This window comes from Dipteris shenzhenensis, chromosome 14, assembly GCF_047967505.1.
Source record: "Dipteris shenzhenensis isolate YYH24624 ecotype China chromosome 14, Dip_SZ_1.0, whole genome shotgun sequence".
Taxonomy (NCBI): Eukaryota; Viridiplantae; Streptophyta; class Polypodiopsida; order Gleicheniales; family Dipteridaceae; genus Dipteris; species Dipteris shenzhenensis.
In genome coordinates, this window is record NC_141609.1 from 700,781 (window position 1) to 989,138 (window position 288,358).

The 288,358-nt window shown below is 44.1% G+C and overlaps 2 protein-coding genes across 3 annotated transcripts; both read right to left on the reverse strand.

The window, feature by feature from the left end:
• Window positions 1–11,258: 11,258 nt before the first annotated feature.
• Window positions 11,259–62,911, reverse strand: LOC147894041 (oxygen-evolving enhancer protein 3-1, chloroplastic-like). The gene is made up of 5 exons (XM_087384624.1): window positions 62,900–62,911; window positions 62,726–62,815; window positions 62,503–62,632; window positions 62,253–62,317; window positions 11,259–11,633 (listed from the first exon to the last, which is right to left on the reverse strand). The coding sequence occupies exons 1-5, from the start codon at window positions 62,909–62,911 to the stop codon at window positions 11,316–11,318; spliced, it is 615 nt and encodes a 204-aa protein (XP_087240750.1). The 3' UTR covers window positions 11,259–11,315.
• Window positions 62,094–149,421, reverse strand: PSD (ARM repeat superfamily protein). 2 transcript variants are annotated; one of them, XM_087384688.1, is made up of 14 exons: window positions 147,027–149,421; window positions 145,983–146,078; window positions 145,771–145,860; window positions 138,697–138,804; window positions 138,532–138,591; window positions 138,379–138,441; window positions 138,149–138,244; window positions 82,224–82,388; window positions 63,823–63,996; window positions 63,653–63,718; window positions 63,460–63,558; window positions 63,201–63,347; window positions 62,581–63,010; window positions 62,094–62,317 (listed from the first exon to the last, which is right to left on the reverse strand). In XM_087384688.1, the coding sequence occupies exons 1-13, from the start codon at window positions 148,776–148,778 to the stop codon at window positions 62,921–62,923; spliced, it is 3,006 nt and encodes a 1,001-aa protein (XP_087240814.1). In that variant the 5' UTR covers window positions 148,779–149,421; the 3' UTR covers window positions 62,094–62,317; window positions 62,581–62,920. The 2 variants fall into 2 exon arrangements, with proteins under 2 accessions (XP_087240814.1, XP_087240815.1); XM_087384689.1 differs by lacking the exon at window positions 138,697–138,804.
• Window positions 149,422–288,358: the final 138,937 nt, after the last annotated feature.

Below are 288,358 nucleotides of genomic sequence, written 5' to 3' on the forward strand. Positions count from 1 at the left end.
TTGCTTTGCTGCAACTTCCAACTTTTGATGTCATTCTGCTTTTTATAGCATGTATTCTCCTTGTGTCCAGGCTTTCCACAATAATAGCATTCTGTGCTGCTATTTACTTGCTGGTTCCTTTGCCATGAACCACGGCCTCTTTGGCTCCCCCTGCCTCTAGAACTACCACGTCCTCCTCCATAGGACTGGTTTTCCTGTTGTTGCTGTTGGTTCTGATTTCCTGCACGGCCACCAAAACGGCCTCTTCCTCTACCCCTGCCTCTACCTGTATTCGAGTAGAAAGCAGTCTCTTGAGAAGTTGAGGTGGCTGAACCACCATTCCTTTGCTCTTCACTCAGCAAGAGAGCAATAAGTTCCTGAAAATCAGGAAATGTTTCACGGACTCCAATGGATGTCCGAAACTATGCATAATCTTTCCCAAGACCATTCAAGGTCATGGACACTAAGTCCTCATCATCAACAGGTGCTCCAATGGAGGCAAGAGAATCTGCAAGGCCTTTCACCTTCAAGGAATACTCATTTATATTCATATTTTTCCTTTGCACATTGTGCAACTCCTGCTTTAGCTGCATCTTTCGTGCTTTGGTATTTGTGCTATACAGCTTCACCAATGTATCCCATGCCTCCTTAGGCGTCTCTACATCTTGTATATGCACAATCATAGAATCTGAAATGCTAACAGATAGCCAATACAGGCATTTTCTGGCTTTTTCATGCCATTCTTTAAAGGCCTTCAATTCAGCAGGAGTGGGAGCAGTACCCAAAACTGGTTCTGCAGTTTCACCACTGATGTAATCCCAAACTCGCTTTCCCATAAGGAAGTTTGTCATCCTGAACTTCCATGCTTGGAAGTTGTTCTTGTCAAGCTTCTCACTGACGATGGTAGACAGATTCTCAGACATTTTACAAATCACGAATTGCAACAGCAACCTGTAAACACAGCAAATGCCTCACAAGGGCAAATAGCAAAACTTCTGCAAACAGCCTCACAGGGGGCAGATCCGCAACACTGACGAAAGTGGTATTTCACCACACAGTCACTTCCTAGTGATGATTTTGCATCAACAGGCAACAGGCATGAATCTGCAACTCCCAATATCTCTGCACACAGGCATACGATGCAATTTCTGTGGCACCTTTCCACCGACTAGCCGCGCAGTGGTCGCACAGCGAAAAACAGGGCCTTTTTCTGAGTGCCTGCGAAGAACTTCCGCCTTCAAAACGGGCCCCGAAACGGCCTCAAATCAAAAAAATAAAGTCACACCGCGAAGGGCCTCTCAATCTGAAACAGTGCACTCCTGCACTTCTGACTGTGCTACCTGCAGAGATTTGCTCCCAAACTCGAAATAGGAAAGCTACACTGGTCCTCTTACCAGGACACCACAAACTTGGCTTGCTTTCTTGAGCTCCTTACCACGAACAAGGCTCTGATACCATGTAAAGAATAAGGGAGAGAGATAGGAGACTCAAGTTCAGCTTTCTTCACAACACACAAAAGAGAGAGGACACAAGGTTGGAGGGTGAAGCCTTTCTTCACTTTTGCACACAACAACAATACAATAGAAGAGGGAAATACCCTATATGTCAAAACCTAGAATACGTGGTTCATATGTGAACCCGAACCAAAAACATACGTGGTAGTCTAACTACACCACGAGTACAACTAACATAGACGGTGACATAAATGATAGTCATCCAGGAGATATATCGGGGGTAGAGCTTGATATCTCAACACCAATACCACTGAAGACATTCCTCAACAGGCAAAGGTCACCTTGCAAATGAAAAAGCTTAAAGAGGCATACACAACCATCTACCATCAGTACAAAGAAAAGATGAATGAGATGCACTCCCAAAAAATAGCCATCTCCAAGCTTGAACTCCAATTGCTAGTGCACAACAATGAGGCATTGGAAGACAACACCAATGACAGCCCACTACAATGCACAACCGTGGTGTATGAAGAGCTTGTGGCTGCTCTACAAATGGAAGATCACCTCCACGTACGCGTGCTTATCCAATGGAAGCAACTCCAACTCATGATCATATCTACTCATCCAACAATCAACTGGAAACGATCCATCGGGATTAAAACCTTGCGCATAATTTGCCAAGACTTGTCTGAAGATGAGAAGAATATCTTCTGCCTGTCTACACATGCCGGGTTTATAACTCTCAGGACGGATGCTTTCATTGCATATGTCTGCCTCATGGGTAGTCCTCCCCTCAGGGTTATTGCAGGTTTGTTGCCATTGCTGCAAAGGCCATCCCTATTATTTGCACGGCATGACATAACCGACATCCAACCCATGCAGCTGATCATCCCATTGCACCAGCAAAAAGAAGTGTCGGAAGATGACAAGGCCTATCTCACATCCAACTTCCCATATCTAACCACTCTTTCTGCCAACATCATAACCTCACTTCCCCTTGCTGCTACCACCCTCTTAACCTTCCCCGAGCTCCATCCTAACATCTATTCCCTCCATCGTCTCTTTGCTCATGCCTCTCACCATTTTCAACTTACCCAACAGTCACAAACTTATGAGCCCCTCACTCCTAGCTTTTTCCCCTCCCTTGCTAATCCTACCCTTGAGGATTACCAAGCTGCTCAAATCATTTGCCCATTTCTTCCCCCCCTCCCCTCTGCTCCCCCTTCCGCCACTATCACTCAGCCATATTTCTCCCCCATGTCCCCTGATTCTCTCCCGGCCCCGTCATCACCTCCGACACTTCTGGTGCTTCCATCAGCAGAAAATGATGCAGTATTTGATTTTGAATATCAGGATCCGGATAATCCAATTCGTACACCCATGCCAAGTTCCAATGATGGGTATGATTTTGATGAGATACCACTTCCCCGTAACCCCATCAAGGAATTTTGGAGCAAATATCCTGATATGAAAACTCGCGGTGGATGGACCCTGGGTAACTTTCCTACCAATCTTCATCAGCACCAAATAAGTGAAGGTTGGATTAGCAAATTGGATCCACAACCTGATTGGCGCCGCCCCAAGCTCTTTGATGTAATCTTCTTAAAGGAGTACTTACGGGCACCTCCATGTCTCAGAACCCATCCCAAGTTCTATGCAGTTCCCCGGCGTAAAAAATGGGAAGCCAACATACACACTTTGGCTGAAGATCGAGTCATTAATTGGCCAATGATCGAACCCTACTCTGGTGTGGAATGGAATATCCAAGGCACCATGATCCGAGCACTTCAGCAGCATGAACAAACAATGCACGGCAACATTGATCGCTTCCTTCGCCAAAGTGCCATATTCTATAAAACATTAGCATTAATTCTGGAGGTCCCATGTTACCTTGATTCCCATTTGCCTCCACTCAGCTTTAATCCCAATGAACAGATTGATGCTCAGATTACCAGCCGACTCTATCAAAGAGTGATCTTCTTGGAGGCACACCACATATCTCTGTTCGAGCAAATGGTAGATACAGGCTACCTGGAAACTGCGCAAAAATTGTATGGTGCTAAGGCTCTACAGCAGGATCGACTGGCATGACACAAGTTCCATAGCCACTGGACTAAAAACATGGCAACCCAGGTACGTGATCGCAATAAGCCATAACCCGAGGACGGGTAATAAAATGGATACGGGGGTATGTTGACTCTGTGCCAACATGAACTTATGAAGAAAGAGAAGGTGTTACAACTTTGTGATACAATTTTGTGTTACAACTTTGTGTTACAACTTCTAGACACAACTTTGTGTTACGACTTTGTGTAACAACTTTGTGTTACAAGTTTGTGTTACAAGTTTATGTTACGACTTTGTGTAACAACTTTGTGTTACAAGTTTGTGTTACAACTTCTGCATGAAGAGAGAGAATGTGTTACGACTTTGTGTTACATGCAGAGAGAGAAGCTCTCCAACTTGTATAAATACCCCATAATGGAATGAAGCTCGGACTCTTGGGGCATTGTGTTGAGTCTACATTGGTATTCCAAGCATTTGTCTCAAGTGTCCATGCTTCCTTGCACTACATGTCCAAAAGCATGTCCTAACCTTGCAACCCTTCTCCCCTCTCCTCCAACCCTGCAACCCACCCTCTCCCTCTCCTCCTCCCTCCTCCTTCCTCCTTCTCCTCCTCCTCCCTCCTCCTCCTTCTCCCTCCTCCCCCTCCTCCTTTCTCCCCCCCCTCCATCCTCCTCTTCCCTCCTCCTCCTTCCTCCTCTCTCTTCTTTCACCCATGCTCTTACACCTTCTTCCTCTCCCACTCCTATGCTTTCCTAAAACCCTTAAACTCCATGATCTACGAGGGAGACGAGTTCTCCACCATGTATTCTACTCTGAACCTTGAATCCTCCCTCTAACCCTGGACTCCTTCTAAACCTTGGAACCTCCTTCTAAACCCTGGAACTCTTTCTAAACCCTGGAACTCTTTCTGAACCCTGGAACTTCTCCTAAACCCTTGAACTCTTCCTAAACCCTTGAACCTCCTTCTGAACCCTTAAACTCCTCCTAAACCCTACAACCCCCAATGAAGACAAAAGCCTTCATTACCCCAACAACGATGGTTTATGTGCCTTTTTACACATGCTTGCACTTTGTTTGCTTACCACACTTAAGCCTACGTCTCTCACCGGAACATGACTCGAGGTCCTAAGCTACACATATACTACAATGACAATCCCAATATATCTGTAGGTGACAAAAAGCCTCGGAACCCTGCAATATAGAATACCCAGCTCTTCCTACGAAAGCAGTAGGAAAGAGCCAACAGTAGCGCATTAACACGCTACCTCTTTTGCTGCCCCAGGCAGTCCAGGAAGGAAGTTGGACTGCCTTACTCAGCAAGGTGGCTCGCTACCCACCTCTGTCCTCTTTCTCACCGAATACAACCTAATGAGTAACAACGAATCGATCGTGCAGTAATGAAATTTAGAACACAGGCGATCGTCGCACTTCACTACAATGAACACGTGAATCATGCTGACAAAATATGAAGAGGGGAGAGGAGAAGAGTGGAGATGAGGAGAGAGGGCACAGCTAGAGAGCACACCACAAATGACTAACTGTACACTAGATTTAGTTGAAAAAATAGAATATATACAAACCCTTTTAGGGTTAGGGTTAGGGGAGCTAACCCTTTCCTTTATAGCACTCTATAAGGTTAGTGCTATGTACATATGATCACGTGATGGTGCTATGCACACATGATCACATGATGTTGAGCGTGAACTCTCAACACCTTCCCTCAAGATCAACATCATGAAGTAGGCCTTCCCTCAAGATGATGATTCTGGGGAATCGAAGAAGGACTGAGCATTACATTCCATCACACCCCTTTAATGGGAATGTCCTTCCTCTGCATCAAACCAAGAGCTAGTCGGTGTTTCTCGAATAGCTCTTTACCGAGTGGTTTGGTAAAGATGTCTGCAACATTTTCTTTGCTATCACAATGCTGCAGTGTGATGTCACCAAGTAACACTCTTTCTCTGATGAAGTGCTCTCTGACATCAATGTGCTTTGTTCTGGAGTGATATACTGGATTTTTGGCCAATGCTTGAGCCGATTGATTATCACAGTATATTGTTGTTGGCTTTGACTCATCAAAGTAATCTGTTTCTGACAATAGTCTTCTGAGCCATATAGCCTCACATGCACCTGTAGTGAGTGCTCTATATTCTGCTTCAGTCGAAGACAAAGAAACAGTTGGCTGTTTGTTTGACAACCATGATATAGCACCTTGACCAAGGAAAAATGCATATCCCTGTGTCGATCTCCTGGTCTCATGATCTCCAGCATAGTCACTATCACAGTATCCATGCAACCGTGGATGACTTCCTCTGTATTCTATCCCAAATTGTCTTGTACCTCTGATGTATCTCAAGACTCTTTTGGCTGCATTCCAGTGAGACTGTTTTGGATTTGCCATAAATTGTGCTAGTGAGCTTACTGCATAACAAATATCTGGCCGTGTGATTGTCAGATATATAAGAGATCCAATGAGTTGCCTGTAGTATCTGTCATTGACTGTAGGCTTTTCTAAATCTTTAGTAAGTTTCAAACTCTGTTCCATGGGAGTGGCTGCAATCTTGCAATCTGCCATATGAAACTTCTTCAGGAGACTGTCAACATATTTGAGCTGACTCATAAATGTGCTATCGGAATCTCTCCAGAACTCAATTCCAAGACAATAGTGCATAAGTCCAAGATCTTTCATGTCGAACTCTGCAGATAAGTCTTGTTTTAGCTGTCTGATGAAGCTATCCTTGCTTCCTGTCACAATCAGATCATCTACGTACAAAAGTGCAATAGTAATATCTTCCCCTTGAACGTTGTAGTAGAGAGTATGATCTGCATTGGACTTCATGTATCCCAGATCAGCAAAATACTTGTCAATCCTGCTGTACCAACTTCTGGGTGCTTGCTTTAAGCCATAGAGACTTTTCTTGAGATGGCAAACCTTGTTCTCCTGTCCTGGTTCAACATAACCGGCTGGTTGTTGCATGTAGACTTCCTCGTCTAGATAACCATTGAGAAATGCATTCTTGACATCGAGCTGATACACATTCCATTTACTGAGTGTCGCTAGTGATATCAAGAACCGTATGGAATCCATCTTTGCTACTGGAGCATAAGTTTCATCATAATCTTGACCATATTGTTGTGCAAATCCTTTTGCAACTAATCTGGCTTTGTATCTCTGAATACTGCCATCTGGATTGTACTTCACTTTGTATACCCATTTGTTGGCTATGGCCTTCTTTCCTGGTGGAAGGTCGCATAATTCCCAAGTGTTATTTTTATACAAAGCATCCATTTCCTCATTCATTGCAGTTTGCCATTCTGGCTTATCTACTGCGTCTTCGAAGTACACTGGCTCTTCTGTAGCCATGATGGTAGTCATAAGAGCATAGTTGGTGGTTTCCACCTGAATTGCTTTGCCTTTTTGAGCATATGTCAATCTGGCTGGTGGTCTGCTTTCCCTAGTAGACCGTCTGAGCTGCTGTGACGCTGATTGGGGTGTTGCTGGCAATTCTTGCTCTTCTTCATCAACCTGTTCTGTAGATGACTGTGAAGTCGATGCTTCTATCTCCTGTGTAGGTGAGGTTTTCCATTCTGATTCCTCATCGAAGATTACATCTCTGGAGATAATGACTTTGCGGTTGATGGGATCATACAATTTGTATGCTTTACTCTCGTCACTGTAGCCAACCATGATGCATTTGCGTGACTTCGCATCCAATTTCCTGCGATGATCATCATGTATGTGGGCATATGCTATGCAACCAAATATGCGGAGATGCCCAATGCGTGGCTTGTGTCCAGTGAATGCTTCATAAGGAGTCATACCTTGTATCGGTTCGGTAGGAAGCCGATTAAGCAAGTAGTTAGCTGTAGCTATTGCTTCTGCCCAATACTGATTCGGAAGATGCTTTTCACTAAGCATTGCTCTAGCACTGTCTGCTAAAGTCCCATTCTTCCTTTCAGCTATTGCATTTTGCTGAGGAGTATCTGCACATGTGAATTGTCTTCGAATGCCGTGAGTTTTGCAAAAGTTCATGAAGGCTGAAGACATGTATTCACCTCCTCTGTCTGATCTCATGACCTTGATCTTTCTGCCTGTTTGGTTTTCTACCATGGCTTTGAATTCTTGAAATCTGGCAAATACTTCAGATTTCTCTTTCAGAAAGTAGACCCAACAATATCTGCTGTAGTCGTCGATGAAGGTCAAGTAATAAAGTGAACCATTGATGCTGCGGGTCTGGGCATAACCCCATACATCTGTATGAATCAAATCAAGAAGACCTCGTGAACGAGAGGTACTTCTGACAAAGTTGGTTCGCTTTTGTTTGCCGAAGCAGCATGCTTCACAAACCTTTCCAAGAAACTGTAGCTTCGGAATCCCAATTGCCATATTGTGATTCCTTAGATCTAACAAGTACTTGAAGTTGACATGACCATATCTCTTGTGCCATTTTGCAGATAGTGGCATCTGTTGCATTTGAGCTGACATGGCATGCTTATCTGGTACTGTAGCTAGCATCCTGTACAAGCGTCCTTCCTTGACACCTTTTGCTACTAGCTGACCTCTTTTGGATTTGTCTCTGATAGTGCATTCATCACCGTCGAAGATGACTTTGTAGTTGTGTTCCGTCATTTGACCTACTGACAAAAGGTTCTTGCTGAGCTTCGGAACATAGAGCACATCTTTGACTAATCCTTTTGTACCAGTGAAATTGTTCATAGGGATAACACCTGTCCCTTGAACCGGATTCGGTGTATTGTCTGCTGTGTAGATGACATTCTTTTGACCTTCTAATGGCTTCATTTCTGTGAACCATTCCTGATGATTTGTCATATGAGATGATGCACCGCTGTCGATGTACCAAGGATCCTGTTCCACTTGGTCGACTTGATAACTGAAATCTTCTTTGGGATTGAAATCAGTGTCTAGGTGCATTGTATCAGTCTGATGCAATTCCTCACTTGCAAGAAACATATTGCCATGTTCATTTGCAAAATGACTGTGACTAGAATGTCCACCACGATGATTTCCTCTTCCTCGAGAATTCCCTCGATTACTGCTGGATTGACCGCCTTGGTCATACTGCTTCTTGCGGCAATCTCTTTCATAGTGTCCAAACTTGTGACAATAGTTGCATTGAATGTTTGACACATTGGTGGATGCATTCCCTCGTCCTTGGAATCTTCCTCTGTTGGAATGATTTCCTCTTTGCTGATTTTGATGTTGCTGAGGATGCTGCTGATGCTGATGCTGATTCTGACTTTGATTTTGACCACTTTTCTGATATGATCTACCTCTGTTTCTGCCTTTTCCTCTGCTTCTGTCTGAAGCTGTGAATGCCTGATCATTAGAATGACCTTTACGTGCTTGAATGGCCTGAGTCCGGAGTTCTTCACCAAGTAGAACTGACTGAAGTTCTTCCAGTGTTGGAATTTGCCGTTGGATGGCAATACTCTGGACTAGATTCTCATATCCCTCTCCTAGTCCATTCAGGATTACTTGAACCATTTCTGCGGGATTCATAGTCTCTCCTGCTGCTGCAAGTTGATTGTTGTAGTCTTTGATGCGGAGTACATAAGCATGACCAGTTTCATTGCTGTTGCGGAAACTCTGGTTGATCTGGTTTCTCAGGGTGAGAATCCTGGATGTGTTCTTGGACTCGTAGAGAGCTGCGAACATATCCCATGCTTCTTTTGATGTCTTGACTGTGTTGAGCTGTGCTAGCATGACATCTTGCACATTCTGCTTGATCAGGTGATAGGCATACTTGTCTTTCTTATCCCATTCTGCTTGAGCTCGGGCAATGGCAGGATCTGCTACTGGTGCGGAAACTGTTTGTGTAGATGTAGATCCCGATGTAGATCCCGTTGCTGGTGCTGTGACAACAGATGGAGTAGAGCTACTGGTGGCTGGATCGGCCAATGGTCTAGGTATGGATCCATCAACATACTCCCATTTGTCCTGAAGCACAAGAATGGTCTCCATTCGGTATTTCCATGTACCGTAATTGGAGTTGTCTAACTTAGCAGATGCCTCCAGATTGAGGTTGCTAGTTGACATGGTGCAAACAATGTACTCAAAAAAAATGTCCTGAGAAAACTCTGTATGAATCAACTGCAAATACACTGAAGATGCCAAGTGAAATCTCTGTACCGTCGGTGAAGATAGAACTGCAGTAAATAAGATCTGACCTGTGTTACAAGGCTTGTGGCAATGATGCCGGGAATAGCCAAGAGGCTTTACAAGGCTGAAAAATGATGTGCACGATGCCGTGAGATAGCCAAATAGGCTTTACAATGGTAGCATGTGTGTGTGAAATCAAGTGCTATCTGCCCACTGAATCAATCTGCAATGCCTCTGAACTCTGAAGTCTGCTCACTGAACTGATGAACGTAAGATTTCAGGTAATGTAATGATGTGAAATCGGATGTGAGCGTATGGACTGACTCCGAGTAGGTACTAGTCGGGAATTTCGGGCATGGCTTAGATTGGCAACTTGGGGAATTCAAAGCGTCCCCTCTATGGCGATCTAGTCTACTCTGATCTAGATCTAAACCAACCGTCGATCGATGAAAGAACAGCAAATAATTCCTTTTCCTTTGTTCTTTTTAAGTGCTGGGTCAGATGCGTCGATGTAGAGGCAAATGTGCGTGAAGGAAGTGGTTTTGTCGGCGAAGCTCAAATGTGAGTGTAACTTGCACCGAAATGTGCGCGTGATGTAACGAGCGCGTAGAGCACGAAAAATCGAGCGACTTTCCTTTTTGGAGCACCCTCAAATTCTTCCTGGATCAAGAGATATGACTTGATCTAGGTGGAGGGGCAAAAGGAGTGCAAATGGTGCTCAATGATGATGTGTCACTGTGAGTCACATGCAGTGATGATGTGGCACTGTGCTTAGCAAGAGGTGTGCCAGTGAAGCTCTGTGCTGAGGTGGCAGTGCTGAGGTGTCACTGATGACGTGGCACTGATGACGTGGCACTGATGACGTGGCACTGATGACGTGGCACAGATGACGTGGCAGATGACGTGGCACAAATGACGTGGCAGATGACGTGGTAGATGACGTGGCACAAATGACGTGGCAGATGACGTGTCACTGGTGACGTGGCTGATGACGTGTCACTGATGACGTGGCAGTCAATGCTGACGTGGCAGTCGGTGATGACGTGGCAGTGGTGACGTGGCCAGATAAGATTGCCACGTGGCTAAACTTTAACCAAAGACCAAACCCACGGTTAACGATTAACCTAACATGGGTCAAATTCTATCTGCCACGTGTCCACCACTGGTGCACCGGAATCTATCCAAGATTCTGACGGAATCTTGGAGATTCCGTCGTCTTCTCCGTCGATGGAGGCGGCCGTCGAGCCCGTTGGCTGTGTGTTGCGTTGAAAGCTTGGAGCGGCTGGAGCCGCCTTACTGTGTGAGCAAGGAGCGTGGAGGAGCGGTCGTCCGATACAAGGAGTCGTGTTGATGTAGTCGTAGAAGAGGCTTCTGTGTCGCCGCTGCCTTGCAGGAGAGAGTTTCTGAAGGTAAAAACGTTCTTTCAAAGGAAGATCTGTATCACGAGCTTGATCGGCATTTTCAGTCCCCGGAAGGCCACCGGACGGAGGGGGAGGACCTTCGACCTTGATGCTGGAGGCGGCAGCGAGGGCGTCCTGGGCGAGCAAAACGGCAGGGGCGGAAGCAAAGAGAAGGCCGAGCAAGGCACGGCGGGAAGCGGGCTGCTGGTCGGAGAGGGGAGGAAGCTGTTGGGGGAGAGAACGATTTAAGGTACAAGCTTGCAATTCAAGAAACTGCAAGATCAGGTGAAGCCTTCAAGCGATCTTGGCCAGGACGTCGTTCAGTGCAGTGACTGTCTCCGCGTAGTATTTTTCTGCCTGAGGTACGCTCTTGCTCCTTGCTGCATAATCAAGATTATTGATGGTGTCAAAGAGCTTGGAAACCAAAGGCTTGATGGCCTTTTTCTCGTCCTTGTTCTTTGAGTCGATGACTGTGTTGAGATCGAACCGCAAGTATGAGGCCTTGAGGCGCAGGTCGTTCTGCACATAAGGCCACGCCTTCTTGTCGATGAGGGCTTTCACTCCAACGATGTCTTTGGCAGAATCCTTGGCTCTGGCAGCTGCTTCCCGTTGCTATGGTAGCTGAGAGTCGGAGGAGTAGCCCGTGGATATTTCGTTCAAGTTTCTTCAAGAAGCTCTCTATCTCACATATTCGGAATCAGAAACATCCCTCTCTCATTGAATCTCTTCAGAAGCACTCAAAGAACTCTCTCTTTTCTGAACTTCTCTCAAAGAGATCTCTTTCTCTCAACTGCAATCTAAGAACAATACAAGGAATCACTCAAGCTCATATAGACGGAAATCTCTGTCAATGAACGGAAATTTATCTTAGAATGAACGGAAAATTCCTCTCAAAGAATGGATGAAGATCTCTCACCGGAAGTGGACTCTCACGGAGAACACTCAAGAGAACTCTCAATCTCACAATCTCTCTCACACTCTCAAGAATCACAATGTCTCAACGGAAGACAAGGGAGCTCTGATACCATGACAAAATATGAAGAGGGGAGAGGAGAAGAGTGGAGATGAGGAGAGAGGGCACAGCTAGAGAGCACACCACAAATGACTAACTGTACACTAGATTTAGTTGAAAAAATAGAATATATACAAACCCTTTTAGGGTTAGGGTTAGGGGAGCTAACCCTTTCCTTTATAGCACTCTATAAGGTTAGTGCTATGTACATATGATCACGTGATGGTGCTATGCACACATGATCACATGATGTTGAGCGTGAACTCTCAACACATGCTTCCAGCAATTCATCCGTGGGAAACTACCTTGCAATCTTCACAGACATCCTTGCGGAAAGAAGAGAATCTCTGGCCGATGGTGTAAAATGTTAGGAAAGGACTAGTACAAATACGTGCTAACAAATCGTTTTCAAAGTGAACGATGCAATCATACCTGATGGCCAATAGAGCAATCAATGTCCCAGCTACATGTACATGAGTACGACTAGATGGGATAATGCAAAAGAGCAAAAGGGAAAAAAACCTTGAAATTTCTTCTAGTGCAGCGATAAATTCGATACATGCTGATGATAATTAGGAGAGCATGTTCGTATGGATTCTTAGAAGAGAACGATGAGCAATGTGGGGGTTAAAGGTCACTGTGCCTTAACCCCAGTTATGTACAATACTCAAACACATATATAAATGAATGAAAAAGAAGATTAGGGTGGTTCTGCACCCACCAAAACTTGTGTGGCTCTTTGTCTCTCTCTCTCCTTCTTCCGTTCTTGCTTCCGTTGAGAGCACTCTCAACTGGTATCAGAGCCTGGGTGATCTAGCTGAGCGTGCGTGAATGCTTGAAGCTCAGCAGCTCTGTGGGAGGAAGGAGAAGCTTTGTGGGAAGCTTTGTGGGTGACTTTACTTGCATCCGAGTGTGCAGAGACCTTGGAGGAACCTTTGGAAAAGTCACTTTGGCTTTACGAAGTGGTTTTGAGAGCCTGTTAAGAGCTTTCAAAGAAAAATTCGTTTTTTGAGCTTTTCCCTGTTCCGTTCGATGACAGAGACTCCGTATTGACTTGTGGAGGCAACTATTGCTTGCTTTTGGTGTCCACATTACTTCAGGAGCTTGGAAACACCTTCATTCTTGAATCTGAGATCATTTCAGTGGATTTCTGACTCACTGTGTCAATTCCTGCGTTTTTTGCCCGGGTGTTGGAACTCAAGTTTGGAGCAACCATTTGCAGATCTGTCAGTTTCGGTGGACTCAAGAGTCCTAAAACTTCTATGTTGCTCATCATTCGCACTCCGGTGGAGTTTACAGATAGCTCTATTTCCAAAAACGTTTTTTCAGTCCGTGTGTTGGACCTAGTGATTGAGACCACGGTTTCCAAAACCGTCTGTCCCATTGCGTTCCGGACGCCCAAAAACCCCTACCTGTCAGTTCTTGCGCGATTCGGTGGAGGATTTTCAGAGTTATAGATCTCTGTGTATTCGATTTCGTCTCTCTGTTATGCATTTTTCATACTAAGGTTCTGAAACCTTAGATTTATGCCACATGGCAGTGGATAAGTGTTGACTCCCATTTCTCACTCATCGATTGGGATTTTGGAGTTCTGGCAGAAGAGAGATATTTGCAGATTCTCTTGCTGAGTCCGATTATGCAATGGCGCCCATGTTTTGAGGCATCTCAGGTTCTATTTTCAGTAGCGCTCATTACCGTGGGACTATGATTTCTTGAGCATACCTTATGCAGATCACTCTGGTTGCAGTTTGAGCAGTGTGCGCTCATTTGTGGTATGCATTGGGTTGCAGTGGATAATTTATAGGCCATTTGGATGCATTGCGGTCCTTGTTGGATGCGCTGATAGGCCCAAATTGCCTTGTGGGATGCTATTTTTATGGACGCTTTGCACATGGATGCTATTTTATGCTGAGGGACAGCTTTGAAACATTGCAGGTGATGCACTGATAGTGCTATGCTCTCTTGGATGAGACATTATTGATGCATATGCCAGTGGACAGTGTTTATGCTTGAGTCATTTGGCACTTATTGGCATTTTCTTTTGGGCCAAATTTGCTCATATGGATGCATAGTATATGCACATGAGTCAGATGCTTTGAGTTTTAAGTTTTTGGTGATATTTCACTCTATTGTGGCATACACATTTGGGTGCACCTGGTATTTGGTGTGATTCTCTCTTGCAGGCACTAGCATTTGGGATTTTGCTTTATTTGCATCATGGCATCCTCTTCCATGCCTGAAAAGGAGTTTTTCAGCATTAAAAAGTTTGATGGGACAAACTTTTCTTTGTGGAAAGAACAAATAAGGGATGTGCTTATTCAAAAGAAGCAGATTAAACCCTTGGCAGGGATTGAAGCTAAGCCTGCAAATATGTCTGAGGATGATTGGAATGAGTTGGATGCATTAGCAAAGTCTACTATTATACTTCACCTTGCAGAGTCAGTTTATTTCACAGTAGTAAATGAGCAGACTACGGAAGATTTGTGGAAGAAACTGTGTGCCACTTATGAGAAGGAAACTGCCTCTAATAAAGTTTACCTCATGAAGAGGTTGTTTGAGCTGCAGATGAAGGAAGGGGTCTCCATTGCTTCTCACTTGAATGAATTCAATATTATTTTCAGCCAGCTTCAGGCTCAGAAAATGAATTTTGATGCGGAGACTAAGGCAATATTTCTCTTATGTTCATTGCCATCCTCATGGGATACCTTCCGTACAGCTGTCAGTAACTCTGCACCTAGTGGAGTACTGAAATTTGATGATGTTGTGGGTAGCTTGTTGGCCGAGGAGATTAGACGGAAGTCTATGGATGGCAACAAGCAGGATGCAGCCTTAAATGTGCAAAGCGGCAGATCACAGTTCAGGGGGAAGTCCCAAGAAAGAGGGAAGTCTCGTAGCAAATCCAGGGCACGGAACATTGAGTGTTACCATTGTGGCAAGAAGGGCCATATGAAAAAGGATTGCTACAAGCTGAAAAGAGAGCAAAAGGATAAGAAAAAGAATGCAAATTGGGGTGCAATGTCTAGTTTATCTGCAGAGTTGCTTACCACTTCAGATGATGCATATTCCCAGGATTGGATTTTGGATTCTGGTGCTTCATTCCATGTTACTCCCCATAGGGAATGGTTCTCCACTTATGATAGTGGAAAGACAGGTTGTGTGCATCTTGGAAATGACTATGCATGTGACATAGTGGGAGCAAGTGACATAAAGTTTTCTTTTGCAAATGGGTCTGCATTTGTTTTGAAACATGTGAGACGTGTGCCTAAGCTGACCAAGAGTCTTATTTCAGTGGGTCAGCTAGATGATGCTGGTTTTCACACCACTTTTGGCTTTCAGAGTTGGAAAATTCAGAAGGGCTCTATGCTTTTGGCCAGGGGTGCCAAGTGGGACTTTGTATCCCTTACATGTATCAGGGGTATTTGATCATGTTGTTGCAATAACCGAGCAGCCAAGCACTTCTTTGTGGCATTGCAGGTTGGGGCACATGAGCCAGAATGGAATGAAACTCTTATGCCGTTTGGGTTATGTACCGCATTTGAGTTTCTCTGATTTTGAATTTTGTGAGCACTGTCTCTATGGGAAGCAGACTAAATCAGCCCATAAAAGAAGGGGAAAGAAAGAGTTTGAAATGCTTGATTTGGTGCATTCAGACGTATGTGGTCCCATGCCTACACGGTCATTAGGCGGGGCTGAATACTATGTGACATTCATTGATGATGCAACTAGGAAAGTGTGGGCTTATGCTATAGCTCGGAAGAGTGATGTGTTCCAGGTATTTTAGAAATGGCTGGCCTTGGTTGAGAATCAGTCAGCTAGAACGCTTAAATGCCTACGGACTGACAATGGTGGAGAGTATCTCTCTCATGACTTTCAGCATTTCTGTGATACACGTGGGATTAAGAGGGAGCTCACATCCCCTCGTACTCCAGAGCAAAATCCAGTTGCAGAAAAGATGAATCGTACCATTCAAGAAAGGTTGCAATGCATGCTTTCCAATGCAAGTCTTTCTGGTGGTTTTTGGGCTGAGGCAATGAAGACTGCAGTGCATGTGATCAATAGATCACCTAGTAAGAGTTTGGATGGTGGTATTCCTGAAGAGGCATGGAGTGGCAAGAAGCCCTCTTACTCTCATTTGCGTATATTTGGGTGTGAGGCATATGCACATGTGCCAAAAGAGCTTCGAAAGAAGCTAGATCCTAAGTCTAGGAAATGCATCTTTCTAGGTTATGGTGAAAGTGGAGAGATGGGCTATCGTCTCTGGGATCCAGAAGCAAAGAAGATCATACGCAGCCATGATGTGGTCTTCAATGAGAAGAAGATGCATAAGGCACCCATGAGGGATGTGGAAATGAGGAGAATCACTTTCCAGGATGTGAATCCACCTGCATATGTTGATAGGCAGCAAGCTGTCCATGCACCAAATGTGCAAGAAATGGTACCACCAAGTACTCCCACAGGTATACAATCAAGGGTAGATGATGGATCATCTATTGGTGGAAATGATGAGCCAAATGTGGCTGATATGCATGTGGGACAGCAAGCTGAAATGCCCTTGAGAAGATCATCTAGAGTGTCTAGTATGCCTGATAGGTTTGTTCCAGGGGTAGACTATGTGATGCTTACTGATTGCGGGGAGCCTTCTTGCTACAAAGAGGCTATGATGCGTGAGGATCAACGCAAGTGGGAGTATGCTATGCAATCAGAGATGAGTTCACTTATGAAGAATAAGACTTGGGACTTGGTTTCTTTGCCACATGGAAAGAAAGCATTGCCATGTAAATGGGTCTACAAAATGAAGGTCACAGGTGATGATGTGCCTAGGTACAAGGCCCGTTTGGTTGCTAAAGGGTTCAAGCAAGAGAAGGGTGTGGACTTTGATGAGATATTCTCTCTGGTTGTGAAGATGACCACACTTAGATGCATGCTTGGACTAGTGGCAGTAGAGGATATGGAGCTTATGCAGATGGATGTCAAGACAGCTTTCTTGCATGGGGATTTGCATGAGGAAATTTACATGGTGTAGCCGGAAGGCTTTGAAGAAAAGGGCAAAGAGCATTTAGTTTGCAAGCTGAAGAAGAGTCTCTATGGTCTTAAGCAAGCGCCTAGAGAATGGTATCAAAAGTTTGATGCTTTCATTCGGTCCCAGGGTTTTAGAAGGAGTGAAATTGATCACTGCCTCTACACTAAAAGGGCTAAGGATAGTAGCCTGATAATCCTGGCACTATATGTGGATGATATGCTATTGGCTAGCAAGAATACTTATGAGCTAGATGCATTAAAGGCCAAGTTGCATGAGGCCTTTGATATGAAGGATTTGGGATTTGCAGGTCATATTCTTGGTATGCGCATCACGCGTGATCGGAGTAGGAAACTCCTTTGGCTTTCACAAAAAGAGTATGTTACAAAAGTATTGCAACGTTTCAATATGGAGGGGGGGAAGGCAGTGAGTACTCCATTGCCTCCATATGTGAAACTGAGTCATACAGATAGTCCCAAATCAGATGAGGAAAAGGCCATGATGGCCAAGGTTCCTTATGCATCAGCAGTTGGGAGTCTTATGTATGCTATGATAGCTACTAGACCAGACATTGCATTTGCAGTGGGAGTTGTTAGCCGGTATATGGCTAATCCAGGAAAGAGGCATTGGGAGGCGGTTAAGTGCATCATGAGGTACATGAAGGGTACCAAGGAGATGTGCATTTGATTTGGTAAAGGAGACATGCGTGTACTTGGGTACACAGATTCAGACTATGCAGGGCATGTGGATAGTAGGAGATCCACTTCTGGTTATGTGTTCACCTTTGCAGGTGGTGCAATGTCATGGATGTCTCGTGCACAGAAGTGCGTGGCTTTGTCTACCACAGAGGCTGAGTATGTTGCAGCCACAGAGGGTTGCAAGGATGCTATATGGCTTGATCGGCTAGTGGGAGATTTGGGGATTCATACAGATGTACCAACATTGCATAGTGATTCCATGAGTGCTATTCAGCTAGCACGGAATCCGGTCTTTCATGCAAAGACCAAACACATTGAGGTCAGGTACCATTTCATCAGGGAGGTACTTGAGGACAAGCGCATAGAGCTTGTCAAGGTTCATACAGATGATAACCCTGCAGATATGCTGACGAAGAGTCTACCTAGTCAGCGGTTTGAGTATTGTCGTGTATTTGGATAGTATGCTCACTGGTTGTTCTCCCTTAAAGGCACATTGTCCTTTAAGTGGGAGGTTGTGGGGGTTAAAGGTCACTGTGCCTTAACCCCAGTTATGTACAATACTCAAACACATATATAAATGAATGAAAAAGAAGATTAGGGTGGTTCTGCACCCACCAAAACTTGTGTGGCTCTTTGTCTCTCTCTCTCCTTCTTCCGTTCTTGCTTTCGTTGAGAGCACTCTCAAGCAAGATGATCAGTCCGAAGCAAGGTGACTCGCTGTGGTGGCAATTGGCCTACCTGGGGCAGCAAAAGAGGCAGCGCGTTAATGCACTGCCTCTTTTGCTGCCCCAGGCAGTTTAGGAAGGAAGTTGGCCATCAGATATTCCAGTTGGCCCCAGGCAGTCCAGGAAGGAAGTAACCTTCCTCAAAACATCAGCCTCCCCTTCATGTAATCTTCGAATCCAGCTTTTGATCCGTAAGAAGGATGGAAGGTCCATGACTCAAAAAATGGGAGGAAGGGCAGGGATGGAAGTGATGAGACGCTGCTCGAAAAAGTCTACGATAGGACCACGAATGAAACTGCTCAAATTTGGAGGGAAAGATCCATATCAAAGATGTATTCCAAAAGCATCACAATTTCGATCCCAAAATGCAAAAGAAAGTCTATGATAGGGGAACGAATGGCCAGAAAGATATACGTCTATCAAAGATCTATATTTGCCAAAAGCATCACAATTTTGATCGCAAGATGCAAAAAGCGAGCAAATCAGGTACCATAAATGGGGAGGTAGTCTTGGAAGCAAGAAGGGGGATGTTGCAGTAGGCGGAGCAGCTGGAAGTAGCGGCGGTTCAGAGGGAAGCGGAGGGGAGGTTGAATTAAGTAGCGAGAGGATGAGTCCAAGACAAGAGAGCATCAGAGAGGATACAAGAGACATGGGGAAGCAAGGAGATGAGGACTTGGGAGAAACCATGGACGAGAAGCTCAAAAGCGAGCACACGAGTGAGGGCAGATGAAGGGGAGGAGTATTTGAGGATGGGCAACGAGTCAGGGATGAAGACGACATTGAAGGGCAGATGGAGAGGGGGCTTGGGCAGAGTTGCGTTGGACCTTCCATCCTTCTTCCATGCTCCGGACTGCTACCACAGCGAGCCACCTTGCTTAGGAAGGCAGTCCAACTTCCTTCCTGGACTGCTTGGGGTAGCAAAAGAGGTAGCGTGTTAACGCACTGCCTCTTTTACTGCCCCAGGCAGTCCAGGAAGGAAGTTGGCCATCAGATATTCTAGTTGGCCCCAGGCAGTCTAGGAACAAAGTAACCTTCCTCGAAACATCAGCCTCCCCTTCATGTGATCTTCGAATGCACCTTGTAAGCTTGCCCGTGAGCTTGCTTTTCATTGTGCGCCCTAGCCCGTGGAGAGCTATTGACATGATAAGTTTCAAAAGCTAGAGAAGGGCATGTTTGGTGAGATGAGACAGTCGACAAGTTGGCCACTGGGAGAGCAAACTCGCTCGAGATGCTCACATGTTGATCGTCAAAGGGTTGCACTAGTAATTGTAAGTATATGCTATCAAAAGTGACAAGGCGAGGGTTGTCACTTGCAGAACCGAGTAACACAAAGGAGGGGAAGAAGAGCGAGATGAATCTAGAGATAGATTGATATTGAAGAATCTGATGTCTTCATTCCTTGCACGAATCCTTGCTCAAAAGCTCAGCCTTGATCGCTCAGTAGCTGGTTCTCCTCTACCCTTCATCAAGTTTGGCGTCCTCTCCTCTAGCTTGCTGTGTCTTGTTACATAATTATAGAGGTTTGCTTTGGTCATCTTTATGTTGCTCTTTTTGGGAGGCTCTCCAGCGTGTTCATTTTGCACAGTTTATATTTCTTGAAAGCTATTTACTGCTCTCTAGCATTTCTTGCACTATCTTATCTCATGAGCATGTTGGCTATGCTTTGTCAAATCAGAGTGTCAACTTCTCTTGCATATGTGACCTACGTGCTTGTGCCTTCTCAGCTGCTTGCTCTCATCCTTGGTATAAATTCCTCCACGGTGCTATAAGCCTAGACAAGGACTGTGCTAGCCATTGAAGTGGTTGCGGTTGTGCATTCTTTGGCACTCTCCATGCTTAATGCAAATCGGATCTAAGCTAGTGAGGTAGAGACAAGAGAGAAGTTGTGTCTTGTCAGGGAGATCTTAAACCCTGTCATCCAAGTTGATCGTGTGCTTGGAGGAGTGAAGGCGCTCGAGGCTTGGAAGCATGAAATGGAATGGAGAAATGAAATGTCGGATGATTTTTGATGCTTCGCAAAGGCAAATGAGAAGGATTCCTGCCATGCTCTACTAAACAAAGACCTGACATACATGCTTTATTATGTGCTACTGTTGCTTTCCCCTTTTAGGGATGCCCCTTTCTGTTGTTGTTAACGTCATTTGGACTTGGATTATTGTTCATTTTCTCAGTCGTTTGATTTTAGGAATGCCCCTCTTAGCGATGTTTGATTTTCTCAAGTTCCATTCTTTACTCGACATATTCTAGTTTTTGTGCTTCCCTTTGCTAGTTTCTATGTAAACTTTTGCATAGATTTCGGGCTCACCACAACCTTTGCTTGCTCCATTTTATTTTGTTACTTGATGGTAGTTGCTTAGGACTTGGTGGTAGTTACTCTGCAAGCAAGCTTTTCTACAAACTATATATACGAGGCATGTATGCCCGCGGTTGCTAGAGTTACCCAGAGCCATGCAAGGGAGGGGAACTTGGACTGTAGGGGGTAGTAAAAGAGGTAGCTTGTTAACACGCTGCCTATTTTGGTCCCTCGGGCAGTCCAATAGTCCCCTCTTTGCATAGCATTCAAAAGACCATGTGACCTATCCCTCCAAGAGTCCAATAGCATTCCAAAGGCCAATAGACCTGTACACCAAAGCATACTTGTAGACAAAAGATGAAATGGTCGAAGCAACCTTTTGTGAGTATGAAAGAAAGTATTGATACATGGAGGATTGAGTAGAAAAGCCTTCATGAAAAGATAGCTTGAGATGCCAAAAAGGATAGCGTGTTAACGAACTATCCTTTTTTGCATCTCAAGGTGTCTTTTCATGAGGGTAAGGGGTAGGCATAGAAGTGCATATTTACCACTGCAATTCCATATATCCAAGTGTATAGATACCACTGCAAGTTGATATACTATGTGCATTGGAGATGAACCTTTTTCTTTTAGGACACAAGTGGGTGAATGTTCCCTAAACTAGAAATCAATTGCATTGGTAGATACATGTATTTGTTTTTAGTTTTGGTTTTTATTGAAAAGGTTTTGAGAACTATGATTGGAAAAATGCCTTTTTTTTGTCTTTTCAGGATGACAGGAAAAAAAGGTAGAAAAGTCCAAGTGGCACATTCTACAAAGGTGACAAGAGGAACAAAAGTAGATCACAATGTTGAATCATCAGTAGGTGGAACGGAAGAGCAAGAAAGTGTGGTGGGTCTAGAGGTTGAAGTATCATCAACTCAAAGAGATGAAGCTCCAAGTGTGGAGGAGGATGAGTTGGATAATAGTGAAGTTCAGGTGGAAGGAGGAGGTGATGTGATTGGCAAATGTAGGATGCTTGATTTAAATCAGTGTCCTTGCATTCCCTTGTGTAGGTTGATACCTTATGCAAGAGTGAGAGGACTTCATGATGATGTATCTTCACTCAAAAGTACATTTCAAGTGGAGGGCTATCTCCCAGAGAAAGGGTCTTTCATTGTATCTGTCTGCAAGAGTGATGGAGAGGAGATAGTTGTGACAGATGATATGAGGAAGAGTTGGTCTCCCACCTAGAGAGAGGTGGATGGGGAGTTTGAGAAAGATGTGATGTCTAACACTGACTCTTTCATTTTATGTCACAAAAGATGTTATTTATTTGGGAGGGCAATCATAGGACCACTGCATGGATGAGTGTTATCAAGGAAATCTTTCCTACAAACAAGAAAAGACATGTACGAGTGGTATGCACAATAATTGACCCAACGAAAATTAGTGAGATTGCTCTGTTGGCAGGGCTACAACGAATGAATTCGTAAGTACATGGACTCTTTGAATCTTCTCCACATTTGTGTTTTATGCTACTTTGCATTTATTGATTGGGTTGTGTACTTTGCTGTTTGTTTTCTAGCATGAATGAACATGCCATTATCAAACCCAGTCTAAGGGACATACTCATAAATGCACACAACATTTGTGAGTGTTGTTGGTGAAACTGAAAGGAAAGCAAAGAATGGACACAAACTCAGAATACTTGCATTACTTGGTTGTAGAATGAAGAAGAGTGAGGTCCTTAAGTAGGCACCTCATACATGCTCACTGACATCACTGATGACCTCAAAGCTCCACAATCATCTCCTCAATCTTCTCCTAGATTCTCTCAATCATCCTATGTGCCAAGCTTCCGAAGGAGACTCCAAGTCAGAGATATGGTGAATATAATCATCTCCTAAAGCAAGAGCAATGATACCGTATGCTTTTTCTTCTCTAGCTGGATCCCTTGCCGGTCGTGTCGGAGTTGAGGTTTCTCCAGCATTGGAGGCCGTAGAAGTAGCGGTAGGAGTAGGTTTGACAAGTCCCCATAAGTTCTCCCTCATCAATGCAAATTTCACCTTCATCTGCCATGTGTGGAAGCCCTTTCCATTGAACTTCTCGAGATTAAATAAGGTAGCCATGAGAGGGTCTAACCCAGATATTGGGCAGTGTCTATCTCTCTTACAAGGCAAAGAATAACTGAAAGACTTCCAAAATATGAGCACTTGATGTAGCAAAGACTAGTGACAAATATTCAATCAATGATGCTTCTTCTTACATGCTTCACAGAGGTGGCTTAAAATGAGAACTTTCCAATCAAAACCAGGTCTAGTAATTCAAAGAAAAACTGAAGCCACACTTGTACTAATGCTATTGAAAACTTCAAAAACTCAGAAATGCTAGAGTAGCATTTTATGTAGCATCATCTTCAAAAACTTGTCCAAAACTATCAAAACTAAAAGATTGAACTTGGAGGGCTTGTAGCTCACTCTTCAAAGCAAAGGAAAGAGGGGTTTCTGAGGCAAAAGAGAGCTAGTATACCACAAAAGATCCTTTGGGAAGAAGAGGTGCAAAAATGCATCAGGTCGCCCTATCTTGCCTCTTTAAAGTCGACTGGTTTTTCTCTATTTTCTCCTTGAATATGCAGCCATTGCTGCTCAGATTTCAGCACAGGATAGCTCTAGGATGGACCAGCTTCCCCTGAAAGGAATTAGAGAAGTATGGAGTGTTCTCAGAGAAAACGCAGGAAGAAGGGTCGATGATCTGCGTGAAATGGCGACGAGTAGAGCCGACAATTCATTGATTCCTTTCAGCCAAGGGTTCGCCCCTTTGAGGTGGATCTCCAGCAGGAAGGGCGTGGAGAATGGCAAAGAAAGGGAGGAGAACAAGCTTAAGCAAATTTTGGGAAGAAGAGGGAGAGATGGTGAAGAAGAAGATGAAGAAGAAGATGATGATGTGGCAGAAATGGGCTCAAGGGGGATCAAATGGCTCTGATACCATGTTGGTGAAACTGAAAGGAAAGCAAAGAATGGACACAAACTTAGAATACTTGCATTACTTGGTTGTAGAATGAAGAAGAGTGAGGTCCTTAAGTAGGCACCTCATACATGCTCACTGACATCACTGATGACCTCAAAGCTCCACAATCATCTCCTCAATCTGCTCCTAGATTCTCTCAATCATCCTATGTGGCTCTCCACCACCTAACTGTGCTTGTGGGCACCTAACTGTGCCTCTAGCACTCACACATAGAAACATAAGGTGTGCCTGAGGCATACACCTTGAGATATCCCAACAAGTGTGACTCTATGGTGTTTATGAGAACATTGTCTTCGAGTGAGATCAAATCAATAGAGAATTGGAGGGCTCAAGAGAGCAAAGGGAAGAAGCGATGGTTTCCATTGACAAGAGGTTATCTGGCAAGGCTTGTCTTCCAGGTAGAATGTTGCATTTGTATTGATGCTTACATCTTTATCACTTCTTTGCTTTCTCTAATTGGAACATATGTATGTAAGGTTGAGTACAATACAGAGCTTAAAAAAGCAATGGGAAAAATATCTACAAAGCTACCTTTAGATCAAAGGGGAGAAGTAGAAGGAAAGCAGCGTACCATAATTCAAAAGAGAATTGCTGATAGGATGGGAAAGGTGTGAATTAAATTTTCTATACTTTGTTGCATTTATTTTGAAGTTAAGTTACTGACATGTCATCTTTGGATAGGTGTTGAATTGTATAGATCTTGGTCTTGGAGAGGTTTGGTTGGAAAAGTTGTTTGCCTTGCGCTTTGATGATACGGACTCTTGCATGACATTGGAGAAGCTCCAACTCATTGCAAAGTCTAATTTGAGATTAGAAAAAAAAAATATTTTCCTTTCTTTGTTAGAAGCCACTAAACCTATGCGAGACATGTACTTCATGCTTGTGGGTGACCTTGAGTACAGAGGGTGTGTTTCTTCTACCAATACAAATCATCTTTCATGGTGTTTGTTTGTTTCTTGCCAATGGCATGACTCTTATTTTTTTATTATAAAATTGCGTCAACTTTTACTGTTTAGGTGGATTAGTAGAGAGATATTTTTGGTAAAGATGGACAGCCATTGAGAGTGCTTGAAGATTTGAGGGTGATCACAACAATGGGCATGCCTTTGGATACCCCTAAGGATCACACATTGCAGCAATACATGGAGGATATAAAACTGGAGGGGAGAAAACATATGTTTGTGGTGCTAAGATCAAAGGAAACAAAGATGGAGAGCAAGGGTGGAAAAAAAGGAGATGGACTATCTGAGTTGGACATGGCTACCCATAGGGTGGTTTATAGGTATGTTGTCGATTCATTTGAAGGTTCATTTTTCATTTGTCTATGTTTGTGCTATTGATTCATGTAATTACACAATCATTGACGGTTGTTCCACTTGATTTCTTGACCTTTTGATGGTTTGGGACATCCAAATTTTTTTTGTTTCTTGATTGATAGATATCTCTCCCACTTGGTAGTAGAGAAAAGGATCTCTGACATTCCAAATTTGTGCAAGAGTTGGGTGGAGATTGGTCATGCTGCATGCATGTATCCACCTGGCATGCACTGTCTCTCTCAATGGGAATTAGCACATTGTCCCTGTGGATAGATTTCCCTAAAAGACAAGTACTGGTGCAAGAAAGAGACTTGTACAATACTTATGCTTCGCAAAAAGCCAATGAAGCAAGTAAGGATAAAGTGGAGGGAAGCTCAAGGAGAGATAAGAAAGAGAAAGAGAAACAAGAACATCCTACAGAAAAAGGTAAGGAAGATACAATATGATTGTTTGTTGATGTTGTCTTCAATTCGTTTTGACATTGCATTAATAAGTTTATGATTGTTCTCTTTCTAGATGAGGGACCATCTAGTCCTATGCGGCATGAAATGGATCACATAGAGAGTGCAGGTAAGGGTGTTGTTGTGTTCTGCATATGTAGTTGTTCCTTTAACACTAGTTTTACTTGTAATTGATTTGCTTTTGCATATAGGTGTAGAATCAATCTCAGGACTTGTGAAGCAATATGTGTTCCATCGATCACAGTCACCTGACATTTCCTTGGCCTGTGGCATCACACCTTTGTTTGCTTGTACAATTGGAGATTACATTGCAATGGGCAAAGACTTTGCTGACTCTAAAAGAAATGATAAGTATGCTATTTTGCATGAGTTTTTTATTATAGTGCCTAGACTATAAGAGGATGGGTAAGAAGGTGAAGTGGGCTTCAGATTTTATATTGCTTGATTTTCCATCTGGCTATCCACTTGATGAGATAGGATCCACTCCTACTTGGAATGTCTTGCTCGAGGACCATGTGCGGCATGGGCTTGCAGTTGCATCAGCTTCTTTGTTTGATAGTGGTTGGTTGGCATGCATATGTCCTTTGGCAGGTAAGGCACAATACCACAATTGACATTTCACATTTTGTGTTTCCATTCTACTAGTTTTAAATAAAATTAATTGCTTGCAGGACGATGTATTGGTTGGATGGAGGTTTGCATATGTCCAGGGCTTGGAGGTTGTTAGATATGTGATCATTCATGACAAGTTTCCACATGGATTTTGTAGATAGCTTTTGATTGATCCACGTGAAGATGTCTGTACTCATCACATACCTCCCTCTACAAGGACAATCGTGCCGATGTCTTCTCAGCTAGCACGAGGTGGACTAGAGAGGAGTAGTTTTTTTGTAGGTTGCATTATGTCTCTTCTCTGTGTTCCTGGAGGGCTGGTTCTAGAGATGTGTTGTGGTACAGCCCCTCTTATGCGTGCTTGTCAGGCCATTGGCAAGCCTTGTTTTTCATTTGATTCAGACAACGGTATTGTGGCTAGCATTGTTGAGCCACTTGTGGCAGATCATTCTGGAAAACGGATCAAGTCAGAGCATGATGGAGAGGGGGAAGAAGAGAGAGTGGAACCTATCACAAACCCCTTTGATGAGTAGTATGCTACTAGCCCTGAGTTTTTTTGTTATATATTTTGAATGCTAAAATTGAGGACTTTGAAAGTGTTATTTAGCATCTTTAAAATATGGTAGATAGTGAACATTTACGGGTGCCTTTGAATCAAGAAAGTACAAATTTTGATGCTTTGGATAGTGTTTGTAAGGCCTTGATCTAGCAATTGATTTTTTTTGCTTTTTGTTGGTAGCAAATTGTCTTTTGTATAACACATAAGGATGGCAAGTTCTTCTTATTGGAAATTATTTTCATTGTTCCACTTTGACTTACTTTCCTTTGAAATGTATGTTTTGTTGTAGTTTGTTACCATGCTATGCAAAAAAAATGGCAAGATTCATGATAGCCGACAAGAGATATGATGAGTGCCAATTAGATAAACCACATGCACGCAACTACTTTCTTGATGATGAATGTCAAGGGGATTAGAATATGGTTTAAAACACCATTTTGTTCATAGACTGATAATTGTTGTGGTCAACCATGGACACATTTGGAAAGTTTTGGTCTAGTGCATTTTGTAGGTGAAGTGGTATTTCAACAGTCATCTATGTTATGAGTTTGGTAATTAATTTATGTTCTTCAAGTGAAAGATAGGGTGGATTGTAAGTCTGATTATTGGTATGCTTATTATGAAAACATCTTGCTATAGTAAGTTTGGTTTCAAATTTGTTCTCATCAAAGGAATTGTAAAAAAACTTGCTCGCTTCATTGGGCCCGCTCGCTTTTTTTCGCTCGCTCTATTGACTACCTCCAGAGGAGATTTGCTCCCAAACTTGAAAAAAAAGGAAAGAAACACTGATCCTCTTACTAGGATACCGCGAACTTGGTTTGCTTTCTTGAGCTCCTTACCACGAACTAAGCTCTGATACCATGTAAAGAGAGTGGGAGAGAAGGATGGAGTCTCACAACTTTCTCACATACACAATAGGGGAATATACACAAATGTGGAGGCTAAAAATAGTTTTCCTCTTCGTAGTTGTGAAAGCCAAAAGAACTCTAAGTACAAAAGAATAGGTGAAACCTATATGTGGGTCTCAAACCAAACTCAGCTAAGTAAGGTGGCATACTAACTGAGCCACTAACTAGAGTACATAAAGATAGCTATCATCTAGCTATTATTCATGGGTGGTGTACCAACCACATCTGTAGCTAACAAGTCGGTGACATAAGTGCACAACGGTCACCCTGGCATATCACGAGTGGAGCTCGATATCTCATCAGATGGTTCATCTTGGCTAACCCTAACGAAATTAATCCAAAAAGTATCTTTGAAAACTTGTTAACAATTGAATGAAAAGATGGCTATTTGACCATGTCTTTGCAAATCTTACAATCATTTTATTTCATAAATTCACATTAATTGAATAGGTCTTCCTTATGGTAAGAACAGTACTTGAGTAACCTAGCCTAATCTAACCTAATCTAACCCAACTAACTAAACCGACTAACATAACCCAACCCAACCGAACATAACCTTACCTAATCAAACCAACCTAATGGGTGACGTAACCTAACCTGATGTAGCATTGCAAAGGGGAGGGATAGGGGTGTCGAGGTGGAGGAAGAGAGGGGAGGGGAAGGGGAGGGCTAAGAGTGGTAAGGGAAAGGAAAGGGGCAAGGGGAAGAGAGGGGAAGAGAGGGGAGAAGGGCAAGAGAGGGGAGGGGAGAAGGGCATTGGGAGGGAAGGCAAAAGTGGGAGGGGAGGTGAAAGGGGAGCTAAGAGGAGAAGGGTATTGAGAGAGGAGAGTGGGAGGGGAGGCAAGAGTGTGAGGGGAGGGCAGAAGGGAGGAAAAGGCTAGAGCATAGGTAGGAGGGGAGGCAAGGCAGGAGGGGAGAAGGGTGAGGGGAGGTGAGGAAGGCATGAGGGGGAAAGGGAGGTGGGAGAGGGATGGGGAGGGGCAAGAAAGGGTAGTGGGAGAGGGCTGGGCCTAACCCTTGGGTCCAAGTTTCTAAACAATTGTTAGATTTAATCAATGGGTGTGAATTAAGAATTTTAGATTTTGAGGCTTCCAGCCAAATCTAAGGCACAATACACACTATGGGTGTGAATTAAGAACTTTAGATTTTGAGGCTTCCAAACCAAATCTAAGGCACAGTACACACTATAGGCAAAAGGGATATGCCTTGACGTGGTTTCTGTGCATGTAAAGGTGATTTGTACCTCAAAAAGGGGGGTATCATGAGCATGAGTAGCTCAAACCCCAATCTATACCACGCCCGTCCATAATATGCACTGACAACAGGTCTAAACATTACACTCACTAATCAAAACCTGCTTTGGTACACCATGTGGTCCATCCACCACACTTGCTAGCAATCACTGCTTCTTTTTTTCAAGATAACTTACCCCCACTTAGTGTGTATGTTGAGATATCGAGCTCCACTCGTGATATGCCATGGTGACCGTTGTGCATTTATGTCACCGACTTGTTAGCTACAGATGCAGTTGGTACATCGCCCATGAATAATAGCTAGATGACAGCTATCCTTATGTACTCTAGTTCATGGCTCAGTTAGTATGCCACCTTAGTTAGCTGAGTTTGGTTTGAGACCCACATATAGGGTTCTTCTATTTCTTTGTACTAGAGTTCTTTTGGCTTACACAACTAAGAAGAGGAAAACTGTTTTCAGCCTCCACCTTTGTGTGTATTCCCCCATTGTGTATGTGAGAAAGCCACAAGTGAGACTCCTTCCTTCTCTCCCAGTATCTTTACATGGTATCAGAGCTTGGTTCATGGTAAGGAGCTCAAGAAAGCAAACTAAGTTTGTGGTGTCCTAGTAAGAGGACCAGTGTTGCTTTCCTTTTTCGAGTTTGGGAGCAAATCTCTGCAGGTAGCACAGCCGGAAGTGCAAGAGTGCACTGTCTCAGATTGAGATGCCCTTTGCGGTGTGGCGAGAGGGTAGTATATGCTACGGGATAGGCGAAGCCCTGGGTGACTTTACTTTTCTGATTCGAGGCCATTTCGGGGCCCATTTTGAAGGCGGATGTTTTTCACAGGCACTCAAAAAAGGGCCCGGTTTTGCTGTGCGACCACTGCTTTGCAAGTGGGTGAAAAGTTGCCATAGAAATTGCATCGTATGCCTGTGCGCAGAGATATAGGGAGTTAGAGAATCATCCTTATTGCTTGTTGATGCAAAATCGTCACTAGGAAGTGACTGTGTGGTCAAATACCACTTTTGTCAGTTTTGCAGATTTGCCTGTGTGAGGCAGAAGGAGGCAGAAGCTGTGTTTTTTGCAATGACAGAATTTTTTACAGTGTTCTGTAATGGCATCTGATTCTCTTTCACAGATTGTCACTAAAAAGATTGACAAGAACAACTTCCAAGCATGGAAGTTTAGAATGACGAATTTCCTTATGGGAAAAGGCTATTGGGAGTTCATTATAGGAAATGAAGAAGAACCAATTCTTCCTAATGTTCCCAATCAACAGGAAATGCACGCATTTAAAGGATGGCATGAGAGAGCTAGAGAAGTTATGTACTGGCTAGCTATCAGTATTTCAGATTCTATGATTGTGCATATTCAGGATGCAAGTATGCCAAAGGAGGCATGGGATACTTTGGCAAAAATGTACAACACAAATACGCAAGCCAGGAAAATGTAGCTCAAGCAGGAGTTGCACAATGTGCAGAGAGAAAATATGAGCATCAATGACTACCACATGAAGGTGAAGAAAATTGTAGATGCACTTGCTTCCATTGGGTTGCCAGTGGAAGATGATGATCTAGTTTCTGTGACCTTGAATGGAAAGGATTATGCATAGTTCCGGACATCCATTGCCGTCCGTGAAAAATTTCCTAATTTTGAGGAGTTGTTTGCTCTTCTAATTTTTGAAGAGCATAGAAATGGTGGCGCATCTTCTTCAAGAGGAACTTCAAAAGAAACTGTCTTCTACTCAAATGCTGGAAGAGGTAGAGGCAGAGGTAGAGGAGGCCAATCCGGAGGCTGTGGTAGAAATCAGAATATGTAGCAAACTCAAGAAAACTAGTCCTATGGAGGAGGACATGGTAACTCTAGAGGCAGGGGGAGCCAAAGAGGTCGTGGTGGATGGCAAAGAGGCCAAAATGCAAACAGCAATGTTGAATGCTACTATTGTGGTAAAATGGGTCATATGGCTAAAGACTCCCACAAAAAGTAGAATGACATTATGAATGGAAAATTGCAGCAAGGCAATTATGCATCTTCTAGTAGACAAGGTGATAACATAAATGAGCATCTATTTATGGTGCAGCACATGACCAATTCTGTGACAAGTGCAGAAGAAAGCAATGATGTGTGGTATGTTGACTCAGGTGCATCAAACCACATGACAGGTCATGGAGAATGCATGCAGGATGCAAGGAAAATGGAAAGACTAGGATTTGTGGAGATTGATGATGATACTGCACATCCTATTGTGCAGATTGGTAAAATTCCTTTGTCTATGCAGGATGGGAAAAAGAAATAACTGTCTAATGTATTTCATGTCCCAAATATCACTAAGAACCTGGTTTCTATTGGTCAAATGATTGAGCAGGGCTTGCAGGTTAGATTTAATCCTCATGGATGCTTTGATAGCAAAAGGAAAGAAGAAAGGCAGGATGTTTATGTTGGATGCGGACATGCCTGAATTGAGTGCAGCAATGTTTGCACATGGGACCGGTGTAGTTGCAGATATTGATATCTGGCATAAACACATTGGTCATGTTAATGTACAACGACTTAAATCAATGCAGGCCCAAAATATTGTTGCAGGATTGCCTAAATTTAAGGCTGCAGAAATGCATAAGGTATGTGAAGCCTGTGAATTTGGAAAACATGCAAGGAAACCATTTCCTAGGCATGTTCAAGAGAGTAAGAAGCCATTGGAATGAATCCACTCTGATGTGTGGACTACTAAAGCTGCATCTATTGGAGGCTGTCATTATTTTGTCACTTTTATTGATGACTATAGCAGAAAAGTTTGGGTGTATTTTATGAAAAAGAAAAGTGAGATCTTTAGGCATTTCAAAGCTTTTAAAGCTATGGTTGAAAAAGAAACAGGCCTGCAAATAAAATTCCTAAGGTCAGATGGAGGGGGAGAGTACCTCTTAAATGAGTTTGCAAGTTTCCTGTAGGAGCATGGCGTAAAGTAGCAATATTCATGCAATCATACCCCATAGCAAAATGGACTTGCAGAAAGGAAAAACAGGCATATTGGAGAGGTATCTTGTGCCATGCTCAATAAAAAAGACCTGCCAGATTATTATTGGGCTGCAGCAGTTGCTATAGTAGCCTATATAATGAACAAGACTCCCACTGCAGCAATACATGGCATGACACTAGAGGAGAGGTACTGGAAGGAAACCAAATATTTCTCATTTGAAATTTTTTGGTTGCATTGCCTATGTTCATGTGCCAGATGAGTTATGATCCAAGTTAGATCCAAAAGCTCAGAAGTGCATCTTTATTGGTTATTCTCTACAGCAGAAAGGGTATAGATGATATAAGCCTTCTACTCGTAAGTTTACTATGAGTAGAGATGTTGTTTTTGATGAGATGAGCAGCTGGTATAAACCAGTAAATGTGATTGATGATGTCGATGAGCTAGATATCCTATGGATAGGCTGAAATATGATGGATTTACAGCCAGTCACTATGCCTATATGGTCAAAGTGATACAGGAACTAGAACCCACTTCTTTTGAGCAAGCCATGGGAAAAGAAAAATGGGAGAAAGCCATGGATGAAGAAATGGATGCCTTGGAAGCAAATGCTACATGGGAATTGGTGCCTTTCCCTAAAGACAAGAATGCAATTGGCTATAAGTGGGTTTATAAGGTCAAGCACAATGCAGATGGTTCTGTGAACAGATACAAGGCAAGATTATTTGTCAAAGGGTACGCACAAACATATGGCATTGATTATGAAGAAACATTCAGTCCGGTTGCAAGGATGGCAACCGTAAGAGCAGTCATTGCTATGGCTGCATCAAAGGGATGGTCTTTACATCAGATGGATGTAAAGAATGCCTTCTTGCATGGTGATTTGCAAGAAGAGGTGTTTATGGAGTAGCCACTAGGTTATGTTGATGCTGTTCATCCTGAGTTTGTTTGTGGTTGAAGAAAGCCTTGTATGGCTTGAAGCAAGCACCTAGAGCATGGTCTAACAAGATAGGACAGTATCTTGTCACTATTGGCTTTCAAATTTTGAAGATAGTGATGAAGATATTCTTCATGTGAAAATGCTATTGAAGCAGAATTGGAGCAGCAAGAAATAGCCTACAGTTGCCTTGTCAAGACAGACGCTGAGTACAAGGGTGCAACAATGGCTGCATGTGAGGTAGCTTGGTTGCATAAGCTACTCTATGATATGCATTAGGGGCCAGTTGTCATTTATTGTGAGAACATGAGCAATATACACTTGGCAAATAACCCAGTATATCATGCTAGAACAAAGCACATTGAGGTGCATTATCACTATGTGTGTGAAGATAGTGGGAGAGAGGGAAGGAGTCTCACTTGCGGCTTTCTCACATGCACAATGGGGGAATACACACAAAGGTGGAGGCTGAAAACAGTTTTCCTCTTCTTAGTTGTGAAAGCCAAACGAACTCAAGTACAAAGAAATAGAAGAACCCTATATGTGGGTCTCAAACCAAACTCAACTAACTAAGGTGGCATACTAACTGAGCCACAAAATAGAGTAGATAAGGATAGCTATCATCTAGCTATTATTCGTGGGCGGTGTACCAACCGCATCTGCAGCTAACAAGTCGGTGACATAAATGCACAACGGTCACCCTAGCATATCGCGAGTGGAGCTCGATATCTCAACACTCCCCCTCGAGCTCAATCCCAATTCCTGCACACCAAGCAGGTCTCTGAACTTGCGCAGCTTCTCTACGCCCAATGCTTTCATGAATATGTCAGCTACCTGATCCTCTATGCTGACATAAACTAGATCAATAAGACCTAGTCAAACCTTCTCCCGCACATAGTGATAATGCACCTCAATGTGCTTTGTTCTAGCATGAAAGATTGGGTTATTTGCCAAGTGTATACTGCTCATGTTCTCACAATAAATGACAACTGGCCCATATATAGACTGATGCATATCATAAAGTAGCTTATGCAACCAACCTACCTCACATGCAGCCATTGCTGCACCCCTGTACTCAGCCTCTGTGCTCGACAAGGCAACTATAGGCTGTTTCTTGCTGCTCCAAGTGACTGTAGCACTCCCAAAAGAGAACACATATCCACTGGTCGATCATCTATCAAAAATACTACCAGCCCAATCAGCATCAGTGTATCCATGCAACTGTATCTGAACCCTAGCCTCATAAAATAGTCCATACTGCAATGTGGACTTCACATACCTGAGTATGCATCTAGCCACATCCAAATGTGGTTTCCTTGGAGCCTGCATAAACTGACTTACCAATCCAACAACATAGCTTAGATCTGGCCTGGTAATAGTCATATAAATCAAACTTTCTACTATGCATCGGTACATAGTAGGGTCTTCCAAAAGCTCACCTGCGTCTGTGCTCAGCTTCACATTCTGCTCCAAAGGAACTGAAATAAATAGGCTTACAGCCTGTCATCCCATATTTGGACAACATGTCCAATCCATACTGCCTCTGCAAGAGCTGTATCCCACTTGGTGATCTAATCACCTCAATGCCCAAGAAATAATGCAGCTCTCCCAAATCCTTCATCTCAAACTTCTGCTTCAATAGCATTTTCACATGAAGGATATCTTCATCACTATCACTTGTGATGATCAAATCATCAACATAAATGACAAGCAGCATAATACCTTTCTCTATTTTTCTCACATAGAGTGAGAAATCTGCCTTGGAAATCTGAAAGCCAATAGTAACAAGATACTATCCTATCTTGTCAGACCATGCTCTAGGTGCTTGCTTCAAGCCATACAAGGCTTTCTTCAACCTGCAAACAAACTCAAGATGAAGAGCATGAACATAACCTGATGGCTGCTCCATAAAGACCTCTTCTTGCAAATCACCATGCAAGAAGGCATTCTTTACATCCATCTGATGTAAAGACCATCCCTTTAATGCAGCCATAGCAATGGCTGCTCTTACGGTTGCCATCCTTGCAACCGGACTGAAAGTTTCTTCATAATCAATGCCATATGTCTGTGCATACCCCTTGACAACTAATCTTGCCTTGTATCTATTCACAGAACCATCTGCATTGTGCTTGATCTTATAAACCCACTTACAGCCAATTGCATTCTTGTCTTTAGGCAAAGGCACCAATTCCCATGTAGCATTTGCTTCCAAGGCATCCATTTCTTCATCCATGGCTTTCTCCCATTTTTCATTTCCCATGGCTTGCTCAAAAGAAGTGGGTTCTGGTTCCTATATCACTTTGACCATATAAGCATAGTGAATGGCTATAAATCCATCATATTTCAGTCTATCCATAGGATACCTAACCCTGGTAGACCTGCAAAAAATAGGCTCACTTCTAGGTGCTCTCAAAACATCCCTGGTCTTCCTTACTCCAGGTGTAACAACAGAAGGAATACCGAACTCATCATCAATGCTCTGTTCTGAGCCACTGGATTCACCATCCACATAAGAGTGACCTGCATTCACATCAAACATGGGCTGATCTACCTTCTCTTTTCCTTTTCGTGATATCTGCGTACCACTATCTGCATTGCTTTGAGGAGATTCTCCTAATCTCAATCTACCTGTCCATGGCGAAGTATGTGAACCACTGCTAGAGGACACTATAGGTCCACTGATATTTTGTGACTGTTGCATCGAATTTTGTGCAGCATTACCATTTTGTGCATCTACATCAATCATCACATTTATTGGTTTATACCAGCTGCTCATCTCATCAAAAACAACATCTCTACTCACTGTGAACTTATGTGTAGAAGGGTTATAGCATCTATACCCTTTCTGTTGCAGAGAATAACCAATAAAGATGCACTTCTCAGCTTTTGGATCCAACTTGGACCTAAACTCATTTGGCACATGGACATAGGCAATGCAACCAAAAATTTTCAAATGAGAAATGTCTGGTTTCCTACCAGTATACATCTCCTCTGGCGTCATGCCATGTATTGCTACAGTGGGAGTCCTATTCATTATATAAACTGCTATAGCAACTACTTCAGTCCAATAATAATGTGGTAGATCTTTTTCATTTAGCATAGCCTGAGATACCTCTCCAATATGCCTGTTTTTCCTTTCTGCAAGTCCATTTTGCTGTGGGGTATGACTGCATGAATATTGCTGCTTTATGCCATGCTCCTGCAGGAACCTTGCAAACTCATTTGAGAGGTACTCTCCCCCTCCATCTGACCTTAGGCATTTTATTTGTAGGCCTGTTTCTTTTTCAACCATAGCTTTAAAAGCTTTGAAGTGCCCAAACACTTCACTTTTCTTTTTCATAAAATACACCCAAACTTTTCTGCTGAAGTCATCAATAAAAGTGACAAAATAGTGACAACCTCCAATAGATGCATAGTCCACACATCATAGTGGATTAATTCCAATGGCTCTTTACTCTCTTGAACATGCCTAGGAAAAGGTTTCCTTGCCTATTTCCCAAATTGACAGGCTTCACAAACCTTGTGCATTTCTGCAACTTTGAATTTAGGCAATCCTGCAACAATATTTTGGGCTTGCATTGATTTAAGTCACTGTATATTAACATGACCAATGTGTTTGTGCCAGATATCAATATTTGCAACTACACCAATCCCATGTGCAAACATTGCTGCACTCAATTCAGGCATGTCCACATCCAACGTAAACATCCTGCCCTTCTTCTTTCCTTTTGCTATCAAGCGACCATTATTTTTCATATCCTCAACAAAGCATCCATGAGGATTAAATCTGACCTGCAAGCCCTGCTCAACCATTTGACCAACAGAAACCAGGTTCTTGGTGATGTTCAGGACATGAAATACATCAGACAGGTATTTCTTTTTCCCATCCTGCATAGACAAAGGAATTTTACCAATCTGCACAATAGGATGTGCAGTATCATCACCAGTCTTCACAAATCCTAGTTTTTCCATTTTCCTTGCATCTTGCATCCATTCTGCATGACCTGTCATGTGGTTTGATGCACCTGAGTCAACATACCACACATCATTTTGTTCTTCTGCACTTGTCACAGAATTGGTCATATGCTGCACCATAAATAGATGCTCATTTCTGTCATCACCCTATCTACTAGAAGATGCATAATTGCCTTGCTGCAACTTTCCATTCATAATGTGATTCTGCTTTTTGTAGCAGTCCTTAGCCATATGACCCATTTTACCACACTAGTAGCATTCAACATTGCTATTTGCATTTTGGCCTCTCTGCCATCCACCACGGCCTCTTTGGCTCCCCCTGCCTCTAGAGTTACCACATCCTCCTGCATAGGACTGGTTTTCTTGAGTTTGCTGCATATTCTGATTTCTACCACGACCTGTAGATTGGCCTCGTCTACCTCTGCCTCTACCTCTTCTAGCATTTGAGTAGAAGATAGTTTCTTTTGAAGTTCCTCCTGAAGAAGATGCACCCCCATTTCTCTGCTCTTCAGAAATTAGAAGAGCAAACAACTCTTCAAAATCAAGAAATTTTTCACAGACGGAAATGGATGTCCAGAACTATGCATAATCCTTTCCTAGACTATTCAAGGTCACAGAAACTATATCATCATCTTCCACTGGCGACCCAATGGAAGCAAGTGCATATGCAATTTTCTTCACCTTCATGTGATAGTCATTGATGCTCAAATTTTCTCTCTGCACATTATGCAACTCCTGTTTGAGCTGTATTTTCCTAGCTTGCATATTTGTGTTGTACATTTTTGCCAAAGTATCCCATGCCTCCTTTGGCATACTTGCATCCTGAATATGCACAATCATAGAATCCGAAATGCTGATAGATAGCCAGTACATAACTTTTCTGGCTCTCTCATGCCATCCTTTAAATTCCTACATTTCTTGTTGATTCGGAACATTAGGAAGAACTGGTTCTTCTTCATTTCCTGTAATGAACTCCCAATAGCCTTTTCCCATAAGGAAATTCGTCATTCTAAACTTCCATGCTTGGAAGTTTTTCTTGTCAAGCTTCTCAGTGACAATCTATGAAAGAGAATATGCCATTACAGAACACTGCAAAATATTCTGTCACTGCAAAAAACACAGCTTTTGCCTCACACGGGCAAATCTGCAAAACTGACGAGAGTGGTATTTGACCACACAGTCACTTCCTAATGACTATTATGCATCCATCAATAGGCAATAAGAATGATTCTGTCACTCCCAATATCTCTGCGCACATGCATACGATGCAATTTCTGCAGCAACTTTTCACTGACCAACCGAGCAGTGGTCGCACAGCAAAAATAGGGCCTTTTTCTGAGTGACTACAAAGAACTTCCGCCTTCAAAACGAGCCCCGAAATGGCCTCGAATCAAAAAAATGAGGTTACCAAGGGCGTCGCCCTTTCCTCACCATCACCAATCAGATAACTACGATTGGCATCACCATCACCAATCAGCATCAATGTATCCATGCAACTGTATCCGAACCCCAGCCTCATAAAATAGTCCATACTGCAATGTGGACTTCACATACCTGAGTATGCATCTAGCCACATCCAAATGCGGTTTCCTTGGAGCCTGCATAAACTGACTTACCAATCCAATAGCATAGCTTAGATCTGGCTTGGTAATAGTCATATAAATCAAACTTCTTACGATGCATCTGTACATAGTAGGGTCTTCCAAAAGCTCACCTGCATCTGTGCTCAGCTTCACATTCTGCTCCAAAGGAACTGAAATAGGCTTACAGCCTGTCATCCCATATTTGGATAGCATGTCCAATCCATACTGCCTCTGCAAGAGCTGTATCCCACTTGGTGATATGATCACCTCAATGCCCAAGAAATAACGTAGCTCTCCCAAATCCTTCATCGTAAACTTCTGCTTCAATAGCATTTTCACATGAAGGATATCTTCATCACTATCACCTGTGATGATCAAATCATCAACATAAATGACAAGCAGCATAATCCCTTTCTCTGTTTTTCTCACATAGAGTGAGAAATCTGCCTTGGAAATTTGAAAGCCAATAGTGACAAGATACTGTACTATCTTGTCAGACCATGCTCTAGGTGCTTGCTTCAAGCCATACAAGGCTTTCTTCAACCTGCAAACAAACAAACAAACTCAAGGTGAATAGCATGAACATAACCTGCTGGCTGCTCCATAAAGACCTCTTCTTGCAAATCACCATGCAAGAAGGCATTCTTTACATCCATCTGGTGTAAAGACCATCCCTTTGATGCAGCCATAGTAATGACTCCTCTTACAGTTGCCATCCTTGCAACCGGACTGAATGTTTCTTCATAATCAATGCCGTATGTCTGTGCATACCCCTTGACAACTAATCTTGCCTTGTATCTATTCACAAAACCATTTGCATTGTGCTTGATCTTATAAACCCACTTACAGCCAATTGCATTCTTGTTTTTAGGAAAAGGCACCAATTCCCATGTAGCATTGGCTTCCAAGGCATCCATTTCTTCATCCATGGCTTTCTCCCATTTTTCATTTCCCATGGCTTGCTCAAAAGAAGTGGGTTCTGGTTCTTGTATCACCTTGACCATATAGGCATAGTGAATGGCTGTAAATCCATCATATTTTAGCCTATCCATAGGATACCTAGCTCTGGTAGACGTGCGCAAAACAAGCTCACTTCCAGGTGCTCTCAAAACATCCCCGATCTTTCTTACTCCAGGTGTAACAATAGAAGGAATACCCAACTCATCATCAATACTCTGTTCTGAGCCACTGGATTCACCATCCACATAAGAGTGACCTACATTCACATCAAACATGGGCTGATCTACCTTCTCCTTTCCTTTTCGTGATACCTGCGTACCACTATCTACATTGCTTTGAGGAGATTCTCCTGATCTCAATCTGCCTGTCCATGGCGAAGTATGTGAACCACTACTAGAGGACACTGTAGGTCCACTGATATTTTGTGACTGTTGCATTGAATTCTATGCAGCATTACCATTTTGTGCATCTACATCAATCATCACATTTACTCGTTTATACCAGCTGCTCATCTCATCAAAAACAACATCTCTACTCACTGTAAACTTACGAGTAGAAGGGTTATAGCATCTATACCCTTTCTGCTGCAGAGAATAACCAATAAAGATGCACTTCTCAGCTTTTGGATCCAACTTGGACCTCAACTCATCTGGCACATGGACATAGGCAATGCAACCAAAAATTTTCAAATGAGAAATGTCTGGTTTTCTACCAGTATACATCTCCTCTGGCATCATGCCATGTATTGCTGCAGTGGGAGTCCTGTTCAATATGTAAACTACTGTAGCAACTGCTTTAGCCCAATAATAATCTGGTAGATCTTTTTCATTTAGCATGGCCCGAGATACCTCTCCAATATGCCTGTTTGTCCTTTCTACAAGTCCATTTTGCTGTGGGGTATGACTGCATGAATATTGCTGCTTTATGCCATGCTCCTGCAGGAACCTTGCAAATTCATTTGAGAGGTACTCTCCCCCTCCATCTGACCTTAGGCATTTTATTTGCAGGCCTGTTTCTTTTTCAACCATAGCTTTAAAAGCTTTCAAGTGCGCAAACACTTCACTTTTCTTTTTCATAAAATACACCCAAAGTTTTCTGCTGAAGTCATCAATAAATGTGACAAAATAGTGACAGCATCCAATAGATGCAGCTTTAGTAGTCCACACATCAGAGTGGATTAATTCCAATGGCTTTTTACTCTCTTGAACATGCCTAGAAAATGGTTTCCTTGCCTGTTTTCCAAATTGACAGGCTTCACAACCCTTATGCATTTCTACACCCTTGAATTTAGGCAATCCTCCAACAATATTTTGGGCCTACATTGATTTAAGTTGTTGTACATTAACATGACCAATGCGTTTATGCCAGATATCAATATCTGCAACTACACCGGTCCCATGTGCAAACATTGATGCACTCAATTCAGGCATGTCCACATCCAATGTAAACATCTTGCCCTTCTTCTTTCCTTTTGCTATCAAACGACAGTTATTTTTCATATCCTCAACAAAGCATCCATGAGGATTAAATCTAACCTGCAAGCCCTGCTCAACCATTTGACAATAGAAGCCAGATTCTTGGTGATATTCGAGACATGAAATACATCAGATAGGTATTTCCTTTTCCCATCCTGTATAGACAAAGGAATTTTACCAATCTGCACAATAGGATGTGCAGTATCATCACCAGTCTCCACAAATCCTAGTTTTTCCATTTTCCTTGCATCCATTGTGCATGTCCTGTCATGTGGTTTGACGCACCTGAGTCAACATACCACACATCATTTCGTTCTTCTGCACTTGTCATAGAATTGGTCATATGCTGCACCATAAATAGATGCTCATTTTTGTCATCACCCTGTCTACTGGAAGATGCATAATTGGCTTGCTGCAATTTTCCATTCATAATGTCATTCTGCTTTTTGTAGGAGTCATTAGCCATATGACCCATTTTACCACAGTAGTAGCATTCAACATTGCTGTTTGCATTTTGGCCTCTCTACTATCCACCACGGCGTCTTTGTCTCCCCCTGCCTCTAGAGTTACCACGTCCTCCTACATAGGACTGGTTTTCTTGAGTTTACTGCATATTCTGATTTCTACCACGACCTGCAGATCGGCCTCCTCTACCTCTGCCTCTACCTCTTCCAGCATTTGAGTAGAAGACAGTTTCTGTTGAAGTTCCTCCTGAAGAAGATGCACCCCCATTTCTCTGCTCTTCAGAAATTAGAAGAGCAAACAACTCTTCAAAATCAGGAAATTTTTTACGGACAGCAATGGATGTCCGGAACTGTGCATAATCCTTTCCTAGACCATTCAAGGTCATAGAAACTAGATCATCTTCTTCCACTGGCGACCCAATGGAAGCAAGTGCATCTGCAATTTTCTTCACCTTCATGTGGTAGTCATTTATGCTCAAATTTTCTCTCTGCACATTGTGCAACTCCTGTTTGAGCTGCATTTTCCTGGCTTTTATATTTGTGCTATACATTTTTGCCAAAGTATCCCATGCCTCCTTTGGCGTACTTGCATCCTGAATATGCACAATCATAGAGTCCGAAATACTGATAGACAGCCAGTACATAACTTTTCTAGCTCTCTCATGCCATCCTTTAAATGCCTGCATTTCCTGTTGATTGGGAACATTAGGAAGAATAGGTTCTTCTTCATTTCTTGTAATGAACTCCCAATAGCCTTTTCCCATAAGGAAATTCGTCATTCTAAACTTCCATGCCTGGAAGTTGTTCTTGTCAAGCTTTTCAGTGACAATCTGTGAAAGAGAATCAGATGCCATTACAGAACACTGCAAAATATTCTGTCACTGCAAAAAACACAGCTTTTGCCTCACACCGGCAGATCCGCAAAACTGATGAAAGTGGTATCTGACCACACAGTCACTTCCTAGTGATGATTTTGCATCAACAGGCAACAAGCATGATTCTGCAACTCCCAATATCTCTACACACAGGCATACGATGCAATTTCTGTGGTAACTTTTCACCGACTAGCCGAGCAATGGTCGCACAACAAAAACAGGGCCTTTTTTTGATGCCTGCGAAGAACTTCCACCTTCAAAACGGGCCCTGAAATGGCCTGAAATCAGAAAAAGGCCTGTGAAATAGCCTGCGCTCTCGCCACACTACGAAGGGCGTCTTAATCTGAGACAGTGCACTCTTGCACTTCTGGCTGTGCTACTTGCAGAGATTTGCTCCCAAGCTCGAAATAGGAAAGCAACACTGGTCCTCTTACCAGAACACCACGAACTTGGTTTGCTTTCTTGAGCTCCTTACCACGAACAAGGCTCTGATACCATGTGAAGATAGTGGGAGAGAGGGAAGGAGTCTCACTTGTGGCTTTCTCACATGCACAATGGGGGAATACACACAAAGGTGGAGGCTAAAAACAGCTTTCCTCTTCTTAGTTGTGAAAACCAAAAGAACTCAAGTACAAAGAAATAGAAGAACCCTATATGTGGGTCTCACACCAAACTCAACTAACTAAGGTGGCATACTAACTGAGCCACAAACTAGAGTAGATAAGGATAGCTGTCATCCGTGGGCGGTGTACCAACCGCATCTCCAACTAACAAGTCGGTGACATAAATGCACAACGGTCACCCTGGCATATCGCGAGTGGTGGAGCTCGATATCTCAACAGAGGCGAAGGGTTACAGTCTCTATAACCTTATTACCATGAAGGTAATTGTAAGTGGCGATGTGGTCTTCTCAGAACAGCCGCATCAATTGGAGGAGGATGCTTCCTTCCCAGACAACCAGGACCAGGATATCCATCCAGTACCGCCACCAGTAGCAGACCAAACTCCCCCAATGGTGCTTGGGAGGATTCAAGACAAAGAAGATGAAGAAGAGCCTGCAGAACCACAACGGCAACGACCAATCCTGAAGTGGCTAATGCAGCATTTGGATGGCAGCAAACCTCCAACCGTTGAGGAGGAACCATTTGAACACTACCGGTCCAAGAGATTAGAGGAGCAAAGAAGGGCACAGGAACACTTGGTCAACTATGCTTTGATGACAGAAGTGATCCGTGGTGATGAACCCAAATGTCTTGAAGAGGCACAGGGCAATGATAGGTGGATGGAGGCTATGCAGTCGGAGTATGGCTCCATAATGAAGAACAACACTTAGGACCTTGTGGATCGACCACCAAAATGCAAGGTAATTAGAACCAAGTGGGTGTACAAGACCAAGTACAAGTCTGACGACACGTTGGATAAGTACAAGGCTCGGCTCGTGGCAAAAGGATTTGCACAAGTACATGGTTTTGATTATCAAGATACTTTTGCTCCCACAGCTTGACTAACCACAATTCGTAGTGTTTTGGCTTTAACTGCCCAGGGAAGTTGGCCCATGTTTCAGATGGATGTGAAATCCGCCTTTCTGAATGGATATCTTAAGGAGGAGGTATACATGGAACAACCACCAGGTTTTGAGATCCCCGGTTTAGAAGGTAAAGTCTGCAAACTGAAGAAGGCACATTACGGGTTGAAACAGGTCCCACGAGTGTGGTACCAGCGAATTGATGCCTACTTTCTACAAAATGGGTTCAAGAGGAGCCTATTTGATGCAAATTTGTATATCTTTAGAGAAGGAGGCAAGTGTATGATCATGGTCCTTTATGTGGACGACCTTGTCATAACAGGGAACCATGAAGAGAAGATCTCGCAGACGAAGCATTTGCTAGGAAGAGAGTTTGAAATGACGGACCTTGGACTGATGCATTTTTGTTTGGGGATTAAAGTTTGGCAGGAGCCGAAACAAATCTTCATTTCACAGCTAAAGTATGCTAGAGAGATACTGAAGGCATTTGGCATGGCTGAGTGCAAGACAATTGGTACCCCTATGGAGTTTGACGCGAAGCTCTCAAACGAGGATTCATCACCACTGGTGGATGAGGTGAAGTACAGAAGTCTTGTGGGTAGCTTGATTTACCTGTGCAACACATGGCCAGACATCAGTTTTGCAACTGGTGTACAAAGCATGTTTTCCAATAAGCCCCAGGAGAACCATTGGAGGGCAGGGATTTGGGTGCTGAAATACATCAAAGGCACACTTGATTATGGCATCACCTATACCAAGGGCAACATCTTGACGACCGGATTCTGTGACTCGGATTGGGCAGGAGATGTGGACAGCAGGAGATCAGTGATAGGGTACTATTTCTCACTTGGATCTGGAGTTGTGTCATGGGTTAGCAAGAAGCAACCCATAGTTGCTCTTTCTTCTACCAAGGCCGAGTACAAATCTGCATGCTTTGCTTCTTGCGAGGCAGTGTGGTTGAGGAGGATTTTGGGGGACATGGGTGCAGTGCAGAACAAGCCGCAGAATAAGCCTACACAGTTATCATGTGACAATCAGAGTTGCATGGTGATTGCAAAGAACCCGATGTTCCACGCTTGCACAAAACACATTGAGATTCAATATCACTTTGTACGTGAGCTCATCATGGATGGAGAGGATAACTTGGTGTACTGTCTGACTACAGAGAATGCTGCGGACATCTTCACAAAGGCTCTTGGAAGAGACTTGCTAGAGAGGCATCTTCATCGACTTGGCATTGGGCTAAAAAAGTAAGTTCACTTGTAGGTGGACATTGAGGGGGGTTGTTAGATATCAATGCTCCACTCTCGTGTAACTACACAAGAACCAGCTCACTCTACTTGTAAGCCCCCCATATGAGGAGAAGGCATTTGAGTAGCTCGGTTATATGGTAGGTCCTGGTTTGGACACCAGATGGGGGCCATGTGTGGCCTGATGGCCAGATAGAGTTGGCACACCACCAACTAGGCTACATGTAAGTGTGGGAAGGCATCCCTTGACTGATCCCTGTAAGGGTAGATGGAGCATTTCCCGGGGCAGCCCACTCTCGGGTTGCAAGGCCTGTTTGGAGCCTTAGATGATCCCGGATGGCTCTATTTTGCACACCGGTTCTATCGTATGGTCGATGGCCTATTTCGAGACCGACCCCCAGTCGACCGTTTTAGGCAGACTGGGTTGGTCACCCAATTGAGCCTAACTAACTATGACTGGTGGCTATATAAGAGCAAGCCCGTGAAGCCCATTTCATCACTGGCTACAGCAACCCTTATTCCTTAGCATCGAGCCTCCGTCTTCTACTGTTTCGAGCATGCCATCAAAGCTTCTTTCAGAGGAGCGCACGGTTGGGAGGCAGCGCCATCTATTGTATCAGCTCTATAGTAATCAAATTTTTTATTCTCCATACTATCTTGTTTTCTCTCTTACGAGATCCTGTTATCTGTTGAGCTATCTGTTGAGCACAGATGTTGTATTATTTTCTTACAATTACCTCATTATAACTCTTGGCCTATATGCATGATAAGGTGGTACAAAAAGTGGTGTCCTGGACATTTGCTATTAGTGAGTACCATTGGGCCCTTTCAGGATTTGCCAAAACATAATGGACTGAAACAATTGTGCTTTTTAGTCTTTTTATGCCCAAAAGGCCTTACAAATTAACATTTTAAAGTTGTTAATAGTGGTCATTTTCTCAGTGCTATTATAGTGCTAAAGTGCATAAATAGTGTACCACCTTATCATGCTTTCACCCTCTTCTTGTTGTGATTTTCTTTTTGGGAATTTTGGGAGCGTTGATCCATGAGATATATTTGGGATGAGAGATGCATCTTTTGTTGAATATTTGGGAGCGTTGATAAGAACTGAGATATTGGCATCTCTATCTCTATCTTTTATATTATCTTAACACCTAACTCTATCTCCATCTCTTATTTTATCTTAGCACCTAATGCGTCGAGGAAGCTAAAAATTTTGTTAACTCCACATCTAACCACTCAATTCACACGGAATGTTTGCATCGTAACTATAATTTCAAGTTGTAAATGTTTACAATGTTCAATTTCGGATAGTAACAATCAAAACAAAGATTTGCAAAATTTGTTGCAAAAAAAGCCTTCCATTCAATTCATAATCTACTGTTATGTAAGAAACATTTACTGGTCTATACCAGCTGCTCATCTCATCAAAAACAACATCTCTACTCACAGTAAACTTACGAGTAGTCTTATAGCATCTATACCCTTTCTGCTGTAGAGAATAACCAATAAAGATGCACTTCTTAGCTTTTGGATCTAACTTGGATCATAACTCATCTGGCACATGAACATAGGCAATGCAACCAAAAAGTTTCAAATGAGAAATATCTGGTTTCCTTCCAGTATACCTCTCCTCTGGTGTCATGCCATGTATTGCTGCAGTGGGAGTCCTGTTCATTATGTAGGCTACTATAGCAACTGCTGCAGCCCAATAATAATCTGGCAGGTCTTTTTTGTTGAGCATGGCACAAGATACCTCTCCAATATGCCTGTTTCTCCTTTCTACAAGTCCATTTTCCTATGGGGTATGATTGCATGAATATTGCTGCTTTATGCCATGCTCCTATAGGAAACTTGCAAACTCATTTGAGAGGTACTCTCCCCCTCCATCTGACCTTAGGCATTTTATTTGCAGGCCTGTTTCTTTTTCAACCATAGCTTTAAAAGCTTTGAAAAGCCCAAATACTTCACTTTTATAAAATACACCCAAACTCTCCTACTGTAGTCATCAATAAAAGTGACAAAATAATGATAGCCTCCAATAGATGTAGCTTTAGTAGTCCACACATCAGAGTGGATTAATTCCAATGGCCTCTTACTCTCTTGAACATGTCTAGGAAATGGTTTCCTTGCCTATTTTCCAAATTGATAGGCTTCACATACCTTATACATTTCTGCAACCTTGAACTTAGGCAATCCTGCAACAATATTTTGGGCTTGCATTAATTTAAGCCATTGTACATTAACATGACCAATGCATTTATGCCAGTTATCAATATCTACAACTACACTGGTCCCATGTGCAAACATTGCTACACTCAATTTAGGCATGTTCACATCCAATGTAAACATCCTGCCCTTCTTCTTCCCTGTTGCTATCAAGCGACCTTTATTTTTCATATCCTCAATAAAGCATCCATGAGGATTAAATCTGACCTGTAAGCCCTACTCAACCATTACATGACCTGTCATGTGGTTTGATGCACCTGAGTCAACATACCACACATCATTGCTTTCTTCTGCATTTGTCACAGAATTGGTCATGTGCTGCATCATAAATAGATGCTCATTTCTATCATCACCCTGTCTACTAGAGGATGCATAATTGCCTTGCTGCAATTTTCAAGTCATGATGTCATTCTGCTTTTTATAGTAGTCTTTAACCATATGACCCATTTTACCATAGTAGCAGCATTCAACATTGTTGTTTGCATTTTGGCCTCTCTTCCATCCACCACGGCCTCTTTGGCTCCCCCTGCCTCTCAAGTTACCATGTCCTCATCCATAGGGCTGGTTTTCTTGAATTTGTTGCATATTTTGATTTCTGCCATGGCCTCCAAATCGGCCTGCTCTATCTCTGCCTCTACCTCTTCCAGCATTTGAGTAGAAGATAGCTTCTTTTGAAGTTCCTCCTGAAGAAGATGCACCACCATTTCTTTGCTCTTCAGAAATTAGAAGAGCAATCAACTCCTCAAAATTAGGAAAATTCTCACGGACAGCAATGAATGTTTGGAATTGTGCATAATCCTTTCCTAGACCATTCAAGGTTACAAAAACTAAATCATCATCTTCCACTGGTGACCCAATAGAAGCAACTGCATCTGCAATCTTCTTCACCTTCATGTGGTAGTCATTGATGCTCATATTTTCTCTCTACACATTATGCAACTCCTGCTTGAGCTGCATTTTCCTGGCTTGCGTATTTGTGATATACATTTTTGTCAAAGTCTCCCATGCCTCCTTCGGCGTGCTTGCATCTTGAATATGCACAATCATAGAATGTAAAATACTGATAGACAGCTAGTACATAACTTTTTTGGCTCTCTCATGCTAGCCTTTAAATGCCTGCAACTCCTGTTGATTGGGAACATTAGGAATAATTGTTTCTTGTTTAGCTCTAGTAATGAACTCCCAATAGCCTTTTCCCTTCAGGAAATTTGTCATTCTAAACTTCCATGCTTGGAAGTTGTTCTTGTCAAGCTTTTCAGTGACAATCTGTGAAAGAGCATCAGACGCCATTATAGAACACTGCAAAATATTCTATCACTGCAAAAAACATAACTTTTACCTGACAAGGGCAAATCTACAAAACTGATGAGAGTGGTATTTCACCACACAATCACTTCCTAGCGATGATTATGCATCAACAGGGAATAAGAATGATTCTGTCAGTCCTAATATCTCTACACACAGGCATATGATGTAATTTCTATGATAACTTTTCACCGACTTGCAGAATAATGGTTGCATAGCAAAAATAGGGCACTTTCCTGAGTGCCTACAGAAAACTTCCGCCACCAAAATGGGCCCTGAAATGGCATCGAATCAAAAAAATAATTTCACTGCCCTCTCGCCACACCACGAAGGATGTCTCAATCTGAGACAGTACACTCTTGCACTTTCCGGTTGTGCTACTTACAGAGATTTGCTCCCAAACTCGAAAAAAAAAGGAAAGCAACACTGATCCTCTTACTAGGACACTGCAAACTTGGTTTGCTTTCTTGATCTCCTTACCACGAACCAAGCTCTGATACCATGTAAAGAGAGTGGGAGAGAAGGAGGGAATCTCACTTGTAGCTTTCTCACATACACAATGGGGGAATATACACAAAGGTGGAGGCTGAAAATAGTTCTTCTCTTCTTAGTTGTGAAAGCCAAAAGAACTCTAAGTACAAAAGAATAGGTGAACCCTATATGTGGGTCTCAAACCAAAATTAGCTAACTAAGGTGGCATACTAACTGAGCCACTAACTAGAGTTTATAAGGATAGCAGTCATCCAGCTATTATTCATGGGTGGTGTACCAACCGCATCTGCAGCTAACAAGTCGGTGACATAAATGCACAATGGTCACCTTGGCATATCACGAGTGGAGCTCGATATCTCAACAGTGGAGAGGGGCGGTGCCCTCTATCATTTGCATTTTCAAATGGTGATCAGGATAACATCACACACTATACAAAGTGTGAATTGTTTGATCCAAAGATACATCAACTGGGATGCAGATCGCTCGCTCGAAGGAGTAATTATATGTCACACACTAAAGCAAAAGAATCTTCACACTTATCAGGGTATGATCAGCATGATCAGCTACTGTCTTAAAGATTATAGGCAGCCACATTTCAAGAGCATGGCAAAATGCGTGTCCCACGATGACATGCAAGCAAGAATCAAGTTGTATATCAGGTATGGTGTGGATGAGATAAGCATCACGTTTGTATTATGAGTGCAAATATCTTCGATCGTGCATTCATGTTCAAGAAGTTCAAGATGAGGTGCAGATAGCTACGATGCTAAGCAAGTGTCTTTTGAAGATGCTGCAAACTGGCAGCTACTACCCTTTAGCCTCCTGGGTTATGTTGGGACAAATTGATGTAATGGGATCATACCAAAGTTACAAGGTCTATGATTATGAGTGTGATCATATGAGCTCGGGGGGGTCACTCATCTTATGTAACCCTATCATGTGAGTTCAACAGAAGGATATTTTTAATTTCTAAAATTTATAGAATTTAACTTACATAAGGGAAGTATTGAAAATAATTTTAGAAAAAATTTACAGATTTGAATAGAAAAAGGGTATATTTTATTAATGAAAAATCTATGGATAAGGGATTTTACAAATAAGCCTTGAACACATGTGATATAGAGAGTTTATAGATAGTGACCCCCCCAAGCATATGAGTGAGTGTGTGAACACATGTGTGTGTAGGTGTTCCTAAGTTAGTTGTGACTGATAATGTGTTAGTTCGTAGTAGGTGTGATTGAGTGAATCAGGAGTGTGTTGTGTGATTGAGAGATTCATGGAGAAATTTGTGGATCTAGATGCTCTCTTGAGATCATAGGTACATTTTATCTCTTGCCTATATATTGGCCATCTCTCTCATGAATGAATAAGCTTCTTCCATCTTCTCGTGTCTCCATCATGTTTCCATTACTTCTCCGACATGCGGTATCATAGCCACCACGCCCTCCTTGAGCCATTTCTAGCCATGCCATCATCTTCTTCCTCCCCATTTCTCTCCTTTCTTCCCTCTTTTGTTGGAATTTTTCCTTAATTTTGTTCTCCCTCTCTACAACATTATTTCACAAGCCCTTTCAGCTAGAGATTCCCCTTGATAGGGTGCACTTTTAATTTAGAGGAATTAGGGAAATATTACCTACGTAGCCTATGCTGACACGATTATTGCACGATAAACTTTTGCTATATAAGACTTGTAGAAGTAAAAATTTTGACCAGCCCTCCTAGGTATAGTTGGTTGACCTTGTGAGCTAGTTGTTTTTCAAATTTGAGCTCATTTGGAATAGTGGTTGAGGCAAAATCAACCAAAAACTAGTCAGGATTGAAGCAACTTGTACCAGCAACCTGGCACAACATTTCACCCATCCTTGGTTGAGGATACTCTCTGTATGTGTCATTCATTTTTGCATTTAAAACTTTCAATAGCTCTTCCAGCTATGCAAAGTCAGTCCTCCAAGTTGCTACTATTTCCGCGAGCTATTTTTGATTGAATCTAACTAAAAGGTCATTGCATTGACTTTGACCAAGTGTTGAAAGTTTAGGGATTTTGTAAATGTGATAGTATTTCACTTATTTGGGTTGATGGTTGAAGGACAAATGCCCCTTCACTTTTGATCTTGCATCAATATCTTATTGCATCTAGGAGAAGAAATCACTTTGAGAGATTTTATGCTTCATGTACTTGTGATTTGAGTACATCATTTTTTAAATTTATGTTAGCCTTGTAAGAGAGCAGACACTTGCCAAATCAAGGATAAGACCCTCCCATCTATCTTCATGGGCACTCAAGCCCAAAGTAAGATGGACACTAGAAGGATGCAAAATGCTCTCTCAAAGCATAATGAAAAGCTTTGCAATGCCAAGTTGAAGGATAAACCACATATGATTCATGAGCCTCTCTAAAAAATTGGCATTTGGACATCAACTTGGACTCTTTCATCTAGATCAATATGGTGGTCAAGAATATGCACCCTATTAAATATATCATTCTGCATTTGTGGACTAGACACAATGATAGCATGGAAACGATGCCAAAAAAGGAGTGCTATCAAGGGGAGAATCTTTCGCACATCTCCAAAATATTAGAATTCTTTGTGTGTGGTGAATAATGGTTCTCTACCCTGGGATGTGCCCCTTAAATGATTGTTAGTCTTATGTGTGAGATTTACCTTGTTAGAACTATGGGAACTTCCCATGCATAGTCATTGTTCAATCTCCCAATTGTAAACCAAGAGACCAAATTCAGAGTGAGAGCATGTTGGGGTGAGGATGCCCAAATGAGTCTACTACTGATGCAACTAGAGTGAATGCCATGTTGGGATCGTGAGTGTTGTCACTAGAGGTGGGAAAGCTATAAGTTTCCCATGGACTATTGCTAGGGTTGAGGTCATCAATTTGTGGGAGGGTATATTGGAACAAATTGATGTAGAAGGATCATACCAAAGGTTACAAGGTCTATGATTATGAGTGTGATCACATGAGAGAGTGTGTGAACGTGTGTATGTAGGTGTGCCTGAGTTAGGTGTGACTGATGATGTGTTAATTATTAGGTATGATTGGTGAATCCAAGAGTGTGGTGTGCGATTGAGACATTCATGGAGAAATTGTGGATCTAGATGCTCTCTTGAGCTCATATGTACATTGTATCTCTTGCCTATATATTGGCCATATTTCTCATGAATGAATAAGCTTCTTCCATCTTCTTGTGTCTCCATCATGTTTCCATTTTTTCTCCAACAAATTATTCCCTTTGAAGGGAAGGGAATGGATAGCAGTAGAGTGCAATGCCTATAGAAGGCCATGGTGTGCCCATCCACCATCACGCCTAGTGATGTAAGTCTCATTTTCTTCAATAGCGATGAAAAGGTTGTGGGGGTTAAAGGTCACTATGCCTTTACCCCGGTTATGTACAATACTCAAACACATATATAAATGAATGAAAAAGAAGATTAGGGTGGTTCTCCACCCACCAAAAATTGTGTGGCTCTCTGTCTGTCTCTCTCTCCCTCTTCCATTCTTGCTTTCGTTGAGAGCACTCTCAACTAGTATCAGAGTCCAAGTGATCTAGCTGAGCATGTGTGAATGCTGGAAGCTCAGTAGCTCTGTGGGATGAAGGAGAAGCTCTGTGAGAAGCTTTGTGGGTGGCTTTACTTGCATTCAAGTGTGCAGAGACCTTGGAGGAACCTTTGCAAAAGTCACTTTGGTTTTGTGAAGTGGTTTTGAGAGCCTGTTAAATGGTTTCAAAGAAAAAGTCGTTTTTTGAGCTTTTCCCTGTTCCATTCGATGACAGAGACTCCGTATTGAATTCTAGAGGCAACTATTGCTTGCTTTCGGTGTCCACTTCACTTTAGAAGCTTGGAAACACCTTCATTCTTGAATCTAGGATCATTTCATTGGATTTCTAACTCACTGTGTTAGTTTCTGCGTTTTTCTGCCCGGGTGTTAGAACTCAAGTCTGGAGCAACCATTTGCAGATCTGTCAGTTCCAGTGGACTCAGGAGGTCCTAAAACTTCTATGTTTCTCATCATTCACACTCCGGTGGAGTTTCAAACAGCTCTATTTCCAAAAACATTTTTCATTCCGTGTGTTGGACCCAGTGATTGAGACCGGTTTCCAAAACCGTCTGTCCCATTGCATTCTAGATGCCCAAAAACCCTTACCTGTTAATTCTTACGTGATTCACTGGAGGATTTTCAGAGTTATAGATCTCTGTGTATTCGATTTCGTCTCTCTGTTATGCATTTTTCATTCTAAGCTTTTGAAACCTTAGATTTATGCCACATGGCAGTGGATAAGTGTTGACTCCCATTTCTCACTCATCGGTTGGGATTTTGGAGTTCTGGCAGAAGAGAGATATTGGGATGTTTGGATAGTTAGCAAAAATTCTAGGATCCACATCAAGGAAACTCTAAACTCCATATTATATCATTGGATAGGGCTCACAGCCTAGAAAGATTGACTATGAGCACAAGTACATATAGGATATGTCATTGACAATGTCATGTAATCTTTAATATATGAGCATTCTTTGTCTTTTCAATCATATTTTGCCTCAAAGGGGATGTTGGTAATAGCTTCTCACATCTCTTCAAATAGGGGTTTAGCCATTACTTTATTAGTAACAAGGCATTTAATTTCACACCAAGAAACTTCTATGAGACCTTTCAAGGTAAGAATCTTAACATGTATAAACACACCAATGCCAAAGAGGAGCCTACTCACCATTCAAAATTATTCATGGATGTTTGTAAACAAGTTAGAGACCACAATCATTGGGGATACATGCATCAAGAGTAGAAACCATATTGCATTCATACATTTTTCAAGTAGAGATGAGAACACGCTTGTCACATCTGGATCCATCATCCATCTTAGATATTTGTTATCCCCATGAATGCTAGTGTTTTCATTAGGCAAAGTGCTAATATTGCATTTTTCAACACTTCATAAGGATATCTAGAGACATGAGTAGGAATGTCGCTCAAGGACTCCAACAGCATGCATGTAAGGAGTCTAAACTCCCAAGAGGAGGCCATCCTACTCCCACGTGTAGATATCCTGGTAGGCATGTTTGGATGCAAGTGTAAGGAGACATCTGAACAAGCCATGGGCAAATGATACAAGCAAGTCATGGCACATGATATGAGCAATACTACACCTCAAGAGTGTTAGATATCAATGCTCCACTCTCGTGTAACTACGCGAGAACCAGCTAACTCTATTTGTAAGCCCCCCATATGAGAAGGCATTTGAGTAGCTTGGTTATTCAGTAGGTCCTGGTTTGGACACCAGATGGGAGCCATGTGTGGCCTGATGGCTGGACGACTTTAGATAGAGTTGGCACACTGCCAACTAGGCTACATGCAAGTGCAGGAAGGCATCCCTTGACTGACCGTACTGAGGGTAGACGGAGCATTTCCCGGGGTAGCCCACTCTCAGGTTGGAAGGCCCGCCGTTTGGAGCCTCAGATGATCTCGGATGGCTGTGGGCCGAACGGAAACCGTAGGTAAGTTGCTCTGTTTTGCGCACTGGTTCCATCGTATGGTCGGTGGCCTATTTCGAGACCGACTCCCAGTCGACCATTTTGGGCGAACTGGGTCGGTCACCCAATTGAGCCTAACCGACTACGATTGGTGGCTATATAAGAGCAAGCCCATGAAGCCCATTTCAGTACTGGCTATAGCAACCCTGATTTCTTAGCATCCAGCCTCCGTCTTCTACTGTTTCCAGCATGCCATCGAAGCTTCTTTCACAAGAGCGCACGGTTAGGAGGCAGCGCCATCTATTGTATTAGTTCTACAGTAATCAAATTTTTTATTCTCCATACTATCTTGTTTTCTCTCTTGCATACGAGTTCCTGTTATCTATTGAGCACAGACGTTGTATTATTTTCTTACATGGTATCAGAGCCTAGACTCTAGTAAGAAGATTTGGTAGTGTGTTTCTATTTGCGAGCAGATTGTGAGAGATGGCCTAGCCCGCAAGACTGCGAATCCCGCCGTTCGGTGAAAGCGGAAAGTTGGACGGCTCTAACTATCCTCGCTAGAAGTTCAAGATGAAGACCATCCTAAGCGCATATTAGCTTTGGGACACTACTACTAGGGTGGATGTAAGGCCGGTTCCGAGACCGGATCCAACCAATGTAGGACAACAGATAGTACCAACTGCAAATGACATTCTTGCGTGGACAAGAAGAAATGTAGATGCACTGTGTTCTATTGTCTGCAATGTTAGTGATTTCGTCATGGCGTTAATTCAACATGTCACCACAGTGGAGGAGGCATGGATGGTCTTGAAAAATCAGTACGAGACCACGAATCAGATGAGGATTCAAAATCTCGAGACTCAACTCACGAACAAAAAATTTTCTGAGTTTGAAGCGGCAGAGAAGTTCATCACCAGGGTGAAGAATCTGCGCGATGAGATGACTACGATTGGCATCACCATCACCAGCGAGAATCTAGCACGAAAGCAAGCTCATCATGGATGGAGAGGTCGACTTGGTATACTATCAGACTACAGAGAATGCTGCGGACATCTTCACGAAGGCTCTTGGAAGAGACTTTCTAGAGAGGCATCTTCATCGACTTGGCATTGGGCCGAAAAAGTAAGTTCACTTGAGGGTGGACATTGAGGGAGGGTATTAGATATCAATGCTCCACTCTCGTGTAACTACGCAGGAACCAACTAACTCTACTTATAAGCCCCCCATATGAGGAGAAGGCATTTGAGTAGCTCGGTTATCCGATAAGTCCTGGTTTGGACACCAGATGGGAGCCATGTGTCGCCTAATGGCTGGATGGCTTCAGATAGAGTTGGCACACTGCCAACTAGACTACATGCAAGTGTGGGAAGGCATCCCTTGACTGATCGCACCGAGGGTAGACAGAGTATTTCTCGAGGCAGCCCACTCTCAGGTTGCAGGGCCCGTTTGGAGCCTCAGATGATCCCGGATGGCTCTGTTTTGTGCACCGGTTCTATCGTATGGTCGGTGGCCTATTTCGGGACCAACCTCCAGTCGACCGTTTTGGGTGGACTGGGTCGGTCACCCGATTGAGCCTAACCGACTACGACTGGTGACTATATAAGACCAAGCCCGTGAAGCCCATTTCATCACTAGCTACAGCAACCCTGATTCCTTAGCATCCAGCCTCTGTCTTCTACTGTTTCCAGCATGCCATCGAAGCTTCTTTCACAGGAGCGCACAGTTGGGAGGCAGCGCCATCTATTGTATCAGTTCTACAGTAATCAAATTTTTGATTCTCCATACTATCTTGTTTTCTCTCTTGCGTACGAGATCCTATTATCTGTTGAGCACAGATGTTGTATTATTTTCTTACAAAGAGATGATTATGTACAATGGTTGACATAGGTGGTTAGGATCACAACAATACACATGCTACCCTTACAAGTGATTGTCATAGGTTTCCTACTTTTAGTCACACATTTATGAACTCACATGTGAGCCTCTATACCAAGAGTCGACCACTCACACACATCCTTTCATCTAGCCATAGTCACATCCTCTACACACCACCAATATGACTTTAAACATTCATGAGGTGGTAGCTACTTATCTGTAGTCATAGATCACTAGCCAATCCTTCACACCCCTCACCCTTCCCATCTACCAAGATAGACAAAAACTCATTTCCTTGTACTATCAAGTAAAGCCACCCGAATGGTCTATCCTTTAAAATGATAGGTATGACGATAAGTGTCAGGCACTTGGGCCATGCTAGCATTCTAAGACTAAGACCGCCATTATATATGATGTCCCCGACCACCCCCATCAAACATCATGAGTTTCCCTCACCCCATCGGTTCCACAATTTCACATCTCAACTGAAAGAAACCAAGCATCAATGAGGGTGCAAAGTAGGCATGTATGAGGGTGGTATGCAAGAACAAACAAGATCACTCCATCCCAGAGCTCTTTTTCACTATCAAAGCTCTCATCGAGGAGACCAAACATCAGAAATAAAAGCAAATTGCTACATTTTGGACTCTGAACACCATCATCCCAATCCATCAAGCAAGGGATCCCATGAGCACAAAAACTATAAGACATTACAATTGTGCATGTCATGTCCAAGATTATGCATGAACATTCGACGTTTCAAGCGAGACAGTTTGCGAAGCACCAAGAATTCAAAGTTGTTGGGCACGCAAAGTTTCAAGTGGAGCACACATCGATGGACGACATTATCACCTTTAAAGGTGTATGCAGGTCAATTGAGTAAAGAGTATACTTGTTAGGCTTGAATGTCACTACTTCCAATTCCAGTGTCAAGATAGTCTTCGACTCTCTTGTTCCTCTAGCTGGGATGTGTGGCATTGCACAAATGATCTGTAGCAAGTCATTGGTCCACACCATATCCTACTAGCAGAGTTCCACAGAGTTTAGGATATCAACATCATGACATTAAGACAAACCACGCTACCGACCAAAGGAGTTTGTACCCCGCACATGTAGATGGTACACAAGCTTGAGACTCCATATGGACATATTACCATTGTTTCAATATACCTGTGAAGCCCCATCCATCCCGCTCACCTATCATGAAGTGAACTAGGTCATCATCAAAAGATATCCTACAACTCCACACATATAGGACGTGGCCAACTCCCATGAGCCTTTGGTAAAACTCAACTTCTACAAGATATTGCACGCAAATTTCAAAGGAGAGTTTTATCGATCACCCAACTATACTTCAAATACATCTCGCAAATGCCTTGAGAATCTCGATCGAGCCCTTCCAATTATCCTTTCACTAACTACGGATTGAGGCAAGACGAGCAAAGGGCATTCCATGTGAGGGATGGATATGCAACCTACGATACATGCAAGAGATTTGAGTCAAAGGGGCAATTTGCTTTTAGATGACTCGTGTACTCTGATATAAGGATGCCATGATTGCATATTCAAGAGCAACTTTGGACCACTTACTTGTCCAAGCCTATCTCTATCAACAACACATGGCGATCCTAGTCAAGGTCCGACAATAGCAATCAACTTCTTCATGGTAGTGGCGAGACTAGGAGGGCCTATTGGAGGCCAATCAAAGGATGATCGCAGATTTCTCTCACTCAAAGAGACGTTGATCAACGACTATAGGAGACAGAGTAGTCATCGTGTTGATCCACCCATGCACACCACAAATATCTCCTCCTTCCTTTCCGACTTAGGGAGACAAATGACATGACAATCACCTACCTCTTGAAGGCCACAAAGGAGGAGAACGAGACCCAGCATCAGTAGCATAGGGAGACAAATGACATGACAATCACCTACCTCTTGAAGGCCACAAAGGAGGAGAACGAGACCCAGCATCAGTTGCATCATGTCATGGACTCTCTCTCTCCACAACAATAGCCTTCACCAAATGCATTGTTGCCAGAGATCATCTCTTCTATCCTAATCAACCATTGGATTTGGTCCCCCAAGCAGCATACATACATTTTGACACCATAGTGGATAATTGCATGACTAGTTCAACTACAGGGATCCCCAATGGCCCTCATACAAACAATTACATAGCCTTTATGTGCCCTCCCACAGAGAGATCACGATGTTGACTTTTCTACTTGTTTCTTCTCATCTCAGACATCTGCCTTGGGAGTGGATGTCCACTTTAGTAGCCCCATTCCTTAGCTTTTATTGTATTTGGTTTTCTTCTCTCATAAACCCTTCGGTCAATTGACAGACTTTGACCCTAAACCCTAAACCGTACTTACTCTGGCCGTCCATACATACTTCTCGCATACATTGACTTTATAACCTTACTAGAAGACCGTGCTGCCCCAGTCACTCGCTCACTACACGAGGCCGCTCTTCACGCCTTTCCCCACACCACCCGCTCCACCCGCCCACCACCTCTTGAAACCGCATCCTGTAATAGCTGGTATGATGATGAGTGTAAGGCTTTATGTCGTCAGCTCACATTCGAAACAAAAAACAGCCTTCCGAGCGAACCAGAGACACTACGCGAGTATCGTCGTCTGGTACGCAAGAAGAAACTTGACTTTATGCGTCGAAACGAGGAGCTACTGAACATTCTGTTCAGTAACATCTCTAAGGACTTCTGGCAGAGATTTCTAGAGGGACAATCCCCCCCACCACTCACTGACACTCAGGTGTGGTCTGATTATGCACGCATGCTCTATGATATCCAAAATCAACCAACCCCTAACCTATCACATATGCCATACCCCACATCCTGCACCTCTTCACTAGGGGGGGTAAAGGATGCCGTAATGAAACTTCATAATGGCCGAGCGAAGGATCATGAGGGACTATGCACTGAGTTAATTGCATATGGGATTAACCTCCTAGCCCCGACCTTAACTAAGCTATTTAATGAAGCCGTTTGCTTGGGGTTTCCATGCGCCTGGACCATCAACACTATCTCACCCATCCACAAGGTAGGGGATCCCATGAACCCAGAGAACTACAGGACCATTATGATTAGACATGTCATGTCCAAGATTTATGCATCAGTACTTGATTCTGAGGTCAGCAGATTTACAGAGTGGTGAGGACTCAGAGCAATGGGACAGGCTGATTTTAGGTGGGATCATGGGACCATGGATCACATTCTCATGCTCAGATGTATCATTGAGGAGGCGAGGACACGAAAGCAGAGGGTTTATTGTTGCTTTGTGGACTTCTACAAGGCATTTGACACCGTTCCGAGAGCCAGCCTCATACGATGCCTACAAGATCTGGGTTATGACTAGGAGATCATTTGCGCTGTCATGGCACTTTATGAGCAAGTTTCAGGCAGAGTCCGGACAAGATCTGGATGGACAAACGAGATCATGAGCACTATCGGAGTCAAACAAGTGTGCCCATTATCACCTACCTTGTTTGGCCTCTACATCGACGAGCTCAAAACAGTGATACAGGCACAGGGTGAGGTAGGTTGCTCTCTCGCGAACACGCTGATCCGAATATTACTTTATGCAGATGATGTGGCTCTCGCCTTCCTCAACAAAGGGGCTCCAAAGACACCTTGACGCGCACGACAGTCCTTTTGTGAGTCTCATGATTTGAAGGTCAACTTGGGTAAAACCAAGGTTATGATCTTCAATACATCCGGAGTCGTCATGTGTGATGGGGAGTATGGGGATTACACATCTGAGCATAGCAAGATACCATGACTAGCATTGTCCTCTTCTATGGCACGTGCAGCAAGGGGAGATTAGAGGTGTTGGTATGCATGCACAGAGATGGTTTGCAAGACTAGGGCTCCACATGGACAGACTACCTCCTTTCCATTACAGCATGGATGCTCCTCTCTCTCCCCTCCTCTCACACGAACTCAACCAGGTTATCCGTGAGGATCTACTACAGCTACACACAATCCGAACTTGGTTGGACCCGAGTGATCTTCGACTGAAGCTGGGCTTCTATAGAGATCACTTCCTACATATCACAGCGGAGGGTTTCATTGATCCACCAAGATACACACAGATTCACCTACCCCCCTCACTAAGGATCTCCCTTGGGCAGTTCCTGGTCTCTTCACACAAACTTCGTATCAAGAGTAACCGAGCAAAGCGATTACCCACGGAGAGACGCATATGCACACTTTGTGACATGCAAGAGGTTGAGACAGAGGAGCATTTCATCTTCAGGTGTCCTGTTTACTATGAGATCCAAGGGAGTTCTACTACCTCTTCAGAGATAGTTATGGGATGTTGGCACGTGTCTTCTCCTACCCACACCAATGATGCTTCGCTGGTTTCATTCATGAGATGCTCAAACACCGTGATAGGATACTCCAAGCACGAAGACAGGAGCAGACTTCTTCCTCGACTGATACCTCTCAGAGCTCTATCACGGAGTTCTTTCAGCCAGATCACATAGACCCCTAAGAGGCGAGACCTCGACATGACCGTGACCCAAAGCCTGTGACCCGACAACTCTGACAAAGGATTGACTGACAAATCACACTTGGGGACATCCCCTCCTTGTTTAGGGTCGGAGCCCGACCAATCGGGGTCACAGTGGCCTTAATTAGACACAGAGCTACGACCAGGAGACGTACCAAGACTACACCCTTGAGAGGGCAACAACGTTCTATGACTAACCTCATGCCTCCACTTCCACAGCCTCATCCATCCTGATGTCTTGTTGCTGACGACGATGATGATGATGATGATGGTTATGATGATGCCGACAATGATGCTGGGATTGATATATATAGTCGAGATATGACTATGTTGCACTTAGTACTTAGTACTGCCATTTTGCATTCTGCATGCATTCTGCATGCATTGGTGTGGATGCTCGTTTAGTAGCTCCACTACCACAGCTCATTGTATCAGGTTTTTCACACTCTCATAGACCCATTGGTCTTTCGAAGACTTTAATAAACTCTCTCTCTCTCTCTCTCTCTCTCTCTCTCTCTCTCTCTCTCTCTCTGCAGCTAAGTCAACTGCCGGTGTGGCTTAGGGAGAGGAGCTTGATGAGATGAGAGCATCATGGATTAGCACTGGGAGTGTCCACCACGATGCTGCCAGACGAGGGACACTCCACGCGCGACATGAAGAGGGACCTAAACACACAATCGAGGTCCCGTCAATCTCATCCCTTCTCAAAGGCGAGAGCAAGAGACGAGGCATCACCCTAGGTGGCGTAGCCCACCGGATCCAGAGATCGAGGAGACCACGCCCTCCCCAAGTTGCGAGACAGCTTGACAAACACAGATACGAGAGCTCCTCACATCTCATCAGAGAGCCACTAGGTTATCTGGATATACGGAACCTGAGCATGTACTAGGAGTGCTAGCTTTGAGCACCTGATACTTCTCCGTTATTTTTCTTTTGCTTTTCCTACTCTAGTATTTGGACACTTGATTCACCAGTTTAGCACTTTAGCTTTTTAACTTTCAGCAAGGGTCTTAGTGAACCCTTTGCTTCAGCCCTCAGTGGCTTGTATGAGTTACTTTTTGGCTTGTACTTGGTCTCATAGGCCTCTTGCAGAGGTTAACACATCTCTCTCTCTCTCTCTCTCTCTCTCTCTCTCTCTCTCTCACACACACACACACAAAAAGCAGCAGAAAAAAAAAACTTTAGACAAACCTTTGTTGTCATGTCATAAGCATGTATTTACACATTGCACGTCTCTTAACAAAAATGACTAAGGGCACCACATTTCTCACATATCAACTCGGTTGGTTGAAGCAAAGATAGTCTAGATAACATTTGAAACAAATGAATTACAAAGCCATGGGAATGGGATGACCATTCTTTTTGCTATCAAAAATTATTGGTCATAACAAACTTCCGAATGGATGGAATGGCCATCAATTCTTGCCATCAAAAACAATATATTGGTCATTACCAACTTCCAAATGGTCTCGTCATGTGTAAACCTTAAAATCATACTGTCAGATGCTTCTGCATCTCCTGCAGACCCAACACAAAATATGTCATGAGTACGCATTTATGATCAACAGTTACCCATGCAGCATGCACTCAATACACATTTAACAGTATCCAAACACATCTTTGACTGTTGTTAGTATAGGATGCTGACCTCTTCTGCCAATGAAAAGACTACTGGAATAAAACATCCATGAGTATGCACTTACTCATCAACAGTTCCATGAAGCATGCATTTTTAACAGTATATCGCACAGTTTTTACTATAGTTCGTATAGGATGCTGACCTCTTCTGTGAATGAAAAGACTACTTGAACCAAGCGCATCTATGAAACTCTCCTTGCAGAAATCTCAAAGTAGCACTGACAATCTTTTATCGCCCAGGTGAGCAAATCAGCATGCCAATGGTTCACAGCAGAGCATCTCACAAACCAGATACAGTAACATCTCTTCCCGCGCATCAGCTTTGTAATACTCGTTCTGAAAAACATACTTCTCACTGCTCACCTGACTGACTTTCTCCTAGAAAAGCACACATAAAGCAAAATTCTTAAGGGCAATTTCATCTGCGGGCCAGCCATTCATACGGAGGAATGTCACATGGACTTGTCTGTGCATGGCCAAACGCTATCTTACAACCATACTGCCATTCTGTTGTGGTTTTAACCTCTCAACAAGGGACTTGTAAAAAGACTTCAAATCCTTCATGTCAGAACGCTGCCAGAAAAGATATGCATGTTAGAAACCGGAAGTGCCAATAAGACAATTCAATTCTCTGGACAAGAATATAACAGTATGTATAAGAAGTGGCTCAAGGTTACTCCGAACAGAATCAGTAAGCCATGTCAAGAAGGAAATGCAAGGAAAACAAGAATCTTCTTTCAAAATAAAGACAGACAATTCAAACCTGAATATGTAGACAATATTGTTCTGCCATATTTGGAGGACAGTGGGCAGCAGGAAGCACTTTAGTAGCTTGATGTATCAAAAATTCATCACCACATTGCTCATATATCACCTTCTGAGCAGCAACAATTTCCCCAAAAAGAGAAAACTGCAGTGAAATGTATAACTAAGCATAAGATATATGCTTCCAAGAAGCCAGCCTTCTCCAAGCCAACTAGAGGTTAAAAACCGGAATGTGAAACATAATCTTGGAAACTCACCGTATTTGCATCACGCAAATCAAATGTTTGCTCTAAAACACTATACACACAGCATTTTGTAGCAAATGTTTCAATGATAAAACGCCGGAATCCTGGGACCTGATACAAACATGCATATTTTAGTTGAGAACTAGAACGACCAACATTATTATTGAATGTGCATGCCCAATGAATAGCAGAAAACATGTGATACCTTTTCATCTTCAATGCGAGTGCCACACCAATCTTTGATGAGAGAAATGAATATTTGCACACAAACCTAAATAGAATACCCCCCCCAAAAGAGAGAGAGAGTCAATGATCTCGAGAGAATGCCACACAAATCAAATCAAATCCAATCATAAGCAAAAAAGAGAATCATACCTTCCTAACGAGTGCATCTTTATGTCCACAAGCTGCATCCAAAATTGACTGCACGATATCATTCAGCAAATGACTACTTTTGAATGCCAGAAATACTGAGGACAGTTCATTTATAGCAATTCCTTGAAGGAATGTGAAGTACACACGTTGAAGCTCTTGCAATTCCTGCACTTCCTGAACATAAAAGCAAACAACATGAGATTGCAAGTTGCAACAACTCTCCCTCCCTTTCCTCCCCACCCAAAACCCCAGGAAAAAAGAGAGAGCAATGCACATGTTCGTTCCCAAAAAATTTATAGTTTCTATTTATCTCTAGTTGGGAGTGGCCACAGCATCACCCTAGTTCCTTCTGATGGCAAAAAATCCAACGAGGAACCTTGTCTTTTGCTCTTTAAGTTTCATTGTTGTGCTATTTTCATATCCTGTAATGGACCATTGGCCGCATCCAATTTTCAAATGCAGCAGGCAAGAAAAGGGGGGATGGGGAATGTACATGCTAGATAGCACGTGAAAAAATGAGCGTGCTCAATAGCACGTGTGTGTGTGCGCGCGCATGCGAGTATGCGCGTGCGCGTGAGAGTATGCACGTGCACACGCACCTATATGAGGCCCCCACCCCCACGCTTCCATTTGGTTGCATGGCTGCAATTTTGACTGCTGTATGCATGGATGTAATTTGTGCCCCTCACTGCTGGCATGCTGCCATGTTTTCTCTATCATGTTGGAAGATTATGAGTCTAAGTAGCATGGGAGTGCATCGTGATCCGTGAAAACCACATGGGAAGGTCACACCAGACGAGAGCCACCTGAGCTTCAGCTTTTGGGCATCGAGCTGTAGCTTGCATGTGCTGGGAGAAGTATATATGAGTAAACAACGTTAGAGATTGTGCTGGATCAGATGGGCAAGAGACAATGGATGGATGGCATCAAGCAGCAAATCTATCTGCTGAATTCAAGCTATATGTATACATATATATATATATATATCCAATCGTACAAATTTAGATTTTCAATGTTCGAAAGTCCAAAAATCTACACAGAATTTTAATAACTGTTTGTCCAGATATCTAATTATCAATGTTTAATAACTGTTTGTTCAGGTTTGGAGAGATGGTCCACGCTGTGAGAGTTGGTTGGTTTTTCCGACGTGTACCCCACTTTAAACGCAGATCTATACCAGTGCTCATGGTGTCAGTTCCGGAGTTTGCTCGTATATCTACTTCAAGAGGAAGATGAGTACTCAGCTAGAAAGCAGCACTGAAGGCAAAGTAAGGTCCCTTTCTCCAGAAGACAAGCAGCAGATGAAGAAAGCACTTCAGAAAGCCCTTTCTCAAGAAGACAAGCAACAGGTGAAGAAAGCACTTCAATCACTCCAGGCCTAGCAGCGGTGGGCAACATAGTGGGTCTCACTCCCACGAGGAGTCAAGTGCGTGATTGGATTTAGACGAGCTTAGCATTAGAGGGTGACCACATCCAGGATGTTAACATCATGGGAGCGACATCTTCCTCCTAATTAAGCTTCCCCAACACTACCTGGCCCTTGTGGAGCAGCGCTTCCTCCTCCTCGGCCAGCACATTGTGTACTTCATCCCTTGGTACCACAAGTTCACATTGGATGATATGAATTCCACTCATCATGTGCCCTGCTTCCCGGTGACACTCCACTTCCCAAGGCTATTAGCCTATCCTTCCCTCCATTGGAGAGCTTTTGGCATGGTGATTGAGTCATCGTCTCAGACAGCAGCATCAGTGGTAGCAAACGACGAAGTTCCTCACCTCAAGTTGACAGCTAAGTGCCCAGAGACCTTGACAGAGAAGATCCTTCTTGAGACTCTCGATAGAGTTCACGCAGCACTTCGAGATCTCAAGTCTGCCAGGTCGGTGTCAACAGTGCAGATAGATCTAACAATTGGCTGGTGATTGTTGGAATGGTATGGACAGGGCTCCTTAACCTCACTAGGAGCAGAGGGCAATGCACCCAAAGAGAACACAGCACACGACCAGACAGCGGATGCAGTTTCAGACACCCTGAATAGAGGGGACCTGGACCAGGATGGAGTGCAAGAGCCTAGTAGGAAGGCTTTGAAGAACCGCAGACGGCGTGCTAAACTCCGCAAGCGTATGAGGGCAGAGCGTGAGACAGCTCCCCAGTCCCAAGGAAAGCAGTCGAAGGGTGCCCTAGCAGGTCACCTTCAAACTCAGAAGAATGATACCTTTGATGATATTCCAATAGACCCACCGACAACAGGGGTCCAGAGCACCCAGGAACTTGCAACACAGCAGGACTCCGGAGCTCCCACTGTTTCGGCGCCGCTGCCCCAGCTGCCCACCCTCGTACGCCGAACCTCCCCCCTCCCCATCCTCCCCCTCTCGCCGCCTCCTTCACCCCTCCTTCGTCTGCTACCCCTCCTTTGCCTGCTCCCCCTGCTGCAAGAGAATCCCTCTTCTCCTCATCCATCTACAGCAGTTCCGACTGCTTCCACCTCTCATAGACCCCCTAGACAAGACCCAGACCCCAAGCCCTCGAGCAAGGGTGTAGATGAGCCTCTCCACCCCCCCTCCCCCTACCCCCTGCCTCCAAGATGCGGCTTCTTCCTAGTCGCATCCCACTCCCTCTCACTTCCAAGATTGTGCCTCCTCAAAGAAGCCAGGATCAAATAGCTTGTTCTCCCAGCTTCCAAATCCGAGGCCCTGCCCTGGGAAACCCTTGCCTAGGGAGTTTTGGAGGATTGGACCATGGAACTATCTAGAGATTTTTGAATGAGTATCCTCTCGCCTGACAATGCTTATCTTGCAACCCTGAAAAGGGAAATCCATCAGAGTAGTTGATTCCCGCACTTGCCCTTTCTGGGGCTTCCACTTTGCCTCCACGCGAGAGAAGTGGACCCCCACTTTGTTTGATTGTATGATGAAAGAGTAGTTGTTCCACATGATGGAGGAATGAATGGGTCCCCGAGGGATAGATCTTTGGCTCACCATGGAAACTCAGCTACTTTTCAGCTCAGCTTCACCGAGGAGAGGCCATCTACAGGCATAGCAAAAGGGGTGATCAGCTTGGGGCCAAAGGCGCAGCTCACACTACGTATTGGACACTTCGCCGGTGCGCTACCTGGCTTGGAATAGAGGTCTCCTTCATGATGCAGTGGGCTTTAAAGGTAGGCATAAAGCCTGTCAAGCCTCTGGTACGCCGTTGCACAAATGCAAACCACTCCCTCTCCAACCCCCTTGAAGACACAGAAGCAAGGTTGTTGTGCAGGATCCCATTCATAAGCGAGCCTTGTTTATTCACGTTTTCTCCCCGTGAGCTAGACCATATTTTGCTGGAACATGCACGGGCTTCACAATCATACGCACAGCAACCATAGCGTCTAATTCTTTGCCAAGACTTGAAACATGGCTATGGTAGGCCAGTCAATGGACTTTCTTTTGATCCAAGAGCATATGTTTTCAGCAACAGATCTGAAACACCAACGTCATCTCCTCATAAAGGGGAGACATTGTGCCAATCATGGCTTACCTCAACAAAGTTGAGAATATGGATGCTAGCAAGATACCTCACAAGGCATTGGAAGCTTCACAAACCATTGGATGGCACCGAGATGAGATGAAATGGATGGACTTAAGGGGTATAACAGCTGCTGATGTACCAGAGGATGCATGTGAGATCAGGGAGTTAGTGACCCAGAAGATCCTACAAAAATTATGGCAAGACTCAAAGGCAAAAGTGCAGTTCTACAAATAGGAAATTAATCCAATGGACAGCTATGGGATGCAAAAATATCTTGGGGAAGACAAAGAACCAGCTCACATGATCTAGAGGTGGAGAAGGGAAGGTGGGCAAGACCTATATGCAAAATCTGCCCCCAAGGGGAGGTGGAAAATGAGCAGCATGTACTCCTAAGATTGTCAGGCCTATGCACACGGTAGAGAAAGATTTGATAACAACAAAGGTAACCTGAAAAATCTGTTAGAGCAGCAAGTTATCTAAAAGAGTTTTTGGAGCACCACAACAAGGTACTTAAACTAGCACACAAGCTAGTTCAGTAAGTACTAACTGCATAGCAAGTCTATAGTATTTTCTTTCACCACATGTAAAAGATCACTATTTGTTAATAGTTATCACCACTCTCTCTCTCTCTCTCTCTCTCTCTCTCTCTCTCTCTCTCTCTCTCTCATACTTGGCCTTCCATATCTCTGCGACTATGCCAGCCACAGGGAGAGCCCCCCCTATACCTACACGCATCCAAATCCAATTCGATCGTGCCCTTGATCCAGTATATGTGAGTCACTTGGCCAGAAAGCTCCCGGCTCTACTTGGATCTGATGTAGGCCTCGCCAACGCCTTCAACACCCTTGTCTCTGTGATACAAGACACTGCTACCAAATCATTTCCCACAACCCAACCCATGCGGGTCCGAGAGAGACGAGAAGATGCCTCAGAACCCTTGGTTCATCGATGAGTGCAGAGAGGCGAGAGCCCACCTGACACAAGAGCGGGCTTTGGCACCACCCGAGACACACAGGATTTTCTGACGATTGACAAAGAGGCGGGCCTTCCTCACACATAGGATGGACGAGATTGTCAGATCTTTTCGAGGAGGAAACTCGACCTATCGGAAGGGAAGCCACCTATTCCCATCACCAACCCAAGACGAGATTGTTAGATTTTTCGAGGAGGAAACTCGACCTATCGGAAGGGAGGCCACCTATTCCCATCACCAACCCATATGTGTGGCACACATATGCATGTTCTCTCTATGCTGCCCAGATGCAGACACCACCGGATATGTCCACTATGCCCAAGCCCACTACTTGCCACTTGTTCACCGCAAAGAATGTATGGGCTGCACTTCGCAAATTACACAATTGGAGAGCACAAGACCATGAGGGACTACGGATTGAGCACTTTGCACATGGACAGGAGGTCCTAGCACAGATTTTCAACCGAGCTAGGTGCCACGGTTTCCCACCTGCCTGCAGCACTACCACTATTGTACCAATACAAAATCCGGAGACCCTATGGAGACTGGGAACTACCGTACCCTCATGATTGGCCATACTCTGGCCAAGATTTATGAATCAGTTTTAGAGAGAGCGCTCAGCAGCCACACAGAGGCTCGAGAGCAGCGGGCACTACGGCAGGCAGGATTCCGAAGACATCACGCTACCCTAGATCACATTTTCACTCTGAGAGCTATCATTGAGGAGGCGAGGTCTAGACACCAAAAGGTCTACGGATGCCTTGTAGACTTTTGAAAGGCTTTTGACACTATCCCACAGTCCCGCATGATCAGGAGACTACAGGAGCTACACATTCTAGAGACACTGATATGGGGAGTGATGAGCCTGTATCCTACCAATAGCAGAGTGGAGGAGATTCGAGCAGCTACAGGTGACTATGGGATCTAGGATGATTCGGAGCAAGCCCTCAGTCCCGCATGAAATAGCATAGGCAAAGTTCGCCATGACACCACTACAAATTGATGCCATCTTCCAGAAAGTGGCATTCATTCACAGAGTCTGAGACTTACCCCGTTGGAGGCTACCAAAGCTGGCTCTGGAGTCATCCAGACAACTAGCTGAGAGCGGGGTGGACACATGGTATGCAAGTATATCCACCTGGTTTGCTAGACATAGGATTCAGATGGATAGGTTCCCTCCCTTTCAGTACAATATCATATGGTTAGACCTCCTCTAGCTCCACACATCTCGGGCTTGGAGGGTAGATCAAGAGCTCACCACCAAGACCTAGTTCTACCGTGACCATTTCCTGAGAGTCTCGGAGGAGGGAGTCATCATCAGACCCCAATATCTAGAGGATAGAGGTATCTCACATGCACTAAGGATCACCATTGGGCAGATCCATGTTTCATCCCATCAGCTGAGATTGAGACAGGAGGAGCAGCATGTATACCCAAAGAGCAGCGGATCTGCATGCTATGCATGCTAGGAGAGATTGAGACAGAGGAGAACTTTCTCTGCACCTGCCCAGCCTACTACAAGATCTGGGGGCAATACCGCTCTCTATCAGGATGGGAGTGGGTTCGTCCCACTGTCACGAGTGATCCACTTCCATGACTAGGTCTGCATTGGACTTTATTTGCTTGAGAGGCGCCAACACATGGAGACCCTGCTACGGCAGACCAAGGAGCAACAGGAGGGGCCCAGACCACAGGATACAGAGGCTGACCAGACACAGCAGCATGTCGTAGATTTCTATGCATTTGAGTCAACTCCAAGACACAGTGGGATGGAGTAGAAGGAGCTAGCTGATATGCAGATTGCTGAGAAAGAAAGAAAGATATATTAACGTCCACGGGACGCCTCACGGGCCTATGGGACAAAATACACAAAAAAGAAAACTCATACAAGCCTCAGTGGGCTGAAGCAAAGGGTACGCTAGGACTCTTGCTGAGTACTAATCTATGCTAACAGAATCATAATCATAGAAAAAGTCAACTACAACTGCATAGTGGGCCATATAAATCAATCTATTCAAGCGCTGCGACGAAACCGAAGCCTGGTACAGTGATGGCTCTCTCGGTGGTGCTGTCCCTGCTCTCATATCGGCTAGCTCCTCCTCCTCCACTCCACTGTGTCCAAGGGCTGACTCAAATGTATAGAAGTCTCTATGTCCTATAGTGGTCTGACCATCCCCTGCTACTCTCTGATCTGCCATAGAAGCGTCTCCCTGTGTCGCCGCATCTCCATCAGATAAAGCCCGATACAGACCTGGTCATGGAAATGGATCAGTCGTGACAAAGGACCGAAGCCACTCCCCTCTAGGTAGAGATAGTGGTAGCATCCCCGAATCTCGTAGTAGGCTGGGCAAACACAAAGAAAATGCTCCTCTGTCTCAACCGCCCCTAGAGGCTACCCGTGACACGGAGAGCAACCTGAGCACAGAGAGAGGACTACAGATGCTACCCGTGACACGAAGAGTGACCTGAGCACACTCGATTGAGGTCCGAGCTTTTCTTAGGAGAGCGCCCGAGACGAGGGATCACTCTAAACATAGCTCAACGGTTTCAAAGATCGGGGAGACCAAATCCGCCTCCGCCACCACAGTGTGAGACGGCCAGACAGACACAGATCCGAGACATTATCGTCACTCATACACGAGACACCATAGTACCGAGCTTCGGGTTCTGAGTTCTAGTCCCACTTCCAACTCTCTTTCTACTTTCAGATAGTAAAAGATATGACATGACATGATATGATATGATACGACATGTTTTGTATTTGATTTTGCTTGAGTTATCGAGCTCTTTATTTCAGCATAGTACTCAGCAAGGGCCTTGGCGCACCCTTTGCACCAGCCCTTTGTGGCTTGTATGAGTTTTTTTTTCCCTTTTGGTGTTTTTCGCACTTTGTCCCGTCCCATAGGCCCGCAAGGCCTTCCGCAAACGTTACTCTCTCTCTCTCTCTCTCTCTCTCTCTCTCTCTCTCTCTCTCTAGCCTCTCCGCCCCCTCCCCGTAGCCTCTCCGCCCCCCCCCTCCCGTAGCCTCTCCGCCCCTCCCCTCCCGTAGCCTCTCTCTCTCCGCCCCCTCCCGTAGCCCCTCCCCGTAGCTTCTCTGCCCCCTCCCCGTAGCCTCTCCGCCCCCCTCCCGTAGCCTCTCCGCCGCCCTCGCCGCCCCTTCTCTCTCTCCGCCCCCCCTCCCGTAGCCTCTCCACCCCTTCTCCTGTAGCCTCTCCTAGCTGTGCTGAACCCCCAGCCCAACTAGGGGGTTAGCTCAGCCAGGGGGTAACAATAAATATGGCCAGCAAAGCATGGCCCAGCCTACCTTCCTCCTCTTCACATTCCCTCTAACCCCAAGTTGGGCTAAACCCCCAACCCAACCCGAGGGTTAGGTTAAGCCAAGGGGGTTCATCATACAGCCAACTATGGATTGGCCTACCCTCTCCTCCAAGTCCCCCTCAACCCCCCTCAACTCCTTCAACATCCACCAGGACTCCGTACTCTACAGTTGCAGCCATGACACCCTCTCCATACGCACGAAATTACCAACAAGAAAGCTCAAAACGGCCCATCCTCGAGCAACAGGATCAGATTTTTTATCTGCAGCAGGCAGTGAGAGAGCTACGATTGGAGCTAGCAGAAGCAAAGGCCCGACTTCACATCTTGGAAGGGCCTGGTAAGCAGGCAGTAATTGATGAAGCTGTAAAATCTTGTAAGGATTCCCCCCCTACCCCGCAGCTAGTCTCTACAGTCAAAGATCTTGTTCACACTGAAGTACAAACTGCTAGGAAGGAACTGTTTGTGGAAGTGGACAACAAAGCAAGTAAGTCTGATATCCAAGCAGAGATTAAAGAACACGAAGCTAGATGTGATAATGCGCTGAAGATTAGAATAGGGGGGCTCCCAAAAGATTGGTACAAAGAGAAGGATACATATAGTGAAATATTGACAAAGATCAAATCAAGTTTGCCCAACATCGAATGGGTGAATGATGATGAGCAAGATGATGATGACTCCAGGCCAGCTTCTATTTTACACTATAGAGGTCATGCAATCCTTACACTGAAGTCAAAAGATATGCAAATCAAGCTTCTTCGACAATCTTACAAGCTGAAGGGCACCAAAGTATGGATAGCAGAGGAGCTTACACAAACCCAGCTCAAGATTAAGGCAACTGAATTAGCTAAAGTCAGGGCTGCCAGAAAGGATGGAAAATGGGCAGTTTACCGTGAAGGGGTAGCACTAATCAGAGAGTTTGAATCAAAACCAAAAGACTCTCAGTCTTAAACTGATGTATGGCTGTTTACTCTCCAGATTATCATGTAGGTACTCTAAATAATTGGGATTGCTTTTTGCACTCCTTGGGAGCTGCCATGTGCCCTCCCTAAAGCAGATGTACTAGAGGGTTTCTTGCTGTCCCATAGACGTTTTGGTTTCCAGTGGACGTTAATAGAATCTCTCTCTCTCTCTCCCTCTCTCTCTCTCTCTCTCTCTCTCTCTCTCTCTCTCTCTCAGGCTACACCGATGGCAGATGCGATTGCTTTCGTGGCCACTACTCTAGGTGTGGCTCAGCACAGGATCGAGAGGGCATGGCGGGTGGGGAGAGACCCTAACCAAGAGCAACCCCTGATCATATGGTTCCATGACACTCAAGCACAACTTTCATCTCTACGACGCAGGTCAGTCCTTCAAGATCAGTCAGCGATCTCCATGGATGAGGAACTCACCCCTCTACAAGTTGAGAAGATACGCTCTTTGTTGCAATGGCGACATCAGGCCCGGAAGAAGGGGAAGTAGACAATGGTATGAGAGGGACGACTTCTCACAAGCCCCCGTAGGGCACCAGCCCCCTCTCCTACATAGGGAAGCGGGGTCTATGAGACTCAAATATCCAAGACCCTATCCTGCACCATTTGGAACTGTAATGGTACCTTATGGTCATAACCATGGAACTTCTCGGAATCCTATACAGGTCACGACATAGTCTTTTAGACAGAGATACATTAGAGTCCAGAGCGCCCACTTCCAGTAGTCAATAGGTATACATGGGAGTCTGCCTACAGAGATGAGACGAGGGATACAGGGGGAGTTTGAGGGTCAGGTGGAGTCGCAGTCCTTTTCAAATCCACACTTTTGGGGACCATTTCAGTAGAGCCAAGAGATGCACATTCCGGGTTTCTTTCGGCACATGGACAGCCGGGATCTGTTTGTTGCAATTTGCTACTTCCCCCCCTGAGACCTCCCAATTTGCCAGGAATATTCGGGGTGAGGATGAGACATCTCCATTTAATGCTCTTTATTAGTCCATTGTTGACTTCTCTAGCCGTGGAGAAGTCCTCCTAGTTGGGGACTTCAACGCAAAGACAGGCGCCTGTCAGGTACCACTCCTCGACTTCATCGATGATTCCACTCTACTGCCAGACATTAACCTTGAGGAGGCAAGTGGTACGGGTTTCGGCTGACAAGCAAGGTCCATTCACATCTTATGGGCAAGCCCTATTAGACCTCGACAAGATGCAGGATCTCATTATCTATAATGGTCTTGACTGATGACCTGCCTCAAGTGGTTTGACGTGCTTTCCACATGGGGGAGACTACAGCATTGTTGATTACATCATGGGATCCCTTGCCTTCACATCTCGCATCACCGACTTCACCGTAGCACCTCTCCCTCCAAGGGCTGATCATACCTATCTTTTCTTTAGCATTTCCACTCCCTGTCGCACAGCACCTTCCACCCCACTGAGTTCTTACTCTACCTACCATGATATACGCTTTGACCACGATCACTTACCTACTTACTTGTTGGGTGTAGGAAGCAACGGAAGCTCAAAAATGGAAGCAAGAAGGAGAAAAACGAGATGCTGTAATAGATTGCTGCAAAACTGAAGTGTGGAGGCTCAAGGGAGAGCCAACATAACAAAACCCTAGGGCTAACTACCCTAACTGGAGTAAGTGTCCTAACTGACCTAGATGGTACATAAACTAACTGTATTAATAGTCCTAACTGACTATAACTAGGCCTACAAGGCACATACCAAGATATAAGTGGCATCTATGGATAGCCCATGAGATGGCCTACAAACCCCCCTCCATGGTATGAGCTGAAGTATCTTGGACATGGCTCAGAATACCTAAATATCTAGTGTCATGGTTGCACATGTTCGTTCCATAGGGATATAGCAACCTATGATTGTACAGAGTACAACAGATCAAGTTACAAAAGATACTAAGTTTAAAGCTTGCTGAAAAGCCTCAAACTTAGGTTGAGGTAGAGCCTTCGTAAAAAGATCTGGCAAGTTGTCTTCAGTGTAAACATAAGACAACTCAATATCACATGCTGATAATCGCTCTTTGACGTAGTGATAGTGAACCTCAATGTGCTTTGTGCAAGCATGGATCACTGGATTCCGTGCAACAGCCAAAGCACTCTGACTATCAGTGAAGATGACAGTAGGAGCAGTCTGACATGCACAAAGATCTGCAAGTAGCTTCTAAAGCCAAACACACTCCACTATAGCTGTAAAAGCTGCTCTGTACTCAGCTTCACAGCTAGAAGTAGCAATTGTACTCTGCTTCTTGCTGAACCAAGAAACACATGAAGTACCAAGCATAAAAAAGTTACCACTATGTACACACGAGTGTCAGAACAACCAGCCCAATCACTATCACTGAATCCATGCATGACAAGTGAAGTATCAGCCCCATAAAGAAGGCCTAAATGCTGAGTGCCTTTAAGATATATGAAAACACTCTTCATGGCATGCCAATGGTGCATAGATGGATTGTGCATATATCTGCTCACCTGTGAGACAGCATATTGTAGATCACGTCTCGTATGGCATAGGTAAATCAAACAACCAATTGCCTGCTGATAGAGAGTGACATCACATGTACCACTGCCATCCTCAGAAGAGAAGTGGTCTCTAATGGTGTGGATACTGGCTTGCAATCCTCAAACTGAAAACGCTGCAAAAGCTGTCCAATGTACTTGAATTGTCCTCACTGCTAGCAGATTGGATGCCCAGATAGTAGTGCAGAAGACCAAGATCAGACATAGCAAATGTCTGCTGCAAATCAAGTTTAAAATCTGCAATTTGCTGAGCGTGTGTCCCAGTCACAAGCATGTCATCCACATAAAGGACTAAAATCAGCAAATATGCCCCACACCTGTAGATGTAAAGGATAGCCTCTGTAGGGCTGTTCTAAAAGCCAAGTGTGAGCAAATGAGTATGAATTCTCGAATACCAAGCTCGAGGTGCCTGCTTCAATCCATAGAGGGCCTTTTTCAAGCAGTATATTTTGCTTTCAAAACCTTTAACCTCAAAGCCAAGAGGTTGGGAAACATAGACCTCTTCCTACAAATGCCCATGAAGGAAAGCTGTCTTAATATCAAGCTGATGTATATGCCAATGAAAGTGGGCAGCAAAGGCAATAACAATGCGAATAGTAGTGATCCTGGAAGTGGGAGCAAAAGTCTCCTCAAAGTCAATGCCATGCTATTGAGCATAGCCCTTAGCAACAAGACGGGCTTTGTAACAGTCCACTTAACCATCAGCTTTCCGTTTGATTTTGTAAACCCACTTAGATCCAATGGCATTCTTGCCATGAGGCAAATCACACAACTCCCAAGTGTTATTCTGATGGATAGAATCCAATTCAGCTTGCATAGTCTTCAACCAACAATCATTCTGAAAGGCATCTTGATGACATAATGGCTCTTCATTGCATGCTGTAGCAACCAAAGCATAAGCAACAAAACTAGCATGCTCTTTCTGGACAGCTGCTCTAGTACGGGTTGGTAGAGAAGTATCTTGTTTGCTGTCTTTTAATGTGTCAAGGAGCCAACGGCGGACCTTTTTGGGCTCCTGGATTTCAGCTCTTTCCTGGTCAAGAGCCCAATGTACAAATGGTCATGATCAATGAGAGGCATATCAGGCTGAATATCTCGCTGCACATGTGGCTGCAAATGACCAATAGAAGGAGGTACAACCTCAGATGGAACATCATCCTGAGCATCAGATGGAAACAAAGGCATCAAGCTGTCAAAAATATCTTGGGCATCAACAACGGGCTGTTTTTGACAGTCCAGCAAAGGCATAGTGGAAGATTCATCAAACACAGCATCCCGACTGACAAAACACTTGCTCGTGCGGGGCTGATATCATCCAACTTTGTGCGTGTCTGTGAAGGCACATGAGCATAAGCTAAGCATCCAAAAGTCCTCATGTGAGAAATGCGAGGCTTACGACCCGTCCAAGCCTCATAAGGTGTGATAGTCTGCAATGCCTTTGTGGGACATCTATTCAAGATGTAATTAGCACACATGACCGCATCCAACCACAACTTGTTAGGCAAATGTTTGCCTTTCAACATGCACCTAGCCATCTCCATCACTGACCTATTTTTCCGCTCAGCCACGAGATTCTGTTGAGGAGTATAAGGCACCGTGCATTGATGATGTATGCCACGTGAAGCCCAAAAAACAGCAAACTCCTTTGACATGTATTCACCCCCCCCTGTCTATACTAAGGTGAGCAATGTGCAGCCCACTCTCATTCTCAACCAAGGCAATAAAGTGCTTGAAGCTTGAACCAGATAAAGCTTGCGTGAAGCACCAACTCTCCGATCCTTGGGAAACGCAGCACGGTGCATCTTACCAAGCAAGCATGGTTCACAAACATGCTTTGAAGGCATATGCATTTTGGAAAGATCAACAACCATACCAACCTTATATCTTCACCAAAGCTCCAAAATTGAGGTGTCCAAACCTCTCATGCCACAAATGGGTATCTGCCATGGTAGAATCAAGAGCAAAGACATGTACATCTGCAAGTGCAGTATCATCATCCAAACATCTGTCATAAGTATCAAGTCCATAAAGACCTCTAGTCAAGATGCCAGTAAAGACCATGCTAAAGGCATGCGTAGCATCATACACTGCACACCTAACACCATCAAAAAGAGCCTGAAACCACATGTAGCTATGGCTAAAATAGAGATGAGGTTCTTGCGAATGCTTGGAACATAAAGCACATTCTCTAGAGTACCACCAAAGACAGAAGTAAGAGCAACTTGCCCAATACCTTTCACAGTATATGATGCATTATTGGCACATGTGACACTACCCCCTTGAGATCTATGCTCTAATGAGCTGAATAACTTTCGGAAGGAAGTGATGTGCTTGCTGGCACCACTATCAAAGAACTAGGCATCATGAACATCTGAAACTACCATACAAGCATCATGAACACCAGGATTATACTGACATGTAACCAAGAAAGCCCATGCTGATCTTGAGCAAAATTAGCGCCTTGCCCAATACCTTTCACGGTATATGATGCATTATTGGCACATGTGACACTGCCCCCTTGAGATCTATGCTCTAATGAGCTAAATAACTTTCGGAAGGAAGTGATCTAGCACCACTATCAAAGAACTAGGCATCATGAACATCTGAAACTACCATACAAGCATCATGAACACCAGGATTATACATGTAACCAAGAAACCCCACGCTGATCTTGAGCAAAATTAGCGAACTCGTGTCGATCCTCTGCACTAGCAAAACCAGATACTACAAGACCAGACTCTTTCTTCTTCTTTTTAGATACAATGCGCTTCGTGCATTCAGAAATATCATGCCCAGGTTTCCTGAAATAGTTACATCTCTTCTTCTTTTTATTATCCCCTAAAGAAGAGGCACCATGTGAATGATCAGCATGGGAATGAGAAAGAAAGAAAGAAAGAAATTTTATTAGTCTTTGGAAGACCGATGGGTCTATGAGACTGAAAGAAAACCTGATACAAATCACAGTAAGAGTGGAGCTACTGAAACGAGCATCATCACCCGTGCTAAATCCTAAGTCTGATCATACATAATCAAATACATATGGATGTAATAATGAAAAGAAAAGGACTGGAGCGGAGCGGAATCCTCCGTATGTCATGTCGCCCTAGCTGGTGCATAGCCGGTGATGCGACACTGGCGCCCGTCAAGGGGATGCTCCCTAGGAATCCCCTCTACTCTGCCGCTCTCTATGCGGAGGCGGTGTGATGATACCCAAAACTGTTCGATGGAGATCCATAGTGAGTGAGGCATATGAAGCTCAGTGTACCCCGGTGGTGTGATGAATCTCTCCTCCGAAATACGAAGACAGTAATCTCTGTAGAAACTCAGCTTCACTAGAAGCTCCCTCAGCTCTAACCAGGTCCTAAAGGTGTGTAGTTGCAGGAGATCCTCTCAGATGACTTGGTTGGTGTGTGGCCCGATCGGGATGGTGGGTGGGAGTACTGGAGCGGCATCTAAACTATACTCAAAAGGAGGTATCCTATCGATGTGGAACCCTAGTCTCACAAACCATCTGTGAGTCCGTGCACACTAGCATCACTCGTCTCCCTCTACTGCCAACCTCATGGAGGAATCAAGAGCCAACCATGGCAACCTCTGTCTCCCTGATGTGCAGTCTCCATATGATCTAACCCGATGTAGATATGTGATGGTCTGAAAGGCTGCATCTAGCTGGAGTGCAGAAGCACCAAACTCGGCCTGAATGATGTAATGTGGTACAGACAGTTTCCCCCGGATCATCCGTCAGAGCATGAGGATCTGCAAGCGCTCCACATGTGTCCACTCTATTTCTGACATGTCAAGCCCCCAACAAGGACTGCCATACATACCGGCTGGTCGGACCAAGGAGTCGAAGAGAAGAGCCTTGGTCCAAGGATCCTGGAAGTGGGAGTAGAAGCATTGTCTCTCTAACCGAGCCAGTGAGGCATATCCCCTGCTAGTCTGGCCTGCATCGCTGGTCTCATCGTGAAGATCGGGCCGGAGAAGATGACCCCCAAGTAAGTGTATGAGGATACGATCTCAATTGGTGACCCACCGAAAGTAAAAGTAAACTACCTCCGTTACATGTTTGCTCGAGAGGTGTTAAAGATCATGACCTTAGTCTTGCAAAGGTTAACCTCTAAATCATGGGATAAACAAAAAGCCTACAGTGCATCTAGGTGTCGCTGGAGCCCCCCGGGTGTGGACGACAAGAGTGCCACGTCATCTGCATAAAGAAGAATCCTGATGATGATCCCGGCAAGTGAGCAACCGGTCCCTCTGAATGCCCCCATGAAAGTCTCAAGCTCATCGATGTAGAGGCCAAACAGGGTCGGTGATAAGGGACAACCCTGTTTGACCCCTATGGTACTCAAGATCTCATCTGTCCAACCTGCGCCTGTCCGCACTCGGCCTGAGACTCTCTCATACAGTGCTATAACTGCCCAGATGATCTCTTGATCAAATCCCAGTGTCTGTAGGCGTGTGATGAGACGAGCTCGAGATACTATGTCAAAGGCTTTGCAGAAATCCACAAAGCAGCAATATATCCTCGATGGCACTCCTGAGTGTGAGTATGTGATCCATAGTCCCATGGTCTCGCCTGAAACCGGCCTGACCCTCTGCTCTGAGCCCTCCCATCTCTACGAACAGGCTGACCGACGCATCTAATATAGCTGCATAGATCTTGGACATCACATGTCCAATCATGATAATCCTATAGTTACTCGGGTCCATGGGATCCCCTGCCTTGTGGATGGGGGTGATGGTGTTGAGTGTCCAAGTGCGGGGGAAGCCAAGGCAAACAGCTTCATTAAATAGCTTTGCCAGGATCGAGGCTAACATGTCGATCCCATATGCGATAAACTCGGTGCATATCCCCTCGTGATCCTTAGCTCGGCCATTGTGCAGTTTGAATGTCGCGTCCTTGACTCCCCCTCTGGTGAACAACGTGCAAGTAGTGGGGCGAGGTGTGTGTATGAGATCTGGAGTAGGCTGTTGTGGGACATTATAAAGATGGTGTGCATACGTGTGCCAGACTCTCGTGCCGGTGAAGGGTGATGGAGACCTTCACTCAAGGAATCTCCGCTAAAAATCCTTGAGTTATTGCTGCACAAGATGTGCAACAGCTTCTCATTTTGACGAAGAAATGCCTGCTTCTTTTGACGTACAAGACATCGGTACTTGCGTACCGTGTCTAGTGTGTTCGGGAGGTGACATTTAGTTTCAAGTCGGAGCTGTCGGCCATAATCCTTACACTCCGCATCATACCAATTATTGCAGGGTACAGAACCAAGAGGTGGTGGTCTAGTGGACCGTGTGGTGTGGGGAAAGATTTGGAGAGCAGCCTCGTGGAGTGTGCGACCAATCAAGGCAGCACGATCCTCTATGAGTGGTATGTGATCGATGTAGGTTAGGAGTCTGTTTAGGCATCTAGAGTAGGCTGGTGAGAGGCTGTGATCAAAGTGTATGTCGTGGTAGGTGTCGTGCTTCCTATGTGGTGTGTGTGGTGTGGCTAAGCGTGGGGTGGCGATAGTGAAGAATAGGTATGTGTGATCAACTCCTGGAGGGAGTGGTGCTACGGTGAAGTCGGTGATACATGAAGTGAAGGTAGGGGATCCCATGATGTAATCTACTACACTAGTGCCCCCCCCGTGTGGGAAGCAAGTAAAACCACCTGAGGAGGGCCATAGGTGAAGCCCGTTGTAGATGATGAGATCATGCATCCTACCCAGATCAAGGAGCGCGTGTCCATATTGTGTAACAAGCCCGTGTCGGTCCGATGAGATCTTGGTCATACCTGCTCCGTCTAGGTCCATGTCTAGTAGCATGATAGAGTCGTCTCGGAAGTCCAGGAGTGGTGTTTGGAGCGTGCTCGTCCTAGCGTTGAAGTCCCCAACAAGGAGAACTTCCCTGCGGGCTGAAAGGTCTGGGATATCCTGATGTAAGGGTGCATATGGCAATGAAACCTTGCCTTTGCCTTTGTGTTTATGCTGGGCAGCAAAGGCTTGATTACTAGCCATAGAAACATTGTGATTTGCACGACCTTGCTCCTCTTGAAAGAAAAGAGCAGCCAGCTGGTCAAATGAGAAATGATTGGCATTACCCCCTGCAACCAACCTCAATGTAGTAGCAAAGCCTTGATAAGAATCAGGCAACCCATCAAGGGTATTAGAAACAAGCTGAGAATCAAGCATAATCTCATCAATGTTGGCCAACTGCTCTTTCAAATCCTTCACATTAGTGAGCTAGGCATCCATTTACCACGCTCTTTAAGCTTCAAGTCTTTCGACTGCTTGCGGAGATAGGCAGCCCTCACCTCATTCCGCACTTGATACAAAGATGCAAGCTGATCCCATGCTTGCTTAGCTATCTTGCAAGACCGGATATGAGGGATAATAACCCGTTTCACTGAAAGAGCGATCAAGGCATGTGCTTTGGTATCACGACCATCCCACTGAATCTGCTCCTGAGTAGGAGGCAAAGTACCTGTAGCAGAAGCTACAGGTGTTTTGGAAGTAGCAGTAGAACCATCACCTGAAGAAGAACCCGAGGCAGTAGGTGCAGCACTAGAAGTGGCACTACGTGTAGGCCTAGCCTCAGAATCTGAAACATTATGCCATAGATTCTTGGCAACCAAAACATGTCCCATCATGTATGACCACATGGGATAATTGGTGCCATCAAGCTTGTCATCAGCTCCAAGCATCCAAATACATCATCCTTGCTGTAGATTACACTGTTTAGTTGTCATCCAATGAAATCTTCTAATATTGTAATTGCTGATCTCCACTTTGGATATTGCCTCTTGAAATATCAAAAACATGGATTTTTCCCCTCTCAAAAAAGAAGTGTGTAGCTATGTGTGCGTGCGCGTGCGCGTGTGTGGTTGGGTGGGTGGGTGACGGCATGAACGTGAACAGGTGGGTCCACATGCATCAGCCGGTGGAAGATTTGTTGCTTTCTCTTTTCATTTCTATTTTTTATGGGGAGGAGAACACGAGCATGGGCATGACATTAAAATGTTGCAAATCCCTCCTCCTAATTAATGAAGATGGACCAAAAATAGAACAATAGACTTTAAAGCCTTTACTTAAAGCTTCAGTGCATACCTCAGTGTGAGCTCTAGGACCCTCGGGCAAGGCATTTTTAGGTAAAATTGCAAATATCCGTTCAACAACAAAAGGAAACAGCTCTTGGATAAGATCATTGATACCCGACTTGAACTTGCTTATAAGCTGATTAATAAGAACCAGAAATTCCACCATCTCCCTTGGCTGCCTCAAAGTACGATTTGTGTAAGCAAAAAGAAATGAAAGCACCATGACAATATATACTACCTTCACACATCTAGTTTATATCCAACCTTACAAATAAAACGTTTGAAAAAGAAACAAGGAGAGAAGGGGTTTAGAATAGACATGAAACAAAACTCAGCATCAAAGAGAAAAAAAATAATTGTACATAAAACTTAGCGTAAGCAAAGCTACGCTTATGTTCTCATGAGTACCCAAGCATAAACTGCCATATAGGTTCCAACAGCAAGGTGGGGTGGAGCAGCAAGGCAGGGTGTAGAGAAGAAAGAAAGAAATAAAGATGTATTACTATCTTCGGAAGGCCTTGTGGGGCTATGAGACGAAGTGCAATCCAAGTGTAACTCATATAAGCCACTCTGGGCTGAAGCAAAGGGCTCGCTAAGGCCCTTGCTGAGTGCTATGCTACGAAAACTCAAAGCACAAACTAGTACTCAAAGCTAGAACTCAAAACTAGTACTCAAAGCTAGAACTCAAAACTAGTACTCAATATACATAGCTGGGTGCCATGGTGGCTCTCCTGTAAGCTGCAAAGATGTCTCGTATATGTGTCTGTCCGATCGTCTCTCGCTGCGGTAGGGGGGCATATCAAGAGTGACACCTTGGCTCGCTTTGAGTACAGTTGGGATGCATTGGACCTCCATCGTGCGTGCTCTAGTCAATCTCTGCATCATGTGTGGTCTTTGTATCCCTGGCTCCTCCACTCCGTGTAGTCTCTTCCCGCTAATTTGTGCTGTCCTAATGTCGGCTATCTCCTCCTCCTCTACTCCACACTGCCTTGGGCCTGACTCGAAAGCATAAAATTCTGTGACCTGGCGCTGTGCAGGGTCAGTCTCCTGTGGCACTATCTCTGCATTGTGTGTGGTCTTTGTATCCCTGGCTCCACTCCATGTTGTCTCTTCCCGCTGATTCGTGCTGTCCTATGTCAGCTATCTCCTCCTCCTCTACTCCACACTGCCTTGGGGCTGACTCGAAAGCATAAAATTCTGTGACATGTCGCTGTGCAGGGTCAGCCTCCTGTGGCACTATCATCGCCTACAGTCTGATCTGCTGCAATAGAGTCTCTCTGTGTCACTTCATCTCGATCAGATAGAGGTTGACACATACTTGGTCATGAAAATGGATCAGCCATGAGAGTGGCCCAAAACCGTGTCCCTCTGGAAAGTGATAGTGGTACTGTCCTTGGATCTCATAGAGAAAGAAAGAAAAATGTATTACCGTCTTCGTGAACCCTCGCGGGCCTATGAGACAAAGTACAATATAAGACTAACTCATCCTCATACAAACCACTATGGGCTGAGACAAAGGGCTCACTAAGACCGGTTGCTGAATACTAGAATAAACTAAGCTCAAACTCAAACTCAAAGCGAGAATGTAATAGCTAATAATCTCCAAGCCAAAGCCAGCAGAATGCATGGCCAGGTGCACTGTGAAAATATCTCATTTGTGTGTCTGCTTGGTAGTCTCGCGCTGTGGCGGGGGGCATGGTCGATCTCTATATATACATCTAAGTATGACAATGAAAAGAAAAAAGACTGGAGCGGAGCGGAATCCTCCGTATGTCATGTCACCCTAGCTGATGCATAGCTGGTGATGGGGCGCTGGCGTCCGTCAAGGGATCCCGTGCGTCTCGGTCTCCTGCAGGAGGCTCGACGTAAGACTAGAGGTACCGTGACTCCCGTGGGGCGTATCCCGGGTCTAAACAATGACGGGAGGTCCCCCAGAGTAATCTGTGTGTCCCCTCGATGTCTCGTGTGTCATGTCGCGATCGTCGGGTCGGGGACTCTGTCACGTCTGCGGCTGAACACTGGACGATCAATGTCACTCAATGGGAAGAACTCTGTGATCTTGCTCTGAGAAGTGTCTGTGATGATGTGGCCAAGCCCCGTCACCTGAGTAAGTACTCTCTATGTCAGACCCCCTCGTGAATGAATGCCGCGAGACATCTCTGATCTGGGTAGGCGAGGAATTTGGAAAGGAGCCCGAAGCCATCTCTGACGAGACAGTGGTAGCGACCTCTGATCTCGTAGTACACTGGGCACAATAAAATGCTCCTCCGACTCAACCTCCTGACAGTCACACAATATGCATATGCGATGCTCCCTGGGGATCCCCTCTGCTCTGACGCTCTCTGTGCGGAGGCGGTGTGATGATACCCCAAACTGTCCGATGGAGATCCGTAGTGAGTGAGGCATATGAAGCTCAGTGTACCCCGATGGTGTGATGAATCCCTCCTCCGAAATACGAAGACAGTAATCTCGGTAGAAACTCAACTTTACTGGGAGCTCCCTCGGCTCCAACCAGGTCCTAAAGGGGTGTAGCTGCAGAAGATCCTCTCGAATGACCTCGTTGGGGTGTGGCCCGATCGGGATGGTGGGTGGGAGTATCGGAGGGACATCTAAACTGTACTGAAAAGGAGGTATCCTATCGATGTGAAACCCTAGTCTCACAAACCATCTGTGAGTCCGTGCATACCACCATCGCTCGTCTCCCTCTGCTGCCAACCTCATGGAGGAATCGAGAGCCAACCATGGCAACCTCTGTCTCCCTGATGTGCAGTCCCCATATGATCTAACCCGGTGTAGATATGTGATGGTCTGAAAGGCTGCATCTAGCTGGAGTGGAGAAGCACCAAACTTGGCCTGAATGATGTGATGTGGTATAGATGGTTTCCCTCGGATCATCCGTGAGAGCATGAGGATTTGCAGGCGCTCCACCCGTGTCCACTCTATCTCTGAAATGTCAGGTCCCCAACAAGGGCTACCATACATACCGGCTGGTCGGACCAAGGAGTCAAAGAGAGGAGCCTTGGTCCGAGGGTCTTGAAAGTGGGAGTGGAAGCACTGTCTCTCTAGCCGAGTCAGTGAGGCATATCCCCTACTCAATCTGGCCTGCATCGCTGGTCTCATCGTGAAGACCGGGCCGGAGAAGATGACCCCCACGTAAGTGTATGAGGATACGATCTCAACTGGTAGCCCACCGAAAGTAAAAGTAAACTGCTTCCGTTGCATGTTTGCTCGAGAGGTGTTAAAGATCATGACCTTGGTTGTCACATGCACCCCTGCACTTGAGTGCAAGGTGACACACTGGCTACATCAACAAGTGCATTATAGTTCCCAGATAGGAGATTTTGTCGTATGCTGTGACCCCTTTGTGAGCCCTTGTCCAGGGACAGTCAGGCACAAGCTACGTAGGTCAGTCTCTCAGCCTTAGGTCAAGTCAGTAGTCAATTCTTGTTCACTAGTACCCACTGGAGAACAGTAGGTTAAGTGTTTCCATCTTATAGTTTAGGTCTTAGCCTAGGTTAGGAGTCCCTTTAGGGTCCCCAAAGGCTGGACATGTAAGCAGGGAAAGCAGCCTTTGCGCTGGACATGTAAGCCAGGGAGGGTTTTTATAGGCTGGTTGTAGGCCAACCAGTCTGTAAAACAGACTGAGTCGGTCTGTTTACAGACTGGGTTGGCTCAGTCCAGCCCTATAAAAGGGCCCCTTGGCTGCCCTGTTTTCTCATTCAGTTTGCTCTTGCCTTCAGTTCTCCTACAGGTCCACTTCAGCCTCGTGTGCAGCCCCTGAGATCCTCAGATCTGGCCCTGCTCTAGCCTCAGTCCCTTGGCCATCAGTTCAGCCTGATCTGAAGGTGACCACGCAGCACAACAGTCGGAGGTTTGGACCAGCAAATGTTTTCTCAGCTTTCTCAGCTCTCTTTTACAGTTTACACAGCTCACTCTCAGCTCTATATTTCAGTCATCTCTCAGTTCTCTCATAGGATCTATCACTTCTAGTTTTCACTCTCTCACTCACGCAGTAGCTCTGCATTCCGGTAGACAACACAAGCCTCTTCCTTGCCTTGCAAAAGCGTCCTACATCGTCAGTGTGGACAGCATCAAGGTCTCGGTATTGGTCAGCGTTGCCTCTCAAGTCTTTGGGTCTGCTATATGTGTGCACAGTGAGCTCTTCAGAAGCGTGTTCCGTGCTCTCTTGAAGAGTGTTCTTTATATTTCTCAGTTCTCCAAGTATAAAGCAGATTCTCCCCTGATTGGGGGAGGGGGCCCTCAGTGGGTAAAGGGACCCAATCGGTTGTCGACTCTACTCTCTCTCTATCCTCATCTCTTTTCTCTCTCTGTGGTAAACAACACTCATTCCTCGCTAAAGGTTTAAAGAAGGTCTTGTTGTGAATTACACGATCAAATAACCATTGCATGTTACATTGGTATCAAAGCTTCAGTCTATATCCAGCTTGACTACCGCAAGTGTATGGTTGTGCTGAGATCTGGAAAGGACACACAATCAAGCACCATGGAAGGGTCGGGAAAAGATTTCAACCGCGAAGACTTTGAAGAGGAGAAAGACGGTCCTGCTGCAACAACTCGAAGAACATTCATCCCAGCTGGAAGAAAGCAAAAGACAGATGGACCCGACAAAACAACATCTGGAGGAAAAAGAAGCAGAAAAGCCGCTGGAAGAAAGAGGAACCATAGATTGGGCAACGTTTGTGGCCGACCTCAAAGCCCATTTTCTCCCACCCCAATATCTGCTTAACCTGGAGGATGAGTTCGCTCGTCTCTCCCAGAATGGTTTGCCTGTGTTGACATACAATAACAAGGTCATCACACTAGCACAACAGTTGGGCGTGACGGAGTGTGCCAAGATGAAGCAATTCATTTGAGGATTGGACACAAACATACGTTTTACCATTCGGAACTCCGACCCGTCGAATTACGAGCAGGCGCTGACTCTCGCACAAAATCAAGAGATGATGCTAAACGGGGGAAAGCCCAAGTAGGTCCAGAAAGATTCCAAAGCCCCGAAGCAGTCAAACAACACAGCGGGTAAGGATCAGCAGAAGGACAACCATTTCCAAAAGAAAGACGGCCAGGCTTCTGGTCAAAAGAAGAAGTCCAAGCCAAAGATGACTCCGGATGAGAAGGCTAAAGCGGGTATTACGGGAGGCTATCTACAACCCGACGAGCAGAAGTGGTACCACCAAGAACATCGCTGCTTTCATTGCCACCACATCGCTCGGCATGGCAAGAAGGATTGTTCGAAGTGGCTTGCCGAAAAGGCTATGAAAGTACCTACTTCGTCTATCGCTAATGTATTGGCTCTTCCAGCTCCGCCTCCATCCTTAGCTACAAATGCCATCTTCCCTGCTTTGAACGCCATTCCCACGGTGGTCTTTCAAGGTAAGAAGAAGGGCGACTTCTCAGATCAAAAGAAGGCGCTCATTCGAGCGTACGGCACAGCTAACGGGCATCAGTTTATTGTCCTGTTCGATATGGGGAGTTCTGAAGATGCCATCTCCCCTCAGCTTGCCAAGACAGTGGGGTGCACCTTGGTGCCTCACGAGCTTGCAGTGGACGGGTTCACGCCCGGCTTGCGCACACATATCACGCATAAGGCCATCCAGTTCACTTTTTTAGTTCAGAAGGCCATGTTTACGCGGGATTTTATATTGACTCCTTTGATGAGGTGCGACATGATCCTCCGGATTCAATGGTTTCGTGAGCATGTTCCGATGCCTAATTGGCAGCAGGACACCTTCACGATTGTGGAAGGTTTACCTGAGCCCGCCGTGATACACGGTGATCGGAGCATACCAGGGATTCCATTAATCTCTCATATTCAAGCAGGTCGCGCCGTCCGCAAGGGTGCCATGTGTGCACTTGTCTATGTCCAGTGCCAGATCACTACAGTTCAAGCCGCTCCTCCGATGGGGCAAGCAATGGTGGATCTTCTCTAAGAGTTCAAAGACATCATGCTCCGGGACGATCTACCACCCCAGCTATCTCCCAACCGACTGGAAGACCATCGCATCGATCTCCTTCCGGACTCGACACCTCCAAGTAAGTTCTCTTATCGACTTTCAAAGTCTACGGAGAGGGAGTTAGAGCAGTAATTGTCTCAATTACTGCGCACAGGATTTATTAGGCCTTCTTCTTCACCTTTTGTTGCACCCATTCTATTTGTGGCAAAGAAGGATAAGTCTGCACGACTATGTGTCAACTACAGAGCACTCAACAAGCTTACGGTAAGCAACAAATTTCCTATGCCCCGCATCGAGTACATCTTGGAAAGACTCAATGGTGCAAGATTTTTTTCAAAGATTGACCTCAAGAGTGGCTATCATCAAGTCCGGATTTTTGAAGCTGACATACCAAAGACAGCTTTCCGAACTGAGCGAGCTCATTACGAGTTCATCGTCATGCCCTTTGGTCTAAAGAATGCACCACCAACATTCAACAAGATGATGTCCCGGGTATTCGCAAAGTATATTGGGAAGTGCCTGTTCATCTTTCTCGATGATATCCTTATCTTTTTCGCGACAACCGCCCAGCATATTAAGGATGTGCGATGTGCCCTACAGTTATTACATGATAACCAGCTATATCTCAACGCAAAGAAAAGTAAATTCGGATTGCTGGAAATTCAATATTTGGGCTACATCATTAGTGTTAGAATTATTGCTATAATTTAGCAGTGACCAATGTAATGTAATAAGTAGGTTAGGGGCACTTTTCCCTCACTTAGAGGTTTTTCCCCCTAACCACAGTTAGTTCACTAACTATGGTTAGTGAAGCGATAAGGTTTTGTCACTTAGACAAAACCCATCACTCCATTCAATTGTATCTTACACTCTCATCTAGTTGCCGTTTTCAGCTCTCTCACTCTCCTGCTTCTTGTTCTCACCTTTGCTCTCTCTCCCATTCTCACATTTGGTATCAGAGCGGGTTCTCCTTGCTTTTGCTCCTGCTGCACATACGCCTCCAGCTCTCGTCCTCTAGCTCCAGCCCGCAAGCTCCCTCCTCCTACAGCTCGTCATCCGTACAATCTGTACGGACTGATTTCGTACAGCCCGTCCGTACCTGCACTGCCATTCCGCACCGTCGCACCTGTGCCGTACTTTCGTGTACAACAGTACAGTTATTGTACCATCTATACTTTGCATGTGCGAACCGTACATCTAGTACGTCGTCCGTACAAGTGATTAGTTCGTCAGGCGTCCATACAGTTGCCGTACACAGTCGGCCGTACACAGGAGCTGAACCGTCCGTACACAGGAGGACACTCGTCCGTACAACTTGATCGTACATTCAATACAGTTGTACACGTTGTTGTTCGTACAATAATACTGCACCCGTCTGTACAACCGTACCAACAGGCCCGTACAAAGAGTCAGTGCCATACTGCCCGTACAACGCTGAACCTGCTTCGTGCATCGATTGTTTTCTTTGCAGGGTCTTTTTCAACAAAGGATTCTTTGCAAGGGCCACTTTGCAGGTGTAGTTTGCACTTTGCATTTTGTGGATTAGATAAGTATTGCAGGCAGATTGCAAATTTATCAAGGTTTTGGGGCTTTTGTAAAAATTTTGGCACACATTGCAAGCAAATTGCAAAGATTGGCCAAGAAATTGGGGCTTTTGCAGGAGATTAACTATTTGGGTGAAATTTGGCTCAATTTCAACTCCAAATTTGGGGCTTTTGTTCAGAAATTGCAGATTTGGGGCTTTTAGTAAATTTGCCCCTTTTTGGTTGCAATTTCAAGCCACAAATTAGGGCTTTTGTGTTGGGAGAGCAATTTGACAGGTTTCAGTTCACACTGCCTTTCTGTGAGTGCTTTGAAGCACTTTTGGTAGGTTTTGGGAGAGATTGGATGCATTTTTAGCCAGTGTTTGGCTGTGTTTTTTTGGGATTTGTGCACTCCATTCCCAGCAAGGGAATTCAGATTTGCATTTGCTGTATTTTCTTTCTCAGACATGGCCCAGCAAAATCAGAATGATTTCAGTTTCAATGGTCTCTCACAAGAGGATAAGCTCGATGGTACCAACTACTCCGTCTGGAGTTTTATGGTACGCAATATTCTGATTTCTCGTAATTTGTGGGACTATGTAAGTGGGGATGAGTTCCGGCCAGCAAATGTGGCACCTAATACCCCTCCCCAACAAGGAGGAGGCAGAGGTCGTGCACAGGGTACAGCTGCAGCACAAGTTATTGGTGCACTTATACCTACCACTCCAAAGCAAAAGAGATGGGATTCACGTGATGCTTTAGCTTTGTCGTGTATTTCTTATTCAGTGAAAAGATTCATCATTCCACATATCCGGTCGTGTAAGACCTCAAAGGCAGCATGGGATATTTTGGAGAGCATGTATGCAGCTCGGAATGATGCCAGGGTGTCTTTTTTGAAAAGAGAATTGTCTCATACACATATCGAAGAGGGTGACTCCATGTCAGTGCACCTCACAAAGCTACAGGATTTACGAGAGCAGTTGCTGAACATTGATAAGATCATTCCTGATTCAGAGATGATTACCACTACTCTGAATTCTCTTCCTGAGTCTTATGTCAGCTTTCATACCTCGCTGAATTTGTCGTTGAGGAGGGGTGCAAATCCTCTCACTTTTCACGAGTTGATAGGACTTCTGCTGCAGGAAGAGCAGACCAGGAAAAACATGGCTTCACGAGCAGGTGAACATGCTATGCTCTCAAAATTCAAGCCTAAAGTAAAGGGACAGGCAAAGACTTCAGCAAATCAGCCTTCCAGTGGTTCAGGACAGCCTTCTCAAAAGGCTAAGGGTGATGCAGGTAAGCCCAAGAAGAAGGGAATATGTCATTACTGCAAAAAGCCAGGTCACTACATTGGAGAATGCAAGAAAAGGCTTGCAAAAGAAAAGAAAAACAGCTCCGGTATGGCTCTCTCAGATTCAGCTCCTCATGCATCTGACAATGAGCAAGCTACAGCCAACTTTGTGGAGCACGACTATGCCTTCTTGTCTTGCATTTCAGACTCTCAGTTGGCTGCTCGGGATAGTACAGCCACTTAAAATGATGACACTTATGCTTTTCTGACATGCAATTATGATTCTTCCAAGGATGCATCAGCTTTCAGTGTCAATGAGACACATAATACATGGTATTTTGACAGCGGTGCCTCAAAGCATATCACTTCCAGGAAGTCTCTTCACATCTCTGCATCCACCACCTGTTGGTAAAAAGGTCACATGTGCCAACAACTCCTCCTATTCAGTCCGTGGTACAGGAGAAAATGAACTTACAGCCATTGATGGCTCAACATTCAGAATTTCTGATGTCTTGTATGTGCCTGGTATCACAAAAAATCTACTTTCAGTGTCCACTCTTAGCAGAGCTGGATTTCAGGTCATTTTTGAAGACAAGTGTGCAGTCCATGATAGAAGCATGACTATGCCTTGAGATTGTCTGGCACTCTGTTGCGTGGTCTTTTTCAGCTTGACATGTATGAGAAAAAACCAGCACATGCTCTTACAGTTTCCACTCCTACTGTTGCTATGCAGAATGCGGAGTTATGGCACGCGAGATATGCACACATGCATTATGGCAGCTTGATGACGCTTCAAAAACATGCCATGGTTGATGCATTGCCTCCTCTTGAAACACCTCCTCCACATGCATGTGAATGGTGCATTCTTGGTAAAATGCACAGATCTCCTTTTAAGAATGATGGATCAGTTAAAGCTGTTCGAAAATTACAGCTTATACATAGTGATGTCTGTGGTCCCATGAGGACTCCATCATTGGGTGGTCATCTTTATTTTGTCACTTTTATAGATGACTACTCCAACTACACTTGGGACAAGACTCCCTATGAAGTTTGGCAAGGGACAAAGCCTTCTTTGGATCATTTCCGTGTCTTTGGATGCCTTGCATATGCTCATGTGCCTGTTGAGTTCCGGCATAAATTGTCTGATAAGGCAATCAAATGCATTTTTGTTGGGTACAGTGCAGAAAACAAGGGGTACCGTCTCTATAATCTTGTCACACGCAAGATCATTGTTAGTAGAGATGTAATATTTTCAGCTCACACTCAAGCTGAATTTGATATGCCTTCTTCTTCCGGTGATGTCTTTGAGGGGTTACTACCCATTGCCTTGGGTTCCCCTGCTGATATATCTGATGAAAATCAGAATTTTCAGATACCTCCACATGCTTTGATTCAGCCGCAGGATGTCATACCACCTCCACAAGCCGTGGAAGAGGTTGTTCAGCAAGAAATTGCAGATATACATGCAGCAAAAACAGTCCCAAATTGGCTGTTACAGACTCTCAGGGAGAGTAAAATTGATGCTCCATTCCCTGGCAGAACTCGGAGTGCAGTAAGGCATGGGGGAGGTGCTCTTTCAGTTGAATCAGCTTATGTAGGTACTCTTCTTGATGAAGAGAAACCTGAGACATTTGAAGAGGCACAGGATAATGTGCATTGGATGAATGCCATGCACGATGAGTTGCAGTCCATTAAGAAAAATCAGACATGGGAAGTTGTCGATTCGCCACCAGGTAAACATGCCATAGGTACACGGTGGGTTTTCAAAGTTAAAAGAAAGCCATATGGCACCATTGACAGGTACAAGGCAAGGCTGGTCGCAAAAGGATATGCTCAGAAAAAGGGCATAGACTATGAGGAGACTTTTGCTCCTACATCCCGAATGACAACCATCCGGTCAGTCATAGCAATGGCTGCAAATTTTCAATGGAATGTTCATCAGTTGGACATAAAAACAGCCTTCCTTAATGGAGACTTGTTGAAAGAGGTTTATGTCAAACAACCTCCAGGCTTTGAAATTTCAGGTAATGCACTTCAGGTATGCAAGCTGAATAAAGCTTTGTATGGGCTGAAACAGGCCCCACGTGCATGGTATGCAAAGATTCATGCCTTTCTAACCAGCAGGGGCTGCACAACAGTCCAACTGAAAGCACCCTCTACATCAAGAAGGATGGGGGGGATATTTTAGTCATCATTCTTTATGTAGATGACTTACTGCTCACAGGTCAAATGAAGATAATATTGCAGATTTTAAAGCTGAATTGCAGACCACTTTCACATGTCAGATTTGGGGCTGCTACACTTTCATTTGGGGATCCAGTTCACTCAAGAGCAAAGTGGCATCGGTATGTCTCAATCCAAGTATGTGCAAAAACTCTTGGACAGATTCAACATGCAGGATTGTAAGCCCATAGCTACTCCCATGGAGCCGGGGCTGAAGCTTACAATGCATGAAGCAGGTGAATCATTTGATGTCACACTCTACAGTCAAGTTGTTGGATGCCTCATTTTTCTCTGTTTTACACGACCTGATATTCAGTTTGCAGTTTCTCAGGTGAGCAGATATATGCACAGCCCAAAGACTTTGCATTGGCACGCTGTAAAACGCATCTTCCGTTATTTGCAAGGTACCAAGTCTTTTGGCTTGATGTTTCCCAGGGGGGGTGACTTACAGATGCATGCCTACAGTGACTCAGATTGGCTGGAGATTATGACACTAGGCAGTCCACAAGTGGCAATTGTTTTTTTTTGGGCAAAGCTTGTATTTCTTGGTTGAGCAAGAAACAATCTACAGTGGCTACCTCTTCATGTGAAGCTGAGTACAGGGCAGCTTTCACAGCGACAGTTGAATGTGTTTGGCTGCGTCATTTATTTGCTGATCTTCATCTTTCATTGGAGGGTCCTTCTCCAATTCTCACTGATAGTCACAGCGCTATTGCAATGGCAAAGAATCCTGTGTTTCATGCTCGCACGAAGCACATTGAGGTTCACTATCACTACGTCAGAGAGAAGTTGCATGCAGGAGAGATCAGCATGATCTATGTGTCAACACATGACAATGTTGCAGACATTTTCACCAAAGCACTTCCACGTGAAAAGTTTGAGGCATTTCACAGTGCCCTGAACTTATCTCCTTTTGGTGATTGATCATTTCCTTGTACATGACATTGGCACTGCAGGGGGGTGTTAGAATTATTGCTATAATTTAGCAATGACCAATGTAATGTAATAAGTAGGTTAGGGGTACTTTTCCCTCACTTAGAGGTTTTTTCCCCTAACCACAGTTAGTTCACTAACTCTGGTTAGTGAAGTGATAAGGTTTTGTCACTTAGACAAAACCCATCACTCCATTCAATTGTATCTTACACTCTCATCTAATTGCAACTAAGTTTTCAGCTCTCTCACTCTCCTGCTTCTTGTTCTCACCTTTGCTCTCTCTCCCATTCTCACAATTAGTGCTCAAGGGATTCGATGGACCCTGAGAAGATCCAAGCTATCACAAGTTGGGCTGTCCCCACAACGGCCCAAGAGATCCGATCCTTTGTGGGTTTGTGTCAAGCATACAGCTCACACATGGAGGGTTTCTCAACATACGCAGCCCCTCTTACAGATTTACTCAAGGGGGTAAAGACACGCAGACAAAAAGTTCAAGTCACAGGCAAAGCTTTGCAGGCCTTCCACGACTTGCAACAGTTGGCCACGACAACACCAATTATGAAGATCGCCTCTTGGAATGATCTATTTTTGGTAATCACAGACGCTAGCAATGTCGCCATAGGGGCAGTTTTACATCAAGAAGATAGGCCCGTGGCATACTACAGCAGAAAGCTTAACGATGCCAAAAAGAACTATTCAGTGTATGATAGAGAGCTCCTCGGTGTCATCCAGGCATTAAAACATTGGAAGCCTTTCCTATACGGACGGACTTTCACGGTGAAGACAGATCACCAAGCTCTTAAGTGGCTTCAGACAATGCCTAGTACGCAATGGAGTGATCGGCAGCAGCGGTGGGGTCAGATATTCCAGCAGTTTGGGAGAATGATCGAGTACGTTCTCGGTAAAAACAACCCCGTTGCAAATGCTCTGACTCGGAAAGGTTCCATCCAGACCATTGACCAGGCCACTGTGCTCGAAATCAAAGGAAAGAATCTTGATAGCATGAAGACACAGTACGCGGAGTTAGCAAAGGTTGGCACACAATTCCAATAAGCCACGACGCTTGCTCCAAGCCATTACTCATTAGAGGATGGTTGGCTTTTCTATAAGAACAAGTTATGTGTACTCAAAGACAAACGACAATTGCTTCTTCATGATGCCCATGACGCCCTTACCGGTGGTCACAAAGGTATCAACGGGACTTTGGAGAAGTTAGAGCGCTATTTCTATTGGCCAAAGATGCGCAAGGACGTATACGGTTATGTGCAGAATTGTCAAATATGCCAAAAGGTCAAGGCTTCCCACAAGAAAGCAGCAAGCTTACTTATGCCATTGCCCATCCTCAATGGTCCTTTTTAGGACATAGGTATGGATTTCGTGGGACCACTTCCAACATCCGCAGGTACGCGTAATACTCAATGTCTTACTATTGTTTGTCGCTTTAGTAAATATTGTATGCTCATTCCCTACAAACAAACGGCCAGCGTTGAAGATGTCGCTCGTTTGTTTATCAAGTATTGGTCTCCCATTGGAGGGTTTCCTGTATTTACGCATTATCAAGCAACGATTGAAGCAGGTGGGCAAGAGATGCCCTAAGCTGTCCTTCAGGACCTTCGGACCATTCCCTATTATTCAAAAGATCAACGATGTCTCAATGAAGTTACGCCTACCACAGTTGGACTATGCACGACGTGTTCCATGTAGCTTGGTTGAAGCCATATTTTGGACCTCCTCTTTCAGAGATTTCCGCCGAGCAACAACCTGAAGTTCTTGATGAAGCCAAAGTTTTGCAGCCAGAACAGATCCTTCTTCATAAATTCAAGCATGGGTCAGGACGCAGGATCCGGGAGTTTTACACCAGGTTCCGTGATCGAGGTACCCATGAAGCAATGTGGTTGGACAAAGATTTTTCTAGGAGTTTTCCCAAATATTGGTGGGCTACTTGGAAGCAATGAACCTACCGCCAAGTTAAGGAGGAGGGAATGTCACATGCACCCCTACACTTGGGTGCAAGGTGACACACTGGCTACATCGACAAGTGCATTAGAGTTCCCAGATAGGAGATTTTGTCGTATGCTGTGACCCCTTTGTGAGCCCTTGTCCAAGGACAGTCAGGCACAAGCTACGTAGGTCAGTCTCTCAGCCTTAGGTCAAGTCAGTAGTCAATTCTTGTTCACTAGTACCCACTGGAAAACAGTAGGTTAAGTGTTTCCATCTTATAGTTTAGGTCTTAGCCTAGGTTAGGAGTCCCTTTAGGGTCCCCAAAGGCTGGACATGTAAACAGGGAAGGCAGCCTGCAAAGGCTGCCCAAAAACTCCCCTGGCAAATGCGCCAAGGAGGGCCTTTTTATAGGCTGGTTGTAGGCCAACCAGTCTGTAAAACAGACTGAGTCGGTCTGTTTACAGATTGGCTTGGCTCAGTCCATCCCTATAAAAGGGCCCCTTGGCTGCCCTGTTTTGTCATTCAGTTTGCTCTTGCCTTCAGTTCTCCTACAGCTCCACTTCAGCCCCCTGTGCAGCCCCTGAGATCCTCAGATCTGGCCCTGCTCTAGCCTCAGTCCCTTGGCCATCAGTTCAGCCTGATCTGAAGGTCACCACGCAGCACAACAGTCGGAGGTTTGGACCAGCAAACGGAGAGAGGTTTGGACACTGTTTCCTCAGCTTTCTCAGCTCTCTTTTACAGTTTACACAGCTCACTCTCAGCTCTATATTTCAGTCATCTCTCAGTTCTCTCATAAAATCTATCACTTCTAGTTTTCACTCTCTCACTCATGCAGTAACCCTGCATTCCAGTAGACAGCACAAGCCTCTTCCTTGCCTTGCAGAAGCGTCCTACATCGTCAGTGTGGACAGCATCAAGGTCTCGGTATTGGTGGGCGTTGCCTCTCAGGTCTTTGGGTCTGCTATACGTGTGCACAGTGAGCTCTTCAGAAGCGTGTTCCGTGCTCTCTTGAAGAGTGTTCTTTGTATTTCTCAGTTCTCCAAGTCTAAAGCAAATTCTCCCCTGATTGGGGGAGGGGGCCCTCAGTGGGTACAGGGACCCAATCGGTTGTCGACTCTACTCTCTCTCTATCCTCATCTCTTTTCTCTCTCTGTGGTAAACAATGCTCATTCCTCGCTAAAGGTTTAAAGAAGGTATTGTTGTGAATTACACGATCAGATAACTGTTGCATGTTACATTGATCTTGCCAAGGTTGACCTCCAAATCATGGGATAAACAAAAAGCCTGCTGTGCATCTAGGTGTAGCTAGAGCCCTCGGGTGTGGAGGACAGGAGTGCCATGTCATCTGCATAAAGTAGGATCCTGATGATGATCCCGGCAAGTGAGCAACCGGTCCCTCCAGAAGCCCCCATGAAAGTCTCAAGCTCATCAATGTAGAGGCCAAACAGGGTTGGTGATAAGGGGCAACCCTGTTTGACCCCTATGGTACTCAAAATCTCATTTGTCCAACCTGCGCCGTCTAAACTCGGACTGAGACTCTCTCATAAAGTGCCATGACTGCCCAGATGATCTCTTGATCAAATCCCAGTGTCTGTAGGCGTGCGATGAGACGAGCTCGAGGTACTGTGTCAAAGGCTTGCGGAAATCCACAAAGCAGCAATATACCCTCTCCTTCTGTGATCTGGCCTCCTCAATGACACTGTTGAGTGTGAGTATGTGATCCAAAGTCCCATGGTCTCGCCTGAAACCGGCCTGACCCTCTGCTCTGAGCCCTCTCATCTTTGTGAACAGGCAAACCGACGCATCCAATACTGCTGCATAGATCTTGGGCATCACATGTCCAATCATGATAGTCCTGTAGTTACTCGGGTCCATGGGATCCCCTGCCTTGTGGATGGGGGTGATGGTGTTGAGTGTCCAAGTGCAGGGGAAGCCAAGGCAAACAGCGTCATTAAATAGCTTTGCTAGGATCAGGGCTAACGTGTCGATCCCATATGCGATAAACTCAATCCATAGCCCCTCGTGATCCTTAGTTCGGCCATTGTGTAGTTTCAATGTCGCGTCCTCGACTCCCCGGGTGAACAACGTGCAAGTGGTGGAGCGAGGTGTGTGTATGAGACCTGGAGTAGGCTGATGTGGGACATCATAAAGATGGCGTGCATACGTGTGCCAAAAACTCGTGTCAGTGAGGGGTGATGGAGACCGACGCTCAACAAATCTCCACCAAAAATCTTTAGAGTTGTTGCTGTACAAGATGTTCAGCAGCTCCTCCTCATTTCAACGAAGAAATGACTGCTTCTTCCGACGTACAAGACATCGGTACTTACGTACCGTGTCTGGTGTGTTCAGGAGGTGACATCTTGAAAGGGACTGAAGGGGGAAGAAGAGAGCAAGCACAAGGGAGTGAGAGAGAGTGAAGACTCAAGGTGTGCGGGTGTGAAGTGATGAGCCACACCACAAACTCATTTGTTTTATTAGGATTAGGTTTACCCTATGACTGTCTTAAGACAGTCATAGGTGTCCTATCTTTAATGAAGGGTTGGCAATGTGCCTTCACCCCAACAACCTCCCACCTAAAGGCCAATGTGCCTAAAGGGAGAAAAGAATAAAAATTACAGCAATATACAGTTACTGTATACAAGACCATAAAATAATGAATGGTCTCATCCTAATCCCATGATGTGGCGGCAATGTGCAAACCGCTCTGTAGGCAAGCTCTTAGTGAGCAAATCTGCAGGATTATCATCAGTATGCACTTTCACAAGCTCAAGTCGCTTGTCTTCCAGTACCTCCCTGATGAAATGATATTTCACTTCTATGTGCTTGGTCTTCTGATGAAAGACCGGATTCTTTGCCAACATGATAGCACTCTGACTATCACAATGCAAAACTGGCATCTCTCCTGTAATGCCCAAATCTCCCACCAGCCGAGTAAGCCATATTGCTTCCTTGCAGGCCTCAGTGGCTGCAACATATTCAGCTTTAGTGGTTGACAGTGCAACACATTTCTGCAACCGAGACACCCATGATATAGCACCTCCTGCAAATGTGAAAATATAACCGGTAGTAGACTTCCGGTTATCTGCATTCCCTGCATAGTCTGAATCTGTAAAACCATGCACCAATGCATCCTGCCTACCATAGCATATGCACAAGTCTTTGGTACCCTTGAGATACCTCAAGACACCTTTCACTGCTTCCCAGTGCCGCTTGCCTGGATTTGCCATATACCTGCTGATGACTCCCACCGCAAAAGCAATATCCAGACGAGTGGCAACCATGGCATACATCAAAGAACCAACTGCATATGCATACGGAACCTTGGCCATTTCAGCCTTATCATCATCTGATCTGGGGCTGTCCTTACTGCTGAGTTTTAAATGTGGAGGCAACGGGGTACTAATAGACTTCCCCCCTTCCATTTTAAAGCGCTGCAGTACTTTGTCAATGTACTCTTTCTGTGACAGAAACAAAAGTCCCTTGGACCTCTCACGAGTAATCCGCATGCCAAGAATATGATTTGCATCACCCAAGTCTTTCATGTCAAAAGACTTATGCAGTTGTTTCTTCAAAGCACTAATCTCATGCTGAGATTTACTGGCAATTAGCATGTCATCCACATATAGAATGAGTAGCATCAAACTGCCATCCTTTGCCCGTTTGGTGTACACGCAATGATCGGTCTCACACCTATGATAACCTTGGGACTGCATGAAGGCATCAAACTTCTTGTACCATTCTCTTGGTGCCTGCTTGAGTCCATACAAGCTCCTCTTGAGCTTACACACAAGCTGCTCTTTCCCTTTAACAGCATATCCCTCTGGCTGACTCATATAGATCTCATCATGGAGATCTCCGTGAAGAAAAGCTGTCTTCACATCCATCTGACATAAATCCATGTCTTCATGAGCAACAAGAGCTAACACTGCTCTCAAAGTAGTCATCTTGACTACAGGGGAAAAGATCTCATCAAAGTCAATGCCCTTCTCCTGCTTAAATCCCTTGGCAACCAATCTGGCCTTATACCTAGGTAAAGCATTTGAATCCACTTTGACTTTGTAAACCCACTTGCATGGCAAAACCTTTCTGCCTGCAGGTAACTGCACCAAGTCCCATGTATCATTCTAAAGTAGGGAGTCCATTTCTGACTGCATGGCTTTCTCCCACTTCTTTTTCTCCGTTCTTCCCATAGCTTCCTTGAAGCTGGAAGGCTCACCACAATCTGTCAGCATGATAAAATCAGCCACATTATTGGCACCTGGAACAAACCTGGCAGGAGGCCGTTGTGCACGGGTGCTCCTCCTAACAAAATGTTCCGGATTAGGCTGCTGTCCAGCCTGTTCTTCATGCATGACGGGTGGGGTGGCTGTACCACCATATCTGGCTGTTCTACAGCCCCATCTGCTGGCATATCCAGTGGTGCATCATTGGCAAAATTATCTCGCTGATTTTCAGCCTGTATACCCTCTTGAACAGGGTGATCTGCAGCAGCCTGCTGCTGCATATAAATGGGCATTCTTTGCTGTCCGACATCATCATAAATAACCCTCCTGTATTCCACAGGTTGCACGGGTTCCTTGTGTACACTATCCTCTTTAAAGATGACATCATTGCTGCGTATAATCTTCCGTTTAACGGGATCCCATAACCTGTACCCCATTTCACCTTCATCACCATAACCCATAAAGATGCATCTGATAGACTTTGGATCCAGTTTGGTGCGCAGTTCTTTGCGTATATGAGCAAAGCACTCGCAGCCAAATACACGTAAGTGCTTATATGAAGGTGGCTTGCCAGACCACACCTCCTCTGGCACTTTCAACTCCAAAGCCTTGTTTGGCGACCTGTTAATAACGTGAACTGCTGTTTGCACGACTTCTGCCCAAAAGCCATGGGGTAATGCAGCATAAGACAACATACAACGAACCTTCTCCTGAACAGTTCGATTCATCCGCTCACTTGCACCACTTTGAGATGCATTATGAGGGGCTGTGAGTTCCTGTTTAATGCCCTTAGCTTCACAAAACTGCACAAAAGCATGTGACACATACTCACCCCCATTATCGGACCTGAGGCATTTCAGCCTGCGACCTGTCCGATTCTCAACCTGAGCGACAAACTTCTTGAAAGCATCTAAGGCATCTCCCTTATGCTTCAAGAAATAGACCCACACTTTGCGTGTGGCATCATCAATGAAAGTAATAAAATATTTTGCACCCCCTAGTGATAACTGTGGCATCTCACACAAGTCAGTGTGCACTAGATCAAGTGGTGCTCTATTCTGGGGAGTTCTCCTCTTATGAGGAGTCACAGAATGCTTGCCAAATATACAATGATCACAAGTAGGCAAATCTGAAAAAGAAAGAGGCGGCAGATAACCCAAACGTGACAGTTCTTGCATTCCTTTAACAGACATGTGTCCCAACCGGCTATGCCACAATGAAACCTTTGGCAGCTCGGTTATGGCAACAACATGATTACCCACACTGGAAACATAAAGAGGGTACAAGGTATCACTCTTAAAACCCTCAGCCACTACAGTCTGGCCATCAGTAATCACCCATTTGGAATCCCCAAATGTGGTGTGGTAACCACTGTCATCCAATAAGCCAGTGCTAATCAGATTTTTCTTGATTTGCGGCACATGGCGGACACCATCAAGCATGAATATGCGTCCATCAGGAAATACTATCTGTATACTGCCAATCCCTGCAATCTGACATGCATAGTTGTTCCCAAGATGAACAACTCCATGAGTACCAGTGTAGGAAGTAAACCACTCCCTATGAGGAGTAACATGAAAAGAAGCACCTGAATCCAAGAGCCAGGTGTGCATGTCATGGCCATCAATAACCAAAGCATGTGCTATTACAGCAGAAGAGCATAAAACATCATGTATGTCACTGTCACTGTCCTCTGCTGCAACATTCACTGCATCCAAGTCATCTGCCTTGGCCTTGCCTTTGCCTTTGCTTGCATTTCCTGCATCCTTTGTTTCAGCCTTCTTGGCTTTCTGATCCCTTATGAACTTGAAGCACTTAGACTTCACATGTCCCTTCTTGCCACAATAAAAGCATTCAATTTCCTTTTTACCACGGGACTGACTTCGGGATTTGGACTTACTAGCAAATCTCCCCTTCTGCTGAGTCCTGCCTCTATCCTGTACCTGCAAAGCATTTGAAGACTTGCTGCCCGCATTATTCTTCCTGCTCATCTCCTCAATAAGGAGAGAGCTCTCTACATCAGCATATATAAGAGTGACATTTGAATTAGACAGGGTGGTCTTGAAAGTGTCCCAACTCTCAGGGAGGGTACACAACAAGAAAGTAGCCTTGAACTCCTCATCAAGATTCAACCCCTGTGCAATCAGCTGTGTAAAGATGGCATTGAACTCACTCAAGTGTGAGGTCATAGCTGTACCTTCCTTCATGGGAAGATCAACCAGCTTCTTCAGCCAATAAACCTTACTGGCTGAGCTCTTTTGGGCATACAATTCTTCTAGTCTTTGCCATAGACCATAAGAGGTCTTTTCAGCCTGAACATTGAACACAAGAGTGTCTGAAATAGTGAGCATGATAGCTGCCCTTGCAGACAAATCAAGCTCTTCCCAGTCATCAGCTGCCATGTCAGATGGCTTGACACCCTTCACCCTTATGGGCTTAGCAATCTTCTTTAACAGAAGTACATTCAAGCACTGTTCTGCCCATAATGCATAGTTGTGTGCTCCTTCCAGTTTCTTTATGTTCAGAATTGAAGAATCACTTCCCCCTGATGCAATATCAGATAAGGAAAGTACCTGACTCCCTGGAAGTAAAAAAGGACTGAATAAAAATTCTGATTTCTCAGAAAAAACCTGCTCTATTCAAGAGCCAGAAGCACTCTCAATGGTGCTGTTTTTACTGTCAGGAAAATCTGCAGCAAAACAGTAAATGACCCTGCAAATACTGTACCTTCTGACACACTGTACCGTGCTCAAAGAGGCATAAAAACAGTAATTTCAGACTGCTGCAGCTGCTCAACAAGTGCTTAACAATGCATAATCATCTGACAAAGCACAAACACTGCTGTAAACCCTGATGTACTGACTGTACTGATCACTTCTCCCACCTCAGATGAGGTATTGCACTGAGTTAATATGCATAAACCACTTGGTAAACTCCCCAAAAAAAAATGACACTTCAGCCTGTCACACAACCTGCAACAGAAAATGGGATAAATCCCAAGCAATCACCCTTATACCAAGGGGAGAAAATGCACCTAAAGATCTCTGTCGGTAACCCAAGTGCTATCAAACAAAGTCTGGGCAAAAGCCCCTTGATCTGACACCTGAATCAAGTGGAGAACACCTCAACACTGAGGTAGCATGCAATATGAAAATCTCTCTGACAAAATCATCCACCAATGTAATGCATATACTGCCCTGTGTAGAAATGACATACACAGATCCCAACGTACAAACACTCAATGAGGAACCTTTTGAGCACTGTCAACGATGGACAGTTAGGGACCGAGTAAACTCGATGCGCCCTGGCCAAGCGTGGCTCAACTGAGGTTCTCTGAGTGTTGCACAAGAAATGTGACCTGCAAGAAAATGTCACCTCGACACTGCGGAAATCAAGACAAAAGTGTGCTCTCTGGCACCACACTGCCTCAAGGCATACAATGCATCACCTTCCGGTCAAAAGCCCTATGATCTGCTCACCCAGAAACTGAGATTCAAACCCAGTAAAAGCATATGTCCTCTTGCAAAATCAAGGCATTACCTTCCCAGAACAAAATAACTGTGCAATCAACCACACACTGTGGTTCTCTTCACCTCAAGCACGAGATGAATGAAAGTACTTGCTGTACTTTCAGGATAACACAGTTTTGTGAACTGAAAAATGACCCTGAATCAAGAGGAATGAAGAGCAGAATGCGCTTTCACCTCTCTGTCTTCCCCAAACAAAGAAAATGTACCTCCCTGCTGCAAAAATAGGAAGCAGCTCCCTGTACCTGCGCTGTGGAGATCCGTACAGATGTACGGCTCCTGTACGGAATCCCAGAAGAGGGAAAACAGAAAATGTCGAAAGGTTTGCCCTGATGTGACTCCCTGCAGGTGTGGCGGCGTCGTCCGTACAGCCGTACAGCTGTACGGTACAGCTGTACGGCAGTCCGTACGGTCTGCCTTGGTGTAGTCTGTGCGACGCCTCGAAACAGCTAGCAGCAGCTGCTATGCAGCTGCTGGCTGCTGGCGTGATGCGGCGCCGCTGTGCTGCAGCTAGCAGCTGCTATACAGCCCGCGCCCGCTAGATGACCGCGCCCACGCCCGCGACAGCTCCCGTGCCCACGCCACAGCCCACGCCTGCGCCCGAGATGCTCCCGTGTCCTGCTCGATACCCGTGCCCACACCCGCGCCCTGATTCGTGCCAGCGCCCCAACCCTCGATGCAGTGCCGTCGCGCGATGCCCGTCTGTACGGCTGTACGGACGTCGTACGTCCGTCCGGCGCTGGCTGTGTAGAGGTCGAGGGGTAGAAGGGAAAAGGTGGCTGGTCAAGGGTAGAAGGCTCTGATACCAGTTGAAAGGGACTGAAGGGGGAAGAAGAGAGCAAGCACAAGGGAGTGAGAGAGAGTGAAGACTCAAGGTGTGCGGGTGTGAAGTGATGAGCCACACCACAAACTCATTTGTTTTATTAGGATTAGGTTTACCCTATGACTGTCTTAAGACAGTCATAGGTGTCCTATCTTTAATGAAGGGTTGGCAATGTGCCTTTACCCCAACACATCTAGTTTCAAGTTGGAGTTGTCGGTGATAAGCCTTGCACTCCGCATCGTACCAATTGTTGCAGGGTACAGAACCAAAAGGTGGTGGTCTAGTGGACCGTGGGGGGTGGGGAAAGATTTGGAGGACAGCCTCGTGGAGTGTGCGACTAATCAGGGCAGCACGGTCCTCTATGAGTGGTATGTGATCGATGTAGGTTAGGACTCTGTTTAGGCATCCAGAGTAGGCAAGGGAGAGCCTGTGATCAAAGTGTATGTCGTGGTAGGTGTCGTGCTTCCTATGTGGTGTGTGTGGTGTGGCTAAGCGTGGGGTGGCGATAATGAAGAATAGGTATGTGTGATCAGCTCCTAGAGGGAGTGGTGCTACGATGAAGTCGATGATACATGAGGTGAAGCTAGGGGATCCCATGATGTAATCTACTACACTAGCGCCCCCCCCCCCCCCATGTGGGAAGCAAGTAAAACCACCTGAGGAGGGCCATAGGTCAAGCCCATTGTAGATGATGAGATCATGCATCCTGCCCATATCAAGGAGAGCGTGTCCATATGGTGTAACAGGCCCATGTCGGTCCGATGAGATCTTGGTCATACCTACTCCGTCAAGGTCCATGTTTGGTAGCATGATAGAGTCATCTCGGAAGTCCAAGAGTGGTGCCTGACCCGTGCTCGTCCTGGCGTTGAAGTCCCCAACAAGGAGAACTTCCCCACGGGCTGAAATGTCTGGGATATCCTGATGTAAGGGTGCATATGGCGATGTCTCACCCTCCTCTCGTGCCACTCTGGTGAAGTGGGATGTGTCTAGCGGGAAGTAGCATATTGCTATAAAAAGGTCATGAGTAGCTGTGCGTCGGATCCGGACCCACAGGAATCGAGAGTGTGCATCCTTCCTCTCAATGGAGATGGCTCCAGCGAGGGAAGACCTGTACAATACTGCGACCCCGCCTGATCCTCGAACTCCTCCTATATCCCTCGTCTCATCCCTGAAGGCTGACTCCCATGTGTAGCCACTGACTATCGGTAGTGGACGCTCTGGGCTCGAGTGTGTCTCTGTGTAAAAGACTATGTCTCGTCCTGTGTAAGATTTCGAGAAGTTCCCAAGGTCCGATCATAAGGTACCATTACAGTTCCAAATGGTACAAGCTAGGGTCTCAGAAGAGTCTCATAGGCCCCGTCCCCCTAGGGGGTACAGGTGGGAGCCCGACGGGTGCCGGTCAACAACCTACCATCTCGAACCACGGCCCATTTTTCCTCCTTGCGGACAACATTGCGCTGTTGGAGAAGAACTCGTCGCTCCTCAATCTGTAGTGGTGTCATATCCTCATCCATGGACAAGGTGGGATGCTCTCGTAGAGTAGCTCGGCGTCGGAGTGTCGCTAGTCGAGCATGTGAATCTCTGAAGCGAATAACTAGGGGCTGCTCTCGGTTAGGGTCTCTCCCGACACGCCATGCTCCCTCTATGCCATGGTCGGGGACCCCCATGGTGGTGGTCACAAAGGTGATCGCCTCCTCCATGGGCGTCGTCATGGTGCTGGTGCTGTCTCGCATGATCCCTCGTATCCAAATGTTAAGGGCCTTCGAAGCCCTCTGCTGCTGCTCCTATATGGCGGCTGAAACGGTTGCCTTTGCGGGCTCACGTTTCACAACATCCACCCACCTAGTCGTCTCTGCTATAGCCGACTGTATCGTGGGTATCTATGCCTCCATCTCTGTGACTGGGGTCCCTCCAGGCACTGCTCTCACGGTCCCGAGCTCCTCTCAAAGCTATGATATCGTGTCTATGCCCGTGGATAAGGGTGCCCTGCTCGTGTATAATGCGGGCCTGCTCCTAGGTGTATCGGGCTTGCTCCTGAGTGTAATGTGTCAGCTCTGCCTGACGGGCCCGGATGCTGTGTATCTCAGCCAATAGGGAGTCCCAATCATCTGGTGGGGGCCTAAGGTATCCTGGTCCAGGTGGAAACTGGATCTCGGGAGGGGTTGGAAGAGGTTGTACTAGGGGTGGGGACAACGTGATCTGGGCGGGGGAGTGGTGTGTAGGAGTAGCAAGCCCAGACGAGGTGATGAAGGGTGGCTGACTGAGAGGTAGAGGGGATATGAGGAAAAAGTACTGTGGAGCCGTGGCCGGTTGGGCTAGTGGTGGGGCTACTAGAGAGCACACCTGTGATGATGATGCAGGAGAGGGGGAGGAGAGAGGTGGCATAGATGATGAGGCGGATGATGGTGGTGAAATAGTGTGGTAACCATAGAGGTCGAGGATGTGGTGAGTGGCATGGGCTTCTGGTGGGCTCCTTTCTTCTGGGCTGCGGTGCTGTCCACTGTCAAACCGCTCCGGTTGCTACGTTTATTGAAGTCCTCCAAGCTGAGTTGCTTTTGTGTTTTCCCTTTGTCGCCGTTCCCCTTTCCCATCTCCTTGCGTACGTGAATTTAGACCGAAGGGTCTCCCACCTAGTCCCTTGACCTCCTCATCCCCCTTTGGGGGGGTGCGCGGAGAGGCAGGCGACGTGCAACAAAGACGGATGAGCAGGGGCAGAGTAGAGGGAGGAGCAGCCAAACGGGGCCGGCTGAGGCGCAGCCAGCAGGGCAGATGGAGGCGTAGCCAAACGGGGGGGCTGCTGCATGTGGAGGCCCGAGAAGGTGCGAGCAGGGCTGAGGGGCGGTGCAAGCAGGGGCGGGGAGAGAGAAAGAGAGTCAGGGCGAAGGGGAGGTGCGAGCAGGGGCGGAAGGGAGGGAGGGAGGGGCAGAGGGGAGGTGCCAGCAGAGGCGGAGGGGAGGAGCGGGCAGGGGTGTAGCGATTGGGGGAGGGCTACAGGAGATGCAACCGCAGCAGGGCGGCGAGGGGGAGGAGCTAGGCGGAGGATGGGAAGGGCTGGGCGGCGGGAAGGAGGAGCAGAAAGGCGGTGGAGGGAGGGAGGAGTCACGCGACCAAGGGGGCCTGCAAGAGGCGCAGTAGCAGCAAGGCGGCGGGAGGCCAGGGGGGCTGCAGGAGGCGCAACAACAGCAGGGCGGCGGGAGGGAGGAGCAGGGCGGCGGGAGGGGAGAGCATGGCGGCGAGAGGGAGGAGCAGGGCGGCAGGGGGTGACTGCGCAGCGGCAGCAGGGTGGCGAGAGGGTTGAGTAGGGCTAAGGGTGGGGGAGGAGGGTGCTGGAGGGCTAGAGGGTGGGAGGGTCGAGAGAGAGTGGCTTTTGGTCCAAAGAGAGATGAAGAGAAGACGGAAATCTAAGCTATAGAGCTTGAGAGATCTATATGAAAGCTGAGAGAGATGGAGCTAAGGCTGACCACAACCAACAACATCCAATGTTAACACAAGGAAATAAAGATAAATCAACGCACATACAAGAAGACAAATGAAGAAACATATATATAAAGATGAACACATATACATATAGTATGTATATATATATGTACATATGTACATATGTACATATATATATATATATATATGTACATATATATATATGTACATATACATAAGTATATATATATGTACATATACACAAGTATATATATATGTATATATATATACATATGCATATATACATACATATATATATATATATTGTAAGGGCCCGGTAGTTTCGGACTTAGTCTCAAGTCGTGGCACCCTTACGTCGGACCCGTTTCCAAGTCCCAACCTCCCTTAACGTCTCTGTTCTGATACCAAATCCCCTTTATGCGCAGCTTAGCCAAACACGACCCCTGGCACGAGCCATCCGCCGTTTTTCCCACTGCACCATGCCCAACTGGGCAAGCCCTTAGGCTTCACGTTCTTCGGTCTGCAGAGTCACACGGGACACCAAGACCCCCAGGAACGTCCACCGCGCAACGTCCTGATCAGCCCACCTTTCCTTCTTGGTTGGCGGCCTTTACGTGGGTCGGCACCTCTATACATATGCATACGTACATACATACATACATACATACATACATACATACATACATATATATATATATATATATATATATATATATATATATATATATGCATATGTGTGTATAAGTGTGTGTGTGTGTGTGTGTGTGTGTGTGTGTGTGTCTCAGGAAAAGATTACAGCAACTTTCGGTCTATAAAGTACCGCTTCGGCAACAGGTTTTCTTTTGGCGAGTTCTTTGGGAGTGTTTCCATCTGGACAGCTATTAGCTCATCGACACATTGCTCCTGCACTTTGCCACAGATGTTCTGCTTCTTCGGAGATTGTGCCTCACTTGTTTTGGCATTGTCCGTGCTCTCGTGAGTTTTTTGATCTGCTTTGACAGCACCTGCAAGCGAGATTCCCATCTGTTCCATTTGGGAAGTTCTTCTGGCTATTTGGGTTTCATCCATCCAAACCAGAGTTTCATCTTTTCTTTGTTTGGGTTCGCTACTGGGCACTATGGACTTTATGGACATATAGGAATTGTAAAGTCTTTGGTGATCCTACTTTCTCTCTATTTGGCTTTTTTAGGCGTTCTCTGCAGCAATCTTTCTTTGATTGCTTGCAGACCCGCTGCATAGATCATGAGGTCTTGTTGGCATATACTGAAATTTTCAGTTGATGTAATTGTAGCACCTTATTTTGAGGTTGCTACTCATATAATGTAATCAATCAATGATTTCACCCAAAAAAAAAAGTGTGTGTGTGTGTGTGTGTGTGTGTGTGTCTCTCTCTCTCTCTCTCTCTCTCTCTCTCTCATGCTTTCCACATGGGGGAGGCTCTAACGTTGTTGACTACATCATGGGATCCCCTACCTTCACATCTCGCATCACTGATTTTATTGTGGCACCTCCTCCCAGAGGAGCTGATCATACCTACTTATTCTTTAGTATTTCCACTCCCCATCACACAGCACCTTCTACCCTACCGATTTCTTACTCTACCTACCATGACATACACTTCGACCGCAATCACTCACCTATTTCCTTGGGCCATCTGTACATACTTCTCATTTATATTGACTTCATACCCCTACTAGAGGACCACGCTGCCCTGATCAACCGCTCTCTACATGAGGCTTCCCTTTACGCTTTCCCACTCGCTCCACCCGCCCACCACCACCCGGGACTGTATCTTGTAATAGCTGGTACAATGATGAGTGCAAGACTTTACGCCATCAGCTCAGATTCGAAGCCAAAAACAATCTTACGAGCAAACCAAAGACACTACGCAAGTATCGTCGACTTTTACGTAGAAAGAAACTAAGTTTTGTTCGCCGGAACAAGGAGGGAACATTGAACATTTTGTTTAGTTACAACTCTAAGGACTTTTGACAGAGATTTCTAGAGGGACAGTCCCCCTCACTACTCAGTGACACTCAGGTCTGGCATAACTATGCACGCACACTATATGGCATCCCAAATCAACCAGACCCTAACAAATCACAGATGCCACAACCCACAACCTGCACCCTCTTCACTAAGAGGGGAGTGAAGGATGCCGTAATGAAACTTCATAATGGCTGAGCGAAGGATCATGAGGGGCTATGCATTGAGTTCATTGCATACGGGATTAACCTCCTAGCCTCGATCTTAGCAAAGCTCTTTAATGAAGCTGTTTGTTTAGGGTTTCTCCGCACCTGGACCATTAACACTATTTCACCCATCCACAAGGCAAGGGATCCAATGAGCCTGGAGAATTACAAGACCATTATGATTGGACATATCATGTCCAAGATTTATGCATCAGTGCTTGATTGTGAGGTTAGTCGATTACAAAATGTCGAGGACTTAGAGCTACAGGACAGGGTGGACTCTGGCGGGATCATGGAACACATTCTCACGCTCAGGTGTATCATCGAGGAGGCGAGGGCACGAAAGCAGAGGGTTTGGGTTATTACCAGGAGATCATTTGAGCTGTCATGGCACTTTAAGTGAGTCTCAGACAGAGTCCGAGCATGGTCTGGATGGATATATGTACATGTATATACATATACATATATTTATTTATTTGTTTGTTTATTTATTTATTTATATTTATATGTATATGTAAATAAATATATATTTATATAATCATATGTATACACACACACACACACACAGATTATATATGTGTGTGTGTGTGTGTGTGTGTGTACACACACACACACACATATATATATATATGTATATATTTATATATTTATTTATTTAATTATTTGTATTTGTATATGTATATGCATATATATATATATATATATATATATATAAATAAAAGATATGTATATGTGTGTGTGTGTGTGTGTGTGTGTACATATCTGAGTGTGTGTATGTGTGTGTGTGTGTGTGTGTGTGTGAGAGAGAGAGTGAAGCTGAGCGCCTCGCCAAGATCCCCTTGCAGGCCCCCTTTCGTCCGTACGCCCGTACGGTCGCCGTACGGTTTTCGAACGACCGTACCAGCAGCGAGGGTAGGATCGCCATCCCTGCGCAGATCTGCGCGCAGGCCCGTCCAGTCTCTCTGATCTCCGTTGTTCCGTACGTACGTACGCCTTTCGTCAGACCCTCTGTACAACGCAGTTTTTTACAGCGCCCCGTCAGCTTCTCCGTATAGCCCAACCTCTTCCGTACAAATTTCGTTTGGTACTTCCGTGCAATCTATCATCGTCCGTACAGACTTTTCCATGCAACCCCGTGTGTGTTCCGTACAGTCCATCCTGCAGAGTCTCTTCCGTACAGTTTACCCCGTACAAACCCTGCCGTACAGTTCTGGTTTTTTGCGACTTCATCAATCCTGCCCTGCTTACCTCCATGGAGGACCATCTTAAAAGTTATTCCTGGAAGGACTTGTCCCGGGACCCCAAAAGACAGCAAGTCGAATTCTCTACCTCAGCCTCTGTAGATGCTCACTATGTTTTCAACATGCTCAAGGATGAATTTCACCACAGCCGGAAGGAGTGGGCCAAACCTCCCCCGGCCCTTAAGTATAAGCTGAAGCTGCCCTCATTAGTCACTCCTCTCCGGAAGTTCTCTTAGCAAGTAGTTATCATTTTCTTCCCTGGGAAGTTACCTTCTGCAAATGATGTGGCTCAGTGGGTTCAGGCTTTGTTGGGAGGTTGCTTTGTTGAAGGAGTATACTTTGCTTCTCGAGGTTTTTATGAAGTGCACTTTTTGGATGCCTCATATTGTCAGCAGATATTGGAGATGTCCCCTCTATTCTATGGCAGACAAATGGTGCATGTCATGCCATGGTCGCCAAATAAGGATTATCACGGTCTCATTCGACATCACTGCCCTGTATGGGTTGAGGTAGTGGATTTTCCGGATTATATGAGGGCTGAGTTACCAAGTCTGGCGGCTACTTTGGGGCAAGTTGTATGCCCACCCCGTCCTTCGGGTAATCGAAATCGGTTTTGTGTTCTTTGGGATACAGATCACCCAACCCCTCCTTCCATTGCAGTAGAGGTGGAGGATGTTCCCTTGGGCGAAAAATATTTTGACTTGAAATGGGGAGTAGTTGCAAGTGCTTGTTTCACATGTCATAAGTTTGGCCATCTAGCTTCACAGTGTCCTGCAGTCCTGCATCAGCTCCCACCTACAGCTATCGTTCCAGAAAATACTACCCCTCCAACTTATGGTCTGGGGCCTAAGGCTACGCCTAGCAAGTTGGGTGATGTGGCATCTAAATATGTTCCTCCCAAAGAAAGTGTGGTCCAAGTTTCAGCCCAGCAAAAGGATCAGGGAAAGGGCAAATTTTCAGAATCTAATGCCTCTCCCCAGGGTGCCTGGCAGCAACCCAAAAAGGTATTTGCGCTTAAGCCACGACCGTTACAATCTCGGCATTGGGATGCCTCTACTTCCACCCCTGGTCAGGCCTCTACCCCTGCTGATAGCCTGACTTCTCGACTGTGGGTTGATGTGCTCAAGAAGGGTATTCCTATATGTGACAATGATGAGGACTATAGAGCTAATGATCCAGGAGGCCAGGTGGACGTCGATGTCATGGCTGAGGCCTGACAACTTATACCTTTACTATGTTTCTTGGTTCGGCTATACATATCTTCTATGTCTGCTTCAATTACTTGCATTACATACAATGTTCAAGGTCTTTGCAATGTCAATAAGTGGAGACTTTTTTGGCACTATGTACATAGAATGCACCCCGATGTAATTTCCTTACAGGAACACAACCAACACTTCTTGGCTGGCCAGCAAGGCCACCTTGCTGGTTATGACATCTTTTATGCTGCTACAATGCACTTTTCGGGGGTATGCATGCTGGTGAAACATGATATGCAGCCCACGGTTGCTCACAATGACCCCCAGGGTCGATGGATGGTGATCAAATGCATCTGTCATGCTGATCTTTATGAAATAGCATCGGTTTATGCCTCTCAAACTTCTGCGACAAGAGCTCAAATGTGGGCCTCCCTCAAACAATATCCATGGCTGTCTAATGCCTTTTTGTGTGGAGACTTTAATAACTCGCCTGCCATCCAAGACAACACCACTCATTGTTCTCAAACGATCCCCACTGAGCTTCAACATTGGGAGGATATGCTTTCTTTCTTGCATGCAGAAGATTTATGGCTCTCAACAAGGGATAGAGATATGGGTTATACATACCGTCACAATGCCTTTACTCATTACTGGGCTCGACTTGACAGATGGTATTTGTTGCATGCTCAGCAGTATGCTAGTTTCACATGTGCATTATGGGTTGACCATTCCCTCTCTGCCTCAGCCCCCGCTCAGCCTTCAAGCCGTCGCTCCCGCTCAACCTCCGCTCCCGCTCAGCCTCTCCGTCGCTCAGCCACACACACACAGCTCAGCCTCCGCTCCCGCTCAGCCTCTCCGTCGCTCAACCTCCCCATCGCTCAACCTCCGCTCCCGCTCAACCCCTACCGCTCCCGCTCAGCCTCTCCGTCGCTCAGCCACACACACACAGCTCAGCCTCCGCTCCCGCTCAGCCTCTCCGTCGCTCAGCCTCCCCATCGCTCCCGCTCCCGCTCAGCCTCTCCGTCGCTCAGCCTCCCCATTGCTCCCGCTCAGCCTCTCCGTCGCTCAGCCTCCCCATCGCTCCCGCTCAGCCTCTCCGCCGCTCAGCCTCCCTCACATGCTCAGCTCTCCGCTTAGCCTATCCGCCCCCCCTCCGCTCAACCTCCGCTTAGCCTCTCCGCTCCATCGCTCCATCGCTCAGCCTCTCCGCCCCTCCGCTTAGCCTCTCCGCTCCATCTCTCAGCCTCTCCGCTCCACCGCTCAGCCTCTCCATTGCTCTCGCCCCCCCCGCTGCCCTCGACGCCCCCCCGCTGCCCTCTCGCCCCCCCCGCTGCCCTCTCGCTGCCCCTCGACGCCCCCCCGCTGCCCCTCTCGCTGCCCTCGACGCCCCTCTTGCCCCCCCCGCTGCCCTCGACGCCCCCCCCGCTGCCCCTCTCGCTGCCCTCGACGCCCCCCCCGCTGCCCTCGACGCCCCCCCCGCTGCCCTCTCGCTACCCCTCGACGCCCCCCCGCTGCCCCTCTCGCAGCCCTCGATGCCCCCCCCGCTGCCCCTCTCGCCTCCCCCGCTCAGCCTCTCCGTCGCTCAGTCCCCCCCTCTCGTGTAGCTCTACTCTGCCCCCCTCCCGTAGCTCCACTCTGCCCCCCTCCTCCCGTAGCTCCACTCACTCCCCCCCCTCCCACAGCCTCTGCACCACCCCCCCTCCCGTAGCCTCTGCCCCACACCCTCCTGCAGCCTTCCCGTGGTCTGAGGGCCCTTGTCTGCTGCAAGCCTTGGCTTGCCACTGGCCTTGCGCAGGCCTGCGCACCCCTACAGCAATGCTGCACAAGATCTGCCTCCCCTGGAAATCGTGCACTTGAACAAGTCCTACAATGGCCCACAAACCCAAACAGTCTCCGAAGCCAATCGTGGGAGAGATCACAAAGCGCATCTCCAGGAGTGGATTAGCAATTGACAGCCAACCAGCCCTGAAAACATCGCGTGCAATGGACACCAATGCAGTTCTTTCTCCCGTAGCCATCATCTCTACTCCAATCACTGCCCCCCCCACCACTGTACCACTCAGCCTGCTTTCCACAGGAGAGGGTCACAGTCCCTCACCCCCCACACAGCTTCCTTCTGTCTCCACCACTCTTATGTCTGTTGGGGTAAAGGCACTGGCCACCCTTGTAACAGTATTAATCTAGTACTACTAAGTACACTAAGTACACATTGTACTTAGGTACTTAGTGACCCTAGTCTTATCCATATATATATATACTTGTGTGTACTTGGGGAGGTACCACTCATTCCTTTATCCCCACCCACTGGTGTGTGACTACTGTGAGTGTGTCTCCTTCACTCCCTACTCCAAATCTCTCTCCCTCTCAATCTCTCAACTGGTATCAGAGCCAACGGGCTCTCTCCCTCCGTCACGACTCCCATCTCTCCCTAGCCTATCCCTATCGTACGTCCCGTACGGACAGGTCCGTACGGCCGTACGACGTCCGTACAGCCGTACGGACGGATCGCGCAAGGCGGGGCTGCAGGTCGCAGGCGCAGGAGCAATTCGTAGCCTGCAAGGCGCAGGCGCAAGGCGGGCTGCAAGGTAGCTGCTGCAAGGGCGAGGGCACTGGCGGCGCAGTCTGCAAAACCAGGCTTCAAGGGCGCGTGCGGGCGCGGGCTGCAGGGCGAAGGCGGCTGCAAGGCAGCTGCAAGGGCAAAGGCGGCGCAAGGCGAGTCTGCAAAGCTGCAAGGCAACTCCAAGGCGCGGCGAAAAGCGGGGCTGCAAGGCAAGGGCGTGTCTGCAAGGTAAGGGCTCGAGGTCGTGGCAAGGGGCGCAAGCTGCGAACCAAGGTCTGCATCGCGCAGCAGCTAACAGCAGTTGGCCAAGTGGCTAATCACAGTCGGCTAGAGCTCTCGGACAGTCGCCAAAGGCCGACCTTCCGTCGGCCATCACCAACAGCCAGCCGACTGGCCCATCCTCTCCTCCTCACGAAATCTGGTACAGCAACTGCTGTACATCAACAGGTACATCAACAGGTACATCAACAGGTACATACTGTTTTTGCACGAATATCGAGTGCATAGTACAGCAGCAAGTACTCTACTTGGGGCAGGGCTTACACTCGCACTGAGGCATTATGCCGCAAACAGTGTTGAGACAGGTCTTATCACTTGGCCAGTGATTGTACACAGTGTTGGCACTGGGTATATGCATGGTCAGATCTGTTTAGACACATTCAGTGTATGCCATTGGATGCAGGTCAAACCACATGCAGTCACATGCCTTGTGAGCAGCAGCAGTTGATGCCATTTACTGTGTTAATGCACGGAATGTGCAGTTAGTTCAAGGGGCTTTTGATGCTATTATGCTTGGGACAACTGCCTTAGCTTGTTGCTGAAAGTACAATCACTTTTGGTACAGATTTGGTCGATTTTGACCAAGTTTGACTTTAGTCAAATTTGGGGCTTTTGTAGCCTGTCCGGCAATCTGTCAAGTGGGAGCACTCTACATGCATCAGGCTATCTCGTAGAGCACTACTATGCTTTGAAAGGGCAAATTTGACTTACAGTGTTTTTTGGTCAAAGGTCAATCTTTTTAATTGGAGGTCAAATCTCTGATTTTCTTCATGCATCCAAAGGGCTTTTGAGCAATCTCACTTCCAAACTGTGAATTCAGTTGGGGGGGAAGTTTCTGGAGCATATGCAGGTCTAAAATCAGAGATCTTCATCCACATTCACTGTTTTTTTTTTGACAGTCCGGGACTGTCAAACAGCAAGTTTGACCAGATTTGACTGTCAAAAAGTCAAACAGTACTGCTATCTTTTAAGAATCAGTTCTGGGATTTTTTCTGGAGCACCTTGAAGAGCTGTACCGCACTTTCGCCAGCAGACAGATTGCTGTACTGTTTCTGCAGCAAGTGGGAGAAAGACTTTCAGTTGGTTTTATGCCACTGAAACAGTACCAAGTTCAATTTTTGATCGTACTTCCGCTGCGGGGGAATTTTCTTGGAGTAACTAGTGCTTAATTGCACGACTACAGGGAGTCAAACTCTATTTTCTTTACCATGAGTTCCGGAAGCGATGTGTCGTCCTTGTTTCAGATAAAGAAGCTCGAAGGAGCTAAAAACTACGACATATGGAGGACACAGTGCTACAATGTGTTGATGCAGAAGGACCAGTATAAACCTATAAAGGAGAAGGGTGTTAAGCCCTCCAACATTACTGATGAGCAGTGGGAGAAGATGGACGGCTTGGCCAGGTCGACCATTATGCTTACAGTTGTTGATTCACTGGTTGTAGGCATCAGGGATGAACCTACTGCGTGGAAAATGTGGCAACGCCTTGAGGATACTTATGCCAAGAAAAGTGCCACGGGAAAAGCTTACTGGCTGAAAAAGCTTGTTGGTCTTCAAATGAAGGAGGGGACAGCTATGTCCACTCATATTATTGAGTTTAACAGCATATTCAGCCAAGTGATCAACCAGGGGTTGAAGCTCGATGATGAGCTGAAAGCTACACTCATCCTATGTTCTCTACCTGAGTCATGGGACACATTCAGGACTTCTACCAGCAACTCAAATGCCATTCTGTTATTTGCAGATGTGGAGAGTGCTCTTCTACAGGAAGAGATGAACAGAAAGAACAATGCTATTGGGAAGTCAAATGCTTTGAATGCACGCAGCAGGTCCAAAACACGTGGAAAAGACAAAGAAAGAGAGAGGAGCAAGTCCCGCTCTAAAAGTGATCTTGTCTGCAATTATTGTGGCAAGAAGGGACATATTGAGAAAAAATGTTTTCAAAAGAAGAATGACCAGAGAGCCAAAGAAGGCAAGGCTCAAGGCAAGTCTAAGGGCAAAGAAAAAGAGGAGCTGAATGTTACTTATGTTAGTGACAGTGACAGTGGACATGAGATATGTTTCACCTCTTCACTGGAGGCTCATACACTTCATGCTGGTGATGGATCAGATATGTTTTCCTGGATTATAGACTCAGGTGCTTCCTTTCATGTGACATCCTACAGAAATCTGTTTGTCAGATATGCAGGAGGGCAAAAGGGAGTTGTCTTTCTTGGTGATAACCATGCATGTTCTATCATTGGCATAGGTGATGTCAGGCTTGTTCTTGAAAATGGCCAGCAGTTAATGCTTAAAGGGGTCAGGCATGTTCCTGAGGTGAAGAAGAACTTGATTTCCACAGGGTTGTTGGATGATGATGGTTATCTTACCACCTTTGGAAATCAGAAATGGAAAATCAGCAAAGGGGCAATGGCTATTGCCAGGGGTCCTAAGGTTGATACTTTGTACTCACTTCATGCTGGACATTGTCCGCATTCTGATGTAAATGCCACCGAGCTGCCAAAGATTTCATTGTGGCATAGCCGGCTTGGCCATATGAGTATTAAGGGAATGGAGCAATTGGCTCATTTTGGTTACTTGCCGAGTCTAAAATATTCAGATTTGCAGAAATGTGAATTTTGTCTCTACGGTCGTCAAGTACAAATACCTCATAAGAGAAGGTCAAATCAGAAATTACAGCTCTTGGAGCTAGTACATACAGATGTGTGTGAGATGCCTACACTCTCTTTAGGAGGTTCAAAGTACATACTGTCATTCATAGATGACGCCACCCGCAAAGTGTGGGTTTACACTCTCAGAAAGAAGAGTGATACGTTCCAGGCTTTCACTAAGTTTGTTGCACTGGTTGAAAATGAGACAGGCAAAAAACTGAAAGCCTTACGATCTGACAATGGTGGAGAGTACTTGTCCAAAGAATTTCAAGAATTCTGTGAGGCAAAGGGTATCCAAAGGGTTTTGTCTGCACCATATGATCCTCCACAGAATGGTACAGCTGAAAAAATGTTCAGGACCATTCAAGAAAAAGTCAGATCCATGTTGTCACATGCTGCATTGCCCCACACATTTTGGGCTGAAGCTGTAAAGACAGCTGTGCACCTTATTAACAGGTCACCAAACAAGAGACTATGTGGTGGTGTGCCTGAACAAGCATGGACGGGCAAGCCTCCGTCTTACAAACACCTACGGGTCTTTGGTTGTGTCGCGTATGTGCATGTACGCAGGGAGGACAGAACTAAACTGGATCCAAAGTCTCTTAAATGCATATTCCTAGGTTATGGTGACAAAGGTGAGATGGGCTACAGGATTTGGGATCCCAAGAACAGAAAACTTATACGCAGCAATGATGTCGTGTTTGATGAAACCATCATGTTCAAGGAACCTGTTGTACAGCAGGAACCTTTAAAAGTAACTATTGATGATGACAGGCATCATGGGCAACACAGACAGGCTGTAAATCAGCCACAACAGCAGCATAATCAGCCATTAAATGATGCTGCAGCAGATCCTAATGGACAGCCAGTTATGGCAGAAAACATCCCAATGGATGAGGCACAGTTAGGTGATCTTCCTGACATGCAAATGCAGCCAGGAATCATGGAACAGCCACCTTATCTGGGTGATGAACAGGCTGGACAGCCAGCTCAAGATGATGGTCTTTGAGTTAGAAGGTCAACCAGACAGACGCGGCAGCCAGAAAGATTTGTTCCAGGCATTGATTATTTGATGCTCACTGATTGTGGAGAGCCTTCATGCTACAGAGAGGCTAGGCAGAGGGCAGACAAGGTTCAATGGGATCTTGCTATGAAGTCTGAAATGGACAGTCTTCACAAGAATGGCACTTGGGAATTGGTACCCTTGCCTACTGGTAAGAAGGTACTGCCATGCAAATGGGTTTATAGACTTAAAGTCACACCTGGTGAAAAGCCAAGGCATAAAGCCAGACTGGTTGCCAAAGGGTTCAAGCAGGAATATGGTGTTGACTTTGAGGAGATATTCTCTCCCGTTGTCAAGATGACAACACTCAGAACTGTATTAGCATTGGTTGCACATGCAGATATGGATTTGGTCCAAATGGATGTCAAAACAGCATTTCTTCATGGTGATTTACATGAAGAAATTTTTATGCAGCAGCCAGAGGGTTTTACAGTGAAGGGCAAAGAGAAGCTTGTATGCAAACTAAAGAAAAGTCTTTATGGTCTAAAGCAGGCACCCAGGGAATGGTATCATAAGTTTGATACATTCATGCGAACCCAGGGTTACAGGAGAAGTGACATTGATCACTGCTTATATACCAAGAAAGCTTCAGATGGCAGTTTACTTATCCTCATTTTGTATGTGGATGACATGTTGATTGCTGGAAAATCTCATAAGGAGATGAATGCCTTGAAAAAGAGATTGCACCAGACCTTTGATATGAAGGATCTTGGTGATGCCAACCATATATTGGGTATGCGGATACTTCGGGATAGGGAAAAGCGGTTGCTATACTTGTCTCAGAAGGAATACATTGGCAAGGTCTTGCAGAGATTTCACATGGAGGGGGGGAAGAGTATTGGTACTCCATTACCTCCTTATGTGAAAATCAGCGCTTTGGACAGCCCTCAGACAAATGCTGAGAGAGCTGAGATGTCAAAGATTCCGTATGCATCAGCTTGTGGCAGTCTCATGTATGCTATGGTTGCAACCAGGCCCGACATTGCGTTTGCAGTGGGAGTGGTTAGCAGATACATGGCTAAACCTGGCAAGAAGCATTGGAATGCAGTGAAAGGTGTCATGAGATACCTAAAGGGTACACAGGACTTGTGTATATGTTTCGGCAGTCAAGATGCAAAAGTGCAGGGTTATACAGACTCTGATTATGCCGGTCACCCTGATACCCGGAAGTCTACTACCGGATATGTTTTCACTTTCACTGGAGGTGCAGTGTCGTGGGTATCTAGAATGCAGCAATGCGTTGCTTTGTCTACTACAGAAGCTGAATATATCGCAGCCACTGAGGCGTGCAAGGAAGCTATATGGCTATCTCGGCTAGTGGCAGATTTGGGCTACTCTAGTGATACTCCATTGTTGCATTGTGACAGTCAGAGTGCCATACAGTTGGCACGAAATCCTGTTTTTCATGCAAAGACGAAGCACATCGACGTGAAGTATCATTTTATCAGGGAGGTGCTTGAGAACAAGCAACTTCAGCTTGTGAAAGTTCACACTGATGACAATCCAGCAGATCTGTTGACAAAAGGATTGGCTGCTGAGCGGTTTGCACACTGCAGACGGCTTATGGGTATTGGATAAGCAGACCAACTGGTCCTGTACATAATGATGTATAGTGCTGTTTTTTCTTTTACTCTCTCTTATGGGCACACTGCCTTTAAGTGGGAGGTTGTTGGGGTAAAGGCACTGGCCACCCTTGTAACAGTATTAATCTAGTACTACTAAGTACACTAAGTACACATTGTACTTAGGTACTTAGTGACCCTAGTCTTATCCATATATATATATACTTGTGTGTACTTGGGGAGGTACCACTCATTCCTTTATCCCCACCCACTGGTGTGTGACTACTGTGAGTGTGTCTCCTTCACTCCCTACTCCAAATCTCTCTCCCTCTCAATCTCTCAATGTCCCCCCTTCCCATCACCCAGCAGCCTTTCTCCACTCCTCTGCCATATACAGCTAGCCTATCGCCCACGCCTCCACAGCCATACGCCATGTCCCAGTTCGCACCCCCTCGGGTCCCACCTGAGACGATAGATTACATCTTTGCGGAGCTACATCGACTACGGGATCACACCGTAGCACAAGACGAGCTTATTCAGAGCATGCGCCAGGAGATCACTCACCTTCGTCAAGAGGTTGTCTCTCTCACTACTACAGTCACAGCGGCCCCGCGCACTACACCAGAGGTAGAGGAGCGGATCGCTACTATCCAGACTGCTATTGCGGAGACTACCAGATGGGTGGACGTTGCGAGACGGGCACCCAAAGCAACAGTCTCAGCCACCATCGCCGAGCAGGAACAGAGGGCCAGTAAGGCTCTCAACATCCGAGTATGGGGTATCCCCCACGCAGATTCACTCACCCCCTTAGTGGACACTGCTTTTGTGACCTCTACCCTCGGCCTCGTCGAGCATGGGATCGAGCATGCATGGCGCACAGGACGGGATCCCACGCGCCCACAGCCACTCATCATCCGATTCAAGGATACTCAGGCTCGACTTGCAGCACTCAGGCACCGTGCTACACTACGGGACCACCCTACTATCTTCATGGATGAGGATCTCACACCTATGCAGGTGGAAGAGCGGCGCACCCTGCTTCAGCAGCGAGATGTAGCCCGTCAGGAGGGGAAGTGGGCTGTCGTCCGAGATGGCCGCCTGTTAGTTGGCCCCCGCCGCCGAGCCCCACCAGGTACTCCAGACATGGTAGCAGACTCCCCCCCCAAATAGGGAGACATGGTCTATGAGACTCAGACTCAGCACACAGTACCCTTGGCATGCACCGTATGGAACTGTAATGGTACCCTCTGGTCTGACCCTGGGAACTTCTCAGAGTCATACACTGGACGCGACATCGCTTTCTATACAGAGACACATGAGAGCCCCGAGCGCCCTCTCCCCTTGGTCAGTGGCTATACCTGGGAGTCAATATTCCGTGAGGAGACCAGATATACTGGGGGGGTCCGAGGGTCACGCGGAGTTGCAGTACTCCTTCGCTCAGCGCTCACGAGCTTGACATCCGTGGTTAGACGGGATGCCCATGCCCGTTACCTATGGCTCCGATTCCGACGCCCCTCCACACGCGACCTCTTTATTGCAGTCTGCTATTTTCCTCCTGAGACGTCACATTTCGCACGAATACTTCGCGAGGACACGGGGGTATCCCCCTATCTAGATCTCTACTCAGACATTGTGGAGTTCTCCAGACGCGGAGAGGTCCTCCTAGTTGGGGATTTCAACGCAAGGACAGGTGCACGTCAGACATCACTCCTGGATTTCCACTCAGATCCGGTCCTATTACCCGAGATGGACACAGAGGACTCGGGCTTCCCTCGCTCCTCGGCTCACAGTCGCGCTCCCGTTACTGGGTATGGGCAGGCTCTTTTGGACCTTGGACGTATACATGATCTGGTCATCTACAATAGACTAGATCGGTGGCCTGCCTCCTCTGGTTTCACATGTTTCCCACATGGCGGAGGAGCCAGTGTCATCGACTATATTCTGGGATCTCCTGCTTTAGCCCCACAGATCACTAACTTCCGCACTGCACCCTTACCCCCAGGAGCCGATCACACTTACCTTTTCTTTCATATACTTGCGTCCCGAGCCCCTCCCAGCCACACCCCGCACTATACTACCTATCATGATATACACTTCGATCATAACCTCTCACCTGATTACTCAGCCCACCTAGCCTCCCTCCTCAGACACATAGGCACCATACCCTCTCTAGATCACCGAGCCACCCTTATCACCCACTCCCTTCACAATGCAGCCCGCCACATCTTTCCTTCCACTGCCCGGTCCACCCGCCCTCCACCCGCTGGCTCTACCCCTTGCAACAGATGGTATGATGATGAGTGCAAAGCATTACGTCGCACACTCCGACTCACAACCCAGCGAAACGCTAGGGCCAACCCACATCTCACCAGGGATTATCGTCGACTAGTCCGTCGCAAGAAGCTAGCCTTCCTGCGCCAGAACGAGGATACGCTACTGAACATTCTGTTTAGTAGCAACTCCAAGGATTTCTGGAGGAAATTCCTAGAACGCCGATCCCCCTCCCCCCTCACGGACACTTCCCTCTGGCACACCTACGCACGCACACTCTATGATATCCCTGATCAGCCCCCCCTGACCTCTCAGCCACCCCCCGCCCCGTTTCTTGTATCCTCTTCACAACCCAGGGAGTCACCCACGCAGCACATAAGCTTCATAACGGTCGAGCTAAGGATCATGAGGGCCTATGCACAGAGTTTGTTGCCTACGGCATCAAAACTCTAGCCCCCATCCTGGCAACGCTGTTCAATGAAGCTGTATGTCATGGGTTCCCCAGAGCCTGGACCCTGAACACTATCACACGCATCCACAAAGCAGGAGATCCCATGGATCCACGGAATTACAGGACCATCATGGTTGGACATGTTATGTCCAAGATCTATGCATCAGTCTTAGATGGCGAGGTCAGTGCTCGCGCAGAGATACAGGGGCTCAGGGCATCCGGACAGGCCGGCTTCAGGATGGATCACTCGACTTACGATCACATTTTTACACTTAGAGGGATCATTGAGGAGGCCAAACACAGGAGACAGAGAGTACATTGTTGCTTTGTGGATTTCCGCAAGGCATTCGACACCGTTCCCCGCGCCCGACTCATCAGACGTCTGCAGGAGTTAGGCTACGACTCGGCGATTATATGGGCAGTAGTAGCTCTCTATGAGCGGGTGACGGGGCAGGTCACGATTGGCACCAGCTGGACCCCAGAGATCACGAGCACTATCGGAGTCAAACAAGGATGTCCCTTGTCACCGACTCTATTTGGCCTCTACATCGACGAGCTCGAGACCACCATCAGGACACTCGGAGGTGCAGGCTGCTCTCTTGCGGGGACTGCCATCCAGATTCTCCTATACGCAGACGATGTAGTATTACTATCCTCTTCTGCTACTGGTCTTCAACGACACTTGGATGGACTTCAGGCCTTCTGTGATACACATGACTTGAAGGTCAACCTTAGGAAAACCAAGATGATGATCTTCAACACTTCCAGACCCGCTATGCACCGAGAGCAGTTTCTCTTCGCCGGCGACTCTGTTGAGATAGTTGACTCCTACACATACTTGGGCGTTGTCTTCTCAGGCCCGATCTTCACGATGCGCCCAGCCATGCAGGCCAGGATCAGCCGAGGATACGCCGCTCTTGCCAGGCTGGAGCGACAGTGCTACCACTCCCACCTCCAGGACCCGCGCACCAAGTCTCTCCTTTTTGATTCTTTGGTCCACCCAGCAGGCATGTATAAACCATCGGTACCACACCAGATCATTCTAGCAGAGTTCGGCGCCTCACCCCTACAGCTTGATGCGGCTTTTCAGGCAGGCTATCACCTACCTCCACAGAGTCAGGGATTTTGGCTCCTCCGCTGACGGTCGCCTCCGCCTACCTTGGTTAGCCCTATCCTCCTCTATGGCCTTATCCGTTGATGGGGACCAGCGATGCTGGTATAGTCGTCTTTCCAGTTGGTTCACCCGACTGGGCCTCGACTTAGACCGGTTGCCTCCTTTTCAGTACAGCCTCGACGCTCCACCATCTCCTCTCTCCCCCACTGACCAGGAGGTCAACCGGCTCATTCGGGCGGATCTGCTCCAGCTCCACACCTGGCGGACATGGTTTCTTCACTCCGAGCTTCCTGTGAAGCTCGACTTCTACCGCCGACACTGCCTCCAGATCTCACAGGAGGGCTTCATCACACCTCCATGTTACACACAACTTCATCTACCACATGCGCTCCGAATCTCCCTCGGTCAGTTTAGGGTCTCGTCACACCGATTACGGATCGAGAGTGGACGCGCAGAGGGTATCCCACGAGAGGACCGCCTTTGCCCACTTTGCGACTTACAGGAGATCCTCCAGCATCTCTTTTCTCCTCAGCCTGATTATTCGATGCAAGTGAATGCAGCTAGGTCTCAATTTCTTATGCATGTTCAGCCTATATTGTCTCGGGAACAAGCTCATGCATTGGAGCAGCCATTTATGCTTAATGAACTGGATGATGCTTTGAGTCATTTACGTAAAGGCAGCTCTTCTGGATGGGATGGATTGACTGTTGAATTTTTCCGTGCATTTTGGGGTGATCTCAAGAACACTCTTCTTCTTATGATCAATCATGCTTGGGCAGAACAATCTCTTCCTCCTTCTTGGAAACATGGCCTTGTCAAATTGATCCCCAAAAAAAGGTTGTGTGAGACAATGGCTGATTGGCGGCCCATATCTCTTATGCCAGTCATTTACAAACTCATTGCCAAGATGATTGTCCTTAGGGTTCGATTTATCTTGCAAGCAGGACTTCATCCCAGGCAGTATGGGTTTGTTCCCAGAAGGCAAATTACTGACAATATCTCCAATGTTTTGCTTGCAATTGAGTATGCCAAATATTCTAAACAAGATGTTCTCATTCTGCAAGTGGACATTGCAAAAGCATTTGATACTGTCCATTGGGATTTTATTTCTCAGACTATGCGTAAATTGGGATTTGATCCTCGGCTGGTCCATATTATTAACTGGTTCTATTCTCATGCCACTGCGCAGTGTCTGCTTGGTAGTGGGTTGTCAAGGACATGGACTATGACCCGTTCAGTGAGACAGGGTCGCCCTCTTGGTTCGCTACTGTATGCCATTGCTACTCATCCGTTATGGACCATCTTGCAAATACAGGGCAGATTCATGGCTTGCAAATTCCAGGGGCACAGCCATTTCTTGCACAGGCATATGCTGATGATTCATATTTCATGCCCAGGAATTCTCAAAGTGACCTCTCTCATTTGATGCATACTCTGAATGATTTTGGCATAGCTGCTGGACTGCATATCAACTTTCAAAAATCGAATCTTCTAGCATTGAAAGAAGCTGATTGGCATGCACTTCTCTGGCCAGGCCACATTATTTCTTCCCATACTATTGTGAGGCATTTAGGGTATCCCATTGGCTGGAATATTACCCCTCAACAACAGCTCAAATGGGTGCTTCAAAAGATTAACAAGAAGCTGGAATACTGGCACTTGTCAACTTGGCCTCTACATGTTCGACTTCGGATAGTACAGTCTATCATATTGGCCTATGTGCAATTTTATTTGCCTCTTCTTCACTGGTCTTTTAAGCATTTGGCTTCCTATATGTCCCAGGCTATGGAGATATTTTGGAAAAGCAAATCTCACAAAAAGGCTTTGCGACTACTTCCCATGCAGTCTGTTTGTTCTCCTAAGACTCATGGGGGACTGAATATTCTCAATCTTCAGTTTCATATGTTGGCAAGAAAGAGCACTATGATTGCTGATTTTTTTCAGCAAAAACAGCCATGGGCTGTTATGTTAGCAGCTATGTGTGGAAACATGAAGTCCCATGCATATGGGCATTGGATTACAGATCACTGGGAAGCAGTCATGACCACATTTCAAGGGAAAATTCCTGGCTGTCCTGTTTATACTGCTTTTATTCATGATTAAAAGAGAATTCTCTCTTATGCTAAATGGTCAGGTGCTTCCTCCCATCATGGTAATTCTCTTCGCTTGGAAAGCATCCATTGGAGCAAGGTGTTTGAATCGCCTCTTACTTTACAGGCACCTATTAAAGCATATAATCTTATGAAATTGGGCACAAGATTTGTCGGAGATGTGGTGGATCAACATGGTTATGTGCTTTCATTTCCACAAGCGTGCAGGACATTCCCCTTGGGTCTGCATCATAGGCCCATTTGGAGAATACTTACAACTATGTTGCAGCCATTTGTTCCTGTTCCTCCACTGTTTGTACAGGACAGATTACTAGACTGAAATCTGACTTCCTTATCTCCTGCTACCTGTTCACTTTCAGTGCATAATTTGGCATCCTCGATGGTCTACAGATTTCTTCTTCCACCACCATGGATTGATAAGCATGCCAACACTCTTTGGAATTTGGATAGACCTTTATCTTGGTGGCAATCACAACCCAAGAAAATTTGGAAAGCTAAATTGCCATTGAAACAGAGGCTTTTCTTTTGGAGTGGGAGCTTTTTCCATTGGGGTGAAATTGGAAGCACGTCGTATTGCTTCCTCTTCCTGCCCCCGTTGTTCTCATCACCGTGAGACAGTTCCCCATTTGTTATGGTCTTGCCCGCACTCTCGGATATTGATCACTCATGTCTCTCATTTGCTGCGGCTTCGGTTTCCCTCTAACAGATTCGGGAAACTCTTCTAGATGTTTGGATGCTTCTCATCTCAGATGTCTCCATTCCTCCTTTTCTTTCACTGGGCTCGTTTTTGGGTACTATGGACTATTTGGACACAGAGATTGCATTTCAGGATGGGACAACAGTTTCCTCAAGCATATGCTTTCTTCAAAATGTCCCTCAAGCAATCTTTATATGATAGTTATGCTGCGAGGGACTTGGATGCTACTAGCCTTAAAGTGTTTTCTGACAGTTTTTGAGTTCTTCCATTAGGCTCTCTTTTGGAGTCTAATGTCATGTACATTGATTTCATGTTAATTTTATAGTTACTAGTTTCACAAAAAAAAGCGTGTGTACATATCTTAGGTATACATATACTCTGTGTGTGTGTGTGTGTGTGTGTGTGTGTGTGTGTGTGTGTGTGTGTATGTGTATGTGTATGTGTATGTGTATGTATATGTATATGTTCTATATGTATATGTATATATATACATATACATACACACACACACACACACACACACACACACACACACATATATATGTATGTATGTATGTATAAGTGTGTGTGTGTCTCCCGATGATGATGATGATGTGACTGATTTGTAGTTCGATCACCGACATGACTATGTTGTACTTAGTACTTAGAACTATCATTCTGCATTATTTGTACATTATGCATTGATGTGGATGCTCGTTTAGTAGCTCCACCCTCACAGCTTGATTGTACCACCACCACCCGGGACCGGACCTTGTAATAGCTGGTACGATGATGAGTGCAAGGCTTTATGCCGTCAACTCAAATTCGAAGCCAAAAACAATCTTCCGAGCGAGCTAGAGACGCTACGCGAGTATCGTCGACTGGTAAGTAGAAAGAATCTAGATTTCGTTCACCGGAACGAGGAACTACTGAACATTTTGTTTAGTAACAACTCTAAAAACTTTTGGCGGAGATTTATAGAGGGACGATCCCCCTCACCACTCACTGACACTCGAGTCTGGCATAGCTATGCACGCACACTATATGACATCCCAAATCAGCCAGTCCTTGACCTCTCACATATGCCACGCCCCACGTCCTGCACCCTCTGTTAGAAAAGACCCAACAGAGGGTACGCACAGCGGAAGAATGATAGACTTGCCCAAGAGCTCACACAGTCTGGTGTGGGGTGTGGAATCACAAACTTCTTAACTCAAAGTGCATAGATGTGCACGCTAGTAGATAGAAAATGCTCAGAGACAAATATAGAAGCAACACTTTATATTTCCGTCCATCCACAAAGTAGAACAGGATACAATACCAAAAGGTTCTCCTACTAGACGTTAAGCAATTGTGGATCTCTGAACCCACGTGCTCCACCTCGAGCGTATGTAGACTCTGTCCAGAGTGTTTCTCTCTACCTTACTGCCTGTAGATCAGCCTAGGTAGGCAGCACCTTGAGCTAGGTCTGCAGCTTCCTCAGCCTTCTTGGTCCTCCAGGATAGGCTCCAAGTGCTGGTCTTTTGCTGCTCCAGAGAATATAAGATGAGGCCAAGGGCCTTCTCCTTTTATAGGGCACAAGGCCCTTCAATCAACCGACCTGGTAGGGGCCAGATCTGGCCGACCAGACTGCCCCTACCCACCCGACCTGCTGGTCTGTAAACCCCAACCAGTGGGGTCTTTTGCTGCTCCAGAGAATGTAAGATGAGGCCAAGGGGCTTCTCCTTTTATAGAGCACAAGGCCCTTCAATCAACCGACCTGGTAGGGGCCAGATCTGGCCGACCAGACTGCCCCTACCCACCCGACCTGCTGGTCTGTAAACCCCAACCAGTGGGCAGCCCATTTGCTGCCCCATGCTGACCCGCCTTGCCACGTGGCCTTCAGCCACTGTTGCATGTACTGCCCTGCCCCAGTCGGAGCCTATTGCAGGCCCATGGCCTGCCCAATGCCCCCGCCTCATAGCTGTTCCTGGTCCGCCTATGTACGGCCTGCTTCCAGGGCCTGTTGCAGGCCAAGACCCCGCCCACAGCCCTTGCCATGCAGCCATACTGCAGCCATACAGGTCCGCGCCTGTCCCGCCATGTTCAGGACCTGCTGCAGGCCATAACCCTGCGCACAAGCCTGCCCAAACAGGTCGCCATGCTGCGCCTCCAATTGCGCCCTGTTTCGCCATTGTACAGCCTCTGCCAGGCCCTTGGCACCTGGATTCCATAGCTTTGTGCTGCCCACATGGCAGCCTGTGCTGCCCATGTGGCAGCCTTTGTCCTGTTAGTGTGCTGCCCACATGGCAACCCATGTGCTGTACATGTGGCAGCCCCTTCAGACCTTGTTCTACCTCCCCCACGCTCTCCTCATTTGGGGGCTTACAGATGGGGAGGTGACCTTTCCAACACCCTCTTCACTAAGGGGGGGAGTGAAGGATGCCGTAATGAAACTTCATGATGGCCGAGTGAAAGATCATGAGGGGCTATGCATTGAGTTCATTACATAGGGATTAACCTCCTAGCCTCGATCTTAGCGAAGCTCTTTAATGAAGCTATTTGTTTAGGGTTTCCACGCACCTGCACCATTAACACTATTTCACCCATCCACAAGGTAGGGGATCCCATGAGCCCGGAGAATTACAAGACCATTTTGATTGGACATGTCATGTCCAAGATTTATGCATCAGTGCTTGATTGTGAGGTCAGTCGATTTGCAAAGTGTCGAGGACTTAGAGCAGCAGGACAAGCTAGATTCCGGCGAGATCATGGAACCATGGATCACATTCACGGTCACATGTATCATCAAGGAGGCGAGGGCACGGAAGCAGAGGTTTTACTATTGCTTTGTGGATTTCCGCAAAGCATTTGACACGGTCCCGAGAGACCGCCCCCTCCGGCGCCTACAGGATTTAGGTTCTGACCAGGGGATCATTTGGGCTATCATGGCACTTTACAAGAGAGTCTCGAGCTGAGTCCGGGCAGGATCTGGATGGATAGATGAGATCATGAAGACTATTGGGATCAAACAAGGGTGTCCTTATCACCTACTTTGTTTGGCCTCTACATTGACAAGCTCGAGACAGTGATGCAAACACCGAGAGGGAGATGGATGCTCTCTTGCTAGCACTCTGATCCAAATATTGCTGTATGCAGACGACGTTGAACTTTTGTCTTCCTAAGTAGAGGGGCTCGAGAGATAATCAGGCACCGCGAAAGGATACTTCGATCACGAAGACAAGAACAGACTTCTTCCTTGGCAGATCCTTCTCAGAGCTCTATCACGGAGTTCTTCCTACCAGATCACATGGACCCCCACGAGACGAGGCCTCGACATGATCGTGACCCAGAGCTAGTGACCTGACACTTAGACAGAGGGTTGACGTGCAGATTACACTTGGGGACATCCCCTCTCTGTTTAGAATCGGAGCCCGGCTGACAGGGGTTACTGGGGTTACTATGGCCCTTGTTAGGCGCAGAGCTATAACCAGGAGACGTCACAAAGCCGCACCCGTAACCAGCCGACAGCACTCTATTGCTGATTTCATGCCTCCATTGCCTCATCCACCCTGATGTCCTGCTGACGACGATGATGATGATGAGATTGAAATGTAGTCGACCACTGACATGACTATGTTGTACTTAGTACCATCATTTTGCATTTCTGCATTTTGCATTGGTGTGGATGCTCATTTAGTCGCTCCGCCCTCACAGCTTGTTTTTGTACCAGGTTTTTCACAGTCTCATAGACCCATCGGCCTTCCGAAGACTTTAATAAACCCACAGAGTCCAAACAATAAAGGCCTGCAAAAAAGAGCAGAAAAATCAGTAAAATCTGCTTTCCGAAATTGCTAGAGAAGGACATTTGGGATGCTATCTTTCTCCTTAATTATATCTTTCTGGAACATGAAATTGACAGTGAACAGTGAACAGCAAACACTCTGTTGGATCATGACGACACGGAGCTATGTAAAAGCTCTCGAAAGTGCAATGACAGTCTACATGGCAGGTTCACCACCCAAGAATACTTCCGAGGTCTTGACTCACCTCCCTAAAATTTGTATGGTTTTGATTGAGAAAGTAGATAGCCTCGAGACCACCAATGTGGCATTGTTGGCAGAAAAATCACACATTGACAAAGGCGTATGCAAGAGGAATGGAGGAGGGAGAAAAGCAAGAAAGATGAATGGGAGAAGGAAAAAGAAATATGGGAAGCGGAAAAGAATAGCCTCGATGACAAAATGCAAGCCATGGGGACAGAATTACAGCAACAAGGGACACCAAAAGGGACGTGCAATGCAATGAAAGTGCTGAAATCTGAGAATGAAAAGCTCAAGGAGGAGATGGCAGCCTTGCAAACTACCATACAAGGGAAGCATGCTGAGTTCACACAGCAAATCACTAAAGGGAATGCAGATATGCTAGAATCGAAGAATGTGGTTAAGAAAGGTGCAGCAGCCCCCAAGAAAGAGATCATCTCTGAAGCTCTGGAAAAAGAAAAAAGAAGGAACAGCAAGGCTTGAAATGTCTTAGTCAGAGGCTTAACAGTTGGGGACACCCCCACAAGATTTTCTTCACCAAAATGGGAGTCAACCTCACATGTGCGACAGCATGGAGGATTGGTAAAGTTGAGGCCCCAACAAGACCCCTTGTAAAGAAACTCCGAACAACTATGGACAAGTCTACTCTCATGAGTATCAGGGCAACCTTGAAGGGGACGAGAATATACTTGGACACACTGCTGCAGTAGGAACATCGGAGAGAGGGAATGGTTTGGGTTATGGCAGCCAAAGATGTAGGTAAATGGGCTGCCTACAAGGATGGAAAAGTGATTATCAGAGAGAGAGAGAGAGCAGACAGGGGAGAAAGGGAAGGAAGAAAGAAAGAAAGAAAGAAAGAAAGAAATTTTATTAGAGTCTTCGGAAGACCGATGGATCTATGAGACTGAAAGAAAACCTGATACAAATCACAGTAAGGGTGGAGCTACTGAAACGAGCATCATCACCCGTGCTGAATCCTAAGTCTGATCATACATAATCAAATACATCTGGATGTAACAATGAAAAGAAAAGGACTGGAGCGGAGTGGAATCCTCCGTATGTCATGTCGCCCTAGCTGGTGCATAGCCGGTGATGGGACACTGGCGCCCATCAAGGGGTGCCGTGCGTCTCAGTCTCCTGAACGAGGCTCGACGCAAGACCAGAGCCACCGTGACTCCCGTGGGACGTATCCCAGGTCTAAACAATGACGGGAGGTCCCCCAGAGTGATCTGTGTGTCCCCTCGATATCTCGTGTGTCGTGCTGCAGTCATCGGGTCGAGGTCTCTGTCATGTCTGCGGCTAGACACTGGACGATCAATGTCACTCGATGGGAAGAACTCTGTGATCCTGCTCTAAGAGGTGTCTGATGATGTGGCCAAGCCCCGTCACCTAAGTACTCTGTGTTGGACCCCCTCGTGAATGAAGGCTGTGAGGCATCTCTGATTTGGGTAGGCGAGGAATCTGGAAAGGAGCCCGGAGCTGTCTCTGAAGAGGCAGTGGTAGCGACCTCGGATCTCGTAGTACACTGGGCACCTAAAAATAAAATGCTCCTCCGACACAACCTCGTGACAGCCGCACAATATGCATAAGCGATGCTCCTTAGGAATCCCCTCTGCTCTGCCGCTCTCTAAGCGGAGGCGGTGTGATGATACCCAAAACTGTCCGATGGAGATCCATAGTGAGTGAGGCATATGAAGCTCAATGTACCCCGGTGGTGTGATGAATTCCTCCTCCGAAATACGAAGGCAGTAATCTCTGTAGAAACTCAGCTTCACTGGAAGCTCCGTCAGCTCCAACCAAGTCTTAAAGGTGTGTAGTTGCAGGAGATCCTCTCGAATGACCTGGTTGGTGTGTGGCCCGATCGGGATGGTGGGTAGGAGTACCGGAGGGGCATCTAAACTATAATGAAAAGGAGGTATCCTATCGATGTGGAACCCTAGTCTCACAAACCATCTGTGAGTCCGTGCATACCGGCATCGCTCGTCTCCCTCTGCTGCCAACCTCATGGAGGAATCGAGAGCCAACCATGGCAACCTCTGTCTCCCTGATGTGCAGTCCACATATGATCTAGATATGTGACGGTCTGAAAGGCTGCATCTAGCTGGAGCAGAGAAGCACCAAACTCGGCCTGAATGATGTGATGTGGTACAGACGGTTTCCCCCGGATCCGTGAGAGCATGAGGATCTGCAGGCGCTCCACCCGTGTCCACTCTCTCTGACATGTCAGCCCCCCAACAAGGGCTGCCATACATACCGGCTGGTCGGACCAAGGAGTCGAAGAGAAGAACCTTGGTCCAAGAATCCTGGAAGTGGGAGTGGAAGCATTGTCTCTCTAGCCGAGCCAGTGAGGCATATCCCCTGCTCAGTCTGGCCTGCATCGCTAATCTCATCGTGAAGATCGGGCCGGAGAAGATGACCCCCAAGTAAGTGTATGAGGATACGACCTCTACTGGTGACCCACCGAAAATAAAAGTAAACTACTTCCATTGCATGTTTGCTCAAGAGGTGTTAAAGATCATGACCTTGGTCTTGCCAAGGTTGACCTCCAAATCATGGGATAAACAAAAAGCCTGCAGTGCATCCAGGTGTCGCTGGAGCCCCTCGGGTGTGGACGACAAGAGTGCCACATCATTTGCATAAAGAAGAATCCTGATGATGATCCCGGCAAGTGAGCAACCGGTCCCTCTAAATGCCCCCATGAAAGTCTCAAGCTCATCAATGTAGAGGCCAAACAGGGTCAGTGATAAGGGACAACCCTGTTTGACCCCTATGGTACTCAAGATCTCATCTGTCCAACCTGCGCCTGTTCGAACTCGGCCTGATACTCTCTCATACAGTGCCATAACTACCCAAATGATCTCCTGATCAAATCCCAGTGTCTGTAGGCGTGTGATGAGACGAGCTCGAGGTACTGTGTCAAAGGCTTTGCGGAAATCCACAAAGCAGCAATATACCCTCTCCTTCCGTGATCTGGCCTCCTCAATGACACTCCTGAGTGTGAGTATGTGATCCATAGTCCCATGGTCTCGCCTAAAACTGGCCTGACCCTCTACTCTGAGCCCTCTCATCTCTGCGAATAGAGAAGAAGGAGAAATAGACAACACATGGCGGTGTGAGACCCAGGGGAAGAGCGCACATGGGGGATTGAAAATGGCGGTTTGGAACTGCAATGGCACCCTATGGTCCGCCGACCCATGAGGTTTCCTGGAGACATAACGGACAAGGACATAGTTTTCTATACCGAGACACATGAGAGCCCAGAGAGAGGGCTGCCCACCGTGATAGGATACACATGGGAGTCTCTGCCCATAGGAGGGAACTGAGGAGGGATAGTGGAGTACGAGGCTCTGGGGGTGTTGCTGTCCTCTTCAAATCAGCTCTCAGGCCACTCCTTTCAGTGGTTAGGAAAGAGGAACATGCACGGCACATGTGGATTAGAGTCCAAATACCAGAGGCATGACCGATCTTCATTGCGGTGTGCTACTTTGCTCCGGATACATCATCCTCTATGCACGTGAGGCTGCCACAGAAGGGAACAGCCCATATGAGAGTATACATGATGATATCACAGAGTTCTCTAGACAAGGTTTCCATTGAGGGTTAGGACGGCATTTGTTAATCTAGGCAACAATTACAGCTCAACGTGGAAGCAAACGCAACTCACCGAGCACAGACACGCGTCACTAAATGCATCCGAGCCATCGCCAGATGAGATCGAGGGGGAAGAGCTCGAGGAGACGAGAGCACTATGGATTAGCAGTGAGACCCGTCATCACCATGATATGACTCGATGAGAGACACGGAAACCACACACGACACGTGGGGCAGCCAAAGCACGCATGATTGAGGTTTGACCTATCTCATCCCTCCTCAGAGGGGACCGCCAGAGACGAGGCATTACTCTCGATGTAGCCCATCGGATAGACATAGATACGTAATCTCTTTGCATCACATCAGAGGGCCATCAGGAAGCCGGGCTATATAGAGCCTCCACATGTACTTGGAGCTCTGGTTCTGAGTAGTTGATTGCCCTCTTTTTCCTACTATGTTTTTGTACTAGTTGTACTAGGGGTTTTTTACATTCTTATCATTTCGCACTCAGCAAGGGCCTTGTGTGCCTTTTGCTTCAGCCCAAAGTGGCTTGTATGGGTTACATATATCTTGTATCTTGTCTCACAGACCCGCGAGGTCTCCTAAAGACGTTAATACGACTCTCTCTCTCTCTCTCTCTCTCTCTCTCTCCCCCCCCCCCTATCACACAACAGACTACCCACATGGACTAGGGCTCCACATGGATAGACTACCCCCTTTCCAGTACAGCATGGATGCTCCTCTCTCTCCCCTCCTATCACACGAGGTCAACCAGGTTATCCATGAGGATCTACTACAGCTACACACATTCCGAACTTGGTTGGGCCTGAGTGATCTTCCAGTGAAGCTGGACTTCTACAGAGATCACTTCTTACATATCACAACGGAGGGGTTCATTGATCCACCAGGATACACGCAGATTCACCTACCCCACTCGCTGAGGATCTCCCTTGGGCAATTTCGGGTCTCTTCACACAGACTTCGTATCAAGAGCAGTCAAGCAGAGCGGTTGAGAGGCGCATATGCACACTGTGTGACATGCAAGAGGTTGAGACAGAGGAGCATTTCATCTTCAAGTGTCATGTTTACTATGAGATCCGAAGGCGTTTCTATTGCCTCTTCAGAGATAGTTATGGGATGTTGGCTTGTGTCCTCCCCTACCCGGACCAGCGATGTTTGTTTGGTTTCATTCATGAGATGCTCAGACACCGAGATAGGATACTCCAAGCACGGAGACAGGAGCAGACTTCTCCCTTGACTGATACCTCTCAGAGCTCTATCACGGAGTTCTTTCAACCAGATCATATAGACCCCCATGAGGCGAGACCTCGACGTGACCGCGACCCGGAGCCTGTGACCGGGGTCACAGTGGCCTGGGTTAGATGCAGAGCTACGACCAGGAGACGTACCAGGACTGCACCCTTGAGGGGGCGACAGCGTTCTATTGCTGACCTCATGCCTCCGCTTCCACAGCCTGATGTCTTGTTGCTGACGATGATAATGATGATGGTTATGATGATGATGCCGCCGATGATGCTGACATTGATATATATATATATATATAGTCGGGATATGACTGTTGTACTTAGGACTTAATACTGCCATTTTGCATTTTATTGCATTCTGCATTGGTGTGGATGCTCGTTTAGTAGCTCCACTAACACAGCTCATTGTATTCAGGTTTTTTCAGAGTCTCATAGACCCATCGGTCTTCCGAAGACTTTAATAAATTTTCTTTCTTTCTTTCTTTCTTTGTGTGTGTGTGTGTGTGCATGCACGCGCGTGCATGTGTGTGTGCATGTGCACAAAACTAAACTAAACAGGTACCTAAGAGAACAAACCTAAGAACTAATGGATTTTGATTCTACGCTCAAAGATCCTAAACATACCCAAGGCCAAAATTCCAAAAATATATGACTACAACGTAGGATAGAGCAGAGTTTCTATAGAGATAGTGATAGAGTTTCTATAGAAATGGTCTATAGAGATAGTGAGAGAGTCTCCCTCCGAAATTCAGAAGTTTCAGAAAAATACTTTGAGTAGTACTTCAAGCATAGCTCAAGCATATAGAGGGTTAACCTGTGAAAGCTACGAGTGATTTGAAGCAATAGTGTAATATGAGCTTCTGCTACGCAGGAAAAGAAGCTTAACTTGATTAAGTGATCTTTCAAAGATAGATAGCTTGACAATGGCACCTCCAGGATGACGAAGCATCCAAGTAATTTATTTTGATGAGTGTCAACATTACCTACAACCTAATGCCATCTCTTTCAACTCTCAAAATTTTTTCAGAGGATTTCAAATGCACGTTACGTTCTTAAGCTGCAAAATATGTGTTATTTGTCCTGTAATTTGGATGTCTTGAATCTCAGAGTTCTTCTATGTTTGGTTGAGGGAGGACCTTTCAAATATGTCCATGTGTATCTTCCCCCTGCTGGGTTGCATGTGGAACAAAGCTGCTGTTTTGTGTGTTTGGAAGGCTCAGCAGGGTGTGTCCATACTCCAAATGGCGCACGAGGCCCCTTAGGTAGGCTGCAGGGGAGGGCCCTATCTGAACCAAGACCCTGCTGTCCAAACCAGCCCTAAGAGGGTCGTACCCAGCTGATATGGAATGGCCAGTCAAATGTCCCTACCAGAGGTGCCTATCAATCTCACCCCTGGCAAGTGGACCACGGGAGTGCATTTGGCTGGCCCTTTTTTGGTTATTACAACTGTCCTTTGACTGAGTAGCCCAAAATAAATGCTAAGATAGATGCATCTACTGGCCTCTTCCTCCCAAAAATGGGCCCTATCTATTGCATGCAGTGCATGCGCGGGCCGAGACCATGTCAATTTGATCCTAGAGAGGTTCCATGTGAATGCCCAAAATATGCAAGTACTATCCAACAGCAACTCGGCATAGCAGGAAAAAAAGCCAATCACACATCTGAAAACGTTACATTTACTTGGTCTGTACTCCAAGAGTCTGGATTCTTCTTAACAGCATCAAAAAAAGAGACATGCACACAGTCTTGGTACATGGAACACCAAGCACAAATACTGCACAAAAATGTATGTACCTCACTCTCAACCAAAAGCTGCTGAAGCGCTGTTGGAAGAAATGGGAACACAGCACTACCAAGTGTCTCAATCATTCGATGAAGAAAAGATATCACCTATATAATCAAAGAAACATTAATTGGGATGGGCATACAATAAAAAAGATGCAGGGTCAACTAACAGAAGCACGTTGCAAAACAAAATGACTGTAGCCTGGAATTTGCAGGATAAATTTCCAAAAGGCTTGTACCTTGCTTCTTAGCAGCTTGTTCTTTGGGAAAGCTACAAGGACTCGGAGCAAAACATCCAGTGCCTGCTTGTAACATCGATTCGTGGGAATCAAATAACTTTGTAAGAACTTACCAGATGCAGATCAAACCTGAAAGGCCAGATAATTTTTCACCTGTTTAAAGAGAATCCCAATGGCTGGGCGAGTGCTCGTGGCAAGTTGTTCCCCAAATCCCTTTAAAACATTTTACCAGACAAGAAACATCAGCAAGTTTCTTAGTTCCACTGTCCCTCTAGAGGGACCAAAGAATGTAAACCCACAAATAAATGCAACAAGTACCTTGCTCAAGGAGCTGATTGCTAAAATAACTTGCTGCAAAGCTGCAACAGTGTTAGCAGGTCCCACAGGATCTTCTTGCAAAGACCGATTTGCTAGCAAGGCATCAACCTGAAGCCCTCGTTGCATACAATAAATCCAGTTGAGAACCACTACACCATGAAAGCAGGATCTGACTAAATATTTACATCATTGTCAACAAGCATCAAATTTGAGGAAAACAACCAAAAAAATTCTTGTGATAACTGGCAGATCTAGATATGCCTGTAATGTTCGCTTTCACATCATGCATAAACATTGAGGGGCCTTGATATCACCCCAATCTACAAATCATAACCTAACTCTCCCACAAATGAAAATGCAAACTCATGATATTAAAAACTCTTGATGCTGGCTCAAGCAATGCCATATCATACTGATTTGTCATTCTTCAACATAATCGACATTTTCCGAGACACTTAAATTATGCTTTCTCACAATTGGGACACGATGGAAGTTGCAGCATGCTTCATGAAGGTGACCCATCAAAGACACAAAGCCTAATGACAACACGTGGAAGCGAAAAGATGCCCAAAGCCTTGACAAAGGACAGCTTTAGCTCAAAAGCACAAAGCTATTAGTCTAAAAGCATCAATTCAAAGACAGCCTACAAAAGGGCTCCTCAGGGCGCTATATCAGGGCTGATTCCCTGCTGCAAACAGTCCAACCTGGCCAGGTGGGCTGACCCACCAGTACATGAGCACAAACAACATCTTCACCAAGTTTTTGAAGTTCTCCATGCAAATTCTCTTTACATCAACGTTGAGAAGAGTGAGTTCTTCAAAACCCAACTCGAATATTTGGGACATGTTATTTCAGCCCAAGGCATCTCTGTGGATCCCAAGAAGGTCGAGGTAATTCGAGACTGGCCTACTCCTAAGAACGTTCATGATGCCTACTCTTTTCTCGGATTGGCAAACTTCTACCATACAAAGGTCTATCAGTTTTCCGAGATTGCAGCTCCGATGTCCGAATTATTGAAAAGGACGGCAGTTTTCCAATGGCTTCCCAAAACAGAGTATAGTTTCCAACAACTCAAGCAAGCACTCACTACCACACTTGTTATGGCTATTGCTGACCCAAACCTTCCGTTTGAGGTCATGACCGACGCTTCCGACATTGCTACAGGAGCAAGCAGAGTTATTGCTTTTGACAGCCATAAACATTCCGATATCCAAACCAGATACCCGGTTTATGATAAGGAGTTTCTTGCCATTGTACATGCTTACCGCTCTTGGAAACATTATCTCATGGGAGCCAACTCGGTCGTAAAGACAGACTATCACTCTCTAAAGTATATCTTTACTCAGCCAGTAATGAACGCTCATCAAGCACGCTAGGTTGAGTTTCTGGCCAACTTTCACATGACCATTGAGTACATTCCAAGACTACGCAATGTAGTTGCAGATGCTCTCAGCAAGTTGACTCTAGCATCAGCTATGGTAATCTCTACATTATCTGTGGATGTTCCGAATTCGTTCAAAGGGAAGTATCTCAATGATAAAGACTTCCGCACAGCAATACAAGTTCATTATTTCCACCAGGGTCTTATTTTGAGTGGGAGGGGATGTCACGATCTGTGACATATTCCTTTCTCTATACCTTAGACTTATGGATGGTTTGATGAATGGACACTTGTGGAAGGGTATGCCCTTTCGACGGGACACTCCCTATGAGGCACAACCCTTCACAAGAGACACATTCTATTGAAGAGACACTACCATTGTAATGTACCCTCTCATTAAGGGTCACACCCTTCACAAGGGGTACACACCTCGTCATGCCCATACACTTTGGAGTACACACCTTTTCATGTGTGACTCTTCACTCTCTATATAAGAGAGGCCCAACTGTATGGATGACACACTACAGACACTCAAGCAATACAAATATTCTTTGTTCTCTGCTATTTTAATCTCCTTTCTCTTCCTTAGCACATTTCTAAATATAGTAAATTTAGGATTTCTTACACCTCTTTTCATCATCTTGTGCAGCAGCATTGCCAGCTCAGTTGAGCAGTTCTGGAGCAGCTTTGCCTGCCTTGTAGAGGAGTGCTAGGGGAGAGTTGTGGAGCAGATCATCCACTCCTCTCGGTGCCGCCCGTGTTCATGGTTGTTAAGCTGTTTGTCTGAGCTCTTGAGGACCCTATTGGTTCTGAGGTTTTCCCCAGCCCCTCCTAGTCGGCTAGCAAAGGGGAGGGCCAACCAGCCTGCCTGGTGGCCGACCCAACAGGCCTATATGACCGACTCTACAGCCCTACCAAAGGGCTTCTCAGGCCCTATATCAGGGCTGAGTCCCTGCTGCAAACAGTCCGACCTTGCCAGATGGGCCAACCCACCAGCAGGGCTGCACACAGCCCTATACATAGGGCTCAAGCTCACAGCCCAAGGAGGGCTGAAGCCACCAAGGTGGCCGGCCTGCAGGTCGGCCCACCCTCTGTTCCACAGCCCATAAATGGGGCTCTAAGAGGCACCTAAAGGGCAGCCCTACAGGGCATACCTGCCCACACACCTCCGTACCCACCTCAGAACCTCCATGGCACTGAACGGCCACTCTAGCCTACTCTCACGAGGGGCGGGCACACCCACAACACAGGCCCTCACTCTCTACGCTATTCTCACTCACTGGGCAGGCACACCCACAAGCAAGGCCCTCTTTCTAGGTGACATCGGGATTGTAACAGCATATACCTGTCTTGGGGCAGTTTTTGTGGGGCCTATCTTCATGATGACACATGTAGCTCGGGCACGACTCACAAGATGACAAGGACCTCTAGCTTGCCTCGAGCTACAGTGCTTCTAGGCACAGTTCCAAGATCCCGCAACGCAGGGGTTGCTCTTTGATACATTGGTGAGACCAACAGCCATGTATGCAGCACCCTTTTGGGGATGTGATCTACCAACAGCTGAGTGGTAGAGATTCAAGAGGCTACAGGTTTCATGGGGCCTAGGATGATCAGGAGAAAGCCATCGGTTCCTCTCTCTCTCTCTCTCTCTCTCTCTCTCAGTTACGAGGAGTCATGATTTGGGGTGTGATGAGTCTATATGAGTCAGTTAGAGGGAGGATATGTTCACCTAGAGGTCTATCAGATTGGATTGAGAGCACCATCGGAGTGAAGCAAGGATGCCACCTCTCTCCAACACTCTTTGGGCTCTACATTGACGAGATCACGACTTTCATCAACCGCTTAGGAGGAGAGGGATCCTTGCTTGCAGACTTGATGATACAAATCTTGCTGTATGCGGATGACATAGTCCTCATCTCCTCTTGTGCAGCAGACCTACAGTGACATCTCGAGGCCCTAGAGGTGCTTTGCAGGGAGAGAAACCTAACCATCAACCTTGGCAAGCAAGACCACACACGACACGGATAGTGACCAGAGCACGTATGATCGAGGTCCGGTCTATCTCAAGAGTCAGCCCTCCTCACAACAAACCACCAAAGACAAGGCGTCTCTCTTGACATAGCCCATCGGATACAGAGGTCGAGGAGACCACATCCTCCGCTACAACAAGACACAGCCTATCAACGCAGATCCGGGATATCCTTGCAGCCCACCAAAGAGCCACCACAGTGGCGGGCTTCGGCTTTTGAGTTTCAGCTTCACTTTAAGTTTTTGTTTGAGCTCTTGATCTCTTTTAGCTTAGCTTAGCAAAGCACTTAGCAAAGCCCATTGAGGCTTGTATGAGTTCTTTCTCTTGGTGTACTTTGTCCCACAGGCCTGTGAGTGGCAGGCGCTTCGTTGCTTTGCGTCGTCTCTGCCCATTGATCCAAGCTGCCCTCATGTCGGCTATTTGTATGATCCAAATCCTCTATGCTGGTCATCATTTATGAAATCAGATGCCTCTGCTCAGCCATACATCAGCACTCCCATCCATCTTCTCTATCGCAGAAAATATTGCCAGATTCCGCACACGGTCACATACCTTGGCCATAGAGAAAGGAGCTTGGCTGAATTTGCCACGACATGCCAGAGTTTGCAGATTTTGTGATTCACAGACAGTCAAGACAGAGGCACATGTAGCCCTACAGTGCCCCAAATATGCACATATCAGGGATGATTACCAGCAGATACTGGTAGACACCACACAGCTCTCATCAGTTCTCTCCACTGCCTCTCCGGCAGCATTGGGGTCTTTTGTCACTCGTCTTTTTTCGTACCGTCAAGAAATTGAAAACTCTTGACCCCTCCACATAGGAGGAGATTTTTTGTACTGAGGATTAGGTCCCATGGGTCATTTTTGGCCCCCCGAGGATGATAATAAATTCTACTTCTCTCTCTCTCTCATGTGTGAACAATACTTGGTTTATGTTTTCTTCAGCTGTTTGTGTATGTGCATGCGGAGATCCTTCTCACAAAAAATTGCTTTCCTCGAAAGGATACCTAGCTTGCCAAAGGTCAGAACTTAGCAGAACTCTCTCTCTCATGTGTGTGACCAATCCTTGGTTTACGTTTTGTTCAGCTGTTTGTGCCTGTGCACACAGAGATTCCTCTCACAAAAAATTGCATTCCTCAACTCGGCTTTGCTGCACGCTTGCTCAAGGACAAAGTCTTTATGAAACATTCTCGGTTCGACAAGAATAGAAACAGCTGACAAGATATGAATATCTCTAAAAATCTCGATTCTGACGGGGGGCTTTTGGCTCGGGAGGTGTCCCTGCGGCCGGGACCCTCTCGGCTTCCCATCCCAGGTGAAACGGGTAGAGTGCCTACAAGTACTGGGTAAAGCATTTATTAGCGCTTTCCTTGGCCTAGAGGGCTGCCTACCCCTCGTTGTTCTCCCATTGAGGGGACCCACTCACTTTTGCCGATTCTTCTCTGTCTACGTGGGCTCCAAGCCCTGCAGGCCAGCCTGAACTGTAAGTCAATCCCACTCTGTGCCAATCACCACCGAGACATCCATGCGAGAGAGATCGGCTTCGAAGACCTAGACGTTGTGTTGGTTAGGGGTGAGGAGACTCAATATTCCCGGGACGGGAGCCGTATGACACGAGAGTGTCACGTACGGTTCCTTGAGAAGGGTGTGGATACATCTATCAGGCTAAGGGCCACGGAGCCGCGCCCTCACTCTCCTAGTCTATATACATTGCTTTTCCCGGGAGGTTGGCCACTTATTTCAGATCGTTTCCAGGGGATACAATACCACTGCCAGGTCCTCAAACTCAGACAACCACTACGAGTAGGGAGAACCCCCACATATCTATTAACAAACATAAAAGACCACACAGATATCACTCAAAAGGAACCTATTAGACAAGGTCAGAGAGTTAGTAATATGTCTTTAAATCCCTCTAAGGATGAGCTACGAAAACTCACCACCCGTACATAGGTTCAGGACACCAAAACCTCGATCAGGCCTGAAGTCTAGGTCACCATCAGTTAGTCCGCCTGTTTGCATTCCATACCACATGCCCAGTTCCAAAACGGTGACCTCCAAGAGCTGTCCCTCCCGCAAGGTATATCCATACCCCTGTTCTACCAATTTTTCCAGTGTTGATATTTACGAGCCTCGCTCAGCTAGATTTGACATCAAATTACACCTTGACCTAATTCATGCTAGCAATAACGTAGGCTGCCAATTGTGCTTCAACCCCACATCATTCCTGATATTGCATTCTTGCAGCCTCAACCATAGATTATGAACAATCCTGAGTTCGACCATGGTTAGTCCCCAAGAGGATTGGAGTGCTGGAATTTTTTTGAAGGAGAAATCATTTGATGCAAAAATACTTGGTGGGTTGGGATAGATATTGCTGTAACAGCATCAGTCCCAAGGTACCCTCATGTCATGAATAGCAAATGATATACAACCATGTCTTACAAAGGTAAGGATGCTAGAGTTGCATCAAAGTTCAATTCAAAGGGAATTCAAGGAGGAGCTGGAAAAATAGCTCAGTAGATCTGTCTTCACAAGTGTGAAAAAGAACATGTAATGCTTCCAAAATGGAGCAAAGTGCAACTTTGAGCATAAAGCAACGTGCACGGTGTGGACAGTAGTGAGAGCCAAATCTGTGGATCACTCGGATAATGAGAAGACGGTTGGCATTGGTGGAAGGATAATGGATTTGAAAAATGACTTAATGTGCAAATAAACCCAGTGAGGTAGCTGATAGCTTGGGCATGGATACATGATCTTTGACAACGTTTTCTAATCAGCTCATCCCTGTGCTCTCAATAAGTTCCCAAGGGTCTTCTACTTTCAAATATGTAGAGCTCTCTCTTTCCCCAAGCACAAATACTGATGACACTTCCGTTTGTAACAACGAAGAGCACTAGTGTATGCACTAACACAGCTCTGTACTATTCGTGGGGATGCCATGCTGGGTGCCAGGAATGTTTTGACTCTCAGACTCAAAGGGGGAGATTAGCAATGCTGGACTCTTCGTATCCAAGCCGATGGCTGTAATTTCATCACACTACAGAACCTTGTTTTCTACTACTGATTCACCATGCAATGAGCACTGAGAGGCTAATAAGAAGCACATGATGAGCAGAATACATTACAAGCATGCACAGATCAAGCTTTCCACAGGCTGCTCCTTTGCTAATTATATGTTTGTCTTAAACATGGGTGGTTTTGGGTTATGATTGATGGACAAATTCAAACCAGTGGTACTACAAGAACTCAGGATTCCCAAAATGTCAGGAAGGCATTTGCCAAGGACAGAAAAACAATGATAGTACTTATGGGCTCAATGATACCGATATGAGACTGCTGCTGCCCCACAGGAAAAAGGCGTCCTCTGTCCAAGGGAAGGACAGGCATTCTTAGAGATGGGAGGTTTTGTGACACAATGGTGGACAAATGCAAACCAGTGGTGCTACAAGGACTCAGGCATCCAAAAACTTCAGGAAGGCAATTGCCAAGGACCAGACAAACAATGAGTATATTTATGCACCTCAGATTGTGCCGCACACTTCCAAGACTGACAGCTAGCTTAAACTTTTCCCATTATGATTTGGATCTAAACTTTTGCAGGTAGCTTAAAGGTTTGCAACTCGGAAAACTTTGAAAAAAGTAGGCAAGTTCTATTTACCTGACTGCAAAGTGGTACCAAAAGAGCTGACAAAAACTTTGTCTGTTTATCCTCAGGCAACTCCTCCATTCCAATCAGCAAACCAATAGCCTAGTTAACCAAGATAGTGCCAGTTCAGTATCCAGTAAAATTGATACCATTAAGACTCTTCAAAACACCTACTAAGTAGTGCAATGCTATGCCTACGAGAACTCTAGTAGCCTCTCACTCACCTCAAATGCGTGGCTTCCATCTTCAAAACCTGTCATGTGTGGTTTTTTCCCGAGTGGTTTGTCAGTGGTAAAACCGGCCAAGATATCTTGCAAGCTCTGCAGATAAAAAACACAGTCCATAGTAAATAGTCAACAGTCAAAAACACATCATAAATGCACACCAGAGAGCATTGATATCAAAAAATGATCCCAATTCCCCACTCTAGAAGTGCTCAGTGACTCAGATGTAAGATGGACTTCAGTAGCAGATGCTTGCTGTAACAAATTAGGATATAGGCTGAGGCAAGCCTAGGGAACGTTAGGCCACTGCAAGAATAACAGAAAATTTAATATAGTGTCAATCCAGGAAGCAGTATAAGATAGGAAACTGAGCCAGCTGTCAATTGCAATACTTTCATAGACTGTCTCTTGCAATTGTCAATTGTAAGACTCGATATATTGCTCCTTATTAAGACTCTGGCTGCACTGGGTCTTCGCAGTTTCTAACATGACTTTCTTGTCAACCTGAAGGGTAAAAGACTAGGACACCAGGTGCAAGAAAAATATAACCATAGGTATGCAGCATCAGAGATGAATCCAGGAACATGCCCAAACTCATCCTCTAAAAATAAAAACGCATAACACAGATCTCATAAGATTGAAAACCATAAACTCCATCACGCATAGTGGGGACTAGGTAAAATGACATCCTCACTCACATCATCAGTGCCCAACAGTGATATATTCTTTGTTCACTATGGACAAAGGAGCCAGGTCACAAAGATGATCGAAAAAGGAGGAAGGTAACCTGGATGACATTTATTGGACAAAGGAGCCAGGTCACGAAGATGATAGACAAAGGAGGCAGGTAACCTGGATGACATGCATTGGACTAAGCACAGTAACATCCATAATGCATCCCAAGGTTTGCAAAAGAGACTAAGTGAACCTCTCTTCAAACTGCCACAGCAGCAGATAAAGGATGGCAGGTGAAACAAAACGAATTCGCTCTCTTATTCCTGCAAAAAGTACAGAGCTGATATATGACAGGAAATGTGTTGGTACCTGAAGGATACTTTCCACATAAGGCAAAAGCTGTAACCGCAACATCTTCACGAACCGCATGAAAAGGTAACTAGCTCTGCCACTGACATTTGAATTTGAATGATGAATCCCTCGCTTGTCCAAAAAAACTCCCAACACTGTTGGGATGTACTCTGGATGTTGTTGTACAAAGCGCACATACCTGGTCACAGTCTCTAAATAAATCAATGCCACCAGCCTATGACAATGGCAAGAAATCTGTGCTGACAAAAGCATGCTAACCATCTCTTCTACCGCTCCGCTTCCAGGTTTAAGAGATTCTTCCCCTACTCCTTCTCCAAGAATATAGAGAAGCATGATGGCTGCTTCAACATCCTGGAAAGTTGTATCTATTTTTGCAAGTGCTCCAGTGAGGGTGTTCTTAACAAAACTTTTCGTGACATCTGGGGCAATACGATGTATACTTCTGAACAAACCAAACAACTCCTTGCGGTACTCTGCCATCCTTTCCTCCTCCTCCTTTCCAGCCTTCGCTGGGGCGTCCAGAGATTCTTCGTCCGCTGGATCATAGCGCATTCTTTTGAGTATGGCATCCAGTATCTGTGTCACATTAACAGCCTGCTTTCCAGAAGAGTAATGGGTAGTCTTCAGGGTAGAGATATAATTGGAGAAAAACTGGAAAGTTGTAGAGGATATGTCTTCATCCCCGTATTGTAAGAAGTAAAAAATGGAAGGTAAAACCACATCTAATAATTCCTCTACTACAGTACTAGTTTGAGCAGAGGCCTCAATCGAAGAAAGCTTTCTGGAACAATCTAATACTTCACTGGCAAAACCAGTAAGCAGAGCACTCAGCTTCAGAGCAAGCTCAGGTTCTTGCCTTTCCACGATGTGGCCACAAATTCGCCCGATTTGGAGCCGTTGTAGCAAGGCCACCTTAGATGGTGCATCCATTCTCTTTGACACAATAGCCAGCAGACAATCCACAGCTGCTCCTCGAAGCTCCATAGAATCTCCTGGTGATAGAACAAACTCAAAGAAGATAGGAATGAATGTATCATTGGCAACAAGGTTAATATCGATCCATGCTACATATCTCTGCAGAGTCTCAAGTACTCTGGCTACCAACTGAGGCCTTACTCCTTTATAGGCCACCACAACATTATAACAAGTTCCTACTATCTGTGTCACACACTGCTGCCTCATAGCATCTTTGATGCGGGTGGCAACCCCAACCTCATCAGGTTTTCTTGGGTAATCCAAGCTTATCACCTCTTCGTCTAGAGTGTTCAAGACACGGCAAAACATATCCACAACTGCAGGGCCCTTAGATAGGGAGGCTAGCAAATCTAAGAAGACACAAGGCCACCCCGAAGGATAATCAATGTATATGAGAATCACAATAATCTGAGCCAGTTTGTTTTTTACAAAAGCTGGCCTGGACAATGCTCTGTCCGGAGGAATATCTAATTGTAAGGCATCATCATCAAGCCCGTAGTTGCACAATATACCAAGAAGAGAGGTCTGCAGAAACAATCGCTCTTGCGGATCCAATAGGCTGTAACGAAGTCGAATCAATTCCTCCACAGTCTGAAGACACCAAAATTGTACTTCAGCAAACTGCGTTATCCTAAACTTTTCTAGGCAAGCATGTAGAATAGTGGGCGACTGTTTTGCTCGCTCACAATAAGCCATTGCTTGAGCCCTTAACTGAGCGTCAACTCCTCCACTCTGATCAAAGCTATAAATGATGGCCTTCTCAAAGTCATCCATGTTTGCCGGCTGTCCAACAAAGACTTCCTCTTCCTCGATCAAGTACGCGTCCCTCTGAAAAAAACTATAGTGGCTGTTGCCTACAGGGCACTTGCCCTGACCTCCAAAAGGAAACAAGCGTGCCAAAAGCTCAATGCGGCCTGCTACATCTCTGCGATCCTTTACAATCGATGAATATCAATCATTATCCCACTGCATAATTTCTCCCATTTCAAGCGATATCAGGAAAATCAAGATAAGAGAGAGAGGTAGCCGCCTCATAGAACTCCACCATCCTTGGTTCTTTAAAGAGAGAGGAGGCTTTGCACCAGCAGATACCCAATGCTGTGAAAATCCGTGGGCAGCAAACTGCAGTGAAAGATCATCACTTCTGCTAATTCATGAGCAAGGACAGAGCGCTTTTGCATACAGCTTTACTTTCATGAGATGCTCCTACGCTATATATAATAAAATGGGCAGTCAAAATCTTGATCGTCCCGAGCTTGAACTTGGTGTCTTCCAAAGAGATAGCAACGTAAACTTAAATGACAAACTCTGAGGTGTGACACAAATTTTTGAGCTCGCAGAACTATCAACCGATTTTTAGCTAAAAGCATAGCTATACTGACCACATGTAACCCTCATGAACCATTATTGTCATCATAAATTTGTACTACCCACACCTGGCTCGAAGGGATAAAGGGTTCAAGAGGAAGGAGTTTTCTATGTGAAAGAGTTCATTTTCATATGCACACTACTTCATGTATGAAATCATATTCCACATGGAAAGATCCCTTCCGTTGCCCAAGCCTTTGATATGTTGTATGGGTGCTTCGGTAAGGCACTTTCGAATCCACCTAGATTGTTATACAAAGTGCCTTGTAATATATGGATTGTCACGCATTGGAGCTAGAGGAGAAAGAGATGTCTATTGAGAACAAAAGAAATCTTTCAAAAGCCTAGTGCATCGGATATTAATAGAGTTCATTACTATCCATATGATATGTCGTATACCTAATAATCATTACCCTCCTTCCTACTAGTCATGTGGCAATTATTTATCATTGATAATGACATCAACCTGTAAAAGGAATCAACTAGTCTCCTTAGGATGGGTCGTCCTTGCTTAGGCATTAACATCTATGATCTAACATTCTCTCCCATTGCTTGTAAACCACATCATCACTTGTCTTTAACTCTCAAGTGTAAGAATTCGTTGCATGGTTGTAATGTTCTCATGGATTTGGTTAGTAAGACAAAAATTTGCTTGATTTACATGGGCTCACACATCTACTAACAAGTGGGAATGCAAGCAATGATTGACTACCTTCTTCCAGGTGAAGACATAATTGTGGTAGGGTGTTCTAATATTGTAGTTGAGGCTTAGTAGTACTTGATCCTAAGTGAGAAAGAGAACATTAGCCAAGGCCAACCCCCAACAAGCTAGCCTGTGTTTAACAAATGACCTAGTATGCATGCTCAAGGCTCCTTCAATATGTCAATTGAATTAGTCACTTGTTGAGCGGCATATTTGATCTTATAACTTAGATCAGGGGTACCCATTCCCCCTTCCTCTTTTGATGGTGTAATCTTTGTGAAGATAATGGGAGAGAAGGAAGGAGTCTCACTTGCGGCTTTCTCACATACACAATGGGGGAATACACACAAAGGTGGAGGCTGAAAACAGTTTTCCTCTTCTTAGTTGTGAAAGCCAAAAGAACTCTAGTACAAAGAAATAGAAGAACCCTACATGTGGGTCTCAAACCAAACTCAGCTAACTAAGGTGGCATACTAACTGAGCCACGAACTAGAGTACATAAGGATAGCTGTCATCCAACTATTATTCATGGGCAGTGTACCAACCGTATCTGCAGCTAACAAGTCGGTGACATAAATGCACAACGGTCACCCTGGCATATCACGAGTGGAGCTCGATATCTCAACACTCCCCTCGAGCTCAATCCCAATTCCTGCACACCAAGCAGGTCTCTGAACTTGCGCAGCTTCTCTGCGCCCAATGCCTTCGTGAATATGTCAGCTACCTGATCCTCTGTGCTGACATAAACTAGATCAATAAGACCTAATAAAACCTTCTCCCGCACATAGTGATAAAGCACCTCAATATGCTTTGTTCTAGCATGATAGACTGGGTTATTTGCCAAGTGTATACTGCTCATGTTGTCACAATAAATGACAACTGGCCCATCTGTAGACTGATGCATATCATAAAGTAGCTTATGCAACCAAGCTACCTCACATGCAGCCATTGCTGCACCCCTATACTCAGCCTCTGTGCTCGACAAGGCAACTATAGGTTGTTTCTTGCTGCTCCAAGTGACTACAGCACTCCCAAAAGAGAACACATATCCACTGGTAGATCGTCTATCTGAAATACCACCAGCCCAATTAGCATTAGTGTATCCATGCAACTGTATCTGAACCCCAGTCTCATAAAATAGTCCATACTGCAATGTGGACTTCACATACCTGAGTATGCGTCTAGCCGCATCCAAATGCAATTTCCTTGGAGCCTGCATAAACTGACTTACCAATCCAACAACATAGCTCAAATCTGGCCTGGTAATAGTCATATAAATCAAACTTCCTACTATGCATCTGTACATAGTAGGGTCTTCTAGAAGCTCACCTGCATCTGCGCTCAGCTTCACATTCTGCTCCAAAGGAACTAAAACAGGCTTACAGCCTGTCATCCCATATTTGGATAGCATGTCCAATCCATACTACCTCTGCAAGAGCCGTATCCCACTTGGTGATCTAATCACCTCAATGCCCAAGAAATAACGCAGCTCTCCCAAATCCTTCATCTCAAACTTCTGCTTCAATAGCATTTTCACATGAAGGATATCTTCATCACAATCACCTGTGATGATCAAATCATCAACATAAATGACAAGCAGCAGAATACCTTTCTCTGTTTTTCTCACATAAAGTGAGAAATCTGTGTTGGAAATCTGAAAGCCAATAGTGACAAGATACTGTCCTATCTTGTCAGACCATGCTCTAGGTGCTTGCTTCAAGCCATACAAGGCTTTCTTCAACCTGCAAACAAACTCAGGATGAATAGCATGAACATAACCTGATGGCTGCTCCATAAAGACCTCTTCTTGCAAATCACCATGCAAGAAGGCATTCTTTACATCCATCTGATGTAAAGACCATCCCTTTGATGCAGCCATAGCAATGACTGCTCTTACAGTTGCCATCCTTGCAACCAGACTGAATGTTTCTTCATAATCAATGCCGTATGTCTATGCATACCCCTTGACAACTAATCTTGCCTTGTATATGTTCACAGAACCATCTGCATTGTGCTTCACCTTATAAACCCACTTACAGCCAATTGCATTCTTGTCTTTAGGCAAAGGCACCAATTCCCATGTAGCATTTACTTCCAAGGCATCCATTTCTTCATCCATGGCTTTCTCCCATTTTTCTTTTCCCATGGCTTGCTCAAAAGAAGTGGGTTCTAGTTCGTGTATCACTTTGACCATATAGGCATAGCAAATGGCTGTAAATCTATCATATTTCAGCCTATCCACAGGATACCTAGCCCTGGTAGACTTGCACAAAATAGGCTCACTTCCAGGTGCTCTCAAAACATCCCTGGTCTTCCTTACTCTAGGTGTAACAACAAAAGGAATACCCAATTCATCATCAATGCTCTGTTCTGAGCCACTGGATTTACCATCCACATAAGACTGACCTGCATTCACATCAAACATGGGCTGATCTACCTTCTCTTTTCCTTTTTTTGATACCTGCATACCACTATCTGCATTGCTTTAAGGAGATTCTCCTAATCTCAATCTGCCTATACATGGCAAAGTATGTGAACCACTGCTAGAGGACATTGCAGGTCCACTAATATTTTGTGATTGCTACTGTGAATTCTATGCAGCATTACCATTTTGTGCATCTACATCAATCATCACATTTACTGGTTTATACCAGCTGCTCATCTCATCAAAAGAAACATCTCTGCTCACTGTAAACTTACGAGTAGAAGGGTTATAGCATCTATACCCTTTCTGCTGTAGAGAATAACCAATAAAGATGCACTTCTCAGCTTTTGGATCGAACTTGGACCTCAACTCATCTGGCACATGAACATAGGCAATGCAACCAAAAATTTTCAAATGAGAAATATCTGGTTTCCTACCAGTATACATCTCCTCTGGCGTCATGCCATGTATTGCTGCAATGGGAGTCCTGTTCATTATGTAAATTGCTGTAGCAATTGCTTCAGCCCAATAATAATATGGGAGGTCTTTTTCATTTAGCATGGCCCGAGATACCTCTCCAATATGCCTGTTTTTCCTTTCTGCAAGTCCATTTTACTGTGGGGTATGACTAATCCTAAGTCTTTCCAAAGTAAAGTATTTCATGTAACCAACTATTTAAAATCCTAAGTCTTTCCAAATACACCTCATTTGAGAGGTACTCTCCCCCTCCATCTGACCTTAGGCATTTTATTTGCAGGCCTATTTCTTTTTTAGCCATAGCTTTAAAAGCTTTGAAATGCCCAAACACTTCACTTTTCTTTTTCATAAAATGAACCTAAACTTTTCTGCTGTAGTCATCAATAAAAGTGACAAAATAATGACAGCCTCCAATGGATACAGCTTTAGTAGTCCACACATTTGAGTGGATTAATTCCAATGCTTCTTACTCTCTTAAAGATGTCTAGGAAATGGTTTCCTTGCCTATTTTCCAAATTGACAGGCTTCACATACCTTATGCATTTCTGCAACCTTGAATTTAGGCAATCCTGCAACAATGTTTTGGGCCTGCATTGATTTAAGTCGCTGTACATTAACATGACCAATGCGCTTATGCCAGATATTAATATCTGCAACTACACCAGTCCCATGTGCAAACATTGCTGCACTCAATTCAGGCATGTCCGCATCCAACGTAAACATCCTGCCCTTCTTCTTTCCTTTTGCTATTAAGCGACCGTTACTTTTCATATCCTCAACAAAGCATCCATGAGGATTAAATCTGACCTGCAAGCCCTGCTCAACCATTTGACCAATAGAAACCAGGTTCTTGATGATATTCAAGACATGAAATACATCCATGAAATACATCAGACAGGTATTTCTTTATCCCATCCTGCATAGACAAAGGAATTTCACCAATCTGCATAATAGGATGTGCAGTATCATCACCAGTCTCCACAAATCCTGATCTTTCTATTTTCCTTGCATCCTGCATCCATTCTGCATGACCTGTCATGTGGTTTGATGCACCTGAGTCAACATACCACACATCATTGCTTTCTTCTGCACTTGTCACAGAATTGGTCATGTGCTGCACCATGAACAGATGCTCATTTCTGTTATCACCCTGTCTACTAGAAAATGCATAATTGCCTTGCTGCAATTTTCCATTCATAATGTCATTCTGCTTTTTGTAGCAGTCTTTAGCCATATGACCCATTTTACCACAATAGTAGCATTCAACATTGCTGTTTGCATTTTGGCTTCTCTGCCATCCACCATGACCTCTTTCGCTTCCCCTGCCTCTAGAGTTACCACATCCTCCTCCAAAGGACTAGTTTTCTTGAGTTTGCTGCATATTTTGATTTCTACCACGGCCTCCTCTACCTCTGCCTCTACCTCTTCTAGCATTTGAGTAGAGGACAATTTCTTTTGAAGTTTCTCCTGAAGAAGATGCACCACCATTTCTTTGCTCTTCAGAAATTAGAAGAGTAAACAACTCCTCAAAATGAGGAAATTTTTTACGGATGGCAATGGATGTCCAGAACTATGCATAATCCTTTCCTAGACCATTCAAGGTCACAGAAACTAGATCATCATCTTCCATTGGTGATCCAATGGAAGCAAGTGCATCTGCAATTTTCTTCACCTTCATGTGGTAGTCATTGATGCTCATATTTTCTCTCTGCACATTGTGCAACTCCTGCTTGAGCTGCATTTTCCTGGCTTGCATATTTGTGCTGTACATTTTTGCCAAAGTATCCCATGCCTCCTTTGGCATACTTGCATCCTGAATATGCACAATCATAGAATCCAAAATACTGATAGATAGCCAATACATAACTTTTATGGCTCTCTCATGCCATCCTTTAAATGCCTGCATTTCCTATTGATTGGGAACATTAGGAAGAACTGGTTCTTCTTTATTTCCTGTAATGAACTCCCAATAGCCTTTTCCCATAAGGAAATTCGTCATTCTAAACTTCCATGCTTGGAAGTTGTTCTTTTCAAGCTTTTCAGTGACAATCTGTGAAAGAGAATCAGACGCCATTACAGAACACTGCAAAATATTCTGTCCCTACAAAAAACACAGCTTCTGCCTCACACGGGCAAATCTGCAAACTGATGAAAGTGGTATTTGACCACACAGTCACTTCCTAGTGACGATTTTGCATCAACAGGCAACAAGGATGATTCTGCAACTCCCAATATCTCTACGCACGGGCATATGATGCAATTTCTACGGTAACTTTTCACCGACCTGCAGAGTAGTGATTGCACAACAAAAACAGGGCCTTTTTCTCAGTGCTTGCAGAGAACTTCCGCCTCCAAAATGGGCCCCAAAATGGCCTCAAATCAGAAAAATTAAGTCACCAAGGGCTTTGCCCCATCTTGTAGCATATATTGCCCTCTCGCCACACCCCGAAGGGCATCTCAATCTGAGACAATGTACTCTTGCACTTTCCGACTGTGCTACCTGCAGAGATTTGCTCCCAAACTCGAAAAAGGAAAGCAATACTGGTCCTTTTGCCAAGACAGCGTGAACTTGGTTTGCTTTCTTGAGCTCCTTACCACGAACCAGGCTCTGATACCATGTGAAGATAATGGGAGAGAAGGAAGGAGTCTCACTTGCAGCTTTCTCACATACACAATGGGGGAATACACACAAAGGTGGAGGCTAAAAACAGTTTTCCTCTTCTTAGTTGTGAAAGCCAAAAGAACTCTAGTACAAAGAAATAGAAGAACCCTATATGTGGGTCTCAAACCAAACTTAGCTTACTAAGGTGGCATAGTAACTGAGCCACGAACTAGAGTACATAAGGATAGCTGTCATCCAGCTATTATTCATGGGCGGCGTACCAACCGCATCTGCAGCTAACAAGTCGGTGACATAAATGCACAACGGTCACCCTGGCATATCACGAGTGGAGCTCGATATCTCAATAGTCTTAGGCTTAGAGATACAATGCATTCTTTGTTCACCATCTACTCAAACCACATGAAGTTCTTGAAAATCCATCCATACATAAGACAAGGCCATGAACCATATTTTATGAGGAATGGAGGTAGCCACTAGCCTTGATGTCTTCTATTGATTCCTCTCGAACAATAAGTCCATAAAAAAGTCCTTAAGATTTCCCATCCCATTGTCCACTTTAACCTCTTCCGTAGCGAACCCTAAGTTAGTACCAGTTGCATGCATTGAAGTGAGAATTACTAACCCCATCATATGGGAGTACCCCTCCATATCCCCTAGTTTTTTGTGAAGGCAATAGAAGTCAAGGGTGTAGGAACAAATAGAAGAGGCAAAAATTGGGCATCCTTGTCTAACTTAGAAAGCATGTTGGTATTGTCCGTTAATGCAGACATTCGCAAACATATTTGTACAAAGTATTGTGACCATTCACAAAACTTAGCTTATCCCATCTAGCCAATAATCCTTAACACAAGGTCCCCAAAACCTAGCCTTATTTAAATCCGAGCTAAGCACAAAAGCATCCTCTACCACAAATACATTATTAATTATAGTGGTCATCAACAAAGCTACTCCAATCCTTAAAAAACACATTTTGTGATGTCTTGACGTTACCGCCTAGATTAACATTATCACATTTTGTGCCTTCCCTCAAACTCTTGTAAATAAGTGCAATGCGCCCATGAATTTTGTTGGAAGTTACCTTGGAGCCATAGCGGCCCAAGAGGAATGTAATCCTAGGAACAAAATAGTAGAATGGTAGGAAGAGGGGTTGGCCCTCCCTTCAAAACATGACTTGTATAAAAGGCCAAAAGTCAAACTTTGGTCTTTCATTGTAAACTTGCAAGTTTGAAGGAATACAAGCTCTCTCTTCTTTCAAGAGTATTGTCTATGTTCTTCTTGCTCTTGCCTTTATGAATGTCTCACATCCCCCTTCCCCTCTCTTGCTTCTTACTCCCCAATCCCCCTCACTCTTCCTTCTCCCCTCTCCCTTTCCCCTTTCCTTCTCCCCTCTCCCTTTCCCCTTTCCTTCTCCCCTCTCCCTTTCCCCTTCTTCTCTTGAGGATCCACATCGCTACAACTCCGGAAGCCATTTTCGTGACACTCATGCCCCGTACATGCTTGCATTGCTCCCACAAAGGAGTAGCATGGAGTAGGAGGCTCCATGGAAATTCCTTCAAGATCCCCGTAAACACATGAGTCATGCCAGAGACACACATTTTGGTGCTGCTACTGAGGAATTCAAGGTATGCTACTGCTTGCATGTGCTTCTTCCATTATCTCCCATTGCCCGACACTTAGTAGTTAGGTGAAAGGTGTTTGGTTTTGGTGTTTTGAGAGAGGGATGAGCTGAGAAAAAGAGGAAAGTGAGAGAGAAGAAAGGTAGGTAGTCAACTTGAGTGAGTTTTGGATGCTTTTTGAGGTTTGAAGGTGTATAAATCTACGAAATGGCAGAGGAAATCAGTGCTAAACCTTGTCTATAGTCCCATCTCTCAAAAAATCCTGATATGTGATTATTGGGTGTGTGTTTCAAGGTCTTGGGAATTACAAGTAGTCCATTTTTTGAGGAAAACGCTCTATTATGCTCTATAGTTGCTTGTTTTCTATTCTTTCTTGTTGCTTCATGCCTGTTATTGAGTAGGTAGAAAAAAACTCCCCAAGCAACTACATAGAAGCCATAAAAGCTCTCAAATTTTTGATTTTTTTGTCGACAGCAAAGTCTAAAAGAGACACGCTTGGTTCATCCTAACCCAGCGTATGTTGCAATATAACCCAATGCATGCTGGGTTATATGGCACACTGCATTAGCCTTTGATGACACTGGTATAGCTATTGGCCACGCTAAGTTAACAACTGACACTCTCACATCCACCACTGACAATCTGACACCTCACAAGATTTGCCAACTGGCGAAATTAATGCACCAAATTTGATCCAAAATAAGGGTCAACTCTGTTGGCTCTTTCCCATAGCTTCTGGAAGGGCAAGGTATTCTCAATATGTAGGGTTCCGAGGCTTTTTGTCACCTACATATATATCGATGTTGTTGTTTGTAGTATAAGTATTGCTTAGGACCTCAGGTCGTATTCCAATGAGAGACGTAGGCTTAAGTGTGGTAAGGAAACATAGTGCAAGCATGTGTGAAATGAACATGCATCATCATGGTTGGGGTAATGAAGGCTTTCGTCTTCATTGGGGGTTGAAGCGTTGAAAAGGAGTTTAAGTGTTAGAGGGAGGTTCAGGGTTTAGAAGAAGGTTCTTGTCGGGTATTTTGCACCTTGTGTTGGGAGTGAGAAGGCCCTTTGAATGACTGAATTTTTAAGGATAATGTTGAGTGGGCTCTAATGTACGTTGATGGTGCTGTACTTGCCAACCTATGCATCGATGGAGTGGTAAGAATGGAGAAAGTCCCTGATGTATGTGGTCATTGTAGATTGTCCTCCAAGTATTTTAGGCTCTCATACAAACTGCCCATACCCCTTTACTCTAAGAAAGATGTGTTGGAAAGAGCATAAGTTGATGTCAGTGGCCATACAAGCTCCAAGGACTGGGGGCCCCGTCAATGGTTGTGTAGGCTGGTGGTGATTGGGTGGCATCTGTTCTTCTTGGGTTTCCATATGCATAGAATCCTCCTCAAAGCTATCACTATGAACCACAAATGCCTATGGTTGCTGTGGTTGTTGAGAGGAGGTAGATGGTTGCAAACTCTAGAGGGGATCTCATGACTGAGGCGGTGGGCTCTTTCTCTACATCCTCTTTAGTGGCGGCATTGTTTCTGAACCTGTATCCATGTTCATATGGTGTACCATTAATCATTAGATTAGTTGGCATGCAAGTATGACATTTGTGTGTAGTGTGAGAGATCTTATTTTTACACATGCTTTGAGAGCATGGAATGAAAATGTGTGGCACAATTATTCTGTGAGTGCACATGACCTAGTAACTAGGTAGGGACTAACTATATGCTTTTTTTGTTGTTGTTGGGATTTCATAGGGTAGCTAGGACTTAGGCATCACTTCTGAGCCCTAGGTTGAAATCGGTTGATGCTACCTATATGTGCAAAGACATACATATGCAAGTGAGTGCTTGTGATACAATGTAATACTAACTAAGGAGGACTTGGGTTTTCTAAATCTTCATTATTGTCAGGGATGACTTGCGTGTTGAAGTAGTAGCGCTTCAGTCAACTCCCATTTGTGGTTGTGTTGAATTGGACTCCATCCAATGTTTCTAGTAGCGTAGCTCCGATGGGATTCATTTTTCTTACTCGACAAGGTCCTTGACCTAGATACTTGAGTTTTCCCTTGTGTAATTTGGCATTGAATAACAAGACTAGGCCACCTTCCTTGATGTCCTTAGCTTTAAGATTTCTATTAAACCATGCCTTTCTTCTACGTTTTTCTATTGTCATGGCATGGTAGGCGACTAATTGGTCTTAGTGTGCTTCTCCAATTGATAGAGTCTTTCTTTCAGGGATGCATGATCTCCCATGCAATCCTATATTGCTATGCATAGGCTTGGTATTACAAATTCTAGTGGGACCACAACTTCAAGGCCGTACACCAATTGAAAAGGTGTATTCCATGTACGGACCTTGAGTGTGGTTCGGTATGCCCATAAGGCTGCATTTAGTTTCTCTGCCCAAGCAGAACACTGTGGTTCTAGTACCTTGGTGAGGATAATGCATAATATTTTGTTGGTGGATTCGGCCTGTCCATTCCCTTGGGGGTAGTAGGGTGTGCTTTTTCTATGGATTACCATAAAGCCAGAAAAGAGTCCTTGGAATACCTCAGAATGCTTGCCTCTATCCGACACAATTTCAATGGGGCATCCGAATCGGCACTTTTTTGTATAAGAATCTTGCTGTGCTTTTGGCATTTGCCTTTCTGACTACTTTAGCTTCAGTCCATTTGGTAAAGTAATCAGTGGCCACAATGATGTAGCGTGCCTGTGTTCCCTTTGCTATTGGATGGATGGGATCCACATAGTCAATCCCCCATTTTTCAAATGGTTTTTGTGCAACAACTGTTGTTAGGGGATTGAAGTCCTTGTGTTGTGGTTTAATAGTTTGTTGGCATACATCACAACCTTTGACATATTCATAGGCATATGTCCAAAGTGTTGGCCACTAGTAGCCTATGAGGAGGACTTTTCTTGCTATGGATTCCCCTTGGAAGTGTCCTCCTACAATGCCTTCATAGACTTCACTCAGGATTGGCATGATCTCATGAGGCATTACACAACTTCTGAAAACCTGGTCCTTGCCCATCTTGTATAGTTGTTCGGCAATGAGTTGATAGGTTGTATTTTTTAAAATTAGTTTTTTGGCATCCACGACTTTCATTTCAAGGGGTGGTCTTCTTGCATTAAGTACCCAATGATATAGGCACACCAATATGGAATAACATCTATGTGAAATAGTGTGGCATCTAGCAAGTCATCTTCTACTCTAGTGGCTTCTTCTCTCGACTTAACACAAAACATGTGATTGGCAATGTAGTGTTGGCACCTTTGCGGACCACTATTTTGAAGTTGAATTCTTGAAGCAAGAGAGCCATCTGGTTATTCTTCTTGTTGTACACGGATGGTTCACAAGATAAAGCAATGCTTGATGGTCAGTGTAGACGATAATATCATTTGCCAATAGTGCCAAAATTTCTTAACACTATACACCATTGCTAGGGCTTCTATTTATGTGGTGGTATAGTTAATCTCTGCATCAATGAGTTGTCGACTGGCAAAGTAGAATGGGTAGTCTTTCTTATGTTCACCAGGTTGACAAAGCACACTCCCAATTACATAGTTGGATCCATCAGTATGAACATGAAAATCAATATCCCAATTGGGAGATATAAGGATGGGTGATGTGATTAGGAGCCACTTTAAAAGCTCAAAGGCTTGGTCACACTCTTCTATCCATAAGAATTCCACTAATAATTTGTAAAGTGGTTTGGCTATCATGGCATACCGCAAGATAAATCTTCTATAATAGCTAGCATGTCCCATAAAGACCTATACACATTTGGAATTTGTAGGAGGAAGAAATTTCATGATGATTTTGATTTTGTCCATGTCAGTTGCAATTCTATGTTGAGAACCGATGTCTCCCAAAACAACTCCATGGGTGACCACCATGAACTGGCATTTTGTTGGATTTAGGGAGATGACATTTCCCTGCATTTGATTAGTACTGCTTCAAGACATTTTAAGTGGTCTTTTTTGTTCAAGTGGATGCACAAATCATCCAAGAACACCTGTAAAAACTTATTTAGAAATGACTTGAAAGCTATGAACATGACTCGCTGGAATGTGGCTTGGGCATTACAAAGGCCAAATGGCATGACTCTATAAGCAAAAATACCCCATTCTGTAGCAAATGTTGTTTTTGATTGGTCTACAGGAGCAATTCGCACTTGGTTATAGCCACTGAAGCCATCCAAGAAGCTATATAGCTCGGAACCTACCACCTTTTCCAACACTGTTTTTGTTAAGGGTAGGGGATAGTGATCCCTAATTGTGGCGGCATTCACATTCTTTAACTTTACGCATATTCTGAGCTTCTTGTTGCATTTGGGCATGATGATGATGGGTGAAACCCAATCAGTGTGCTCTATCTCATAGATGAATCCAGCATCTAAGAGTTTTGCCAGCTCATCATAAACCATGTGCCATACTTTGGATTTGTTCGATAAGGTACCCTTAGGGTGGGCACCTTCCCTTATAGGTATCATGTGTACTACCACGTCTGGTGGAATTCCTTTCATCTCCTTGTATGACCATGCTAGGTAGTCTTGCTATTCCATCAGGAGTGCTCTGAGCTTGGTTTCATCTTCCTGTGTAAGATGTTTCCTAATGAAAACCAAATTTTCTTCCTCCTCTTCAAGGGCGAGGGTTTTTGTTCAAGTTTTTGACAATCCATCATAGATTAGAGTTTCTCCAATGCTATCAGTTTCTTGAACTTCAGAGACTCTTAGTCGTCTTGGATTTGCTATGGGGACACTACCACTTGTGTAATTCTTGAAGTACTCTGGCACTTCTCGAAGATCAACCTTTGATGGTGTTGAACTAGCCCGACATGTGCTATGGGTACTGGGTGGCATAGTATCATTAACCAATTTGTTAGACTCTTGGTGACTTTCTTTTTTTGAAGTCTCTTAATCGAGCTTCATCCACACATTTGGATTGTACTTTCAAAACTTCTTACATTGGAAATTGTGGGGTAACTTTTCCACTGGTAAGGTGTTCCCAAGTAAGGGTTCATTTGCTATGCATACTCCTAGTCCATTAGGGGACTATTCAAGAGGAGGTGGCTTAGATTTTGAGGGAGCTAGCTTTGCAAGATACAATTCGATGATCCTTGTTTGGACTCCTTTGAATTCATTGAAGTGTTCGGCCTTAGCTTTTCAGCGATTTCCTCCTTTAGCTTTCTTGCAGGATCTTCTACTGTTATTCAACTTTGGGAAGCTCGACCGCCGTTAGGGCATGCAGAATGGCTAAATCATTGTCGAAGACTTGATCTTCAATTTGAGCATTCTCAGCCTTAGTTTCAAGGTCCCAAGGAAAATCTGAGTCATTATTGGTATGGGTACCTTCTTCAGGTTCATTATTCCACTCGAGGTCAGTCATAAAGAATGGCACCTTTAGATTGATTGGTTCTTCATGTGTGAGTGAAGGATCTACCTGCATGACCCTAGCATCTATCTGCGAGAAGATGGGGTCTAATAAATGGTAGTTGTCAATGGTTGCCAATGTTTGTATCCAATCATTGACATTGCTTTGTGTATCGCCCGCTATGGCATGCATTTGCAGGGGGTTTGCAGGGAAGCTGATTTGCTTGATATTGTCATTGAAGAGGTTTCATCCAATGCTTTAGGAAAAATTGGTTTTATTGATCCTATCCCCACATTCACATTATTTGTAGTGTCGTGATTTTGGATTGTCCGTTTATCAGTTCCCCAATCATGGGGGACTGATGCTTCACACAACCAAGGATGTCCCAGCAAGATTTGATAGGATTTCTTAGGGAGATCCAAGATTGTGAATTGAAGGAAAAAGCAGACTCCTGCGACTTTTGTTGACACTCCATCCATTATTCCCAAGGGTTTTGCCCATGAATCATTGACAAGGCATATGTTGAAATTATCCTTTTGCATTGGTGGGAGACTCCATTCATTGTAGAGCTCCTTGGATAGGACATTTACACTTGCTCCACCATCCACTATGGCTTGGACTTCATTATATCCCTTGTGGATCAAAAGAACATTGATGTGGCATATGTCATCTCTCTCACCCATCCGCAGAGGGATATCTTCAATGTCTTCCATAGGTGGAGGGGGATTTGCGAGTTCAATCTAGCCTTTGAAACTCTCCTAGAGATTGGGGCAATTCCGTAATAGGATTCCAATGGGAATTGACAGAGGGCAACTTAAAATGCTAGAGAGTGCGGCTCCTTTAAGTTGGCATGGCGGTACATTATGTTGCAGATTTTGTTGTTGGAACAGAGGCTCGAGTACAATATCAATACTCAGTGAGGCCAAGTCAGGGTGGATCTTGTGTTTGCTTCTCATCCTTAAATTGAGCTTGTTTTTTTTGTACCCATTGTTGAAGTGCCTGAAATTGAGCCTTCTCCACTTCTGCATTTGGGTATGGAGCTTCTTTTATTTGAGGCTCAGGAGCTGATGTGGATGAGCTTGGCTGCTCATTGCTTGGTGGAGGTAGAGGCACTTGTGCTTTCTTTTGAAGAAGTCATCTTGATTGAATTGGAATATTAGGGTCCTTGGTGGCCTCTTTTTGCTGGCATGTAATTACATTCATAGGTTATGATATTACACTTGCCGGCCCTAGACGTTGATGGTCCACCCCAATAATGCTGATTGGGATGTCAAGCTTAGCCTCAATTTGTTGTGGGACATTATTTTTCATGGGACAATCCATATAGGCATGTCCTATGCCACAATCTCTATAGAGTGATTGGAAAGTAGCGGGGCTACCACGATGAGGGCACTCTGCGATCTGGTGATTTTCTCCACAATCGTAGCACTTGATTGGCACTCGATATGTGTTGGGTCAAACTTGATTCACATAGAGTGGTATTAAACCTTTTGTGCCTTCCACATAGTACATTGGGTACTCAGCTTTATACTCAAATGGCGAATCCACTTCCTCGGCTTGAAGTTGTTGTATTGGAACTGCCAGAGGAGCTAGATTTGGCGCTCTTGGATATGGTCGTGGATTTGGATTCCTGAGTCATTGCGAGACTTGTCACTGGACGGGAGCAAGATTTAGCCTCAGAGTTGGGGGGCTTTGTGCAAGTGCGATTGCTTGTACACTAGTATGGGTGCTAGTTGGTATTGTTGAGGTCGAGGTGGGTTATTGCGCATGTTGAAGATGCAACTATTTTCATCATGGCCACCGACTATGTAGATATGGCACCACAACCTTAGTGGTGGATTTGCTTGTGCAGTGATCTTGGCTCTTAGGACCGGGCATTCATTTGTTATATGATTGGCCATGCAGTGTGGGCACCATACATTTTCTCGCCATGGAGTCTGAGGTGGTGGCTGAGACATGTGAAGCTTTTGTTCCATGGCCTGTATCATTTCTTCTTTTAGCTTCATGGTCATGGGCTCTAGGTGATCTTCATTAGATGTTTCAATAGTGGACTTGGATTTTCCCTTTCTGGCTCTTCCATCATCACTGCTAGTGTCAAAGTTGGTCATGCCATCCTCGATGTTAATGGCTACTGCATGAGTAGCACTCAATGTTTCGTAACTGCTAATCTTTTTCATGTCTTTGTGGATTTTCTTCCTTAGGCCTGTAATGAGCCATGCCGTGAGGTACTTAGCATTGGGGCATAGGTCACATTTGGCAATTAATCATTTCATCTTGCCCAAGTATGTGCATACATCTTCTCGATGACCTTGTTTGAGCTTGCTTAGTTGAAGAGTGGGATCATCTTGCAGTCTCTCCATTTGAAAGTGCCTCTTGAATTCTATTTGCAATAGGTCTTATGTGGCTCTTTCTTCCATTAGGAGGTCCAGGCACCATTCTGAGGCTTCATCGATTAAGGCCATGGGGAACCAGGGGACCTTGGTTTCATTGGATTGATCTCCACCCGCTCGATAGGTGGCATCAAAATGCTGGAGGAATTAAACTTGATCGCCCCTACCATTGTATTTGGGAAGTTCTAATTTGCCTAGGGGGAACTTGCCTTGATTGTTATTATTATTGCCAAAATTGTTGCGATTGTTAAAGAAATTGTTCCCCTCCGCTTCAAGTTCAAGATCCCCATCATCATCGCGACGGTGCTCGACCATGTCATGTTGTGGACGAGTCAAAGGGATTTCTTGAATTTCAGGGGGGAATCGGGGCAGAGGGTTATCAAAGGCATTGTTCAAAGTGTAGGTGCATGTAGATTTGGCAAGCATAGTTGTTGGAGGCATTGGTTAGAGCGTAGCTGCATGCAGATTTGGCGAGACGTAGAACGGGTGTCTCTACCATAAGTGCAGGTGTTGATGTAATTGTGTTAGGGGGAGTTAGAGATGCATTAGTGTTGTAGGGATAATCATGTTAATCATGTGCCTAGGATTGTTCCACGTGTGTAGGAAAATATGCTGGTGTAGACGGTGTTGAGATATCGAGCTCCACTAGCGATATGCCAAGGTGACCATTGTGCATTTATGTCACCGACTTGTTAGCTACAGATGCGGTTGGTACACCGCCCATGAATAATAGCTGGATGATAGCTATCCTTATCTACACTAGTTCATGGCTCAGTTAGTATGCCACCTTAGTTAGTTGAGTTTGGTTTGAGACCCACATATAGGGTTCATCTGTTTCTTTGTACTAGTGTTCTTTTTGGCTTACACAACTAAGAAGAGGAAAACTGCTTTCAGCCTCCACCTTTGTGTGTATTCCCCAATTGTGTATGTGAGAAAGCTGCAAGTGAGATTCCTTCCCTCTCTCCCACTATCTTCACATGGTATCAGAGCCTTGTTCATGGTAAGGAGCTCAAGAAAGCAAACCAAGTTCGCAGTGTCCTGGTAAGAGGACTAGTGTTGCTTTCCTTTTTCGAGTTTGGGAGCAAATCTCTGCAGGTAGCACAGCCGAAAGTGCAAGAGTGCACTGTCTCAGATTGAGACGCCCTTCGCAGTGTGGCGAGAGGGCATTATATGCTGCGGGACTGGGCAAAGCCCTCGGTGACTTTATTTTTTTGATTCAAGGTCATTTTGGGGCCCGTTTTGGAGGCGGAAGTTCTCCGCAGGCACTCAGAAAAAGGCCCTGTTTTTGCTGTGCGACCACTGTTCTGCAGGTCGGTGAAAAGTTGCCGTAGAAATTGCATCGTATGCCTATGCGCAGAGATATTGGGAGTTGCAGAATCATCCTTATTGCCTGTTGATGCAAAATCATCACTAGGAAGTGACTGTGTGGTCAAAAAAAAAAAACCACTTTCGTCAAGTTTACAGATTTGCCCTTGGGAGGCAAAAGCTATGTTTTTTGCAGTGACAGAATATTTTGTAGTGTTCTGTAATGGCGTCTGATTCTCTTTCACAGATTGTCACTGAAAAGCTTGACAAGAACAACTTCCAAGCATGGAAGTTTAGAATGACGAATTTCCTTATGGGAAAGGCTACTGGGAGTTCATTACAGGAAATGAAGAAGAACCAGTTCTTCCTAATGTTCCCAATCAACAAGAAATGCAGGCATTTAAAGGATGGCATGAGAGAGCCAGAAAAGTTATGTACTGGCTGTCTATCAGTATTTCAGATTCAATAATTGTGCATATTCAGGATGCAAGTACGCCAAAGGTGGCATGCGATACTTTGGCTAAAATGTACAGCGCAAATACGTAGGCCAGGAAACTGCAGCTCAAGCAAGAGCTGCACAATGTGCAGAGAGAAAATATGAGCATCAATGACTATCACATGAAGGTGAAGAAAATTGCGGATGCACTTGCTTCCATTGGGTCGCCAGTGGATGATGACGATTTAGTTTCTGTGACCTTGAATGGTCTAGGAAAGGATTATGCATAGTTCCGGACATCCATTGCCGTCCGTGAAAAATTTCCTGATTTTGAGGAGTTGATTGCTCTTCTAATTTCTGAAGAGCAGAGAAATGGTGGTGCATCTTCTTCAGGAGGAACCTCAAAAGAAACTGTCTTCTACTCAAATGCTGGAAGGGGTAGAGGCAGAGGTAGAGGAGGCCGATCTGGAGGCCATGGTAGAAATCAGAATATGCAACAAACTCAAGAAAACCAATCCTATGCAGGAGGACGTGGTAACTCTAGAGGCAAGGGGAGCCAAAGAGGTCGTGGTGGATGGCAGAGAGGCCAAAATGCAAACAGCAATGTTGAATGCTACTACTGTGGTAAAATGGGGCATATGGCTAAAGACTGCTACAAAAAGCAGAATGACATTATGAATGGAAAATTGCAGCAAGGCAATTATGCATCCTCTAGTAGACAGGGTGATGACAGAAATGAACATTTGTTTATGGTACAACATATGACAAATTTTGTGACAAGTGCAGAAGAAAGCAATGATGTGTGGTATGTTGACTCAGGTGCATCAAACCACATGACAGGTCATGCTGAATGGATGCAGGATGCAAGGAAAATGGAAAAACCAGGATTTGTGGAGACTGGTGATGATACTGCACATCCTATTGTGCAGATTGGAAAAATTCCTTTGTCTATGCAGGATGGGAAAAAGAAATACTTGTCTGATGTATTTCATGTCCCGAACATCACCAAGAACCTGGTTTCTGTTGGTCAAATGGTTGAGTAGGGCTTGCAGGTCAGATTCAATCCTCATGGATGTTTTGTTGAGGATATGAAAAATAATGGTCGCTTGATAGCAAAAGGAAAGAAGAAAGGTAGGATGTTTACGTTGGATGCGGACATGCCTGAATTGAGTGCAGCAATGTTTGCACATGGGACCGGTGTAGTTGCAGATATTGATATCTGGCATAAACGCATTGGTCATGTTAATGTACAGCGCAGGCCCAAAATATTGTTGCAGGATTGCCTAAATTCAAGGTTGCAGAAATGCATAAGGTGTGTGAAGCCTGTCAATTCGGAAAACAGGCAAGGAAACCATTTCCTAAGCATGTTCAAGAGAGTAAAAAGCCATTGGAATTAATCCACTCTGATGTGTGGACTACTAAAGCTGCATCTATTGGAGGCTGTCACTTTTTGTCACATTTATTGATGACTTCAGCAAAAAACTTTGGGTGTATTTTATGAAAAAGAAAAGTGAAGTGTTTGGGCACTTCAAAGCTTTTAAAGCTATGGTTGAAAAAGAAATAGGCCTGGAAATAAAATGCCTAAGGTCAGATGGAGGGGGAGAGTACCTCTCAAATGAGTTTGCAAGGTTCCTACAGGAGCATGGCATAAACCAGCAATATTCATGCAGTTATACCCCATAGCAAAATGGACTTGCAGAAAGGAAAAACAGGCATATTGGAGAGGTATCTCGGGCCATGCTAAATGAAAAAGATCTACCCGATTATTATTGGGCTGAAGCAGTTGCTACAGCAGTTTACATAATGAACAGGACTCCCACTGTAGCAATACATGGCATGACGCCAGAGGAGATGTATACTGACATTTCTCATTTGAAAATTTTTGGTTGCATTGCCTATGTTCATGTGCCAGATGAGTTGAGGTCCAAGTTGGATCCAAAGGCTGAGAAGTGTGTCTTTATTGGTTATTCTCTGCAGCAAAAAGGGTATAGATGCTATAACCCTTCTACACATAAGTTCATAGTGAGCAGAGAAGTTGTTTTTAATGAGATGAGCAGCTGGTATAAACCAGTAAATGTGATGATTGATGTAGATGCACAAAATGGTAATGCTGCACAAAATTCACAGCAGCAATCACAAAATATCAGTGGACCTACAGTGTCCTCTAGCAGTGGTTCACATACTTCGCCATGGACAGGTAGATTGAGATCAGGAGAATCTCCTTAAAGCAATGCAGATAGTGGTACACAGGTATCATGAAAAGGAAAAGAGAAGGTAGATTAGCCCATGTTTGATGTGAATGCAGGTCACTCTTATGTGGATGGTGAATCTAGTGGCTCAGAGCAGAGCATTGATGATGAGTTGGGTATTCCTTCTGTTGTTACACCTAGAAAAAGGAAGACCAGGGATGTTTTGAGAGCACCTGGAAGTGAGCCTATTTTGTGCAGGTCTACCAGGGTTAGGTATCCTGTGGATAGGCTGAAATATGATGGATTTACAGCCATTCACTATGCCTATATGGTCAAAGTGATACAGGAACCAGAACCCACTTCTTTTGAGCAAGCCATGGGAAATGAAAAATGGGAGAAAGCCATGGATGAAGAAATGGATGCTTTGGATGCAAATGCTACATGGGAATTGGTGCCTTTGCCTAAAGACAAGAATGCAATTGGCTGTAAGTGGGTTTATAAGATCAAGCACAATGCAGATGGTTTTGTGAATAGATACAAGGCAAGATTAGTTGTCAAGGGGGATGCACAGACATATGGCATTGATTATGAAGAAACTTTCAGCCCGGTTGCAAGGATTGCAACCGTAAGAGCAGCCATTGCTATGGCTGCATCAAAAGGATGGTCTTTACATTAGATGGATGTAAAGAATGCCTTCTTGCATGGTGATTTGCAAGAAGAGGTCTTTATGGAGCAGCCAACAGGTTATGTTCATGCTATTCATCCTGAGTTTGTTTGCAGGTTGAAGAAAGCCTTGTATGGCTTGAAGCAAGCACCTAGAGCATGGTCTGACAAGATAGGACAGTATCTTGTCACTATTGGCTTTCAGATTTCCAAGGCAGATTTCTCACTCTATGTGAGAAAAACAGAGAAAGGGATTATGCTGCTTGTCATTTATGTTGATGATTTGATCATCACGGGTGATAGTGATGAAGATATCCTTCATGTGAAAATGCTATTGAGGCAGAAGTTTGAGATGAAGGATTTGGGAGAGCTGCGTCATTGCTTGGGCATTGAGGTGATTCGATCACCAAGTGGGATACAGCTCTTGCAGAGGCAGTATGGACTGGACATGCTGTCCAAATATGGGATGACAGGCTGTAAGCCTATTTCAGTTCCTTTGGAGCAGAATGTGAAGCTGAGCGCAGATGCAGGTGAGCTTCTAGAAGACCCTACTATGTACAGACGCATAGTAGGAAGTTTGATTTATATGTCTAAATTACCAGGCCAGATTTGAGCTATGCTGTTGGGTTGGTAAGTCAGTTTATGCAGGCTCCAAGGAAACCGCATTTGGATGCGGCTAGACGCATACTCAGGTATGTGAAGTCCACATTGCAGTATGGACTATTTTATGAGGCTGGAGTTTAGATACAGTTGCATGGATACACTGATGCTGATTGGGCTGGTAGTATTTCTGATAGACGATCTACCAATGGATATGTGTTCTCTTTTGGAAGTGCTGCAGTCACTTGGAGCAGCAAGAAAGAGCCTACAGTTGCCTTGTCGAACAGAGAGGCTGAGTACAGGGGTGTAGCAATGGCTGCATGTGAGGTAGCTTGGTTGCATAAGCTACTCTATGATATGCATCAGTCTACAGATGGGCCAGTTGTCATTTATTGTGACAACGTGAGCAGTATACACTTGGCAAATAACCCAGTCTATCATGCCTAAACAAAGCACATTGAGGTGCATTATCACTATGTGTGGGAGAAGGTTTTACTAGGTCTTATTGATGTAGTTTATGTCAGCACAGAGGATCAGGTAGCTGACATATTCATGAAGGCATTGGGCGCAGAGAAGCTGCGCAAGTTCAGAGACCTGCTTGGTGTGCAGGAATTGGGATTGAGCTCGAGGGGGAGTGTTGAGATATCGAGCTCCACTCGCGATATGCTAGGGTGACCGTTGTGCATTTATGTCATCGACTTGTTAGCTACAGATGCGGTTGGTACACCGCCCACGAATAATAGCTGAATGACAGCTATCCTTATCTACACTAGTTCGTGGCTCAGTTAGTATGCCACCTTAGTTAGTTGAGTTTGGTTTGAGACACACATATAGGGTTCTTCTATTTCTTTGTACTAGTGTTCTTTTTGGCTTACACAACTAAGAAGAGGAAAACTATTTTCAGCCTCCACCTTTGTGTGTATTCCCCCATTGTGTATGTGAGAAAGCTGCAAGTGAGACTCCTTCCCTCTCTCCCACTATCTTCACAGATGGATCGTCAATCGGAGGTCACGATGAAAATTTAGGTGCGATCTAGTGTGAAAAGGGGCCCACACAGGGGCACAAATTAGTGAGTGCTAGGGATGCTGAAATGGTGTGTAATGCATTGGGAAAATGCCCTGTAGCATGGTGTTTCCATGTGAAACAATGGTTCAAACGGGGTCTAGTTTGGGTCCCAATTGAGCAAGTTATGGACCTCTAAGGTTAGAGAGAATTTTAGGGGTCCTTTAGGTCTTAGTGTGAATGGAGCTTGAGTTGAACTAGGAATTGAGGTAACTTGTAGTTAGAGTAACGAATGGTTAGTTTGACTCAGTCAGTTCAGTTAGCCTAACTGAATAGTTAGTTTGATTAATAGTTAGTCCATCTAATCAAACTTAACTATAGTTTACCTAACTAACTAAACCAAGGTTAATTTGTCCTATGTATAGCTAGCTAGACCTAGGTCCAATCAACTAAACTTAACCTAAATCTAGTAAACCAAAGACAAACCTAACTATGGTTAGTTTAATTTAACCTAACCTAACTACACTAGGTTAGAAGTGAGGTTAGTTTAAAAAAAATAAATAAATAAATACAAAAGGGGGGAGGGGTGGAGCACAGGAAATGGGGGGAAGGAGGGGTGTGGAGGGGGGGGGAGTTTGTGACGGGGGAGAGGAGGGTGGAGTTTAATGAAGGGGAGGCATAGAGGGGTTGGCGGCATAATAGGGCTGATCGGTGGTGGCGGAGCAGATGAGCGGAGCGTTAGAGTTGCAATGGCTTATGTTAGTGGTGGCCACTGGCATGGGAGGAAAGGAGAGAGAGGAGAAGGGAGGAGGAGGAGGAGGAGGAGGAGGAGAGGGAGAGGATGCATTGCAAGGTTGGAGGAGTTGTAATGTTAGGACATGCTTTTGGACATCGAGCACTTGGATACAATGGCTTGGAATAGCAAAGTAGAACTCAACACAATGCCCCAAAGAGTTTGGGCTTCATTCCATTATGGGGTATTTATACAAGTTGGAGAGCTTCTCTCTCTACATGTAGGAATTGTAAGAGATTCTCTCTCTACATGTAGAACTTGCATATAGAAGTTGCATGTAGGAGTTGCATGTAGAACTCACATGTAGAACATGCATGTAGGAATCGCATGTAGGACTTGCATGTAGGAGTTTCAAGTAGAACTTGCATGTTGAGGATTCCTCAGAGAGATTATTCCTAGCCTTATGCAAGTACAAGCAGAGCTTTGCCACTACTCCACACACATATTCTGTGCTACCTAAGTCTATGTTGGCATAGAGACAACAAACTCTCAACCCATTGCATGTGGGTTTAGTAACTCAGCATACATTGCATTAGCATCCCAATGCACATTGGGTGAGCTGATCATCAGTGCAAGGGTGAAGATTAAACTACATTGTCTCATTTTGATCATTAAGTGATCCTTTATGCTTGAAATCTCCACCAACCACCAAGAATCATTGAGCTGAAACTTTAAAAGTGCATAAAGTGGTAAACTTGTGGATTGAATGAACAAGTAAAAATTCATAAAGGTAGCCATCTTTGAAGGGCTTGCGAATCCAAATAACGTCTAAACTAGGCTAGAAGCACTAAAAATTCAATCCGGACCCTTAAAATAACTAAAAATACTAATATGTTACATTAGCCTAACCCAATGCACGCTACATTAGGTTGAGCTATTAAGCTGGGTTAGTAACCCAATGTAGGCTGGGATAGGCAGTTGACTAGCAATGAGAACTAATTGACCTAACTGGGGTGGTTAGCTAGGTGGCCACTCACCTTGACTCACATACATGCACTTGATGAAGGGGAAAATTGATGTGTGCATGTGTGTGCCTATGGGATTGGAGTCCTATGCAAGAGTGTGTGACTGTAGGTGTGCTAGAAGGTTCCAATTAGGTGTGTCAGGTTGGTGTGATGAGTGAGTGATCATAGGAGATGATTGATTGAGATAATCAGGGAGATGATTGTGGATCTAAGATCTACCAACATGGAGGCAGTTGCCTATATATGTAACCACTCATGAATAAAGTGTTGTTCAGTGTGCCTCAACATTTGCCTCATTATCTACATTGTTCCAACATGTGGTATTAGAGCCTTGGTTCACTCTCCTTGAGACCTCCTTGAGTGCCATGTCATCATCTTCTTCCTCACACTCTCTTCTTCTCCATTTTCTCCTCTTTTGAACAAAATTTCCAAGCACTTGTTCTTCCAATGTAGGCAACCATTGTCCAAACCCTTTCAGTCCATATGATTCACAAAATGTTTTTAAGGCTTGGACACTCAAAGAAGGTGAAGGACTATAAGGATCTTGTACTGCAGAATATGGACAAGATACATTAAAGAGTGTAGAGAAGGACAAAGAGCAAAGGAGTTACAAGATTGGCTACATCAAGAACCTCTCCAATGACAATGAACCTCACACTATGGTAGCTTGGAAGAGAAGAAGGAAAAGGACAAGATATACCATCAAAGGGGGGTATTTCCCCACATCTTCCACTTAGAATGTTTTTGTGTGTGTGTGGTCAATAAGGGTTATCTACCTTGGGATGTCCCCCTCAAATGATTGTTAATCTTATGTGTTACCTTGTTGGATCTAAAGTTATTCCCATGCATAGTCATTGTCTATCTCCCAATTGTAAACCAACAAACCAAAGTCAGAGTGAGATCATGTTGGGATGAGGATGCCCAAATGAGTCTACTACTGATGCAACTAGAGTGAGTACCAAGTTGTGGATCATGTGTGTTGCCACTAGAGGTGGGCAAGCCATGAAGTTTCCCATGGACTACTGCTAGGGTTGAGGTCATCAATTTGTGAGGGGGAAAGAAGGACAGATTGATGTAATGGATCTAGAGTCCTAAGGTCTAAGGTTGTGAGTGTGTGAACACATGGTGTGCCTGGATAAGTGTCAGTAGGTGTGATTAACTGAATCTAGGTGTGTGGTGTGTGATTGAGAGAATCATGGAACTGATTGAGAGATTTGTGGATCTAGATGGTATACTGAGCTCATATATGATGTCATTACTGGATGTAACTGGAGCCTATATATTGGGCCTATCTCTCTTGAATAAACACTCTCGTTTGCTTCACTTGCTCAATCCTTCTTGCAACTCCAACATGTAAATGAAGGACAAATTGATGTAATGGGATCTAGAGTCCTAAGGGGTCTAAGGATGTGAGTATGTGAACACATGGTGTGCCTAGATAGGTGTCAGTAGTGTGATTGAGTGAATCTAGGTGTGTGGTGTGTGATTAAGAGAATCATGGAATTGATTGAGAGATTTGTGGATCTAGATGCTCTACTGAGCTCACATGTGATGTCATTATTGGATCTAACTGGAGCCTATATATTGGGCTTGTCTCTCTTGAATAAACACTCTCCTTTGCTTCACTTGCTCAATCCTTTTTGCAACTCCAACATGTGGTATCAGATCCTTGAACCACTTCTAGCCACGCCTACCTAGCTTTTGTCACGTGTCCACCTTCTTCCCCAAACCAAACATGAGCTTCCTCTTCTTCTACTGTTCTACCCCGAGTTTGTGAGGATGAATTCATCACATCCAACCATTGATTTCCATAATGCTTTGAGCCTAGTACTCCTCTCCTTAGGGTGCACCTTCCCACCAGAGGGATTGACAAAATTCTGCGTAGATTTGCAGTGTCGACATGACATGTGTTGAGCAAAAATTCACAAAAATTTGGAGCTGCTGTCGCAATTGAAATCCAAGATCTTAGATGAGGTTTAGCAATGCCTCAAGCTTCCTGATCGAATTTTGGTCGACATTGGTCCATAGAAGAAGTTGCATTCGTCATTTTTCTTTACGATTTCGCCAGTGCAATACTGGGTGACATGGCATGATTCTTTGCAAATGCTTCCTGCTACTGATGGGTGACAATAAGAGCTTGGATTTCCACATAAAATTCCTCTGATTGATGCACCAAAGCTTCCAATTTCAGCCTATAGTCCCTATTTCTTCAATTTGGGGAAATTTGAGGGTGATGGTCAAAGTTTGACTATTTCTTGCAATTGACCATCCAAAAGTTTTCTCCTCTATTTGTTTTAGTGCCTTGAACTCTAATTTCCAGAAATGTATTGAGTTTATACCTCGCATTTGATTTATTTTGGAACTCCATGGTTGCGAAAAGAGTTTGACCATAGTTGACTTCATGTTTGACTTGGCATAATGCCTACTTCTCAAGGGTGCACAAGTGTGGTTTTAGCCAAGAAAACCGAGGAGGAAAAGCCCAAGGTAGAGAAGACAAGGAGGCCCAAGTACGAGGTCATCAAGAAGACACTACCGACTTACAAGTCATATGAGCTTCTATGTACAAGAGTAGACATTGCCCTTGTTCTACTGACAAGTGGTAAGACCCTCTTCATATTATTATTTGAAGGCATATGGGATGCATGTGATCGTAAAGTTGAAGTCAACTTGCTAGAGGCTACTCTTTTGGTAGCAAACTTCACTAAGAAAGGAGCAATAAAACAAAGGAGCTATACCAACAATAATATGCTTGTGCTCTCAAAAACTATGAAGACTAGGAAGAAAGAGCCAGACCAAGATGCTACAAATACCTCTACCAATGAGGAATCGACTGATGAGACTTTCATCCAGGAGGGCATTGGCCCTAAACTCTTAGATTAGGATTGTGTGTTTGGAGTCAATAATGGTTCTCTGCCATGGATAGTCCATCCTTAAATGATTGTTAGTCTTTTGAGATTTTCCCTTCTTAGACTCATTGGGCTTTACATACATAGTCTATGTCCATCTCCCAGTTGTAAACCAAGAATCCTATGAGTGAGTCACAAGTTGGGGCCATGAGTGTTGCCACATGATAGTGGGCAAGCCATGGAGCATCCCATGTACTACTGCTAAGGGATGAGGTCATCAATTTGTGAGGGGGAATGAAGGGGCAAATTGATGTGTGTGTGTGTGTGCCTATGGGATTGGAGTGCTATGCAAGAAGTGTGTGAGTGTAGGTGTGCTAGAAGGTTCCAGTTAGGTGTTTCAAGTTGGTGTGATGAGTGAGTGATCATAGGAGGTGATTGATTGAGATAATCAAGGAGATGATTGTGGATCTAGGATCTACCAACATGGAGGCAATTGCCTATATATGTAACCACTCATGAATAAAGTGTGGTTCAGTGTGCCTCAACATTTGCCTCATTATCTACATTGTTCCAACACCTGAGGTCCAAAAGGGTGCTAGCATTTGAACCCAAACCGAAGACAATGCTTCGAATAATATCTTATCCGGCCAAATGCTAGTGTAGCATTAGTCCATCTAGGAACTCTACACTAAGCTCACACTCCGTACATAGGCCGTCACAAGCTAATAGAACAAAAACCAAACACCAGGGCCCTATGGCTCAAGGTTCCAGTTTAGTCCAACCCCATTCCCCCATGCCTTCCACAATAGCCTCACGGCTCAAGGAAACTTTCCCCACCATCGTGGGGAGGTTTGAGCGGTCTAACCTCAACATGGTAAATCCATTCACAAGGCAAACCAGAGTGCTAGAGGAGCCACAGGACCCTCCAACATCGAGCGTGGCAGAAGCCAGGTGGAGTGCCCCAATACCCACCATATTGATGAGCTCTATGGTGCCACACATGCACTTCTATGAGGGAGCACCTTCATTTAATGAGACCTTTGAGTCAAGGGTGTCAAAGGTTTATTGGTCACAGAATACCATGTCATGAGTGGATGAGCTGAATGAATAAGGGGAGGGCCCAATGCCTAGATTAGTAGCCCCCTGCCCCCTCTATATTTAACTTGGGTAGTTGGCTAGATGATGCTCCATATCTAGTGGCTGCTCCCTATAGATTAGTGTCGAGCCTAAGTGTGTCAATGCCAAGGCCACCACCAGTGCAATCGATATGACCAAGCTCACCTCAAATGCCAGTCCCATGACCTAGTGGGTCAGGAACCATTGATCCCACCTTTGTTCGACACACGACCTTTTATAACCCACCTCTAGCCCACCATTCATGGGATAGTGCCCTCCCCACCAATGAATCCTCATGTGCCACAAATGTGCTTATAGATGAAGCCATGAGGATCCTAGTGCAAGCACTAGGAAGGGGGACCACACCACCAACCTTCATTGGAAGGGAGACCAACTCCTCTAGGAGTAAACCAGTCATGATCTCCAAACTTATAACCAATCTGTGTCCCATGTGCAATGGTATAGGGCTCTAAATCATGAGGAGAAAATCAACTAGGACATGCTAAGGAGATCATTCATATTGAGGTTTGCCCCAAGTGGTCCCAAATGGAGCCCTATTAACCAGTTGTATGAAGTTAAGCAAAAAGTGACCAAGTCCCTTTGCGACTACATTGCCAAGATTAAGCACCTAAATCCATGGTGCTAGCCACATGAAAGGATGAGCAATGTGAAACCATTACCATGCTTGTGGGACTTTGAGCTCCACCACCATCTCTATGCCATGAACCCTATGTTGTTTGAGGTGTATGGGGTCCGACTTCTATACCACCCCTTGGCAAGGATTTGTACTTCATGACCTTCATCGATGATTACTCATGGAAGAATTGGATCTACTTCTCAAAAAAGAAGTCTGCTACATTTAACACTTTCAAAGACTTGGTAGAAAAGTAGACTTGCAAGCACCTAAAGGCCCTCTGTTGTGATAGTGGAGGTGAATACAAGTCCACAGAGTTCAATGCCTTTTGTAGACATCATGGCATCACATGTCAGTTCACATGCAGATATACCCCTCAGTAAAATGGGGTTGGTGAACAAAAGAACAGGGTGATTACAAAGTCATCTAGATGCATGCTTGATGAAAGCATGTTCTGAGACAGTATTAGGCCGAGGCATGTGACATAGATGTATACTTGATGAACAAAAGTCCCACTGCTTCATTGCAAAACATGACACTAGAAGAGACATTCACATAAACTAAGCCCTCTATTGGTCATTTGAGAGTATTTGGCTCTCTTTCTTATGCTCATGTTTGCTATGCATTTAGGACTAAACTTGATGTTGTGTCAATCATGTGCGTTTTTGTTGGATATGCTACAGAGTAAAAGGGATACCGACTTTATAATCTAGTCAAGAAAAAGTTGATTATATCCAAGGATGTTATCATTGATGAGGCTTCGTCATACTTTGACAGTTAGACTATAGTTTCTACTCCACCGCAGCTAGTAGTGCCAGTGATACATCAGATTTCTTTGCCTATAGAGTTAGATAGTATGCATTCCATAGTAACCTTCCTGGTACATGGACTACATTATGCGAAGTCATCTGACTTAGACTTTCATGGATTCATAGATGTTGATTGGCCAGAAGATCCACTAGTGGATACTCCTTTAGTCTTGGCTCTATAGCTTTGTCATGGCAAAGCAAGAAGTAGCCAATAGTGGCATTGTCTTCCACTGAAGCAGAGTATAGAGGATCCACCAAGGTAGCATGTGAAGCAATTTGGTTTAGAAGGCTTGTTTTAGAGATTTAGATAACTTTTTGGAGACCCTACTATGCCCTTTTTAGATAATATGAGCATAGTCAACTCGCAAAGAACTTAGTGTTTCATGCTAGAAAAAAACACATTGAAGTGCATTATAACTTCATCTGTGAGAAAGTTCTTAGTGAAGAAAGTGACTTGATACATTGCCTAACATAAGAATAGGTCACATATATCTTCACCAAGCCACCTTCCCTTGATAAGTTTGCACAATTTTGACATCAGCTTGGTCTTTGCTAATTGCAACTTAAAAGGGAAAGTGAAGGTTAAGTTGTACACCTTTGTACATACTTTTTTTTGCTATGTTCTTTTCACACTTGTGCATCTTTTTTTATCTTTATTTCTATTTTTGTTATGCAACATTCAAAAAATCCAAAATTTTTGTTTCGTAAAGCACCATCTTCTTATGTAGTGCAATTTAAGAGCGGGTGTTGAGAATGGTGTGTAAATTGCACCATCGGGATATGGGACAAACCCTAACCCTAACCCTAAGGGGTCCTAGGATGAGCAATGTGCAAAGTCATTGAGATGCATGCTTGATGAAAGCATGTTCTGAGATAGTATTAGGCCAAGGATGTTATCATTGATGAGGCATCATCATACTTTGACAATCAACAGACTACAGTTTCTACTCCACCATAGCTAGTAGTGCTAGTGATATATCAGATTTCTTTGCGTGTAGAGTGAGATAGTATGCATTCCATAGTAACCTTCATGGTACATGGAATCATGGACTACATTATGCGAAGTCATCTGACTTACACTTCCATGGATTCACAAATGTTGATTGGGCAGAAGATCCACTAGTGGATACTGCTTTAGTGTTGGCTCTGTAGCTTTGCATGGCAAACCAAGAAGCAGCCAACAATGGCATTGTCTTCCACGGAAGCAGATTATAGAGGATCCACCAAGGTAGCATGTGAAGCAATTTGGTTTAGAAGGCTTATTTTAGAGATTTAAATAACTTTTTGGATACCCTACTATGCTCTATTTAGATAATATGAGCAGTAGTCAACTAGCAAAGAACTCAATGTTTCATGCTAGAAATAAACACATTTCAATGCATTATAACTTCATTTGTGAGAAAGTTCTTAGTGAAGAAAGTGACTTGATACATTGCCTGACACAAGAATGGGTCACATATATCTTCACCAAGCCACTTTCCCTTGATAAGTTTGCACACTTTCGACATCAGCTTGGTCTTTGCTAATTGCAAGTTAAAAGGGAAAGTAAAGGTTAAGTTGTACACCTTTGTACATACTTTTTTTTGCTATACTCTTTTCACACTCTTGTGCATCTTTTCTGAACTTTATTTCTATTGCCGTTATGCAACATTCAAAAAATCCAAAATTTGTGATTTGTAAAGCACCATCTTCTTATGCAATGCAATTTAAGAGCGGGTGTTGAGAATGGTGTAAATTGCACCATTAGGATATGGGACAAACCCTAATCCTAACCCTAAGGGGTCCTAGGATGAGCAATTTGCAACCCTTACCATGCTTCTAGGACTTCGAGCTCCATGACCATCTCTATGCCATGAACCCCATGTTGTTTGAGGTGTATGGCAAGAATGCTACATGGTTAGGGGATAATATGAGGTAGAAAACCCAAGGAGATAAGACACAAGTGGATTCATAAGAAGTGTCCCAAATTTTTAAAACCGATCTGTTGGTGAAGCCAAGGAGACAACTCCGCCCACCAAAGGGCATAATCATGGAAGAGTTGGCTACCAACTTCTTAAATCAGCTAAGCCAACAACACAAGAGGGGATTGATGAAGGATGATCCTAGCAATCGTCACCTATTTCCAAGACGAGACAACCTGTGGTGCAACATCTGCATGACAACCACCCCACCAATGAGTGCCCATGCCTTAGGGCTAGGCCAACACTCTACTGTATCCATTGCACATGATGAGGAAACCATGAAACCTCCCTATGCTGCTATCCTAAGGTCATTTCCCAGCCAATGTATCAACAAAGGCCACCCTTGACCTTGCTTACGCCACCTAATCCGTCCAATCAAAGATAATTGACCATCCAAGGAGCCCCTTCTGCTAATTTTTTAGAATTGTTACATGGGTAAGCAACACAGACAGCCCTTTCCAACATCTTTGACTCGAATTACATGTGTCTTTTAGATTGTTCATTCAGATCTATGGGGTCCGACTTCTATACCATCCCTTGGCAAGGATTTGTACTTCATGACCTTCATCGATGATTACTCATGGAAGAATTGGATCTACTTTTTAAAAAAGAAGTCTGCTGCATTTAACAATTTCAAAGACTTCAAAGCCTTGGTAGAAAAGCAGATTGGCAAGTACCTAAAGGTCCTCCATTGTGAGAGTGGAGGTGAATACAAGTCCACAGATTTCAATGCCTTTTGTAGACATCATGGCATCACATGTTAGTTCACGTGTAGATATAGCCCTCAGCAAAATGGGGTTGGTGAGAACAAAAGAATAGGGTGATTGCAAAGTCTTCTAGATGCATGCTTGATGAAAGCATGTTCTAAGACAGTATTAGGCTGAGGCATGTGACATAGCTATATACTTGATGAACAAAAGTCCCATTGCTTCTTTGCAAAACATGACACTAGAAGAGGCATTCACATAAACTAAGCCCTCTATTGGTCATTTGAGACTATTTGGCTCTCTTTCTTATGCTCATGTTCCTTATGCACTTAGGACTAAACTTGAGGTTGTGTCAATCAAGTGTGCTTTTCTTGGATATGCTGCAGAGTCGAGGGGATACTGACTCTATAATCTAGTCAAGAAAAAGTTGATTATATCTAAGGATGTTATCATTGATGAGGCTTCGTCATACTTTGATAGTCAGACTATAGTTTCTTCTCCACCGCATCTAGTAGTGCCAGTGATACATCAGATTTCTTTGCCTATAGAGTCAGATAGTATGCATTCCATAGTAACCTTGATGGTACATGAAATCATGGACTACATTATGCCAAGTCATTTGACTTACACTTCCATGGATTCACAGATGCTGATTGGGTAGAATATCCACTAGTGGATACTGCTTTAGTGTTGGCTCTATGGCTGTGTGAGGATTACCAAAAGGCGAGCGACAAAAAGCGAGCGAGCCAAAAAAAGCGAGCAATAAAAAACAATAAAAGATTTATAAATCCCCCATTTCAGTAGCAAAAAATAATAACTTATTCAAAAGTCCATATGTTTCCTCAATGCTAGAAGGTTAAATATGCATATAACTTTTTGAGCCACTAACACTAATTTCACATCATCCATGAGATAGTTTGTATGTTCAATTTCCAATTCATTGTTTGTATTGAAGACAAACTCTACAGTAATTGCAATCAAGTTCTCTCTTTCCACTAGTGTAATTGAGATCATCAATGCAACCTTCCACACAGGTGGGGTGTTTCCAAGGACTCCTTGCATGGATCAGTCTAGATTCCATGCATATGTAAATGCTTAGCTTTTTTAACTCTGTTCACTCTTTGAATGAAACCCATGTTTCTTTGTTACTGGAAAAATATCCTTCCCTAATGATTTATTCTTTGCTCCCACTAATCTAACCAATGCAACAAATAAACCACAAATTCATATTTTGGTGCATTAAATTTTACTAGATGGTGCACAGACATGATAATCATCTAAAGTATGCCTTGCCATTTGATTTTGATATGTTATATGACCCTATTTGGACTTGTAAATCAAAAGATACAAGGATATGAAATGGCCATTGATTATCTATGTGCTTCCAAGCTGCACAATCTACGGGAATCCTCAATGTGTCATCAGTGGACCAATGAGAAAAGAGGGCATTTTCACATCCTTGTATTTTTGCAAGATGTCAACATATGATTTTTTTGGCCCAAAAGATGAGTTTTTAACATCCCTACATCTTTTTATTGTCAAATATAAATGGCATAATGTTACATATCAAATCAAATGACAAGGCATGATTTAGATCAATATCATACCTTTTTGCACCATCTAAAAAAATTGTGTGCATCAGAATATGAATTTTGTGAGATTCTGTCCAATTTTTTGCACCAAGTTTAAGCAAGGTTTCCCATAATGGGGAGCGAGAAGACACTGTCTATTTTGGCAAAAAAAAACCAAAATTTAACATCCTCCACCTTTTAATTGCACTATGGGGATCACTCTTCATAAACCCATAAAGCATGTGCAAGCAAGCATGTATTAAAAATTACCTCTATCCTTGCAATTTACATTTTGTCACGTAAATGGTTGAACCCATGTATGTGTTTATATTTAAAATATCTACATATATAAATTACATTAAGTTGCTATTTTATAAATCCCCTCATGCACACAAACAACATGTAAGTCCCCTCACTAAAAAATACCCCTCAATGCAACAAAGTGGTATGTTACATGTTTATGAGTGGCCCCCTAGGATAATTGCCAAACCCAAATGGGGTCATGTTACAATAGTCCTTAACTTTAGACTACTCAATTTTAAGAAATGTGACACATAACCACTCTTTTGAATACTTTATACTTCAAGCAATTATTTTATAAAAAACTTAGATTCTTTCTTTGCTTGCTTGATTTTCCAATCACTTCAACTAGTTGTCACTCGCTTTTTTGGTCTTGCTCGCTTTTTCTCGCTCACTCTATTGACTGTGCCTCTAGCTATGTCATGGCAAAGCAAGAAGCAACCAACAGTGGCATTGTCTTCCACTAAAGTAGAGTATAGAGGATCCACCAAGGTAGCATGTGAAGCAATTCGGCTTAGAAGGCTTATTTTAGAGATTTAGATAACTTTTTGGTGACCCTACTATGCTCTATTTAGATAATATGAGTAGCAGTCAACTAGCAAGGAACTCAGTGTTTCATGCCAGAAATAAACACATTTCAGTGTATTATAACTTCATCTATGAGAAAGTTCTTAGTGAAGAAAGTGACTTGACACATTGCCTGACACAAGAACAGGTCACATATATCTTCACCAAGCCACTTTCCCTTGATAAGTTTGCACACTTTCGACATCAGCTTGGTGCTAATTGCAACTTCAAAGGGAAAGTGAAGGTTAAGTTGTACACCTTTGTACATACTTTTTTCTGCTATGCTCTTTTGTTGGCTCTTTCCTACTGCTTTCATAGGAAGAGCTGGGTAATCTATGATTGCAAGGTTTCGAGGCTTTTTGTCACCTACATATATATTGGGATTGTCGGTTGTAGTATATGTGTAGCTTAGGACCTCGAGTCGTGCTCCGGTGAGAGATGTAGGCTTAAGTGTGGTAAGCAAACAAAGTGCATGCATGTGTAAAAGGAAGATAAATCATCTTTGTTGAGGTAGAAGGCTTTCGCCTTCATTGGGGGGTTGTAGGGTTTAGGAGGAGTTTAAGGGTTAGAAGGAGGTTCTACGGTTAGAAGGAGGTTCCAGGTTTTAGAAGGAGGTTCTAGGGTTCCGAAGGAGTTCCAGGGTTTAGAAGGAGTCCAGGGTTAGAAGGAGGATCCAAGGTTCAGAAGGAGGTTCCAGGGTTCAGAAGGAGTCCAGGGTTAGAAGGAGGATCCAAGGTTTAGAAGGAGGTTCTAGGGTTTAGAAGGAGTCCAGGGTTAGAAGGAGGATCCAAGGTTCAGAGTAGAGTACATGGTGGAGAACTCGTCTCCCTCGTAGATCATGGAGTTTAAGGGTTGAGGAACAAAGGGTTTAGGGAAGCATAGGAGTGGGAGAGGAAGAAGGTGTAAGAGCATGGGGGAAAGAAGAGAGAGGAGGAAGGAGGAGGAGGGAGGAGGAGGAGGGAGAGGATGGGTTGCAAGGTTGGAGGAGAGGGGAGGAGGAGTTGCAAGGTTAGGACATGCTTTTGGATGTGCAGTGCAAGGAAGCATGGACACTTGAGACAAATGCTTGGAATACCAAAGTAGACTCAACACAATGCCCCAAAGAGTGTAGGATTCATTCCATTATGGGGTATTTATACAAGTTGGAGAGCTTCTCTCTCTGCATAAAGTTGTATCACAAAGTTGTAACACAAAGTTGTAACACAAAGTTGTTACACAAAGTTGTTACACAAAGTCGTATCACAAAGTCGTAACACAAAGTTGTATCACAAAGTTGTTACACAAAGTTGTTACACAAAGTTATAACACAAAGTCGTATCACAAAGTTGTATCAAAAGTTGTAACACAAAGTTGTAACACAAAGTTGTATCACAAAGTTGTAACACAAAGTTGTATCACATTCCCTTTCTTCATAAGTTCATGTTGGCACAGAGTCAACATACTCCCGGATCCATTTTATTACCCGTCCTCGGGTTATGGGTATTGCGATCACGTACCTGGGTTGTCATGTTTTTAGTCCAGTGGCTGTGGAACTTGTGTCATGCCAGTCGATCCTACTATAGAGCCTTAGCACCATACAATTTTTGCACAGTTTCCAGGTAGCCTGTATCCACCATTTGCTCAAACAAAGATATGTGGCGTGCCTCCAAGAAGATCACTCTTTGATAGAGCCGGCTTGTAATCTGAGCATCAATCCTTTCATTGGGATTAAAGATGAGTGGAGGCAAATGGGAATCAAGGTAACATGGGACCTCCAGAATGAATTCTAATGTTTTACAGAATATGGCACTTTGGCAAAGGAAGCGATCAATGTTGCTGCACATTATTTGTTCATGCTGCTGAAGTGCTCAGGCCATGGTGCCTTGGATATTCCATTCTACACTAGAGTAGGGTTCAATCATTGGCCAATAAATGACTCATCTTCAGCCAAAGTGTGTATGTTGGCTTCCCATTTTTTACGCTGTGGAACTGCATAGAACTTGGGATGGGTTCTGAGATATGGAGGTGCCCTTAAGTACTCCTTTAAGAAGATTGCATCAAAGAGCTTGGGATGGCACCAATCAGGTTGTGGATCCAACTTGCTAATCCAACTTTCACTAATTTGACGCTGACGAATGTTGGTAGGAAAGTTGTCTAGGGTCCATCCACCTCGGGTTTTCATATCAGGATATTTGCTCCAAAATTCCTTGATGGGGTTCCCGAGAAGTGGTATTTCATCAAAATCATACCCATCATTGGAACTTGGCATGGGCGTACGAATTGGATTATCCGGATCTTGATATTCAAAATCAAATATTGTGTCATTTTCTGCTGATGGGATATGTTCGCAGCCCTCTACGAGTCCAAGATAAAAGACTACAACAATCAACTTACAACAGCAGGAGAGACTATGAACCTCACAGAAATGGTTCAAGTCATTCTAAATGGACTAGGAGAGGGATACGAGAATCTAGTCCAGAGTATTGCCATCCAACAGCAAATTCCAACACTGGAAGAACTTCAATTAGTCCTACTTGGTGAAGAACTCAAGACTCAGGCCATTCAAGCACATAATGGTCATTCTAATGATCAAGCATTCACAGCTTCAGATAGAAGCAGAGGCAAAGGTAGAAGCAAAGATAGATCATACCAGAAAAGTGGTCATCATCAACAAAATCAAAGTCAGAATCAGCATCAACATCAGCATCATCCTCAGCAACATCAGAATCAGCAAAGAGGAAATCATTTCAACCAAGGAAGATTTCAAGGATGAGGGAATGCATCCACCAATGTGTCAAACATTCAGTGCAACTACTATCAGAAGTTTGGACACTTTGAAAGAGATTGCTGCAAGAAGCAGTACAACCAAGGCGGTCAATCCAGCAGTAATCGTGGGAATTCGCAAGGAAGAGGAAATCATCATGGTGGACATTCTAGTCATAGTCATTTTGCAAATGAACATGGAAATATGTTTCTCGCAAGCGAGGAATTGCATTAGACTAATATAGTGTACCTAGACACTGATTTCAATCCCAAAGAGGATTATAGCTATCAAGTCATCCAAGTGGAACAGGATCCTTGGTACATCGACAGCGGTGCATCATCTCATATGACAAATCATCAGGAATGGTTCACAGAAATGAAACCATTAGAAGGACAGAAAAATGTCATCTACACAACAGACAATACACCAAATCCAGTTCAAAGGACAGGTGTTATCCCTATGAACAATTTCACTGGTACAAAAGGATTAGTCAACGATGTGCTTTATGTTCCGAAGCTCAGCAAGAAACTTTTGTCAGTAGGTCAAATGATGGAACACAATTACAAAGTCATCTTTGATGGTGATGAATGCACTATCAGAGACAAATCCAAAAGATGTCAGCTAGTAGCAAAAGGTGTTAAGGAAGGACACTTATACAAAATGCTAGCTATAGTACCAGATAAGCATGCCATGTCAGCTCAAATGCAACAAATGCCACTATCTGCAAAATGGCACAAGAGATATGGTCATGTCAACTTCAAGTACTTGTTAGATCTCAGGAATCAAAATATGGCAATTGGGATTCTAAAGCTACAGTTTCTTGGAAAGGTTTGCGAAGCATGCTGTTTCGGCAAACAAAAGCGAACCAACTTTGTCAGAAGTACCTCTCATGCACAAGGTATTCTTGATTTGATACATACAGATGTATGGGGTTATGCCCAGACTCGCAACATCAATGGTTCACTTTACTACTTGGCAGATATGACTTGATCTAGGTGGAGGGGCAAAAGGAGTGCAAGTGGTGCTTAATGATGATGTGTCACTATGAGTCACATGCAATGATGATGTGGCACTGTGCCTAGCAAGAGGTGTGCCTATGAAGCCCTGTGCTGAGGTGGCAGAAGTGGTCACATGCAGTGAACTATGTGTGCTTGCAGAGGGATAACTGTGCCTGTCAAGGGATTGCCATGTGGCAGTGATTAGGTGGCAGGTGAGGTGGCACTAATGAGGTGGTAGGATGACGTGGTAGAATGATGTGGCTTGCTTATGTGGCACTGATGATGTGTTAGCTGAGCTGGGCTATTGACGTGGCTGATGACATGTTAGTCAATTGTGATGATGTGGCACTCGATGGTGATGTGGCAGATAAGGTCTACCACGTGGTTGGTCCTTGACTAAGCCCTGGTGTAGTGACCTTGAGGATAAGGTTGACTAGGGTAACTACCACGTGTCATAAGGACGACGATTGAAATCTTTTGAGATTCTGACAGAATCTCAAAGATTCTGTCTTCTTCGTTGGAGCCCTGCGAGCCTTGGAGATGGCACCGTTGATGGAGAGGGCTTGGGCGTGCAATCCATATCTGAGCCTACCGTTGTTTGGCTCGTTGAGGGAGTGTTGAGAAGCCAGGAGCTAGGAGCGTGGAGCTATGTTGCATAGGAGCAGCTGACGGAGCGGCTGCAGAAGGAGCGAGCGCTTCTTTGGAGGATAAGTGCAACTCAATGGAACATTACGGGAGCCCTCTATTGGGAGCGCAAAAGAGACGGCAGCTGAGAGCTTACTGGTGTTGAAGATGACTTTCGCAATGCACTTACACTGAAGCCAGTCATTGTTGGATGTAGATACGGGCTGCCTTGTGTGGTAAGTCATCTATTGCAGTGAGGAGGCGACTGTGAGGCAATGAGTGTCGGAAGCTTGTAGAGATAGCGGTTGGCAGTGGCTGGCTTGAGAGGCTTGGAGCCTTGGAGACACAGAAGTCCTCTTATATGAAGGTCGTATTGTACCAACTCATGGATGTTGGAGAGATGGTCGTTGGGTAGCCACCATGTGAGTTGAAGGAGCTTTGCCTTAGGAGTTGCATTGAAGGTCGTTGTGGATTACAGCACTTGGGATTGCAGCAAAGTGCATGAAGCCATGTGCTTGAAGCCTTTGACTGCTCCAAGTCATTGAAGGAGTCATTGAAAGCTGAGCTTGGGAGGTGCGTCGCCTTGAAGTTTTCTTTGCTTTAGACTTGGAGATGGCGTAGGGTGCTCCCACCCATTGGATACCTCCCGATTATAGCCATTGAAGCATTGGCTGTGTAAAGAGCTTGGGCTATAGGTTGATGGGCCGCCTTGCTAGATGTAGCTGATTGCCTTATGTAGCTTGTTGAGGCCCGTGAGGTCTAGTGGGGCTTAGAGATCTTAGAGCCACCGCCACTGCTGTTCTATGAGTTGAGAGCTTAGAAGAGTGAGAGGCCATTGAATGATTGATAGGAGGCTTGCCTTGCTTTAGAACTATGTGGGCTCTTGCTTATTGCTTGCTTGCCCTTGCTATTGAAGCTTTTTCTCATATGCGTTGAGTCGAGAGAGCAAGTAGCAAGCCGACTTTGTAGAGGCTCGATGAGAGGCTCATAGAGGGTAGTAGAGCTAGAGCAAAGCCTTGGCTAGATTGTTGTAGCTCATAGGTGCACAATTGCTCTCTCAAAATCTCTAAAAAACAAATAACAAAACTCTGTGAGACACTTTCTCTCACAATGATATCAAATGGATGGATATCTATAACAGAAATCTCTCTCTCTCTCAGATTAAGAGAAAACAATTCTCAAGAGCGAAACTCTCACAATAAGAAGAATAGATCTCTCTTTTCTCTCAAATCTTTCTCAATGAAGAATCTCTCTCTCTCTCTCTCAACTCAAGAAACACTCAAAGGAGATGAACGAACGGAAATTCCTCTCACATGAACGGAAATCTTTCATCAAAGAAGAAGTTCTCTCACCGGAAGTGGACTCTCACGAAGAACACTCAAGAGAACACTCAATCTCACAATCTCTCTCACACTCTCAAGAATCACAATGCCTCAGCGGAAGGCAGAACCATGCTCTGATACCATGACAAAATATGAAGAGGGGAGAGGAGAAGAGTGGAGATGATGAGAGAGGGCACAGCAAGAGAGCACACCACAAATGACTAATTGTACACTAGATTTAGTTGAAAAATAGAATATATACAAACCCTTTTAGGGTTAGGGTTAGGGGATCTAACCCTTTGCTTTATAGCACTCTATAAGGTTAGTGCTATGCACATATGATCACGTGATGGTGCTATGCACACATGATCACATGATGTTGAGCGTGAACTCTCAACAATAGTCGTCCATGGAATATTTGAGGAATATTCCCTATACCATCGCCTCGGGGCTTTCGCCCCCGCGAACACCCACAAGGGGGCCATTGGCTGTTGAGATATCGAGCTCCACTCATGATATGCTAGGGTGACCGTTGTGCATTTATGTCACCGACTTGTTAGCTACAGATGCGGTTGGTACACCACCCATGAATAATAGCTGGGGATGACAGCTATCCTTATGTACTCTAGTTTGTGGCTCAGTTAGTATCATCACTAGGAAGTGACTGTGATGCAAAATCATCACTAGGAAGTGACTGTGTGCTCAAATACCACTTTCGTTAGTTTTGCAAATTTGCCCTTGTGAGGCAAAAGCTGTGTTTTTTATAGTGACAGAATATTTTGAAGTGTTTTGTAATGGCGTCTGATTCTGTTTCACAGATTGTCACTGAAAAGCTTGACAAGAACAACTTCCAAGCATGGAAGTTTAGAATGACAAATTTCCTTGTGGGAAAAGGATATTGGGAGTTCATTACAGGAAATGAAGAAGAACTAGTTCTTTGTAATGTTCTCAATCAATAGGAAATGCAGGCATTTAAAGGATGGCATGAGAGAGCCATAAAAGTTGTGTACTGGCTGTCTATCAGTATTTCAGATTCTATGATTGTGCATATTCAGGATGCAAGTATGCCAAAGGAGGCATGGGATACTTTGGCAAAAATGTACAGCACAAATATGCAAGCCAAGAAAATGCAGCTCAAGCAGGAGTTGCACAATGTACAGAGAGAAAATATGAGCATCAATGACTACCACATGACGGTGAAGAAAATTGCAGATGCATTTGCTTCCATTGGGTCGCCAGTGGAAGATGATGATCTAGTTTCTGTGACCTTGATTGGTCTAGGAAAGGATTATGCACAGTTCTGGACATCCATTGGTGTCCGTGAAGAATTTCCTGATTTTGAGGAGTTGTTTGCTCTTCTAATTTCTAAAGAGTAGAGAAATGGTGGTGCATCTTCTTCAGGAGGAACTTCAAAAGAAACTATCTTCTACTCAAATGCTGGAAGAGGTAGAGGCAGAGGTAGAGAAGGCCGCCGATCTGAAGGCCATGGTAGAAATCAGAATATGCAACAAACTCAAGAAAACCAGTCCTTTGGAGGAGGACGTGGTAACTCTAGAGGCAGGGGGAGCCAAAGAAGTCGTGGTGGATGGCAGAAAGGCCAAAATGCAAATAGCAATGTTGAATGCTACTATTGTGGTAAAATGGGTCATATGGCTAAAGACTGCTACAAAAAGCAGAATGACATTATGAATGGAAAATTGTAGCAAGGCAATTATGCATCCTCTATTAGACAGGGTGATGATAGAAATGAGCATTTGTTTATGGTCTTTCACATGACCAATTCTGTGACAAGTGCAGAAGAAAGCAATGATGTGTGGTATGTTGACTTAGGTGTGTCAAACCACATGACAGGTCATGCGGAATGGATGAGGATGCAAGGAAAATGGAAAGACCAGGATTTGTGGAGACTGGGGATGATACTACACATCCTATTGTGCAGATTGGTAAAACTTCTTTGTCTATGCAGGATGGGAAAAAGAAATACCTGTCTGATGTATTTCATGTCCCAAATATCACCAAGAATCTAGTTTCTATTGGTCAAATGGTTGAGCAGGGCTTGCAGGTCAAATTTAATCCTGATGGATGCTTTATTGAGGATATGAAAAATAACGATTGCTTGATAGCAAAAGGAAAGAAGGGCAGGATGTTTACGTTGGATGCGGACATGCCTGAATTGAGTGCAGCGATGTTTGCACATGGGACTGGTGTAATTGCAGATATTGATATCTGGCATGAACACATTGGTCATGTTAATCTATAGTGACTTAAATCAATGTAGGCCCAAAATATTATCGCAGGATTGCCTAAATTCAAGGTTGCAGAAATGCATAATGTATGTGAAGCCTGTCAATTTGGAAACAAGCAAGGAAACCATTTCCTAGACCTATTCAAGAGAGTAAGAAGCCATTGGAATTAATCCACTTTGATGTGTGTAATACTAAAGCTACATCTATTGGAGGCTATCATTATTTTGTCACTTTATTGATGACTATAGCAGAAAAGTTTGGGTGTATTTTATGAAAAAGAAAAGTGAAGTGTTTGGGCATTTTAAAGCTTTTAAAGCTATGGTTGAAAAAGAAATAGGCCTCCAAATAAAATGCCTAAGGTCAGATGGAGGGGGAGAGTACCTCTCAAATGAGTTTGCAAGATTCCTACAGGAGCATGGCATAAAGCAACAATATTCATGCAGTCATACCCCATAGCAAAATGGACTTGCAGAAAGGAAAAATAGGCACATTGGAGAGGTATCTCGGGCCATGCTAAATAAAAAAGACCTACCAGATTATTATTGGGCTGAAGCAGTTGCTAAAGCAATTTACATAATGAACAGGATTCCCACTGCAGCAATACATGGCATGACGCCAGAGGAGATGTATACTGGTAGGAAACCGGATATTTCTCATTTGAAAATTTTTGGTTGCATTGCTTATGTTCATGTGCCAGATGAGTTGAGGTCCAAGTTGGATCCAAAAGCTGAGAAGTGCATCTTTATTGGTTATTCTCTATAGCAGAAAGAGTATAGATGCTATAACCCTTCTACTTGTAAGTTTACAGTGAGCAGAGATGTTGTTTTTGATGAGATGAGCAGCTAGTATAAACTAGTAAATGTGATTGATGATGTAGATGCACAAAATGGTAATGTTGCATAGAATTCACAGAAGCAGTCACAAAATATTAGTGGACCTGCAGTGTCCTCTAGCACTAGTTCACATACTTTGCCATGGAAAGGCACATTAAGATCAAGAGAATCTCCTCAAAGCAACACAGATAGTGGTATGCAGGTATCATGAAAAGGAAAAGAGAAGGTAGATCAGCCCATGTTTGATGTAAATGTGGGTCACTCTTATGTAGATGGTGAATCCAGTGGCTCAAAACAGAGCATTGATGATGAGTTGGGTATTCCTTCTGTTGTTACACGTGGAGTAAGGAAGACCAGGGATGTTTTGAGAGCACCTGGAAGTGAGCCTACTTTGCGTAGGTCTATCAGAGCTAGGTATCCTGTGGATAGGCTGAAAGATGATGGATTTATAGCCATTCACTATGCCTATATGGTCAAAGTGATACAAGAACCTGAACCCACTTCTTTTGAGCAAGCCATGGGAAATGAAAAATGGGAGAAAGCCGTGGATGAAGAAATGGATGCCTTGGAAGCAAATGCTACATGGAAATTGGTGCCTTTGCCTAAAGACAAGAATGCAATGGGTTGTAAGTGGGTTTATAAGGTAAAGAACAATGCAGATGGTTCTTGAACAGATACAAGGCAAGATTAGTGGTCAAGGGGTATGCATAGATATATGGCATCGATTATGAAGAAACATTTAGTGTGGTTGTAAGGATGGCAACTGTAAGAGTAGTCATTGCTATGGCTGCATCAAAAGGATGGTCTTTACATTAGATGGATGTAAAGAATTCCTTCTTGCATGGTGATTTGCAAGAAGAGGTCTTTATGGAGCAGCCACCAGGTTATGTTCATGCTGTTCATCCTAAGTTTGTTTGCAGGTTGAAGAAAGCCTTGTATGGCTTGAAGCAAGCACCTAGAGCATGGTCTGACAAGATAGGACAATATCTTGTCACTATTGGCTTTCAAATTTCCAAGGCAGATTTCTCACTTTATGTGAGAAAAATAGAGAAAGGTATTATGCTGCTTGTCATTTATGTCGATGATTTGATCATCATAGGTGATAGTGATGAAGATATCCTTCATGTGAAAATGCTATTAAAGCAGAAGTTTGAGATGAAGGATTTAGGAGAGCTGCATTATTTCTTGGGCATTGAGGTGATTAGATCACCAAGTGGGATACGGCTCTTACAGAGGCAGTATGGATTGGAAATGCTGTCCAAATATGGGATGATAGGCTGTAAGCCTATTTCAGTTCCTTAGGAGCAGAATGTGAAGCTGAGCGCAGATGCAGGTGAGCTTCTAGAAGACCCTACTATGTATATATGCATAGTAAAAAGTTTGATTTATATGACTATTACCAAGCCAGATTTGAGCTATGCTGTTGGATTGGTAAGTCAGTTTATGCAGGCTCAAAGGAAACCACATTTGGATGCAGCTAGATGCATACTCAGGTGTGTAAAGTCCACATTGCAGTATGGACTATTTTATGAGATTGGGGTTCAGATACAGTTGCATGGATACACTGTTGCTGATTGGGCTAGTAGTACTTCTGATAGATGATCTACCAGTGGATATGTGTTCTCTTTTGGGAGTGCTACAATCACTTGGAGCAGCAAGAAACAGCATACAGTTGCCTTATCGAGCACAGAGGCTGAGTACAGGGGTGCAGCAATGGCTGCATGTGAAGTAGCTTGGTTGCATAAGCTACTTTATGATATGCATCATTCTACAAATTGTCATTTATTGTGACAACATGAGCAGTATACACTTGGCAAATAACCCAGTCTATCATGCTAGAACAAAGCACATTGAGGTGCATTATCACTATGTGCAGTAGAAGGTTTTACTAGGTCTTATTGATATAGTTTATAGCAGCACAGAGGATTAGGTAGCTGACATATTCATGAAGGCATTGGGCATAGAGAAGCTGCGCAAGTGCAGAGACCTACTTGGTGTGCAGGAATTGGGATTGTGCTTGAGGGGGAGTGTTGAGATATCGAGCTCCACTCGTGATATGCCATGGTGACCATTGTGCATTCATGTCACCGACTTGTTAGCTGCAGATGCGGTTGGTACACCGCCCATGAATAATAGCTGGATGATAGCTATCCTTATGTACTCTAGTTTGTGGCTCAGTTAGTATGCCACCTTAGTTAGCTGCGTTTGGTTTGAGACCCACATATAGGGTTCTTCTATTTCTTTGTACGAGAGTTCTTTTGGGTTTCACAACTAAGAAGAGGAAAACTGTTTTTAGCCTCCACCTTTGTGTGTATTCCCCCATTGTGTATGTGAGAAAACCGCAAGTGAGACTCCTTCCTCCTCTCCTACTATCTTCACATTGGCCCCCTCAACTGGGGGCCAGCTAGTCCCCAGGCCCCAGCAAGAATAAAGGGCTCCTGCACAATCACCTTTCTACCATCAACAGTCTCATTGATATACCTCATCTGACATGCAAGTCAAGATCCATCCATGTGTCCCAGGCTCACAATGGCTTCTCCTCATATGGGGGCCTTACAACTTGAGCACCTTTGACCACTGGTGGTTACTAGGAAGGTGGGGTATTGAGCATATCTAATAGAGATGAGAGCACCATGAAAGGGTGGAGGAAAGATGATAGCACGATGGAGGCAAGGGAAGGAGGAATCCCTCCCAAGAAGCTCCCTTGTATCTGGCGACTAAAATAATTTAAAAAAACCTTTTTCTCATTCACTATCTTTGCGTGGAACCTATGGAGAACTCAAGGGTAGAAGCTTCATAAAAAACCACCTTGTTAAGTGTGTATTGTTGGGATGAAACTTGAATAGGGGACCTCCCGAGAGATTTTCTTTTGACATAGTTTGGCAGTTTTTAGCCTGATCTTAGTTAAATAAAGTGGATGAGTGTTGTCCAAGCCCCATCTAGGACCTTATCAATGCCCCACCCTCCTGGTAACCACCAGTGGTCCAAGGTGATCAAGTTGTAAGGCCCCCATATGAGGAGAAGCCATGTGTGAGTACCAGACACTGGATGGTGGATCTTGACTTGCATGTTAGATGAGGTATATCAATGAGACCATTGATGGTAGAAAGGTGATTGTGTGGGAGCCCCTTATTCTTGTTGGGGCCTAGGGGCTGGCTGGCCCCCCTAGTGGGGGTTTGGGGGTGAGAGCCTCCGAGGTGACGGTATAGGGAATATTCCTTGAATATTCCATGGATGAACAATCGGTTCCACTGATTAGTGTAAAGAATAAGGGAGAGAGATAGGAGACTCAAGTTCAGCTTTCTTCACAACACACAAAAGAGAGAGGACACAAGGTTGGAGGGTGAAGCCTTTCTTCACTTTTGCACACAACAACAATACAATAGAAGAGGGAAATACCCTATATGTCAAAACCTAGAATACGTGGTTCATATGTGAACCCAAACCAAAACATATGTGGTAGTCTAACTACACCACGAGTACAACTAACATAGGCGGTGACATAAATGATAGTCATCCAGGAGATATGTCGGGGATAGAGCTTGATATCTCAACACTCCCCCTCAAGCTCAAATCCATCTCACGTACACCAAGCAAGCTCCTAAATCTGCGAAGCTTCTCGGTACCCAATGCCTTCGTAAAGATATCAGCCACCTGCTCCTCAGTGCTGACATAGACAAGATCAATCTCACCAGCTAGAACCTTCTCTCTCACAAAGTGATAATGCACCTCAATGTGCTTCGTTCTAGCATGATAAACTGGGTTATTAGCAAGCATGATGCTGCTAATGTTGTCACAATGAATGACAACTGCTGCATGAACTGACTGTCCCATATCTGCAAGTAGCTTCCGTAACCAAGCTACCTCACATGCAGCCATTGCTGCACCCCTGTACTCAGCCTCTGTGCTCGACAAGGCAACTGTTGGCTGCTTCTTGCTGCTCCAACTGATGGCACCACTCCCAAGGGAAAACATAAAACCACTAGTAGATCTCCTGTCTGAGACACTACCAGCCCAGTCAGCATCTGTGTATCCATGTACCTGTAATGCACACCCAGCTTCATAGAACAGTCCATAATGCAATGTGGACTTCACATACCGCAGTATGCGCCTAGCCGCATCCAAATGTGGCTTCCTCGGTGCCTGCATAAACTGACTCACCAGCCCCACAGCATAGCTCAAATCTGGTCTGGTTATAGTCATGTAAATCAAGCTACCTACTATGCGCCTGTACATAGTAATATCTTCAAGAAGCTCACCTGACTCTGCATTGAGCTTCACATTCTGCTCCAATGGAACAGAGATAGGCTTACAGCCTGTCATCCCATATTTGGACAGCATGTCCAAACCGTATTGCCTTTGCAACAGCCATATCCCACTCGGGGATCTAATAACCTCAATGCCCAAGAAGTAACGCAGCTCTCCCAAATCCTTCATCTCAAATTTCTGCTTCAACAGCAGCTTCACTTCATTAATGTCTGCATCACTATCACCTGTAATAATCAAGTCATCAACATATATGACTATAAGCACAATCCCTCTGTTTGTCCTTTTCACATAAAGTGAAAAATCTGAATTGGAAATCTGAAATCCAATAGTGACAAGATATTGCCCTATCTTGTCTGACCATGCCCTCGACGCCTGTTTTAAGCCATACAAGGCTTTGCGCAACCTGCATACAAAATCGGGGTGTGCTTTATCCTCATAACCTTCTGGCTGCATCATATAAACCTCTTCCTGCAAGTCACCATGCAAGAAGGCATTTTTCACATCCATCTGATGCAAAGACCATCCCTTTGCAGCAGCCATAGCAATTACTGCTCTCACGGTTGCCATCCTTGCAACTGGGCTGAAAGTTTCCTCATAGTCAATTCCATATGTCTGTGCAAAACCTTTGGCAACCAATCTTGCCTTGTACCTGCTAACAGACCCATCAGCATTGTGTTTTACTTTGTAAACCCACTTGCAGCCAATAGCCTTCTTATCATGAGGCAAAGGCATCAAATCCCAAGTGTGGTTTGCATCCAAGGCAGCCATCTCTTCATCCATAGCTGCTTCCCAATTTTTATGCCCTGCTGCATCCTCAAAACATGTGGGCTCTGGCTCCTCTAGAACCTTGACCATATAAGCATAGTGATGTGCTGTATACCCATCATATCTCAGCCTGTCAACTGGATACTTAATACGAGTGGACCTCCGTACAACTGGATCAGTTGCAGGCGTCTTTAAATCATGCCTGCTTTTCCTTGCACCAGGTGTAACAACAGAAGGAATCCCAAGTTCCTCATCAACGCTCATTTCAGAGCCGCTTGACTCTCCATCAACATGAGAGCTATCAGCAGACACATCAAATACTGGAGCATGGTCCACTTTTTCTTTTCCCTTATGTGATACCTGCACAACACTATCAGGACTGCCATGTGACGATTCACTAGATCTCAATCTCCCTGTCCATGCATTAGATCCACTAGTAGAGGACTCTCTAGGTCCACTCAAGGCTTGAGATTGCTGCTCTGCATTTATTGCAGCATTCCCATTTCCTGCATCTGCATCTCCTACCATAACAGTTGGTGCATACCAGCTGCTCATTTCATCAAAAACAACATCTCTGCTCACTTGCATTTTGCGAGTGGAAGGGTTATAACAGCGATACCCTTTCTGGTGCTGAGCATATCCAATAAAGATGCATTTTTCTGCCTTTGAATCCAGCTTGGTTCTCTTCTCATCAGGAACATGAACATACGCTATGCAACCAAATACCTTCAAGTGAGAAATATCTGGTTTTTGGCCTGTATACATTTCTTCAGGCGTCATGCCATGGACAGCTGCAGTGGGGGTTTTGTTCATAATATAAACAGCAGTTGCTACTGCTTCAGCCCAAAAATAATCAGGCATGTTTTTCTCATTTAGGATCGCCCGTCCTACTTCTGCAATATGCCTGTTCTTCCTTTCTGCAACCCCATTCTGCTGAGGGGTAGACCTGCATGAGTACTTCCTTTGAATTCCCTGTTCTTTCAGATATTCACAAAATTCTCCTGAAAAGTACTCTCCCCCTCCATCAAATCTTAGCACTTTAATATGCACACCTTTCTCTTTTTCAACCATGGCCTTAAAAGCCTTGAAATGGCTGAACACTTCACTTTTGTGCTTCATAAAATAAATCCACACCTTCCTAGTGTAGTCATCAATAAACGTCACATAATAATGGCATCCACCAATAGAAGCAGCTTTGGTTGTCCAAACATCTGAATGGATCACTTCCAAAGGTCTTCTGCTCACCTTAGCATTTTTGGGAAATGCATGTCTGGCCTGCTTACCCATTTGGCATGCTTCACATACCTTTTGCATTCCCTCAACTCTGAATTTAGGCAAACCTGCAACAATGTTTTTCGTTTGCATAGATTTCAGCCTTTGTATATTCACGTGCCCAATGCGCTTGTGCCATATCTCAATATCTGCAATGACACCTCTCCCATGCGCAAACATAGCAGCTTTCACCTCAGGCATATCAACATCCAAGGTGAACATTCTTCCATTTTTGTTGCCTTTCGCAACCAAGCGGCATTTATTTTTCAGGTCTTCAACAAAGCATCCATCAGGATTAAATCTAACCTGCAGACCTTGCTCAACCATCTGGCCAACTGAAACCAGGTTCTTAGTGATTTTTGGAACATGAAGTACATCTGCCAAGTACTTCGTTTTGCCATCCTGCATAGCCAATGGCACTTTACCAACCTGCGTAATTGGGTGCGCAGTATCATCACCTGTTTCAACATAACCTGGCTTATCCAAATTTCTGACATCATGAAACCACTCACCATGACTGGTCATGTGGTTAGAGGCACCTGAATCAACATACCAAACATCATTGCAAGCTGCAGCATCTCCTGACATGGAGTTAACCATATGCTGCATCACAAAAAGGTGCTCATTTCTGTCGTCACCATGCCCACTTGATGATGCATAGTTGCTTTGCTGCAACTTTCCACTTTTGATGTCATTCTGCTTTTTATAGCATGTATTCTCATTGTGTCCAGGCTTTCCACAATAATAGCATTCTATGCTGCTATTTACTTGCTGGTTCCTTTGCCATGAACCACTGCCTCTTTGGCTCCCCCTGCCTCTAGAACTACCACGTCCTCCTCCATAGGACTGGTTTTCCTGTTGTTGCTGTTGGTTCTGATTTCCTGCACGGCCACCAGAACGGCCTCTTCCTCTACCCCTGCCTCTACCTGTATTCGAGTAAAGCAGTCTCTTGAGAAGTTGAGGTGGCTGAACCACCATTCCTTTGCTCTTCACTCAGCAAGAGAGCAATAAGTTCCTGAAAATCAGGAAATGTTTCACGGACTCCAATGGATGTCCGAAATTGTGCATAATCTTTCCCAAGACCATTCAAGGTCACGGACACTAAGTCCTCATCATCAACAGGTGGTCCAATGGAGGCAAGAGAATCTGCAAGGCCTTTCACCTTCAAGGAATACTCATTTATATTCATATTTTTCCTTTGCACATTGTGCAACTCCTGCTTTAGCTGCATCTTTCGTGCTTTGGTATTTGTGCTATACAGCTTCACCAATGTATCCCATGCCTCCTTAGGCGTCTCTAGATCCTGTATATGCACAATCATAGAATCTGAAATGCTAACGGACAGCCAATACAGGCATTTTCTGGCTTTTTCATGCCATTCTTTAAAGGCCTTCAATTCAGCAGGAGTGGGAGCAGCACCCAAAACTGGTTCTGCAGTTTCACCACTGATGTAATCCCAAACTCCCTTTCCCATAAAGAAGTTTGTCATCCTGAACTTCCATGCTTGGAAGTTGTTCTTGTCAAGCTTCTCACTGACAATGGTAGACAGATTCTCAGACATTTTACAAATCACGAATTGCAACAGCAACCTGTAAACACAGCAAATGCCTTAGAAGGGCAAATAGCAAAACTTCTGCAAAGAGCCTCATAGGGGCAGATCTACAACACTGACGAAAGTGGTATTTCACCACACAGTCACTTCCTCGTGACGATTTTGCATCAACAGGCAACAGGCATGAATCTGCAACTCCCAATATCTCTGCACACAGGCATACGATGCAATGTCTGTGGCACCTTTCCACCGACTAGCCGCGCGGTGGTCGCACAGCAAAAACAGGGCCTTTTTCTGAGTGCCTGCGAAGAACTTCCGCCTTCAAAACGGGCCCCGAAACGGCCTCAGATCAGAAAAATAAAGTCACCAAGGGCTTCGCCCTATCCCGGAGCATATACTGCGCTCTCGCCGCACCGCGAAGGGCCTCTCAATCTGAAGCAGTGCACTCCTGCACTTTTGGCTGTGCTACCTGCAGAGATTTGCTCCCAAACTCGAAATAGGAAAGCTGCACTGGTCCTCTTACCAGGACACCACAAGCTTGGCTAGCTTTCTTGAGCTCCTTACCACGAACAAGGCTCTGATACCATGTAAAGAATAAGGGAGAGAGATAGGAGACTCGAGTTCAGCTTTCTTCACAACACACAAAAGAGAGAGGACACAAGGTTGGAGGGTGAAGCCTTTCTTCACTTTTGCACACAACAACAATACAATAGAAGAGGGAAATACCCTATATGTCAAAACCTAGAATACGTGGTTCATATGTGAACCCAAACCAAAACATACGTGGTAGTCTAACTACACCACGAGTACAACTAACATAGGCGGTGACATAAATGATAGTCATCCAGGAGATATGTCGGGGATAGAGCTTGATATCTCAACAATTAGGTTGACTGGTCGGCTTCACTGACTAGGTTGACTAGTTGGTTCCAACGACTATGTTGATTCGACTACAGCCCTCATAGCTATGAAGAGGCGGCCTCCCCAGTCCATTGCATCAGATCAACTTAGGTATGTGAAGGGCACTCTTGATTATGGCATCACTTATAGTACGGGCACTTCCTTGGTTGGTCATTGTGACTTAGATTGGTGGGCTGGAGATGTTGATTCTAGGACATTAGTTTCTGAATATTGTTTCTCTTTAGGTTCAGGTATCTTCCTTGGATCAGTAAGAAACAACCAACAATGGCATTGTCTTCTACCAAGGCTGAGTACAAGGGAGCAAGTTTTGCTGCTTGTGAAGCAGTGTGGCTGAGGAGGATCTTATGGCACATGGGAGTGCAAGAGGATGAGGCAACTGTGCTGACGTGCAACAATCAAAGTTGCATGGCCATTGCTAAAAATCCAGTGTTTCATGTGCACACAAAATATATAGAGATTTAGTATCACTATGTGCGTGATTCGATCGAGGACGGGATAATGGAATTGGTCTACTATCCAACAGAGCAAAATGGAGCACATATCTTCACCAAGGCACTCGGGAAGGATCAGCTTCAAAGTCATCTTCAGAGACTCGACATTGGGCCGAGAAGGTGGTTCACCTATGGGTGGACATTGAGGGGGGGTTGTTAGATATGCTCAATGCCCCACCCTCCTGTAACCACCAGTGGTCCAAGGTGCTCAAGTTGTAAGGTCCCCATATGAGGAGAAGCCATGTGTGAGCCCGGTGTTGAGCTATCGAGCTCCACTCGTGATATGCTAGGGTGACCGTTGTGCATTTATGTCACCGACTTGTTAGCTACAGATGCGGTTGTGTTGAGATATCGAGCTCCACTCGTGATATGCCAGGGTGACCGTTGTGCATTTATGTCACTGACTTGCTAGCTGTAGATGCGGTTGGTATACACCCATGAATAATAGCTGGATGATAGCTATCCTTATGTACTCTAGTTCGTGGCTCAGCTAGTATGCCACCTTAGTTAGCTGAGTTTGGTTTCAGACCCACATATAGGGTTCTTCTATTTCTTTGTATTAGAGTTCTTTTGGCTTTCACAACTAAGAAGAGGAAAACTGTTTTTAGCCTCCACCTTTGTCTGTATTCCCCCATTGTGTATGTGAGAAAGCTGCAAGTGAGACTTCTTCCTTCTCTCCCAATATCTTCACATGGTATCAGAGCCTGGTTTGTGGTAAGGAGCTCAAGAAAGCAAACCAAGTTCACGGTGTCCTAGTAAGAGGACTAGTGTTATTTTCCTTTTTTGAGTTTGGGAGCAAATCTTTGCAGGTAGCATAGTCGGAAAGTGCAAGAGTGCATTGTCTCAAATTGAGACACCCTTCGCGGTGTGGCGAGAGGGAAATATATGCTACGAGGAAGGGCAAAGCCCTAGGTGACTTTATTTTTTTGATTCGAGGCCATTTCGGGGCCTGTTTTAGAGGCGGAAGTTCTCTGCAAGCACTGAAAAAAAGGCCCTATTTTTGTTGTGCGACCACTGCTCCATAGGTCGGTGAAAATTTGCCATAGAAATTGCATCGTATGCCTGTTATAGAATCATCCTTACTGCCTGTTGATGCAAAATCGTCACTAGGAAGTGACTATGTGGTTAAATACCACTTTCCTTAGTTTTTCAGATTTGCCCTTGTGAGGCAGAAGCTGTATTTTTTTGCAGTGACTCTGAATATCTTGCAGTGTTCTGTAATGGCGTCTGATTCTCTTTCACAAATTGTCACTAAAAATCTTCACAAGAATAACTTCCAAGCATGGAAGTTCAGAATGACGAATTTCCTCATGGGAAAAGGCTATTGTGAGTTCATTACAGGAAATGAAGAAGAACCAGTTCTTCCTAATGTTCCAACTCAACAGGAAATGCAGGCATTTAAAGGATGGCATGAGAGAGCTAGAAAAGTTATGTACTGGTTGTCCATCAGTATTTTAGATTCTATGATTGTGCATATTCAGGATGCAAGTATGCCAAAGGAGGCATGGGATACTTTGGTAAAAATGTACAACACAAATATGCAAGCCAGGAAAATGTAGCTCAAGCAGGAGTTGCACAATGTGCAGAGAGAAAATATGAGCATCAGTGACTACCACATGAAGGTGAAGAAAATTGCAGATGCACTTGCTTCCATTGGGTTCTTCTATTTCTTTGTACTAGAGTTCTTTTGGCTTTCACAACTAAGAAGAGGAAAACTGTTTTCAGCCTCCACCTTTGTGTGTATTCCCCCATTGTGTATGTGAGAAAGCGACAAGTGAGACTCCTTCCTTCTCTCCCAATTTCTTCATAGTTGGTACACCACCCATGAATAATAGCTAGATGACAGCTATCCTTATGTACTCTAGTTCGTGGCTCAGTTAGTATGCCACCTTAGTTAGCTGAGTTTGGTTTGAGACCCACATATAGGGTTCTTCTATTTCTTTGTACTAGAGTTCTTTTGGCTTTCACAAGAAAGAAGAGGAAAAATGTTTTCAGCCTCCACCTTTGTGCGTATTCCCCCATTGTGTATGTGAGAAAGCCGCAAGTGAGACTCCTTCCTTCTCTCCCACTATCTTCACATGGTATTAGAGCCTGGTTCGTGGTAAGGAGCTGAAGAAAGCAAACCAAGTTTGCGGTGTCCTGGTAAGAGGACCTGTGTTGCTTTCCTTTTTTTGAGTTTGGGAGCAAATCTCTGCAGTCATCACAGCCAGAAAGTGCAAGAGTGCATTGTCTCAGATTGAGATGCCCTTCACGGTGTGGCGAGAGGGCAGTATATGCTGCGGGTAAGGGCAAAGCCATCGGTGACTTTATTTATCTGATTCGAGGCCATTTCAGGGCCTGTTTTAGAGGCAAAGTTTCTCTGCCAGCACTGAGAAAAAGGCCCTGTTTTTGCTGTGTGACCACTGCTCTATAGGTCGGTGAAAAGTTGCCATAGAAATTGCATCGTATGACTATGCATACAGATATTGGGAGTTACAGAATCATCCTTATTGGCTGTTGATGCAAAACCATCACTAGGAAGTGACTGTGTGGTCAAATACCACTTTTGTCAGTTTTGGAGATTTGCCCTTGTGAGGCAGAAGCTGTGTTTTTTGCGGTGACAAAATATTTTGCAGTGTTCTGTAATGGCGTCTGATTCTCTTTCATCGATTGTCACGGAAAAGCTTGACAAGAACAACTTCCAAGCATGGAAGTTTAGAATGAGGAATTCCCTTATGGCAAAAATGTACAGCACAAATATGCAAGCCAGGAAAATGTAGCTCAAGCAGGAGTTGCACAATGTGCACAGAGAAAATATGAGCATCAGTGACTACCATATAAAGTTGAAGAAAATTGCAGATGCACGTGCTTTCATTGGGTTCTTCTATTTCTTTGTACTAGAGTTCTTTTGGCTTTCACAACTAAGAAGAGGAAAACTGTTTTCAGCCTCCACCTTTGTGTGTATTCCCCCATTGTGTATGTGAGAAAGCCGCAAGTGAGACTCCTTCCTTCTCTCCTAATATCTTCACAGTTGGTACACCACCCATGAATAATAGCTAGATGACAGCTATCCTTATGTACTCTAGTTCGTGGCTCAGTTAGTATGCCACCTTAGTTAGCTGAGTTTGGTTTGAGACCCACATATAGGGTTCTTCTATTTCTTTGTACTAGAGTTCTTTTGGCTTTCACAACAAAGAAGAGGAAAAATGTTTTCAGCCTCCACCTTTGTGCTTATTCCCCCATTGTGTATGTGAGAAAGTCGCAAGTGAGACTCCTTCCTTCTCTCCCACTATCTTCACATGGTATTATAGCCTGGTTCATGGTAAGGAGCTCAAGAAAGCAAACCAAGTTTACAGTGTCCTGGTAAGAGGACCTGAGTTGCTTTCCTTTTTTCGAGTTTGGGAGCAAATCTCTGCAGTTAGCACAGCCAGAAAGTGCAAGAGTGCATTGAGATGCCCTTCGCGGTGTGGCGAGAGGGCAGTATATGCTGCGGGTAAGGGCAAAGCCATCGGTGACTTTATTTTTCTGATTCGAGGCCATTTCAGGGCCCATTTTAGAGGCATAAGTTCTCCGCCAGCACTGAGAAAAAGGCCCTGTTTTTGCTGTGTGACCACTGCTCTATAGGTCGGTGAAAAGTTGCCGCAGAAACTGCATCGTATGCCTATGCATATAGATATTGGGAGTTATAGAATCATCCTTATTGCCTATTGATGCAAAACCATCACTAGGAAGTGACTGTGTGGTCTGATACCACTTTCGTCAGTTTTGGAGATTTGCCCTTGTGAGGCAAAAGCTGTGTTTTTTGTGGTGACAGAATATTTTGTAGTGTTCTGTAATGGCATCTGATTCTCTTTCATCGATTGTCACTGAAAAGCTTGACAAGAACAACTTCCAAGCATGGAAGTTTAGAATGACGAATTTCCTTATGGCAAAAATGTACAACACAAATATGCAAGCCAGGAAAATGCAGCTCAAGCAGGAGTTGCACAATATGCAGAGAGAAAATATGAGCATCAGTGACTACCACATGAAGGTGAAGAAAATTGTAGATGCACTTGTTTCCATTTGGTTCTTCTATTTCTTTGTACTAGAGTTCTTTTGGCTTTCACAACTAAGAAGAGGAAAACTGTTTTCAGCCTCCACCTTTGTGTGTATTCCCCCATTGTGTATGTGAGAAAGCTGCAAGTGAGACTCCTTCCTTCTCTCCCAATATCTTCATAGTTGGTACACCACCCATGAATAATAGCTGGATGACAGCTATCCTTATGTACTCTAGTTCTTGGCTCAGTTAGTATGCCACCTTAGTTAGCTGAGTTTGGTTTGAGACCCACATATAGGGTTCTTCTATTTCTTTGTACTAAAGTTCTTTTGGCTTTCACAAGAAAGAAGAGGAAAAATGTTTTCAGCCTCCACCTTTGTGCGTATTCCCCCATTGTGTATGTGAGAAAGCCGCAAGTGAGACTCCTTCCTTCTCTCCCACTATCTTCACATGGTATCAGAGCCTAGTTTGTGGTAAGGAGCTCAAGAAAGCAAACCATGTTTGCGGTGTCTTGGTAAGAGGGCCTGTGTTGCTTTCCTTTTTTCAAGTTTGGGAGCAAATCTCTGCAGGTAGCACAGCCAAAAAGTGCAAGAGTGCATTGTCTCAGATTGAGACGCCCTTCACTATGTGGCAAGAGGGTAGTATATGCTACGGGTAAGGGCAAAGCCATCGGTGACTTTATTTTTCTAATTTGAGGCCATTTTAGGGCTCGTTTTAGAGGCGGTTCTTCTCCACCAGCACTAAGAAAAAGGCCCTGTTTTTGCTGTGTCACCACTGCTCTATAGGTCGGTGAAAAGTTGCCGCAGAAATTGCATCATATGCCTATGCATACAGATATTGGGAGTTACAGAATCATCCTTATTGCCTGTTGATGCAAAATCATCACTAGGAAGTGACTGTGTGGTCAAATACCACTTTCGTCAGTTTTGGAGATTTGCCCTTGTGAGGCAGAAGTTGTGTTTTTTGCGGTGACAGAATACTTTGCAGTGTTCTATAATGGCGTCTGATTCTCTTTCATCGATTGTCTTTTGCTTCCATTGGGTTGCGAGTGGAAGATGATGATTTAGTTTGTGTGACCTTGAATGGTCTAGGAAAGGATTATGCACAGTTCTGGACATCCATTGCCATCTGTGAAAAATTTCTTGATTTTGAGGAGTTGTTTGCTCTTCTAATTTCTAAAGAGCAGAGAAATGGTGGTGCATCTTCTTCAAAAGGAACTTCAAAAGAAATTGTCTTCCACTCAAATGCTAGAAGAGGTAGGGGCAGAGGTAGAGCAGGCCGATTTGGAGGCCGTGGTAAAAATCAAAATATGCAACAAACTCAAGAAAACCAGTCCTATGGAGGAGGACGTGGTAACTCTAGAGGCAAGGGGAGCCAAAGAGGTCGTGGTGGATGGCAGAGAGGCCAAAATGCAAACAGCAAGGTTGAATGCTACTACTGTGGTAAAATAGGTCATATGGCTAAAGACTGCAACAAAAAGTAGGATGACTTTATGAATGAAAAATTGCAGCAAGGCAATTATGCATCCTATATTAGACAGGGTGATGACAGAATTGAGCATTTGTTTATGGTGCAGCACATGACCAATTCTCTGACAAGTGCAGAAGAAAGCAATGATGTGTGGTATGTTGACTCAGGTGCATCAAACCACATGATAGGTCATGCAAAATGGATGCAGGATGCAAGGAAAATGGAAAAACTAGGATTTGTGGAGACTGGTGATGATACTGCACATCCTATTGTGCAGATTGGTAAAATTCCTTTGTCTATACAGGATGGGAAAAGGAAATACCTATCTGATGTATTTCATGTCTCGAATATCACCAAGAATCTGGTTTCTATTGTCAAATGGTTGAGCAAGGCTTGCAGGTTCGATTATATGAAAAATAACTATCGTTTGATAGCAAAAGGAAAGAAGAAGGGCAGGATGTTTATATTGGATGTGGACATGCCTGAATTGAGTGCAGCAATGTTTGCACATGGGACCGGTGTAGTTGCAGATATTGATATCTGGCATAAACGCATCCCTCATGTTAATGTACAACAACTTAAATCAATGCAGGCCCAAAATATTGTTGGAGGATTGCCTAAATTCAAGGGTGTAGAAATGCATAAGGTATGTGAAGCCTGTGAATTTGGAAAACATGCAAGGAAACCATTTCCTAGACATGTTCAAGAGAGTAAGAAGCCATTGGAATGTAGTCATCAATAAAAGTGACAAAATAATGACAACCTGCATCTACTAAAGCTGGACTACTAAAGCTGCATCTATTGGAGGTTGTCATTATTTTGTCACTTTTATTGATGACTACAGTAGAAAAGTTTGGGTGTATTTTATGAAAAAGAAAAGTGAAGAGTTTGGGCATTTCAAAGCTTTTAAAGCTATGGTTGAAAAAGAAACAGGCCTGCAAATAAAATGCCTAAGATCAGATGGAGGGGGAGAGTACCTCTCAAATGAGTTTACAAGGCTCCTGCAGGAGCATGGCATAAAGTAGCAATACTCATGCAGTCATACTCCATAGAAAAATGTACTTGCAGAAAGGATATGATATGCATCAGTTTATAGATGGGCCAGTTGTCATTTATTGTGACAACATGAGCAGTATACACTTGGCAAATAACCCAGTCTATCATGGTAGAACAAAGCACATTGAGGTGCATTATCACTATGTGCGGGAGAAGGTTTTACTAGGTCTTATTGATCTAGTTTATGTCAGCATAGAGGATCAGGTAGCGCATTGCCTCATCTGATAGGATTGTTTGGGAAGCTTGTGGAGGTGCTGCTCTAATAGGTCATAGATGTGTCCTCAAGCCTTGCCTTCATAGCAGGGTCCATTGGGTTGCCGGTACCACCATTGGGGTTATGAAGCCTTCTTCCCCATACATCAAAGCTACAAATGTGGGAGTAAAGTGTCGGCCTCGAGGAGGAAGTGGGTTACCAGGCATCTTCATGGAGGTTCCTTGCATTGGTCTATAAGGAGGAGCTTGCAAGGGCACATAGCCAGCAAATGTTGGGGGTAGTTGGAAGGTTGGAAGTTCATAAGGGTTTCCCCCTTCAAAGTCTCATTCGTTTCCTCCATCATGGTTTTGCCCTATGAAGTCTCTCATCCATGGGTCTTTATCCTTGATGCGCTTTGAGTCAGGGTGCCCTATGAAGACTGTGGGTCTGGAGTCCACAAAGGCAGCCTTAGTACCTACTTGTGGGTCAGGGATGGGTTGTTTCACTAGCCTCCCCTTTCTGTGGACATACTGGCAAAGGGGTTCTCCATTTCTTTTGAATCCATTCAGCCCAACCGTCCAAACATGTTGGATATCATCCCTCTTATCTTGGAGGCTATGGAAGGAGCAGGAGAATGACATGGAGCTATGTTGGTGTATGGGGCTTCAAAAGCCCTCAGGCTATTGGGTTCTTGCATTTCCTCATTCAAGCTCTCGATCTCATAAGAGCTAGAGGGATCCCCATGTCAGGGCCCTAAAAAATTGGGGCAAAAGGTGGGCTGTGCATAGTTTGAAATACTATCCTTGGGCTCAAGCTCCTTGGACAAAAATCATATGGACCTCAAGTGCATGTATAAGATCTATGCAGAAGTACACCTTGCCTCAAATTTAGTTTTGTATTTCTAATAGAGAATCTATTCCTAGAGCTATCCCTCTGGTTGGAGGGTTAGCTGTATGCCAACAGGCCATAGGATAGACTTAAGGCAATGGTTGGTAAGAAACCAAGATGGCAACAATGGTTGTAGGGTTAGTGTAAGACCATGGGTCATGGGGATAGACTTAAGGCAACGGTTGGAGGGATAGCAATTGACATGTGTCGGTGGGTTAGGATGAGATTGGTATGCCTCCAAGTAGTTGAGTTAGCATTAAAGCAACATGCAGTGGGATATTCAAGCCAATAGGATGTGAGTATGGCAACAATTGTAGGGTGAGGAATAAAGCAATGGTTGGCAGGATGGCTTGCCTTGGAGGGATACCAGGATGGCATCAGTTGGAGGGTTAGCTATATGTCAACGGATCATGGGGCTAGTCTTAAGGCAATGAGTCAATGCCAGTTAGGCCAATGTGATAGTAGACCCTAACATGTCATATGTAAGGCAGTGGGGGTTAGGTGACTGACATGTGTTAGGTCAGCATGATAGAGCGAAGGTGACAGGTTGTGGGGATAGTGAGCTAAGGTGATGGGTCATGGGGATATGAATTGTTTGGGAGCACATCATTTTGTTGACTCCCTTCTTATGATTCCTGGTGATTTCCTAAGTTTAGTTACAGGTTTTTGTGCATGGGGGGTTGTTAAGGACCTTAGTACCTACCACAAACAAAAAACATAAAAAAACAATAACTTTTGGCACACAAACAAGTGGTTTCTACAAGTTGGACTGTCAAGCACCCAAAACCACTCTAATCTTCATTTTCAAGTGTTTTTAGTTGGATTTGACACTAGAACTTGCTTAGCAATCATTCTAGCTATCTCCTTGTATGAACAAACAAAAAAAAGCAATAGAAAACAAACTCAAATTCATTACAGTGGCTTTATGGATAGAAAGTTGAAAAAGTGAGCTTTCCTACTCTAAAATCACTCTTTCTTTACTAGTTTTCGCTTTTAATCCACTCCTAATCTCCACTAACAAGGCCTAAAGGAATGTGAAATTGGTTGTTTATGGGAGGAACTAAACAAATGCAAAACCATACCTCTTATCTCCCCAAAAATGACACCAAATATGTGTTTTTAGGTAGAGACACACATGTCATGGGGATACTTGAAGTTTGCCAATGGAGCTCCTCATGCCTGTGCTACTTCTTGTGGGAGCATTGCATAGTAAAGCCTTCATTCATGTCACTCGAGTGCCTACCGGATCAGGGTTTCCACTGAGAAGAAGGGGGTGAGAGTAAGAGAGAGAGGAGAGGGGGAGGAAAGAAGGAAGGGGAATGGAGAAGGAGAAGAAGGGGAAGGAGAGTTGACACCAAAGGCAAACAAGGAGAGCAAGAAAACCTCAATCTCAACAACTGAGCAAGAAGAGAGATTGTATTTCTCAAAGGTTGCATACAACAATCAAGACCAAAGTCAGCCACTTGGACTTTTATACAAGTCACCTTTTGAAGGGAGGGAAAACCCTATTCGTTATACCACTCTCTCTCTTTCTATTTTGTTACAACCACTTGGGCCCATATGGCACCAAGGAATATGTTGAGTCTCACAACCTTCCCTTTGTCTTCAAATGGATTTGGTGTTATCTATACACGAGTTCCAAATGGGTCTTGAGTTATCCTTGCCAATTTGGGCAACAATCCTGGCTACTACCTGTAAGAAAATAATACAACGTTTGTGCACAATAGATAACAGGATCTCGTATGCAAGAGAGAAAACAAGATAGTATGGAGAATCAAAAATTTGATTACTATAGAACTGATACAAAAGATGGCACTGCCTCCCAACTGTGCGCTCCTGTGAAAGAAGCTTCGATGGCATGTTGGAAACAGTAGAAGATGGAGGCTGGATGCTAAGGAATCAGGGTTGTTGTAGCCAGTGATGAAATGGGCTTCACAAGCTTGCTCTTATATAGCCACCAGTCATAGTCGGTTAGGCTCAATTGGGTGACCAACCCAGTCTGCCCAAAATGGTCGACTGGGGGTCTAGGCCATCGACCATACGATAGAACCGATGCACAAAACAAAGCAACTTACGGTTTTCGTTCGGCCCAGAGCCATCCAAGATCATCTGAGGCTCCAAACGGGCCCCGCAACCCGAGAGTGGGCTGCCCCAGGAAATGCTCCATCTACCCTCAGTGCGGTCAGTCAAGGGATGCCTTCCCACACTTGCATGTAGCCTAATTGGCGGTGTGCCAACTCTATGTGAAGCCGTCCAACCATCAAGCCACACATGGCCCCCATCTGGTGTCCAAACCAAGACCTACCGGATAACCGAGCTACTCAAATGCCTTCTCCTCATATGGGGGGCTTACAAGTAGAGTTAGCTAGTTCCCGCGTAGTTACACGAGAGTGGAGCATTGATATCTAACACCCCCCTCAATGTCCACCTGCAAGTGAACTTACTTTTTTGGCCCAATGCCAAGTCGCCAATGCCAAGTCGATGAAGATGCCTCTCCAGCAAGTCTCTTCCAAGAGCCTTTGTGAAGATGTCCGCAGCATTCTTTGTAGTTGGAAAGTACACCAAGTTGACCTCTCCATCCATGATGAGCTCGTGTACAAAGTGATATTGAATCTCAATGTGTTTTGTGTGAGCGTGGTGTTGAGAGTTCACGCTCAACATCATGTGATCATGTGTGCATAGCACCATCACGTGATCATATGTGCATAGCACTAACCTTATAGAGTGCTATAAAGGAAAGGGTTAGATCCCCTAACCCTAACCCTAAAAGGGTTTGTATATATTCTATTTTTTCAACTAATTCTAGTGTACAGTTAGTCATTTGTGGTGTGCTCTCTAGCTGTGCCCTCTCTCCTCATCTCCACTCTTCTCCTCTCCCCTCTTCATATTTTGTCATGGTATCAGAGCTCCTTTGTCTTCCGCTGAGACATTGAGTTTCTTGAGAGTGTGAGAGAGATTGTGAGATTGAGAGTTCTCTTGAGTGATTGTGAGATTCTTCCGTTCACTTCCGTTGAGAGAATTTCTGTCCATTGAAAGAAGATTTCCGTCATCTCCTTTGAGAGTTATTCATTCCGTTCATTCTTTGTGAGGACTTCCATTATGAGTGAGAGAGAGATTGTCCATCCATTATGTTTGTGAGAAAAATAGGGAGAGTTCTTCATAATCTTATGAGAGAGAGAGAGATTCCTCTTCTTCTTGCTTGAGAGAATTCCATCCTTGAGAGAGGGAGAGAGTTCAAAGGCTCCAACATACCCTTCTGCGCCAAAGGTCTATCCAGAGCATCAAATTCTTTTATGGCACTACATGCAAGTACAACAGCAACGATAGCTTCCTTCTCCGGAGCTCAAGGCTCTAGTCGCCATCTCCAACACGCTCCAAGGTCTCCAAGCGCTCAATGCCTCACACGAAGGTAGCCGCCGCAAGCTTCAACGCAATCATCAATAGCAAAAACAATCGCCCGCTCCAATGGTTGATGCTATTGAATCGGCTCTTTAAATTCATGGAGCTGCAATAGAGACTCAATACGGTCTAGTGCTGCTGCTCGAGGATATTGGAAGCTTTGTAGCTAGCTATGCAGTGTCAATGATCACTGAGGACTAAAGACTGAGAATATCAGCCGTCGGCAGTGGACTTTACGATCATTCTGGGCGAATGGTGTGAAGCTCAATCTTATGTGCTTCCAGCTCGCGCTCATGCGCGCCAATAGCCAAAGTCAAGCATAGCCTCATCTGTGGCGCATGAAGTCTGTGGCCGCAAGGTAGGCATACGTCTGTCATAGACAAGTCTTCCATAGGCGGTGTTTCGGGTGAATATCGTAGTCACGAGCGTCGAGAGCAGAAATCTGCAGCAAAGGATCACGAGAAGGATTGTTCGTCGCTCGAACTGTGTAAATCAAGCGCTATTAGCTGAGGCAATCCATTGACGGACCGAAGGGAAGGTGTTGTTGCTTCGGGACTACAGCCAGCCAACGGACGACCTCCGAAGGCACCTCAACGATCAGTGCCCGGCCGCCTCCATCAACGGAGAAGACGACGGAATCTCCAAGATTCCGTCAGAATCTTGGGTAGATTCCGGTGCCTCGCGTTTCGACACGTGGCAGATAGAGTTTTGCCACGTGGCAACCTTACCTCCAATTGCCACATCATCAGGCACCCGGATGTGCCACGTGTAGCTATCTTATCCTCTGCCATGTCACCATCTGCCACGTCATAATCTTATCCTATGCCACATCATCAGTGACATGTCATCTTGCCACATCATTCTGCCACGTCATCTCTACCACGTCATCACTGCCACGTCAGCTGCCACGTCATCTCTGCCATGTCAGCACTGCCATGTCAGCTGCCACGTCATCACTGCCATATCAGCTGCCACATCATCTTTGCCACGTCAGCACTGCCATGTCATCTTTGCCACGTCAGCACTGCCACATCATCTGCCACGTCAGCATTGCCACATCATCAGGCCACGTCATCTGTGCCACATCATCTGGCCACGTCACTTGTGCCACGTCACCTGTGCCACGTCATCAGTGACACCTCAGCACTGCCACCTCAGCAGTCCAGTCAGCACTGACCCCTGCAGGCACAGTCCCTTGCCAGGCACACTGTGCACACACTGCATGTGCACACTCCTGCCACCTCAGCATAGAGCTTCACTGGCACACCTCTTGCTAAGCACAGTGCCACATCATCACTGCATGTGACTCACAGTGACATCATCATTGAGCACCATTTGCACTCCTTTTGCCCCTCCACCTAGATCAAGTCATATCTCTTGATCCAGGAAGAATTTGAGGGTGCTCCAAAAAGGAAAGTCGCTCGATTTTTCGTGCTCTACGCGCTCGTTACATCACATGCACATTTTGGCGCAAGTTACACTCACATTTGAGCCTCGCCGACAAAACCACTTCCTTCACGCACATTTGCCTCTACATCGATGCATCTGACCCAGCACTTAAAAAGAACAAAGGAAAAGGAATTATTTGCTGCTCTTTCATCGATCGACAGTTGGTTTAGATCTAGATCAGAGTAGACTAGATCGCCATAGAGGGGACGCTTTGAATTCCCCAAGTTGCCAATCTAAGCCATGCCCGAAATTCCCGACTAGTACCTACTCGGAGTCAGTCCATACGCTCACATCCGATTTCACATCATTACATTACCTGAAACCTTACGTTCATCAGTTCAGTGAGCAGACTTCAGAGTTCAGAGGCATTGCAGATTGATTCAGTGGGCAGATAGCACTTGATTTCACACACACATGCCACCATTGTAAAGCCTATTTGGCTATCTCACGGCATCGTGCACATCATTTTTTTAGCCTTGTAAAGCCTCTTGGCTATTCCCGGCATCATTGCCACAAGCCTTGTAACACAGTTCAGATCTTATTTACTGCAGTTCTATCTTCACCGACGGTACAGAGATTTCACTTGGCATCTTCAGTGTATTTGCAGTTAATTCATACAGAGTTTTCCAGGACACCTTTTTGAGTACATTGTTTGCACCATGTCGACTAGCAACCTCAATCTGGAGGCATCTGCTAAGTTAGACAACTCCAATTACGGTACATGGAAATACCGAATGGAGACCATTCTTGTGCTTCAGGACAAATGGGAGTATGTCGATGGATCCATACCTAGACCATTGGCAGATCCAGCCACCAGTAGCTCTACTCCATCTGTTGTCACAGCACCAGCAACGGGATCTACATCGGGATCTACATCTACACAAACAGTTTCCGCACCAGTAGCAGATCCTGCCATTGCCCGAGCTCAAGCAGAATGGGATAAGAAAGACAAGTATGCCTATCACCTGATTAAGCAGAATGTGCAAGATGTCATGCTAGGACAGCTCAACACAGTCAAGACATCAAAAGAAGCATGGGATATGTTCGCAGCTCTCTACGAGTCCAAGAACACATCCAGGATTCTCACCCTGAGAAACCAAATCAACCAGAGTTTCCGCAATAGCAATGAAACCGGTCATGCTTATGCACTCCGCATCAAAGACTACAACAATCAACTTGCAGCAACAGGAGAGACTATGAATCCCGCAGAAATGGTTCAAGTAATCTTGAATGGACTAGGAGAAGGATATGAGAATCTGGTCCAGAGTATTGCCATCCAACGGCAAATTCCAACACTTGAAGAACTTCAGTCAGTTCTACTTGGTGAAGAACTCAGGACTCAGGCCATTCAAGCACGTAAAGGTCATTCTAATGATCAGGCATTCACCGCTTCAGACAAAAGCAGAGGCAAAGGCAGAAATAGAGGTAGATCATATCAGAAAAGTGGTCATCATCATCAACAAAATCAAAGTCAGAATCAGCATCAGCATCAGCAGCATCCTCAGCAACATCAAAATCAGCAAAGAGGAAATCATTCCAACAGAGGAAGATTCCAAGGACGAGGAAATGCATCCACCAATGTGTCAAACATTCAATGCAACTATTGTCACAAGTTTGGACACTATGAAAGAGATTGCCGCAAGAAGCAGTATGACCAAGGCGGTCAATCCAGCGAGGGAATTCCCGAGGAAGAGGAAATCATCGTGGTGGACATTCTAGTCACAGTCATTTTGCAAATGAACATGGCAATATGTTTCTTGCAAGTGAGGAATTGCATCAGACTAATACAATGCACCTAGACACTGATTTCAATCCCAAAGAAGATTTCAGTTATCAAGTCGACCAAGTGGAACAGGATCCTTGGTACATCGACAGCGGTGCATCATCTCATATGACAAATCATCAGGAATGGTTCACAGAAATGAAGCCATTAGAAGGTCAAAAGAATGTCATCTATACAGCAGACAATACACCGAATCCGGTTCAAGGGACAGGTGTTATCCCTATGAACAATTTCACTGGTACAAAAGGATTAGTCAAAGATGTGCTCTATGTTCCGAAGCTCAGCAAGAACCTTTTGTCAGTAGGTCAAATGACGGAACACAACTACAAAGTCATCTTCGACGGTGATGAATGCACTATCAGAGACAAATCCAAAAGAGGTCAGCTAGTAGCAAAAGGTGTCAAGGAAGGACGCTTATACAGGATGCTAGCTATGTTGAGATATCAAGCTCTACCCCCGATATATCTCCTCGATGACTATCATTTATGTCACCGCCTATGATAGTTGTACTCGTGGTGTAGTTAGACTACCACGTATGTTTTTGGTTTGGGTTCACATATGAACCACGTATTCTAGGTTTTGACATATAGGGTATTTCCCTCTTCTATTGTATTGTTGTTGTGTGCAAAAGTGAAGAAAGGCTTCACCCTCCAACCTTGTGTTCTCTCTCTTTTGTGTGTTGTGAAGAAAGCTGAACTTGAGTCTCCTATCTCTCTCCCTGATTCTTTACATGGTATCAGAGCCTTGTTCGTGGTAAGGAGCTCAAGAAAGCAAGCCAAGTTTGTGGTGTCTTGGTAAGAGGACCAGTGTTGCTTTCCTATTTCGAGTTTGGGAGCAAATCTCTGCAGGTAGCACAGCCAGAAGTGCAGGAGTGCACTGTTTCAGATTGAGAGGCCCTTCGCGGTGTGGCGAGAGCGCAGTTTCGGGGCCCGTTTTGAAGGCGGAAGTTCTTCTCAAGCGCTCAGAAAAAGGCCCTGTTTTTCACTGTGCGACCACTTGCGCGGCTAGTCGGTGGAAAGGTGCCACCGAAATTGCATCGTATGCCTATGTGCAGAGATATTGGGAGTTGCAGATTCATGCCTGTTGCCTGTTGATGCAAAATCGTCACTAGGAAGTGACTGTGTGGTGAAATACCACTTTCGTCAGTGTTGCAGATCTGCCCCTGTGAGGCTTTTTGCAGAAGTTTTGCTATTTGCCCTTGTGAGGCATTTGCTATGTTTACAGGTTGCTGTTGCAATTCGTGATTTGTAAAATGTCTGAGAATCTGTCTACCATTGTCAGTGAGAAGCTTGACAAGAACAACTTCCAAGCATGGAAGTTCAGGATGACAAACTTCCTTATGGGAAAGGGAGTTTGGGATTACATCAGTGGTGAAACTACAGAACCAGTGTTGGGTGCTGCTCCCACTCCTGCTGATTTGAAGGCCTTTAAAGAATGGCATGAAAAAGCCAGAAAATGCTTGTATTGGCTGTCTGTTAGCATTTCAGATTCTATGATTGTGCATATACAGGATGTAGAGACACCTAAGGAGGCATGGGATACATTGGTGAAGCTGTATAGCACAAATACCAAAGCACGAAAGATGCAGCTAAAGCAGGAGTTGCACAATGTGCAAAGGAAAAATCTGAATATAAATGAGTATTCCTTGAAGGTGAAAGGCCTTGCAGATTCTCTTGCCTCCATTGGAGCACCTGTTGATGATGAGGACTTAGTGTCCATGACCTTGAATGGTCTTGGGAAAGATTATGCACAGTTTCGGACATCCATTGGAGTCCGTGAAACATTTCCTGATTTTCAGGAACTTATTGCTCTCTTGCTGAGTGAAGAGCAAAGGAATGGTGGTTCAACCACCTCAACTTCTCAAGAGACTGCTTTCTACTCGAATACAGGTAGAGGCAGGGGTAGAGGAAGATGCCATTTTGGTGGCCGTGCAGGAAATCAGAACCAACAGCAACAACATGAAAACCAGTCCTATGGAGGAGGACGTGGTAGTTCTAGAGGCAGGGGGAGCCAAAGAGGCCGTGGTTCATGGCAAAGGAACCAGCAAGTAAATAGCAGCACAGAATGCTATTATTGTGGAAAGCCTGGACACAAGGAGAATACATGCTATAAAAAACAGAATGACATCAAAAGTGGGAAGTTGCAGCAAAGCAACTATGCATCATCAAGTGGGCATGGTGACGACAGAAATGAGCACCTTTTTGTGATGCAGCATATGGTTAACTCCATGTCAGGAGATGCTGCAGCTTGCAATGATGTTTGGTATGTTGATTCAGGTGCCTCTAACCACATGACCAGTCATGGTGAGTGGTTTCATGATGTTAGAAATTTGGATAAGCCAGGTTATGTTGAAACAGGTGATGATACTGCGCACCCAATTACGCAGGTTGGTAAAGTGCCATTGGCTATGCAGGATGGCAAAACGAAGTACTTGGCAGATGTACTTCATGTTCCAAAAATCACTAAGAACCTGGTTTCAGTTGGCCAGATGGTTGAGCAAGGTCTGCAGGTTAGATTTAATCCTGATGGATGCTTCGTTGAGGACTTGAAAAATAAGTGCCGCTTGGTTGTGAAAGGCAACAAAAATGGCAGAATGTTCACCTTGGATGTTGATATGCCTGAGGTGAAAGCTGCTATGTTTGCGCATGGGAGAGGTGTCATTGCAGATATTGAGATATGGCACAAGCGCATTGGGCACGTGAATATACAAAGGCTGAAATCTATGCAAACGAAAAACATATTGCAGGTTTGCCTAAATTCAGAGTTGAGGGAATGCAAAAGGTATGTGAAGCATGCCAAATGGGTAAGCAGGCCAGACATGCATTTCCCAAAAATGCTAAGGTGAGCAGAAGACCTTTGGAAGTGATCCATTCAGATGTTTGGACAACCAAAGCTGCTTCTATTAGTGGATGCCATTATTATGTGACGTTTATTGATGACTACACTAGGAAGGTGTGGATTTATTTTATGAAGCACAAAAGTGAAGTGTTCAGCCATTTCAAGGCTTTTAAGGCCATGGTTGAAAAAGAGAAAGGTGTGCATATTAAAGTGCTAAGATCTGATGGAGGGGGAGAGTACTTTTCAGAAGAATTTTGTGAATATCTGAAAGAACAGGGAATTCAAAGGAAGTACTCATGTAGGTCTACCCCTCAGCAGAATGGGGTTGCAGAAAGGAAGAACAGGCATATTGCAGAAGTAGGACGGGCGATCCTAAATGAGAAAAACACGCCTGATTATTTTTGGGCTGAAGCAGTAGCAACTGCTGTTTATATTATGAACAGAACCCCCACTGCAGCTGTCCATGGCATGATGCCTGAAGAAATGTATACAGGCCAAAAACCAGATATTTCTCACTTGAAGGTATTTGGTTGCATAGCTTATGTTCATGTTCCTGATGAGAAGAGAACAAAGCTGGATCCAAAGGCAGAAAAATGCATCTTTATTGGATATGCTCTGCACCAGAAAGGGTATCGCTGTTATAACCCTTCCACCCGCAAAATGCAAGTGAGCAGAGATGTTGTTTTTGATGAAATGAGCAGCTGGTATGCACCAACTGTTATGGTAGGAGATGCAGATGCAGGAAATGGGAATGCTGCAATAAATGCAGAGCAGCAATCTCAAGCCTTGAATGGACCCAGAGAGTCCCCTACTAGTGGATCTAATGCATGGACAGGGAGATTGAGATCTAGTGAATCGTCACATGGCAGTCCTGATAGTGTTGTGCAGGTATCACATAAGGGAAAAGAAAAAGTGGACCATGCTCCAGTGTTTGATGTGTCTGTTGGTAGCTCTCATGTTGATGGAGAGTCAAGCGGCTCTGAAATGAGCCTTGATGAGGAACTTGGGAATCCTTCTGTTGTTACACCTGGTGCAAGGAAAAGCAGGCATGATTTAAAGACTCCTGCAACTGATCCAGTTGTACGAAGGTCCACTCGTATTAAGTATCCAGTTGATAGGCTGAGATATGATGGGTATACAGCACATCACTATGCTTATATGGTCAAGGTTCTAGAGAGGAGCTAGAGCCCACATGTTTTGAGGATGCAGCAGGGCATAAAAATTGGGAAGCAGCTATGGATGAAGAGATGGCTGCCTTGGATGCAAACCACACTTGGGATTTGATGCCTTTGCCTCATGATAAGAAGGCTATTGGCTGCAAGTGGGTTTACAAAGTAAAGCACAATGCTGATGGGTCTGTTAGCAGGTACAAGGCAAGATTGGTTGCCAAAGGTTTTGCACAGACATATGGAATTGACTATGAGGAAACTTTCAGCCCAGTTGCAAGGATGGCAACCGTGAGAGCAATAATTGCTATGGCTGCTGCAAAGGGATGGTCTTTGCATCAGATGGATGTGAAAAATGCCTTCTTGCATGGTGATTTGCAAGAAGAGGTTTACATGATGCAGCCAAAAGGTTATGAGGATAATTCACACCCCGATTTTGTATGCAGGTTGCGCAAAGCCTTGTATGGCTTAAAACAGGCACCGAGGGCATGGTCAGACAAGATAGGGCAATATCTTGTCACTATTGGATTTCAGATTTCCAATTCAGATTTTTCACTTTATGTGAAAAAGACAAACAAAGGGATTGTGCTTATAGTCATCTATGTTGATGACTTGATTATTACAGGTGATAGTGATGCAGACATTAATGAAGTGAAGCTGCTGTTGAAGCAAAAATTTGAGATGAAGGATTTGGGAGAGCTGCGTTACTTCTTGGGCATTGAGGTTATTAGATCCCCAAGTGGGATATGGCTGTTGCAAAGGCAATACGGTTTGGACATGCTGTCCAAATATGGGATGACAGGCTGTAAGCCTATCTTTGTTCCATTGGAGCAGAATGTGAAGCTCAATGCAGAGACAGGTGAGCTTCTTGAAGATATTACTATGTACAGGCGCATAGTAGGTAGCTTGATTTACATGACTATAACCAGACCAGATTTGAGCTATGCTGTGGGGCTGGTAAGTCAGTTTATGCAGGCACCGAGGAAGCCACATTTGGATGCGGCTAGGCACATACTGCGGTATGTGAAGTCCACATTGCATTATGGACTGTTTTATGAAGCTGGGTGTGCATTACAGGTACATGGATACACAGATGCTGATTGGGCTGGTAGTGTCTCAGACAAGAGATCTACTAGTGGTTTTATGTTTTCCCTTGGGAGTGGTGCCATCAGTTGGAGCAGTAAGAAGCAGCCAACAGTTGCCTTGTCGAGCACAGAGGCTGAGTACAGGGGTGCAGCAATGGCTGCATGTGAGGTAGCTTGGTTACGGAAGCTACTTGCAGATATGGGTGCAGCAGTTGTCATTCATTGTGACAACATTAGCAGCATCATGCTTGCTAATAACCCAGTTTATCATGCTAGAACGAAGCACATTGAGGTGCATTATCACTTTGTGAGAGAGAAGGTTCTAGCTGGTGAGATTGATCTTGTCTATGTCAGCACTGAGGAGCAAGTGGCTGATATTTTTACGAAGGCATTGGGTACCGAGAAGCTTCGCAGATTTAGGAGCTTGCTTGGTGTACGTGAGATGGATTTGAGCTTGAGGGGGAGTGTTGAGATATCAAGCTCTACCCCCGATATATCTCCTGGGTGACTATCATTTATGTCACCGCCTATGATAGTTGTACTCGTGGTGTAGTTAGACTACCACGTATGTTTTTGGTTTGGGTTCACATATGAACCACGTATTCTAGGTTTTGACATATAGGGTATTTCCCTCTTCTATTGTATTGTTGTTGTGTGCAAAAGTGAAGAAAGGCTTCACCCTCCAACCTTGTGTCCTCTCTCTTTTGTGTGTTGTGAAGAAAGCTGAACTTGAGTCTCCTATCTCTCTCCCTGATTCTTTACAAGCTACAGTACCAGATAAGCATGCCATGTCAGCTCAAATGCAACAGATGCCACAATCTGCAAAATGGCACAAGAGATATGGTCATGTCAACTTCAAGTACTTGTTAGATCTCAGGAATCAAAATATGGCAATTGGGATTCCGAAGCTACAGTTTCTTGGAAAGGTTTGTGAAGCATGCTGCTTCGGCAAACAAAAGCGAACCAACTTTGTCAGAAGTACCTCTCGTGCACGAGGTATTCTTGATTTAATTCATACAGATGTATGGGGTTATGCCCAGACCCGCAGCATCAATGGTTCACTTTATTACTTGACCTTCATCGACGACTACAGCAGATATTGTTGGGTCTACTTTCTGAAAGAGAAATCTGAAGTGTTTGCCAGATTTCAAGAATTCAAAGCCATGGTAGAAAACCAAACAGGCAGAAAGATCAAGGTCATGAGATCAGATAGAGGAGGTGAATACATGTCTTCAGCCTTCATGAACTTTTGCAAAACTCACGGCATTCGAAGACAATTCACATGTGCAGATACTCCTCAGCAAAATGCAATAGCTGAAAGGAAGAATGGGACTTTAGCAGACAGTGCTAGAGCAATGCTTAGTGAAAAGCATCTTCCGAATCAGTATTGGGCAGAAGCAATAGCTACAGCTAACTACTTGCTTAATCGGCTTCCTACCGAACCGATACAAGGTATGACTCCTTATGAAGCATTCACTGGACACAAGCCACGCATTGGGCATCTCTGCATATTTGGTTGCATAGCATATGCCCACATACATGATGATCATCGCAGGAAATTGGATGCGAAGTCATGCAAATGCATCATGGTTGGCTACAGTGAAGAAAGTAAAGCATACAAATTGTATGATCCCATCAACCGCAAAGTCATTATCTCCAGAGATGTAATCTTCGATGAGGAATCAGAATGGAAAACCTCACCTACACAGGAGATAGAAGCATCGACTTCACAATCATCTACAGAACAGGTTGATGAAGAAGAGCAAGAATTGGCAGCAACACCCCAATCAGCGTCACAGCAGCTCAGACGGTCTACTAGGGAAAGCAGACCACCAGCCAGATTGACATATGCTCAGAAAGGCAAAGCAATTCAGGTGGAAACCACCAACTATGCTCTTATGACTACCATCATGGCTACAGAAGAGCCAGTGTACTTCGAAGACGCAGTAGATAAGCCAGAATGGCAAACTGCAATGAATGAAGAAATGGATGCTTTGTATAAAAATAACACTTGGGTATTATGCGACCTTCCACCAGGAAAGAAGGCCATAGCCAACAAATGGGTATACAAAGTGAAGTACAATCCAGATGGTAGTATTCAGAGATACAAAGCCAGGTTAGTTGCAAAAGGATTTGCACAACAATATGGTCAAGATTATGATGAGACTTATGCTCCAGTAGCAAAGATGGATTCCATACTGTTCTTGATATCACTAGCGACACTTAGTAAATGGAATGTGTATCAGCTCGATGTCAAGAATGCATTTCTCAATGGTTATCTAGACGAGGAAGTCTACATGCAACAACCAGCCGGTTATGTTGAACCAGGACAGGAGAACAAGGTTTGCCATCTCAAGAAAAGTCTCTATGGCTTAAAGCAAGCACCCAGAAGTTGGTACAGCAGAATTGACAAGTATTCTGCTGATCTGGGATACATGAAGTCCAATGCAGATCATACTCTCTACTACAAAGTTCAAGGGGAAGATATTACTATTGCACTTTTGTACGTAGATGATCTGATTGTGACAGGAAGCAAGGATAGCTTCATCAGAAAATTAAAACAAGACTTATCTGCAGAGTTCGACATGAAAGATCTTGGACTTATGCACTATTGTCTTGGAATTGAGTTCTGGAGAGATTCAGATAGCACATTCATGAGTCAGCTCAAATATGTTGACAGTCTCCTGAAGAAGTTTCATATGGCAGATTGCAAGATTGCAGCCACTCCCATGGAACAGAGTTTGAAACTTACTAAAGATTCAGAAAAGCCTACAGTCAATGACAGATACTACAGGCAACTCATTGAATCTCTTATATATCTGACAATCACACGGCCAGATATTTGTTATGCAGTAAGCTCACTAGCACAGTTTATGGCAAATCCAAAATAGTCTCACTGGAATGCAGCCAAAAGAGTCTTGAGATACATCAGAGGTACAAGACAATTTGGGATAGAATACAGAGGAAGTCATCCACGGTTGCATGGATACTGTGACAGTGACTATGCTGGAGATCATGAGACCAGGAGATCGACACAGGGATATGCATTTTTCCTTGGTCAAGGTGCTATATCATGGTTGTCAAACAAACAGCCAACTGTTTCTTTGTCTTCGACTGAAGCAGAATATAGAGCACTCACTACAGGTGCATGTGAAGCTATATGGCTCAGAAGACTATTGTCAGAAACCGATTACTTTGATGAGTCAAAGCCAATAACAATATACTGTGATAGTCAATCGGCTCAAGCATTGGCCAAAAATCCAGTATATCACTCTAGGACAAAGCACATTGATGTCAGAGAGCACTTCATCAGAGAAAGAGTGTTACTTGGTGACATCACACTGCAGCATTGTGATAGCAAAGAAAATGTTGCAGATATCTTTACCAAACCACTCGGTAAAGAGCTATTCGAGAAACACCGACTAGCTCTTGGTTTGATGCAGAGGAAGGACATTCCCATTAAAGGGGTGTGATGGAATGTAATGCTCAGTCCTTCTTCGATTCCCCAGAATCATCATCTTGAGGGAAGGCCTACTTCATGATGTTGATCTTGAGGGAAGGTGTTGAGAGTTCACGCTCAACATCATGTGATCATGTGTGCATAGCACCATCACGTGATCATATGTGCATAGCACTAACCTTATAGAGTGCTATAAAGGAAAGGGTTAGATCCCCTAACCCTAACCCTAAAAGGGTTTGTATATATTCTATTTTTTCAACAGTGTACAGTTAGTCATTTGTGGTGTGCTCTCTAGCTGTGCCCTCTCTCCTCATCTCCACTCTTCTCCTCTCCCCTCTTCATATTTTGTCACGTGGAACATCAGATTCCTTGCAATCGCCATGCAACTCTACTTGTCACATGATAACTGCGTAGGCTTGTTTTGCAGTGCACCCATGTCCCCCAAAATCCTCCTCAACCACACTGCCTTGCAAGAAGCAAAGCATGCAGATTTGTACTTGGCCTCGGTAGAAGAAAGAACAACTATGGGTTGCTTCTTGCTGACCCATGACACAACTCCAAATCCAAGTGAGAAATCGTAACCTGTCATTGACCTCCTGCTGTCCACGTCTCCTGCCCAATCCGAGTCACAGAATTTGGTCAAGATGTTGCCCTTGGTATAGGTGATGCCATAATGTATTTCAACACCGGCATTCCTGCCCTCCAATGGTTCTCCTGAGGCTTATTGGAAAACCTACTTAGTACACCAATCTGACGTCCGGCCGTGTGTTGCACAAGTAGATCAAGCTGCCCACAAGTCTTCTATACTTTGCTTTATCCACCAGTGGTGATGAATCCTTGCTTGAGAGCTTCATGTCAACCTCCATACCTTTTGAACCAGGGATCTCAAAACCTGGTGGTTGTTCCACGTATACCTCCTCCTTGAGATCTCCATTCAGAAAGGTAGATTTCACATCCATCTGAAACACGGGCCAACTTTCCTAGGTAGCTAAAGCCAAAACACTGCGAATTGTGGTTACTCGAGTTGTGGGAGTAAAAGTATCTTGATAATCAAAACCATGTACTTGTGCAAATCCTTTTGCCATGACCCGAGCCTTGTACTTATCCAATGTGCCGTCGGACTTGTACTCGGTCTTGTACACCCACTTGGTTCCGATTACCTTGTGTTTTGGTGGTCGATCCATAAGGTCCCAAGTGTTGTTCTTCATTATGGAGCCATACTCTGACTGCATAGCCTCCATCCACCTATCATCACCTTGTGCCTCTTCAAGACACTTGGGTTCATCAGCACGGATCACTTCTGTCATCAAAGCATAGTTGAGCAAGTGTTCCTGCGCCCTTCTTTGCTCCTCTAATCTCTTGGATCGGTGGTGTTTGGATGGTTCTTCCTCAATGGCTAGAGGTTCTCTGCCATCCAAAAGCTACTTTACCCACTTCGGGAATGGCCGTTTCCATTGTGGTTTTGCAAGCTCTTCTTCATCTTCTTTGTCTTGAATCCTCCCAAGCACCATTGGGGGAGCTCGGTCTGCTATTGGTGGTGGTACTGGATGGATATCCTGGTCCTGGTTGTCTGGGAAGGAAGCATCCTCCTCCAATTGATGCGGCTGTTCTGAGAAAACCACATTGCAACTTACAATTACCTTCTTGGTAACAGGGTTATAGAGATAGTAACCCTTCGCCTCTTCACTGTAGTCCAAGAAAATACACTTTTGGCTCTTCGGATCCCATTTGGTCCTAGTAGCATCAGGGACATGCACAAAATAGTCACATCCAAAAACTCTGAAATGTGCAACTGAAGGCTTCTTAGCAGAAAAGGCTTGCAGTGGAGTCATCCCATTCACAGCCTTCGTGTAGCTACTATTAAGGCTGTAAACTGTAGTGTTACATGCTTCAGCCCAGAAAGTCTTTGGCAAATCTTTCCCTTTCATCATACTCTGGCCCATTTTGCAGATGACGTGCATCTTGCATTCTGCTACTCCATTTTGCTGTGATGTATGTGGCGGGAGTTTCTGCCTCTTGATCCCATGACCTTTGTAGTAACTTTCAAATTCAGTCGATGTGAACTCTCCCTCTGTCTGATCTCAACTTCTTCACCTTCCTCCTCGATTCTTTCTTGACCATTACATGCCATTCCTTGAACCTACTGAAAGCCTCGGCTTTCGTCTTTAGGAAGTATATCCATATCCTTCTATTGTAGTTGTCAATCAGTGTCATGAAGTAGAAGGAACCACCCAAAGCTTCCGTCTCCATCTTTCCATAGAGGTCTGTGTGAACGAGCTCTAGAGGAGCCTTTGCCCTGCTGGCCTCTTTAGGAAAGGGCTGCCGATGCTACTTGCCCATCATGCAAGCTTCACATACATCGGGCAGATCTGAAATTTCTGGTAGGTCTGCAATCACTTTTATGCATCTCCTTCAAAGAACTAAGGTTTAGATGACCAAACCTCTCATGCCATAGCTTAGTGTTCTTCACATCCGCTCAAGCATTGAAAGCTGAGAGTTCATAAATGTTGTTGCACCGTGTACCTTTACCAATGACCTTTCCTTGAAGATCCAGGATCTGTGCACCATTCTTATCGAATTGAACTTTGAGGTCTCGATCCATGGATCGCAGAAATGGACAACAAGTTCCTCTTGATATCTGGCACATAAAGAACATCGGACAATTGTTTTACAACTCCATCTGACTTGAGAGCAATCGTACCTTTTTCTTTTGCTTGACATTTTGCATCATTGCCGACTGCTACCAGGATGTCATTCCCTACCAGTTGTAGAGAGGTATACCAATCCTTCTAACTAGTCATGTGGCGTGATGCACCACTGTCAATGATCCACAGTTCATTCGCAGATACATGAACTACCTCCGTGCAAATCTCCTCAATTGTGATGAACAGCTCTATTGGTACTGCCTGCATGCTGTTGCTGAACTCTTTCTTTACTCCATTCTTCTCATCTGCAATCTTCTTTTGGCACTCATTCTGCTTGTGCCCTGCTTTGTTGCAATAGAAGAACTTGATCTTCTTCTTTCTCTTTTTATCATCAAAAGAAGATGGGTTACTAGAGTCCTTACCCTTACCTTTCTTTGATCCGGTCCAGAATGCTGAATCTTCTCCAGTCCTCGTCTTTTGACACATCTCCTCCTCTAGAAGCATCATGGTGAAATCCTCAAAGTTGAGGGGTGGATTTCTATTCTGCATATTCAGTGCCATAACAAGACCGTCGTACTTTGGTGGGAGAATCCGTATGCACCTTCGTGCTAGATTCTTGCTAGTGATGGTGATGCCAATCGCAGTCATCTGATCGCACAGATTCTTTACCTTGGTGATGAACTTCTCTGTCGCTTTAGATTCAGACAACTTCTCGTTCGTGAGTTGAGTCTCTAGATTTTGCATTTGCGTCTGATTTGTGGTCTCGTACTAATTTTTCAAGACCGTCCATGCCTCCTCCGCTGTGGTGACATGTTGAATTAATGCCATGATGAAATCACTTACACTGCAGACAATAGAACACAGTGCATCTGCATCTCTTCTTGTCCACGTGAGAATCTCATTCGCAGTTGGTACTATATCTATTGTCCTGCATTGGCTAGATCCGGTCTCACAACCCACCTCACGTCCACCCCAGTGGCAATGTCCCAAAGCTCGTATGTGCTTAAAATGGTCTTCATCTTGAACTTCCAGAGTGGATAGTTAGAGCCGTCCAACTTTTTGCTTTCGCCGAATGGTGGGATTCGCAGTCTTGCGGGCTGGGCCATCTCTCATAATCTGCTCGCAAATAGAAACACACTGCCAAATCTTCTTGCTAGAGTCTAGGCTTTGATACCATGTAAGAAAATAATACAACATCTGTGCACAATAGATAATAGGATCTCGTATGCAAGAGAGAAAACAAGATAGTATGGGGAATCAAAAATTTGATTACTGTAGAACTGATACAATAGATGGCACTGCCTCCCAACCGTGCGCTCCTATGAAAGAAGCTTCGATGGCATGCTGGAAATAGTAGAAGACGGAGGTTGGATGCTAAGGAGTCAGGGTTGCTATAGCCAGTGATGAAATGGGCTTCACGGGCTTGCTCTTATATAGCCACTAGTCGTAGTCGGTTAGGCTCAATTGCATGACTGACCCAGTCCGCCCAAAATGGTCGACTAGGGGTCAGTCTCGAAATAGGCCACCGACCATACAATAGAACCGGTGTGCAAAATAGAGCAACTTACCTATGGTTTCATTTTGGCCCAGAGCCATCCAGGATCATTTGAGGCTCCAAACGGGCCCGACAACCCGAGAGTGGGCTGCCCCGGGAAATGCTCCATCTACCCTCAGTGCGGTCAGTCAAGGGATGCCTTCCCACACTTGCATGTAGCCTAGTTAGCGGTGTGCCAACTCTATCTGAAGCCGTCCAACCATCAGGCCACACATGGCCCCCATCTGGTGTCCAAACCAAGACCTACCGAATAACCGAGCTACTCAAATGCCTTCTCCTCATATGGGGGGCTTACAAGTAGAGTTAGCTGGTTCCCGCATAGTTACACAAGAGTGGAGCATTGATATCTAACACTACCTCGGTCTAAATCTATCTAAGGCTCAAAACCCATAGGACTACCTGGATCTTGAGCCATTTGTGGCTCAAAACCCATAGGTGTGGGTCAAATCCATCAGCATGCTCCATGGATATTAATAGTTACACATAAACTAACATGATCAAATCTAAGCTAATAGAGACCAAAATCATATTCTTTTCATTAAAATAGATGATAGTAAACCTACCCTCTATTTTCTATATCTCCAACTAGCATGAAATACATGTCCATGAATTTGATGGATTCTAGCAATCACAAAACATCAACGTGTTCTCCATTCTAATGTTAGCATGGCAAGTGACGTCAACTTCTCCAAAGTAACAAAAGAGTCACTTCCATCAAAACAACACAATGAAAACAACCTTGACTTCCAAAAAATTTCCATGTCTAATATCAATGCGATTCAAGGCTCATGCAAAACTCAAACAATCAAGCAAAATCACAACACATTGAACAACATAGAAGCAACGATTTTAATGTTTGATCTCATGAAAACTTGTATCTTTCCCATTCTTTTGATTTTTTTTCCCAATAGACACCCACTATTTAGCTTCCATTTCATCTCTTTGGTCATCTAGGAATATATGAGCTATCCTTTCCATTGCATCTTTTTCTTGAATATTTTTAAAGTGCAAAATTTACATTTTAAATAGTAGGACTATTTTTAATGTGAGATCCTATGGAAAGAACTCTAAAATATCATGAAGACAAGTTAAAAGAGTCCAGCACCCAATGGGGTATGAATGAGGTACACCCCCTACCCTTGGCTAATGCCATGTATTAATATTTCTTCATGACAATGATAATTAGCTTCAATTACAATAGTAATGTAGACCTTGGAGCAAAACCTAGGATAACTTAGAAGTCTTAGGATGTTAATATGAAGTTTAAAACAGATACAATGATCAAATGGATGAAAAATGAGAGAACCCAATACATAATACTCTAGGGAATCGACCACTAAAAGCCCTTGATAGAAACCACGGGAAGAAGGCACAAAATGCATCAATCTAAGCGTAACATATTTCTCAAATTCTAAAACATAGTTAAAATCACAAAAAATTAGTATTTTTAACTTAATCATGGTTTAGAATCTTCAAAATGCAAAGGAGATTTATTAGTAATTAAAAACCTTAATTTTAGAAGGCCAAATTCTAGGAGTACATATTGCATTAGATTCTAACTCTATACACTTTTGCATACCTAGCACACTTGTTGGCATGTGAAAGCTTTATAGATTGATGAGGAGCACAAATTGATGAGAGATTGGATGCATGCCATTGATGCATTGGATGTAGCGAGTCAACACTCATCTATTTGTGTGGCTTGATTTTAAAGCTCACATAATAATCCTCCATTTGGATCTTTTGAAGGCATATCATTTGATACCTTCTTGTACCATGTCTATATCTTCTCTTTCTCCATTGAACCTTTTCTTGTTTGCATGATTTTTACTATCCAATTATTTTGAATGAACCATACAACTTTTGAATGATATGACTCCAAAAGATCCAAATGGAGGTGAGAAATTTAAAACTAAGGAGGATAAAAAAATGAGTTTTGACACTTTACATGTCCAATGCATCAATGGCATGTTTCTAAACCCATCTATTTGTGTACCTCATTAGTCTAATATCTATTAATCTATAAAACCATCACAAGAGAATTTTGGACCAAGCTCAAACTTGAAAGGTAAGAATTCAAATCATTTATTAGCTTCAAACCTTGATTTTGTTCAATCTTTTATCCATCATTGATACTTGAGGAGATTCATCTATTGAATCTTAGAAAAGCCTTAAGAAAGAATTATAAGGATGTGATTTGTGCTTGCTAGATTAGGATATTCCAAGTAAACATTTTCTTCTCCTTCAAGCTTGTAGAGACTAGTGCTAGACCCAAAGTTGGTAACTATAGAATACATAATTTTCTTATCCTACAGGCTTAATTTTTTCTACTCTAGACTTCTAGTGATGAACCCAAAAGTGAGGAGCTATACAAATAAATAATCTTTTATGTAAAGACTAATGCTTAAATCCTAACATGGGTACATATTAATTTCCATTATAAAGTCTAAGTTTTTGTTTTGGTAAGAAAAAACCTAAAAAAAAACAAAGCAAATTCAGAGCATGTACTAATAATGGGAAGCTTGGTCTAAACCACATATATCCTACATCTATCCAATGCACAATTTCAAGATGGCACATAACTATCATGATATTGACATACTTTTTTATCTTAGCATTCCAATGCAATAAATCTCTAGAAAAAGTTAATACTTTTGTGTTGGGATTATAATATAAATGCTGGGTTCATTTCATCAAATAAGATCTCAAAACTTAGACTATAAAGTCATCTTGAAGTAAATGGATAATACCCATGGATGGAAAGCAAAAAAGTTGTCTACACATCTTGGGGGACATGAGGGGTTCTCATATGCCTAAACCAAGTAGGTTTATCTGAATTTAATCCCATCACCCACGTCCACTTGATCAGTTTACCAACCCTAACCTCTCATCGATAAGATATCTACTATTCTAAAATATAATCTCCTTTTTTCTTGCAATAGTAATAGCATAACCTAACCTTTCTGTTATCCATGGGACAAAATCAAATATCCTATAGATTGCTTAATCTAATAGAGATACCATGTGATAACCAAAGAATTATCACTAACTACATGTTAATGAGACACTCATTAAATTCATGTCCTGAAATTTCTATTATTTATGGGACAAAATCAAATACCCTCCAAGATTGGTTAATCTAGTGTGGTTATAAATTCATTTCATGCATGTAAGTTGTAACTTTTCACCCTTCAGATGATTAGACCCCTATGCCCTCTTGTTGCCTGAAGTTGGCTCCTATGTAGTTCCACATCACTCCCCTCTATCCCTAATGAGCTAGCGTCTACCTCCCATAGACCTCTCTACCTTATAATTGGCAAGTGTTTCTTCCCCCAACTATTGGGTTGGTGCCCACACAAACTTCTTTCTTGGAGGTGGGATGATGAGCCCTTCCTAGCCCATCCAAAGTTTTGCCAAATGCTCTTCATATCCCCCTTGAGATTATTCAAGTGATCCCTGGGAGAGAGAGCCTACATTTTGGTTTCTACAATGTGGAAGTCACTCACAAACTAGTGACATCTGCATCATCCATATGTATTAGACCTTGTCTTGAGTCATCCCAATGGAATATAATTTTGAGAGCGAGGTCCATTTGTATGATTGAGCAAACCATGAATTTGATTTGGTAGTCAAAGCCAAGGCCAAGAAGTTGTGGGACAGCTACAAGGCCAAGCGGGGGAATAATGGAATAGACTATAGGTCTTCCCAAGCCCACAATCCAAACCCTACCTGAGTATTTTGCCCCTCTACACTACCATGAATAACATCTCCTAGCCATCGCCACCTCCATCGCCATCATCAAAGCCATATCAATGTGGCACCATCTTCTTGAAGTTTGCTAGAGCCCCAAATGGATAGAATTGTTAGAAGCATACAAGTGCCTAAAGCACAAATTTTCTCATTTTAGCATCATTGATGTGGTGTCATGCATGTGATTTCCTAATGGAAGGAGGCTTGGCACTTGTATCCCACTGAGATTATTCCCATCGGCCTTAATTCCTCACATCCATGGCCCCCTAAGGTCACAACCACCGACTCAAACTCAATCACACCATATATTTTGCAAGATCTTGATGAGATGCCAAGGGAAACATTAGCTCCACACTCTTGAGCTCTGATGCAAGGGATCCCTCCATGACACTTCTTAGCCGTGAGACAAAAAAACATTCAACAGTGTCACAACATCCTCCACATTGTTGCCTTGTTTGGCCTCCTACTTTAAAGCATTTGGTGGAGCCTCCAACTTGAGTCTTAACTAGAGTCTCCTCCAAGTTTTTGACCATGAGGACTAGGTCAAAACTAGAGCTAAGGACACATTTTAGCTTGGGTACCCGTGAGTGCAAAAGAAAACCTTGGGTGACCACGACCACCAAGGCATGGACAAGGGCAGTTGTTGCAATCGAGGATGGTAGCCAAGTTGTTAGAAGCTTGTAGAGCACCAAGGTGATTTTGGAGTTCACAGATAGCAAAGGTGCATAGGCAACAAAAAATGATGGAGGAACAACACTTGTGACTCCCCATAGAAGGATGGATTGATGTTGTTAGTTAGATTGTGGCTAATAATCGTGTGGTTTGTTGGGCTGTTGCTACTACTCTAGCTCAAGGATTGAGATAACAAGCACTCTAGACTTGTATGCACAGAGCATGGTTGTATGCATGAGAGTTAAGTCTATTGTAATAGGCTTCTCGATCCTATTTTGGATTAAATACAAGTTATCTTTTCTACTACTCTGTGTGTGTGTGTGTCATCTATTGCACACTCATTCCCCTCTTTCGATATGGCTTTGTTCATGTTACAAGAAACCAAGGCAAGTAGGAACTAATTTCATACAACTAGGTACTCAGGAGACAATAAGCTAGCCAACAAGTGCAAGATTTGTCATCTTGGTGAGCACACACAGCACTCTAAGAACCGAGTGCTAGTCAACCAAGGAGGGGAATAAACAATCAAAACCATCAACAGCATTGAAAGGAAAATATATTATTGAATTAGTTTCATCTCCAAAAAAAATATGGCAAGAACAGAAACCAAGAAACAAACCATGATTGGATATTCTTGATCTTGAAAAATAGGCATACTTGTTTATGCTTTTCAATCTACAAATGATGGATGCCTAAGGAAGAAGACAATCATACGTCATCTTTAATAAGATTCTATCCTATGCAACACATCTTGTTGTCTCCACAGTAGACTCACATGGTTTCAGATGGAATCAGCCTTAGGTCTTCAATAGGGATGAAGAGAATGCTCTTGTTGACATTGTTGAGGAGGTGTAATCATCCAATTTTGAATCATCATGTACATTTGAATTGTCATTGAATTAGGAAAATGAGTGAGATCATGATGAAACTAATGGTGTTGACATAGAAGAGGATCCAATCGTAGAGTGAGAGATTGCATGTACTGTTATGGATAAATTTGACCAAAGTAAAAGGCATAAATATGTGTGTGTGCTTGTATGTGTGGCAATAGTATAATAAAATATGGTGTGCATAAGGCCCAGGGTTGAGGTGGCAAGGCATGACCATGTGCCACCCTTCCATGTAAGAGGACCCATAAGGTGTGTTGTACATAATCCATGGTAGTAATAATATAAAATGATAAGGTGGCATGGGTCCTCCATGCACCACCCCTCCACCTAGGTGGTCCCATGCCTACATTTAGTGAGATATGGCCCAAGGACCATGGGAGAAGTAATATAAAATAGGTGGATATGGATATTATATTGGATTATTCCCTCCATGTAGGATAGGCCCATGTGGGGGGGGGGTTGTAGAAAGTCCAAGGATGCAAGTTAAATAATGGGAAAGTAGGATGAGGTGGCAAGATTCCTTGTGCCAACCCTCCACTTGTCCTCCTAGATGTTTGAACGTATTATAAAATTGGGAAGAGGCCAAGGGAGTATCTTAGACTTGGGATATGGGGGTTGATGTATGTGGAAAAATGAGGCAAAGGGTTGTCGCACACAATTGAGAGTGCGTAACTGCCTAGCCCACATGGGACACTCTTGCACACACACCATGCATGTGGGAGGATGCATTTATTGGGAGAGACCCCCTCTCTTAGCCATAAAAGGAGGGGGCTATTCCTTGATGGAAGACACTCATTCTTGTAAAGCCACCTAGCTAGTACTTTGATTTCTCCCCCCCCATCCTTCCTTTTAAATAAAGCATGACTCTCTTCCCTTGATGTCACCATCTCTACATTCCACCTCCCATCATGTACATGCTCCTCTTCCCCCTCTCCCTTCCCCCTTGTGGCATAGTCCCTCTCTTCATTCCCACCCCTCTTAATCCTTTTTTTCCCCACCTATGTTAATGCTTCTTTCCTCATGTTCCCTTTTCCTCTATGGCCCTCGTGCATCACCATGCCTTGCGTCTAGCATCATGTCTCGAATTCTTTTCTAGTTAATAGAATTGGTGTGGCTGTTGGGATCGAAATCTCCACGGCTAGTGGTGTAAAATTCATTACTCCTACGGTTGGATGTAGTTCTGCAACACCTTCGTGTGCGGTTCTTTGCTTCTATGCCTCCAATTTGCGTGTCTTTTGCTGGTATTTCTCCATCTCTGCGGCTGTAGAGCTTCTCTATTTCTATGCCTTTAGCCTACGGTTCTTGCGCATCTTCTGGGTTCCTGCGTAGTGCCATGCATCTTCTGGTCAACCGCATTTGCAAAAGTACTCATGCGCATCTGCAACACCTGCACGCTCCCTGGTTGCAGCTAGCGCATCTGCGCATCGTGAACATATCACGAATCATGATTGTTTTCTGAGTTCCTACATCTTCTGGCACATCTGTGCATCACAAAAACTTCGTGACTGTTTTCCTGGGTTCTTGCGTCTTTTGGTGCACCTGCACGTCGCGGACACACTTTTGCAGGCTCCAGCAAAAGATTTTGTGCCCCTATCCTCTTCCTATTCTTCTCCTCCTTCTCTTTCTCTTCTCTTCTCCTCTCCTCTCCTTCTTTTTATTAAGGAGATAGAATTGAACCCAAAACCTCCCCATTCACAAAAGGAAGACTTACCAATGGGCCAACAAATAGGAAGTGATGAAAGTGTAAAGATATTGCTTATATGGTGAAATCTCATGAATTGTAGCTCTCTAACCGTAGGAAGTTTCCTCTTGTTGTAGAAAGCAAAAGTACTTCATTTCATGTGCTCTATTCATATATGATACTAGATTGTAGATTTTGAAAGTTCACTCCTTGGACGCACGCCACACGAGGAGGGTGGATATTTATGTCACTGCTTGACAAGTTCAAGGATTTGGTGCTTGGTCCTCTGCTCATTACGGCTACCAATTGGTGAGATCTCTTTCTTGATCTTCATGTTGATCTTCAACAACTGATTGTACAATGCATTGTTCAAGGAGACGATGGGTGTTCAGTTTGACCTCGCTTCAAAGAAGACGATTGTCCCTCCACAACCCGCTCAATTCTTGCAACAACAACCTGGGGGGTCTAACTCAGGGGCATACCCCCACCCCTCATCAGGGATGTATCCACTGCCTCCACCTGAAATGTATGGTCCTCCCTTAGATGCTTACACTCAACAAGGACTATATCCTCAACCTCTTCTTGGAAGAGTTCCCCAGCCTCACCCATGAGCCCCCCTTCTTCCTACTCCCCCGGCCCCTCCTGCTAAAGAACCCAGAGTCAATGACCTAGCCAAGGCCTTGAATGATCTTCGAGATGGTGGGCATCAGAAATCAAGCCAATCAACCTCCAAGAGAACGTGCCAATGTTGTGTGCTACGAGTGCCACCAGAAGGGTCATTATCGCACAGAATGTCCCAATATTCCAAGGGTGAATCTTATGAGTGAGCCAGGCACCGAGGATTCTGACGTAGAGATCCTTGATCTCGAGAAAAGAAGTCATACCACCTGGGACCCCTCTGACCGGGCCACCCTAGGAAGAAGGTGTCCTTCTCAGAGCCCTTAGATGTTGAGATGGCAAACCCGCCAACAGAGAAGACTAAAAGATCTTGCAGGAGTAAGTGGTCGCCGTCGGATTTTCCCATCGACTCGAGGCACAAGGACTATTCAGTCATTCAAGACCTTGCTCATCAGTCTTTGAGCATCACGCTCCCTCAACTAATAGCATTAAGCCCTAAGGTGAGACGTGAGCTGTAGCAAGGGCTCTCAACAAGGAGGAGTAAGCAAAATGGAAAGGTATGAGAGGTCCCTTCTATCTATAAACAAATTGATTGGCACCCACATACAGTAGATATCATAGATAATTGCCGTGTCAAAAGTGTGTGTGTTGATGGGGGAGTTGCATGTAATATCATGGTGCCCCAAATCATGAAGAAATTGAATTTGAAATGCACAAGGCGTTCCTGCACTCGAATCAAGGTAGCAGATCATTGACGACTTGCCACCCTAGGAGTCATTGAGGATTTGCCCATCACTGTGAATGGGTTGACCACCACCGTCAATTTCTATGTAGTGGACATCAAAGATACAGGCAGGAGTTACCTAGCCATACGCAGGAGACCATGGTTGAGAAAGAGTGATGCAGTCAGCTATTGGAAGATAAGACACATGTCTTTTGGTGCTTCTAAGGAGAAGATCCCGGTGCAACCAGGTGCCACGGAACCAGAAGAAGAAGAGGAGCAAGACAGTGATACTCTCTCATCCTCGGTGTCTGAATCAATGGAAGAATCAGACGGGGAGGAGAAGTTCTCAGAGGAGAAAGTTTACATGATGGGGGTGTCTCTAACCCCGCCACTTGCAGAAAAGGTAACAGCTAGTCCTCAATAGCTTGAATCTATGCTTTCCCCTGACCTCATTCCGAGTGAGAAAGATGAGTTCTTAGAAATGTTCAAAGATTTCCCTGATCTCTTCGCAACTAGCTACCACCACCTTCACCATGTGACTGCCATAGAACACAAGATAGAGTTGAATCCTGATGCTAAGCCACTGACTCAGAAGTATCAGAGATTATGGTGCCTACAGACTGATGCTTTGTGCTCAGAGTTGCAAAAACTTGTAGAAGTTGGGTTTATTGTTTTGGTTCACAATACTGAATGGGTTTCACCAGTGGTAGTCACCCGAAAGAAAAACAACAAGTGGCGGGTTTGCATCGACTATAAGAAACTAAATGTAGCCACCAAGAGGGACCATCATCCTCTTCCCTTTCAAGACCTCATTCTTGAGAAGGTAAGTGGTCATGAGATGTATACTTTCTGTGATGGTTACTCTGGGTTTTATCAAATCAGAATTGCTAAGGAGGATGTGCTTAAAACCACATTTTCCCCACCTTGGGGGACATTTGCATGCAAAGTAATGCCATTTGGCCTCACCAATGCTCTTGCTACCTTTCAAAGATTTATGCAGATGGTGGTTGATCCTTATTTGGGGTTTTCTTGGAGGTGTTTTTAGATGATTTTTGTATATTCTCAGCACATAAGAAGCACATCATGAAGGTTAGGTTGGCCTTCCAAAGGGTCAATGATGCGAATGGCAGCCTCAACCCTGATAAATGCACCATTGGAGCCACTTAAGGGAGGTTACTGGGACATATTATCTCATCTGAGGGGATCAAGCCTGACCTCAAGAAGGTAGAAGCTATCCTCAAGCTCTCCCCACCAACAACCAAATGTCAGGTACGCTCATTTGTTAATATAGTAGGATACTATCGCTGTTTCATTGATCAATATGCTACTTTGATGCGACCCATGACTATGCTATTAAAAGATGGAGTTGATTTCTCTTGGGATGAGGATTGTGATCATGCAAGAGTGCTTTGGCTTCAGAACCCATTCTATGCAATCCTGATTGGTCAAAGACTTTCTATATCAATCCTAGGTTTGGTGAGCACACTCTAGCAAGTATTCTTCTCCATCAAGGGGAGGATCGGATAATGTATCCCGTTCGATTTGCTTCTCGACAATTGCTCGAAACTGAACGATGCTACTCTGAGGCTGACAAGCATGCTTTGTCTTTGGTGTTCTGCATTGAGAAATTTAAGCATTATGTGGCTGGAAAGTCCTTCATCATAATCTACAGTAATGGTCTTCCAAAGCAGGTTCTACAATCACCAAATCCCATGGGCCGATTGGCCAAATGGTTGGTAGTTTTACAAGAATATGAATTTTCTTTCAAAATTGTAAAAGGGGGTTGTTCCAACTTGAAGAATGCTTTGATTGATTTAGAGGAGTGCCTCAATGTAACCCTTGTAGCAGCCATAGAAGTTGGGGATCCATAGTATGGTGGAATCTACATGTTTCAGACCGCTTTCTCCTTTCCTCCAGAAAGTACTAGCTATGAGAGAAAGAAAATCCGTAGAGCTAGTAGGCGCTACACTCTCTTTGATGGGGTGTTATACCGTCAAGGCCTGGATGGGGTACTAAGACGGGCCATTGATGCAAACGAAGTACCTAAGTTATTGAAGCATTATCATGATGGATTTTGTGGAGGCCACTATGCCGATGACTATATAGCTAAGAAGATTTTACGTGCTGGGTACTATTGGCCAACCTTGTTTAAGGATGACACTATGTATTGCAAAACTTGTGAACCATGCCAATTCTTTGGTAGGAAGGATTTGCATCGTGGGAAACATCACCCAATGATGTCCATCCATCCGTTTCAAAAGTGGGGAATAGATTTTGTTGGGCCTCTACCCATGACTGCCCACAAAAAGAAGTAGCTTTTGGTAGCCACTCAGTATGTCACTAAGTGGGCTGAAGCTATTGCCCTCCCCACTACAAATGGTAAGGCAGTTTCAAATTTCATATTTGAACGTATCTGCACAAGGTTTTGGACACCCATGGAAATAGTATCTGACCATGGGAGTCCATTCTTAAATGAAGCAGTGGAGTTGTTCATGGATTGCATGGGTATTGATCACCGCACTTTTAGCATCTATCATCCAGTGTCGATGGGACAAATGGAGCAGACCAATGGCCTCCTTTGTAAATCCATGGGAAAAATGGCCACAAGGAACATTGTTGACTCTGTGCCAACATGAACTTATGAAGAGAAGGTGATACAACTTTGTGATACAACTTTGTGTTACAACTTTGTGTTACAACTTCTAGACACAACTTTATGTTACGACTTTGTGTAACAACTTTGTGTTACAAGTTTGTGTTACAACTTCTACATGAAGAGAGAGAATGTGTTACGACTTTGTGACACAACTTTGTGTTACAACTTTGTGTAACAACTTTGTGATACAACTTTGTGTTACAACTTTGTGTAACAACTTTGTGTTACAACTTCTACATGTAGAGAGAGAATGTGTTACGACTTTGTGACACAACTTTGTGTTACAACTTTGTGATACAACCTTGTGTTACAACTTTGTGATACAACTTTGTGTTACAACTTTGTGATACGACTTTGTGTTACATGCAGAGAGAGAAGCTCTCCAACTTGTATAAATACCCCATAATGGAATGAAGCCCACACTCTTGGGGCATTGTGTTGAGTCTACATTGGTATTCCAAGCATTTGTCTCAAGTGTCCATGCTTCCTTGCACTGCACGTCCAAAATCATGTCCTAACCTTGCAACCCTTCCCCCCTCTCCTCCAACCCTGCAACCCACCCTCTCCCTCTCTTCCTCCCTCCTCCCTCCTCCTCCTCCTCCTCCTCCTCCCTCCTCCTCCTCCTCCTCCTCCTCCCTCCTCCTCCTCCTCCTCTCTCCTCCCTCTCCCTCCTCCTCTTCCCTCCTCCTCCTTCCTCCTCCTCCTTCCTCCTCTCTCTCTTCCTTCACCCATGCTCTTACACCTTCTTCCTCTCCCACTCCTATGCTTTCCTAAACCCTTAAACTCCATGATCTACGAGGGAGATGAGTTCTCCACCATGTACTCTACTCTGAACCTTGGACCCTCCTTCTAACCCTGGACTCCTTCTAAACCTTGGAACCTCCTTCTAAACCCTGGAACTCTTTCTAACCCTGAACTCTTTCTAAACCCTGGATCCTCCTTCTGAACCCTTGAACTCTTTCTAAACCCTGGAACCTCCTTCTGAACCCTTAAACTCCTCCTAAACCCTACAACCCCCCATGAAGGCGAAAGCCTTCATTACCCCAACAACAATGGTTTACGTGCCTTTTACACATGCTTACACTTCGTTTGCTTACAATACTTAAGCCTACGTCTCTCACCGGAACACGACCCGAGGTCCTCAGCTACACATATACTACAACGACAATTCCAATATATCTGTAGGTGACAAAAAGCCTCGGAACCCTGCAACATAGAATACCCAGCTCTTCCTACGAAAGCAGTAGGAAAGAGCCAACATTTGGCGCCATTGCCGGGGAGACTAGCGTCTCAAGTAGCGAGTAAACATGCGTAGGTAGGTGTAAAAGCCACATGATGCACAATTCGGCTAGGTAGTGGACACGGTTGCGTAGAGCTTTTAATTACGATCATTTTACCTTTTTACAGAAAGGCAAATCGAGCTCTCCATAAAGAGTTATGGCTCGGGAAGAGTTTAGGGTTAAACCCTAAACCTAAACCCTAAACCTAAAATCCAAACCTATAAAAACCTACTCCACCCCCCCTCATTCTTCATCTTTCACTTTTTGCCTCCATTCTCTTCCTCCTTCCGAGCCCCACGCAAGACACTCCTCCCTCTCCATCGACCGCCCCCTTACTCCTATCCTCGCCATGTAAGTGACATCGAGCCCTTCTCGCAGCGATGACCTAGCCTTCCACCCACCGTCCATTGTTCCGCGACAATCCCGTTACATCGAGAAAGACTTGGAGAGCGATCAGGTGATCACCTCTCCCTGCTTTTCGATTTCAGTCTTTCAAGTTTGTTTCCCTCTTTCTTCCCCCTTCCCCCTCCATCTCCACCACCATCTCCCCCTCCCCCTTCATCTCCCCCTCCCCCTCTCCACCACCACCTCCCCCTCTCCACCACCACCTTCAATCCACCCCCGCTCTCCTCTCACCTCCCCCTCCACCTCCCCCTCCCTCTTCACCTCCCCCTCCACCTCCCCCTCCCTCTTCATCTCCCCCTCCACCTCCCCCTCCCTCTTCATCTCCCCCTCCACCACCCCCTTCCCCCCTCCACCACCACCCTCTCCTCTCATCTCCCCCTCCACCACCTCCCCCCTCCCCCTCCCCCTCCACCACCACCTCCCCTCTCCCCCTCCCCCTCCACCACCACCTCCCCTCTCCCCCTCCCCCTCCACCAACACCTCCCCCCTCCCCCTCCATCACCACCTCCCCCCTCCCCCTCTTTCTCCCCCCTCCACCACCACCTCCCCCCTCCCCCTCTTTCCCCCCCCTCCACCACCACCTCCCCCCTCCCCCTCTTTCCCCCCCCCTCCACCACCACCTCCCCCCTCCCCCTCTCCCCCTCCCCCTCACCACCACCTCCCCCCTCCCCCTTCATCTCCCCCTCCCCCTCCCCCATCCCCCTCTCTCACTCCCTCTCTACTCTCTCACTCCCTCTCTCCTCTCTCCCCCTCACTCTCTCCCCCACCCCCTCCCTCCCCCTTCATCTCCCCCTCCCCCTCCCCCATCCCCCTCTCTCACTCGCTCTCTACTCTCTCACTCCCTCTCTCCTCTCTCCCCCTCACTCTCTCCCCCACCCCCTCTCTCACACCCTCTCTCCTCTCTCTCTCCCTTACCCCCTCCCTCTTACCCCGCCCCCTCTCTCTGCGACCCTCCCTCTCCCCCTTACCCCCTCCCCCTTACCCCGCCCCCTCTCTCTGCGACCCTCCCCACCCCACTCCCCACCCCACCCACCGCCCGCGCCACCCTGCGGCGGTGCTCCGCAGAGCCGCCGCCGCCGCCGCCCCTGCGCCACCGCGCCCGCACTCACCCCGCCCCCTCTCCTCTCTCACCCCCGCCCGCCGCCGCCCCACGCCACCCCGCGGCGGTGCAGCCCCCTTCCACCCCGCCGCGCTGCCCCCGCCCGCGGCAGCGCCCCACGCCACCCCGCACCGCCCCCGCCCACCCCACCCGCGCCCGCACCCGCACCCACCCCGCCCCCCTCTCCTCTCTCCCCTCACCGACCACCCCGCCCCTCTCCCCTCCACGCCCTCCCCCGCCCGCCCCCGCACCCCCCTCACACACCCCCTCGCAGACACCCCCCTCGCAGACACCCCCCTCGCACCCCCTCGCACCCCCCTCACACCCCCCTCACACACACCCCCCTCGCAGACACCCCCCTCGCACCCCCTCGCACCCTCCTCACACCCCCCTCACATCCCCCGCGCACCCCCTCGCCCGCCTCCCCCACCCCCCGCGCGCCACCCCCGTGCTCCCCAGCCCGCGCCACCCCCGCCGCCGCCGGGTAGCCCAAAAAAAAAAAGAAGAAAAAAAAAGGGGTAAACCTAACCTAAACCTACTAGGGTTAGTTTAACCTTAGTTAGGTTAACATTAACTAGAGTTAGGTTAGGTTAGAGTAGGTTAGTTCACCCTAGGTTACTTAGGTTAGACTAGTTAACTACAGTTAGGTTAGTTTAGTTAACCCCCAGTTAGGCCCCAGTTAGGTTAGACTAACTCTTCAGTTAGTATCTAACTACAGTTAGTTAAACCTCCCAGTTACAGTAACTAGGAGGATCTAGGTTAGTTAGTCTAACTAGAGTCACTTAGTTTCAACCCCTCGGTTGGACTTAAAGTCCATTCACACCACCATTAGGACCCCCCAAACGCCAAATTTACCCCTCCTTTAACCCCTCGAAACTCATCCGTTTGGGACCCAAATTGAACCCCGTTTGAACCCAGATTTCACACACAGAAACACCACATTCCGGGGTATTTTTCCAGCCCATTGCACACCATTTCGGCATCCCTAGCACACGTTCATTCGCACCCCCGTGTGGGCCTCATTTTGCATTAATTCACTAGTATTTTCACGTCGCGACCTCCGATTAACGATCCCTCTGCACCGGCACATTTCCCTACACACGTAGGACAATCCTAGGCACATTATTAACACGACGGTCCCTACACAAACTAACATCACTCTAACTCTCCTAACGACACCACCTCCACACCCGCCCTTGGGGTAGCGATACCCTTGGCAAATCACGCACCATCTGCATGCAGTTACGTTCCGGCCAACAACTTCGATTCCAACGCTCGCCCAATCCGCAACTAACTCCACTGCAACAACCGCCCCCACCAATCCTCTACCCCGAATCCCCCCCTGAGGTTCAACAACTTCCTTTAACTCCTCCACGTCCCAACATGGCTGGACGTCGTCCTGAGCATGATGGGGACATCGAGCTCGATGCCGAGGCTGACAACTTCTTCAATCGACGAAATCACAACAATCACGGCCGACGCCCCTTGGGAAAACTGGAACTTCCCAAATATAATGGTAGGGGAGACCCTGCTCGCTTCCTCCAACATTTTGATGCCGCATGTCGAGCAGGTGGTGATCAATCCCATGAAACTAAGGTGGCTTGGTTTCCAATGGCCTTAACTGATGAGGCGTCAGAATGGTACCTCGACCTTCTTGTGGAAGAACGTGCTACATGGGACCTACTTCAAACCGAATTCAAACGTCGCTTTCAAACGGAGAGGCTACAAGATGATCCCGCTCTCCAACTCAGCAAGATCGAACAAGGCCGGAGGGAAGATGTATGCACATACCTGGGAAAGATGAAGAGATTGATCGCCAAATGTGACCCACGCCCAGATGCAAAGTACCTCACGGCATGGTTCATAGCAGGCCTCAGAAAGAAAATCCGCAAGGATATGAAAAAGATAAGTAGCTATGAAACATTCAGTGCTGCTCATGCGGCAGCCATTGACATCGAAGATGGCATGACAGATTCAGACACTAGCAGTGATGATGCCAGATCAAATACACGAGATAAGTGCTCGAAAAAAGGTAAATCAAAGGACACTACCGAAACATCCAATGAAGATCGCCTCGAGGCCATGACCTTGAAGTTGAAAGAAGATATGATGCAGGCCATGGATCAAAAACTTCACTTGTCTCAGCCGCCAACTCAAACATATCCACGGCGAGAAAATGTTTGGTGCCCACACTGCTTGGCAAATCATACAACAAATGAATGCCCAGTCCTAAGAGCAAGAATCACTGCACAAGCAAATCCACCGCCACGGTTGTGGTGCCATATCTGTGTCATCGGCGGCCATGATGAGACCAGTTGCATCTTCAACATGCACAACAATCCGCCTCGACCACCAGAATACCAAGCGGCACCCATGCCAGTATACAGGCAACCGGCACTTGCACAAGCGCCCCCAGTTCCGAGACTAAATCCTGTTCCCGTTCGGACACAAGTCCCACAACTACTCAGGAATCCGAATCCACGACCGTATCCAAGAGCACCAAATCCAGCTCCTCAGGCAGTTCCCATACATCAATTACAAGTCGAAGAAGTAGACTCACTATTTGAGTATGAAGCAAAGTACCCAGTGTACTATGTAGAAGGTGCAGAGGGTCTAATACCACTCTATGCAAATCAAGTGCGACCCAACACATTTCGTGCACCAATCAAGTGTTACGGTTGTGGAGAAAATCATAGGATCGCAGAGTGCCCTCATCGTGGTAGCCCAGCCACTTTCCAACCGCTCTGCAGAGATTGTGGCATAGGACATGCCTGTATGGATTGTCCCATGAAAAATAAGGTCCCAGAACAAACAGAGGTTAAGCCTGACGTCCCCATGGGGTGGACCATCAAAGTCTGGGTCCCGGCAAGTCTAAGGTCACAACCTATCAATGTAATTACACGCCAACAGAAAGAGGCCACGAAGGACCCTATCATTCCAATCCAACCGAAGCGACTTCTGAAAAAGAAAGCACAAGTGCCTCCCCCTCCGCCAAGCAATGAGCAGCCGAGCTCATCCACATCAACTCCCGAGCCTCGAATAAAAGAAGCTCCATTCCCGATGCAGAGGTGGAGAAGGCTCGTTTTCAGGCACTTCAGCAATGGGTCCATAATGAACAAGCTCAATTTGAGGCTCAGAAACAAGCTCAAGCCCCACTCCATGACTTGGCCCCACAAAGTATTGATACTGTACTCGAGCCTTTGTTCCAACAACAGACTCCACAACAGAATGTTCCGCCACGTCAACTTGAAGGAGCTGCACTCTCTAGCATACTGAGTTGCCCTGTGTCCATTCCCATCGGAATCCTCTTATGAAATTGTCCCAATCTCTGGGAGAGTTTCAAAGGATGGATTGAACTCGCAACTCCCCATCCACCTATGAACGACATTGATGATATCCCTGTGCGGATGGGTGAGAAAGATGACATATGCAACATCACTGTGCCTTTGATCCACAAGGCATATAATGAAATCCAAGCCATAGTGGATGGTGGAGCAGGTGTCAATGTCCTATCAACTATTGTGGTAGGCATCCAACATATTGTTACAGACGCCATCATAATTGGGCATTGTGAAACTAGCGCCAGATATTTCCATAGAGCCATGTCTTTTTTTCAATGCGAGCTTTGAACCATGCTCAACAGATAGCTCGTGCGATAGATAGCTTCAAACACATCTTGTTGTGCCTTCTTGACGTGTTGTGCTTTGAAGGAGGCTTCCAAGGACTATTCTTGCTGCACACATGCACACATGTGAACGAGGTATATAGTTGCATTTCCCCCTTTCCATATGCACATTTGAGAAGCTTGTCAACTATGCCAGCTACCTTGTGCCACTACTATGAATTGTTGCACTTTGTGAGAGACTTTCCATAACCACTGCCTACTCACTTGGGGATCTAAAACCCACACTTCTTTCCTCAATTACAAGTTGGGACTGGTGGCATGCAAATATTTTATCCACAATCGTACCTGCATTTGTAAATGTTTCACCTCCTAGAATGGCTATAACTCTTTCCACTCCTAGCTCTCTACACTTCCCCATTGCCTAAGAAGTGTTTAAATATTCTAGTACCTGAACCTGTGTACTATTTGTAGTAAGTATTACATCTTCACTTTGTGGCACTTAAGAGCATAACATAATCATGTGCCTTTGTAAGATTTTTTCCTCATTTCTCTGGAGCCATGTTCTTTTCTATATACACATATAAGCAATTCAATAATGTGCAAAAGTTTTTAATCATTTTTTCATTCAATAAGTTTTCGGTCTATGTTGTGACATATGAACAACGTGAGTTAAGGCTTGTCAATTAATGTATCTTATTGTTCAATTTTAATTATTAATAAGTCTTGTATCAAGACGATAATTTCACTCAACATTATTGTCACAATATTATGTAAGTGTGCTAGACCTCAAGAGAGCAACCATCTAATAGTCTTGCCTCCTCTCGACATAGTTAGATGATTATAGATGTTGTAATCTACCTATGGAAATAGTTGTGGGATGGAAATTTGTCTTTTGCCACAGCCTACTTTCTCTCTTGAGTAAGCATCTATCTACACTATGATCATTCGGAGCATCATGCTTTGCATAAGAATGTCGGTATTTCACACACATTAGTGCAGTTGCTAGAAATACTTACATCTATGTGACAGTTCTCTCACACATGATGACTACATTCCAACCATAATGACACAACTATTTCAAAGATTTGAAAGTATTTTGACACATTATACATAGTTTAAAATATCTAAAAAATGGCATTTGATTCAACATGAACAAGCCCTAATCCATCATAGACCTCTCCATGTATCATTTTTCAATGGTGGAATATGATGATGTGTCTCCCATAGCCTTGGGGATATATGTGAGATGGGTTAAGACCACACATCCCAGAGAATAACCTCACTTTGACTGGAACTCTCCACTCACAGCTAGGTTGCAAGCAAGGTTATTCTATCACCATGAACTATCCCTTGTTGTTGCTATTGCTAGTGGTTTGAGAGCAGTCCACAAACAAAGATATGCACACACTGATCTACAACCACCAGCTATGTGTTGGATTTCATAGGGGATGATGAGTCTATTTGAGTAGGGATTATTGATCAGGGAAGAAGCCTCCACTGGATCGAAAGAAGATAACTGCAAGACCCGTCTTATGCTCCTCCAAATTCATTTCCATGGTTAGCACAGGAATTATATGCCAGTACAACTACACGTACAAATACCAAAGGTGCATGGGCACTAGAGTTAGATTGTTTTGCCCTTGGTTGGTTGTTTAGGAAAATTCCTGATTAGTGTTTCTGGGAGTCAAGGTAGTATCATCAACAAACTGCTGGCCTAGCAGTTGTTTACCATTACTGAGTTCAATCCCTATAAGAGATCCCTCTTGTATGTGACTTCGCAAGAGCCATCCTAGAGAGTCTACAGCAATTGAAAATAAAAGAGGAGCTAGAGGACAACCCTTTCTGATTGATCTTTTGAGAAAAAAGGGGTCACTCATAATGCCATTAACACTGACCCTAGTAGTAGCATTGGTGAGTTACAGCTTAACATTAGAAACAAATGAGGGGCCCATACCCATATCTTGTAGAGATTGTATGATAAACTCCCATTCCAATCTATCATAAGCTTTATCAAAATCCACCTTAAGGAAGCATATATCCTGCTTGGTTTCTTTAGCATACTCACACCCTTCCCAAATGTTTATGATAGCTTCCAAAAGGTGATGTCCCTTGATGAACCCTTTTTGCTCTGGTAGTATCTAACCTTTCATTTTGTTTTGAATCCTTAAAGCTAAAGCTTTGGCAAAAATCTTGTAACTGTAGTTTAAATTGTGAGGGGTTTCCAATTTTTCAATTCATCCTTAGGGCCTTAGGAATTAGCTTTATAATACCTCCATTTACGTGAAGAGGAAGACAACCTTTTGTGACACTTTGTTACCATAGGAGGAGCAGGTAAGGCCCAATTAAATCCCAAAAGGATTTGTAAAATTTAATGGGAAGACCATCTACCCCTGGAGTCTTCCCATCAGCCATGACATTTATAGCTTCTTTTAGCTCTTCAAGACTGAAGGGTCTTTCTAAATAAGGGAGGTCAAAGGATTTTACAGCTTTATCCCTTAATATTTGGCAGAGTTGTCTTACTCTCTAGGTGTCCTCATTAGGAGGGGAGGTATTAGAAAGTAAATACTTAAAGTGATTCTGTATGTAAATATTTTCCTCAAGGTTTATTAGATGAGAGTTATTTGGTCCTTTAAGCAGAGGAATCTCCTCTTGACACCTTTTCCTTCTAATGATTATGAAAGTTTCCTTAGTAGGTCTGTCAATCTTTCCTGCCCACCAGTCTCTGTAGTACACTTTGGACTCATTAAGTCTAATTTGTTCCTATTTTTTGAGTTCTCTTTTGGCCTTAATAAATTCTTCATGAGCTTCATCTTTACCCTCTCTGGCTTTTTGCTCTAACATACTAATGTTATTTTGAATGTAATCCATTCTTTGAGCCCTTATTTGTGCCCTTTTTTTCCTGGTTGATCTTAAAATAATATGAGATTCCTTGATTGCAAATTCCCAAGCTTGAGATGTTGATGTGTTCTAAGAGAAAGCCCTAAACCTTAATTAATTTTTGTACACTCTTAAGTTGAAAGAGTTTAGGGTCAGCTTTGAACCATGATGAGCTCGTCTCTCCATTTCCAAAATTACAATTCAGTGTGATAGGTTTGTGGTTAGACAAGCAGAGAGAGGAATATGTTAAAACTCTTAGAGAAAGCTATCTATTCAAGAGATTCTGGGACATATAAAATCTGTCAAGTCTAGCCTCCCTTGTACAATACCCTATCTGATTGTTGCACCAAGTAAACTCTTTGTTATTATTGACATCCACCATCTGCCGATGTTCTTTATAGTCTTCCCAAGCAAGTAATTCAGCTCCTCTGATGCATGTGCCCATATCCTTCCATCTGTTTGCTTTGCTCTCTACCATATTGAAATCTCCCATTATTATGCCATTGCCATCTAGGTATTGTAGAGATTCCCATAACTCCCTCCTCTCTGGAGTTGAATTGGGAGCATAAATAGAAATGAAAAAAAAATAAATTTCTTTAACACAACACTGTAGCATTACCCATATGTTGTGTACATCTGTTATGACTTGAGAAATACAATCCTTGCAATGAGACAAAATACCTATAGTTGTACCTCCTTTACCATCCTCTTGACTAGTAGAAAACCAAATCCTTCTTCTGTCTATGACTTGAAGCCTGTTTTTAAGAGTAGAACTACTTGCCTTGACCTCTTGCAATGCTAAAAAAAGAGGTGAGAGTGAATTAGCTTTTAACCAAAAAGCTAATTCTTCACTTCTACTTGGATCCATTAAGCCTCTGACATTGAGAGTCAAGAAGGTTAGTGATTTATCTGACATTCTTTTTCTACCCCTTTTTAGCCCTGGGGTTGGGGCTATTCACTGGCACTGAAGTCACCTTAGACTGTCTTCTCTTGTGTTGAACTACTATGAAGGCTTTTTCTTGACTATACTGATATCATCAGAAGGTAAAGTATCCTATGTGAACTTTCCTAGATCATCCTCTGAGTCTTCTTCACTAGCTTCTGCCTCTTCCATGACATCTTCTCTGTTAACATCCTCTTCAAATTCCTTTGACCAACCAGCCTCTATGACCATATTGTCCTCTTGATTGTTAGTGATTTCCTTACCCACAGAAACCTGTCCAGTTGGCTGACTCTTAGGAGGAGGGTTCTGTGTTTTAGGCACCCATTTTTCAATAGGGGAATGCTATTTTGAAGCATTAGATTTTGGCTCCTTGGTTTTGGGTCTCTTTAAAGGACACTACTTGACCACATGGGTGGATAGACCACACAAAAAGCAAGAGTGAGGGAGGTTTTTATAACCAAGGGGTTGTTCCCTGAATATACTACCATTCCTATTAAGAATGGTAAGTGTAGCTGGCATATCTTCTGCTATGTCCATTTTGATGCAATCTAAGGATTTCCCCTGGGGTTAATAAAATTTTCCTATTCTACTCCAAGAACTTCACCTAGTCCACTAAAAGTGAGGGGAGCTGGTTGCATAAGTACAAAGGTAAGTCTGGAAGCTCTACCCATACACAAGAATCTTAGAAGACATAGGAGAGTCTAGAGAAAAATCTTTGGACCACTACTCAAGATACAATGGTTGGATTCTAATAGGCCAAAGGCTGTTTTGCATGGCTCTTGAAGCCATTTTTGATTTCTCAAAAAGAAAGACAAAAAACCATTTTTTTAGGAATCTTACATTTAGAACATTTATCCCTTTTCTAATCCAATTCATTCTGATCTAGGATTCAATAAAAGTGAGAGGTGGTCTTACATCAGGTAGAAAGCCTACTAATGCATGGGTTCTAAGCCGATGGAAATGGAAAGTAGAAATTAATTGCTTCTAAAATAATCTACTTGATAAGTAGCCATCCCTCAAAGTAGGAAACAAAACAAAATATGCATGACTATGCTTCTAGCTTATGTATGCGTCTCTAATGGGCATGATATTTTGCATAAGCATTAATGTAAGTGAGATTAAGGGTTGTACAAAGTATCATTCCCATCAGATATTACCATGCATGAGTGTTGAAAAATATGCATTAGTGTACTTCTTGTTGAGATATCAAGCTCCAATCGTGATATGCCAGGGTGACCGTTGTGCATTTATGTCACCATCTTGTTAGCTGCAGATGCAGTTGGTACACCGCCCATGAATAATAGCTGGATGATAGCTATCTTTATGTACTCTAGTTCGTGGCTCAGTTAGTATGACACCTTAGTTAGTTGAGTTTGGTTTGAGACCCACATATAGGGTTCTTCTATTTCTTTGTACTAGAGTTCTTTTGGCTTTAACAACTAAGAAGAGAAAAACTGTTTTTAACCTCCACCTTTGTGTGTATTCCCCCATTGTGTATGTGAGAAAGCCACAAATGAGACTCCTTCCTTCTCTCCCACTATCTTCACATGGTATCAGAGCCTGGATCGAGGTAAGGAGATCAAGAAAGCAAACCAAGTTCACGGTGTCCTAGTAAGAGGATCAGTGTTGCTTTCCTTTTTCGAGTTTGGGAGCAAATCTCTGCAGGTAGCACAGCTAGAAAGTGCAAGAGTGCATTGTCTCAGATTGAGACACCCTTTGTGGTGTGGTGAGAGGGCAGTATATGCTGCGGGCCAAGGCAAAGCCCTTTGTGACTTTATTTTTCTGATTCAAGGCCATTTCGAGGCCCATTTTGGAGGCAGAAGTTCTCGGCAAGCAATGAGAAAAAGGCCCTGTTTTTGTTGTGCGATCACTGCTCTACAGGTCAGTGAAAAGTTGCCACAGAAATTGCATCGTATGCCTGTGCACAGAGATATTGGGAGTTGCAGAATCATCCTTATTGCGTGTTAATGCAAAATCATCACTAGGAAGTGACTGTGTGGTCAAATACCACTTTCATCAGTTTTGTAGATTTGCCCTTGTGAGGCAGAAGCTGTGTTTTTTGCATTGACAGAATATTTTGCAGTGTTCTATAATGGCGTCTGATTCTCTTTCACAGATTGTCACTAAAAAGCTTGACAAGAACAACTTCCAAGCATGGAAGTTTAGAATGATGAATTTCCTTATGGGAAAAGGCTATTGGGAGTTCATTACAGGAAATGAAGAAGAACCAGTTCTTGCTAATGTTCCCAATCAATAGGAAATGTATGCATTTAAAGGATGGCATGAGAGAGCCAGAAAAGTTATGTACTAGCTGTCTATCAGTATTTTAGATTCTATGATTGTGCATATTCAAGATGAAAGTACACCAAAGGAGGCATGGGATACTTTGGCAAAAATGTACAGCACAAATACGCGAGCCAGGACAATGTAGCTCAAGCAGGAGTTGCACAATGTGCAGAGAGAAAATATGAGCATCAATGACTACCACATGAAGGTTAAGAAAATTGCAGATGCACTTGCTTCCATTGGGTCGCCAGTGGAAGATAATGATTTAGTTTTTGTGACCTTGAATGGTCTGGGAAAGGATTATGTACAGTTTTGGACATCCATTGCCATCCGTGAAAAATTTCCTGATTTTGAGGAGTTGTTTGCTCTTCTAATTTCTGAAGAGTAGAGAAATGGTGGTGCATCTTCTTCAGGAGGAACTTCAAAAGAAACTGTCTTCTACTCAATGCTGGAAGAGGTAGAGGCAGAGGTAGAGCAGGCTGATCTGGAGGCCATGGTAGAAATTTGAATATGCAGCAAACTCAAGAAAACCAGTCCTATGGAGGAGGACGTGGTAACTCTAGAGGCAAGGGGAGCCAAAGAGATCATGGTGGATGGCAGAGAGGCCAAAATGCAAACAGCAATGTTGAATGGTACTATTGTGGTAAAATGGGTCATATGGCTAAAGACTGCTATAAAAAGCAGAATGACATCATGAATGGAAAATTGTAGCAAGGAAATTATGCATTTTCTAGTAGACAGGGTGATGACAGAAAGGAGCATCTGTTTATGGTGCAGCACATGACCAATTCTATGACAAGTGCAGAAGAAAGCAATGATTTGTGGTATGTTGACTTAGGTGCATCAAACCACATGACAGGTCATGCAGATTGGATGCAGGATGCAAGGAAAATGGAAAGACGAGGATTTGTGGAGACTGGTGATGATACTGCACATCCTATTGTGCAAATTGGTAAAATTCCTTTATCTATGCAGGATGGGAAAAAGAAATACCTGTCTGATGTATTTCATGTCCCGAATATCACCAAGAACCTGGTTTCACCAAAAACCAAATATTTCTCATTTGAAAATTTTTGGTTCCATTGTGTATGTTCATGTGCCAGATGAGTTAATGTCCAAGTTGGATCCAAAAGCTGACAAGTGCATCTTTATTGGTTATTCTCTGTAGCAGAAATGGTATAGATGCTATAACCCTTCTACTCGTAAGTTTACAGTGAGTAGAGATGTTGTTTTTGATGAGATCAGTAGTTGGTATGAACCAATAAATGTGATTGATGATGTAGATGCAAAAAATGGTAATGTTGCATAGAATTCATAGCAGTAATCACAAAATATTAGTCGACCTATAGTGTGCTCTAGCAGTAATTCACATACTTCGCCATGGATAGGCAGATTGAGATCAGGAGAATCTCCTCAAAGCAATGCAGATAGTGGTATGCAGGTATCACGAAAAGGAAAAGAGAAGGTAGATAAGCCCATGTTTGATGTGAATACAGGTCACTCTTATGTGGATGGTGAATCCAGTGGCTTAGAACAGAGCATTGATGATGAGTTGGGTATTCCTTCTATTGTTACACCTGGAGTAAGAAAGACCAGGGATGTTTTGAGAGCACCTGGAAGTGAGGCTATTTTGCACAGGTCTACTAGAGCTAGGTATCCTGTGGGTAGGCTGAAATATGATGGATTTATAGCCATTCACTATGCCTATATCATCAAAGTGATACAAGAACCAGAACCCACTTCTTTTGAGCAAGCCATGGGAAAAGAAAAATGGGAGAAAGCCATGGATGAAGAAATGGATGCCTTGGAAGAAATGCTACATGGGAATTGGTGCCTTTGCCTAAAGACAAGAATGCAATTGGCTGTAAGTGGGTTTATAAGGTGAAGCACAATGTAGATGGTTCTGTGAACAGATACAAGGCAAGATTAGTTGTCAAGGGGTATGCACAGACATATGGCATTGATTATGAAGAAACATTTAGTCTTGTTGCAAGGATGGCAACCGTAAGAGCAGTCATTGCTATGGCTGCATCAAAGGGATGGTCTTTACATCAGATGGATGTAAAGAATGCCTTCTTGCATGGTGATTTGCAAGAAGAGGTCTTTATGGAGCAGCCACCAGGTTATGTTCAGGCTGTTCATCTTGAGTTTGTTTGCAGGTTGAAGAAAGCCTTGTATGGCTTGAAGCAAGCACCTAGAGCATGGTTTGACAAGATAGGACAGTATCTTGTCACTATTGGCTTTCAGATTTCCAAGGCAGATTTCTCACTTTATGTGAGAAAAATAGAGAAAGGTATTATGCTGCTTGTCAGTTATGTTGATGATTTGATCATCACAGGTGATAGTGATGAAGATATCCTTCATGTGAAAATGCTATTGAAGCAGAAGTTTGAGATGAAGGATTTGGGAGAGCTGTGTTATTTCTTGGGCATTGAGGTGATTAGATCACCAAGTGGGATACGGCTCTTGCAGAGGCAGTATGGATTGGACGTGCTGTCCAAATATGGGATGACAGGCTGTAAGCCTATTTCAGTTCCTTTGGAGCAGAATGTGAAGCTGAGCGCAGATGCAGGTGAGCTTCTGGAAGACCCTACTATGTACAGACGCATAGTAGGAAGTTTGATTTATATGACTATTACCAGGTCAGATTTGAGCTATGCTATTGGATTGGTAAGTCAGTTTATGCAGGCTCCAAGGAAACCGCATTTGGATGCGGTTAGACGCATACTAAGGTATGTGAAGTCCACGTTGCAGTATGGACTATTTTATGAGGCTAGGGTTTAGATACAGTTTCATGGATACACTGATGCTAATTGGGCTGGTAGTATTTTTGATAGACAATCTACCAGTGGATATGTGTTCTCTTTTGGGAGTGCTGTAGTCACTTGGAGCAGCAAGAAACAGCCTAGAGTTGCCTTGTTGAGCATAGAGGCTGAGTACAGGGGTGCAGCAATGGCTGCATGTGAGGTAGCTTGGTTGCATAAGCTACTTTATGATATGCATCAGTCTACAGATGGGCTAGTTGTCATTTATTGTGACAACATGAGCAGTATACACTTGGTAAATAACCCAGTCTATCCTGCTAGAACAAAGCACATTGAGGTGCATTATCACTATATGCGGGAGAAGGTTTTACTAGGTCTTATTGATCTAGTTTATGTCAACACAGAGGATCAGGTAGCTGACATATTCACGAAGGCATTGGGCACAGAGAAGCTGTGCAAGTTGAGAGACCTGCTTGGTGTGCAGGAATTGGGATGGAGCTCGAGGGGGAGTGTTGAGATATCGAGCTCCACTCGTGATATGCCAGGGTGAACGTTGTGCATTTATGTCACCGACTTGTTAGCTGTAGATGCGGTTGGTACACCACCCATGAATAATAGCTGGATGATAGCTATCCTTATGTACTCTAGTTTGTGGCTCAGTATGCCACCTTAGTTAGCTGAGTTTGGTTTGAGACCCACATATAGGGTTATTCTATTTCTTTGTACTAAAGTTCTTTTGGCTTTAACAACTAAGAAGAGGAAAACTATTTTCAACCTCCATCTTTGTGTGTATTCCCCCATTGTGTATGTGAGAAAGCCGCAAGTGAGACCCCTTCCTTCTCTCCCACTATCTTCACACTTCTAACCTATGTATCCATCATAATACTTTATAAGCCTTAATCTAAGTAATATTATAGCCTATGCAAAGCCTCATACCCATAGGATATCATTTTTACTATTTTCTTGTTTTCTTATCTAAACCCTAAGCCCTAAACCCTAAATTATTAAGTTAATTTTCTACTCCCCCCTCCCTCACCTTCCCTCTCCCCTCCCGGTCCTTAGTAAATTATTGTTACTTAGAAAATTAAACAAAGTAACTTATTTTATATTTTAGGGTTTAGGTTTTAGCTTTTACGGTTTAGGTTTAGCATTTAGAATTTAGGGTTTAGGGTTTAGCATTTGGGGTTTAAGATTTAGGGTTTAGGGTTTCGAATTTAGGTAAGAAAACAAGGAAATATGCATGTCCAACCATGAAAATGATATATGATGGGTATGATGCTTTGCATAGGCCTTAATCTTACTTAGTTTAAGGTTTGTGTAAAGGATTATGCTCATAAGAGATGAATACATAGGCTAGACATACACTGATGCGTATTTTTTAACACTCATGCATGTTTCATGGTAAAAAACCAAGAATTATGCATGTCCAACCACGCAAATAATATCCGATGGATATGATACTTTGTACAACCCTTAATATCACTTACATTAATGCTTGTGCAAAGTATCATGCCCATTAGAGACACAAAAACAAGCTAGAAGCATAGTCATGCATATTTTGTTTTGTTTTCTATTTTGAGGGATGGTTGGTTGTCAAGTAAATTATTTTAGAAGCAATTAAATCCTACTTTCCATTTCCATTGCTAATCTTTGTTTCTTTGAATACATGATTTCACTATAGATGAGGGTTTAGGTGTGCATCAATGGGTTGTTAAGTTTCGAATTGTGTATCATCGGGTTGCAACAAAGTCTAATGACCCTCAAAGAGATTTAGAGGCATAAGAGAAGATATCTTATGCATTGTTTTCAAAAAATGACATATCTTTATACACTCTATGTTGGAAGCAACAACCCTTGTATTGTCATGTACATGTTATCTAATTTATTTACTATTTAATTAATAATAAATAACAAGAAATTAATTAGTAAATAGTTAAGGAATTATTTAATAAATAATTAAGGAGGTATTTAGTAATAAAATTTATATAATAAGTAGTTTGATGACTAATTAACAATTCATAATTAAAAAAAAAAGAAGTTAATTAGTAAATATTATTTCTTATAAAATTAATTAATAATTAATAAGGGAATTTAATGAGAAAAAAAATTGATTGAAAATTATGCTTGTCTCTTTGAGCTAATATTGTATGTTAATAACCCTCAATTTTTTGCCTCCCCCTTTTTTTCATCATAACTTGCACTAAAAATTTGAGAACTTGGTCATGTTTTAATGTGTGGGGCTATGGAGTGTGTGTCTTTAAGATTGAAGGTTTTATAGCATAGGAGATTAAATAGACTAGTAATTTATAATGTTTAGGCAGGTAGCATTGTGACATAAAAAGAAAATCTGCCCTCTCGTGAAGCCACGTGTCAAGTTTAGGTTTAAATTTTCATTTTCATTTTTTATTGATTCAAGAAACTGCCTCCAAATCAAACGTTGCTTCCCATCATCTTCTTGGCATTGCCTTCATGTCTTCTCCATCCCTTCAAGCTTATTCTACCTTCACTTCTTTTCCTTGCCAACCGCCTTCTTACTCTGTTTCGTCATCCACCCTACTAGATTTCCTTCTTTTGAAATTTCATCTCATTGCAATCATCAAAGCTTGCTATTATTCCTGTTTTGCCCTCACCATAGCAGCAGCAGCTGCTCCTGGTGATGTTTTCTCTATTGTCATCCGCCTGCTACTGTGCTTGGTGCTGTTCTCTCAATCGTCTTTGCCTAGTAAGTCTTGGTAGCCCTGTGTATTCATCTTCCATTTGTTTTCATGTTGAAATTGTATGATTGCTAGAAACTGTGAGGATGACCTTGCAATTGCCATATCAACAATGAGCAAGGCAACTTAGCATTGGCTGGCCTGAAACCCAATTCTCTGAGTGCGTAGATCCAGGGTAACCTTGAAGCCTTCTTTTTGTACACTGCCGATCATAGACATGCTCTCATCTGGCACAAACGCTAGGCAATAGACATCCTTACTCCATGGGTAGAGGACATTCTTCTTGGAAAGAGTCATGGTTGCTCCGCCCTGGAAGTGAAGTGGCATAGCAGGCAATACTCTCTCCAATCGGGATTCAATCCCATAGTCTTAGCCCTCAGCCCTTCTCTCTAATCGATCCCACACTCAGAGAGAAGGCAGTAAAGTAATGCACATCCTTTGTGGTAAAGCTATATCCTCGTATTGTTCTATGCAATCCTCTACATGATTTATACTTTGAAACTATATGATTGCTAGAAACTACGAGGATGACCTTGCAATTGCCATATCAACAATGAGTAAGATGACGTAGCATTGGCTAGCTTGAAACCCAATTCTCTGAGTGCATAGATCCAGGGTAAGCTTAAAGCCTTCATGTTGTACGTTGCCGATCAAAGACATGCTCTCATCTGGTGCAAATGCTAGGCAATAGACATCCTCACTCCATGGGTAGAGGACATTCTTCTCAGAAAGAATCATGGTTGCTCTGCCCTATAAGTGAAGCACCATAGTAGTCAATACTCTCTCCAATCGGGATTCAATCCCATAGTCTCAATGCTCTCCCCTTCCCTCTAATCGATCCCACACTCACAAAGAAGGACAACCACAAGGACTGAGGATCAAGACAACTACTCTAGCCATTAGTACCTCATGGTACTAGAGAAGGTTGATGCTGCAACAGCAGTAGGCTTGTAGCATAAGCATAAGTAGTAGCAGTGGTAGGCATCAGCAATTGTGTAGAGATTATCTGGTGAGCTTAATTGTGCGCACCTATTTGATGTTACTTTCTCTTGCAGCACTCTAATTCGGTACTGTACTAGCCTAAAATGTCCTTGTTCCCTACTCATCTACTTAGTTCTCTCCCCCCTCTTTTCACCTCCACACTCTTCTTCTATTTTCCTAACCATGGCTGAATGCACAAAGAAGGTGCAGCCAGCATGCCTCCACTTGAAGAGCCAAGAGGGTGGAGGGTGGAATGCATTGCTAGGGGAATATGCCCTTCATAATAATTATGAGCCATGAATGGTAAAGAAGCTACTGGTGCTAATATGTTGCAGCATGCGAATGGTATAGAAGAGCTTAAATGGTTGAGCCTCTGATGTTGCTGTGGGGATAGCCCTTGTCAATATGTATAACAAGTGTGGGAGCTTGGAAGATTCTAAGGTTGTGTTTGCAAGGATCCCATTGTGGGATAATGCCATGTTTGGAGTGTTTGTTCAAAATGGGCATGCCAAAGAGGCCCTTCAACTGTCTAATAAAATGCATTGTGCAACTCTGATGTCAGAATTTCATTACAGTTCCACCCCTCTACACTTAAATGTCCCACTTCCCTTCCCTTTGTCCTCCATTGTGCCTCCCTTTTATGCTGGAGTTGCATGCGTGCCATGACTGTGAGAGAATAGATCAAGTCTATAGCCAGTAGGTCAAGTATTGTTTCCATAGGCAGCATACTATTTGTCCCAACAGTGATTGTGAGTATAGTGTTTTGAAAGCAATGTCCTGGGCACCTGCTGCAGGCTTGCTTAACTCTTTAACAAGTGTTTTATTGTGCCTATTGACAATGGCAACACTGGTAAATTAGAAGGCCAAAGTCAAAACAGTTTTGTTTACAATTGATACAAAAATAGAGGATTCAAAATAGTTCATACACAAAGAGATCAGAATTTTGGTATACTGCTGCAAAATCTATCTACAAGTGGGTCTATATAGAATTTGAGGTCACCTCCAACATCCATGTTGCAGGATTATAGTCATCCCTTATCTTAGCTACTCCTGGAATTTCCTGTTCATTAAATGAAAAGGCACTGTTATGTTTGTTTTCGATTGCTCACTATGAAGTCCAAGTGAATACTTTCGTTTTACCTGGAAGTACTCAATAACATTGGATAATCATTCTCCCAAAGGGCTAGCATAGATCACTTGCCCTCCCCTTTTTAATAACAGTAGCTACAACACCAAAACACTGGACTTCAGGTAGTCTTTGATATGTTAGTGTTCCTGCTGTAGTATTACATGCATTTTAAATTTGTCTATGAACTGCACACAACTAAGTCTTAAAGATAGAACTTATAGAGTTATAAGGGCTACCTCATCAAATGCTTCAAAGATGTCAATACTTGGCTGATGAATGGTGACTTTCGTTTTACCTAGAAGTACTCAATAACATTGGATGATCGTTGTCCCAAAGGTCTAGCATAGATCACTTGCCCTCCCCTTTTTAATAACATTAGCTACAACACCAAAACACTGGACGTCAGGTAGTCTTTGATATGTTAGTGTTCCTACTGTAGTATTACATGCATTTTAAATCTATTTATGAACACACAACTGAGTCTAAAAGACAGAACTTATAGTTATAGGGGCTACCTCATCAAATGCTTCAAAGATGTCAATACTTGGCTGATGAATGGTGCAAACCATTGTCCCCACCGTATTTCTGATAGTTCTCATGACTATTGCTACAGCTCTTTCATCTAAACCCAAGGTGGTGGGCTCATCCATAAAGATAATAAAAGGATTTGCAACAAGCTCCAATGCAATGGTAAGTCATTTCCATTGCTTTGTTGAGAGACCACTGAGTCTTGGTATCCCAACAATTGTATCACTCAAGCTGTCTAGCTCGACAAGCTCCATGACTTCATTGACAAATGCCTGTATGTTATAATTGCCATTCATAATTTTGAGTAATTCAAGCTGCTAGAAAGGAAGACCGGGAAAGTCCAAGAGTACTCCAAGAGTACTTTGTTACACAAACAAAGGTTGGGATGTGTGGGAGCATGTGAAATGCAAGGAGATTGTTTGACATAATGCCTTATCACAATGGTCTCTTGGACTGCCATAATTGTGGCTTTTGACCACAATGGGCATTGCTTGCAGGCATTGGATAGCTTCCATCAAAGGGCAGCAAGTTGGTCAAGGTTACAACAACCATTACCTTACAGTTGGCTATCCACAAGGAGCAGTCTGGAGATGAGATTGCAGGCCAATTCACCCTTGCAGCCATAGCCAAACATGAAGGGGAAGTACATGCTTGATGGCTAATTCACCCTTGCAGTCATAGCCAAACATGAAGGGGAAGTACATGCTGCAAGAGATGAGCTAGGAGATTTTAATATGTATGATGTCAAGCCCATCATGTCTAGATTAGTATCTATTGAGCTGTTATCAATCGAAGTAGGCAACTTTCAATAGCTTGCTAGCCATGCATGGAGGAGCTACAAATTGAAAACATATTCATAGATCAATAACCATTTTTAAGGACTGATGAAAAGGATTGCAGTTGTGTGATTAAAGACCCATTTCCAAACCATTAGTCAGACAATGGTGCCATCATGGGCTACACATTGGCTCTCTCTATGAGAGGAATCACATTGCTAAATAGGAAAAGAGAGGAGAGTAATGGACTATGGATCTTTTACTGTGGAACATCCCCATACATGCCCTGGATGCTGCGCAGGTCTGTAGACCTGCTTGTTGCTTTCGGTCCTAGAATAGACATCTCTGCTTTGCTGCCTTTGTACCTCCCAACATACCCTTGGTGCTATAGTCTACTTGCAAACTTCTGACATGAACCTGATAGCTTTGCATTGATGTCTTTCACTGCCCCAAGGTACTCTTGTAAAGTTGCAGTCATCTGCTAGTCTTTTGTGTGAGAGGAATGAGGAAGAGGATTGCAGTTGTGTGATTAAGGATCCATTTCTAAAACCACTAGTTAGAAAATGGTGCCATCATAGGCTACACATTGCCTCTCTCTATGACAGGAATCACATTTTTAAATGGGGGAAGAGAGGAGAGCAGAAATTTGAATCCATTACTTGAGCTGATTCTTTGCAGTAAAGACATGGAGACTTTGAGTTGCCTCCTTTACTAATGTTATACATGCACTTAAGTGTTTTAAGATCCCCGACCATGTGCCACTGTACTCGAAAATCATGGGCTTCCTTGCTGAACCCGTTCTAAGTAGATGCTGAAATTATGGTATTCCATGAGACCGCATTATACAGGCATCACTGCAAACATAACCCTTGAATCATCTAGACTCCCACATTTCGCATACATATTGACAAGGGCTATCCCCACAACAACATCAGATTCCAATTTATAGCCAACAAAGCTAGCATGTAAGTGCCCACCTTCTTCCAAGGCTTTTTCTCTGGTGCACACATCCAAAATGCAAATGGAAGTGACCTTGTTATGGTCAATGCTTTCACCCTACATTTGACTAAATAGTTGTAAAGCCTCCTCGTTGTGCCCTTCTTGGAGACAAGTTGTGATCATTGCATTCCAGAGATCACATCCTATAGTGCAATCTTTGGAAAAAAAAACCATTGAAGCATGTAGACACACTGCAATCATGGCATTCCAAGAGTATGCATTCCAAAGTGGCATCTATGCAAACATAGCCCTTGAATCATCCATGCTACTGCAATTAACACACATATTGACAAGAGCTGTCACCACCACCACATTTGACTACCATCTATTGCCAACAATAAGAGCATATATCTCTGGACCTTTCTCTAAGGCTGCTACACTAGCACATGCATCTAATACACAAGTAAAAACTATCTTGTTTTTCTAGACTTGTATTTGAATTTCTTCAATTAATTGTAAATCTTCTTAGCCAAAATCATTCTGGGCTTACGTAGTGATCATAATACTCCTCTTCTTCAAGCTAAAAACAATACAAAGTCAACATGTACCATATATAGCTCAGTGCACATATACGTAGAACAAGGACCACCCAAGATGTTGATATGGCATGTTAGCCATTTTAACACTAATACATAAATGAAAATTGCTATATACTAAATGCAAAGTTCTATATCCCAAACTCAAATTGCTACATGCTATATGCAAAATACTATGTGCAAAATACAAAATCATACATTCCTAAATGCAAAGTACCATGTGCAAAATGCAAAGTGTTGTATTCTATATCCCAAACTCATATTGTTCATGCTATATGCAAAATACTAAGTGCAAAATGCAAAATGATATAAACCCAAGGAAGGGCACGTTCCTTGGTCTTATAATTTGGAAATGTGCCGACTCTCCCCCCACACGAATGTGTGGTTAAGTTTATTTGTTTATGTGTTGGATACAAAGTCCTATGTGCTAAATGCAAAAATGCTAGTTACTCAATGCTATATGCTATATGCAAAATACTATGTACAAAATACAAAATCATACATCTCTAAAAACAAAGTACCATGTACAAAATGCAAAATGCTATGTTCTATATCCCAAACTCAAATTGCTACATGCTATATGCAAAATACTATGTGCAAAATGTAAAATGATCTGAAATCAAGGAAGGGCATGTTCCTTGGTCTTATAATTTTTGGAGAGGAAATGTACCGACTCTCCCCCCACATGAATGCATGGTAAAGTTTATTTTGTTTATGTGTTGGATACAAAGTGCTATATACTAAATGCAAAAATGCTAGTTGCTCAATGCTAAGTGCTATGTATGAAATTCAAAGTGCTATATCTCAAATTCAAATTGCTACCAAATATATACAAAGTGATAAATAAAAAGTACTATATCCCAAATTCAAATAGCTACAAAATATATGCAAAATAATATATGCTAAACTCCTATGTGCAAAAAGAAAGAGCTATTTACCATGTTCTGTATTCGAAATACAATATGCTACATTCAAATTCCTATATGCTATATTTAAATTGGTATCAACATAAACTAGAGACATTACAAATTTTGTGTGAAAAATACAAAGTGTTAACAACCTTGATATTTTGGTTGCAGATTATTCGAATTGGCGAATTTCAAGTCATTTTTAATGCTTTGATCTACAATGGGAAAATAAAGTACATGCTTCTACTTTAACATATAATTTACTTTACAAATATGAAAAGGTCACTTATTGAAAAAAGAGAACATGCTTCCTACATTAGCATTGAAAACAAGAAAAGACAATTACAATTGAGTTTCTCTTCATGGCTATTCATCGATAAATTTCTAAAAGAATGGAATCAAATTAAGTACTTCTCAATATATTTTGAAGATGCAATATTATGTATTTTGTGGTATAATAGAATTTAACATAGGTTCTTTTACAAAGTTAAAATAAGTAATATCACTACTAGAATCAAGTATAACACCATATGAATTATCCAATACGTTCATAAGTTTGCATGTAGAAAATGGCCTAGGACATATATTAAAAATGGCTTGTAAAGCATGCATAAATAGTCCATTCAGAAAGTTGTACTTGGTTCCCTATGATCCAGACTATTTATAGAATGTATCAGGTGCGGACATATTTTAAATGCAAATGCTTTCTATAATCGATATATCCCTAAACATTTCTAAAGGTATTACATCTTTAGCAACAGGTATACTACAAAGAAGATCGACGTTGGATAATCCACTAATATGTTGGAATCACCAACAAAGATTTTGTAATAACTCAACAACCTTACTATCAACAATGAAACACGTTCTAGCGTTTAACTCTAAAACAAATCCTATATTTAAAAAATACTTGACAATGTATGAACGACAGCATCCAAAACTAGGAGTAAGTGTTCTTTCTTCAGAAGTTATTTATGATATTCTTGAAAGACACTATGCTAACTCACCATTCGATCTTATGAAAATTGCACATGTGGACAACTACTTGTCATTACTAGAACAAGTCAACATGCTACCTACAACTCATCAATTAAAAAAAAAAACATTGCAAGAAATCGGCACAATTGTACTTCATGATTCAACAAGAATTATTGAGCGTCAGCTCATAACATCTATGGAAGGTCTGTTACAATGTGATGAATTAACACTTGACTATGCATTATTCCCATTCCTCTATCCTTTCGGATATGGTGCTCATGATGGCAATATGTTCTTCAATGTATATTTAAAAATGAGAATATCAACATTGTTCTCCGTGTTTACTCTTTACAAACCATACTTGTTATTGATGTACCAAATACATCAATCTATTATTATAAGAAAATAATACGTATGTGCTCAACAGATAACAGGATTTCGTACACAAGAGAGAAAACAAGATAGTATGGAGAATAAAAAATTTGATTACTGTAGAACTGATGCAATAGATGGCGCTACCTCCCAACCCTGCGCTCCTATGAAAGAAGCTTTGATGGTGTGCTGGAAACAGTAGAAGACAGAGGCTGGATGCTAAGGAATCAGGGTTGCTGTAGCCAGTGATGAAATCGGCTTCACGCGCTTGCTCTTATATAGCCACCAGTCGTAGTCGGTTAGGCTCAGTTGGGTGACCGACCCAGTCCGCCCAAAACGGTCGACTAGGGTCGGTCTCGAAATAGACCACTGACCATACAATAGAGCCGGTGCACAAAATAGAGCAACTAACCTATGGTCACCGTTCGGCCTAGAGCCATATGGGATCATCTGAGGCTCCAAACGGGCCTCATAACTTGAGAGTGGGCTGCCCCGGGAAATGCTCCATCTATCTTCAATGTGGTCAGTCAAGGGATGCCTTCCCGCACTTGCATGTAGCCTAGTTGGCAGTGTGCCAACTCTATCTGAAGCCGTCTAGCCATCAGGCCACACATGGCCCCCATCTGGTGTCCAAACCAGGACCTACCAGATAACTGAGCTACTCAAATTCCTTCTCCTCATATGGGGGGCTTACAAGTAGAGTTAGCTGGTTCCTGCGTAGTTACACGAGAGTGGAGCATTGATATCTAACACCCCCCCTCAATGTCCACCCGCAAGTGAACTTACTTTTTCAGCCCAATGCCAAGTCGATGAAGATGCCTCTCGAGCAAGTCTCTTCCAAGAGGCTTCGTGAAGATGTACGTAGCATTCTCTGTAGTCAGACAGTACACCAAGTCGACCTTGCCATCCATGATGAGCTCACGTACAAAGTGATATTGTATCTCAATGTGTTTTATGCGAGCGTGGAACACCGGGTTCTTTGCAATCACCATGCAACTTTGATTGTCACATGATAACTGCGTAGGCTTGTTCTGCACTGCACCCATGTCCCCCAAAATCCTCCTCAGCCACATTGCCTTGCAAGAAGCAAAGCATGCAGATTTGTACTCGGCCTCGGTAGAAGAAAGAGCAACTGTGGGTTGCTTCTTGCTGACCCATGACACAACTCCAAATCCAAGTGAGAAACAGTACCCTGTCACTGATCTCCTATTGTCCACGTCTCTTGCCCAATCCGAGTCACAGAATCTGGTCAAGATGTTGCCCTTGGTATAGGTGATGCCATAATCAAGTGTGCCTTTGATGTATTTTAGCACCCGCATCCCTGCCCTCCAATGGTTCTCTCGGGGCTTATTGGAAAACCTGTTTAGTACACTAGTCACAAAACTAATGTCCAGCCATGTGTTGCATAGGTAAATCAAGCTGCCCACAAGCCTTCTGTACTTTGCTTCGTCCACCAGTGGTGATGAATCCTCGTTTGAGAGCTTCCCATCAACCTCCATAGGGGTACCAACTGTCTTGCACTCAACCATGCCAAATGCCTTCAGTATCTCTCCAGCATACTTCAGTTGTGAAATGAAGATCTGTTTCAGCTCCTGCCAAACTTCAATCCCCAAACAGAAATGCATTAGTCCGAGGTCTGTCATTTCAAACTCTCTTCCTAGCAAATCCTTCGTTTCAAATAGGAAATCGCGAAGAAGACAAAGAAAAAGGCACAAAAGGCCCATATTATGTATATTCTATAGTATGTATTGCTATAGAAAAACAATATATTGGACAAACTAGTAATCTTGAAAAACAGATAGCACAGCACCAAACCGGTTCTCCATTAAATGAAACATGATGTTAATAGGTACAAACCGTTCCACTCGAACTTCAAAATAGAAATCGTAGCTGCCACAAACTTAAAAAGCAAAGCGGATACACTCGAAGAGAAATTCATAAGAGAACTCAACACAACCGACTCGACATATGGCTACAATAACCTCAGTGAAAATCCAACATCTACAAAAAATTTTAACTTTCTTAAAAATAGAGACATAATTTAGTATATTTACATAGAAGCCCATTTTCAGCACATGTAAAGGACTTTCTATTTCAAACTATAGTTAAGTGTCATACTCTTGAAGGGCTCTTAATTCATAGCATATATTACTCAAATTTTTTCGTTTTCAAAGCATTACTACTTTTTTTCAATACACATAAAATATTTCATGTATGAACTATTCATGCTTTTAAAAATGTCATGTTTTTAGTGATATATAACTCCATTTATAACATTTTCAATAATAACTACTTTTAAGTATATTAGATAAAATTTAATGTATTGTTAATCTTATAATAATATTGTAGTGTATTACAAATATTTCTACTATTATAGTGCTTTTCTTGATATCATAATTAATACTTCTCAAATTGCAAGTTTACATAAATCTATGTTCTAAATTCACTTGAAAAATTAAGACAAAATGGAAAATATTATTTAACAAAATTTAGGAAATAGCACTAAATTCATTTATATATATTCTAGCTCAATAGAGCTACCTGCCCAAATCTAGTTAAATATTACTTTGTAAATAATCATTTGAGAAGGAGAAATGGGAAAGAAATTGGCCTTCAAGGCTATCTCAAGGTGACCTTTCCTGGCGTTAGAGGTAATACGTTTGAAAGGGTCGTGGTCTACGTATAGGCTGCCCCAAGTAGCACGGCGTACAACAGTACTCAATACCCGGAGTCCCGAAACTCAAAGCTTTGAAAATTTGAGTGGACTAATCAAAGTCAAAGCTTTGAATATGGACGCCGTTCTCCGAGCTTCGGTGCCCGGCGGACGGAGTCCACCTGTAGCTCTTGACTCCCGCTCTTCAGGAAAACGAGTAGCGTGGATTACTTATATTTCACCAAGGGCTAGCTCTGCTCCATCATCCACAAAGCACAATTTCCCGTAGGCCTAGAAGCTCTACCACAGGAACATCGAGAGAGAGAGAGAGAAAGAGACTGCAACACGAACGAGCTCTAACTATACAGGCAATTTTGGAGAGCTCTTCGCAGCCCAACCAGAGAAAGAGAGAGAGAGGGAGAGAGAGAGAGAAGCTGAGAGAAGGGAAGCTGGTGGCAGTGCGAGGCAGCCGAGCTCTACTTTGACACATCATACTTGAACGCTTCCAGGAGACAGAGCCCCGTCCGGATATCGACGTGAATTATGGTCTACACCATTTCCCCGAAATGCTGTGCCGCGCTAGTGCTACTATTACTTTCGCCTGCAGCCTACGCGTTCCGTCTTCTCAACTCAGACCACTCTCTTTGTGATCATGAGAGTAGCGCAGGAAACATTCCTCAGGCATCCCCGTATCAACAAAGTACATTCGAGTCGCTTGTTCAGTCTATAGGCGTCGCAACACAATCAACAAATAGGAACAAATCAGAGGCAGACGCATCTGATCAGAATGGTGGCCAAGCAAACAGCAGCTCTATTGTGGATGTTGTCCCGCACGACGTCTCATTGAGGTCGGAACTGAGAAGTGCGACGCCTCCTCCAGGTGTAAACTCGCCGATACACACTGCCTCTGGAGAGTCCATCTCATTCAGATCGGAACTGAGAGCTACGACGCCTCCTCCAGGTGTAAACTCGCCGATACACACTGCGTCTGGAGAGTCCATCTCATTGAGATCAGACCGGAGAGCTACGACGCCTCCTCCAGGTGTAAACTCGCCGATAAACACTGCCTCTGGAGAGTCCATCTCATTGAGATCGGAGGTGAGAGCTACGACGCCTCCTCCAGGTGTAAACTCGCCGATACACACTGCCTCTGGAGAGTCCATCTCATTGAGATCGGAGCTGAGAGCTACGACGCCTCCTCCAGGTGCCAACTCGCCGATACACGCAGCCTCTGGAGATTCCATCGCAAAAGCTCGGTCGGATGATCTGAACAATCAGCATGAGGCTCCGCTGCAAATTGTCGCTGCAGGAGACGCATTCCAGAATCATTTGGAGGAACCGACTAGGCCAAAGCCTTCTGAGTTTTCTAGTCAAATCCCCGCGGTCGTTGTCTGAATGCACAGACTCTCCACATTGCACAAGCTATCCAACAAAATAAACGAACCCCCAAATTTCAGCTCATCAATGCCATATTCATCATGGAATTCGCCAAACGAGCCTGTTTGGATTATGGACGCAGCTGTTGCTCAGGTCAGGCGATATGGGAGGCTACTCTGATACGTAACTTCTTTCAAAAATGGAGCTTCTCGCCCATTTTAGACAGGTGTTCAGCAACGCTATGAGAATTTCAGATCTGAACACTACGGACTTATTGCTCAAAAGTGCAACGTGACTCACTCCTCTGCAAGAAAAACGTCATGCAAAACTAATGCCGAAGAGTCGAAACGATTCCGAGTTACATCGACACCCTTTATGACACAAAGGAAACTAGGGAGTTTCTTCAAGTGTGCAGTGTTTTTTGCTATCACTCCGACGTCTAGTTTCCAAATACAGGAGAATACAATTCAATCTGTATATTATTGTAAATTGAAGGGAAGCCAAATGAAACTCTAATTTACTTGTGAAAAAAGCCAGGAATCGAAGCTGTTTTTGGGAAATAAAGCGCGAAAATTTTCCGTTATATAGAATGTATACAAATACTCAGTTTCTTTAGTTTCCAGTATCATTCTTGGCAGAAGATAATGTTGCATCAAATCAGCCTCACCCATCATCTGGGCAAACTGCTAATCATATCATTGATGAAGAACACCGGGAGACATATAAGGCACTCATGTAATGTATGAAACAATTGGCTAGATCATTTTGGTCATGTAATGCATGAAACAATTGGCTAGATCATTTTGGCTATGTTTGTGCCATGGTGCAGTGTAGCTTAGAGGCTTTCAGAAGATATGTATAAAAAGAATGGAAGAGTAACGTAATGGTTTGTTTGTCATATGCATTAAATCTTGATTTTGCTTCATTCATGTATGCAACATAACATTAAAGAGTTTGATGGAATAGGACTTTAAGGTCTCATGGAAATGGAGGACCACTTTGCATCTTAGGGGATATAGGTTGGGAAACATAGGGTTGGCCTTGAGGAACCATTGAGGGGGATACACCACGGCATGGAGAAATTTGTTGAGGCTATGAAGGCACTCTCAATGGAGAACTTAGCAATGTACGACAAGAATAGCAATGCACACTCCTTGTTGTGTCAAAATGTGATTGAAACAAATAAGGCCTAAGGTTTATGGAAATTTTTGTAGGATTTGTTTGCTGATGTATTTATAACGACTTGATAGATGGTTACTAATCGGACTAGGAAAATAGAGTTGCAAAATAAATGATCATGACCATAGAAGATATGATGTGTTGTATGGTCATGGAGGCCTGCCCAAAGTTCTAAGGAGAAGGCACAAAGTCATTAAGCAATGATTCATGGTTATTAATCCTAGGAAAATAGATCAGTTGCAAAATAAGTGATCATGACCATATATGGTATGATGTGTTGTATGATCATAGAGGTAAATTGACACCCAAAGTTTTAGGGAGAAAACATAAAAATAGTTGTATAGATCATTAGTTAGTGGTTCATTAAGCAATGATTCATGAAAGCACATTACACTAAAGCTATGGTTGGGGGAATGCCCAAATAATGCCCAAATATTAGCAACATTTGGACTTTTGAGTGCAAGGCCACAGCTACATGCATAATAGTTGAAGAAAGAAATTGCACTCAAAGTCCATTGAATGTATTTGAATTTTCTTAAGTACCCTAAATATTCAAAAATGTACCAAATGTATGATCCAAATTTCAAGGGGTGTTCCAAAGAACAAATGTTTGCTTTAATGTTAGCAACATTGCCACGGGTGACAATTTGAAGAAATAAGTATCCTATCTTGAATAGGGGATCAATTATAGCCATGAAGTTTAAAAGAGTCGACAAGGGGAAAAAATGAACATAATAGGCCTCTAAACGGCTGTGATATCATGACTTTTTGAAGCTCATTATGTTTATTTTTTTGTCTTCTCAATTATGTTCATTGCTTCATCCTCTTAAGTTAGTGATCATCTCAAGGAAGGCAATTGATTAAGTTTTTGTGCTTTTAAAAGGAAGCAAGTGCATAAGGGGACCATATCTTGCTCACCCTATTTGCTCAAAATTTTTTGCTCTCATTGGGGGTGCCAATGTCGATAGATTTGTTTCATTGACGCACAAAGTCTACTAAAAGCTCCATAGGAAGGCCAATAGGGCTTCTAAGAGGCTGCAATATCGCGGCCTCTAGGGAGCCCAATATGGCCATATTTTGGCATATGATAGACATAATGCGTGAGAAATTTTTGGGCCCATGAGCTAGCACAACGAGCTTGCATGAGCTCTCCATGGACCCCCAAAAAATGGCATACTGGGCTGCTAGGAGGCCACCTTCCCATTTTTTGGCATATGGTAGCCTTGATTAAGGATACAAATGGGCTCAAGTAAGAGCAAAAAATATGACCAAATAGGGCTCTCAAGACGCCGCGATATGGTAGCCCCTTGAGAGCCCTACTTGGTTGTGCTTTTGGCTCTAGTCTGGCTTGCCATGTAAGAAAACAAAGGGGAGCAAATAGGGCTCTAAGAAGGCCATGATATCTCATCTTCCTCATAGCGCTATTTGCTCAATTTTGTTGCTCTTGATCTAGAGCAATGGAATGCCAAAAAATGGGCATAGGGTTTAGAGCTTAATGAAATGGGAAATCCTAATTCTCTCTTGAGAGCCCAAAAAAATGAACATAGTGGGATCCAAAGAGCTCTCTTGTAGGTTCTTAACAACTAAAATGGATGGCTCTACCAAGAGAAAAAAAGGAGCAAGTAGGGCTCTCAAGAGGTCGCAATATCATTGCCTCTTGAGATCCCTTGTGTGTTCTTGGTTGTGACTCATGTGACATGGGAAGTTCACCAATATATCAAGGGCACTCCCTCCTTGACCCCTTAGTCTCTCTTTTACTACAATCCTTAGACTTGGCACTAGACATTGTGAAGATAGTGGGAGAGAAGGAAGGAGTCTCACTTGCGGCTTTCTCACATACACAATGGGGGAATACACACAAAGGTGGAGGCTGAAAATAGTTTTTCTCTTCTTAGTTGTGAAAGCCAAAAGAACTCTAGTACAAAGAAATAGAAGAACCCTATATGTGGGTCTCAAACCAAACTCAGCTAACTAAGGTGGCATACTAACTGAGCCACGAACTAGAGTACATAAGGATAGTTGTCATCCAGCTATTATTCATGGGCGGTGTACCAACCGCATCTGCAGCTAACAAGTCGGTGACATAAATGCACAATGGTCACCCTCGCATATCACGAGTGGAGCTCGATATCTCAACACTCCCCCTCAAGCTCAATCCCAATTCCTACACACCAAGCAGGTCTCTGAACTTGCGCAACTTCTCTGCGCCCAATGCCTTTGTGAATATGTTAGCTACCTGATCCTCTATGGTGACAGAAAATAGATCAATAAGACCTAGTAAAACCTTCGCTTGCACATAGTGATAATGCACCTCAATGTGCTTTGTTCTAGCATGATAGACTAGGTTATTTGCCAAGTGTATACTACTCATGTTGTCACAATAAATGACAACTGGCCCATCTGTAGTCTGATGCATATCATAAAGTAGCTTATGCAACCAAGCTACCTCGCATGCAGCCATTGCTGCACCCATGTACTCAGCCTCTGTGCTCGACAAGGCAACTGTAGGCTATTTCTTGCTACTCCAAGTGACTGCAGCACTCCCAAAAGAGAACACATATCCACTGGTAGATCGTCTATCAGAAATACTACCAGCCCAATCAACATCAGTGTATCCATGCAACTGTATCTGAACCCTAGTCTCATAAAATAGTCCATATAGCAATGTGGACTTCACATACCTGAGTATGCATCTGGCTGCATCCAAATGCGGTTTCCTTGGAGCGTGCATAAACTGACTTACCAATCCAACAACATAGCTCAAATCTGGCCTGGTAATAGTCATATAAATCAAACTTCCTACTATGCGTCTGTACATAGTAGGGTCTTCCAGAAGCTCACCTGCATCTGCGCTCAGCTTCACATTCTACTCCAAAGGAACTGAAATAGGCTTACAGCGTGTCATCCCATATTTGGACAGCATGTCCAATCCATACTGCCTCTGCAAGATCCGTATCCCACTTGGTGATCCAATCACCTCAATGCCCAATAAATAACGTAGCTCTCCCAAATCCTTCATCTCAAACTTCTGCTTCAATAGCAAACTCACATGAAGGATATCTTCATCACTATCACGTGTGATGATCAAATCATCAACATAAATGACAAGCAGCATAATACCTTTCTCTGTTTTTGTCACATAAAGTGAGAAACCTGCCTTGGAAATCTGAAAGCCAATAGTGACAAGATACTGTCCTATCTTGTCAGACCATGCTCTAGGTGCCTGCTTCAACCCATACAAGGCTTTCTTCAACTTGCAAACAAACTCAGGATGAACAGCATGAACATAACCTAGTGGCTGCTCCATAAAGACCTCTTCTTGCAAATCACCATGCAAGAAGGCATTCTTTACATCCATCTGATGTAAAGACCATCCCTTTGATGCAGCCATAGTAATGACTACTCTTACAGTTGCCATCCTTGCAACTGGACTGAATGTTTCTTCATAATCAATGCCATATGTTTGTGCATACCCCTTGACAACTAATCTTGCCTTGTATCTATTCAAGAACCATCTGCATTGTGCTTCACCTTAGAAACCCACTTACAGCCAATTGCATTCTTGTCTTTAGGCAAAGGCACCAATTCCCATGTAGCATTTGCTTCCAAGGCATCCATTTCTTCATCCATGGCTGTCTCCCATTTTTCTTTTCCCATGGCTTGCTCAAAAGAAGTGGGTTCTGGTTCCTGTATCACTTTGACCATATAGGCATCGTGAATGGTTGTAAATCCATCATATTTCAGCCTATCCATAGGATACCTAGCTTTGGTAGACCTGCGCAAAATAGGCTCACTTCCAAGTGCTCTCAAAAGATCCCTGGTCTTCTTACTCCAGGTGTAACAACAGAAGGAATTCCTAACTCATCATCAATGCTCTGTTCTGAGCCATTGGATTCACCATCCACATAAGAGTGACCTGCATTCACATCAAACATGGGCTGACCTACCTTCTCTTTTCCTTTTTGTGATACCTGCATACCATTGTCTACATTGCTTTGAGGAGATTCTCCTTATCTCAATCTACCTGTCCATGGTGAAGTGTGTGAGCCACTACTAGAGGACACTATAGGTCCACCAATATTTTATGATTGCTGCTATGAATTTTGTGTAGCATTACCATTTTATGCATCTACATCATCAATCACATTTACTGGTTTATATCAATTGCTCATCTCATCAAAAACAACATCTCTGCTCACTGTAAACTTACGAGTAGAAGGGTTATAGCATCTATACCCTTTCTGCTATAGAGAATAACCAATAAAGATGCACTTCTCAGCTTTTGGATCCAACTTGGACCTCAACTCATCTGGCAGATGAACATAAGCAATGCAACCAAAAATTTTCAAATGAGAAATATTTGGTTTCCTACCAGTATACATCTCCTCTGGTGTCATGCCATGTATTGCTGCAGTGGGAGTCCTGTTCATGATGTAAACTGCTTTTACTAACTGCTTCAGCCCAATAATAATTTGGTAGGTCTTTTTCATTTAGCATGGCCCGAGATACCTCTCCAATATGCCTGTTTTTCATTTCTGCAAGTCCATTTTGCTGTGGGGTATGAATGCATGAATATTGGTGCTTTGTGCCATGCTCCTCTAGGAACCTTGAAACTCATTTGAGAGGTACTCTCCCCCTCCATCTGACCTTAGGCATTTTATTTGTAGGCTTGTTTCTTTTTCAACCATAGCTTTAAAAGCTTTGAAATGCCCAAACACTTCACTTTTCTTTTTCATAAAATACACCCAAACTTTTCTACTGTAGTCACCAATAAAAGTGACAAAATAATGAAAGCCTCCAATAGATGCAGCTTTAGTAGTCCACACATCAGAGTGGATTAATTCCAATGGCTTCTTACTCTTTTGAACATGTCTAGGGAATGGTTTCCTTTCCTGGTTTCCAAATTGATAGGATTCATATACCTTATGCATTTCTGCAACCTTGAATTTAGGCAATCCTGCAACAATATTTTGGGCCTGCATTGATTTAAGTTGCTGTACATTAACATGACGAATGCGTTTATGCCAGATATCAATATCTGCAACTACACCGGTCCCATGTGCAAACATTGCTGCACTCAATTCAAACATGTCCGCATCCAACGTAAACATCCTGCCCTTCTTCTTTCCTTTTGCTATTAAGCGACCATTATTTTTCATATCCTCAACAAAGTATCTATGAGGATTAAATCTGACTTGCAAGCCCTGCTCAACCATTTGACCAACAGAAACCAGGTTCTTGGTGATATTCGGGACATGAAATACATCAGACAGGTATTTCTTTTTCCCATCCTGCATAGACAAAGGAATTTTACCAATCTGCACAATAGGATGTGCGGTATCATCACCAGTCTCCACAAATCATGGTCTTTTAATTTTCCTTCCATCCTGCATGCATTTACATGACCTGTCATGTGGTTTGACACACTTGAGTCAACATACTAGACATCATTGCTTTCTTTTGCACTTGTCACAAAATTGGTCATGTGTTGCACCATAAATAGATGCTCATTTCTATCATCACCTATCTACTAGAAGATGCATAATTCCCTTGCTGCAATTTTCCATTCATGATGTCATTCTACTTTTTATAGCAGTCTTTAGCCATATGACCCATTTTACCATAGTAGTAGCATTCAACATTGCTGTTTGCATTTTGGCCTCTCTGCCATCCACCATGACCTCTTTGGCTCCCCCTGCCTCTAGAGTTACCACGTCCTCCTCCATAGGACTGGTTTTCTTGAGTTTGCTGCATATTCTGATTTCTACCATGGCCTCAAGATCGGCCTGCTCTACCTCTGCCTCTACCTCTTCCAGCATTTGAGTAGAAGATAGTTTCTTTTGAAGTTCCTCTTGAAGAAGATGCACCACCATTTCTCTGCTCTTTAGAAATTAGAAGAGCAAACAACTCCTCAAAATCAGGAAATTTTTCACGGACGGCAATGGATGTCCAGAACTGTGCATAGTCCTTTCCTAGACCATTCAAGGTCATAGAAACTAAATCATCATCTTCCACTGACAACCCAATGGAAGCAAGTGCACCTGCAATTTTCTTCACCTTCATGTGGTAGTCATTGATGCTCATATTTTCTCTTTGCACATTATGTAACTCCTGCCTGAGCTGCATTTTCCTGGCTTGCATATTTGTGCTGGTGTACAGTTTGGCCAAAGTATCCCATGCCTCCTTTGGCGTACTTGCATCCTGAATATGCACAATCATAGAATTTGAAATACTGATAGATAGCTAGTACATAACTTTTCTGGCTCTCTCATGCCATCCTTTAAATGCTTGCATTTCCTGTTGATTGGGAATATTAGGAAGAACTGGTTCTTCTTCATTTCTTGTAATGAACTCCCAATAGCCTTTTCCCATAAGGAAATTCATCATTCTAAACTTCCATGCCTGGAAGTTGTTCTTGTCAAGCTTTTCAGTGACAATTTGTGAAAGAGAATTAGACGCCATTATAGAACACTGCAAAATATCCTATCATTGCAAAAAACACAGCTTCTGGTTCACAAGGGCTAATCTGCAAAACTAACGAAAGTGGTATTTGACCACACATTCACTTCCTAGTGACGATTTTGCATCAATAGGCAATAAGGATGATTCTGTAACTCCCAATATCTCTGCGCATAGGCATACTTCACCCTCTCTCACAGCATATACTGCCCTCTTGCCACACCGCGAAGGGTGTCTGAATCTGAGACTGCACTCTTGCACTTTCCGGCTGTGCTACCTGCAGAGATTTGCTCCCAAACTCGAAAAAGGAAAGCAACACTGGTCCTCTTACTAGGACATCTTTGTATACCAAGGAAAATGTATTCTGTTGTGCAACCAAGTAAAATGCAATTGAAGATATGGCCCTTGAGGGGTCTCCTTTAGGGGCAAGGGCCATATCGACATGCCATTTCTGTCTAGTGGCATCTTGGATATTGTATAATGCATGTATATTTTAAAGTTTGATCCACCTTAGTGACTGTAGCTTGGGGTTCCATCCATATTAATTGCATGCCACCATGGTGGAATCCCCTAGATGGGCTAGTAATCATGAAGAAGACACCATGTGGTGCTACTCCGTTGGCAGGTAATTAACTGCCAGCCTGGTGGAATCTTAGCCACGATAGACGTGGCTGATGAGAGCCACCACCACCAGGCAGTAATTCCCATAAAGGTAAATCATGAAGCTCTAATCACTCATTACCATGTATAATCACTCATTACCATGCACTCTAGTTCTCTACTGAGCATGCGAGCCTCGTGACTGGTAATTTTTACTGCACTCATAGTAATCATGCATGCTAAAGCATGGTGGTGGGTGAGTAGTGGCATGATGGAATCATAGCCACGACAGACATGACCGATGATAGCCACCACCACCGGGCAGTAATTCCCACAAGAGTAAATCATGAAGCCTAATCACCTCTAATCCCTCATTACCATGCACTCTAGTACTCTCCTGAGCATGCAAGTCGGTGACTGGTAATTTACTGCACTCGTAGTAATCATGCATGCAAGCTCGGTGGTGGTAACTAGAAGTTGAGTAATTGTGGGCCACTCCGATGGCTGGTAATTAATTGCCAGCCCGATGGGTCTTAGCCGCCACCATAGACATTGGCTGGGAATCTTAGATGCCACCACCTCTAATCATTCATTACCATGCAAGTCACTACTGCCACCTTGACTTATTCAAAATTTAGGCCAACCACTTCATTGGCTCTCACCTTGACAGTAGTCAGGCTAAAACCACCTTGGTGGCTCTCACCTTGACACTGTAGTTAGGCTACAAACTGCTATTCCATTCCCTTAACCATTTTGTCAACTATCCCTCTCAAACGTTTCACTCTCCCTTGCAATCTCAAGCCTCCACTATTCCATTTCCTTCACTGCTTCATCTTCTAAACCTCTCAACCATTTATTTCCCCCTTGCAATCGGACTACAAACTCAAGCCTCCACTATTCCTTCACTGTTTCATCTTCTATCCCTCTTGACCATTTATATCTCCCTTGCACTCTTCTTGCAAGAGTCTATCCCCTCTTCTCCCCCTCTTGTAATGGACCCTGCACAGTTGGGGAACTCCTCACACAATCTTTCCTCCCCCTCCATAGCATAGTGCGAGAGCCCCTCCTCCCATGATCCTGAAATTGTGACCTATGGGAGCTCCTCTCTCGCTCTTCAAAAGCCCAATTTGGATGCTCTCCAAAACTTCACCAGGTTGGTACAAGAGGTGAATGTGAAGGAGGGGCAACTAGTCTATCAAGGTCTGAAGATTACCATCAATTAAAGCATGATTGAAAATGCTCTAGGAATTTTTGGATGCAGTTTGCAAGCACACTTTTTTGAGAAGCAGTGGAAGAGAGGATATTCTAGACGTATACCCCAACACTTAGATTAGTAAAGATAGTGGAGTCAAGATTTCGAGCTTGCCAACAGACCTCCAAGATGTGCTGAAGAAGACCATTCACTTCTTTTTGATATGAGAGGAACCTGCACGTTCTAGCAGGTTCAAGCAATAGTAGAGCAATTAAAAGGACATAATGTATCTTTCTCAAGGGTGATCTCCAGGAGAGTGTTAACCAACCTGAAGAATTGCATGGATGGCAAATCCAAATTGTCATCTCAGTCCACTAGAGTTGCAATATGCACCTGATGGCATCTACCCTCAAAGGGAATTTTGAGCAATATGATAAGCAGATGTCTCAAAAGGTGACTCTTCTACAAGAGAAAGCCACTAACGTAGCAAAGGTAGAACAACTTGAGAAAAGTCTTAGGGAAGGTGCAGAAGCCAAGGTAGAGGAGGCACAAGTGAGGGCCTTGCATGCACAAGAGCGAACAGAGGCCACTACAAAATTGGTTGACATGAAAAGGCATGGAATAGAAGAAGCAGAGAAGCGCATGAAGGAGCTTCGAGATAGGCTTGAAGAAGTGAGAAATGATAGGGATATGGTGAACAAGGAGCTAGGAAAGATGCGAAAGGATCTTGAAGATTAGATAGCAGAAAAGGAGGGTCTTTACAAATGGCTCTACAACATGAAGAACACATTGAACATTGAAAAAGACCAGATGATGGAGGAGCTGAAAAGGGAGAATGCAAAAACTAGAAAGGTGATGTAGGAATTGCAAGAGCTTCAAGGCCAAGAAGGATGGGGCACAGAGAAGTCGGGGTGGAGAAGACAACGAGGAAATTCCCCAAGCCAGGAAGCATGTAGAGAGCAGCCACGGTGGAGCAAGTTCCAGCCACCATGGTGGAGCAAGTTCCCCAGCCACTACGATGGAGCAATTTGCAGCAGCCATAGTGAGGGTTGTTTTTTTTAAAACTCTGTTGGAAGTCCAAAGAGCAAGGTACAAGACCCTGTAAGAAGATCAGGATAAATGTTTGCATGAGTTTGTTGTGGCTTTCGACAGTTATGAAAAGTAGTCCGTCGTCTTGAGAGATTTCCAAACTAGAGTAGAAGTCTTAAAAACAGTCCATGAAGATGTTTTTCAGCAATTTACATAGCTTCAACAGATGCTAAGGGATTCAGATGAAGCTATTGCATAGAGTGAACAAAAGGTGGAGGAGATGAAGGAGAACATCCGCAGCCTTAGGATGAGGTAGGAAGGAATCAAGAAGCAACTTTTCATGTATAGAGCAAGAATGTGGTATAGACGGCCGCAATAGTTAAATCAGATGCCTATCCTACTATGTAGCAAGGTCCAAAATGCATGGTCTGCCATACCCCCATCATAGATGACTGTGCTATATCCGATGGCTTGCGTGCTACCACCTTGTGCAAGTTTTTTGCTTTGGAGTATTTGTGCATCTAAAATCTAGTTGTAGATAATGCCATAGATGCAGTTGGTACATCGCCCCATGAATAATAGCTGGATGAAAGCTATCCTTATCTACTCTAGTTCGTGGCTCAGTTAGTATGCCACCTTAGTTAGCTGAGTTTGGTTTGAGACCCACATATAGGGTTCTTCTATTTCTTTGTACTAGAGTTCGCTTGGCTTTCACAACTAAGAAGAGGAAAACTATTTTCAGCCTCCACCTTTGTGTGTATTCCCCCATTGTGTATGTGAGAAAGCCGCAAGTGAGACTCCTTCCCTCTCTCCCACTATCTTCACATTGAGTGCCTGTGAAAAACTCCCACCACCAAAATGGGCCCTGAAATGGCCTCGAATCAAAAAAATAATCAAAAGAAATGGCCTTGAAATGTAGCATATACTGCCCTCTTGCCACACTACGAAGGGTGTCCCAATCTAAGACAGTGCACTCTTGCACTTTCTGGTTGTGCTACCTATAGAGATTTGCTCCCAAACTCAAAAAAAAAGGAAAGCAACACTGATCCTCTTACTAGGACACCGTGAACTTGGTTTGCTTTCTTGAGATCCTTACCATGAACTGAGCTCTGATACCATGTGAAGAGAGTGGGAGAGAAGGAAGGAGTCTCACTTGCAGCTTTCTCACAACACAATGGGGGAATATACACAAAGGTGGAGGCTGAAAACAGTTTTCCTCTTCTTAGTTGTGAAAGCCAAAAGAACTCTGAGTACAAAAGAATAGGTGAACCCTATATGTGGGTCTCAAACCAAACTCAGCTAACTAAGGTGGCATACTAATTGAGGCACTAACTAGAGTACATAAAGATAGCTATTATCCAGCTATTATTCATGGGCGGTGTACCAATTGCATTTGCAGCTAACAAGTCGGTGACATAAATGCACAATGGTCACCCTGGCATATCATGAATGGAGCTCGATATCTCAACATTCTGTTCTACCTAAGTCCATGTTGGCACAGAGTCAACATACTCCCGGATCCATTTTATTACCCGTCCTCGGGTAATGGCTTATTTTGATTTCAGAGTCGGGATGCCATGTGCATAACCCAATGGCTGTTGAGCTTGTGACATGCAAGTCGATCTTGCTATAATGCTTTTGCACCATACAATTTATGATATGTAGTCAAGAAGCTTATCTCCTCTTGAGGAGGGGTAGATAGTTGTGAATTTCAAAGGGGATCTCATTGCTGAGGCTGCAGACTCTGACATCTAATCTTCTTGGGAAGAGGTTTGGCGGGGGTCTCGTTGTTGAGATTGGCATTTCTTGCTATCTTGCATACATGTTGTATGTAATTGCACCAGTATCATTGAGCTTGTAGATAAGTTTGTATGCAAATCTAATATTTTTGCATATAGGAGACGGCTGTGATGTTTGGTGGGGGTCTCCTTGGTGAGGCTACAAACTCTTTTGCCAATTCATCTTGAGTCTTGGCATAGCTTCTTATCTTGCTTGTGAATTCATTGCATGCTTTGAGAGTATGGAATGAAAGTGTGTGATACTATTATTGATGCAATCTATTATGTGCCTATGCAAAATCGTGTGAGTGCATGTGATGTGTCTAACTATATGCATATGCCAGTGAGTGTGCGTGTAACAATCTAGTGCAAACTATATGTGCAAAAACGTACATATACTAGTGAGTGCTCGTGATACAATCTAATCCTAACTAGGGAAGACTTGGTTTCCCAAATCTTTGTTTTTGTCAGGGATGGCTTGCGTGTTGATGTAGTAGCACTTCAGTTGGCTCCCGTTTATTATTGTGTTGAATTGGACTCCATCCAAATTTTCTAGTAGCACAGCTCTGATGGGATTCATCTTTCATACTCAGTAGGGTCATTGACCTAGATACTTCAGTTTCCCCTTGTGTACTTTGGCATTGTATAAAAGGACTAAGTCACCTTCCTTGATGTCTTTAGCTTTTAGATTCCTATCAAACCATGCCTTTCTTCTATGTCTTTCTATTGTCATGGCATGGTAGGCAACTAATCTTGTCTCTGTATGCTTCTCCAATTGATAGAGCCTATCTTTCAAGGATTCATGGTCTCCCATGCATTCCTGTACTGTGCGTAGACTTGGTATTACAAATTCGAGTGGAACCACAGCTTCAAGGCCGTACACCAATTGAAAAGGTGTGTTCCCTGTATTGAATTTGAATGTTCTCTGCCCAATCAGAACGCTATGGTTCTACTACCTTGGTGAGGATAATGCATATTATTTTGTTTGTGGATTTGTCCTGTTCATTCCCTTGGGGGTAGTAGGGTGTACTTTTTCTCTATGGATTAATATGAAGCCAGACAAGAGTTCTTGGATTACCTCATTGACAAAATGTGTGCATCTATCTGACACAATTTCAATGGGGCATCCGAATCAGGTGATCACATTTTTGTATAAGAATCTTGCTGTGCTTCTGGCATCTGCCTTTTTGACTGCTTTAGCTTCAGCCCATTTTGTGAAGTAATCAGTAGCCACAATGATGTAGCGTGCCTGTGTCCCTTTTGCTGCTAGATGTATGGGACCCACATAGTCAATCCCCCATTTTTCAAATGGTTTTTATGCAACAACTATTGTTAGGGGATTGAAGTCTTTGTGTTGTGGTTTAGTAGTCCATTGGCATACATCACAGCCTTTTACATATTCATAGGCATTCACCCACAGTGTTGGCCACTAGTAGCCTGCGAGAACTTTTCTTGTTGTGGCTTCCCCTTGGAAGTGTCCTCCTGCAATGCCTTCATGGACTTCACTCAGGATTAGCATGATCTCATGAGGCATTACACATCTTCTTAATATCTGGTCCTTGCCCATCTTGTACAGTTGTCCTACAATGAGTTGATAGGGTGCAGCCTTTAGAATCAGTTTTCTTCCATCTACTGCTTTCATGTCAGGGGGTGGTCTTCTTGACATCAAGTACCCAATGATATCTCCACACCACTCTGGAATAGCATCTATTTGAAATAGTGTGGCATTTGGTAAGTTGTCTTTAACTCTAGTGGCTTGTTCTCCTAACTTGACATGAGACATGTGATTGGCAATGTAATGTTGGGCACCTTTGCGGACCACTATTTTGAAGTTGAATTCTTGAAGAAAGAGGAGCCATCTGGTTATTCTTCCTATTATACATGGATGGTTCACAAGATAAAGCAATGCTTGATGGTCAGTGTAGGAGACAAAACCATTTGCCAGTAGATAGTGCCGAAATTTCTTTACACTATACACCATTGCTAGGGCTTCTCTTTCTGTGGTGGTATAGTTGATCGCTGCGTCATTGAGTTGTCGACTAGTCTTTCTTATGTTCACCAGGTTGACAAAGCACACTCCCAATTGTATACTTGGATCCGTCAGTATGAACATGAAAATCAATATCCCAATTGGGAGATATAAGGATGGGTGCTGTGATTAGGCACCACTTTAAAAACTCAAAGGCTTGGTCGCACTCTTCGATCCATAAGAATTCCACTAATAATTTGTAAAGTGGTCTAGCTATCATGGCATACTACAATATAAATCTTCTATAATAGCTGGCATGTCCCATAAAGATTTGTACACCTTTGGAATTTGTAGGAGGAGGCAATTCCATGATGACTTTGATTTTATCCATGTTAGTTGCAATCCCATGTTGAGAGACGATGTGTCCCAAAAGAACTTCGTGGGTGACCATGAACTAGAATTTTTTTGGATTTAGGGAGATGTCAGACTCAACACCTATTTCATTAATTTTGGACTCGTGCACTGCTGTCCAAATTCATTTTGTGAGATAATTTTGGATAAAACATTAAAAAAAAAGAGGCTCTTATAAAATAAAACATTGAGTCAAAAAGGAAGATTTTAAAAAATCAAATTAGAAAAAATGACGTGAGATGTTATTAAAACTAGAGTACATTAAAAATAGAGGACATCACATTGTTGAAAGAGACAAAAAGTAAGATTTTAAAAAATCAAATTAGAAAAAATGGCGTGACATGTTATTAAAACTAGAGTACATTTCAAAAAGAGCACATCACATTTGTACAAGAAGTAGATCATATAACTCAAAGCCATATGGTGTCAAAAAACACCTTAATACAGTCTCTCTTATCTTCTTAATCACCCAAAGTCTAGAAAATCTCATCATTGGTCTCTCTTATCTTCTCAATAACCCAATGTTTCACTACCTCCATAGTTGTATCCTCAACATAATTACATGCAAAGAAGAAATTTAAGCAATCACAAATTGTTTCTTTATAAATTCTCTGTGAGGCTCTTATTGTTCTCTCAGCATCCGCATCAAATCGCCCATGACAAGAGCTACAATAACAAAGGTTACTTAAGAAGTCTAAGAGATCTTGTCATGCTTTTATCATATGTCTTAAAAGTCTTTCTTTCACTCTCTGCTATCTTGAGAGTCTCCTCCCTCTCTGTGTGCCTTTGTCCATCAAATTCCTCTCTCTCCATGTGTGTCAAAGGAGAACCTTGTCGAATTTTGGCCTCTCTCTGTGCTCCTTGGTCAGCAATCCATTCTTTGAGACTGTTAATTCCGAACTCCACATCTTTGACAATGCCAAGAACACTATATTAGAGAATTTGGGAAAATCCCAATTCCCACGAAATAAAATATAGTCACTTCAAAAGTAAATTTTGATATTTTTTATTGAAACATTAGCTCCATTGAGGACCCAAGTTTCAGTTATGTTGGGGGAGACTAGACCATGCACAATACTTTCCCAATTCCTAGAACCCAAGCAACAAGCTTTCGTATGTTGCTATGGCAAAAGGCCTTAATAGATGTGAACATGGTCCCATGGCCAAAACATTTGTTGATTTGCTAGTGAAAGAAAGATGTTTGTTGTTTCATATACATCAAAATCACAAACAAAAGCCAATTTATAGATGTTGCGTTAGGAAGATTCATTGGAGTAAATTAAATTGCAGTACTGATATATGCAATAGGATTGTTATAGAGCTTTGACATCCATCATATAAATGTGTGTTCAAAAACAAAATTAAACTTGCAACAACTGTCAGTTTTTATTTGGTATATTAGATGTATCAAATTAATGCCATATGCATATGTTTCTATGTTAATAAATTGCACTATTGACATATGCAATAGGATTATGGCAGAGCTTTGACATCCATCATATAAATGTGGTGTTCAAAAACACCGTTCCATCACAATAGAGCTCGTGAAACTCTCCATCACAATAGAGCTCATGAAACTCAAAGACATGGTCTTGAAAAAAACTTTTTTTTAATTTCTTTCTCGTGCTAAATATAATCAAAGCCATTGACACATAGCCAAATTTGCAACTAAATTTTGCATCACATCGTTTAACATAATCATTAACAATTCCATACTAGTATTCATACTCACAAAGTAGCTCATCTCCGAAGGAGATATCCTTTATGGTTTGCATAGTAATGTAGCCATGGGCACTCAAATCTTCTTGTGACTTTTGAGCCCAAGGTGGTAGCTTAGGGATGTATACAAATATAACATTTGTTCTTTCTTTATAATACATTGAGCTATTTATATATCCAGTAATGTTTCCATACAATACATCTCCCACAATACATTTCACATCTATCAATGGCTCAATGAATGGATCTTCAAACATTCCATAAGTCTTCATCATTGGGAAAAACTTGAGGAGAGATCTCCAAGTATCATAATCATACTTTGGACCATTATATACCATCAAATCTTGTTTCTTCTTGATGCTCGTATGTACAAAAAGACCATATCCTGCCCCAGGTATTGTTGATTTCTTTACTTCATAATGGATGCCATTCATTTCGAACACGTGCTCAATGGGTATGGGCAATTCATGTTTCCATAAACCATTGGATGCAAGATCAAAATTTGTAATAAGATAGCTCTTCAACTTTTTAGGACAATCTGCAACACCTATCATATGTTTAAAATCAAAGAATCATTCTTTTAGTGGAGGAATACAAACTCACATCACAAAGCACAAAGCATTTTTGCCACAAGGTACTAACTCAATGTCTATTAATTCTTTCACAAAACAAATTGAAACATAATGTTTTGCAAATCGAATCTAACCAAATAGTGTCCAAATATAAATCAAAATGTAGGTACAAATGTTTTAGCTGAGCATTTGTGTCTGTAACTCTAATTAACAAGATCACCCAGATTCACTAAGGGTTATCTATGCAATAAAATTGAATCAAGTTGGCTAAGAATGCCCTTGCAGCATCAGCAGTGATTCCCCTTTCCTTGCATCCAAGAATCATAGCAAAGCGTTTTGCCTCACTATCTTTCAACGGCCCCATTTTGGCAATTTTTCCTAGCATGCATTCTTCCTCTTCATTCAATGTAACATGTTGAGCATGCACCATACTTCTTGTAGTAGGACAAGTCCCTCTCACTCTAGTTTTGGTTATAGGTGAAGCAATACCTTTCTCTGTGTATTTTTTTGAACTACGAGTAGACATATGAGATTCGACATTCATCCTTTCGAGCACTTCTTTGTTTTTTTCTTTGAATTCAAGGATCACTGGTTGAAAATAATAGAACATATCATGCCCTTCGACACTCAGAGCTTGACCAAATCTGTTAGAAGAGATGGCACTGCGCACATCTACTGCATCATCTAGCATCTGTAGGTACGGAAATAACTCATGAAGCAAAATAGAATCACCACAATCTATATCAAATTTTGTAGGGAAAATGCAATTTTCTGCTGGATTAACATAACCCGTGTAAGGCGAAACGTCAATGAACACTGTTCTTGCTGGTTTGCATTCCTCTTTGAAACAACACCACACTCTCATTAATGGTTTAAACTCCGCTTCCACATTCATCCTATCTGGTCAAATGATTCTACTCTTTGTATGCTTGTGGCATGCCATCGCACCCCAAACCATGAAGAAATGTAACTTTCTATTAACATGATGCTCCAAAGTGTCCAGCTCTTAGCCTTCACGGCCTCGATGGACATGAAGACGGAATCTTCATAGATTCTGTCAGAATCTTCAAAAGATTCCGACTGCCCATGAAGCACCACGTGGCAGATAGGGTTGGTCAGCAACCCTAGGTTTGGTTAGCCACCAGTGGTCAGTCACTTGACCATGGCAGATAGGACCTAACCAGGGTTAGGTTCAGTCAACCCCTAGTTAGGTGGTTTGACCACAGTTGGACACGTGGCAACCTTATCCTACCCACGTGCCATGTCATCACTACCACGTCAGCTGCCATGTCATCACTACCACGTCAACTGCCACGTCATCACTGCCACATCAGCTGCCATGTCATCACTGCCACGTCAGCTACCACATCATCACTGCCACGTCAGCTGCCATGTCATCAATGCCACGTCAGCTGCCACATCATCAGTGCCACGTCATCAATGCCACATCATCAGTGCCACGTCACCCTACTGACATCATCTGTGCCACCTCAGCAGTCCAGTCAGCACTGACCCCTGCAGGCACAGTCCCTTGCCAGGCACACTGTGCACACACTGCATGTGCACACTCCTGCCACCTCAGCACAGAGCTTCACTGGCACACCTCTTGCTAAGCACAGTGCCACATCATCATTGCATGTGACTCACAGTGACACATCATCATTGAGCACCATTTGCACTCCTTTTGCCCCTCCACCTAGATCAAGTCATATCTCTTGATCCAGGAAGAATTTGAGGGTGCTCCAAAAAGGAAAGTCGCTCGATTTTTCGTGCTCTATGCGCTCGTTACATCATGTGCACATTTTGGTGCAAGTTACACTCACATTTGAGCTTCGCTGACAAAACCACTTCCTTCACGCACATTTGCCTCTACATCGACGCATCTGACCCAGCACTTAAAAAGAACAAAGGAAAAGGAATTATTTGCTGCTCTTTCATCGATCGACGGTTGGTTTAGATCTAGATCAGAGTAGACTAGATCGCCATAGAGGGGACGCTTTGAATTCCCCAAGTTGCCAATCTAAGCCATGCCCGAAATTCCCGACTAGTACCTACTCGGAGTCAGTCCATACGCTCACATCCGATTTCACATCATTACATTACCTGAAATCTTACGTTCATCAGTTCAGTGAGCAGACTTCAGAGTTCAGAGGCATTGCAGATTGATTCAGTGGGCAGATAGCACTTGATTTCACACACACATGCCACCATTGTAAAGCCTATTTGGCTATCTCACAGCATCGTGCACATCATTTTTCAGCCTTGTAAAGCCTCTTGGCTATTCCCGGCATCATTGCCACAAGCCTTGTAACACAGGTCAGATCTTATTTACTGCAGTTCTATCTTCACCGACGGTACAGAGATTTCACTTGGCATCTTCAGTGTATTTGCAGTTGATTCATACAGAGTTTTCCAGGACACTTTTTGAGTACATTGTTTGCACCATGTCGACTAGCAACCTCAATCTGGAGGCATCTGCTAAGTTAGACAACTCCAATTACGGTACATGGAAATACTGAATGGAGACCATTCTTGTGCTTCAGGACAAATGGGAGTATGTCGATGGATCCATACCTAGACCATTGGCCGATCCAGCCACCAGTAGCTCTACTCCATCTGTTGTCACAACACCAGCAACGGGATCTACATCGGGATCTACATCTACACAAACAGTTTCCGCATCAGTAGCAGATCCTGGCATTGCCCGAGCTCAAGCAGAATGGGATAAGAAAGACAAGTATGCCT

Excerpts from the sequence above, each read along its gene's own strand:
- LOC147894041 (XM_087384624.1), bottom strand. Across the intron at positions 62,318-62,502 it reads CTTCATGGAACTGTTGATGA|GAGATGCAGAAGCATCTGAC; the intron begins GTAAGTGCATAC and ends TTGGGTCTGCAG. Across the intron at positions 11,634-62,252 it reads ACGAGACCATTTGGAAGTTG|CAACGGGAAGCAGCTGCCAG; the intron begins GTAATGACCAAT and ends CAGCTACCATAG.
- PSD (XM_087384688.1), bottom strand. The coding sequence starts at position 148,778 with ATGGATGACTTTGAGAAGGCCATCATTTATAGCTTTGATCAGAGTGGA. Across the intron at positions 145,861-145,982 it reads ATGGAAGCCACGCATTTGAG|GCTATTGGTTTGCTGATTGG; the intron begins GTGAGTGAGAGG and ends TTGGTTAACTAG. Across the intron at positions 63,719-63,822 it reads AAGATGCACTCGTTAGGAAG|GTTTGTGTGCAAATATTCAT; the intron begins GTATGATTCTCT and ends TATTCTATTTAG.